This window comes from Anopheles funestus, chromosome 2RL (genome assembly GCF_943734845.2).
Source record: "Anopheles funestus chromosome 2RL, idAnoFuneDA-416_04, whole genome shotgun sequence".
In the NCBI taxonomy this organism is placed as follows: domain Eukaryota; kingdom Metazoa; phylum Arthropoda; class Insecta; order Diptera; family Culicidae; genus Anopheles; species Anopheles funestus.
In genome coordinates, this window is record NC_064598.1 from 62051888 (window position 1) to 62292825 (window position 240938).

General features: G+C 40.7%; 18 protein-coding genes across 38 annotated transcripts; 7 read left to right on the forward strand and 11 right to left on the reverse strand.

The window, feature by feature from the left end:
- Positions 1–17255: 17255 nt before the first annotated feature.
- Positions 17256–44281, reverse strand: LOC125775115 (leucine-rich repeat and calponin homology domain-containing protein). 5 transcript variants are annotated; one of them, XM_049445604.1, is made up of 9 exons: positions 44150–44281; positions 43177–43606; positions 26370–26514; positions 25834–26203; positions 25225–25760; positions 24274–25131; positions 23884–24130; positions 23726–23803; positions 18856–22636 (listed from the first exon to the last, which is right to left on the reverse strand). In XM_049445604.1, the coding sequence occupies exons 2-9, from the start codon at positions 43430–43432 to the stop codon at positions 21374–21376; spliced, it is 3753 nt and encodes a 1250-aa protein (XP_049301561.1). In that variant the 5' UTR covers positions 43433–43606; positions 44150–44281; the 3' UTR covers positions 18856–21373. The 5 variants fall into 5 exon arrangements, with proteins under 5 accessions (XP_049301564.1, XP_049301561.1, XP_049301562.1 ...); XM_049445605.1 differs by having other exon boundaries at positions 44173–44231; XM_049445603.1 differs by having other exon boundaries at positions 44033–44220.
- On the forward strand, positions 27440–29797 carry LOC125775143 (uncharacterized). Its single transcript, XM_049445663.1, has 2 exons — positions 27440–28287; positions 28716–29797. The coding sequence occupies exons 1-2, from the start codon at positions 28242–28244 to the stop codon at positions 29270–29272; spliced, it is 603 nt and encodes a 200-aa protein (XP_049301620.1). The 5' UTR covers positions 27440–28241; the 3' UTR covers positions 29273–29797.
- Positions 44282–44717: 436 nt separating the features above from the next.
- On the forward strand, positions 44718–47296 carry LOC125775137 (protein MEMO1). 2 transcript variants are annotated; one of them, XM_049445652.1, is made up of 5 exons: positions 44718–45122; positions 45313–45518; positions 45710–45860; positions 45942–46166; positions 46239–47296. In XM_049445652.1, the coding sequence occupies exons 2-5, from the start codon at positions 45464–45466 to the stop codon at positions 46693–46695; spliced, it is 888 nt and encodes a 295-aa protein (XP_049301609.1). In that variant the 5' UTR covers positions 44718–45122; positions 45313–45463; the 3' UTR covers positions 46696–47296. The 2 variants fall into 2 exon arrangements, with proteins under 2 accessions (XP_049301609.1, XP_049301610.1); XM_049445653.1 differs by having other exon boundaries at positions 44736–44820.
- A 588-nt stretch (positions 47297–47884) lies between these two features.
- Positions 47885–49663, forward strand: LOC125775134 (tumor suppressor candidate 3). The gene is made up of 4 exons (XM_049445648.1): positions 47885–48097; positions 48188–48917; positions 48984–49146; positions 49233–49663. The coding sequence occupies exons 1-4, from the start codon at positions 48005–48007 to the stop codon at positions 49246–49248; spliced, it is 1002 nt and encodes a 333-aa protein (XP_049301605.1). The 5' UTR covers positions 47885–48004; the 3' UTR covers positions 49249–49663.
- A 62-nt stretch (positions 49664–49725) lies between these two features.
- On the reverse strand, positions 49726–54544 carry LOC125775119 (uncharacterized). Its single transcript, XM_049445621.1, has 6 exons — positions 54098–54544; positions 53853–53991; positions 53382–53770; positions 52844–53311; positions 51584–52766; positions 49726–51503 (listed from the first exon to the last, which is right to left on the reverse strand). The coding sequence occupies exons 3-6, from the start codon at positions 53742–53744 to the stop codon at positions 50212–50214; spliced, it is 3306 nt and encodes a 1101-aa protein (XP_049301578.1). The 5' UTR covers positions 53745–53770; positions 53853–53991; positions 54098–54544; the 3' UTR covers positions 49726–50211.
- A 124-nt stretch (positions 54545–54668) lies between these two features.
- On the forward strand, positions 54669–72091 carry LOC125775135 (PI-PLC X domain-containing protein 3). 2 transcript variants are annotated; one of them, XM_049445649.1, is made up of 3 exons: positions 54669–55344; positions 68839–69158; positions 69254–72091. In XM_049445649.1, exons 2-3 carry the CDS (start codon positions 68905–68907, stop codon positions 69987–69989), a joined length of 990 nt encoding a protein of 329 aa, XP_049301606.1. In that variant the 5' UTR covers positions 54669–55344; positions 68839–68904; the 3' UTR covers positions 69990–72091. The 2 variants fall into 2 exon arrangements, with proteins under 2 accessions (XP_049301606.1, XP_049301607.1); XM_049445650.1 differs by lacking the exon at positions 54669–55344 and adding an exon at positions 55384–56547.
- Positions 72092–72166: 75 nt separating this feature from the next.
- On the reverse strand, positions 72167–74407 carry LOC125775128 (PAT complex subunit CCDC47). Of its 2 annotated transcripts, XM_049445640.1 has the most exons (5): positions 74309–74407; positions 74204–74228; positions 73163–74088; positions 72738–73082; positions 72167–72667 (listed from the first exon to the last, which is right to left on the reverse strand). In XM_049445640.1, the coding sequence occupies exons 3-5, from the start codon at positions 74069–74071 to the stop codon at positions 72428–72430; spliced, it is 1494 nt and encodes a 497-aa protein (XP_049301597.1). In that variant the 5' UTR covers positions 74072–74088; positions 74204–74228; positions 74309–74407; the 3' UTR covers positions 72167–72427. The 2 variants fall into 2 exon arrangements, with proteins under 2 accessions (XP_049301597.1, XP_049301596.1); XM_049445639.1 differs by having other exon boundaries at positions 74204–74400.
- Positions 74408–74767: 360 nt separating this feature from the next.
- LOC125775120 (uncharacterized) lies at positions 74768–79984 on the reverse strand. The gene is made up of 5 exons (XM_049445622.1): positions 79600–79984; positions 79358–79532; positions 78995–79274; positions 76496–78914; positions 74768–76412 (listed from the first exon to the last, which is right to left on the reverse strand). Exons 1-5 carry the CDS (start codon positions 79658–79660, stop codon positions 76087–76089), a joined length of 3261 nt encoding a protein of 1086 aa, XP_049301579.1. The 5' UTR covers positions 79661–79984; the 3' UTR covers positions 74768–76086.
- Positions 79985–80114: 130 nt separating this feature from the next.
- LOC125775124 (uncharacterized protein KIAA2013 homolog) lies at positions 80115–82419 on the reverse strand. Its single transcript, XM_049445628.1, has 2 exons — positions 82141–82419; positions 80115–82073 (listed from the first exon to the last, which is right to left on the reverse strand). Exons 1-2 carry the CDS (start codon positions 82310–82312, stop codon positions 80368–80370), a joined length of 1878 nt encoding a protein of 625 aa, XP_049301585.1. The 5' UTR covers positions 82313–82419; the 3' UTR covers positions 80115–80367.
- Positions 82420–82477: 58 nt separating this feature from the next.
- Positions 82478–85352, forward strand: LOC125775142 (transmembrane reductase CYB561D2-like). Of its 2 annotated transcripts, none has more exons than XM_049445660.1 (4): positions 82478–83141; positions 83202–83441; positions 84317–84613; positions 84690–85352. In XM_049445660.1, exons 3-4 carry the CDS (start codon positions 84401–84403, stop codon positions 85197–85199), a joined length of 723 nt encoding a protein of 240 aa, XP_049301617.1. In that variant the 5' UTR covers positions 82478–83141; positions 83202–83441; positions 84317–84400; the 3' UTR covers positions 85200–85352. The 2 variants fall into 2 exon arrangements, with proteins under 2 accessions (XP_049301617.1, XP_049301618.1); XM_049445661.1 differs by having other exon boundaries at positions 83224–83441.
- A 118-nt stretch (positions 85353–85470) lies between these two features.
- Positions 85471–167685, reverse strand: LOC125775118 (thrombospondin type-1 domain-containing protein 4). Of its 3 annotated transcripts, none has more exons than XM_049445618.1 (12): positions 167521–167685; positions 165513–165958; positions 147668–147749; positions 136930–138032; positions 128222–128312; positions 128054–128156; positions 127812–127969; positions 93922–94120; positions 88270–88575; positions 87195–88135; positions 86949–87125; positions 85471–86822 (listed from the first exon to the last, which is right to left on the reverse strand). In XM_049445618.1, exons 2-12 carry the CDS (start codon positions 165521–165523, stop codon positions 86418–86420), a joined length of 3576 nt encoding a protein of 1191 aa, XP_049301575.1. In that variant the 5' UTR covers positions 165524–165958; positions 167521–167685; the 3' UTR covers positions 85471–86417. The 3 variants fall into 3 exon arrangements, with proteins under 3 accessions (XP_049301575.1, XP_049301576.1, XP_049301577.1); XM_049445619.1 differs by having other exon boundaries at positions 165513–166042; XM_049445620.1 differs by having other exon boundaries at positions 166513–167685.
- Positions 167686–168820: 1135 nt separating this feature from the next.
- LOC125775126 (potassium/sodium hyperpolarization-activated cyclic nucleotide-gated channel 1-like) lies at positions 168821–171342 on the reverse strand. 3 transcript variants are annotated; one of them, XM_049445631.1, is made up of 9 exons: positions 171210–171342; positions 170717–171137; positions 170451–170643; positions 170089–170389; positions 169826–170020; positions 169620–169759; positions 169416–169559; positions 169093–169332; positions 168821–168963 (listed from the first exon to the last, which is right to left on the reverse strand). In XM_049445631.1, exons 1-8 carry the CDS (start codon positions 171340–171342, stop codon positions 169117–169119), a joined length of 1743 nt encoding a protein of 580 aa, XP_049301588.1. In that variant the 3' UTR covers positions 168821–168963; positions 169093–169116. The 3 variants fall into 3 exon arrangements, with proteins under 3 accessions (XP_049301588.1, XP_049301589.1, XP_049301587.1); XM_049445632.1 differs by having other exon boundaries at positions 168821–169010; XM_049445630.1 differs by having other exon boundaries at positions 168821–169332.
- Positions 171343–172110: 768 nt separating this feature from the next.
- Positions 172111–174462, forward strand: LOC125775129 (gustatory and odorant receptor 22). Its single transcript, XM_049445641.1, has 5 exons — positions 172111–173147; positions 173304–173449; positions 173571–173767; positions 173999–174160; positions 174313–174462. Exons 1-5 carry the CDS (start codon positions 172399–172401, stop codon positions 174460–174462), a joined length of 1404 nt encoding a protein of 467 aa, XP_049301598.1. The 5' UTR covers positions 172111–172398.
- A 92-nt stretch (positions 174463–174554) lies between these two features.
- On the reverse strand, positions 174555–177926 carry LOC125775145 (40S ribosomal protein S11). The gene is made up of 4 exons (XM_049445665.1): positions 177819–177926; positions 177217–177333; positions 176796–177001; positions 174555–174779 (listed from the first exon to the last, which is right to left on the reverse strand). The coding sequence occupies exons 1-4, from the start codon at positions 177828–177830 to the stop codon at positions 174656–174658; spliced, it is 459 nt and encodes a 152-aa protein (XP_049301622.1). The 5' UTR covers positions 177831–177926; the 3' UTR covers positions 174555–174655.
- Positions 177927–178582: 656 nt separating this feature from the next.
- On the reverse strand, positions 178583–179927 carry LOC125775139 (thioredoxin-related transmembrane protein 2 homolog). The gene has a single exon (XM_049445657.1). The coding sequence runs from the start codon at positions 179799–179801 to the stop codon at positions 178977–178979; it is 825 nt and encodes a 274-aa protein (XP_049301614.1). The 5' UTR covers positions 179802–179927; the 3' UTR covers positions 178583–178976.
- Positions 179928–180032: 105 nt separating this feature from the next.
- LOC125775146 (uncharacterized) lies at positions 180033–180815 on the reverse strand. The gene is made up of 3 exons (XM_049445666.1): positions 180644–180815; positions 180548–180584; positions 180033–180479 (listed from the first exon to the last, which is right to left on the reverse strand). The coding sequence occupies exons 1-3, from the start codon at positions 180696–180698 to the stop codon at positions 180149–180151; spliced, it is 423 nt and encodes a 140-aa protein (XP_049301623.1). The 5' UTR covers positions 180699–180815; the 3' UTR covers positions 180033–180148.
- Positions 180816–180908: 93 nt separating this feature from the next.
- Positions 180909–181698, reverse strand: LOC125775144 (peptidyl-prolyl cis-trans isomerase-like 3). The gene is made up of 3 exons (XM_049445664.1): positions 181618–181698; positions 181197–181552; positions 180909–181124 (listed from the first exon to the last, which is right to left on the reverse strand). Exons 1-3 carry the CDS (start codon positions 181618–181620, stop codon positions 180998–181000), a joined length of 486 nt encoding a protein of 161 aa, XP_049301621.1. The 5' UTR covers positions 181621–181698; the 3' UTR covers positions 180909–180997.
- Positions 181699–200720: 19022 nt separating this feature from the next.
- LOC125775116 (anoctamin-8) lies at positions 200721–230385 on the forward strand. Of its 9 annotated transcripts, none has more exons than XM_049445611.1 (24): positions 200721–200913; positions 202047–202382; positions 210436–210546; positions 210673–210811; positions 211118–211289; positions 211484–211565; positions 214423–214539; positions 214752–214882; positions 215093–215254; positions 215419–215574; positions 216008–216076; positions 217592–217727; positions 217817–217947; positions 218151–218489; positions 218721–218876; positions 218966–219372; positions 219496–219748; positions 222156–222250; positions 223494–223601; positions 224102–224321; positions 224895–225008; positions 227511–227658; positions 227735–227868; positions 227945–230385. In XM_049445611.1, the coding sequence occupies exons 2-24, from the start codon at positions 202208–202210 to the stop codon at positions 228074–228076; spliced, it is 3687 nt and encodes a 1228-aa protein (XP_049301568.1). In that variant the 5' UTR covers positions 200721–200913; positions 202047–202207; the 3' UTR covers positions 228077–230385. The 9 variants fall into 9 exon arrangements, with proteins under 9 accessions (XP_049301568.1, XP_049301572.1, XP_049301573.1 ...); XM_049445609.1 differs by having other exon boundaries at positions 200726–201051; positions 210670–210811; XM_049445608.1 differs by having other exon boundaries at positions 200726–200913; positions 210670–210811.
- Positions 230386–240938: the final 10553 nt, after the last annotated feature.

The window sequence follows — 240938 nt, forward strand, 5'->3', positions numbered from 1 at the left end:
TAGTTTATAAACATTCTCTTTTTGTTTCATAGTTTTAAATTTTATGATTTATTCATTATTCCCTAACTGGTACGAGCTTGAATATGCTCGTATTCAACACATTCTTAGAAAGGGCCGTTTTTATCGTATTTCTAACCAGCTTACTTTCCGCAAAGAAAAGTAACGTATATTGCTCTACGCCACTCAGAAGCAGTCATCTGGAGCATTTCAATGAACACTTTTTACCATTCTTTTCTTAACGAACGACGATCACAATACTCACTTGCCGGATTACTTTCAAGTGGTGCTAATAAGATACCTTTACCTGTCGTTTTTTTTTTGTTCTATTTTATCATCTTGCAACCACAGTCGAAGCTTTCACCAACCTTCAGCTCTTAAGAAATTACATCAACGTACCGAAGAAGGTATCACCACCGTCAATGTGCGCTAAAAGGGTATTAAGCGAGATTTGCATTTTATCAAATAAAGTGAGTTTATAAATTGTTTTCGAAACTAGTTCCGAACCAGTTACGGAGTCAATCCCCTCTCTCTTTCTCCGGAGCTATCCTTGCCAAGAACCAAGAAGGACCATGACATGGTGACGAAATCAGGTGCAGCGCGAACAAACAGCACGACCTTGGCTTACGCGCAAACTTGTGACCGAGTTTGGCGAGTCACGTTTTAGCAGAATTCGAAAGCATGACATTTGCATAAAATTAAAGGCTCTCATCAGTGTAATGAAGACACATGGAACGTTATTATATGCATTTTAAACACTTCCTTATGCACTCTCGCGTATTTCCGCTTTCTCGCAGAAACACTAATAAATAATAAATATGTTACTTAACACAGTAAGAGCTAAAAATAAAAGCTATTAAAATTAATAGGCTTTTATAACAAAGTTTAAGTCAATACTTTATAGTCAAAGTGCTTACGGGTTGTGGCGGTTTACAAAAATACACATAGTAAACTGAAGATAAAAAGAAAAACAAAACGAAAGCAAAACACAACATGTACTAACAAAATCATATATAATCCCTAGCCTTTGCCGCTTGTCTGTGGGCTGAAAGTTCAGTACCATAATACACAAGTGGACTCAGCTGGACTAAGCTTCTTCACAGCTTCAAGACTAATTATCCAATTACTGTACAACCAATAATTCCCAAATGCTCCAATTAGACTAGCTTTGACCGAGAAACTTTACTTCAGCACAACAAAAATCTGCGATAAGACATGAAAGCTCGTTATAATTGGCTAGCATTATATCTATTTTGATCCTAATTATTTCAATATGTTTAAAGACGGGGTAGAACATTTTTCATTTCAAATTACATTTTCAAGGATTACATGTAAAACGATGTTTAATTAAATTTCTTTGTAATTTTATATAAAACAGACATTTTTGTTCGAAGAAAATTTTACAAGAAAACAAAAGTTTACACTCGCCCAAAACTCCCATCATTCCAGGCGAGAGAAATCAAAATCAGTATAAAAGATAGTCATTTTCATGTACCACCAACAAACACAAAACACGCCAAACATACCATCAAAGAGTGAAAAATTCCAACGACAAAACCACGCGATCAAACATTGTCTTTGTTTTCCTTCGTCCTGTGTGAAAAGAGCATTGATTGATTGTGGGATATTGTTTGTTCTGTGTTTACGCTAGCTGCCACGATGCGTTTCGGTGCATTGTGCTGTTTGTGTCCATCATCGTGTCCGTAAGCCTTTGCAAAAAGCCGGCCCAACATTGCCACCAACAAGGCGAAACTGCGAACCACGCTACCAGGGAACCACAATGGACACGGAAAGCCAGCCAACAGGATGCAGTAGCCATTTGCCATTATTTCGAGAAGCACCGTGGCACCGAAAACGTCAAATCCTGTTTCTCGCGCCATCCATTACCAACAACGGCACGATAGCACACTGCCTTACGTTCGGTCCGGACGTAGCACCATTCCAGTTGTTGCGGGAGGACGTTCGAAAAAAGGGGCCTTGAAGCGCGGCACCGATAAACAATCGATTTGCTATTGCGTTCCGAAGGATAGATCAGGAAAACACAACAAACCTACCGAAAGGGGGAAGGCGATAAATAACAAATTCATTAAGAGATAAAGTACATTAATTTGTATTCTAGCGGGGGAAGGTAAAACTCTGTAGGTATGTTACTTATTGAACGATGTTGATAAAACGGTCACATTTTAGAGGTTCGTTTCAGCTTTCAGACAACAACAAAGGCAAATACATTATCACGATTATTTACATCAGTTTGTCTAATAGTAAACTGGAAAATGGTGAGCTTATAGGTTGTTTAGGAAAAAGAAAGGAAAATCGTTTACTTAGTAAACTGAAACAAACATTTTGAAATGAAGAAAGAGTGAAGAGAACACAAAAACAAACTGTAATGAAATTTTGACTGATAAAATATAAAACCTAAATACGATTTGGAAAATGTTGTTGTACTGATGTTGAATTTCTGGCTGAAAATTTGCTACTATTATTAAAATGCGACTATTAAAGAACAGTCTGTTGCATTTGTCGCACTTCCATCGGTTATTTGCTTTCCGTTTTTGCTTATCCGGAATCTTTTTTTCCGGTTCCATCCATTCCAACACCGGCACCGTGCCAGACCGCCGAGAGTATTTCTATCGTATCCTGACAGTCTCATAAACTCAATTGAAAACGTGGTTGCTCGTAACGGAGCAGTTCCGTAGTCCGAGACATGCTAAAGCCGGGCTCAACCTCAACTTCAACCTGAACCTGGACCGACCTAGCCAATTTGCTTCCCGAGCTCTTTTCAATTCTATAATTCTTTTTTTTCTCTTCAACTACCTGCTAGCAAGTTGGAATACTCAGCAAGGAATATCGGAAAGAGAGGATTTTTTCGTTATTATCATAAAGAAGCCATGTGAGTGTATAGGATTAAATTGACCAACTGAACTCGGACACCATCTTCTCCGTACATCTCGTGCAACACCTTCGATGGACTTGGACACCTTCGATTCACTTTCTGGAAATATTTCAATCAACCGAAGAACACATCAAATTTTGTGTTTGAGCAATTCAAATAACATGATTATAAGAAATTCGCAGGCAAACACCATGAAGATGCATTTATCTGTTTGACCAGAATATTGATTGTAATTTATTTTTAAATACGATACCTGGCGACAAACCCATTTTTTTCTTTTCCATTACTATTATTCAAATGTTTACTCATCATTTAACTTTCACAGTTCTTGTATAGCATTTTAATGCACTCTTAGAATATTCGTAGAAAAATTCAATAGTTTCATCACTTCATCATCATCATTAATCTTTTATTTAATGTTTAATTATTTAAAAAAATACTCATTACAAAACGTGTAAAGATTAGTTGTATGTTTAATGTTTCAAGCAATAAAATGCAGTAAGCGGTTTTCTAAGTCATCTTTACATTTTAAAAAATACTTCATTGAGTTTATTTGGTTGTAAATAAAGTATGTAAATATTATAACAAATAATTGACAATATATTTCGATAACTTACGTACTCGGTTACATATTTACCTCTTGGATACACATTTTAGCCGATTACTTCGAACTCTAAGTGAATATCAATCGTGTTTCAGGTTTCGGTTGATCAAATCTCTTAGCACGGTAAATAGTGTCACACTATCACGAGAGGATAACAAAAAAAACACTTCACTTAAGTATAAGGTTTTCGACATACTTTTTTTTACTACATTACATCCCTGTTCAACCATCACACCGAAGAAGAGTGTAATTGATTTCAATGAAGTCGGATGACTTTTTGCAACGGTCGCAACGGTAGTAGTAAACTTTGTTGGTACTATGATTTATGTCCCCACGCAGCACTGAACTTTCACTGCGTGTCGGAAAATGATTAGATCTTTCAATTTGGAAAGCGAATGCATTCGAAAACTTTGCTCGAAAAATCACTTTACGCTAGGAAAAGGAGAGTTTGAAAGTGATCTAGACCTTTTTTCATTCCATTGCCATGGTTTTACGAAGATGGATTGTCCGGTATTGGATAAGTACTGGTTCTTTTATGCAATAAGACATTTATTTAACATATACTTATAGAAAATATTTCTTATGACCTCTTACCGTTTTATCGTTTGTAATGCAATTAGCTTATAACAAGTTGCATACTTAAACTGAAGCTTAAATACGTTTATAAACTTTAAAACACAAATTAACCAGATAAACGTCTCTTCTACCTTTTCTACGTAGTGAAACTATTTTATTGCAACTTCCCTAAAGTTTTCTATCCATTATGCTCGATATATGTACAATGGCAAACACGGTAGAATGCCGAAAATAAAAGGCTGGCATACACGTTTAATAACTAGCATAGATTCGAATGTGCTACCTAGTGCCACTACCATAACAGCCTCCAAGGTGGGAAACATATGTGCTAGTTTGCAGTTTTCAAGTAGTGTAATAGAAATAATTCATCCGTACTTTTATCTTAACGTTCTTCCGTCTGCACAGAACCTGGTCTACGGAGACACTCATGCCACACCAGCCAGTCGTTACATTTATTCCAGCTCGAGACGAGAGCTACTCACGATCGAAAACGTCGAATGACCCTTTACACTCCCTTCGAGTCCCCGCCCTTGCGTCCTTCTTTAAAGTAGTTTCAATGGAGTAAAGATTAAGATGCAAGCTCGGTTGCATTTTTATGGCAAATTAAGCGCTCTTTTGATATAAAAATCGTTTCCCAGCAAACGATCGACCGTGAAAAACACTAACTCGCACTGCATTGAGCAGCTGGAACGATGGAGTTGAAGGCAGCATATGTGGCTCGTGAAGTAACTACATTTACCATACATCATAGAAACTTTAAAGCGCGTCTTAAGTAAAGCAAGGAGTGCATACTCTTATAAACTGCATAAATTACTTTCAAAAGTAATTTTCGTTCTTTGGTAATTTTGATCGTAAACACACATTTTGTTGTATATAATGAAAACGGAGTAGCAAAAGAAGAGTTGGCAATAAAAGGAATGATTTTTTGTCTAACTGTGCTTGGTAGGACATTTGGCTAGCAGTAGATCGTCCTAACATATTTAATTAGCAGTAGTTGTTCACTTTGTGTTCAAACCTGTGGATTAACCAAGGAAGGCCTAGCCGGCCTTGGGATTATCTCTCATAAAAGAAGGAGAAGAGCTATGCTTAGTAAATGCTTCACATAATTTCGCATTCCATTTCCATAAAGTTCTAGAATGGTTCGACTGTTAATGCCACTAAATTCGGGATATTTATTGACAGGACAAGTCTTGAATGGAGACCTGATGCATCTAATTCGCTGTTGATTATTGAAATTCTCAAGCAGCTCAAAGAGTGCGTCGTACTTTCGCACCTATTCAAACATTCTTCTAAGTATCAAGCACGACATGAGGATTGTAACAGTTTTGCATATTGGTCTTCATGTTCAATACTATGGTAAGACCACGAACAGGCCATACGTAAGATGCAGCCGTTTCCTTAAATATGGTTAAACAGTTTAAAGGATGCCAGGGAGTACCATTATGGTGAAGTGAGGCCCGTTTTTCCTCGGTAGAATTAGGTTGGAAGCGTGAATGGTACGGCGGACTCTTCAAATGCATAGTGATGCCACTACTTACTCGTAGTTTCATTGTTATTATTAGAGTAAATAATATCGTAAAGATAATTCCGTCCTCCTCAAACATGTGTTGGAGTAAGAGATGGGACTTATCATCACCATTGCAAAGACAAGAGATAAAAAGAAATAGTTTATTTTTTGAAATAAATATAAATAATATTCTATATATAAATATATAGATAAGAAATAGTTTATATGACTCCTTTAATCCATCATTCCATGCAAGTCGATGCTGATATGTGTTGGTAGAACAGACTTTGGACTTAAATCTAATCAACATCGCTATAATTGTAACCAACATCGATAATATATATTTTTTGCGAATAAAAAGTATTGTTGAGATTGTATCCTGTCCTGTCCATGAGCTTGCCGTAGCCATGTTAGTCATTGCGGTTACTGGACTTTATCCACTGAGTACTTCGAAACGACTTCATGACAGTTGGTTTCAGCGTTTAGTTGCTTCTTCCTGAAATTTCACAGACCACAGAAAGACTTCGGAATATTTTCCGCCAGCGGAGTAAAAACTTTTCTTAGAGCAATTATTTGTTTTACTTGATATTTGATTCTGCAGCCTCTGTGGCCTGTCATATGTATTGACAGGCAATCTATGATTTATATTATCCAAACCCGTAAATATGGACGACCAATAAGTCTGCATAGAGTGAAAATATTTCTCTTGTGAATGGTTTGTGATCTGCAGCTTCCTCAACTCTAACTCTAGCTCTCTCAACCTTTACTGACATATATACTGACCATAGAATATTTTTCCAATAAAAATAATTAAAAGTAATTATTTATTTATGTAAAAGTAGAGTAGAGTAGAGTAGAGTAGAGTAGAGTAGAGTAGAGTAGAGTAGAGTAGAGAAAGCTTTAAAAAGTTCCTCTGGAAAATAAATATATAATCAAAAACTTAAAAATCTATATTTCTATATTCAACGCACAACTACATGTAGGAAATTATATTTCTTAAGCTTAATGGTACCCTGAAGCAGTAGAGGTAACGAAAGTTATACCATTCACTTCATATCCTGTCCGATATGTTACTCCCGAAGAGTTTGCTTTGGTTGTGCCATTTTGCATTTTGGAAAGTTTGAATCAGTTTTATCCGTGGTAGCACATAAAAACGCCCGATGCTCATCTGCGCTGTTCGCTTTTGATACAGATAGACTGTTCTAGCAATGGTACGTAATCTTGTTTCGTTGCTAATCTCAATTCATTCTCCAAAGTTGGTCTATGTGTTTTTGTTTCTATTTCTTCCACCACAAACATTTCTGTGCAAGTAGTAAGATACAAAAGAATGTGCATGCTCCGTTTCGTATGCGGCCAGCATAGTTTCTGCAAATTATTCCAATTCTTTGCCACGTTGCTTTTTATTGCATCTTTCACCCATATACACCAAGGTTTGCTGTGAACAAAAGGCTTCATTTTTTGTGTCATTTGTTCTCTGTGCTTGGATATCTTGTTTTTTATGGTTAACATCTTTTTGTTTCATGTGATAAGGGAGCACAGATATCCGTGGCAAAAGCAACAACCGGAAACGGAAAAGTTTAATTGAACGCTTATCCATACTTCAAGTACAAGAAAATCGTGCAACTTGTTTTGAAAGTTTTACAAGCCGATCTCGAAATGCACGTTAGCAAAAAGATAGACTTGAAATTGTGTGTTTTGTGAACTAATAATTTACAAGGAAAAGTAATCATAAAAAAACAACACATCGAATGAGCCACTCTGCTATGTTAGCAGACTGGTCTTTAAAAAACATACATTGAAATGCTTAAAATATAACCCTGAACAAAGATTTTAAAACAAAAGCCCCAACAAAATTGAGATATTAGAACTGTTTAATTTTGTAGGATAGGCTTATAGGCAGAGCACCAGTTCCTATAGATAATAAATGAAAGACGAATGTTTTTTTAAACCGTTCTCCATATTAACATTCCAAGCGCACATCGACTACCGGTAAATATTCTAAAGCCGAAGAAAAACACTTTTCCAAAAGAAAAAAAAACCTCGCAATAGAACTAGTACTGTGGAATAGAAGGATAGTAGAAAACCCAAATTCTTGTGATTTTCAATGCATCATTTTCTGCTTCGATCACACTCGCGTTCACAGTTTTCGCCGAATCACAAAAATGTCCGTGCTACCAACGTTTTTGGCGTCACGCAATACAATTTTGCACGCTACTTTGGTGCGAGACGAGCAAATTTTACGAGAGTTTACTCCCGTGCGGGACTTCAACGTGGTTAAAAGATTCAACAGGAGTTGGAAAATGCTTTAACCACTGTTGAAGAAACGACGCACAACGACGCGTTGAGACAGGATTTTGAACCTCGAGAGGGAATTAAAGACGAAACTAAAAGAATTCTCGCGTAACAAAGCGCTTCAACAAAAGATAGGCAACAGTATTGCTAAAGACATAAAATTGCTCAATATTACACTCTTTTTTTTTTTTTTTTTTTTTTTTTTTTTTTTTTTTTTTTTGTTAACGGGGAGGGAACCTTCAAAAGGTACCCACCTCGAAGGGCGGCTTGCGGCTACAAACCAATCCCTCCGAGATGGGTTATGTGGGATTCATCGTGACGCTGGGCCCGAGAAGCGGACCCGGCAGCCGATGGGACCCTAACTAAACCACTCCTCGACCTGATCCGAACCCTGCCGATGCGCTTGATGTGCGTAGTACTCCATGCAGGAACGTTTGTGCGATGCACCCATCCTGTTGACGCGCTGCTGCTTTCCAATGCTGCCACTGCGTCATCCGTCCTAGTTGTCTCAGCTGCTGCTGCTGCTTCGTGCCTTCCTTCCGCTGCTGCTGCTTAATTCCGCCCGTCCGTAGCCGCTACTTCCGGTGGGGTCTAGCTCCTGCTGCTGCTCTGGTTACTCGTTGCTGCTGCTGCTGCTTCCGTTGTCGTCATCTTTGGTGCGGTCACGGCGGTAGCTGTTGCTGTCCCGTTTGTTCCGTGTTCCGCCGTCGTTGTTGTCGTCTCCGTCTGGCCGTAGGTGGACTTTCCTCGTTCCATCTCACTTGGAGGTTTCTGAAGATGGTCCTTGCGGCGGTCCGGACTGCTTCCCATGTGTTGCTGTTGGCACACATTTCCGCTGCAAGATTTTCTATCGTCAAGCGGGTGTGGCTCTGCTGCTGCATCTCGTGTTGGGTTCGAGCAAACCGTGGACAGTGGAACATTACGTGGTCGACATCTTCCACTTGGTGTTCACACACCGGGCAGTTTGGCGAGCCGTCGAGGATGCCTTTTTCGACGAAGTAGCTCCGGAGAAACCCATGCCCTGTAAAGAGTTGAGAGAGATAGAAATCAATTTCTCCGTGCTTACGATTTACCCAGGACATAATGTCCGGGATAATTCTCCTCGTCTTCATCCCCGGCGATCTCGGCTGCCCCGCTCCGGCTGTCCATTGTTGTTGCCAGCGTCCCATGGTCTCTTCCCTTTGCCGCTTTCGTATGTCTGGTCCTGGACTTCCCCTCGCTACCTTTTCGTCGTGGCAGCGGATGTCCTCCTCTAGGAGAAGGACTAACGGGATAGTGCTTGCGACCACGCAAGCGGCATCGTAGGAGACCGTTTGGAAGGCACTGGCCACTCGAAGAACTCCTGTGCGGTGCGTCCTCTGAACCGTGGTCCGGTGAACGTCCTTCTGAAGAAGCGTCCGTCCCCACGATGGTGCCGCGTAACGGACAATGCTATTCCCAACGTTAACCAAGGGTCTCCTTCTGCTGCTTTTTGGGCCACACTTATTCGGCATCAGAGCGGTCAAGACATTCGTGATACGTGATGCCTTGCTGCAAACCTTCTCCAAATGCCGACCGTGGTGCTGTTTGCGGCAGAGCTCGACCCCCAGGTACTTGAGCGATTCAGTGGATACGATCGTGTGTCCCCCCGCACGTAGTTGACCTACCTGCGGGTTGTGATGAGTGCAGAAGATCATGTAGCCGGTCTTTTGATGGGCCAGCTTCAATCCCACTCCATCCATCCAACGCTCGATCGTCTCCAGATTCCTCGTAGCAAGGTTGCTGATTTCCTGCGGGTCCCTCCCTATAAGGGTGAACGCCACATCATCAGCAAACCCTATAATGTCCGCACGCTTTCCGAACAGCTCCAAACGAAGAAGGTCATCGTACATAACATTCCACAGTGTTGGCCCTAGGACCGAACCCTGCGGGACACCTGCCGATACTGGTAACGAGACCATTCCTTCATCCGTTTCGTAGTGGAGCGTGCGATTCGTGAAGTAGTTCCGCAGCAACGCCTGGAGGTACGGTGGCGTGTTCCTTCGCTGCAGAGCTGCTCCGATCGCTGTCCAGTTGGCCGTGTTGAAGGCGTTCTTCACGTCGATTGTCACCATCGCACACAGTCGATCGCCCCTGCGCTTCTTGTCGAGCGCAACCCTTCCGTTGGCAATCACCCTGTTGATGGCATCCATGGTTGAGCGTCCTTTCCTGAATCCGTATTGGGCATCAGCGAGACCGCCCGTTGCATCCAGATGCTCCGTAAGTCTGCGCTGTATGAGTCGCTCCAATACTTTTCCCAGAACACTCAGCAGGCAGATTGGCCGGTACGACGATGATTCTCCGGGTGGTTTCCCGGCCTTCGAGAACAGCACTAGCCGTTGCCTCTTCCATTCGACGGGGAAGTGGCCGGAATCGATGTAATGCTGGAACGTTCTCATGAAGACGCGTGGAAACGCCGTCATCGCCGCAATCAAGGCCACGTTCGGAATGTTGTCGTCTCCTGGGGCACGCTGGGGATTGAGCGATTTTGCAATGCTCACCAGCTCGTCCTCGGTAACGGCATCCCGTGCCGTGTCCTCGTCCGTCAATCCTGTTGCCGTGGGCCATTCCATGGTCGGTTGCACCGGAAAGAGTTCGCCGACGATGTGCTGCAGCTTGGCTGGATCCCGTTCCATCGGTACTCGGGCTCCTTGCCACATCTGCCTCCGGATTTTGTAGCCTGGCCCGAATCCGTGGGGCCCCAGCTGTTCCGGAAGTTGATCGCCCTGCTCCTTCTTGCTCCGCTTGACCGCTTGCTCCAGTGCTGCTCTCGCTGCTGTGTACGCCGGACGGCGATCCTGTCGCTGCTCTTCCGTTCGGGCTCGCCTGAGTCTTCTCCGCATCCCGATGTAAGTGCGACGTAACTGGGAAATCTCGTTATTCCACCAGTACACCGATCGTCGTCCTCCCCGTGCTGCTGGCAATCTCGGCATCGTCGCGTCGCAGGCAGTTGACATTGCCTGCGTCAACTCGTCCGCCAAGAGGGTGCGGTTGTAGATGTCCAGTGACCCCAAAATTTCAACGAACAAGTCCTTGTTGAAATACCGGGTTGCCCATCTGCTCTCCGAAGCCTGCTGTGCACTGTGTCCCAGGTTACGCTGCGTCGTCGTCCTCCCGACCGCAAACTTGATGGTATTGTGGTCACTTGGATTTTCGTCGCAGACTCGCCAGTTATTTTCCCCCAGAAGAGACGAGCTGCAGAAGGAAACGTCGATAATGGAACTACGGCCACTGTTGTTGCTCCAGGTTGGCCGGTTGCCCCGGTTCAACAAGACTAGCTCAAGTGATGCCATAGCATCCATCACCACTGCTCCCCTATGAACTCGTTCTCCATCGTTGTGTCTGCGTTCCATCCCCCACGCTCCTGACCAGGCGTTGACGTCCCCGCCGATCACGGTGTCCCGATTCCGCGGAATCACCGACGCAATTTCGGTCCATTTGCGTCGATAATCCTCCACTGACAAATCGGACCCCACAGGAGGTAGATACACGGAGCAGAAAACGATACCACGCATTTCGACCACGACGAAGTAATCCCGCCGATTCTCGATTATGCGTTGGATAGGGTATCTTCCTGTCGATACTGCTGCAACTCTGCCCGTCGGATCCGCGACCCAGTTACCGTTGTTCTCCGGAATCCGATATGGATCGGCGATCAACACTATGTCGCAGCCTTCGTTCCGAGCAGTCTGCATCAGCATGTCCTGGGCCAGCTGGCTGTGATTAAGGTTCTGTTGAAGGACATTAATCATGACGAGGCCGGCTTTTTACCCCTTCTCCTACTTGGCGGCAGTTGCGCTGTCCGAACGAGTGCCCGATTGCTTCCGGGCCCTTGCAGACGAGGCATTTCCGTTCCTTGGTGCACGGTCCTGAGTGCTTAGTCTCCGCACATCGATGACACTTGCTTGACCGATCCTTCCCACGGCAGTGAGTGGCAATGTGGCCAAACTCGTAGCACCGATAGCATTGGCGCTTCACCTCAACCTTCTTGAACCGGCAGCACTGGCTGAATCCGACAACATGCTGTTTTAGTAGCACGTCGTCCGTTACTGCCACCTCTGGGCATCCGAAAAATGCGACCAGCGTTCCGTAATTGGATTTAACGGTACTGATCTGGTCCGCGTAGATCGTAACTCCCAGGGCTGTGCTTAGGTCCGTTGCAATTTCCTCGTTGGTGCAGCTTGGTGGAATGTTCGTGCAGGTGAGGCGAGTTGTGGGGGTCCGTGGTCGGGCTTTCGCTTTGCCCTCCAGTGCTTCGGACACTTTCCGCCACATCTCAAGCGTCTCGTCGTGGCTCTTGCAGGACAGTTCCAGAAGAATATTCCCCTGGAAATTCATCCTTACACGCTCCACTTTCTGCCGATCATCCCCCAGCTTTTCCTTGAGGATGCGCATCATCTCGTCCTGTGTTGTGTTGTTCGTTGTTTCCAACTCCAACGCATCTGGGACGCGATGCGCGCGCTGCTTCGGTTGTTTTGGTTGTTGCTGATGCTCCGGTTGCTGCCGCTGCTGATGCTGGTTCGCGTCAAGCGCCACTGTTTCCTGCTTCCGCTGCTTCCTCCGTGCCCGTCGCTTGGCCTGTTTGCTCAGAACTTTTGTCCATTCGGGTGCCGGTTCTTGAGACTTGTCCTGGTCCTGTCTGTTGCCCGTAGTCTTGCTCTTGTTTTGTCTGCGTTTGCGTTTCTTTGTCTTTTTGGCTGTCTGTGTGTCTGTGTGCTTATCTGTTATGTTGCTTGTCTCATCGTTTGAGAGGGTCAAGGGTGTGTCCGTGGTCGTGGGGATGTCTGTTTCAGAGTTTTGTGTGGTTTCGGTCTTTTTGTTTGTTTGTGTTTTGGTGTTTGTGTCTTTTGGTGTTTTTGTCATTTTGTTTGTGTGGGTCGAGGGGTTGTTTGTTTGGGTGTCCTGTGTGTTTGTTGGTTTGTCTGTTTGTGTGGTGTCTTTGCTGTTTGGGTTGTCTGATGTTTGGTTTATCTGTGTTTGTGCTTGTGTTTGTTCCTGTGTCCACTGTTTTACAGCGTTCAACTTAAGCAGAAGCTTGTTGTTGGCCTCCAAGATCAATTCCGTCGTGTGCATCAGCTCTTCCACCTCCTCTTTGGTCGGACCGGGAGACAGCTGTTTTCTGGGAGACTGGGGTGCAGGCTGGGCCTCCACGAGTGAAGACCTGGCCACTTCACCTACATTACCCGTGGACTGCCGCTCAACCGGTGTCACAATGAGTTCCGGTAGTTCGTCCACTGCACGTGGCGGTGATTCGGGAACGTCCGTCATTGTTGTTTTGTCTTGATTTCCCGTCTTTTTTTTGTCGTCTGTATCGGCAATCAAATTCAAGGTAGTCCTGAATTTGAGTGCCCAGTCTTTTGGCATAGTGTGGAGTCCTTTTGTCTTCTGTCCGTCCCGTATGTCACGGATTAAGCCAGTCAGTATCGCCATTGCCCGCTCTAAATCATTCGCGGGACTGTTGCCAACGGGGTACCGTTCCAGGAAGTCCTCCAAGCTGCGCCCAGCCGTAGATGTAACCAGTGGTCCAGCACTCCCCTCGATGACCGGCTGCAACGTCGACCGCTTTGCCAGGCCCAGTCCAACCTTCGAAGTGCTTTTCAAAGGTGCGGAAGCTTCCGCTGATGGAAGGGTTGGCACGGCCGGCGAGGAGCCTAGTGTCATCCGGCGAGTGAGTAGGGCCTCTTGTCTGGTTGACATCAACGGGGTCGCCGTGCTTAGGGAGGCCCGTCCTCTGGAGGTCACCCGGGCCGGTCCCGAGAGTCGCTTGGGCGATGCGGTCAGTTGCGACCTGGAGGTACTGCGCGTCATTGGGGCCATAGTGGAAGCAGATGAAGTTTTTTACCTGGAAATATAAGAGCAGAGGGAAAGTGTAGTATTGCCTTTTTTGGAGGATATGGATAAAAGTGAAAGGTTTTTCCCTGGAAGAGAAGAGAGGAAGGAGAGTGTAGTATTGTTTAATTGGGTAGGAGGGGTTCTATCTGAAATTATAAGAACAGAGGGAAAGTGTAGTGTTGCTTTTTTTTTGGGGGAGGAGGGTTGAATTAAGAGGTTTTTCCTGAAATAAAAGAGAAGAAGGAGAGTGTAGTATTGTTAATAATGGGGGGGGGGGTAGGTTAAGCAATTTTCTGGAAATATAAGAAGAGAGGGAGAGTGTAGTATTGTTTGATAGAGGGGAGGAATTTAAGGATTTTTTATGAATAAGAAAATAATTAGCACTGATAAGAGATAGAGAAGAGGAAAAGTGTAGTATTGTTAACAAGTGGAAGGGGATTTGGTAAATTAGTTATGAGGGGATGAGGATTTTGGCTGAAAATATAAGAGAGGAGGAGAGTGTAGTATTGCCTTGTGGGTTTAACGGATATATGGGATGGGTGTGAGAATTTTGACTGTAAGAAAATAGGAGAATTAGAGCTGCAATTGTAGTAAAAGAAGGAGAGTGTAGTCTTGTTTATAATGTGGGGGGGGGGGGAGATTATAAATTAATAGTATTATTTAATTTGTGCTAAACGTGAGAGAGAAAAAATGTTGTGGATATGCAGAAGAAAATATATATAAATAGTAGTATTTTCGGATTTGGTAGGTTTAGGTCGTAAATCGAAACTGGTTTAATATTCGGAAATTTTAATTCTAGAGTGTACAGTAGGGTATTTTGAAGGGGATTTGGATTTGTCTACGGAAACCTAATATATTGTTATTTATTTATTAGAATACTTTGAGTGAAGATTGATTATTTCCAGGGAGAAAATTATTCAGGGATTAGTTTTTATGTTGATGTGATGGTAAAAGAATTAATAAGTTAAGGCTTAATTTAGGAGATATTGTGTCGGAACGGAACTCCTAGTTTGAGATTTAAATGAATGAATTAGTAAGTGAACTAATTGTTGGGTGAGTGGTGAGTTGGTTATTTGGGTGTAAGAGAGAGAAGTGACGGATGGGAGCTACGGATGGGAGAATAAGCAAGGGATGCTAGTTGATGGGGTTTTTTCCGTTACGGGTAGGAGGTAGCAAGTGTGTACGTGGGAATAAACTACCGAGCGGGAAGAAAACTACCTTGCGCATGGAAAGGGGGTTTAGTGCGTACAGTTGATTATTATTTTAGAGGGTGTGGCAGGTGCAATAGTGAATGGTGAATAAGCAAAGGATGCTGGCTGGTGGGATTTCCCCCGTTACGGGTACAAGGTAGCAAGTGCGTACGTAGTTTGGCGAGGGGGGAGAAACTACCTTGCGCGTGGGAAAGGGGTTTAGTGCGTTTTGTTAAATATTATTTTAGGAGGGTGTGGCAGGTGCAAAGGAGAAAAATATTTTGAGCGTAGGGAAGTGTGGGTTTGGTCCGTGTATGCTATTTTAATATGGGTTAGGGCTAAATGTTGTGTGTTTGTGAATGGGTTTTTGCTCTGGACTTTTGAAATTCTTGTGGGTTTTCCTAGCGATTTTTAAAATGGGGACAGGGGATTTGTACTTGGGTAGGCAAGGTTTTAACGGATTTATGGTTAATGTTATTGAGTGTTGGGAATAATTTATGAATTAAAATTTCTGCTATCTTAAATGTCTAGGACATGCCGGTTTGAATCTGCGCTGGCACTTGTGGGATGCTTCGTCGCTTGAGGATCAATCTCTGGAGCACACCCACACGCACGCACAAGCACTAGGACAATTAAGTTGGGACTGGTTTTGGCAGAGGGCCGCACCAATTTGTGGCGTCGACGCCGTCCGTCGGAAATCCGCGTATTTATTGTAGAAGACAACAAATCAAAACGATTACCCACAGACGCGGTCGCCTCCCAATTGATCTTAATTATCCGTTGAATCAATACACTGGCACTCACTAAAGCGGGACTGGTTTGGCAGAGGGCTTCACCAACTTGGGGCGTCAACGCCGCCTGTAGAATATCCGTGAATTATCGTGGAAGACAATAACTCAAAAAATATACGGCAATCAATAGACGCGGACGCCTCCCACTTGCACTTGTTTGCACTTAGTCGCACACGCACGCGCCACTGAAGGTTCTTCGCGCACCAGACACTTTCACGAATGTTCTCAATTTCACTAGTCGGTAAAATTGTCGCAGAAGGCAACTTAATTTGATCCAAATTTAAAATGATCCACTTAACGCAGAAGGCGATTAGAATGCCGTTGGAAATTAGTGAGAAAGAAGAGAAGAGAGAACTGGATATAATTTACAAGAACCCGTTGGCAATTTGTCGCAGAAGGCAACTTAATTGGATCAATGAATAAATTAATAAACAAAAAGGGCAGATTTTCACTGGATTCACAAGCTAACACTCGTGTCACAGAGAACACTTTATTAAAAAAGAATTCGCGCTCGTAGGGATCACAAAACACAACACATAAAGCACAGCCACATCCAATCACAGAGTAATTCGGAACGCGACACCACTTCACTGTTGTTAGCACGATCACACACACACAAGCACAATATTCCACTTCCAGTCGCTGATGTAACACCTGCTGTGAGTACTCCACTAATTTCTACCAGAGGCACGCCAAAGGTAGAAAAAGCTTTGTAGAACTCCAATACCAAGGCGAGAGCAAAGTGTAAACACGTCTGCTCCGGTCGGCTGTTCGCAAGCGTCTTTCAATATTACACTCTAGAAGTTTAATGATGATTATATGCAATGATTCGGGCTTACATACGTCAGGAGTGGGAATCAAACCCCTGTACGCAGGAATAATTATACTGCTATTTATCTGGCATCTTAGTCGCATGATATAACCGTTGCCACTTGTCTCATACATCATCAGTTTAATTCTAGAATTCTTCAAATTAGAAGAGAAAAATTAGATAATCTCGTCGAGATCTCTTGTGGTTTTCAACAGCAGCCCTTAGAGTCATCGTATACTAGAATAAGATCTTCAATTGCAAGTTTTGGTACACTCGTTACTCCATATTATTAAAATCGAAGATATATTAGAATAGCAAGGGATGGATCATTTAGAAAACATCTAGCATTTTAATATTTTGGAAATTAACAGAATGGTTGGTTGGTTCGGTTGGCACTGATAGCGTCCTAGAAGGCAGGAAGGAACTCTTTATTATTTTGGTGTGAATTACCAAGTTGTTGTTCAGTAATTACTGCAGTTATACTTGTAAATTTAGCCTTAAAGCTTCTGAAATGTGCGTCTTCGAGGAGTTACATGCTCCCAATTGATGTACGTATTCGTCTCATTAGTTGCTTCGACAGCCATTTCAAATCGTCGAGGCTTGTGCTGGAATTGTAGTCTAGTTCTTTCTCGTATTCGATTCGATTTCTTTCAATGAGTGATGCAATAAATTTAAATATAATAGCAATTTTAATAAAAAAAAGGTATAAACAATTTTGTTCTACAACTTCATAAAGAAAAACTCTTTGTATTTCAGATTATTGTATGAATTTTATTGCATATTGCTTATTTCTTGAAGATTACAATTATTCATGTGTATTGCGGTCGAAATTTGACGAGATAAAATCGTTAATACTATGTATGCCTGCTATAAAATACACATTCAAATCTCACGTATCGGTTTACCCTGAAAAACGATTCACTTTCATTGGCATTTTCCTCCTATCATAGAAATCACTTACGAGCGTTGATATACTATTTTAGGAAACCTGACAATCTAGAAGAAAAACCCTATCATATTACCAAAGTTTTCACGTCGACTTCCTACTCCCTGTCATGCTGGGTGTGCTATAACCACAAGCTAAATCTAAAAATTGATGATGCTACAATCACCGTTCACAGAACAGTTATATTCCCGTATTCCTTGACAAATTCCTTAATTTGAAAAATGTGAAAAATGTTTTTATTTCCGTTCTCCACGGAGAATGGGTTGTTTTGTATTCCTTTCTTGTTACTTGCTATAATGGCATCGTTTATAAACTTACTAAATTAAACCCATCGTTAGCTGCTGTAGAGCCAAAACGATTGTTATACGAAAGAGCTGTAAGAATTGGCTATTCGAATTCCAATGCTCTCCCTGCGGAGTATGTTCATGGCTGTGCATTACTGTCATGTTAGGATAATAGTGTATGTCACCTTCTGCTTCTTTTGTTGCATTACAGCCTCAAGAGGTCGTGGCCCTCACATTTCTGACTTTTTATGACTTTATTTACCCATAGCAGGATAGTCAGTCTTGCATACGGGAGCACGGCCCGGATGAACCGGTTTTATTGTGTGAAAAGTCGACACCGATATCTGTTTAAGGTCGCTAAATATTGAACGAATAAATTAGTTTAGTTTTGATAAATATTGTCAATTAACTCAATTACTATCCAACGGAAATCGGTTCACAGATTCACGAAATGGAAACCCGTCTACGTACTGAACCTATTATATACACCGTAAATTATTAACATAGCAAAACCTATGTTTTGTTTACCGTAACTGATCTCAAAAGATGCCATTGCCGTGCTTAACAATTGCACTCAACTAATGGTGATGACACCCTTAGTTGGGTTTGCATTTCAACTGAACAATCTAGATCCTCCAAATCTCATCATCAACCGTTGATAACCTTCCACTGGCGATGGACATCAAAGGGTTTGCCACGCTTCGTCTGGAAGGTGAATCAACGGGTGATGGTGGATTATTATTGTCCGAATCTCATGTACCGTTTCCACTAACGGGAGACGACAGGGAAGAATTCGAGGGACTTGACTTCGGTACATTGGAACCATTGCTACTGTTGCTGCCACTGCTGCCGCCACTGTTGTAATTGTTTCCTATTGCATACATATTGCGAGTTGGTGAACGAACGTTCGATGCAGGGTTATAGAATTTTAACAGCTCCACTACCGTTATGGCCACCTGCACAATTCCACGACCTTCTAGGACATCTGCAGCGCAGCATAGAAGATTCTACAATGATAGTAATACAAAAAAATGGCTTACATCATATAAGTACATGCTACCCACAGTTTGCTAAACTAACAGTACCAAAAATGAAACAAAACTTTACCAAGAAATGCATACACATAAGATACTGTTTTTATTGATTTTTGTATAAACTCAAGCATTAACGTCAATCAATAGAAAGCCGTTATATGAATGCAGCATTGCATGTTTTAAGCGTGACAATGTTTTTCTTTTGTCGATAAATAATTAATCATTATGTTAGATGGAGATACGTGTTACTAAGAAAACTTTTAACATGTGGTGAATAAAATTACCAATTTAAGCAGTCTTTCATAGCATGTGATTATGATAGCTTGATAAACAATTTAAGTTTTGCGGAAACATTATTTTCTCGTTCATGTTCTTCTATTGTATTGCTGTTCATACGCTTGTGCTGTTCAGTACGGAGAAGCTCCATGTATTCCTTACTATTTTTACAACAAAAGGTATCATTGAACGGTTCTAGCCCTAACTTTGATCAATGAAGTTAGTTTAAGTATGAAATTCAAAAGGAAAATCAATGAACAAAGAAATTAATGCTACAAGTCTCGACTTGCATTGTGAATGGAGCATGATAGATGAACGATTTAAACAAATGTGAAGTGCTGTTATATACTTCTTGTAACAGTTTCCTAAAGTTTGCAAAGCAAATTGTTATGGATTCGTAAATTAACCCGATCGTTGCTTATTCATGTTTTTTTAAGACTCAGCTTACAGCTTTTGCTATTTCGCATCTAGATTTAGGAATATATAGGATTTTTTAAATATTTCTTCTGCATCGGTTGACATTTAACAACTGTGTAGAGAACATACATTTGTAACCATGTTTGCATGAAAATGTGCAAAAAATGTGTCCGGTTTGTTGATGTTTTAATATTGTCCCTGTGCGATCTGTTTTGCTTTGATTTCTTTTTTAATGTTGGTTGGTTTTAGGTTACAGCTCATCAATGGTCACAATCTGTATACGTCCCTTTGGTGTATTTTCTTGTAAATAAACATCAGCCTACCAATTCTAGATCTAACAAAGGCGAAATAAAATTACCTTGAGCTAAAATTTAATTAAATGTGTTAATTTTTCTTCGAAAGTAAGTAAATTAGGTATGTAAAACATGAGGGATATATGTAATACATATGTGCCTTAAACATAAGTTCCGTTCAAGGTAAGTACATTAAATAATTCGTGGAAAAATATTTCATTTGAACTTTCAATATTTGGTAATGAGATTTTTTTCGTTTGGAAATCATGGTAGTACGTCATAATACGGAATGCATTCGATTATTTACTGGAAATTAATAGTTTGCTTACAGGATATTCAGAACCTCAATTCATATTTTGTTCCGAGGCTTGTCCAAAAACAGATAGATTTAAACTTAAGATTATTGACATGATTCTAAGCTGCCCTACAAACGATTTCCGCTTGAAAGCTAACATATTGCTACATATTTCAAACGCAACTATCAATTTACTGAGATTTATTTGTTATTCTGAGAAATAAGCATTACTTTTCACTGCAAATATATTTTCTTAGATACATTACTTTCTTAACGATTTATTTATTATAAGGCAACTCTTATGTTTTCATTACTTCATTTTATCCATGTATATATTTTCTGGTTGCGATTTGCTCCTGTTCTATGTCACTGAACTGCATGTTGAACATGAGTTTTAGTCATAATTGTGCTTAAGTAATAGTAACTTTTCATCTTTTGATTATTGATTGTATATTTTCATCGTGGCACTATAAAGCTACAACCAATTTTAGTCCACAAGAACAGAATGATCGAAATTAGTTTAACTTCGAAACCCCCTTAAATCATAATTAAGCAATAAGCCTGTAGATGATGTTTGGAAAATGTTCATCAGAGTAATGCAAAACAAAAAAGTAAATAGGTATATGAATAAATAATGCTAACAGATGTATTTAACAATAAATCAAACAACTAAGCCTCTTCGAAATAAGTTAAAAGCATAACGAATTGCGTCACTAGCCGCTTAAGAGATGTTCTTGATTGTGATGTTGTATCTTCAATGAAAGAGTACATAAACTAACAAAGCATATTGAAAATTCCACTCGTTATCATCTAAAATAATAATGCTATAATACCCTAAATGCATTGATAAGTAATATGTATGTTTAAGCATGACAAATGTGAATGTTTCAAATGAATCTTTTCAAAGCAGAAGTGATGTGATTTATGATTTCACGAATATGATCACTTACCATCCTAGTTATCATTAAATATAAAAAAAATCTTCAATTAAACTCCATCTTCTAAATGGATAATTATGTTTAGCTTCAAAAAGAAAACAAACAATCATTATTTAGCTGATAAATATTAGGGACACATTCTGATGTTCCAGGGTTTAAAAATGAAAAAGGTGTTAAACCGGATTAATCTATACATGAAAAGACTTAAAACTCTATTCATCAAATAAAAGAGATGCATTTCATATCAAAGCATAAGGAAAATTATAATGATTAATTAGGTTATAAATATTGATACAATTAATTTTGAAATTATTCGAAAACATTTTCAGATTCACTTTTCATGAGAACACATTAAAATAAGATTCATAATTAAGCATTATTACAGGGGATAAAGGTATAAATAAACGACCGTAAACAGGAAGGTTCCTAAACACAAAATAGTTGAAATCATTGGGTGATCCGATTCATGTCGTCGATTTTCGACAATAGCGTTCAATTGTGAATCTTTCTCTTCGGATACATCCTTTACTTCGACTGCTTTGTGCTCAACAGCAGCAGATACCCCAACACTTGCCACGTTTGGTGATTCACAATTCAGTATCTTTCTTCCGGTCGAAGCAGCATTTTCGAAAAATTCGATTCTCTTCGTTACCACCTTCTGCTCTTCCACGGGCAAAGAATCGTTATCGTTTTGGACGATATTAAAATTTTCATTTCCTTTTGTTTCTGGCTTCATCGACTTTAAACTCAGTATCGGAGTGTCCAGATCGTTCGATGAGACTTGTCGACAAATTAAAGATTCGCCCATTGTGGGTTGAGCATTAGTTGGTGTAAATGCATCCCCATTTTCATCACCTACAGCCTCAACGCCAATTAGATCGTCGTCGCAGGAAGTAAGGCTGGTTTCCGAGTCTTCGTAATCGCGAAGATCGTATCTCATGTCATCACTGTCGTTAGTACGACAGCGAAACTTGCCAATATCACTATCATATTCGCATTCTTCGATTATTTCGTTCAGATTTGACTGTATATCATTTGAACTATGATTTCGACGGCCAGTTCGTGACGAAGGAAACTTTCGCTTCCTTCCTGGTTTTGCATTTCCTTTGGGAAGATCCAATGTTACCGGAACATTCCGATAATCCTCATTGCCATGATGCGATTTTGCATTGTATTCGGAGTGAGAGTATTCGAGAATCTCATCGGTAGCGGTTAGCTGTGTGACAATTTTCAAACTCTGCGATTCTATGGTACCTAGAGCGGATATATCATGCGATGTCATTGGATAGCAATTTAAATTGTTCTCTGGTGCTGTTGAGCTGTTGGTGTTGGTTGCAGCAGCTGTTACGGCTGTTACTGAATGCGATGCTGACGGCGGTGGCGGTGGCGGTGGTGATCGCGGACGACGAAGTAAACCAATGGCCGACGGTGAAGGTGGTGCTACCAATTGGCTCGAAATTGGTGGCATGCTCAGTAAAGCTGCTATCGTTCGATACATCGCTAGCGGATTAGGAGGCCTTGGCGCAAGACTAGCTTCCTGTGAACCATGCCCGTCATCATATTTCGCCTTCCGATCACTATCCTCCAATGGGGGTTCGGCCATGGTTGATGGAACGATGTCCTGACAGGAGCAAATCAACTCCTGCAACCAACACCAATAGCAACAGGATAGAGAGAGAAGAAAGTTAGTGCGCGTTGACGCCTCTGCTTTTAAAGTGTAGAACAAATATCTAAAACTAGTTATTTTGTTCACTGGCTAATTGTGTAAAGTGCCAAAAGCAGCTATTCATTCATTTCCTGTTCCTTTCGCACCTCTTGCGTTATTCGTTTTTTTTCTATTTGTTACTGTTATGTACATACATAATATTTACAAGGATAACTAAAACAATTAGCACGTGTTGGAAATAGAAATAGATAGTATTAGAGTGTCTTCAGATTATTTTCTTACTTGCTTTGCTCGCTCAACTAAATATGCTGTAAGCGCACTAATAACACTACGAGTGCAATAAATCATCATCAATGAACGATCGAGATTTTCTACGTTACGCATATTTTCCATATCAGCAATACACTTATGCTAAAGAGTTCCATTTTATAATATAGCTAAAGTTAATGCCTTTTAAGATAATTATGCTTCTGGTATCCTTAAACCCAATTACATGATTATTTTATATTTAAGAAACAGAGAGATCGCTAGTCCTTAAATTAGTCCTAAAGATTGAACATCCAAGAAGAACAATCGTGCGTAAAGAATGTTTTGCCTGAACAATTCTCGTATATATGATCCTCGACATCATTTACAGTGTGTTAATATATTGGCTAGTGACAGTTGATCAGAATTTTCTTCGGTTACAAATATTTGTTTTAAAATTTGATAATCATCCAACAGCAAGGATGCATGGTTAAAATTACTCAACTGTAAATAATAAGCTTCCGTAACTGTAGCGAGAACATCGTGGGCTCTTGTACATAACTTATACAGCCATTTTTCCTAACAACCAATTGAGGAACTAAAGAACGACACGAACGTGATCTAATAACAAACAAAGCAAGAGTTGTATGAACCAATCTGAACACAAGAACATATTATTTGAAACTTGAAAATAGGAGCCAACAGATTTGTAACCAACCCACTATAAAAAACCACCAATAGACACATTTTCTCAAGTGTTACAAGCAAAGAAATAATCATCAAAATGTGAAAATATTTAAGATAGAAACACACACTCACCTCGTCTACTCCTATTTTGCGGCAAGCATCTAGAAAGTAATCCACGTTTCTCCTGCACCGCGCCATGGTTAATTTGGGCTAAAAGTTTCCATAAAATACAAATGATTACAACTTTCATGAAACTTTTATGTAAAGCGATATATTAAAACTTGTCTTACCACAGCTGACGAGGGTACGTGAATGCTACCAACCGATCTTGGCCGTACAAGATTCGCAAGGTGACACAGTACGACGCCGTCCATTAAAGCCGGTGCAATGTCTTGCGGAAGGGACATTTTCAAACGCGTTTCAATGATTTGTCGCAACTGCTCAATAAGTTCTGTTTCTTCTTTCTGTTTGTCGAACTCCCGCCGCATGGTAAAACTCAACTTTTCTGTAGGCACGTCGCGATTCCAAGAGACAGTCCTAAAAATAGCAATCATATTTTAACATTAATAATCCTACTTTTGCAAGTCACACATCTCATGAGAACGATGGTGGTACATCGCTGAGAATTCGACGTAAACAAAATTACTGCATAACTTCCAGTGCTGCATTGCTATACTTACTTATTCGTTTTCTGTCCCGGTTTAGCGTTATTTACGTAGCCTACTGTCGCTGTTAAAGGTTTTTGACTTCCACCAGCTAGCACCGGTGAACCCAAGCCTCCTCCACCATTCGGCGCCATCGGTTTTGGAATCGACGATGGAGGAACATTATTGTGCGTCAAAGCACCACTCGTGGATTTGCACGGACTATTTGGCTTCACGTAAGCATACTCATTGCTGACGCTTCCGTTTGGTGAAGATAAAGATCCTTTTCCAGCTCCGTTTGCAAGTGGAATTTTACCGTGCGATCCATTCGTTACACTTGTTGAAGCCATTCCGGAAGCATGAAGATTACCGTTCAAATGTGTAGGCGACTGGCTATGATGAGACGAGCCAATGTTGCGAGACGGTATGACCTTTTGTACTGGTCGTTTATTCGGAGTACCGCCCGTATTGTCGTCCGTTGTAGAAGGTTGACTACCATTACGATTTGGAGATAGCAAGGGACTGGAATGGGCACCAGTTGTACCAGTCGTATTATACATGCCATTCGGATTTGCATTGATTTGGTTCATTTTTTGTACGCCTGTCGTATGATGTGGCGATACGGGAGAACTTTGGCTGCTGCTGCTGTAAACCGAGGATGACGAGATAGATTTTGTGTAGGGAGAAACGTTGCTAACCGGCGACTCAGTTGCTGATCCAGCACTATCTGGTGTCAGTGGATGATCTTTCGAGCGATAAACTGAATCCAGATTACGCTGTTGACGCAATGCTTCCTTGTACTCGCGATACGTCTGATAGTTGGATAGTGTACGGCCTTTCTCATCCGTTTTTGTGCCATCGGGTGTGATGTCTCCTTCGGGCGATATATCGTTACTGAAAGAGAAACAAATAGCGTTCATTAGAGAGCAGATATAACATAAACGATCTTCAAAACGATCTTCGTTACAAAAGAGCCTTTCCCCATACCTGTTGTTATTCGATAACTGCTTACGATCGGGATGAAGGTCCTGAAATGCAGCATTCTTACGAAATTCTTCTTCCCAACATACATCGTTATTGCCACCAATAGTTCCAACAGTACTATCCACGGCTGGATCGTTCGAACCACCATGCATCGCATGAGCTACCAGAACGGCCTGTGGCCCACCTGAGGACGGATTAGAAGTAGTGTTATGGTTACTACCATTGCGTGGCATAACCGTGAAACCCGAGTGCAGAGGAGTAGGGGACCATTTTGACGATGCGGTGGCGGAATTGTGCGTATCTTCATCATGCATCCATCGCTTACCATCGAAGCCACCATCGCTAGTGCAGTACCCAGAGTCGACGTGTGCTCTGCGATTCCTTTGTTGATTATCCAGCAAACAACTGTTGGAATTCTTCGCCGAAAGAGCCGTACGTCGCAACGTTGCGTGCCCATCAACTCCCGTTTTGGATTTTTCCTCCCTTGAGGCAATCGTTTCCAGATATTTGAAAACATGCACCAATCCACGCACGCACAGCTGTTGAACATAAAAGAACGATAGAAAAATTAGTACTTATTGAGTATGTTGCTTATAAACTCGAGCGACTTACACTAGCCGGTGGGGAGGTCAGGGGATTGTTTGATAGTTCCAAATCGACCAGCGAGGTCATGTGTCGAAGTTCTACCGGCAGCGTGGCAATCTTGTTACTACTTATGTCCAAAAAGGCCAATCGCAGGCAGGTGAGATCACGGGGCAGGTAAACCAACTGATTGCTGCGCAAATTTAGCGAACGCATGTTGCGCAGATCGCCCATGCGCGATGGAAGATGTGTTATCTGATTGCAGGCAGCATCGAGCTCCGTCAGCTTCTCCATCCGACCGAGCTCATCGGGCAATGTCGCAAGGCGATTGTTAGATACAAGTAAAACCTGCAGAGGTAGAGCACAGATTTCGCGCGGCAAAACTGAGAGCTGATTGTTTCTGAAAGTGTGGGAAACGTGCGCATTTAGCATACTGGTTCATTTAATCTCATTTAAACGAATGAACAAAGTGATTTATTATGTATGCGAATCGAAGTGCTTTGACAAACTATAACCGATACGCGGGACAATCAGCTTATTCATTCCCAACCAAATGATCTACTTACCTTAAATCTAAATAACTTAGAGAGTGCAGTCCACGTATCGTTTCCGGCACGGAGCGGATTGTGTTATGGTACACCAGAAGTCGTTCTAAAAACGCGAGACAAGTGATGTCCTCTGGTAATTCGCAGAATCGATTTCTCGATAAATCTAGAATACAATGAGCAAATGAAAAAAAAAGAATTTAATATTAAGTTGTATGGATAACAAATCTAGAAAATCAATAAAATCTTACGTGACCTGATTAATCAAATGAAGAGATTATTTTTTAGCTAGATGAAGTAAGTAGTAATGGTTTTTAATGTTTTAACATTTTAAATACAATCATCAGTTAGTCAAAAATGCTTCAACATCGTTGGATTGGATTGGTTGATATCATTTTCATGCGTCATTTTACTCTTATTATATAGCTCCAGAACGAATCTATAACAATCGGTTAACAAAGAAATCATCATTGTACCGAATTTATGTCAATCAGTATCAGTGAAGACATTATCAATTTCACCATAAACTTCATTCATTCCTAGTTTAAAGAATCATAGCGATTCACACCATTACCAATTGACTTGTTGACCAGTATTGCCAAGATGTTGGTAGGATGGATGTGGAATACAACAAATGTGTGTAACCTGTATTTGTGGTTTCAAATAGAAGAATAGAATCGATTCGATATCTGTTCAGCATGATCATAACTTCCATCTCCTGTGAGATCAAATGATCATGATGCAAGATAGACCAGAAAGAAGAGAGAGAAAAAGATGGTGAGAAAGGAAGAGAGAAAAATAGCATAGATGCATTGCATTTTCCCCGCTTCCTGTTTGCATTACCTTATGATGTTTCAGCACGACAAAGACAGCAATAGCACCGAGCATAAAACAACAACTTTGATCTAGCTGCATATTTGTTCTCCATCTTCAGAGAAGCAATGCGTCTCTTTCAGTTTCTCAGAGATACTTCTCCCTCTAGCATTCGAGTGCACTCGAGCTGGGAAGAACAGCACGCAGCATTTATTTTTTCTCTCCGGCAACAACTGGAGCATTATAACATTATAGCATTTTATAGCACCATAAAGCAGTGTGCGTACGGGCGTCGAATGTGTCTTCTGCGTGCGAACCACAAGGGGACAGAAGCTTGGTATTAGTGCGGTCGCAACATCATCCATCTCGAGCGGCTAGCATGCGTGTTTTTCTGTCGTGCCGTGTTTCGTCTCGAATTCCATCCAAAATTCACAGCGTCAACACGTTTTACACCGTAGTGAAGAATGTGAATACTGTCCAGCACAATATATGCGGCAACTGATAACGTGAAGGTGCACATTCAACCGTAAACACTGGTGCGATAGTTGTAATTGTGCTTCAGAGCAAAAAAACGCCGCATCCGATCGCAGCAGGAAGGCTCTTGCTGCTGGTTCCCTATGCGAGACACACCACCAACCATCAGCACTCATCAACGTGACGATGTTGCCCAAGAACGTTGCGAACCGAGCTGCGTCGCTATGATCGTTCTACGTCCGTACGTCAATTATTTTATTTAAAAACGTTCCGTGCATACAAATGTATGTTTCCGTTTCCAACGCAAAATAGTTTCGCTGTGAAGGGGCTACCTCTAGTGCAATAAATCGTGTACGCTAACGGCCTCCAAATAAGGTTCAACCTAATAGTGCTATAACCTGATGTTAAATCTCTGATTCCTTACGCAGTAAAGTGGCAACGGACGTGTGTGCGCATGTGTGGCTTGATTGAGAGGCACACACAAAGTTCGATAAAACATTTAAATTGCTATCAGTACAAAGTGAGCCTATATATAGGAGAACACATCCGAAGTGCTTGAAAATAGTTTTACAATTGTAGAATAAACAACATCCAACAACGAGGACAATGAAGCTGCATCAACCGCAACAGTTCCTAGCGCTGCTCGGAGGACGTAAGTATTTCTTTTTCATATTTGTTGTACCCATTGAACAACGGACTGGGACGTTCGGTGGCGTTGATTAGGTTATACCCTGTCTGCTATGCTACCTGCCCCCGGACAGGGGTGTGTTTGCCTTCGCTTCACCGAGAAAAGAACACGAACCTCGAGGTCTCCGCGCTTGTGTTAGGATCACATCAAACAACACACGCACACATGTACTCGGGTGATGATGATCACCTTCTGGATCGCGATCGTGTTATTCTTCTGTGCGTTACGATACACCTGAAACACATTTGTGGGAGAGCGTCTGACGATTATGATCCTTTGTTTAGCGTAAAGATGTGCAGGGAAGACCACGAGAAGCTTACCAGAGCACACGGAGCAAACAAACTTTTTTTTTTCTCCTTTAACACAAAACCTGTTTTTTCTGTTGTCTTCAGTGACCCTGGTTCTCTGCATGGTTGCTCGTATTAACGCTGCCAGCGGCGGACTTGTTGGTGGTGGTGGTGCCGGTGGAGGAAGTGGTGGCAGCGGCGGTGCTCGAGGATCGGGTATGTACAACTATGGCACCTATGGCGGAATGGGTGCATCGGGTAGCATCGGCGGTGGCGGAATGCGCCGAGGAGCTGGCGTGTACGGCCCGGTTGGCCTTGGAAATCCACACGACGTGCCGCGATATTTGAATCCTGGCCAGGGCGGAACATCGGCGACAAAGGGTCCAATGTCGGCTAAATCGGGCCACCACCGTCTTTCGGCCTGGGGAATCATTACGATTGTTACATTTGTCATTCTGATCGGTGCTGGTGCGTACTGGGGTTTTATCTGCTATCCCTTCTTCTGCAAGAAGGAACGCAGCTACAACATGATGATGAACATGTCGTCGGCAACTACCGCCACACCGTCAACGCGATCGACCGAATTCGAAAAACTCGATCACTGCTGCTCTAAATCGACCACTTCTACACGGAGCAACGATACGGGCATTAGTAACATCTAAAGCAAGCGTCGATCTTATCGCCATCATTCCCGCGCTATATGCAGAACCACTGCATAGCACCGGACGAAAGTATACAAATAATGGAACTTGTATATTCTTATGATTAGGCCACGTTATAGCCATGACCATGATATAGCTACAATTGAAGGAAAGCTAAACTACACCAATAGCTCTTTTCGCCATCGATTCTTTTGGATTGGAATATGACAACAACAAAAATTGTGCTTATTACTCTTACACTATCGTAAATGACTACTATTTTCGAATGTCAAAAGTATTTCTTTTGAGTGACTGATTTTCGTCTTTAGCGTCTTAGCGTCTTTCTCGTTGTGACAAATTGATAGTGATTGCATTTATCTACTTAGGCATAAAGATAACGAAACATACACCTTCTACTACTAAAGTGATAGCTTGCGGAACAGTAAAGTAGTACATTGAAAATATTAGCCCAATAGTTAGAAAAAAAAGTATTGAAAATAAAGACTTATAAGAAAATCATGCAATAAATATAATTACAACATTAAATTTCCTTTGTTCGGTTGAAACCTTTATCGCTCAATGAAAGAAACTTACATATTAAAACTTTTGTTCCAGTCTTTATTACATTTTCTGATCTTTTATAGCATGTGGATTTGAATTACTTTTTTTATCAACTTTATATATATTTATGTATGTATTCTGTACAGTAGCTTCTTTTTTGTAACAATTTAATTTGCCTCACAATGAACAGTAACATCTTCTGGCAGATTGGAATGCGTAGTCGCCGGAAGTTTTCGAAACCCACACCATTTGTCATTGAATGTAAATTGGCTGCGCTAGATATGCAAACACGCTTCCATATTAATTCTTGCAACAATGAAGAACGTTTTATTACAGAGTAGCGAAAAAGAGTGTGATATACCAGCAGAAAGAAATCGTGTCAGGTCATCCGATCGTAAGCGGATATCTTACATTTATGAAAACCAATTTTGTGTTAGCTCTTTTTAGCAGTCTCAGACACTGCTTCTTGTTCAAAAAACAACTTAAATCATTCTTTTTTGCACAAACTACTAACAAAATATCGTACACCGTAAGTGTTCGAAAACATTGTAATATTTGGCTTTTTTAATTGTACATCAATTCAGTTTTACGAATTGAACATAATATTTGAATTTGCAAAACAATTTACATAAAGAAGAACATAAATCAAACATCGATATTATCACTACACAACTGTATCATCGCTTTGTGTTCGTTGGTGTCACTTTCATCGACTTTTACTAATCAAAATCAAATTTAATTGTGGTGTCACACATGATTTAATATAGTACAACAAATAAATATACTTAAGTTGTTTGTCATACCTAATATTTAGCTGAATCTTTACTCATTTCAATATTATTTTCTATTTGAAATTATGTTTTTTCGTTGTAACTTCATCCCTCTCTATTTCTCCGTAGTGTGCCATAGAATAATATCGATATTCCCGTTTCTAGCCATCACAACCACACTAACAACTTCCTACAAATTGTCCCTCTTCAACTGCATCTTTCTACTAACGTTTTATCCCTCAGGCCTAAGGATTAGGGCACGATGAATGCGACACTGCACCACCGTGGGGTGGGTCAAGTTCAAGAAAATGTTTTCTACTACGATAGCAGAACGTGAAACGAATATCCTTTCCCCTCATGTTTGCTTTTTGTGTGAGCCAGGCACCGTCAAGACGAGGCAACCCGAACCCTTCGTTCAAAAAGCACCAGCGTTTTGTGTGTGACTCTCATCCGAATTTACGGAAAAGTGGCACAGGTTCGCAACGTAATGAGCCACATGGCAAAGTATACACGATATTTAGTCTATCAACGATTTGGTTTTGGTACGTTCCATTCTACCCTAGCATAATTCGAGGGTCGTGAACGATCATTCGAGCAACTGAAACGTACCGCTTCCAGGGCTAATGTTCGCACGTTAGGGGAATGTTTTGCTTCACCATCCTTCATTCTAGAATAATCAAGTGCAATCCGGTCGTATATAACAGGCAACAAAAGATACGACACAACGACGTCTGGAGCTGACAGCAGTTGTTATGTCCATAGCATGAACATATTTATGGCAAAACTGGTGAAACGAGTATAAAAATAGTAAAGAAAATGTTTGCCCTATAATAATAGTCATTTGATTGTTACCATACTATCGACTAGTTGAAAAATTCTTCATAAAGCATATTAAAAAATGAACCATTGAACAGAATCGAGGTTTTAATATGTGCAAACTATTATATTTTTGCAACTAAATTAAGATTTTAAAATGTCTCATAACTTGCTTTAAAGTCAAAACAATATTCCATCATTATTTATTCATGGCTTTACCTCATACACTCCTTATCTTGGGTAATCACGATGAAACTACCAAATTAACCCTTTGAATTGTTAATTACACTTGATTGCGTTTCTGAAGCTTACACTCATCCCACAGCGCAAGTGTCGTGTTATGATGTGCAACAACCAATAAGACGCCTTTCACATGCATTCCTATTAATATTAATTTATGAACTTTCAAAACACGTACGATCGAGTAATCAACAAGAAGAGCCAACGCAATAATTTCATTTCTTCTCCGTTTATCACGAACAATGTGTTCTCTTCCCCTAAACATAATTTCACATAATTCGAAGCATAATGAACGCGAAGCCATTGTGCAGTGTGTATGTGTATAACGCTTCAAAATAATTATACGGCTACAAGAAATAAGGATATAACATAAAAAGAGGGCAATAACCAATATTCGTTTTATATTATATAACATATAAATAAAACGGTTAAAACGGATTTTCTGCAAATTTTGCAGTCAGTTTCAAATCAGTTCTATTTTTGGTGTAACGACTTACTAAGTAATGCTTGCCATAACTTACTTATTAGGCTTACTTTTATCACATAGCTTACTACGGGAAAACGGATCGGATGAGATTTTGTACCAGTCCGGACAAGTGAGAGACCGGCGCCGTTAGCACCTACACCATCGGGTGTTCAATGTATTATGTATGAATAAAGATTCCCAAAGATACAGATGCTAACGGCGCCAGTCTCTATATGACAGGACCGCGTATCAAATCCCATCTAGACCGTACCTCTTGAAGTTGTAGTGCTACAAAAGAAGAAAAATTCGTTTCCTTGAGATTTAAAAGAAAAGTCTTGGACTTTTCAATCTTCAATCTTGAACTGAAAGAAGCCTTGGAAATATATGTTTTTCTTAGCATTCATTTTTAAGTAATGAAAAGGACCTCGTATTTGGGCAATACAGCACACTAAAATCCATTAAAAAGTAAAAAAAACACGTTATAATATTCCCTTGCGTTTATAGTTTATAACGTAATATAATTCTTTAAACCATAATAGGTCATGTGCCCAGTTCAGCCTACATTTTGAAACATACCAACGAGTTTGTTTCGATAAGTTAGTTAGAACTGGAAACAGTTATTTAAAAAACCATAAGCCAAATTCTTCCTATGAACAATACGCTCGTATTATACGTCTAAAATGGTTCAAGGCACTGTAGGTCATCACGATAGAAGCTCTAATTACCATAACTAAGTCCGAAGCACCGAAACCACACAAAAAGTATAAATGAAGCTATTAATTAGAGCATTTGTAGATTACGATAGTTAGAAATTCAGTTAGATACAATTACTCCAAACAAACGTATGGTGCCATATTACGTACTACCCTGAGCATATATCCACTTCGGCCAAAGCATACAAGAAACATATCTATAAAAATTTCAAAATTAGTGCATCCCGCAACCTAATTAAGTATGATTGTTTACGATCTCTTCACAGCTCGTATCGTTGGTATTTGATCGTGGGAATAGCGAAGAACACATTGCCGTATATGCCGCACATGGAACTCAATCCAATGCGTCTAAAGCGTTTTCTAGTTTCGGAGAACATTTTCAAGCACGACATGCTGTCTCTGGTATTTTAATTATACTATTTATCCAGTGAATCTCGTTTCAGATTCGAATAATTCGATAAATAATCAATTAATCAATCAGTGTGATTTTTATTTTATTCTCGCCCTATTTCGAACACAGTATTCGAAAAAAGGTTCAACATAAAAAGTGCCATAAAATGTATTACATAAAATAATACAACATAATACTATACTTGACGTGTTCAGATGCCATAAAATCACTTACAGACTATATTGACCCAGGAATTGCCACATGCTTGTCCAGAACCACGTTTACGATGTGAAAGGACACCTACAATGTGGTTGTAGTAAATTTCGGCACCACACCTGTACGCTATTTGATCGGAACTAATGTTTTCAACGTTAATTTTCTCTTCACCTCTTGCACGGTGTAAAAGAGCAAAGCAGCTATCTAATCTACCACCAACGCGTACGGCCAACGCCTAGAAAGTATGCTCCAGACGAAACACTTTGCGTATAGCTACAAATTGTGTTTTGATTACGACAACACTCCACCCATCCGCTAATACCCCGACCGGGCAGGTTCTCCCACACTACGATATCGACGAAAAAAAACTGGAACGTGTGTGTGCTAGAGCATTCGTATCATGTTTGACTTGGCTGTTCCAGGCCAATGCACTTACGCCTACATCTGCGCATTAAAACATGCGTCCGAGTATGTTGCTTCTGCTGCTGCTGCTGCTGCTACTGTTTATGCCTAAACTACTACACTACAAGACACTGTGCTAGCAGCACAAATGCATTCATCGTCGTAAGAAACTAAAGTCGAATATTAACGGCAATGATGCCAAACAGCTAGGAAAGGTTTTTCCTCGCGGAAAGAAAGAAGGCCATCACGAAACGATATAGCTGCTATAAATAAACCTTTTTTCCTCGATTCACTACATCACTTTCAGATGCAGACACACTCACACAAATCCCGGTAGACGCATACCGTACAGTGTAACCACGAACATCATCCAGAGCGTTAAACATTTTTGGTGAAATCTGCATCAACCAAGACAAGTGTCAAGGGTTGGGGTGAGCAATCCGATTTATTTCGGCATTGTCAAATTGTCAAATGTTTCAAATGGAATTGGATGCTTTTGCAGCGGCCATACCGATCATTTCCCGAACAGCTGAAGGTCAATGCAGATATTGGGTTACAACACACCGTTCGTCGTATACATTGTGTCCACAAGTATAAATCCATTTTCTAGATCAAGCTCAAATTGCATAAAAAGATTTTTTTTCTCAAATATAAAGCGAGTTGCGGGTTTTGTTGAATGTATTTCATAAATGTCAAGAGTATCGATGTGATGAAATATAAAATATAGCTCCCAAATGTTGGCTGTTGGGCTTGAACTTAATTCAGAAGTTGCAATCAAGAATATCAAATTCAAAATACATTTATCCAACGCTCTCATAGCGAGTTCCAGAGTTTTGTTCGTTATACAAATAACTCATTTTGCGAGCGACTATATTCAATACAATTTATTCAAATAATCCTTTCCACACCGAAGAAATACTCTTTCAAAATGCATTTCATTTCTTTATCAACTCAATAAAATAAAAAAAAAATGATAATATATTCTACTGGCCAAAGTCACACGATCATTATCGGCTGGTTCTCTGATGGAATCGAACAGCTTCAGAACAATCCATAGTTTCTTCAATTATGCATCTTCGGTACTGAGCACATAAAATAACGGAGTTCTAGAAAACAAAACGTCTGTCTGCGTGAATTTGCACGTTGAAGCGGATGTTTTTTGCATTTAGATTTACTCGTTGCGTGAAAAACGTTTTAAGAGGGATACTCGTTTTTACAGGGTTGATTGTATAAAACATCTTATTTTTAAACATGTAAGTAGGAAACTGTTTACGGACGTGTTTAACTTCCCATATTATAATCGATCGTTCTTATTCCATCGATAGCACGCGATGTGGATAACGTTTTCAAAAAAGGTTACCCAACAACAGGAAAGAATGAACTTAACAATCAATGCACGTTATGCTAACTGCAAGCGGGGCCCTACAAACAGTCCGGCACGTGCTTGCTTATGTATCAAATTCTACATGCAGTGTCTGTATGTTTATTTTAAAGGAATGGTCCGACTTTGGTGCATGCGCAACATCGAACAATATTATTCTTTAATTTCATACTACAAGCAGTTTGAGAAGCAAATTTTAAGAAAATGAACACATTATCTTAACAACGTGCTAGAAACTAAATGAATGATTGCGAATAATTACAAAAGTAGTAGTGTGAAATCATACAAATTTCCCAACATATAACTATAACAATAGCTTCCGGTGTATAATACTTTCAACGGTATTGTATCGCATTATTCGAACAACACAAAAACGCTTTACCTTCTCCGTGATTTACCGGTGCACTGAAGGAAATGGGAAACATAATATAATAACTTGGTGGTGATGGTTTCGCAGCGTTGCAGTACATTGACAGCATTACAGCAGTTTGCTGCAACCAGACGATGTCGCGCCGGTACAGCTCCACGTGGAGCCGCACCCTTTTTTGGTCGCCATACCTTGAGTTGAGAACATTTTACCGGAAATATTCATATCATTCCTGCCGGGTATGCTTAGCCGTGCCAATGAACCACATGCCATTGGCATCGCAGTTCTGCTTGTCGGTCGGGACTTTTGTCTGCCATCCTACGCTTCTCGCACACCATAAACCATGCATTACTTTGCATCCTTTTGCGTACTGCTATTGTGTTGTCTGTACCGATGGCAAACCGTAAGAAAAACGGAACAACTCCTTTGTAAAGCTTTTCTATACAAACCGTTAAGCTCGCTATAAGGTTTGGCATGGGATTTGTTTCGTTATTTATACTTTTTTTTTATATCAATGCATATTTTTACGCCTCAATCGTTTTATTTTATACATGTTTCATCATTTTTGCACACAACAACAAAGAGAAAAAGTTCTCTATGAATGTTCAACATACAACACCATTCTACAGCCAAACAGTGTTGTGATGTATCATACACCGGTGGTTAAACTCCACAGAGGAATTAATAACCTAAAACCTTTTCTTTTCATCTCCATTGGGGCACGCTCCATATTTTCTCTCGTGTAGATTATTGGTTTTTAATTATTTTCTGCCTACTTTACTGTAACTAATCCAGTTCCTCCGACGATGTTGTTTTCGTCTGGTTCGACATCCAATGGTATTGTACAACAATAGAAAGTAATTGGCATCATCCTACATAGCCACGACTGTCTGCGTTATCTTTGCATATTGTTATTTCCATATGTACTTCCCTTCTCTTTCATCTTTCATTGTTCATCTGCTTTGATTAGCACGCTTTCCGATCTAGCTTCCGCATAGTAATGGAAATACGACTTTTCCTTTTTTCTTTTTTTACTTTGCGTAGATATTCATACTTACCAAAATCGATTAATTCGACCAGTTCCAATCAAAAGTAATTTCCGTTATCGATTTGCTTACCTGAAAAAGATAAAAATACATAGCGTCAGCAAATTAGAAAATCCATTGGGTGTTAGGAAAAATTATTAGGAATCATACACATATTACGAACAATTTCGTGAAAGTTATAAATTAGAATCATTAACAGTAAAACGTATGTTTGTAGCAGTTTATTAGTTTTCCTTTACGTATAAAACTTGTTTTATTTACATGTATAATAATGCAATTATTTCTCTGCTTAGTTACTGTCGTTAACTAATATTTCACAGACCGTAACAATTCTTACATGGTACAAACTAATGTTCGTTCTAAGAAAAATATATACAAACACTCGCAAAGAAATGTTTATTTTCTAATGCGGAATCATACTTCAACATTCTTTAACCACTTATGCCGACGTCATCCACTAGTAAAGAAACGAAATATTACACCTACAATAGCTGATGTGAACGGAACAGCGTACGAATATCTGAACCATGATTCGTTCCTCGTATTCGAATGTTTTGGAACGTGCCATTTCATCGCGAGAACGGTTTATTGTGCATTCCATGAGCGTGTGCGAGATTCGATCTGCATGCTGAAGTAACTGAAATGACTTTTTTAACCTTCTACAGCTAAACGATTTTTTGCGACAACATTTCCAACAGCAACGACGTCTCATCTATGTTTCGTTTTGAATTTATACCATAGTGTGTAACATTTTAATTTATGCTATCCGTTTTATAATATTGGTTTGCTAAGCCTTGCCGTTTTGCTATAAAACAGCTTTATAAGAGCAGATGGTTTGAAGGTTCATTTTAGGGTATAAAACAAATGAGATGCATTCCCCACAGCGTTTTTATTCAGCAATACGTCTAGGCCATATTGCATGAATATTTAAAAAAAAACATAATAACGTGTTTATTTACGCTACGCACGTTGCACTCCTTATGTTGGGTGACAGTTGCATACGAATATGCAACGTAAGACATGAGTCATTATTATTGTCGCTTTGTTTTATCATATTCTCCCATACATGCATATGGCGCATTATCTTAATCATACAGCTATATTTGAGAACCTGATGTTAATTTATCGATTTTACATATTTACTATCATCTACGATACACGATACTACTACGATCTACGATACTGATACAGGGAAAGGCGAAATTTACGTTTCAAGTATATGATTGATTTCACTAACACGATATGGAACGAACGAACGTACTTACAGCTTATCTAACTCCCTTTAATTTATCACACAAACCATATTGATCTAAACACGCTCATGCGCTTTTGTGTGTCGTCACAACAAAGATGTCGTGATGATAAAGGTTGAGAACATTGTAACAGATTTCATTTGTAAAACACATTTCAATGTCTAAAAAAATTATAACAAGAAAAAAACAGCTTTTTTCCTCAACATTTGAATATAAATAATCTCCACACCGATATGGCCACTATCAGTTTCAATGATCAGTCGTACTGTTCTACCATATTTAAATATCCGATGAGATCATATGCAATTTTAGCTTTCGTCACACGCTTCCAGTGAAACTTTGGTGCAAAACCTTCGCACCCTTACATGTTGGCGACAGTAAAGGGCCTTCGTGCGCTTGTTGTTCGTGCAGAATCAATGTCAAGTACGAGAGCGTTCATTAGGTGAGAATATGGGAGCATTGTTATGACCATGTCCCATAAGTCCCACAATGAGATCAAGTTGAGAACAACATTAATTAATGATGAGTCAGATAGTTGACAACGATGCGCATATCCTTGAAATCCTACTAATTTTACCCAGACATTTATTAAAAGAGATCATAGATTATTTTATTTCTGCATAAGAACCAAATTTTCCAACGCATCAAAACATTACTTATACTTTAAGTTATAAACGATGTAAAAATAAAACTATTCAATTATATTCAAGAACATGATATAATTTGAATAACACCGTAAATGTTGAAGTAACGGATGGCGCCAATTTTTCTTCATTTTATTTCTGTTTTTTTCGCCATTCCAAAGACCAGTTTGAGTCGTGCAATGCAGGCCAGGCGTTACTCAGCGCAAGCGTAACCACACTCGCACCTTCGCCATTACTTCCCGTGGTTAAGCGATCATTCGATACAAGATCGTTTGTGAATGGAAACACACAATCCAAACAACGTTCATACTCCACAACTACACCGTACACACACAGCTATACGCTTTTCGAATACACATCCAACATGCCAGTAATACATTATCTTCTTCGTTTGCGAGTGTAAACATAACATACGCGAAATGTTGTCTATCGTAAGCGTGATTTGTGGCCATGAAAAAATATGCGACCGATCAGCAAACACACGTTCGATACCAAACACGATGATTCATTGGCTGATGAAATCGGCTGGAAGGCGAAACATATGTGGCAAAGCGACACAATACTTCACTTTGTTATCGCTTCACTGCGCATGGTTTGATATGACGAGAAATATAAATATTGATCTTGGCTAATCACTGCCATCTTTTAGCGCTTGGTCAATAACTAGACGGCTAACGAAACTAACATTTGTTGCTCGCGTCGCAGAGGGTGTTAACTTGCTAAAATTGGAATAATCGTACCGTTCGTATCAAAGGAAGCAAAACAACGTGAAACACCAAAAACAGCAAACAATTCAATGAATGTTATCCCTTCCTTTTGAATAGCTTCATCAATTGAACAAAATTGAAAGTAAACTCTTTAAAAATGAACCGTAACTACTCCACGCTACTCCATCGAGCGCAATCATGCGCATAATAAATCCCCAACCGAAGCCTCCACACACACACCCATCTCCATCCCTTGCAATCTAATCTAGGGTCCCGCATGATCGACCGTCTTTCCGACACCCGGCATTTTTTTCCGTTACCCTTTTTCCATCGGGATAGATGGATCTATTTCTGATTTTGACCACACTACTAGCCTGCACCGTTGCACGGTTCGATGCAACTGAATAGGTTTTTATTGCTCAATTAGTCGTAACAAAATTGTGGTTTAGCAAAAGAGAGTGAAAATTTTCGGTACCGTTAACGGCTTAAGCCGGACGTTCAAAACCGGACGAACATTTTTGTAACGTTTTTTTCCCCCAAACTTTTTCGAAAGTACTCACCTTCCAACAACAAAAAAACTTACGTTGAAAAATGCATGATCTTAGATCGATCCGTAGTACAGCGTTCAAAGTTAAGTTTCCCTACTATTGCGATCAATATTGCGCAAGGAAACCCGAACGGTCATGCGTCCGCGCATGTGTGTTTCATGATACATTGGGAGAAGCAGAATATTTCCGATTTTATAAATCATTATAAGTACCACACGCCACTTAAACACATTTGCGTGCAGAAATCCGCGCCATGAAACGCTTGAGAGGGCTTATTAATCTTCCATTATGGTATATTAGTAGGGTTATAATACTTTCCGAAATTGACTCTATAAAGTTGCCACAATCTTATGGCACTACTACGCAGCCACAAGCCAGGCGCCACATTTTAATTGAGCAATTTTGATTTCTCCCTTCTCATCGTGGGGCGAAAAACCTTGCCGAAATCAATTTGGAATCACACACCCCGATCCCAAATACCTACACAGTTGGAAAATTTTAAATTTTGCCTTACGGAAGCCGAACAACATCTTGCCTTGGAAAAACACCTTCAAATGCCTTTGGAAATCAATCATCATCATCCCTTCAATTCGCTGAACGCAATAGAGAGTTTTAACGCCCAGAAAAGGTACGGAGAATAAGGCTCCGGGCACAGAATTATCGCCTGCAAAAGTAAACATGTTGTCTTTACTAACTATATGTTGTGACATACAGCGCACATCGGACTCTATCGCAGCACGAACGAAGTTTGCCTTACTTACAACGGACGTATCACGTATGCTGTTGATGGTTGATTGCTTATCTACAGTAAGGTTGTAAAACAACACGATCAGCGATCGGTTTATCATAGTTTTATCACCCTTTCCACTTTCATAACACTAAAACAGAAATCTCTCGCTTTTAGTCGATTTAGAGCAGTTTTGCATTTGTTGAGTGATATTCGAATTTCACCAATTTCGTTTCTGCCAGACTGGTTTTTTATAATGATCTTTTGTCGGCCACTTTCTACAATTGGAACATAAAAAATATTTTATTTAAATATTGTTTTTGTACATGCTTTTATGATTTTAATGCCACATAAACTATTTTGAAGAGGGAATAAAGTTAATTTTCTCGCAAAAACAAAAGCAACATTAAACCCGTCCTAATATGCTGTGAGGCAAACCCCCAACAATAGCCACAATTTCAATGGGCACCACACACTATTATCAAGCATAACATTTTTCTGCCTTTCCATTCGAAGCCTACCGTCGCTGATGTCATTTATAAATTTAACAGTAGTTCTTTGGCCCCCCGGGATCAAATAGCATTGAGGCTGAAATGGAACAGTTATGCCTAGCTTTCTTAAGCGTTCGTTGTAAAGATAGTGCCGCTACAGATGTGAATTTTTGCATTTGATACATAATCCGCATTATGTACAATGTGGTTAGCGGTTTCGACATCTGGAGCACTGGACCAGCAGCTCGATTTAATGAAACATAATAAAACTTGCTGTCGCCTTTTAATTTTATTGCAGTAAAAAGTTATCTCTTATAGTAACAAAACCGCGTGTGTGTATATTGTTTATAAAGTTGAAAAAAAAAGAAACCGCTAGTACTTGGTTTAAGACGTTCTTGTTGTACTATCGACAGCAACCTGCATAATTCTACTTCATTACACATGCAAAACAATGTGTGTAAATGGGTTTCCGACCCGTTCCGTGTGCGATAAGCACGAACATTGATAATAGTAGCGAGAATGCCATGTGCGCCAAACAGACCAAGTTAATGATTCATAAATGTGTTTGTTCAAAGTGGAAGGGTCTTTTGCCTACGAACCTTCTTACTAGCCCTTACGGATCGTTTATTACTGTTTGAATGCAACCATATTACGATCCAGTACGTTCGAGTGCTTTTAAAGTGACCAAGCTTAAAACTATTGAGTGAAACTGTTTGCTGATTTTGTTTCCAATTTTCCTACTTAAGTACAGAAAAAACCCAAAAAATCAACACCTGAAAAGAACTGCTTCGATTGCTCGTACACTGAGATGCCATTCATCAATTTCCAATGTGTTTTATGTGCTTTCAACCTTTAATGAGCCACGAAAATTATGAAAGTACATGTACATTGGACGCAACCACGCGCAGTTCGCACCGTATTATTCAGTGACGATGCTGGTAGATTGATCTTCTAGGTCAACTTTGTACGGTGTCCAAAAAATAAAAACAATGAAACAGACAAAAAAAATATCATCAACCGATCTGAACGTTAATGGCCACATACGGATGGCTGACCCTTAGGCAAACCACGAGGTGTGTAGCATAATTTGCGCACCAATGGCAAGCAGCAAAATTATTATCCTCGAGCAATTTTTGCCGGTGGCACACCACACTAGGGTTCAGTGTAGACGAGACTGAGCAAAACAAGAAGGCAACAACAAAAAATGAAACAAAAACACCCGTTTCATACTTCTTATTTCGTCCGGCAAAACAAACCGTGTCCCACAAGAAAGCTGGGCAAGCAGGAGGTCGTACCAATTGAGCAGCCGGTGTTGTGCTGCAAGAGTTCCTTGGTCTTGGCTGAGAGCTGTTTACGTAAGCTAGACTACCTCATTTTGTATGTCCTCATTTTTTTCACAAACCTGCCGCAACGGACGCACCCCCCGGTAAAAGCCGAGGAAAAGTCCATTTTTCACGTATTGATTTTACTCTTTCAAATTCGTTCGCAAACTTCAAGTTTTTCTTCGTGGCCCGAGTTCGTGTATGTTTCGATTTTATGCAGATTGCTGGCAAATCTTCCTTAAAGGGAAATATGAAACCATCTGCAAAGAAGTTGCTAAGTATTTCATAGCTCTATTGAAAAAATACTTTTTTATACAGTCATAACGATATGGTTGCGTGAAAATCGACTCTGATAAATTGTGTTGTGTATGTAATTTAAATTATTTCATTTAAAGCTTCTGAATAACAAAAACATAATATAAATAGAGTGGAATAAATATTAACCATGTTCAATTTCGTTCCTCGTGCTACTTTCCTTCAATTTGTTCGTGTATGTTGAATTCTTATGTGGTTCAAGACCTTTCGGCCGCCAGTCTGGCGACGTGCTGGTGTTTGCTGGCTGGTTGGTTGGTTTTGCGGGAATAATTTATTTTTAACGATTTTGTCGTTTCTTCTAATTGCAAAAATGTAGGTACTGCTATCATTCGCGCATGGGATAAAATGCTTTCGGTACTCATCGATTCTGTGCTACAAACGAAAACAACGAAGGCTTCAACACAGGCAAAGTGTGAGGGCAATTAAAAGTGTGAGAGCGTATTTTTTTTTCAAAATACACAAACGGTTTGAAACAACATAAAATTTCAAATGTTTTGTTTCTGGTCGTGCAGAACACAGGCTTCCTTCATGCATTATCTAAATTCTCACCTGCTATGACCGTGTCGCTGAGGTTATATTTTCCAGCTGCCTTCGGAAAGTCCTTTAGCTTGCGTCCGCTCAGCTTTAGCTCCCCGCTAAGATGCGCATCCTCCAGAATGCGCTCCAGCGAGCGGGTCAGCTGACTTTGCAAGTGACCACCGATTCCACCACCGACGCCGTTCATTCCTACCAGTGGCAATGGCTGTGCCTGACCCGAATAGACGACGGTTGACTGTGACGCTTTCAGACAGGCAGCAACAGCCATATTTTTGCGGCACTCCTATCAACACTGGAAGCACTCAAGTTGCGTCTGTCCATCAGCGATTACGATTTCCTCACCGGAATCGCGGACCGGAAATAGCGAATACCCTCCGACTGTTCGCCAACGCCAACTAGCACCACTTGCGGCAATATAACACTTTTACACACTTTTCGCCCTCTGTGAATACGAAATCATTTTACTGACAGTGACGACAGCATTCAGAAAAACCTTTCCCCCCTTTACACGGCGTCTACACGACCGAATATCATGCACCTGGTACACCGCCACCGCGCAAGATGGAAATGAGGAAAACGAGGAAACCGTGAACACCGATCAATCGACGTTGCTACGGCAACGCTGAAACCGACATTTCGACACCATTAGCCCCCAGCATCTAGGAAAACCCGTCAACAACCCGCACACATTCGCCCCAGTCCTTTTTCCAACGAGGCACACACACACGCGCACACTCCTCTAATCTACCCAGCCAGAACCGAATTTGGTGGGCCTTTTCACGCACTCCGGAAAACCGATCACAAAAAGAATAGTGAAGAAAAAATAAAACAACGGATAGACGGATAATTGCCGTTAGAAGCTACAAACCAGCTTTCGCTCATGCGTATTTTTCTGCCGGGCGGTGCACCAATTCACGCTGATACGATTGTCATCGATTTATTGCACTTGTTCTTTGTGGCCATGCTTAGACAGAATGAATGCTACCATTGCACAAACCAACGACGGACCGCACGAATTCAGTCTCTCTGATCCGAGATGAGAAAATGAAGCAAGATATACAGACACCGTGGGCGTGTGTACTCGAGAGCAGCGCAGAAGCGATTCAATCTCCGACTATAAACAACTTCCTGAGCTGTTTTTGACAGCGCTCAGGCGGTGTTCTATTTGATGTAATTTTTCAAAACGTCAATCGAAAATTTTTATTTCTACCCAGGGACATCATGCTTTCAAAAATGCAATTGCGAAGTTAAAAGAGTGCTGTTTTGAAAAAAAAACTACACTAATCTGAAAAGATAATTAATGATCATTTGGCTCAGTATGTAACGCAAACGTGCAATGGATGGAAGTGGCTTATTGCATTAAAAATTTTCATTTGCATACATAGATGTGTTCACTAAAAATGTTAATTTATTTCGGTATTAGTTCACAGATCAATCCTTGCACCTTGCAAAGCGGGTTATTTCTTTATTCTATTTGCTCGTCCGTTGATTTTCAAGTGCCCTACACCGAGGGTACAGTTTTCAACCCATGAGCATATGTTGTTACATCTGTTTTACGCACACCATCGCATTTGACACTCCGTGAACCAAAAACAAACAGATTCAGTGTGAAATAATCATAATTTATGCCTTTTTCTGCAGCAATTTCTTGCTAAGGTTAAGATTCTGATCATTACTCGGAATGTCCAGGCAAAGCTAGTGCCAGCAGGTTCAAAGAGCAAAGATTCCATCAACAAAACAGGAGTTCACATTGAAATTACATTACAATCACCCTGCCTCATCCTCAGATCATCTGTCGCTCCCTTTGCTTTGTTTGCCACTGCAGAGAAAGCAATCATTACAGATTTGCAAGGGCTTTTAGGAAAGCTCAATTAAAGGAGTTTTAATACGTAATCGACAGCAATTAGTAAAACTATTTGTTTGTTCAACATTTGTAGTTCCAACGTTCTTGGTTAAAGGTAAACAAAACCTTTCTTTCTTTTCAGTAGTAAGAATGCAGTCTGTTCCTTCCTAAATGAAGTGTCAAATTAGTTTCATCATCGTAAATTTTATTTGTGAAAACTTAACTTTATTGCCATTTTATATCTGTAGTTCAAGTTCACATTTACTTTTGTGCGTTTTATTTGTTGTCCTATCTCCAAATTGCAGCTGCTGTGCATTGAAAGACAAATCTGATCAGATCCGCCTACTCCTGTGCACCAGACACTTTCACTTCTTCGAGAAAGTGTGCTTCAATACAAGCGGAGCGTCGTGATATTCTACGCAAAGCGGCAGACAGTTCGTTTGCAACTCTCTCCAAATGCCAAATATGTATCGTGAGGCGACGCATGCTGGTAGCTGGTATACGGATTCTGGTAACTATCTATCTTTAAATTCAGAATCTACATATCCATCGGGCACAATCTAGAATTGTCAATTCGATTGCCCGTTAGTAGCGTTTCTAGTTTCTCAATATGCCATGATTAAATTGCCGCAGTATCGTGCATGCTTATGTTAAACCACAATGAACAATTGCGAATTATTGAAAATTTCCTTTTGTTCACAGGAGCTGAATTGAACCGCCAGCTTAATGGTTGGTTGAACGATGCAGATCTAACGTTTGGTCCCGCCCGTGCCATTATCGCTCCGCACGCTGGATATCGCTATTGCGGTGCTTGCGGTGCTTGGGCTTATCGACAGATTAGTCCTGCCGTGGTGTAAGTGTATTTTCTACCATTCTCATCCGAATAAAAACCCAAATCATTGGGTTCTGCGTGTCGGTTTTTTTGTTGTCGCAGGAAACGTGTGTTCATTTTGGGCCCTTCGCATCATGTGCGATTGTCCCGATGCGCCCTATCAGCCGCTCAATACTGCCGTACGCCATTGTACGATCTGAAGGTGGATCAACAAATCAACAAGCAGCTAGAAGCTACGGGCCATTTCAAGTGGATGGATCAAAAAACGGACGAGGATGAGCACAGTATCGAAATGCATCTCCCATATGTGGCAAAAGTGATGGAAGAGTAAGTTAACCTACCAACATAATCAACACCGCGTCGGATGTAATTTTGATCCTTATTTATAATTTATTTTAGATACAGCGATCAATTTACCATCGTCCCGGTGATGGTCGGATCAATCAGCAACGAATGGGAAGAAACGTACGGTAAAATATTTGCACCATACCTGGCTGATCCGCAGAATTTGTTCGTCATTTCGTCCGATTTTTGCCACTGGGGCCAACGGTTTCGTTACACGTATTATGAGGAAGGATCCGGCCCTATTTACAAATGGATCGAAAATCTGGATAAGATGGGGATGGATTTGATAGAAACCCTCAAAGCAGACAGCTTTAGTGAATACCTGCGAAAGTACAACAATACGATTTGCGGCCGTCATCCGATCGGTGTACTGATGCAATCCGTCGAAGAACTGAAACGCCGTGGTCACCGGATGAGCTTCAAATTCCTGAAATATGACCAAAGCAATCAGTGCTGTGATAAGAAAGACTCCAGCGTGAGCTATGCCTCCGGTTCACTGATATTTGAGTGAGCTTCTCAGAATCATCTCTATCGCTAAGGCGATGAATGAACGTGCTAATCACTCGAGTGCGTTTCACAGCTTCTTATGTGTCACGTCCACGGTAGTGTTGTGTAAATCCACTATCTCGGTCGGCCACGATGCACGTTTCATTCGATTTTTTGTGTGTTTTTTTCCTTCTCTTTTTAATTCGTTTTATATCACTGTGTAAGGCATAGATAAATTCATTTGTTTCTCATTTAAAATTGTAATGATAAGCTACATGATTTTATTCATAAAGAAAAAGAACAAATTATCTTTCATTGAACAATTTGCACCCTGAAAATGTATTTCAATTCGTTTGCTGGCGTATTTCTTTTTGGACATCTCTCCTCAAGTCGAATTCTCATTTGCATAACAGGAAGGGAGAACGGTTCCCTTTGTTTAAAAGCTCATCAAATTACGAGAACATTTTATGTAAGAATATACTAACCGTTAAAAGGGATAGCTTAAGTTCTGAAGAAATACAAGATTTTTTTATTATATAAATGTTCTTCAATTGCTATGTAGTGTTTAACAACAAAACATGAAATAAAAATGTGTCTAATCGGATCAAGTTTAGTTTAAAACGCAATTTAATGAAGTGCAACATTTGTTATTCATTGAGAAAAATGAGATAAGTACATTTTATTTATTTTCACTTTTATTTGTAGTGAGCAGGGCCATTACTAGGAACTCGGCAACTGTCTTGGATTCTTGCTGCTCGAGATATCCTGATGATTTGTTGAAAAGAACGAATAAATACAGGGGTAGCGCGTTTCTTCTAGTTACCATTGAAATTGGTTATCATTTAACTAGATGCGGTTTGTGAGAAGAAAACATCAGATTGGCTTATAGACACTTTGAGCAGTTGGAACTCATTCATTAAAAAAAACATAACATCTAATGAACGGACCACGTACCCAAACAATATTTCACCGATAGATAGTTCTGTATAGGAGCATTCTTATAGTCTCAAAAGCGGTTTAGTTCAACTATGGAAGGCCTACAGCCTTAATAGAAGTGGCTCGAAGACCATGCATGTCTTGTTGCCTGAGGATAAGCAATTTTCAAAAACCGGTTTGATCTACTATTCGTTTGATTTGCTGGCGTTGAGCTTATAGAATCTCGCCTCGTGTAAATGCTCCTTAAGGTCCATCGTTGGCGAGAATCTTGACAGCTAAAGATTTGTTTGGTACACGTCATATGTGTCAGCTAGTGCCGTAAAGCAACATCACAACGAAGATCAAATCAAGCTGATTGGTGAATCTTTTGGTTTCCTGCTTGCCACACTGTTGGCAAAATGAAGATCCTCGTAAAAATAGCCGTACTAACCGCAATATCTCTGTGCCTGTTTCATTTAGCCAACAGCCAATCTTCCAAAAATGCCCGCAGCGTAAGTATACTAGACCGGCTTCAGTTACGACGTGGTGACGTTGATGTTTACATTTCTATAGATCTAATCGGGTTTCGCTTATTTCTTCAGCAGGGGCAACAATCTCTCTCGGAGAAGGTTCAGCAGTTGCTGGACATGAATGCTAAGCGTCCGGTAATGAGATTCAATGGCAACAAGTTCCGTGACTTCGTCAAGTCAGCTCCCCGTAATTATTCGATTATCGTCATGTTTACGGCCATGGCACCCGCCCGGCAATGCGTGATTTGTCGGCATGCTCATGACGAGTACACGATTGTAGCTAACTCGTACCGCTACTCGCAAACCTACTCCAACAAGCTGTTCTTTGCCATGGTGGACTTTGACGAAGGTTCCGACGTGTTCCAGATGCTGCGGCTCAATACAGCACCCGTGTTCATTCATTTCCCTCCGAAGGGAAAACCGAAACCGGCCGACACGATGGACATTCAGCGTGTTGGAGTATCGGCGGAAGTGATTGGAAAATGGATCCAGGAGCGTACTGACATTCAGATCCGAATTTTCCGTCCACCGAACTATTCGGCGACTGTAGCAATATTGATGCTATCGCTTTTTGTCGGTGGTTTCCTTTACCTGCGCCGAAACAATCTCGATTTTCTGTACAACAAGCAGATGTGGGCCCTGGTTGCAGTCGTGTTCTGTTTCGCGATGGTATCCGGACAAATGTGGAACCACATCCGCAGCCCACCGTTTGTGCACAAGAGTCAAAATGGAGGCATTGCGTACATTCACGGATCCTCGCAGGGTCAGCTAGTGATCGAAACGTATATTGTCATGTTTTTGAGTAAGTTTTAAAAAAGTGAAAAAGGTTTGGATGTATATTTTTAAAACGATATTCATATTTTTCCAGATGCGATGATTGTGCTCGGTATGGTGCTTTTGACGGAAGCCGGTTGGCAGAATGATCACCGTAAAAGTAAAGTAACAGCAATCGTGGGCCTGTTTTTAGTTGTTGTCTTTTTCTCGCTGATACTTTCAATATTCCGTTCCAAAGCGCAAGGATATCCTTACAGGTGGGTCAAATTGTTTTAATGGTCTATTGCATAACAGCTCTTGCATAACAACAATTTATCTCATTGTAAAATTAATCCCATTTCAGCTTCTTATTTAAGTGAGCTATAGCGTAAGTATAACAACAAAAACTCCGTCTAAAATTACCGCACCAGGTGTGAACGCGTTGATCACATGAATTGGATATTTAGTTGTGTTTTGTGCAATCCTAAAAAAATCTACCATTTCCATCTTTGAGCTAATCACAATGTATGAACTCGGAAATATTATTGGTAGAATCTTACCACATCTCGGGAATCATCCTCTTTGTACTAAAACATGAATGATTTTTAGAGCCTATATTAACGATGCGTAATGAATTGGTTGAAAAAGTAGTACACGAACAAATAAATTAGAATCCACGTCAACTTGCTAGCGGAATGTTGCTCAAAATTACAATATTCCTTCTAGAGTTAATCCCTTTAAATGGCTGGTGAATAAACTATTGAATTGTCGATAAAGACACAATCTATTCGAAAATTCCGTTCAAAGTAACATAGTATGCAAGAGGGGAAAGAAATAACATACACCAAACATCACGCTTCACTTTTTTCTGGGCAATTTTGCCATGTATTTTAAACGTTTTAGATTATGGCGATTATCAAACTTTGAGCGAATCACGATAAGGATCTTCTTAAAACGAAGGCTGTAACAGGTATTTGTTCATTCTCTTACGTGTTTGTAGCTGTGTCGTTGTTCTCGTATTTTTCTGTACAGACCATTATTTTACGCACCCACTTTATGATAAAGATCTTCGTCAACACATTTCTTTTTGATTTTGTAAGGCAAGTAAAACTGGCTAAACCAGTGATGTCAAACTCATTTTAGCATCTCAGGCAGGATGTATAAAAACAACAGCCCTTTTGTAAGAGTTATCCTTAAAGTTGATACACTGGTTTATCAATGTTAGTCATTTTTACTAACATTCTTAAGCTGCACCACTATCAACGGTTCATGCATACAACAGTCGATGTTCTCGCTATGTCTTTATGAGCTACATTGAAATACCTCGCGGACTATATGCTTCGCTAAACGGTAACAATGTTATTATTGTTTTTCTGTCCAATGTTTTTACGTTTCAATTTAGTTTTTCCTTTCATCGTTGCGCTTAATTTTTCGCCGCCGGATAAATCAACCGATAAGCCACAATCGTCTTCATTCACGATTTTCTCTTGCGCTTTGATCGGTTGTTCGATTTTGCTGATGCGCGAATGAGTTTTTTGATGTCTATTTAAATCCCCGTGGCAGCGGAACTTCTTATCACATACGGTGCACTGGTGTGGTTTTTCTCCGGTATGTATCATTCGGTGCGACTGCAAGTACGTGCTAGCGCGGAACGCTTTGTGGCAGTACTCGCAGATAAAGTTCTTCTCATTGGTATGGATTCTGCGATGCAGCACGAGGGAATAGCGCCTGGCAAAGTCTTTACCGCAGAATTCACACTTGTGAATTTTCTCGTTAGAGTGTTTGGAGATTTTATGATATTTCAGGTCGCCCCACTGCCGGAAGTGATGACCACATTCTTCACATTTGTATGGCTTTTCGCCTGAATGTAACCGCTCATGTACCTTCAGTGCACTGCAGGTGAAAAAACATTTCTGGCACGCTTGGCATTTGTGCGGTCGTTCGCCTGTGTGCTGTAACTGATGGTATGCGAATGCCGTTTTGGACTTAAACAATCGCCCACAGTCTGCTTCCTTGCATCGGAACTTATCTAGTGTTGAACTACTCTTAGCCTCTAATATTTTTTCATCATTTCGACACAATTCTGCTTCACCTTTGCTATCTTGCACCTCCGATGTAAAGTGTTCGCCGCTCGCATCCGCTGCTTCATCGCCGCTAAAATGATAAGCTTCTACCTGCTCTTCATCTCGAATGCCAGATGTATCTTCTACGAGCGGATCAAGATCTGCAAGCTGCATTTGTTCGTATTCCGATGCATCTACACCTCCCTCATCATCTTCGCCTTCAGACTGTTGCTCATTTTTTAACGGATTTGGCGACATTTGGACACGGTGAGCAAAGGAGGATATCGAAAATTTACTCGTCGCGTTTGAGGACAGTTCAAGGATGGACCCAATCGGCAAATTAGAGTCACTAGAGCGAAATGAAGCTGTATGCGTTTCCGCGAGTTGGTCAACATTGGGAAGTAGTGGAAATGTCGTTGAACTTAATGTTTCCATTTGTTGCAAGTTTGGCTGTTTGGGAGTTTCACTTCGGGTTGGCACACTCAATGAGTCGGCATGGACCAGCTGTTCACATGTCACTGAATCTAGTGATTTCAATATCGTTGAATCAGTGATTTCCGTAGGCAATAGTTCTAAAAAACAAAAGAAAATTATACAAACGTCTTAGCAAAACTGTGCAAAAATTCCCTTTACACCAAGATCATCGGCTTACCCGCATCATTAAATGGAGTTTTGCTAAGAAGTATCAAAAAGTTATCGCCTCCACTTGATATATTCATTTCGTGAGAACCCAGCATGTCTGCGGGTAATGTTAAATGGTTCTTTTCTTGCTCTCGATGAACTGCTGTTGTTACAGGGCTAGCATCCGCATCACTATCATTACCATTATTGCCACTCGGACACCATGATCCATCGTTCGCTAGACATAAATCCTCGTTCGTATCCGTGTCAACAGTCTCCTGCACCTTTTGCACCACATTCCGGATCCCTTCCAGCATGTCCTCTGTTTCGCTAAATTCACCCCCATTTTCCGAACCATCCAGCACTATCCTGGCATTGTTTAGTACCGAATTCTCCCTTGCTTTTAAACCTGCGGTGTTTGAACATTTCGTGTAGGACAGTATTGCTTTTGTATCAGTTTTTTGGGATTGGCGTTCGTCTTCCGAATGAATTTGCTTTATAGTACGATCATTCTTTAGCTTTTTCGTGTGCTTCACGCGAGGTAGCTTGGGCTTGGCTTTTTTACCGTCTGCAGTCTCCTTACCCAATGGAGAACTGTTCTCCACTGGCGCTATCACAACCGTTTTCAATCCAGATGCATTCGATCCTGTGTGTGAAACACCAGCATCACTCGTTGGTTCGTAGTGTTCCTTCAAATGATTAAAGAACAATAGTTGATCTTGCACCGTTTTTCCACACAGTTGGCAGATAAACGAGCTCACAGTTTGCTGTGGAGCAGACGACGGTGACTCTTGTGCCTTCGAAGAATTACCTTTTCCAGCATTTACGCGCTGGGGCACGGTTGTATGTCGGTAATTCGACAGATTTGTGAGTTTCATTGGCTCGGAATCCATTTCGGGAGCGCCGTTGCATAAACCTTCCTTTACGTCGCCCAATTTTTTGGCTAATCGTTTCTTGTGTGGTAGATTCACGTTACCCAACAGTGCACACGATGTGCTCTCCATCGATGCAACACATTCTACGATTTCTTCCTCGTGTGTACGTGATTCACACTCAATAATGCTCGGGGCGGTACATTTTGGAGCTACTAAACTATCAGCAATGGAATACGTCGACCGTGGACTATGCGTAATGAGCGAGGGCAACGTTGTGCAGGAATAAAATCGTTTTGGAGATTCATTTAAGTTCATTGAACTAGTGGTCATAGTTGTACTCTAAAGAAAGAAAATGTAAACGAAGAGTGGAACATTATTTCATGCGTCAGCTATTTATAATTTAACGTTGGACTTACATTGTGTACATCTGCCGTTCCTGGGGTCGTCGATACGATCGGGACAATGGAATTGTTATGAGTGTATACCTTCATGGCAACATCGACAGCAGGCATTAGTGTACCTATGTTCGACGCAGACGTTTGCGAATGTCCTAGCGAAGGTATTTGCTGAGAGTTTGATATCTCCACAATGTTCTGGTGGTGATGCATATGTCCTTGCGTTTGGTGCTGAAGATGAATGTGGGAATTGGCAGAGTGTGGAAGACTGTAATGATGATGTTGCTGTTGCTCTACATTGGCAGTCACAAGAACGTTTGCCGTTACGTCAAATCCTTCCGTTCCCGAACTGGCGGCATGCAGTGGAAAATGTACATAACTATCAATCGTACCAGCGATTTGTGCTAATCCGTTGCTCATAGGCGATGATGATTGACCAATGTTAATCATTTTATCGTAAGACGATAGCGTGTTGAAACCCGGAATATCCTAAAATGGAATCGACAGCAAAGTGTACAATGTCATGATGATAGGGTTATTCGTGCAATCTGCATCTTACCTTCGTTCCGGTTGCATCGTTGCTCGATTCACTGATCAGCGTATGAATCTCGTCTGCGGTGAGAGGCCGATAATGATGCTCCATGAGAGCTGTTTGTAGGCTGCCAATTGCATTTGAAGTTGTTGACGATACCGAATTAATGTAATCGTTCAACAAATTTGTGGGTAGCTGGCTTGATAATAGATCCGTTCCTAATAGAGTGGATTCTATGTATTCCTGCTCTCTGCCACCATGTGACATTGCTGTACTTGTTATGAAGTGCAGTGGTGTATTGTCCGTAGACTGCATGGTGGTTCGCAGCACACCTTTCGACAAGTCTTGATGTCCGTCGATGGACCCGCTTAAGTGTTCCAGATGATCCATTTTGACGTTTTATTTGCGCAATTTTTCTACAAAAGTAGATTTTTAAAGATGTTATAAGAAAACATAAGGAAGCATTAAGAAAGTGCTCTAGGAATGCACGAAACATACCACAAGCTTCAACGGTGCGAACTAACTGCTGTTCTCGAATACATGTTTACTTTTGATGTCCTACCCAAGGCTAACCTCAATCGTTATATTCATAACGAAAAATGCATTTCAATTGTTCTTCTTCATGTTTGGCTCGGTGCTGATTCAGTATTTTTTTAATCCATAGTCAAATAATCAATTCTTTTGTTAGTCGTTGCACTGACTGACTGTTGGTAAGCGGAGCGTAACCGAAAGCAATACGTGACCAGTCGAATTATCCTGTTTTTAATCAAGATAAATTCAAACCGACAAATCATACGGATATTTCAGTGCATCATAGAGGCTTCTGGGAGTCCTAAACGGACGTATTTAGCCCTAAGTGGTAAAGCAGACGGGGTCCCTACTGCGGTATGCTTGAATTGTAAATATAGTTATAAATCGAACCCCCGCCGACACTTAGTCCGTGTACCACTAGTGCATCTATCACAATGTAGCTGCGCTCGGATCTTTTTACACGCCCCAGTATAGATGGAAGTGATTGGATAATTGTTTGAAACAATAAGCGATACTCGTATTTCAAATATACTCAGAATCTGTTGAATCCTGTTAAAATAGTAATAAAATACACCAAATGTTGTAAAAACTATTCTTTTTGTTTGTATAAATACGCAGCACTTGTAAACAATAGCTTATTTGAGAAAAAGCTTGTTTACATGACAATCGGTTGCTGTCAAATTGTGAGCAACAGTACACATCGCCACAAGGTGAATCAAATTCGTCCGTTCGGTTTCTGAGCTACATTTTTGTGATCAATTGTTTCTTTCTGAAACATGAAAAGAAATCTGCTGTAATAATGCGTAAAATAATCATGCAACATGATGTGGACTAATTTTTCAGTGTTCTGTTTGAATAAATAAATATAAAACTTTTTCAAAAAATTGAGCTACAACCGGGAGGTATCGTGTAAATTGTGCTTCGTTTGGAAACGCGCTGATCATTTGACAGTCAAGGAATGTCACAATAAACAAGCTTTCGGGAACAGCGAATCACGAAGTCCTCGTAAAACGTCCTAAAGCTTGAGTCTTGCTGTTGAGTTGTCTGAGGCTGGGTGCATTAATTCGATAAACGGATGTAATCTCATCGTGAGCGTTGTTTTGTGCCTCGTTTAACATTGCAAAGTGTGCAGTCTAGCGAAAACTAAATGTACTGATATAGCAAAAGTACTACCGTATTCTGGTGTCTGGTGAGAAGCAATGCAGTGAAAAATAGAACCCATCCGCGGAACCTGTTATCTGTGCGTGCAAAAAAAATGTTTTGCATAGTGTCATTGTTAATTAGTTGAAGTCATCCCTCGTAGGATTCGTGATGTACAGTAGCGAAAACGCACGAGAAGGATAACAAAGTTTTGCCTGATTCGCATGCTTTATTTTCCTCCTGCGGTGAAATCATTGCAGCATCAACATATTTCCGCAAGGACACTGTACAAAGGGATTGTGCAAAAGGAAACGAAAAGGTTAGTTGCTTTCATAGGCAAAGCTATGTTTGCGGCCAGCAAAGAAACATCTCATCTCATGATTGGCAAGAACATACAATCAATTCGGATAATTATTGCCGTTAACTATACTGGAAAATGATATAATGGAACATTTTTCATGAGTTTTAGATTTGAACAGCAGCTGAAACAGAAACTAGAAGCCTCCTTAATACCTTCGTGGTAAAGAATTATCTTTTGACTTTGATGAATAGTATCCCTCGAGGATCGCTCAAGTATGCCGCATTGTGTGAAAAAATATCCGCAGGCTTGCAGCGAACGGATATTCGAGATCAAAGCATCCGACGGCAAGTCTGCCAAACAAATGCAAAAAAGGGAAACAATAACACACGCATATTTTACAATATGTTGCAAACCTATGCTGTACTGTACCCCCAAGCGGGACGTTTTTGTGTATGTTTAAGAGAACCGATGTAGAATAATGGTATATGTTTTTCATGATAACAAGAATTTTGGTATCGTGATTAGATTCCCCTTTTACTTTGCATAGAGTATCAGTAGTAATACTTCCAAATTCTATCAACAAGAACAAGGAAAAGAGTACACAGATAAACACAACGATAAACCACATCGTAGCATCCTTGCTCTCGATTCGAATGGCATTGTTCAATGCCAAAAAATGCGGCAATCATCGAGCGCGAAATGAGTTCAGTGCGCGAATGTTGTACATATTGGCCCAGTGCGTATCGATTATTCAACACAACACACTACTTTCGCTTGTAAATCAGTACACACATGCAGGGTCAATCATGGTGGCATGTTGGCGGCAACAAGTGGAACAAAGAAATTTTTGCGAAAATCGAAACACGTTAGCCTGTGGTGCTCAAAAAACTGCTTTCGTAATGATATATAGCCGCAATAGAAGCTGCCAACCACCCGATTTCGATTGCCGCGTGACGCTTTTAGATATTGGTTTTATTGTCCGCTTTTTTTTTTTTATTTTGTTGGGTAAGGCGCTCCGCGTGCGTACGGAGGACGCGTTTGGCAGATGCGCCTCGTGCGGCACTGCAGAAAACGTTAACCACATTTCATCAGTCGATATCGTGCGGGCTGTCCGCATCCGTGCGTCGGTTGTTAATTGTCGTTGGCAGGAAATTCAATTATCATCCACCGTGCAATCGTGCAGAACTTTAACGACGGGCCAGTGACCAGGGCAACACCAGGGTAGGGTTGTTTCTTTGTTGGCTTCTTTTGGTAAAGGGATTCTGTAAAGGGAAACATTTCGTTACGGTTATGCTATTTTGTTTGAATGTGTGTTGGATTATTTTTTTTCGAATTTAACTGAATAGTTTAGGTATTTAATACAGTTTACCAGTGTGGGTAATTATGCTTGTAATTAGTGTAAAATGTTAGAATTTTGAACTTCCTGGCTTCATTTGTTGCTGTGTGTATTGAAAGCTATTGCATCTAGTTCCACTTTTCACTTACATACTCCCCTGGAATGACCTTGATCTCATTTATCGCACGATAACAAACCTCGTGGTCTAGACTTGCGTTTTGTAAAGTGAACCAACAATTGATAATTGATGCACTCTCGTAAGGGTGTACTGCACTTCAAGATAAGCCACTACCGAGCCTGTGGTGATATCTATTTAAAGTAAATTTTCTAGCTCATTGCAGGCTTAAAAAGCATAAAATCTGTTATTAATTGCTTACTACTGATAAAGTAGATTCCTTTTTGCTCATTTACTTCGCAAACCTATCAATACTCACAAAATAGTTAGCGAGATGTAGTAGATAAACCGAGGACGAGAAAATATGAAATGGTCATGTTTTAAGTTTTAATGATTTTCCTTTTCTGTTTCTCCCTTTTATCTATTCTTGATGAATATGTGCATTTTCGGTGCATAAATATTTACCTTTCTATTCCCACCACTATTCGTTATACAGACCACTGTATTATTTATTTAAAAGCTGAGCTTCGCCCTTAGATAAATGTAGATAATCTTTGTTGTTAGAATATTTATAAGCCAATACATTCATGCGGTAATCTCGTATCACATTTGAGATACGTATTGTATTTAGTAAAGTTGTACTCTTTGAATGTTTAATTTGAAATTAATTTGATTCTTAATTGATCTTAATATATAAACACAAACACGGTATCATTACGCCGAATAAAATGGGAATCATTCAACCGTTGATGTAACGATTCCGATTGAATACGAATTGTTATGTATGAGATTGCAAAAATCCCTCACGAAGGAAAGCATAAATACATACATACAGAAAGACCAAACTTTACCCTTGAACGATACTGTTTTTTTTTGGATCCGATTCCTTCGTAGCTTTTTAGCCGATTCGAAAATCAATCATACCAAGGTAAACAATTCATTGGAAAGCAGCACCATCAAATTATGATTGCATCTTTAAGTATATAACAATGTTGTGAATCCAATCAAAATAATACAATTCAGGTGCTTTCTATATTGCTGCTTGCTATTTACACAATGCACAAATTGAATGTTAATGTTACATTTCTTGGCGATCGTTCTTGCTGGGGGAAAATAGTCCATGATAATGATTTTGAACCAAATGTATTTATAGTTTCATATGAACGTAAATTTAAACATTAGTATCTTGAATATAACATCCTTTCCCTGTGCTCACTCACCGTTTGCTCTAATCCGTTGCTGCTCTTCTATTATTTAATAAACGAACAAAAACTCCACAACCTGTTGGTTTTGTTTTGCTTTCATATACCCTTCCGTTGGTGGCAGAAGTTAATTAGAATATCCCGTTGGTGCCATTTTAAAGTGGTGCCGGTAAGGAAATGAAAAGCGTAACGGATCCAATTTACCTTCCTAATCGTTCGTATCCAGCAATGTCGTCCTGATCTCCGCCCTTCGGAGTATCGGTATCCCAAACGCGAAGGAAGAACGACGCTCGATGCGGTCCGCAAAGGTGCGTCAGAAACGCAAGGGGTCATTGTTTTGCATGCTTTTTCCAGTGAAAACCGCGTATTTTTAGTACCGCTATTCGTCGTCTCGCTGGCAAGGATCGGAGGGTGGTAGTACTCCGCACAATGTTGTTGTGCGTTATCAAAACACGCGCACCAGGCCTAATTATAAGTTTTACCGTACAACAAGGCACACGGATTGGCATTGCTAAACCGTAGCCGCTGATTTGCAATTATTCATGGCATTGCTGCACATGTTCTCCTGGATCTCTGCGGATGTACATGACAGTATAATCCGCCTAACCGATGTGTGCTTTCGTTATTAATGATACCAAACTTTTTCGTGAAGCTACACTAATTATGCTACTCTGATTCTTTTATTGGTGTTTAATTAATAATACTTTTATATTAGTATTCTTACATGCCTACATACATGGGAATAATATCGATTTGTTGAGATTTAGTTACATGCATTTAAGCTCAATTAGTATGTTGCCTTAACAGTAGTTACTTCTGTACATACAGCTGAAACGTACAACATTTCTGCAAGCGTTAGAAATTTCAAGTAATGATTATTTGATGTCACTACTAAAGGTCACGACAGATAACTTGAAATTGGAGAAATCGATTAGATATTCAACAGGATTGCACTAATCAAAACGAACCGTTCTAATCCTTCTTTAATGAGGAACGTGTTGCAATGAATTTAGTGACGCAATGCATCATAATGTTTGTTACACAACCGTTTATTTGAGTTGCCGAATGTCCTATATGCACTTCATTTTCATCTACCAATACTATATTTAATTGGTACGCATTACAACGTTCCACAATTAAACTGCTAGCATTGCATTGCTGTAATGTTATTATTGTATTAATGATGAAAAAGTTACTAATGAATATATTTATAAGAAGGAAGTATTTTAAGGCATTTTTTATATTTAATCCTTTTTCACTATAGTTACTTACTTACATACATATTTAGCACTATAGCTGGTTAGCGATCTTGGTGTGCTGCATCAATACTTGAAACAAAGTGCCGGATGATGCTTTTGGAGTTCGTAATGTACAATAGACATGTGGAAGTCATGCATTAACTATGATAGAATTGTTTAATAACACAATTTAATGACATTGGAAAGACACGCCAGTTAAAAATGGCGTGTCGTGTGAAGACAATACGGTGTCATTCTGAAAGCAACTGAAAAAACTGACTGGAAAATTCCTCCAGTTGGCCTCACGGGTTGAACAATATATAACCATAGACTATAAAGAAAAACCAACTTAAGATTAAAGTAAACTTAAGCAAAAATAAAGACTACGGAATAGGAAGATTCCGTGTGCAGAAAAAGAAGACAGATAGCATAGGAAAAGAAAAAAAGAAAAGGAGAACAATACATAAATGGGTAGTTAGAAGGAAACAGTGCGAAAAAAAAGAAAGCGATACATTAAAGTCAAAATGATTAGAAACCAAATTGAAGTTCTATAGACAATTAAGCCAAGCACCATGGAATTACTAACCAGAGAATTACTAACTCCACAGAGCTTCACATGGATCCATAACAAATATTTTTTTTAATAAATTTTCTATGGTTATCTATGGTCTATTGGTTATCCTATTCGTACTTAATCATGATAATCAGTTCATATCAAACAAGAAAATCAAACTGCCAGACGATGATGATTGTTCCCAGCACAGCAGGGCGATAAACCCGTGTTGAGCTCTCGGACCGGAGTATCAAACTCCGACCGAGGGTGAGAGAAGGTAGAAACTAAACTAATTTATCCGCGGCCAACCGAAATAAAAAGGCTTTTTGTTCCGGTTGTGAGAAAGCTTCTTTATTTAGGGCTACCTCCCCGTAGCCCCCTTTTATCGTACATGCTGCCTTAGCGATACATAATCGATACATTTCCTTGACGGCGACGCATAACCGTGTTTTCCTCGCGTTTCTCAACCCTTTATTCACCCTTTATCCTTTCGCCCTACTTCTTATTTATATTATTAATTCCTGTAACAATTTCCTAATTTCCTGTAATTCCTGTAATTTCCTCTAATTTCCTGTAGCTATTTCCTCAATTATTTCCCTATTTGCCTAATAAATTTAATAATTTTGGGGAGGATTTTTCGCGCCGATCCCCGCATTGTCCTTGCATTATCTGTCTGCGCCTGCAGGAGCAAGCGAGACAGACAGAGACGCTTAACTTCCCTCTCACTCATCGCTTCACGGTGAAGCGATGCGAGAGAGGTAAGCTTAGTCTCCTAGCTTATCTTTACGTTGAGAGCGGCTAAGTCCGCTCTCCTGCTACTATTCTCCTAAGCTAGGGACCTTTTTTGAGCGCGGACAGCGGTTCCTAAAAAGGACATAATTTCCGTCAGCGACATCCTCTCCCCCGTAATTCCTCGTAGAGGTGTTACAAACAATAATAAGCTGACGGAATTATGTCCTACCTATTTCTTCTTCGGCGCGAACCTCCAACCGTGCGACCTTTACCGCTGGTCTTCTAATAAATAAACTTCCTACTCTTATCGTTACGGATCGAACCTGTTTATCCTTTCCTTCTTGCACTTGCGTAATTATCCCCTTACGCCACCTTCCGCGAGTCTGCTCATCTGGAAATGCTACTATGTCGCCTATGCGCAATTCTTTCACTGGTTTTAACCATTTCTCTCGCGTTACCAATCGAGGTAGAAATTCTTTTATCCACCTAGACCAGTATTTTTGTGCAACCCATTGGGATTTCTTCCAATGTGTCTTTAAAGCTTCAGCTTCCGAAATCTCACACTGAGTTGGTTCTGCTTCTCCAGAACAGCCTATTAGAAAGTGGTTTGGTGTGAGAGGCTCATCGTCTTCGTGGTCCAAAGGAATATGCGTAAGAGGCCTATTATTGATCATGAATTCAATCTCAGTTAGCGCGCTTCTAAGTACTGCTTCTTGATAGGGTTCGTTGCATAGTGAGAGAAGGCTTTTTACCTCTTGTACCATTCTCTCCCACGACCCTCCAAAGTGTGGCGCCGCCGGTGGGTTGAAATGAAAATATATTCCCTCCGTAGCGCATTTTTCTTGCAACTTTGTTATTTCGCGGCACGCACCTACGAAATTCGTGCCATTGTCACAATATAGATGAGCGATCTTTCCGCGTCTGTGTTGCATTGCCCTCAGACATACAAGGAAAGAATTCGCGCTAAGATCGCTTGCCAACTCCAAGTGCACTGCTCTAGTAGAGAGGCAGGTAAATAGAGCGCACCATCTTTTTTCGGATCGCCTTCCAATGTAAACAGTAAGCGGGCCAAAATAATCGGCACCCGTATGCGTAAACGGTTTAACGAATGGTGTCGTTCTACATGCAGGCAAAGGTGCCATCATTGGCGGTTGTGGTTTGGCTCTATCGTTCTTGCATTTTTGACAATATGTCACGACTCTTTTGAGCGTTGCTCTTAAATCAACTACCCAGAAGCGCTGTCTGATTGCAGCTATAACCGTCTCTGTCTTTCTGTGTAAGTATTTTTCGTGATAGTAACGTATTATTAGTGTAGTGATATAGTTGTGCTTTGGGAGTATGATCGGTCTTTTAGTATCTTCCCCCAAAAATTGCGCTCTGGTTAATCGGCTTTCGGCTCTCATTACGTTATTTTCGTCCAGGACCGGGCAGAGGTTTTTTATGTCGCTCCTGTTGCTTATTGGATGTCCTGCAGCTAAGGCTGCCATTTCGTCACTGAACCCCTCCCACTGTGCTTTTTTAAACAAAAGATGCTCTGCTTTATCTAAATTTCCCTTACTAATGATTGGTGAGAATGAGTTGTTATTAACCTTTGCTTTCAACCATTCAAGATATTTTAGGCAAATAGCTATCGCGCGCCTAAGTTTCAACCAATTTGAAGACCATTTTACAATGATTACTTCCCAATCTAGTCGGTTCACTGCATTAATAGTGTGCACCGGTCGAATTTCTTCAAGCGTCGTCGGTTCAAATCCATCATATTGAATATAAGACGCCTTTAAAAATGAAGGTCCTTCGAACCAAATTGAGGGTCCCTTTATTACCTTTGTTGCCTCATCGGCTGGGTTATCTTTCGTTCCTATCCAATGCCATTGATTTACACCAGATCGATTGAGAATTTCTCCTACTCTTAACGCAACAAACTGTTTGTAGTTTCTTGGCTCTGAACTGATCCATGCTAAAACTGTTTTCGAGTCGGTCCAATAACACGTCTCGTTTATGTCGATCCTCATTTCTCTTCTAAGCGTTTCAGCTAATCTGGCTCCTAACACAGCTGCTTGCAACTCTAAACGCGGTATGGATAGCGGTTTAGTAGGAGCAACGCGTGATTTTGCTGCAACAATGCAGATATCGATTCCTTGTTGATGAATAGTGCGCATGTAGACAACCGTCGCGAACGCCTTTTCTGATGCGTCTACGAAAACGTGCAATTCTCTTTTTGCAACATCTTCCGCTACTGAATAGCAACGCGGAATTTTTATGTTCTCTATACCCTTCATCCTTTCTACCCACTCCTGCCATCGGTCTGCTAAATTTATGGGTAGTTTGGCATCCCAATCGAGCCCTTGCTTCCAAATATCCTGCATCAAAATCTTCGACTCTATTATGTAATTCGCAATAAGTCCTAGGGGATCATAAATTTTCATTATGTTAGAAAGCAACATTCTTTTTGTAACTTCTCCTCCTAATTCATATAATCCTTTCGGCACGTATTTTAATGCATCTTCTTCCCTATCCCACCATTGGCCAAGTATTTTGTCGAAATTTTCATCTTTCTCGCCTATTTTGATCAATGTGTTCTCGCTCACTCTTCCCGGTGGCAGACTTTTCAACACTTCATTTGAATTCGATATGAAGTTTCTAATGAAAAAATTAGCTTTATCGTGGATTTCGATTACCTGTCGGGTTCTTTTTACCGCGGAATCCTCATTATCGAAACTGTCTAAATAGTCATCCACGTAGTGATTGTGAATGATTGCGACTACCGCTGAAGGGTACTGATTTTGAAAGAGCGATGCATTTTCATTTTTGACGTATTGGGCGCATGCTGGGGAACAGGTCGCTCCAAAGGTCATAACCCGCATTTCATAAATTTCCGGTTTCATGAACGGCTCGCGTCTGTACAAAAAACGTTGCGCGCAGCGATCATCTTGCCGGATTTTCACTTGGTGAAACATCTCCTTGATGTCACCTGATATACCAATGCGTCCCTCTCTGAATCGTATTAGAATGCCGAATAGAGATGCGACTGCATCTGGCCCTGACAATAATTGCGAGTTTAAGGATATTCCATTATTTTTTGCGGCTGCATCGAAAACCAACCTCGGTTTAGGCACGGGTTTGTTGTAGTTTACTACAGCAAAGTGTGGTATATAATTGATCTTGGGATTAAACTCATCGCTATTTACCTCACTCTGACCTATTGGACGCGCGTAACCCTTTTTGCAGTATGCGTCTATCTCCTCATGGTACCATTTTTTTAGCATTTCATCTCGTGCCAATTTTCTTTCTAGGCTTTGGAGTCGCCTTAAAGCTTGGCCATAGCTTTCGGGTAGACTGACGTCTTCCGTTTTCCACAGGAGCCCTATCTCGTAACCGGTTCCAGTTTTCTTCAACGTTTTCTCCATTATTTGTTTCGCCCTTTCTTCGTCCTTGGGCTGCGGTATCTTACAACCCAATTTGACACCAAAATCTTCCGTTGAAAAGTAATTTCTCATCATATTCGCTATGTCCTTGTTAGCATTTTTTGCTTCGATTAGAGAAAGGAGTTTTGCTTGTTTGCTATTAAGATCATTTGTTCCTAACAATACCCATCCCAAGTGGGTTTGAATTGCTATCGGTGCGCCTGCTCGCCCAGTTCTGGTTTGCAATGCGCACATTAGATGCGCATGTGGCAATCCGATAATTAGCTTCGGAGCTCCATCACGATAGCTTTGTAAATTGATGCCTCTCAAATGGCGATATTTTCTTCTTAATTCCTTTCCGTCAACCGTTTGTTTTGGCAGCACCATGGATTCTACTGTCCTTAATCCATTAAGGTTTATAAATTTCCCATCCTGATCCTTAACTAGGATCGAGATGGTTTCACTTTCCGGCTCATCTTGTATTGATCCGTTAGTCCAAGCTAGCGAAAATGGTCGTGGAGATCCATTTACCTGCAACTCTTCTTTGAGCTCACGATGTATTAAGCTCGCAGATGAACCCGTATCCATGAACGCGAATGTATCGACCTCCCTATTATTATGACGAAGCGTTACTGGGATGATTTGAAAATATAACTCAGGCAAATCAGAATCGTGGTGAGTATTAACATTCTCAACCTGTCTTAAGCCAGTAGGAGTTGCTCTATGTAATAGGGTATGATGTCTCGCTCTACATCCGTATTGCCGACATTGTGGTGGCAGAAAACAATTTTGGGCGTCGTGATTCGACTGGTTGCAACAGTTTGTGCAAATGCGCAACCGCCTAACCGTTTCCCATCTTCGTTCGACCGACATGTTTTGAAATTGAAAACATTCTGTCGTCCTATGATTTTGGCCACAAATCAAGCAACCCATTCTACGCCTTGGTTGCGATTGGATATTCGCTTGGAACTGTTGTCGTGGTTGAGCACGAAAATTCCTATGACCTAACTGTTGGTTGTGCTGATGCGATTGTGAATTCACAACATCATTAGCAACATCCGCTGTTAGCATAATAGCTAAATTTTCGGTGGGCTTAAGCCACTTAGCAAAATCCTCGAGAGTCCTAAGCTTGCTTCTACCATAATTCTCGTTGTCTGCCAAGATATGATTGTACCACTTGTGTTTTAAATTAGTGGGAATCTTATTCTCCAAGTCCTTTAAAAGACGTTGGTCGTTTAAATATTCTGGCTCTCCTATAGTGTTCATGTTTATGACCAGGTTGTTTAACGCATGCATAAACGTTATAAAACTTTTTGGCTTCTGCATCGTTGGGTTCTCTACTGCTAGCAATTCTTTTAATAACGCACTGTATATCAAATCAGGCGTACCAAATTCCTTCTCTAATCGCTGTAAAATTCCTTCGATGTTTTGCGCATCGAGCATCAAACCACTCACGCATTCCAGGGCATCTCCCTTCAGAGCCTTTTGCAGACGATTTAGATTTTCCAAATCTGAAAATTTAGCCTCTTCACTTGTTTTATAAAACACTGATTTGAAATGGTTCCATTTCTTAAAATCACCATTAAATTCAGGAAGCTCCATTAAGGAATCTCTTTTAGACCGCTCGTTTAAAGCATCGACCAATCCCTTTATGAGCAATTCGGAAGCAGGGCTTGAGTTGCTTGTCGATGCGCTTGCGACTGTAGCACTTCCATCTTGCAATTCACGTTTCTGTCCCTTTTCCTTGCGCAATTTCTTAGTTTCTGCCTCTTTTTCCGCTAATTGTGTGACTAATTTGGTCTGTTTTTCTTGCGATTCGCGTTTCGTTTCTTCATGTTTTTCGGATAAGTCCTTATATTCCCTTTTCAACCTCTCTATTTCTTTTCTCATTTCGCACACATCACTCCCTACTTCCTCCTCAAATTTGGTAATTTTCTCTTTAGTGTTTGCCATTTTACTCACGGTTTGTTTGCGGGTTCGTCGCTTCTTGTTGTGCTGCTACTACTGCAGTTGCTGCTACTGCTTCGGCTGCTGATGCTGCTGCTGCCGCTGCTACCGCTCCGGTTGCTGCTGCTGCTGCCACCGCTGCTGTTGTTGCTGCTGCCGCTGCTACCGCTCCGGTTGCTGCTGCTGCTGCTGCCGTCGCTGCTGATGCACTCTTTTAAGCCGGTTTAAGCTTAACCACTGTTACTGCTGCCGCTGGAACCGTCGCACTATTTTTTTTTTTTTTTTTTTTTTAAGCCGTTTTAGGCACCACTGTTGCTGCTGCCGCTGGAACCGTCGCACTATTTTTTTTTTTTTTTTCTTAAGCCGTTTTAGGCACCACTGTTGCTGCTGCCGCTGGAACCGTCGCACTATTTTTTTTTTTTTTTTTTAAGCCGTTTTAGGCACCACTGTTGCTGCTGCCGCTGGAACCGTTGCACTTCACTATCACTATACCTTCCGACCGGGAATGAGCGTCCTCCGGTCTTCACAGGGCGGTGGCCCCTCTCCTTCCCTTCGCTGACCGGGAATAACGTCCTCCGGTTTCCACAGGGCGGTTGCCCCTCTCCTTCCTTTCGCTGACCGGGAATAACGTCCTCCGGTTTCCACAGAGCGGTTGCCCCTCTCCTTCCTTTCGCTGACCGGGAATAACGTCCTCCGGTTTCCACAGGGCGGTTGCCCCTCTCCTTCCTTTCGCTGACCGGGAATAACGTCCTCCGGTTTCCACAGGGCGGTTGCCCCTCTCCTTCCTTTCGCTGACCGGGAATAACGTCCTCCGGTTTCCACAGGGCGGTTGCCCCTCTCCTTCCTTTCGCTGACCGGGAATAACGTCCTCCGGTTTCCACAGGGCGGTTGCCCCTCTCCTTCCTTTCGCTGACCGGGAATAACGTCCTCCGGTTTCCACAGAGCGGTTGCCCCTCTCCTTCCTTTCGCTGACCGGGAATAACGTCCTCCGGTTTCCACAGGGCGGTTGCCCCTCTCCTTCCTTTCGCTGACCGGGAATAACGTCCTCCGGTTTCCACAGGGCGGTTGCCCCTCTCCTTCCTTTCGCTGACCGGGAATAACGTCCTCCGGTTTCCACAGGGCGGTTGCCCCTCTCCTTCCTTTCGCTGACCGGGAATAACGTCCTCCGGTTTCCACAGGGCGGTTGCCCCTCTCCTTCCTTTCGCTGACCGGGAATAACGTCCTCCGGTTTCCACAGGGCGGTTGCCCCTCTCCTTCCTTTCGCTGACCGGGAATAACGTCCTCCGGTTTCCACAGGGCGGTTGCCCCTCTCCTTCCTTTCGCTGACCGGGAATAACGTCCTCCGGTTTCCACAGGGCGGTTGCCCCTCTCCTTCCTTCCTTCGACCGGGAATGAACGTCCTCCGGTCTGCTCGAGGCGGGTGGCCTACTCTCGTCCTTCCTTCAGCCGGGAATGCGGTCCTCCGGTCTGCTAGAGGCGGGTGGCCCTCTCTCGTCCTCCTTCCAACCGGGAATGGGGTCCTCCGGTTCTCTTCACCACTTAGCGTCTTCCTTCCTTCCTTCGACCGGGAATGAACGTCCTCCGGTCTGCTCGAGGCGGGTGGCCTACTCTCGTCCTTCCTTCAGCCGGGAATGCGGTCCTCCGGTCTGCTAGAGGCGGGTGGCCCTCTCTCGTCCTCCGTCCAACCGGGAATGGAGTCCTCCGGTTCTCTTCGGCGCTTGGCGTCTTCCTTCCTTCGACCGGGAATGGGGTCCTCCGGTTACCTCGTGGCGGGAAACTTTCTCGTGCCTTGGAACGTTAGCAAGTACTACCTTCCTCTCTGGAGCCACCAATGTTCCCAGCACAGCAGGGCGATAAACCCGTGTTGAGCTCTCGGACCGGAGTATCAAACTCCGACCGAGGGTGAGAGAAGGTAGAAACTAAACTAATTTATCCGCGGCCAACCGAAATAAAAAGGCTTTTTGTTCCGGTTGTGAGAAAGCTTCTTTATTTAGGGCTACCTCCCCGTAGCCCCCTTTTATCGTACATGCTGCCTTAGCGATACATAATCGATACATTTCCTTGACGGCGACGCATAACCGTGTTTTCCTCGCGTTTCTCAACCCTTTATTCACCCTTTATCCTTTCGCCCTACTTCTTATTTATATTATTAATTCCTGTAACAATTTCCTAATTTCCTGTAATTCCTGTAATTTCCTCTAATTTCCTGTAGCTATTTCCTCAATTATTTCCCTATTTGCCTAATAAATTTAATAATTTTGGGGAGGATTTTTCGCGCCGATCCCCGCATTGTCCTTGCATTATCTGTCTGCGCCTGCAGGAGCAAGCGAGACAGACAGAGACGCTTAACTTCCCTCTCACTCATCGCTTCACGGTGAAGCGATGCGAGAGAGGTAAGCTTAGTCTCCTAGCTTATCTTTACGTTGAGAGCGGCTAAGTCCGCTCTCCTGCTACTATTCTCCTAAGCTAGGGACCTTTTTTGAGCGCGGACAGCGGTTCCTAAAAAGGACATAATTTCCGTCAGCGACAATGATCTTCAAAGATAGCATCAAATCACTTTGCTGTCGTTAGCGGACCGTACACAAGATGGCGCTAATGTTTTAAGAGAGAAATAGGACTATGGATAAACAGATCTTAGCGAATAACCTAGTGTTGTCGTAGGTCAGGTAAATCAGGTAGAAGATGAACAAAAAAACGAGATGTTTGAAACGATTAATCATTTATTGTATAACATTTAAGATATCAACTAATATGTGTTAACGAATGCTTCTGTTGTGACAAAATAACTTCTTCTTTTGTGGAATTACAACCTTTGAGAAGTCTTGGGCTGCCATTTCTGGTCTTCCTTGACTTTAATTACCTGTAGTAGGATAGTCAGTAATGCGTATGGGATTTATCATACGGTCCTGCTGTGTGGGATCGGCGCTACTACCATATACACCATCAATATATTGATAGAAGTTTTTTTTTTGCAAATTATTTCAGGACACGCTGTATTTGCGGTTTAGATAGTGAGCTCATCTTCTGTGGCAACTTTAAACCGTTTCCAACATGATTGATTTTACGGATGATCTGGAAAACTGGATGGGAAAATTGCCGGCTGAGCTGAAAGCCGTACCTATCATACATTTGGCTATTCCCGGCTCGCACGACACTATGTCGTATGGTATTAAAAACAAGGCACCAGTCGCACCGGATGCGGATCCAGTTGTAGGAACGCTCAACAAATTCATTCCCTGTGTCGTGCGGCGATGGGCCGTAACGCAACGTTACAACATGCAAGAGCAGCTAAAGTGTGGTGTACGGTAGGTGGCCATCGAAAGACTGCGAAGGCATAAAGCAGTACAAACGCATCTTAACCGCCAGATAACGCTTTGTTTTTTATTTTCTATTCTTGCAGGTACTTCGATTTGCGAATTTGCATGAAACGACCAGAGAACAAGTTTTACTTTGTGCATGGGCTGTTTTGTGAAGAAATCGCGGAACCGCTCGATCAGCTGAAAGAGTTTCTGCGCACACATCCGAAGGAGTTTGTCGTGCTAGACTGTCAGCATTTCTATTCGTTCAACCCAACCGATCACTGCGTGCTGTCGGCGGAACTGAACCGTATCTTTGATAAAAAGATATACTCCCGTAATGTAAACGAGCTGCAGGAATGTACGCTCGAGTCTGCCACAGGTAATGGCAAGCAGGTGCTGATCGTGTACCGCAGCGATGCGTGCGTTAATGAGCGGTTCTGGCTGAGTCAGGATTGGCCTACGCCCTGGCCTAACGAGATCAACGTAAAAAAACTGCAGCAGTATCTGGACGAATCGTTGGCTCAGCGTCGCCCCGACACAGGATTTGTATCGCAGTGTGTGCTGACGCCGACGGTGCGTTACATAGTGCCCCGCTTCATGTCATCACTGCGTGCCACCTGTGCGAAAGCGGTTGATAGGCAACTGATGGACTGGATCAAGGGACAGGTGCCGGGTACTTTCGCTGGCGAAGAAAAGCCCCGCACAAATGTGTTTCTGGCCGATTTTGTCGACATTGCGGACAATCAGTTTTGTAAGGTCGTGGTAGGATTGAACAAGAAGCTGTTAGAACAGGAGAACAACAGTACGCACAGTTCGCCGTCAAAGAAGAGTTCATAAATTTGCCCTTTTTTGTAAGATCGTTAAAGGACTGCGATCGTATTCGCTAGGGGTTGGCCTAGGTTAGGGTAAAATTGTTTGGTGCGTTAAAGATCTATATAATTTTTGCTGCATGGCGGTGGAACATCTCTCTTTTGCTCTCCCTTAAAAGCTTTAATTTTACTACTGTGATATCCTCATTTTGTTGATCTCTGTTTCGATGCGGAATATAATTTCAGCTTAACTGACAAAATGAAACATCATCCGAGATGCTTGTGTGAGTTCGTTCGTTTAGGTGCTCAAAAGTATGTTTAAACGTTTATTTTTACCTAATCATCAGTAAGCTGGACTACTGGTAATAAAAATTATATTATCGTTTAGTTAAACAACTTATAATGGTTTTACATTAAATGTAATAATTATTGTTTACGGTTTATCAAAAAAAAAACATCAAAAATGGAGAGCCATGTACGAAACAATTGTTTTACTCAGTGTGGCAAAGGACAATCGTCTGCAAATGGTACAATATACTAATGATAATCAGTGCAACAATATTACCAATTTTTGCACAATCTTTGCACTACTAGAAGAGATAGTAAAGATGTATTATGTATAAAAAAAAGGTGGACACAGTTTTGAAGTTCGAAGAAGTAGCGTTGCCTACGGCTTTATGAACTTTATGAAAGCGCACAGTGAGAATCCGCTCACGAATACAAATGTAGAATGTAATCGTTGTAAGGCAAACAAAAGAAAAATACTTACATGTTGTTATTTACTTTCATGTTTAAATCCTTTGCTGATCAGCAGTTACGGTAACTATCAATATGTAAAGCTAAACCGGAACCGGAACAAGAGATCCTGTGAACCGGAATGGTTTCAAAATCAAACAACATTCTGATTCCGAATACCTCCATACATCGTAAAAAATGAATGTATAACATAAACCAAAAAAAAAACAACAGATAACAAATGTCTAAAGGTGTGTATACACAATACTATATGAATAATCTCCGGTGTACAGCAGATAAGCTGTTCGAATATGTTATTATTATTGAAGGTGTGTGAGCAAATCGTAGCCTATTGAAAGTAATGTTTGGGAAAAAGTACATGTACTTCTATTTGTTCAGGAAAGAAAGTAATTATAGCGAGATCGTTCGCAATAAGCAGCGTAACGATATCTACAAACGGGACTAAACAAAAATAAGATACAGAAAACTATCAGGAAGGGAGGGGGCCTACAACACGCGAACGAAACAAGCTCGTGTAATGCAAAGAAATCAATCAATCTACAGCAAAGAACGCTCTTCACTTTAAGCACTTCTTTGTACACTAAATATAACACTTCAACAGTGAATTAGCAGCGAACAATAGAAACTATGTAGTAGAATCTTAACTAACTTTCGGGTTCTTAAACCACTCACTACTTCCCGTCCAACTCTACTGTAGTGGCCCTTGTTGGGTTACGTGGGACAAGATTAGACATAATATAGTGGAACCAAGAAGAATGTCGCCCTGTTGGCTCTATCGAAATATTAACAACATATGACGTCGTATATATTTGTACATGGTGTAGCTAGATTTATGACTGATCTTTTTTGATAGAAGTTAAATTAAACTCAAAACAATCCATGCACGCGTTTAATAGCATTTAACAACACACACGTAGGTGTTTTGAGAGATATGACGACATTGGACTGAAGAGAAGAAAAACACACTAAACAAACTTGCGCACAGTTTATCCGAGCTGGAGCTCTGAGAAGGGAAAGCGGGAAGCAGAGAACGAAAGACAAAAAGAAATGTGGAAGGAAATAGCATGATTATAATAGCCCACCTATGTACGATTATAGTATCTTGCACACAATTTGTTAACGGTTAACTCATATTAATAAGCTCAAAACGATCGTGAATATTGCTGATAACTTTTGAGGAGCCAGGATACAGGAAACTTAAGATGTAAGGTAATAATATAAATATATTTAAAACAACAACAAAAAAAAGCAACATGTACATTGTGTAATTGTGATGTTCAAACATATTTGTGACTGTTGGAAACCGATTTGCCGAATAGTGTTGTGAGCAGTTGAAAGAGATTGAAAATATACATTTTGCTGGAACAACCGGAAGTGTATCGTCGTGTTGTAGTTTTCTCTTTTTTCATCCATTTGTTCATACGCTATACAAGTAAATACTCTCGTGTGTAACATTTTTCCTACGATCCGATAATTTTTTTTATTCATTGCTACGTTTTCCTAAGACTGTTCTACATTTAACCCAGCTTTTGCATAGCTAATGGTGTTGATGTGGAAATTGTCCAAATGTCATCTTTTCCTTGTTTTTTTTTGTGTATTCCATTCAGCATCGTAGCCTTTGGACTGGCGAATGATTTTAATAAACAATAACAGAAAAAAAAACTTTAATACTCCACCGAACCAATTCACCGGATCCATCCAACCATTCTTTTACAGAGCCTTAATGGAAAGCTGCTTCATCTTGGGAGCTTGCTTCTTGAGTTGGCGTTTCTGTTCCTTCTTTTCCCAGCGCCGTTGCTTCTCCGGGTCTTCTTCGGCGAGGATTTTCTCCTTCTCAGCCTTACGTTTTTCTTCGCGACGCAGTGCAGCTGCTTCGGCACGGGCCTGATGAGTGCTCTTCATAAACTCTTCCTCCGCCGCAGCACGATTCTTATCCGACTTTAATTTGGCCTACAAGACACACAAAACACCAATTCAACGTTTAACGAACGTTTCGCTTTCCAATGCACAGTATTCTTACCTCTTTCGAAAGTTTGTAGCGGCGCACACGATCCATAAGGTAAAACACGAGTATTAGCAATGGTTTCATTTCTTCTAAATCTCCTTTAACTGGGACATTAAATCCGCAGTGCAGTATACGCCGAACTTCGGGACGCTTCAGCTGATTCGGGTCTTCCTGCTGTATCGGGCCACTGTACTGATCCGACAGGTGAATGTAATCGATCAAGTGCGCGTACTTATTTAAAGCTGCTATTACTCTACCATCTAATATACTGGCCGAAACCTCGGCAATCTCTGATAACAACGCAAACCCGGGAATACCGTACTTATCCTCGGCCTTGCTGACTAGACAACAGAATTTGTTCTGTGGATTGGAAATTGTAAAAATAAAATAATTAATACCCACGCTAATACCACCGCACGTAGCGCCACCGCCTTACGTACCAAGTCGTTGAGCTCTTTGAACATTTTGGTAGCTTGTTTACGGCTGGCAACACAGAACACAAAGTTATCCATCGCATCTGCAGACAGTTCCACCTTGATATGCAACTGATCCTGTACCGGCTTCATTATGCCGGCAATCAGCGACACCAGATCCTGTCGTTTGATCATCTTAAGCTCCACTAGCATACCTTCGCAGCAGGTACGTCCACTGCACCATAGTGTGTAGACACTTTCGCTTTCTTTGTTAAAGCTAAAGGTCGATCCTTCCGTTTCCTTCTTGCCATCATCACCGACGAGCGCAAAGTTGTCCTCCAGCAAGGTACGATGTATCGATAGCCATTGGTTGGCAATGGCCGAATTTTTCTTATTGCCCACCAAGTAGTTCGCGAAGTAAGCCATCAATCCGGCCAACATAAGCATTTCCATCCAGTACGAGTCCCAGTGTGTGCGGAAATGTATCGGCACCTTCGGAATGGTTAGCTTCGGTTCAGCATGCTTTCCGACCGGTTCACCCTGTCGTAGCTCATCCTGATCGCCGATCGTGCTGGCAAAACCCTCAAACTCTTCCTCATCTTGGAAATGTTCGAACTCACTGTCCTCGTCCTCGACGATACCGTCATCGTCAGCCTGATCGTCATCAATCTCCATGAAGTCTTCACTATCCTGCGAAGCTGGTACACTCTTCGATTGACCCTTGCCTGGTTCGTTTCCTTGACGACTGTCTCCGGCACCTTGCGGTTGTTGTTGTGCCTGCTGTTGGCCAGCTTGGTGTGTTTCTCCCATTACAAATTCATCATCATCAAAGTCTTCGAATTCGGCAAAATCATTATCCTCGAGATCTTGGGCAGTAACGTGCTGGGGTATTAGGCACAGCACTACCAACACCGTCAGTGGAAGCAGAAGCCGCATGGTGGTATTTGAAACTCCTGAAAAACATTGTGGTGCAAAAATAGGTGTCCCAAAATAAATCACTCACGACCTCCTCTCGGAAGGGCTGACCTAGCACCAGCAAAGATAGTGTTTATGAGGTTTAAAACTTACCACCAGTCGTTCAGCAACGCTCGATCTACGAAAAACAAGCAATATGTTTCAGTAACAACTGTTGGCACGCACCTAAAAGTTAATACATTCTCGCCTGAAACTTACAATGCAGTCTTAATTTGTTAATTTAATGAAAGCTTAATGATATCGATTCGGGTTTCGAGGTTTCATTTGGAACAATCCGACAGATTTGACGTGCTCAGGTAAGTATATCATTGACGAGGTCAATTTGTTCTGGACAATAAGCAATTGCTTGTAGACTGTGCTACGAACAGATATCTAATTTTTCACGCCATCAACCCTTAGTGCGTACACTATAAACGAGTTTTGCGATGATGTTTCACTTTCAGCACACGTGACGACAGCACTGTGAGAAAGCTTTCATTATTTTCGGTCACAATTTCAATGTTTACCAACAGGAGTTCCGATTCGACGCATTCTGTAGTTGATATCCACTATTCAAACCCCACGTTGAAATTGGTCGTAATTTACGAACAACTCTAGAATGATAAACGATACGCAAAGTAAGAATGTGATTCTTTCCGGAAATTCACAATCAAGATGTTTATCTTAAAATTTACAATTTATTATTTATTTAAATTTATCTTCATTATGTAGCAAGAAGTCAACTCTACTCGACATTAATATCCGCTTGTTACATTAGGATTACAATTTGTTGCCCTTCGGATTGGCCTGTTTTACCACAATAGAACGATGGTACTATTTACAATGAGTTGTAAAATAATGCTCTTTTTTCAACATGTGTGCCAACCTGTTTGCTTAAACATAACGATACAATTTTATAACTGAACAGATCGTTTTGTATTGCCCACCGAATCCTCACATTCTTTGTTGTAATATTCTTCACACTCTTTCGTCCGCGTTCACAATTCAAAATATAAATCGAAAATAAATCAGTGCAACTTTTAGAACACTAGTTTAGAGAACTGATAACAGTTTCAAAAATTGCTTGAATAGAAAAAGAAAAAAGTTTGACATCACGACGCTTAAAGCTATTCTTACTGTATAAATGTCGACCTGTGTGAAGATTTTCACTCTCCTATGCTTTACCCTCTGCTTATAAGGGATAGTTAATATATGCATCTGACAACAGTTCGTTATGCGGCTGCCCTCGCACCCGGTAAGGGTCAGTAATATCTTACATTTAAGTTTAAAAATCGAACGCACCTCTTGACCACCATTTAATTCGATTAGCTAGTATCTAGTTACCCTTATAGTGACACACTTCATGTAAATTCTACAATTGAAATGACAAATGAATGTTATATACACTCAATGTACAGTTTACAAAATTAACTTTCATAGTCCACTGCACTTTCAGAATGTGCAGAATGCACCAAATGATTCCCGATACGTGACGAGAGCATACATTTGTGTACTTAAAAAGCAGAAACGATAAATGACATTATAACTTTTTGAGGTATTTACGGAGCAATAATATTATTCACTAATGTATAAGTTGTGCTATGCAACAGCTTGAAAAGGTGCTATCGGTTCAACCTAATAATTGCTGATTTGATTCGCCACCAGCTTTATGCGTAAAGGTCCAAACGCCTCCCAAGAACTATACACATCACCAGAGAAAACGGTTGTAAATCAGGTGTAACTAAACAATTTCATTGTTTCTTATGCCAATAGTTACAAAAAAAAGCGTTAAAGCAACGGCTCGAAAATAAATAGTATAACAACGTAATAAGATCACGTACCTTAATCATTTTAGGTTCGTTTTTCTTTGTTACTGTTTTCGCTATTATTGAGCCGTGTATCGATTGATAATCTCCCACAAAGCTACTTGTACTTGTGTATGTCCCACTTGCACTGCTTTCCCGTACGTATTTTTGCTTTTAGTTCCGTGTGCTTATCTAGCTTAATCTTACCGTCGGATGTGTTTGTTTAACCGCTTCCGATACAGACGGCATCCCTTCGGCGAGCATCTGTTTGTAAGAGTAGGGCCGAGTGTGATATTTACCATCTGAGCCCACCTCCAGCAGATTACACACTATGCCGCCCGATACTGTATATGCTTGCAAATTACCATTTTCAACCGATCCGAAACCACCGGTACTTTGGGCATAATTTGCTTCCCGTGGCAATATTTCTTGCACCACACCGTTCGTGGGACAATGTTCTTCTATAATTTGCTGCGCGCTGCCGCTTTCTAGTTCTGTAACTAATTCGCCCGTAGTACCTAATAAACATACAAACACCATACATTAACTTAGAAATTTCCAATAAGGCACATCAAGCTCTCCACTGGAGCAGTCTACTTACCATATCCAACACTGATAAACTCCATCGGACCATCCTCAACCTCCTCCACAAACTGTTCATCTTCCGGCACTTCCTCTATGAGATGATCGTAGTTTGCTGGTTCCTCCTCAATGATGATTGGCTGCGTTTCCATTTCGACGTCTACGGCATCATCACCAAAGTCGTCTTCCTCAATTCCTTCACACTCTTCCGTCTCCTCCTCATCTTCGATATCGTCCTCTGCATCGGCCGAATCAGTTACGGACGAGTCATCTCCCCGTTCGGTAGTGCCAATATCGTCCTCACTTTGCCCTGTTCTATCATTTGTCCCTTCGGACGAGGGTAGTGTATTGTGCAATACGCTGTCATCCCTATGGCTTTCTTCATCGACGAAAAATTTCCTTTCATCTTTGTGCATTGATGTTGTAGTGGGTTGTATTGAATGATCTGGTGGCTGGTTGGAAGTGGAAGGTTGCTGGTCCCCTATGGAACTATTTTTCACCATAATATGTTCATTAGTGGTTTGAATAAAACTTGCACGATCTAATTCATTTTCCCAATCCGTCTCATTTGGAACTGTACGGCCAGATGAAGCAGCACCACCAGTAACAGAAGTATCCGCATCATATTTCAACTTTTTAGCTCCTATCGCTATACAGCTTGTATTTGTGGATGGTACAGAGGTCGCATGCAATGTGCCCTTAAAAGGAACGAGCTGACTGGTAGAAATTTTTATCTTTAGTCCAGTTACACCATCACAAGGGATGGTAGCGGAAGATGATCGCTTTTGTGCATTTGATACATCCTGCAGTGTCGATCGCTCATTGCCGAATGTTTCACTAAGCTCCTTGGTTGCTGTTACGGGAACAGTGCTACTTGGCTTCTCATCGCTAGTACGCAACTTCGGAGACGGTACCGTATTTTGCCGATAGATGTTCATGTCGAACGTCGTCGTCGCTACACTGTACGGATTGGGAACCGACTGAACAATCACCTTCGGCGGACTTGACACGGGTGGTACGATCGTCGATGACTCTACAATGCTCTTCGGGATAGTGATCTTCTGTCCCAGATTTAGCCCACCAGACATGGACGATGCTTTCGGCAGGATAAAGACGTTGTTTTTCTGTGCTGTCGGAGTAAGAGGAGCATTTTGCGTGACACCAGCAACCGGTATTAGCTGCATTTTGTGCACCGACAATTTGGTTCCGCTTTTCACCGCGGTAAATCCGGCAAGGTTAGGTTGTGTCGGTAAGTTAGCATTGTTCGGGATGGGCGATAGTGTAGCATTATTCAAAGTTACGGGCGTTTTAGCAACAGAGTTCTTTTCAACCGATTGTTCCGTACATTCCGTGAGCACTTCATTCGACAAAGGGGGACGAACAGCATTGCTGGGTAATTCCGTACCCGGTACGTTGAGTTTGTCACCGGAAAGAACGCTGGAACGCTCGGTTTCATTATCAACCGGCATTGGTATACTTGTTTTCACATGCTTAGCTGGTTTTGGGTTAGTGTCACGAATTTTCGAGCTTACCCAATTGTTTGAATGATCCGTTAGTGGTGGATGGAGCGGTGTTGGTAGGCCCAAACTGGCCAATGTGGCTGCCGCAGTTGACGTAGGAATAAGGATATTCTTGCTGGGCGATTTCTTTTGATAGTGTAGCAGCGGATGCGGAAGTGATTTGCCATGCGAATAGAACCCTATTCCTTTCGTAGGTACATTCGCGTTCCCCTTCGATCCTAAGCTGCTTTGCGTTGGTTTTAATTTGAATAAATTGTACTGTATGTCCTTTTTGGACGATGGCAGGATTCCTTGCTGATGGTTGTACATCAGCGATGGTGTAGCACCTCCATGACCCGTAACCCCAACGGGAGCGGGGAACGGTTGCGATCTTCCCATTGGACCAACAGTCGTACTCTGGTTGTTTTGTTGATTTTGTTGCGACAAGTTAGATGTGAGATGTTGCTGTAACTGTAGCGGTTCCGTAGTTGAACCTCCGTTAGCTGTGGCATCCTTTGTATCGAATGGCACCGCGTACGAATGGATCAGGTGAGGACTGTGCACGTTATTTGCTCTGGAGGTTTGTTTTCCATTTTTTGATAAAGTATGCTTGAAAAGTTTGGCCGGCGGATAGGATGATTTTGATTTCCATGTTCGTTTTGTTGCTTGTGGCTTTTTTCTGGGCAAACGTTCTCCAGATTTATTCAATTTCGATTGCGAATGGTCGTAGTTTTCTGAGGGTATATCCTTGTTCAACAGTATATCACACAACGACGATTGATCGGGAACGGACTCGGAATTGCCCGACATTTTCTCACCATTCGATGTTGTGGCACTATCTGTACCGGTTTCCAATGCTGGCTTTTCTGTCGATTTTGATGATACGGCATTACGGCTCTCCTCTCTTTTGACATAACTTTTGGACATGATGTCCTGTAGCTGTTGGTGAAGAAAATGAGGAAAATTGAGGTAATAATAAACACTTAATTAAAAGCACATTTTGCTTTCTGTCCATTTACCGGATCCGAAGTAACAACAGCCGCATCGCGTACAAAACCTTTCTCAAACAATGAAGATTCTTTCCTAACCAGCTCGAATCTAAACATTTCCTCCGCTTTCTTCAGTCGATCGTAAGACGTATCAGCTGGATGTGGTAGTTTCGAATTTGCTAGAGTCAACTGTTCGAACACAGTGTTAGCAATATACGTCAAAGCAGTGTGAGGTACCGTTCGGGGCAGAATAGGAAAGGAACGATGTCCTTCACGACGCCAGTCTTGCCCACTGTTTGGTCCAGAAATGCTGCTCGGCGAAAAAGAGGAGAAGGAAACCACCAAAGCGTCTTATAAAATGAATCGTTCCCTTTGGCTGTATGTTTCACTTACATTTCCGCAACCGTAGTGAGCCGTTCATCGTTTGCAACGCGTCTCGCTTCCGCTCTGTGTCGATCGTTGGAAATGTGTAACATTTGGCGTAAATCCTCCAGCATTCGCAGCTTTTCTTTGCTCAGACACCCCTGGGCCCGAAATGTACTTATCACTGTGCCGTACGATTCAAGCTCTGTGTGGAAAAAGCGAAGTTAATAGCCATGCTTACATGCAACAATTTTTGGCGCTCACACACTTACCTAGGCGTCTGAGAACGCCCCGACACTCTTCTCGGGTCATGTCCAGTTTCATTGGCCACATTTTTATTCACATTCAACGTCGCCAGCGTCTTTTCTGTAGCTTTGCAAATCGAAACACCACCGAAGCCGTGCGTTTGGCTTGGACCGCGTTATACCCCAATCAAAACACTTCACTTCCTTTCCTTTACGAGCGATACGATCGATGCTATTTTCACATCATTGTTCGCCAGCTGGCCATCCGAAATATTGCATATTTTTGTAATAACTAAAAACTACTTTCGAGCTTCCGTATTCGCGCCGATGCGGACAATCCAGGTGCGATCTGTCGTTCCGTGTGATATTCTAACTGAATTGGCATAATATGTCCTAGCTCCCATTTATGTTTATAAACGTCAAAAGTTTTATTTTTATCCGCAGCTGGCAGCACTGTCTTCCATTGTTGCCAAATACTTCGTTTGACATTTTGAACCATGTCAAGTGTTGCCAGCTGAGATGGTTTCAAATTGCAGTTCGCATTCGGTACATTTCGCATTTTTATTTGGTAGCTTTTTATCAACTTGTATTACAAAGCATTTACAACATCTCACTTGTTTTATATAGAACAAATTAGGAATTTGTTAGAAATTATATGCTAAATCTGTGTGCTCATTCGACGCACAACGCGAACTCACGTAACATAAATACTATTAATTTTGACGACAGTTGCTTTTTTTGAACTGGGAATCGTTTCGGCGATAAAATAAATATTTACAAGAAAATATTTTCCGCTCACGGTTTGCTGTAGCGATACCTCATCTTGTCCGGAGGTTCACAGTATTCCTTCACTATGAGTTTGCAAAGAAACACGTGAAACACGATAATGATAACGCATATCGAAACCCAAAACAGCGTCGGTAATCCACCCAGATGGTGGCCGTGTCGATGCAGCGCAATCACATGATGCTCGTGAGCTGGTGCTTCCACAACCTCCTTCACGTGGATTGCGTGTCGGAGATCCTCCATGTGTTTTTTGTCGGACGTTATGTACAGTATGGACGTGACTGGCTCAGTTAGTTTCACTGGGAAAATAGCCTTCGATTGGCGTAATTGCACCGGATCATCCAAGCAGCCGGCATCGCAGGCGTAGTAGTTCCGATCCGATCGATCCAATGCCACGTACATGACCGCTTTGTTGTCGTCACGAACGGTAATCGAAATGTTTAGATGCGTCATGTTACCGTAATTCAAGCGACGAAAGTCGTAATCACGGTGCAGATACTTCGGATGGATGTTTAACTCCAGGTGCTGATTGCTGAACCGGAACCCTCCAAAGCTGAGTACCATCGCTTGCACAATTCCACTTGCACCCGCTTTTATAAGGTTATGGCATCCTTGCTTCTCTAACGTCAACATCCAAGAGCCCACCACAGCATTAAGTTCCTCGAACGTAGTCATGGGTCGCCATAAATTCTCCGCCTGCAGCGTATGGTAGCTATCGTAACATCCTTCCGCGTAAGTGAGGGATCGGGCAATTTCTTCCTTTCGGCCCGTGGTCACCGACTGTTCAAACTCGTAAGCCCTGGTGTGCGATATGACGGCATACATTGTCGCATTGATGTTGTTACCGTTTAGGGTATTCTCTGCCTTGGAGGTACTTATATGAAATCCCGTTTCCCAGAGATTGTTCCACACGAAAATATGATCCCGTTTGAAATTGTGATACGCGTTATGCTCACCGTGCTCCGCTGCCAGCAGTGCCTTATTCATGGCTGCGAATGCTTGCTTTTCGATGGTTTCTTTCTGCGCAGCGTATTTGTCACGCGGTATCGGATCCGAGTATTCCACGGTGAGCAACAGCTCCAGCTTCGTGGTACCTCGCTTTTTGAGTGTAATTACACGGGGTAACTTGCGAGCGACGATCGATACCACTCGCACCTTGCTGTCCTCCGTATTTCCCGCCATTGGCAGTACATCTACCATTCCTGTAACAACCTGATACTCCAAAATGGCGGAGCCATGCTGCAGTTTCACGTTTTTTACGATAGCAGATGGCCAATCCGATATACGCGGTACGATCAGCTCGATGTCCGTTAGTTGATTCTTGGTGTTTGTTAGCTGGATTTCTTGCACCAATACGGACGGCATTGTGCGATGAGCATAGTACTGATAAGATACATGATAACCATCGGGAAAACACTGAAACCTGTGCACAATGCCAGTAAGATATTCGACGACAGTCGCCTCTCTGGCCGGCAGACCCGAACTGGCCACACTAACGATTGGATGAAAGTTAATGGGTTGCAAAAGAGCTCGACCAAGAAAAATGTTCATGTGAGCGTCGGTGTGTATTTCTAGTCCAAACCAACCATTGCCAACGTACGGGATTGCGTCATGTTCGTGCGGAAAAGCCGGCAGATGGCGGATGTTAACGTTGTACTCGAGGTTTTGCAGATAAAACGGTGTCAATCGATCATCCATACATCGCATCGGTTGATCTAAGAATCGTAGAAAACAACAAACCACTGTAAAACACACTGAGAGTAGATTATGGTCAACCATTACCTCTTGTTGGTTCCGTGTGACCGAACAACCATCGCAGAAATGATGGTCCTATGTACAGCAGGAAAACGGCAACCACGAACAGCAATAAGAACAGTTTACGGTAGGAAAGATTCCCATCAAATGTTCGTTTAAGTCGCCGGGTCAAATCACTGGTATCGAATTTGTAGTTCATGTTAATAGCAGCATCGGTAGGGCGTACGGTTTTGTACGGCAAACTATTGTAAACCTACACTTCCGTAATGATTTCCTGGGAGGAAAATATTGTGACAACGTCAACGACGTTTTGTTTATGTTTGTCTTTTTCAATGACAGCTGCTCGATGCTGTTGACTCCACTGTAAGCTGCTGGCAGCAGCTGGTATAAATTTGAAAACACCGTTCAATTTGCTTTTCTCTATAGCAACGAATGTATCGTTTACTAAAGCAATTTAGTACAATCCTACTCCAAGCACAGCAATTCATTGTAAAATCAAACGGAGGTAGGAAATTAAATTGGAATGGGCATTTATTGGTAGGGGTATATCTCACTCACTATTAAAGATATTGCAACGGAACGAAATAACCATTCATGATGTGCAACAGCTGATTAAACATAAATTTAGTTTAAATGATGAAATCAATAAATTTCGTCCGCTATTCATTGTGATTTAATTAAAAAAAAGAAATAAATAGTGTTGATCTCCAACGGGTTAATTGCGTGCCATACGTTAAAAATCCGCCCCATTTTGTGATTCTATTCAGCAGTAGTTAAATGGTATTTAATCAATCCGCAGTGTTTGACCATCTCCCAGTTCATACAGTATGAAGCAATTGCTAATAGAAGAAGGCACTATAAATGACTCCACATCTGGATCACGTTTGAAACCCATCGCTTCAAAGGTTGTGCTGAATGTAATTTATCCTATATGTATTATTTTCCCAACTGTTTCCATCATAATTGCCTGTTGGAGAAACGGATTGAATAATTTTTATACCTTGCACGTTCTGCTAACAGGCATAGGGGTAAGCGGTCATGCAGTCGCTGTCGCCATCAAGCTGTTTGCTAATAGTTATCAGTATTAGTTTAATCTACTTATGCCCACAGGAATCTCGCTACTGTGTGGACAACATTTTTACTGGCATTCGTCTTGCATCAGCTCTCGTAGAACCATCCATTGGATACTGCAGTCCGTCGCTAGTGCATGTGTCTTGGCTGGGACAGTACTACAGTACATCAATCGAGAAATGAAACACAAACACCATATCGTCTCGGTGCATTCGATTGTGGGACTGTTATCGCTGGTGCTAGTCGTCGTTAGCTTGGTAAGCGGTGTGGTCGCTTTGTTCGGGTGGGAACTTCGCAAATATCTTAGACCACTGTGGCTGTACCGGACGCATCGTTCGATAGGTGTAGTAGCATTTTTGGCGGGAATATTAGCTCTAGTGATTGCCTACGATAAGCAAATTTTTAAAGACAATTTTTGTTCAGAAATGCGATTAGTACTTAAAGTAGCAACGATTATTGCCGCTCTCATAACTGTATTCGGGACGTTCAAAAAATTATACAATTTAGTGTGCGAATTGTGTACGGTAGGATGATCTTTCGGAGATACAATATGAAATAAAGTTGATAAATTCGATCCACTTTGTTCTTCCTTATGAGTGTTATTGATTAAACCGTATATCACCTGTATTGAGCTGAAGGACGGACTCTCGTATCTCCATGACCTAAGACACTAAACATTACTTGTCCACTGGTTTACGGGAGAACTGTATTCAATCGAATCTATAGAAACATTTACAACCTTAATGCACACGTCCAAATTCCGATTCGGTTTCGATTTCACCGGATATCTGCTGCCATCATGCCAAATGGTATGGTATGACGTGAGGGCGTATCGGTTTAAAGCGGATACCCTAGTCGCTCACGTACCATCTCGCACACGTTCCCCTGATAACAATCGACCACAGACTTGCTGACGCTCGCGAATGCTCTGTATGGGACATAATGTTATAAAAGAGTAGAACCCGCGTTAGTGGTGATGCTACCGTAATAAAACAAACCAGTGTCTATAGTATCGATCTATTGTCACACGGTGGTACAAAAGCACGGCGCATTGATCACCGTTAGTTCAAATGCTGTTTAGTGCGAGGAACAGGAATTGTGTTACTATTTTAACATCCGCATGTTCCAGCAGTTCCAGTGTTAATTCTTTACCAATCTCACACACACACCTGCGTATAAACATTTGAAGTGATAACATTGTTCAAATTTGAATAACATGAAAATACAGCACACAAACGATCAGCAACAGAAAGTTGCAATGGATCGGAAGAGTGTTACAGAGAGTGAATGGTTTTGCATGGTGGAAGGCATTTTCAACACGCTCAATCACACCATGATCGGTGTGGTCTGTATCTACACTAGCTGGCTCTGTTGGATGAATGGGTTCGATAAGCTTTACACCTGGCATGTGTTCCTCACTTTGCTCGGGGTAGGATACTTCGACCTCATCGGAGAACTCTCAACATACTAATGTCCGATCTTTTGTATCTTCTAAAAAACAATAGTACCATCTACTAATGGCCGAAGGAATCGTGTTGCTGTACAGTGGCAATGGTTGGACACAGAAACTATCGCACTCGCACAAGCGCACTGTCCACTGGTTGATCGAAGTCGTTGGCTGTACTTGCTGTGTGGTGGGCATTGCGTTGGAGATCTACTTCCGAGGGTCCACCAATCGACGACACTTCTCATCAACGCACAGCATTGTTGGACTAATTTCCCTCGTTTTTCTCGTGCTTACGCTTGCGAATGGGTTGATGGCGTTGTTTGCCATCGAGCTGCGAAAACGCATCCGACCGATCTACTCGAAGTTAAGCCACTATCTTACCGGCACGGTATGCTACGTGCTGGGCATGGTGGCGATCGTGCTAGCTTATGAGAAAAGAATCTATCGTCAGAATACGATTACCGAGGGAATAACGATGATGACCGTTTTCACCATAGCGGTCACAATGCTCAGTATGATTGGGGTAGTGAAGACGATCTACAATCAGCTCAGGACACTCGCGAAATAATGAAAAGAACCACCCCCGGAACGGAATTTGGAATAATATTTACACTTATTTTAAGCCACATATAATCATGTATATTATAAACACACGTATTATAGCTAATACGGAACAAATGATAAAAGATCAGTAATGACTCGAAACATATAAATAAACCCAGCGCAACAAAGAGTAAAAGTATGGAACAAATTATAAAAACAGAAAAAGTTGTTAAGTAGCAATAACGGACATGCGATCCTTTCTTTCTATCACCTTCTGATGCAGTACATCCAAAAGGTTCATTGCCTCACAACATACTCCAATGTTATCAAACGTTTATTGGAAAGAGGGAGATCTATGTTATAGTTACAGTGAGTGAAAATTTAACCTTTCGGGTCGGTTTTGCTGTTTGTTTTTGCTGCAGTGTGTTGTTCACCGTTTTGTTTTTATTAGTCTGCAAATAGTTACTAACAATAATGATTCTCTTTGATGCGTAACGATGTGAAGTTTGTGAATTATTCCTCTTCGATAAATATCTAATCACTACCACCACTCACTATCGGGAAGAGGGGAAATAAAACAACACCCCAGCGTCAAACGTTTTTATTTGCCCCCGTTGCCCCCTTTGTTCCGTCTCCTGGTAGGAATCGTACGAAATCTAAATCATAATCAGTTGCGCACCTTTTGTTGCAAATAAGTATGTAGTGTTTCATAACCAGAGAGGTATCCCAAACGGTTGTCGTTAGTGGTTGTAGAATACCGCGAGTTGTCCACTGTTTGGGGAGTAATGGAAACTTACTCAATGTTCGTCGTAGGGCGTTTGTTAATTAGTGCACGTATGTATACTTCCTCCTTTTGCACTGGAACGCATGCATTTGGTTAATACTAGTGTGACCGACGGTGATAAGTTTGCTGTTGATTGATGACGCTGGTTTTTGATCACTATTTGAAACAAAGCTGTGAAAAAGGACAGTTTTACTCGCTCCTTCCTTCGTACCAGTTGTTCAGCTCAAAAATACTGTTAAATGGTTTTCTTGTGTTTTTAAACGGGTAATCGGAAGAATATACCCCAAACAATGTACCCCATCCAAATCTAAGCTGGACAAGATAATAACGCAAATGTTGCCTTTTCTTCGGTTACTTTTAATTCATAATGAACGCAGGAAATGGTATGTGCAACGTCCAATCTGCGCAGCCTCGTGTTGTGTTGTGTTAATGGTGCAAAAAAGTACTCGGCTTTATGCGTTAGTACAGTTCGTTCTGTCGTGTTCGGCACATCTGACAACACGCCTGGCTGTAATACGCATAGTTGCATAGTTTGGCCTTTAACACTATCGTACAGTTGGGGAAATCATCTCGGCAATTTTCATCGTTCGGCATCATGTCCGGCCGTGGCTCATAGTACGGATCCATCGATGATGAGGCGGACAGGGTCGTCGTGTAAGTGGAGTACGTTGTCGTGCGGGTTGTTGCAGGTGTCGCGGGCGAAGCGGTCGATGTTGGGCAGGACTCTTCGTTACACACCCGGTAAGACATAGGACGATCGGCGTAACGACAGCCACCTGATTCCTGGAGCAATTTGTCGCGCAAATTGAACTCTAGACATTTAACCACCCGACGTTGATTTCCTCCGCCGCAAGGTTTGGTACACTGTACAAAGTACGTAGAAAAAAATGTTGAGAAGAATTCATGGTTATTGTGAATTAATTTGATCTATTCACAAATGGAGGCTGCAAACTAATGGGCGAGAAAAAAAACACGATCTCATCCACCTACCTCAGTCCATTCGGAAAAGTGCCACCTTGGTTTACATTCCTCGAATGATTCGGTGTCGCATGGTTCGATCGATTTTGGTCGCAGTTCGGCATCACATTCACTTTCCGGAGCAAAGTGATCGTTACGGATGCAGAGCACTGTTCTGGAGCGTGTCAGATTGAAGCAATCTCCGGAGCACTATGAGAGAAATGGAAGTTACTTGCATTCACCACACTACCTCCAGTTACGGAGATTCACCATACTCACCAGAGTCCAAGGACCCGCAAACCATTCGCCAAATTCGCAAGCTCGATTGCTGGTACATTCACGCGACGTTTCCGGCATCATGCGCAGATCGCAACGTTCCGAGTTGATCGACGAGCTACGATCGCAGAAGATCGAACGTGTTTGCATGCCAATGCCGCAGTTCGTAGAGCACCGAGTGCTCCAGTTTGCCGTCAACCAGACGCCGGTTTTCTTCGACTCTGCTCGATAGTTGATGTGGTTGATATCGGTTCGCTGCCGACTGTGCGGTACGATGATGCCTCCGTTCGACATTGGCCCATTCTCCATATCGTTCTGTGTATGACTGTGACTGCCACCATTGTGGTGCTCGTGGTGTTGATGCTGATGTTGTCCCCGATGGCCACGGTGTTCATGCTGATGTTGGCTTACCGTCGGTTTGTATCGTGGCTTTTCTGTTCTTGCTGGTGTCGGTTTTACAACACGTGAGCACTCGCAGCGTTCTGTGCTGGGCGGGAGCTCTTCCATACAGGCCCCATTGTTGACCTGTATCACAATGCCGGACAGTAGCTCTTGGACGCACTTGACTTCGCGCGTTCGGAACACCTCCTCGTCATACTTCTCCTCGCAGTTACACTGATCCCAGTCACCAAGCTTCCAGTACGCGGGGCAGGGTTGTGTGTTACAGCGTAACAAATTTTCATTCAGCACCGGTTGCTGCAGATGGGCACACCGTTTGACCGAAAAGACGCGCGTAGGAGATTCACGAACACATTTTATGATGGGTTGCTGGATGCCTCCGCCACAGGACTTACTGCATGCGCTGAATCCGATCACTTTCCACAGATACTTACGCTTACGCTGACCAACCCGTCCCGTGCTGGGGGTGCTTGAGTTGTTGGCTGATGTTACCAACCGTTGCTTTGGCACACGCAGATTGGATTTTTCCGAGATTTCATTTCCCGCTGCAAATAACAAATGTCAAAGAGTTCGAAAAACAATATATAAACTCCCATCGCCTTGGGTTGTTACATTGGGCCAAGATTTTGTTTCCACTTTGGTGAATTTTCGACCCGTTCAACTCGTGTTTTTGTCCTACCTTCGGCACTGGGAATTTCTTCTTGTGATGTAGGCTCGGAGGGGAACACGGGAAGAAGATATTCGTACTTGATACCCGGGTTTGGTGACTGTGAAAGCAGAAACACCTGCACCGGTTCGTTCGTGGGCCCAAGCGCAGTCACCCATTCGGTGATGCCTTCCACGTGCCGGAAGCTGCTGTTTGAACCGTTGTTCAACCCATCGACTCGACGATAATCGAACACGGTCCCGGCGGCAATGTAATGTCCACTGAGCGAAATCGTGTAGTCGCCATTGATGAAAAACCGTTGATCAGCCGTTTTCAGTGCTATCGAAAGAAATTCGGGGAATCGGCGGTGCAAAAAAAAAAAAAATCGGAAAATGTATATTTTATTACCTTTGGTGAAATATCGCTTTGGAGAATGTACAAATATTTAATATTATGTTTCCGGTGGGAAATTCGTACTACTCATAAAGTACTACGAATTGCTAATGTCAATTGTTTTTTCCCGCCGGCTTTAAAATGTAAAGACTTGAACTAATGTTTTCTACCAGCAAATGTATTATTTAGAGAAATAATTTTCCTATCAGAAAGGTACTGCTCAGAGTCCATTAGTGATAGTTTAAGTTCCTAAAAAAGGAGTTTCAAATCTTGCGTAAAAATTATTGACTCTTCCATCAATTTCGGCCCAATGTGATTGTTTCCCCTTTGGTGGCTATTATGCTGCACAATAATCTCATCTTTAATGTTACTATACTGCTTGGTGGTCTTTGAACTTTCTTCTTTCAATGTTTTTTTTTATCGAAGGAACTGCGTACAACATGAGCGGGGAATTGTTCGTGGAATACATGGTTCCCCATTGTTGTACCACTGAAGCATCTAGGCCAAGTCTGACCTAAAATTAGACTGGACTGTGGTGTAATCTCACAAAAGACTATAAGCGCTGCTCAAATGCACTCTTTTATTAACATTTTGCATGTGTTTCATTTATACGTACGTAGGTTTCGCCATTTGTCAGCAAATAAAATTATCCTTCTTCACCAAAAAGCATTTGTACAACTTTGGAATGTGCTCTATGGTTGATACGTACTATTTCAAGGTCCTATTTGGATAATTAGAGGCCCTAACGCCTTCGAAAAATGTAACAAAAATGTGTCCTTCTCACAGTTGTGCATTTGCATCGTTTGGTTACATCTCGATCCTAGAATTCAGAACTACTTCCAAAGAGCTCCGGTCCAAAAAGGCCTTCCGGTACACCTGATAGATTCTGGTGTAACATTCCATTACGTCGGGTCAAAGACTTTTAGATATCGTACCATCTGACCAAGTTCGTCTTCCATATTGTTCACGATACACTGTAGTAAAGACTACTAATTTTTACCAGTTTACCAGAATCTTCGTGCAAATTGACGTCAAAAGATTTAAAACCACCGTGTGCGGTATTAAAAAATCTCATTCAACCAGATTCTAAGTGGTTTTAGTATTCACCATATACATATAAGATCTGGGCTAGAAACGATCGTCATTATAGAATGCCTCGGGGATTTTGAGAAGTAGTTCCTTAGCTATCCATAACACGTTGTTTGCGACAAGATATATGATGATGATGATAAGCCTCACCCCTTACCCCAACACAGGTTTGAGAAGGATGGAATTATCTTTACGATATTTTTAATCTAATAATAATAAGCACAAAAAAGGAACAAGTGGTGGCATCAATATGCATTTTGAAGAGTCCGCTGTATCATTCACGATTCCAAGACGCTTCCAACCTAATTCCACCAAGGACAAAAACGGGCCTCATTTCACCACAATGGTATTCCCTGGCATCGTTTAGATGGCGATCCTGAACCAATGAATGGAACTGTTTCACCATATTTAAGGGCACGGCTGCAATTTGCATATGGCCAGATCCATTAATACCAGCTGGTGGTTGTAAGGCTCTACCTTCCGAAGCAGGGAAATCCAATGCATCTGAAATCAGCCACGTTTAAACATCAATGTATGAATCTTGCTGTGACTTCTTAGATTGTGCATACCGTGAAGCCTTCACTATGAAATCAACTGGCCACTTTTCGCGCGCGTGTATCAAACTTGCGTTGTCACATTATATTTTTTAATCAATATTTTAAAATGCAAAAATCTTGTCATCATCACTAGATCATGATGACAACTGTTATACAAAACAGAGTGACATGGGACATCTACACATATATCATATTACACAGTTTGTTTAACTTATACGGTACACCCACGCTTGAATTCTTGTAAGCTACTCGCGTTCTTAATTTCTACTGGCAATCTGTTGTACCGTTGAACCTCCTTGAAAAACAAAGAGTTTCTTGCACTGTGAGACAGTAAGTTCGGAATGCTGGGTTCATCTACCCTGTGCCTATGGACGTCAGATCCTCGAATTATACTCTCTTCCAGATACTCTGGTAATAGGCCATTCAATAATCAAAATATAAAGGTCATGGTCTGATACACAATCCTCTGTTCTATCTACAGGATATCTAACATAACAGCAGACGGTGTAAGTCGACCACATCAAAAAATTAACTTCATAATAAGATTTTACAAACGTTGAGGCCTAATCATTTGACCCTTATTGTAAAGAAACAGAATGGACGAGCAGAAATCAAAGTGTGTTGATAGAAGTGATTTGTAGAGGTAAACTTTCCCGAAAAAATCAAGATCGTTCAAGATCCACATTTCTTTGCCTCTTTGGTGATGACCCAGTCTATGAGAGCGTGGAACTTCAACTTGTCGTCTAAAATAACCTCCAAGTATTTAACCTGGCGGGTTCTCTCGATTCGTTCCGTATACAGAATATATATATACAGAATAATTTGATGCCATCTGAAACATCTATCGAGAACAGATCATTTTGACATCATTTCGTTATGATATAATAGGGAAAACCCACCTAATATGTAAAGCGCATTTTCAGCTCCAAGCACAACTATCACAATTACATTTCCTGGAACAAAGAACTGGAACTGCTTTACAAAGAAGCCATCCAGGAATGCTTGACTGTGTAGTAAGGTTCTAGTAGATAGAGTAATGCTTTGAATGTTGGAAAAAAATTTCCCCTGCGTTTTTGAACCCCCTCATCAAATACGACCCAAAAACGTTTGGGATTGGGTTGAATATATGTTTTAAAACCACGCGTCTATAAACGGTGCTGTCGTACCCATTAGCGAAGAGTGCGTGTAAAGAACCGGAAAAAAGCTATCATACCGCGACACAGTACAGAGCACCGGGACAGGACACTCGGTCGGTGAGAAAGAAACATACAGCACATTGCATGAATTAATGGATAATGTTTCGAGCCGTGCGCGTCCCGTCGACCGCTTTCGGATGGAAATGGAAAGTAAATTAAGGTATGCATCGGACAGATTTCCATCTTAATTTGGTGATGGTGCAGGTAATTCGTGTGTGTGTGATTTTTTCTTGCCATGAGCTTTAGGGTTTGATGTAGTGACAGTACGTTCTAGCGCCATCGAATGGTGGCAACGCTGATGGTTGGTGCAATGCGGCCATTGTACACTGATCCAAACCTGTGTTGGCGTTTGGTGATATACACTGGTGCATTTGGATATGGGATCGGGTTGGATGGGATTGCAGCTAGGGGATAGATTTTCAATACACTTTGTATGGATTTAACCGCAGAGAAAGAAGCTGCATCGACACGTTTGCAGTAATGGTTAAATGCTTCCCGATATTGGCAATGCCATCAATCTACGTTTATCTCAATTGGTCCTCTTGCAAACTGGACAAAAAGAGCACAAAGTGTTTCAGGGTACCATTATGATTGCTAGTCGGTTATTATTGGATTTATGTGCGATTTATGATAATTTGTTAGCTGGGGATTGTGTGAAAGATTTGTTTAAAGTGCGTTGTGTGCTATTGCGGAATTCTTGGTCGTTTACTCAGCTTATGATAAACAAAATTTTTAATGCTATGCTGTCTATAGTTTTTTTTCTATTCTCCTTTAGTACGATCACTAGCCCTGGTTAACACACAAGCTGTCTAATCAGAGAAAATCTTGTAAAGTAATGTTCCATTTGATTTGTTTATTCTTAATGATATTTTAAAATTGCATCATCCATCCGACATGTACAGTGTGTTTGTCGAGAGGAAATTAATTTCGAGTACAAACTAGAAAATGCTGATGCGGTGTTACGTTTACTTATCGTAAAACTAATTTGCTTAACTTCACCCATTGCGTACAAAGAGGTAAGGTATGGAATGAGCATCATCGATCCTGCCTCTTCCCTTAGCTCGGTTTGTGGTTACCATTCATGGAAACGGTTCATCCATCATAAGTATATCAAGAACGAAGAGACATTATGTGCCCCAAAGAGATGGTAGAAGTCGAAAGAGATCTTTACCAAGAAAAACAAGAATCTTTCGAGTTGGTTTTATTTATTCACAAGCTTTCGCCCACCGAAGCCAACACTAGCAGACGGTACCCGATGCATCGGATGCTGCTGAAATAGTGCCATATCCACTTCACTCCAATCCCAAGAACGAAAAACGATGAGCTCCACATCCTCGGCATCCCAGGATGGTGGCACCTGGTGTAAGGCCACAGACGCAAAATGGACACCGAACGGGACAGGGCAGCATAATGCTGCAGAGCGTGTGAAAAGAAGTGTCGCATTAGTTACAAACGATGACAGCACTCGGGTACGAATGCTAGCAACCGGTTACCCGTTGCATATGGAAATGGCAGCAAATCGGCACACCTGCAAATGGCAACACCCTGTCACACACCCTGCATTCACTTTTCACTCTGTTTAATGCAGGAATATGTTTCCGACCTCATGCGGGGTATGCGGGCCATGTGAGTGGGTGCGTTCGTCCATATTGTGTCAGCAAGTGTCTAACGGCTCATAAATCTACCCCATGATGGGTCATTTCTTCTGACTAAATCAACCACGACGGGGTGTACTTAGGATGGTTGGTGTGTAGGTATTGGGTAAGGAAGTTCTATTCACTTTCATTCGAAATGGAAATCGACAAAAAAAACATATGAAAATATACACAAAACCGGGTGGATCGCAATACTGGATGGGTAACGGTGTTACATTTACGTTCCTTCACCATTAGAAACGTAGTACCGAAGTGGCGCGAACGGTGTCCATTAATAGTGGGAGTTGGAGCTGCTTTCATCGTTTTCATTTAGGAAAAACGCTCTAGCTCTCGGTTGGTGTGTGCTACACGGCCACCAAACCCACCTCACTACCCATGACGTATTTGCTGACCAAGGAATGTAATAAACTAAAAATAAACACATATTTAATACCCTCTTAAGTAAGCATGCAGATACAGGGCGCCACGTGGATAGAGAAACAGCAATGTTCTGTTACGATTCTCCGGAGGTCATCCGAATGGAAGAAAAACCAGTGGCGTAACGGTAGCAGGAAAGGTAGGCCATTTCAAGGCCGATTAAAGTGCATTAGCATAGTTGCTACTTCTCGCTCATCGTTCGCTTTTACTTCATTAGTAGTAGATGTCTTCAACGACCCGGGCCACCGCAGCGTTTTCCGCATTTGCATCGGCTTTGTATCCTTGCCCCTTGCGTGTGTGTGCTTTTTTTCTACCCCTTTGGAACTGATTTCCGTACGATTGGGTGTTGCACCCGTGCCAGGGTGCATGTGCACTTACCGAGATAGTTCTGGCTGTTCTGTAGCTCCGTTATCGTGATGTTGGATGCACCGGCTGGAATGGTGGCCACATGAACGTACCCATTGTCCGGGTTGGTCTTCGTGTAGATACCGGTAATGGGACGGCAAACGGTCATTTCGCACCGGACGGCACCATTGTTCATGAACGTGCCCGAAATAACGCCACTGTTGTGAACGGCCTGCGGAAGAAATAAATCAAACACATGTCATTTGCAGTGCGAATAGTAATAGGCGCTAGTGCTCTATTCCCCATCCGGTTAAGATCCTGTAAAATGGTCATGGTGTGTCCAGCAATGAGCACATCGCATGTGACACATTCCCCCAGCAGGTGGCAAATTGAAAATGGAGCTTTAAAAAAAAGGAAAGGTACATTAAACACCTCTAGAATTACCAATCTGTTTGAAATTGAGAGAAAATCTGGCCTCATTGTTTGCGGTCCAAGAACCATCGACAAACGGCACATTTTTGTGATATTGTGCAGAATGTAGTGGATATTTGTTTGTATGTAAAAAAAAATTAATGCAACACCTTCAAATCCCATCCGGACCGTCACCCCGTAGCATGGACTGACTATCCTGCTACGTGGTAAAATAAGTCTTGATACGGCCAGGCTGTTCTAACCGAGCAAAAAAAATTAATGCAACACCTTCTCATATCGCTCAGGTTTTCTTCACTTCATCAACGCGGGCAAAGAACCAAACCAAATGACACAGTTTAAAAGAATGGTGCTTTTAGAAGGGACTGCTCCATTCAGCTCTACTTCCTACTTAAGAAGAACCAGAGTTAGTGAAGAATTTTAGTCTTTCAAATCCTCTGATAGTGTTGTGTAACAAGTATTGACTGTTGCTACATTTATTTTTCCTCTCAGCTTGGGACAAATTTAACTAGAAAGCACGCGATGGCATTACAAACAAGCGGGCAGGGGTATAGAACGACCATCTGTGCGACGTAAAGACCATTTCTTTCATCCTATTTACGTCTTAAGAAAACTGTGTTTGCTTTTAATTTTCTCCAACGATGCTTTTACAGCAGCTCGCAACCTTCCGGCCGGGCTGGTTTGTTGTCACCTCGGCAGTGTCAAGTATGCGGGCGTTTCTCAATCGAATGTATCAGTCCGTGGTCGTTATTAACTGGTTCAAGCTCCTTCGCTTTAAATATGGCTTGTAGAGCTATGAAGATGGCTGTGGCTGATTGTATATATCGTTGCTTTAAGAGCGTGTATCCTTCTGAGCACCTGATTAACATTTGCTCTGTTTCACATTAAATGGATCATTTCTTCTCTAGACTTCAGGTGAATGTGTTGCTTTAGGTATTCTCCGTTAGGTTGATGAAACATCATCTTTTATAGATTGATTTTTCTATTAGCCATTAGCTTGTGTATTTTAGTATGCAATTCCTGTATCCTTTTATTCTATGCTAACATATCAAATGGAATATTTAAGAAATCATACACCTATAAAATATTCCAATAATAAACCGACCGGTGGCCTGTGTGATAAATAGTGCCGGTTCCACACAACAGTACCGGGTATCAAACCTCATCCTTTGCATTCACGTATAGCTCCGTTTTAAACATAAGTTTAGTATGCCAGAAATGGCCGGCATGACCTTAGAGGCCGTGAAGCCAAGAAGAAGAAGAAGTTATAGTTAGGAGTTATAAACTTATAACACAGGTGTCTTAAAAATCTGTTTTGTTAAACATATTTGAAAGAAGTACTTTATTAAAGATTTTTGATGGATATTTAAAATAACACGTAGAAGCATTAATTTTTTTATTTATTTATTATTATTATTTATTATTTATTTTATTTATATTTATTATTTATTATTATTTTTTTCTGTTTGGATATAAAATTATCTTCTGACTGGTCTGAGCTGACTCACAGTCTTCAAACTTTAACAATTCTAATATATCGAATGTCATGAATCGAATCTTATCATAACTGGCACCAAAGTATTCCAAAAATATGTCTAAACTACGCGTTTTTTACAAGGTATCAATGAATTTGAATTTAGGGAAAATTCGATGTGAAAATACCGAGTACAAACGGTTTATTAAGGACAAATTATATGTTGTTGAAAAAGTTGAAATGAATATAGGATGCTTATTGACTATACTACTTTTTAACACATTAGTTTCACAAAATCTAATGGTTCCAGTTTGACGTCTGAAGGATATTTTGTGAATAAATTTTGGTGTACCACTGTAGTTATAGTATACAGAACCAAAAAACATGAAACAGCTCAATATAGACTAGTTTTTTGCTAAACATTTTGAACAATATTCCTCATGTTTTGCACAATTTTAAAAATGCTCATCTGTTTATACAAATTTTCATTGTTAAAATACCTATGGAAGAGAATTGTTAGTTCAACTAAGCAAAAGGTTGTACGATGTACTAAATTTTCCACAAACCTTTACTGTCGCTACTAAAATATAGGCCAAAAACACACACACTTTATAGAAGTTTTTCAATGAAGAAGTTATTATTCTATCTTTACGATTTGAAAATTTGAACATTATAACATAACGGACCCGATCAAACTTTAAGCATCTTCTAACAATTTCTCAATGTGCCTATTAAATGCTACCCCACAGGTGGGCTTTTTGCATGAAAACATGACCGTGAAAGGAAGTTATTGAAAATGTGCCTTATTCTTGCCATCAAACGGACCACTCTCTCTCTTGGGAATTATATCTGTCATACCGAAGCCATGGTAAGAAACCACTTAATTATTCCGTTTTCACACTTTCACGGAACAAAACGGGTGTGGTAATCTAAGCAGAATAATTAAGAACGAAACGCTTCACAATGAAAAACACACAACTACTCTGTTCCACGTCCACGTGATACACAACACAACTATGAACTCCGATTGCCTGTGTGACTGTCCTAGCTAGCAATGTGGTTGGTTTACCACAGCTTAAAGTTTGGCGTTCCGCAGCATCATTGCTCTTCCCGTTTACTTCCGTTTTCCGTTTATGAAGATGCTACGAAAGCAGCGCCTGTACGCTTTACGGATATTTTTCACCGATGGTTGAGTGAACTGAATAAAGAGAAATAATACTCTCATGAGCCTGATATATCAACCAGCGTGGCATCCCGAGAAGTCGGTACAGCATCGCCCAACTCTGGAACTGGAACTTTTGCAGCAAGGAAGAAGGAATCCTACAAGGCTTTGTTGTCCGAATCCGAAACCAGAAATCTTCCCGAATCCCTCCCCACCCAACCGTCCTGCACCTGAACGCATTCCCCTACTTGAATCTGATATCAACATCCGCATCGGTCAGCAGTACTTACCACCAGTAGTGCAACGGCAACGATCCGAAGTAATGAATTTTTAAAAAACATTTAAAACAGTTCCACTCGTTTTTCACTGAACGTTGAAAGAAATTTTGCCGGTATGGTTGAATGTGGATCGGTGGTGGTTTCTGTAGAAGATGCGGGATTTGTTGAGGGATTTTGCGTTTGCTAAACCAGTATATTCCCGTTGGTGAAGAAGAGTCACGTCACCGTGGCAAACACGGAAATGGATTGTGGAGAAAGGTTAATAAAGTATTCACGAAACTTTTCTCACACCGTCTGTTCTGCAGTGGGCACCTTCTTTTACGTACACGAAGCCGTCGGTTAGTCCTCCGGCGACCAGTGACCGGATTTTGCACAACCTCACTTAGCACAGTGCGCCGATTGTTTTAATTCAAAAGAAAGGTTAATTAATCACCTCGGGGGAGTGGAGGGGGACACTTGGACAGATTGAATCACAGGCGAAACTGAACAGAATCACATGTTTTATGAACTGTCACGGTTAGCGATTGTTGGGCGGATTGCTTCCAATTCAGGAGAAATAGTTGTTGTACATCGTTGTGTAAACCTTTTACAAGAATCGAATTGTCGGAAAAAAGCCTCCTGAAAACATTTACCTAATTTAACAAAGTTTCAATTTCATCCAAATACTCCCATCATTCGTAGAAGCTCTTACTTTCTACCACAACGTACGTCGAATCATTAGTGGCAACAAAATGTCGCCAGTGCCGTTATCCGCTTTGAACAAGATGAGTTGATGTTTGTGGTTTGCCAACGCCAAAGGCAACGGAAGTAAGTTTTCATCGGCAAAGTTAAAGGATCGGAATCAGTTACTCAGTTTACTTTGCTGGGAAGACACCAATATTCTTGTGCTTCAAGTGCAAGACGTAGAACTGGAGTTACGTTTCAAGGAATTTTTGAACATCGTAAATGTTTCGTCAGCATTATATTACAGTTTTCCTTACATTCAATTGTCTGGTAACAAGCTACTAACGAACGAAACCCATTGTTATTGAGAAAATATTATTGTTTCTTTTTAGTTATATTTTAAACCTCAATATGGGGTTTCTTCACCACCAAGTGAACCACTCATACAATCTAATAAGAGATACTTTTTCGGTCTAATTTTTAAAGATCGGTTGGTTAAGAGTCATCCATATTGCTGTATTTAGCTCGTAACAGCATATCTTCCTTAACGGCTCACGTTGATCCTCCGGTTTCTATTAATCTACCCAAAAATAATCCGATTTATCATAAGGAGCGACCATATTCTATCGCGTGCCGTGAAAGGATATGAAAGGATTTCATTAGCGAAATGTTTCTTTCTTCACACGCTTCTGCAAAACTTAAGACAGCTAACGACACACTAAGCGGTGATTAGGTTAGTTCCCACCAGACTGTTGTTATCCGAAACGAACCGTCAAACTCATAAGCTTCGTGGGACTTCCAGAGTTGGACGCACAAATCGAAAGGTACTGGTACGCTTTCGTCCCGTGTCGATCTTCATTACGCTTTCATAATACATAAAGTGTTATAATTCAATTCCAGCCAGCGCAACATCTTACAGGTCGTTTAACTCGCGGATACGCCTTGCCTCCTGCCGTGCGACACAGCTTGCCTTTTGCTGGCGAAGAACGGTTGGCATCCGAGAGATGGCAAAATACCGCACAACCGTAGTTTTTGGAAGCGAATCTCAGTAAACGCTTTCCACTTCATTGACCGCGTTGAAGCGTAGAGCTTCAGGTTGGGTTGGTGATGATTGCTGACATTTTACCGAAAACTTTGTCCGACTGAGAATCCCCTGTTCGTTTAAGAACCGTTGTCATCCTCGTCATCATCAGCATCATCATCATCGTCGACGAGGCGAAACTTAATTTCGAGCATCAAATCAGTCTGGCTATTCTCCAACGGACGTGTTCGGTCGGATCGTCTGAGGGAGCCTACGAAGGCAATAAGCGTAGCTTCTTGAGGTTCGTATGACAAGAATGACCGACTCCGTAGCCCCGCATATCCTAGTACCTGGCGGCGCGTAAGTTCGACCACAAAGTTGAACTCCGATCTCGGGCGGAAAAGTTTATTAGAATATCAAAAGCGACGTAGCGTTCACAGGGAATTGCCCCCGGACCGGTGATCTCGACCACTCGATGGATGCACCGGCGGAATTGGTTTTTCTGATGCAAGATTCTTGCTCAGTACGGTTTGTTACCGGTGTGACCGCAACTGCAAGTGGAAGTTGAAATAAGCTTCAAAGATAGGAAAAGTTAAACAAGATGTAAAGCCTACATTTCAACCGAAACCATTGCAAAGTACATAGTATGAGGTTGGTAGTGGTTTTACGCTGGTTGCATTTTTCTGGTGCATTTTCTTCTCCATTCTTTGCAGCCAGTGGAATCCTTGCTTAGCACTATCTTTAAAGATCCAAACAAATTCTCTTGGTTTAGCGGTTCTGTTGCCTGTTCTGCCAATGCCTTCGTTAGTTCGTTAGCTAAGAAAAACATTACTGTAACATACATTAACCATCGTTAGCACAAATGAGGTTTAATTCATTAAAATGTTTTAACTTAAAGTTTATTGTTTTATTTTTTTATCATATTTATTCAATAAACATTGACTCATTTTTATGAGTCCAAATATGAATTAAATAAAAGTAACATTGTCTCCAGGATTATGCTTCATTATACATAAATAAAGCATACCTGATCAAGTAAGGATTTCAATTTTATTTAAGTATAGAAAACCGTTCACAGATTGTACGCAATTTATCGATTCATCTGCAAATAGTTTGTTATGATTTTTATTTCTTCACTATATATAGACTGTACAAAAACCATAACACCCTTCGCAGCCTTTCGGTGTTTCACAACCCGGATGTATGTGATCGGAGAAATTCCTTACGCCGTTAGTCTACTGCTTTCGTCTTTCAAAGGTATCTGCTTACCTCTGTCCTGCGCGTTTTTACCGGTCTAAACCTTTATGTTATATCGACTGAAGAGGATCGACTTTCTTTCTAAGGCGAACGGCTCTTCTATAGGTGAAAGTTTTTTTTTTCAAAGCAATACTGTACTCGTCCACCCGAGATTGAATCAGAGCGCTTACCGTATCGTAAATGGAACTGCAAAAAAAAGTCAACTCAAGTATGCATCTCAGCAAGGTGCGCCTCTCGATACTCTCGATGGTCACAAACTCAAAACCCAATCAACCTTTATACTCACAAACTGGGTTATAAAGTAGCTAGAACCGGCACATCATATGCAACGTGTACCCAGTATAGTAGCTTTACACTTTCTTCCTTATGTTCCACCAAAAGAAAGCATACATATGGTAATAATAGTGTGTAGGTATGGGTTTATACTGTGACAGAATATGATGCTTATCAACTTCTCATCACTATCGGTTATTCAATTGAGTCTGGAGAAAGGGAATTCCTAATATTGCATGAAAATAGTAAACTTAATAGAATTATTTTTTTACTGCTGCATAAACTTTACTACGGTCACATCCGACCATATGTTCTAGCGATAAAAGAGCTCTCCAAGTTTATTCGATAAATTGTGATCTATTCATACATAAATATTACGTCTGTCGACTGGAAATACGTCTTTTTAATGTTTGCAAGTAGCTACCAAATGGTATTTTTCTGCTATAAAAAAGAAAACCTTTTACTTGCTGCATATGCTATACCGGGAAATCCGGAAAATCAGGGAAAAAATGGATAAAAGCGAAGATGGCCCAGAAACGCCTCCGGACGAGAGATATCAAAAGGAGGTAGATCAAAGAATAAACAGATGCGAGCATAAACAATAAAGAGCAACGTTTAACCTCCAACATAAATGTCTAACAACTAACGTTTGAATGAAAAATTTAACCAAGGTCTATTCTCGTTTTTATGCCAACACTGCATAAGCGTTGGTTGAAAGTGTTTCTAAAATTAGTAAAGTTAAAATTTACATTTTCCAGAAATTAAATCTTGCTACCTTAAGGCATTACATTATGAAACATGAAAGCAACAGTGACAATAATACAAACGATAGTCCATTCTAACAGACGCTTTCATATAATAGTGACCCTTATCAATGTATATGATCAAAGGAAACAAAAGGATTGGTTCTTTCAATGAAAGGTAAATTGAACAGTTTTCCTCGAAACCGTTGATGACGGTAGTGACTTTGGCACGGTAACAAAGATTTCCTCAATGCATTCGATTGGCATTATTGGTTTATGTGCATGAACCGATTCAACTACCAATCGGACAGAAAACATTAAGTTACAAATATATTAGACGAAAGCAAAGAAATAATTTTAAACAAAACAAAAGATATGTTAGATGTTTGATAGACATTGCCAAAGTTTGAATAAACCAGTAAAACATACGACTTTATAAAAAGTTATAAAAATAATATTAAAGTTCAAATGGTTCCAAATAAAATATATCGCGAAATGAAAAGCGTGAAAGAAAAAAAGGAAGCCAAAAGTAAACTGAAAAATATTTAAAAAAAAGTTAAACTCAAGCTAAAAGAAATATAAAAAAATCGACTAAAATGTAATCAAGAAATATGTAGGTCAAGCTAGCTATTATTTCCCTCCATTAAACACGTTCATATTCAATTAAACAAGATAATGATAGAAAAATAAATTTTCCGAAGCAATCTCCTCACTCCTAATCAGTGGTGACATCTGCATTGTTGACAGATCATAACACATCCTGCTATCAACTGTACTATAACCATCCGATATCATCCAGTAAATCAATGATCTGACGGATTACAAACAATATGATTAATCAAAAAGTGATCCAAACAAACAGGAACTGTGTAATTTATCGTGGCAGTTTATTTGCCAACCGGTTTAGCGTTCGTTGACCACAATGAGATAATTAATTTTTTAATTTATCCTATCACAATCTCAACTATTTTTCTGTACATCGAGCACCTGTGTTCGCCGGCGACGTACCGGAGAATAATGCTTTAAATTCCACCGGGTGCGTACGTCCGGTGGTTGTTGATAAATGTTTGATTTCGGCAAGTAATTAATAGCCGTTCGCCTCGTTCTGCGCTTCCGGGCCAAACGCGTTCGGCACACGTGAGGTTAATCCCATTGCGGTCCCAGCCGATTATGGGCTGCAAATGACTGCACCACACCTTTCGCTGGACTGTATACGGCCGAAGCATATTACCCGTTTGCGATAATTAAGAGTTGCAGCCGACGTTCGATGTTTCAATTCCAGCCGAACATTTCAATTCACAGCGAAATCGATTATTGAGCTCGATGATGCGCATTCGTTTATCTATCGCTTTGTAAATCATCCGTGTACCATTATCGCTGAACGGTCCCATGCCACGTAATCGGGGGCAGTGCACATCAAGTGGGAAACACAAAGCTACCGAGTGGTTCATTGGATGCAATTGAAGCTGGTACCTGCCTTTATGTGAAACGGTGTGGAAGTGGAATTACATTTCCATATGGCCCGGTGCCAATGGAACGTAGCAAGAATAGATTCAGCGAACGGTGGTACCTCATTACAACTATATGCAAAATGATGGGCCGATTGAAATTAGTTAGAGTAGAAATGCACAGGTTTATCGGGTGGATTGAAAAACTTGTCTGCAGGAAAATTAGTACATGCCCAGAATTGGATTGGGCCGTACAGTTGGTTGTTCTGGAAAATATTGCTTGTGCTAGCGAGGAAAATCCAATTACACGTCATTTGGGTGATGTAGGGCTAGAGTTTAATGATTGTATAATCGGACTATAAATTGTACATACGAGTCGTTCACTTTACAGATATAATAAATACTGGAAATGGTTATGCAGCTCCTTTTGGGACTTTTATTTTAAAAATATTGAAATATTAAACTTGAGTTTTTATATGTTTGATGATAGATCCAAACCTTGAGAGTTATAGTACCTACTCTCGTACGTAAAATTGTCTATCTGACTAAGAATAAATAAAAGAAAGGAATGCGTTAAATGACAGATCAAAACCTCTTTTGGTTAAAGTTTTACAAAAAAAGAAAAATATTAATTTAAAATGTTATTAATATTTTTACAGTATTTATAAAACTATAGAGAAAGTGTATAATTGACCGAAAATCATAGCGAAGTTTCATATAAATCGTTGATACATCAACTTGATAGTCTCCTGTGATGAAACAAATCGCACTTTGAAAATCGTAAGTAGCGCTTATTATAAGATACATTTATCGCAATCTGTAATACTGTAACATTAGTGAAAGCTGTGTAGTGATGTCAATGGCTCGATGAACAGACACTAACGCACAAAAGTCCCCACCTAATGTTAGTTGTTCGGATGTCACAGAGTCCCACGTCGACATCCACCTCAAGCGGGGTATTAAACTCTTGCTCATCGTGCACAAAGTGGAACTAGCACAAAGAAGACCGATCTCCGAGAGCCGGAAGTAAAAGTCTTCCCCGGTGTACCTATTTTCTATCTCCTTCAGAAATCGGTTTGAAAATGGGACGCTCAGCATGAAAAGTGCATCAAAAGAATTCCATGCACTAAGATGGGGTTACACGCACTATGCACTCGGTTGCATGCCGCTTGTCAACTGAAGTGAAGTACTAACGGTGTAGTGTTGCCGGTAGGTTATTGTGTTTAAAAGCTGGAAAATGTCACCCAGAGAGTAACCCTTGCACTGGTGGGAATACCTTATTCCAAAACTGCACGAGAGAATAATGCGCTGGAAGTTGAAGATGAGGACCAACAGAAAAAGCATTGCATCGAAACAACGAGTAAATATGTTTCTACAATCCCGATTCCCATAGATTTAAGTTTGTGTAGCAAATCAGAACACTTTGTCGTATTCTTGAAGCTAACATGAGTCTATATGGTGGATTGTAAGTTACAAATCGTTGATTACGTTGAGTTGTGATTCTTTTGCCAGGAAGATTCTTGTTTTAGAATGATTTACTAAACGTGAAATAACTAGTCGTCGGCCTCAGCACTGATTTTAAACCCTTTTTAACAAAGGAAACGATTTTAATACTCATTATCTAGGATATTACGTCGTTTACACTAAATGGCATGAATGATCCTTGACTCCTTTTGTTGATGAAACTTTTATTTTCAACAAAGCTTTACCTGGTAGTTTCGTGCACATTTCAAACAGCATTTGAAACAGTATGAAATATGGATTTCTATTTTATTCTTTTACTTCAAGTATACCGTCGTGAAGGATGCGCATCTACGATTTTATTAAAACTGTCGCTTAGAATTGGAGTTGCATGCTGTCAGGTTAGCGCTATATAGTAAATGGGGCCAGCCATTTTTATTCAGTCGACAAAAATGATGCTCCCGTTGTTTATACTGCTGGCTTACATAATACCGGAAGTGCACAAAAGCTTAGCACTTGACAGTTTCAGCCCTTGAGTCCGTCTTTTTAACCTTCTCAGCCACACGCCAAACACCCATTGCCCCAGCCAAAGAACGTTATTGTGAGCAGGCAATTTTTCACGCCACCATCACAAGGCCAGGCCTCACCATCCCGGACTGTACCAGACCAGGAGAGCGTATAAGATGTTATCTTTTCCTAGTTTTATGAAGTTTGCGTAACGCTGTGACGCCTTCATTCCTCCCGGCTGGCAAGCGTAAAGCGCGAATATAGCGCGTGGCAGCGATCGCATCCTTCTTGCTGCAACTATGCAAAGTAATTAAAAATCCGGGGCGTTGTGTGCTTGGCGACAGTACCAACGAATCGTATCGGCTTCGAGTTCTACCATACGGATCGAGAGGACTCGGCGCTTTTGCGAATGGACAACAAGGGCAACATATTCGCTCTATGTCGTTCCACTGACATGGGAAACCTTCTTTGAACACGTTGAACCATTCCTGAAAGGTACAGCAATTTGAAGTGTAGTGTTTGCTTTTGGGTGTTTTTTAGCCGACCATGTGTGAGCCCAACTTGAGCATGTGTACTCCGTTTTGGGGCAGTTTATTAAAATGCACGAAGGTGAAGGTGAAGATTGTATTCATGAAGGACCGGATGGTCTTCCAAAAGGTACTCATTTCAACGGGGGAAAAAAGTATGAAAATGGTATTTCATACCAAAGAGACATGCCTGCTGAAGGCAATGGTTCTCGTATTGCCAACATAAAATAAAAATAACAAAACAAAAAATGAAACGAACTAGAGCTTAAGCGAAAGCATCCATTAGCCGGAAATTACCCAAGGGATCAGCTAAAAGCAACGGGATGATGTTTACAAAAATAATCAACTCCACCTTTGCAGGGTGTCGTTATCGGCGTTTGTGTATGGTTGGATAAGTGCGATGTGCCACGGCTGGTGACGAAACAATTATTTTATGGACCGGTACGGTCTTTTCTGGTCAGTCTCGTTTCATCAAAAAATACTTATTCCTCAACCAATGCAAACCGGCACGGTTCGCATACTTAATCACATTATATGGGTTATCGAATTTGAATATTTGTCTTCACATTTTTTTTGGCTATGGAAGGTATAATATATTCATAGGACATCATCCACATTTGTTTGAGAGGATGCTTACCCCTCACCGGCTATGCTAAAGCAACTAGAACAGCTTTGTATACTGCTATTTGACTCCTTCAAGGTTACATCCTTGGAAAGGATCGACAGTATTTACTTAGTATAAAAATATTTCAAGATTTTTAGATCAAAAAACTGTTTTCCGTTTGTAGAAAAAGGTGATTCTAATGCGCAATTTCAGCAAGTCAAGCGTTTATTCTATCATGATCAAAATTCTCTCTTCATGACTGTGAAATTACAGTTATCTATCTAGTTTGTAAGTTCAATAGTTGCTATTTTTTGTAAATTATCGGCAGTATTACGAAAATGGAGAAATGTGGAAGAACAAACAAAATTTATAAATTTGAAAATCTTCCTTTTTTGATAAAAAAAATTTGATTTATTTATTCAAATGTATCAAAAGTTCTTAAAGGAATTTTATCTGCAGTATAGAGATAAAGTTAGAAACTAAAGATAAGCTGAACACATTAACTGAGAGCTAATAATTTTGGCAAACATTCAATTTTATTCCGCCTTTAAGTCTACCTGCTAGACTCTAGCAGGTTAACGGTGTATTGCTTATTTTACCTAAAATTGTATCGCCATTCCTGCGTATTGTGACACACTCAAGATGAGATTTGAAGCAAAATTTTCTTTTTGAAAGTTATTTGAAATGATCAAAAAAAGAGGTGGTAAGATGCTTTTACACAGTTCAGCAACTCATAGTAGACAATCGCTAGGTAATCCCACCATCCTTCTTCTTTGAACCTTGCTGTTAATATCAGCATGGAACAAAGCTTTTTTTTGCTAGAGTAGAGTTTTACCATCGTTAAAAAACGATACAATAAAAAAAATCTGTTAGTAAATAGGTACCTATTTATTGACATTGATCAGTTGTATTTCTTTTCTAAAGTGTTTCATGACGGTCGTCATATTTTTAAAATCCCTAAAATTGCAATTTACTGACCCGAAACAACATTGAACAAAAAAAAAGGTTTGAAAAAACAATTGCCTCCAAGTAAGGTATTCCAAATAGCTTGTTTTAAATATTGGTACTCCTCAAGTCAGGTAGCGTGGAAAACGATGAACCGTAAGCAACTCAACGATGCTCCAACAAATGGGAAATATAGATGCTAAATGATACTGTTTATAGTGTTAGCCTTGGGCTTCCAACATAGGCAGCACGCGAAAAGGACACCTTTCGATCGACCCGCAACTTGCGAGTGGTTCTATGTACAAAAGAAAAGTTGGAAGGGAAACCACCCTCAATTTGTCATCCAACCTACAGCCTAAAGCGAACGAAGACAGAGTCTATCTACCTTTTTCCACTCTCATCGGAAACTGAAACACATTTAACATTTTCTACAAAACCCAACAAGGTAGAACACCGCCCTGGATAGCATCGTAATAGCCGATGTATCTACAACTGTACCAGGCGGATGGTGTGCCCTCGGAATAACGCAATCAAGCGTAGTGTAATTAGAATTTGCATCTAAATTCAACATCCCGCGGGCAGCACCTTGGGGGCAATGGTAGACAGTTAGTTGCGCAAAATGTTTTCTCCCCAACAATGACAAAATCGTGTTTGGGTGTATGAACAAAATTAGGTCCTTCCCATAATGGTAGTCTTTCGTTCTCGTTGGCACTTCGATCGTGATGGCCAAACGCAAAGGCGACACAGCTGCTCGATCCGCTCAGTTGTCTAGACATCGATTTTTGGTATACGTGTCTCACGGTTTTGTCTTATTTTTGATTTCTTTGTTTTTTTTTATTCAATTACCCACCCAAAAACCCGACCTTCTCCATTTCAAGTGCTCCATTTGACCGGCATCCGGTAAGTTTATTTCGGCGCGTCTTGTGGCAATCATTCGTAAATTCATTAACGGCACACTATTTACACACCTGTCCGTTGGCGCCGGCAACCAAATAATACCGTCATTTACACACCTTAAAATGCTAGTAATAGAAGGGCAAGGGGTTTGCAATGGAGAACACACCGCAAATGAAGCGTAATGTAAAACGTGGTATCATGCGTTGGATTGGTCAGTGTGAACCGGAATGACCTGCGAAATGTGTGTGCTCTGTCATCGTGATCCCTCGACTCGACTGACAAATGTCAAACACAACGCAAACAACACATCAGGTGTTGCGGAAGGCAAAGTGGCCCTGATGCCTTGCCCCACCACATTGTCCTATTCCCCAGGATCTGTAGGTACTATGATGTGTACGCTTTTTTTTTGTTTTTTAGTGCTTCGGAATGTCAACAAAAGATACAATGTGTAGTGCGAGGTTTATGCGCGGAATTCGTTTGATAGATCGATGTTTGCATGTTTGTTTGAATAGTGCGTTATTTTTACTCGCATGATTCACACCGTGTTTAATCAGTGTAAGAAACAAAAACGAGCAAAATATTGATGATTGCGTGGAGTTGATAACTTAGTTGTGGAGGGTAAACACGATGGAAAAACGTGGTATAATTGGTATACAATCATTGTTTGTGCATGTACAATTTAATACAAGTGTCTGTAGCGAGTATGTTTCACGATGTTCAGAAGTTGAAGAGCGTTACAAGTAAATTTGCTTTTTTTAAATTAACAAAACATACATATTTTCACTATTTTTGTATATAGAACGAAGAAAATAAAAAGATTATTAGTTTAACATTTAGAGAAGCTCGCTTTAACAAAGAAACATGAAAACTAATTATAAAACTCATCCAAACTCTTTTCTGTATGCAGTCGACCGACGCAGTGACGATGACATTTGTGGAGCTTTTATTGTTTCAAAACTTTCCCTCTTTTAATTTTCTGTCCGTTTTTTTGTTTTTGCTCTTTATTCGGGGACGAGCTCGTTCCGAAAGTTTTAATACTCCATGCACTGTGTAAACAGGCATACAAAAGTATGTTCTAATGCAGACATTTTCACTACACAGTCAGGCGAGTCGCACGAATCTTACGCAACACGCTCAACACGCCAGTACGTATCTCGATTACATCTCTAGCTTGATGTGGAAATGTGGAAAAACATAAATTACACTACAAACGCTGATGCGACCCGGACGCTGAGCGTGGCACTCTAAGCCACATGCAACAATATATTTATACTCTAAATATTTCAATAGCTCGTGCAACGTACAAGTGCCACCCGGGTGTACTAACACCCGTACCGGTTGGTTCGTGTACTCAATGGTTCGACCATAGTCCGCCCGGCAAGGGCAACCGGACGCAAACTCGTCCTTAATTACTTTGTATTTTATCTTGTTTACCTTCCAAAATCGCAGTCTGTCGAGCGAAAGCGTGAACAGTTGTACTTGAAGGATGATGACTAGTCCGCTCCCGAACGCGTACATTCGCCGGACGCAGTGTGTCCGTATCCGCAGTGGAGCGACCTTCTCATGAACACATTTTGGGGACGAGGGCGGCTTGTGCAGTAGCAACTAACTAACCGCTCAACCATTACACTTCCGATAGTAAACTGCAAACACATGCATGGCGACCCGGGCAACGTGTGCTGATCGCACTGGAACAAAGGTGGAGAACGCTTCGAGTGTTAAAGGCCCGCAATGGACGAAATGGGGAACCCTCGAGAACCGCTCGAGTCCCCTGACGAATCGTGTACTTGAGGAAATGCGAGTACACTATGCGAGAAAACCTCCATTAGCAAAAGGATGTGTACCGGGTCCGGGGTACCTTTTCTGCGTTACGTTACGGACAAGCTGAGGCTAACTTTTTCATTCGTGTTTTTGTGCTGCCCTTTTTTGTTGCTGTTGTTTGCCTCCTTCTCAGGCATATCCTTTCGCTAGCTGGGGGGATTTTTTTGTGCTGTTGTTGGTCAGATGCTGCACAACCTAACCTGGTGAAAAAGCAGAAATTGTAGGTGAACCGTAAACAACTCACCGAAGCGCACGCTTTTTCTGTTTATTCATCGCAAAACTTCTCATCAATAGCATTCAGAAGAATGTAACGAAATCTACGACCGGGGCGCATGTATCAGCACCCGAACGCTACAGTACTTCATCCGAACCAACTGTTTTTGCCGAGGGTAAAGTTGGCAGGTCCAGGAAAAAGCACTGGGAAATTGTATAAAATTGATAATAACAGTTGGACAAATTGGGGAGCACACCGTGGATTGGCTGGTTTGGCGGCTGGCGGCTCTACATAACGGATGGTAGGCTGCTATGCTAATGGTGTAACCCTATGTAAACCCTTGGCCTCTTGCTAGCAGAACCGGAGCTAGCCGATTTAGAGTGTTTGAACGTCTGTATCGAGGAACGCGTAAGGCTTTGAAATGGTTTGTGCTATTTAGAAAACTTTTCGGATTGAATTTGAAGCAAAACTTCCGGTTGGTAAATAAATCAGAATGAACTGTGCCATAAAACAGTTTGGGCTGGGCACAAAACATCAAGGATGGTGGGTGGTTTAATGACGGGAAAACTTAGTCCGAACTGTCCTTTTACCAGAGACCAGAGCAGCGGGTTGAAAAATAATAGCTTTAACGTATTCCATAGAAGATACACTTTAGCTTGGGTACAAAGAAATACCTGCTAATCCGAAATCCAGCACTCCTGCCCTTCCCACCCGGTGGATGCCATTGAAACTTAATAGAGATTATTGTGAGCGATTGGCTGAACGAATGCTCCCAAAACGTACACAACATAAAACCCATTCAATTTTCATCCCGGTATTCCCGGAGTGGAAATTCAATTCGGAACACATCACGCTGCGTGGCGTATCAGTTCCCATCATTGAAATCGAGCAGTGACGCCGGATGTGTAGCTACACTTCTTCCTTATCCTTGCCAAAGGAATGCTCCGAATGTCGCTGTCGTTTGCAGCGCTGCACAGGGTTCGGTTGAATGGCAACCAGTTTGCATAGGAAATAAGCATCCATTCGCGTGTTTTCTCTATAATCTTTTCGTTGAATTTGAATATCCGTGACGGTACGCGGCACGTGCTGGTGTTAACGGGTGCCACTGTTTTGTAGGATATTAAGGTGTTACGATACACTACAGAGCGAACCGATTGTGGAATGTGCAACGCAGAATTTGTCCACACACAGAGGATTTGATAGAGATGTGTACTGTGTTTTTGCTGAAGTTTGTTTGCAGTTCTGCATTATCATTTCCTTTTTTTTGGGGGTGACAAGCGACCTGATGTTGCTGATGGATTGCATACTTTATTGTCTTTATGTTAACGAAAAATTCTAATATTTGTGCAATGCATCTTGTGTCGAGCTGTTCACAGAATTGTCATTTCTTTTATGATGCCATTAAGATATGGACTAGATGGCTTTGTTCATTGATAATTCCGAGTATAACAAACAACAACAAAAAAAGGTTTTGTTTTATAATACCTTTCAAAAGATGAATTCAATTTCTTCTTTTCCAAAACGACAGCATTTATGCATTTAGATGCTTGCTTGTCGTGCTTATCGTTTTTTTTTTATTCTTTGTTTTTCTTACATACTCCCACTAACCGCCAACTGCCAGGGCCAAGTGAAGTGTTGCCAAAAGTACATAAAATTCCTAAGTATTCCACCACGCAGTCAAATCGAGCAGCCGCTTGATTTAGTGTGCAATAGAACCGAAACCGGCATATGGTGCCGGCAGCCCGCGCCTCGCTGCTGTCACTGGTGAGTCAATTTAAGACGAAAAAAGTCACTTTTAATGGAATTTTTCCTTCCCCGAGCAGCCATAAAACATGAGCCGTAAAAAAAGCGTACACACAGCAGAAATTTCCAAACATTTATGCATTCGCTCGCAAGTAAGCACGATGCTCTCAGACCAAGTAGGTAGTACTCCAATGGGACCCTGCGGCTCGGGCCACCCCCCGACAATCATTCGGGCCCGTCATTCCAAGCGAAAGTTCTTGAGCCAAAGTCGATATTAGCACACGCACACACACATACACACCCTCCCAAATTCTTCACCCCCTCAGCATTTATTCGTGATTCTGACTACACATCATCCGACTTCGGGACTTGTTAATCGGAGGACTTATGCATTATACCGTAATTTCCTAATTTCTGCACAAAAAGAGCTATCGCAGCTCGCTCAAGAAATGCTGGTAATCGTTTTTTTTGCTGTTCGTTTGCTTCATTTTATAATTTTTCACAAAAGCACACTCACATGCTGCTTAGTGCAAACGTGTTCAGTTGCCGTACAACGCCACAGTGCAACACTTCGTCCCGAACAGAAAGGGGAGAACGACGACGAATTATGCTGCAAAAGTGCTCTCAAGTGTTTATTATGCGCCTTTGTCATCGCTCAAATTCCCAAGAGTGTGGCCGGGTGCCGATTTATGTGCCTATGCTCGACTACCCGGCCATCCCATGGACGCGCGGAAGGCGTGCGTCACTCAGCATAACAACAACAACGAGTCCACATTTGGATGTGGAAGTACAAGGGAGTTGTTCTGAAGGAGAGTTGGCCATTTTCATAGTGCCACTTTCTGGTTTCTTTCTTCTCTGTACTCCTGGGGTGGGTGGTTGAGAATTATAGTCGAGGGGAGAGAGAGAGCAGGAGGGGCAAGAGGGCGAGAGGACACCATGTGGGAATGTTTGTGCTGGCGATTTTTAATGGCTGCCACGTTTCACACAGACAGGACGATGGCTTTTGCTCCCATTGGCTTCCTTTTGCCAAACGCCTGGCAAGCATATGCTACGATGGATAAGAAAAAAGGAATTTCATAATTTGATTCCTGCTCATTCGTTCACAATAGAGGGGGTTTTAGGGGTAGGTTGGGGTCTAGAGAAAAGTTGACTTTTCTACAAACTTTTCCTCCCCCGGGAGAAGCAGTAAAGTAGCAGAAAAACGCATCGTCAAGAATCAGGGAGAAAGCAAATGGCCGAATGCTGCTGGAATTGGTTTGTGTGTGAAATACGAAAATTGAGTCAACTGCTTGCTGACAGACTGTCGCAGTTGTGACTTTTGTATTCTTCGTGCTTTTTGTGCATCGCCAATTGTTTTGTGAAAAGCGCTTGCATAAGGAACTATAATTTTAAATTTATCGTCAATCAGCAGCAAAGCACAAAGAAAACTTTTGTATCAGGATAAACACTAAATTTTAAGGACGAAAAAAAAACTGAAATCTACGAAATAAAAAAAGTTTATATACCTAATTGTTTTTAAATGTTAAAAAGTTCTAATAATACATACAGCGTTAAAATAGTGAATTGAAATTTTCGGTAATACTTTAACAAATACCTAACAATTCAATTATTTAAACATTAATTATTAAATAATAAAAAGTTAAACAAAAATGTTACTTTATGATCTATTTCAAAAACCCATCGAAACACATCGTTAATCTAAGCACTTGCAAGGACAGCGCCGTACCTCAGATGTATGTAATTTCAAGCCCAATGTTGGCCCTAACGTTGGCTAGCTGTTTGTTGATCTACGTCGTACGTCAAACGAAACATAACAACCTCCAACAAAAAGCTTCATGCAGTTATCGGGATCGATAGATCAAACCACTCCTAACGTGCCCTACAGCGTTAGTAAACTCGTCGATGGTGCCCTCTGTGAATCTGTGATTGGAATCGGCCAGTTCCATAAACAACCGACCCAGTGAGTTCGAGCCAAGGGGTTTTGTTTTTTGTTTTGCAAATCGAAACCAGCAGTCATTTATTTTGACAATTTCCATCACAAATACTCCACTCTCAAATGGGTTCTCCTAAACGTTACCATCCTCTTTTTTTCGGGAATGATTGTGTGCGTGTTTTGACACCGGAAAATGGCCACGTACGCAACCGATGTGGTATCGTGCATGACCAGCAATCGGAAACATTTCACCGACCGTCTCCCATCGTACATCATGTGCAACGTACTGTGAAGCTGCACGGCACAACACGAATATGGCGCAGGATTCGTTCCCTTCCATCCGTGTGCTGATCATCCCTTCGCCATCGCCCAACAATTTACCAACAAAAGCAAACGCAAAACTCTGCGCAACTCCAATTTATCACGCTCAGGCGGCCGATTATAATGGTGGAAAATTCTGTCGATTAAACCACGAAAAATCGAACCGTGCTCGTGTGTGGCGAATGGTTTTCCTTTGCGAACCCGAACCTCCAAAGCTCGCTAGTGGACACACAACACAAGGAGCGTCTAGGGAAGAACAAATCGGTTTTGTGGGTTGGACCACATCCAACGATCACGTCTGATCTACGCGCACGGTTCGCGCACTACATGTATGTATGTATGTGTGGGAAATGGAAAACGCGTGAAAAACGCGAACACTGTCGCGCGAACCGATGGGAACTGGTTGGGGAAGTTTCCTTTTTTTTTTTGCTTTGTTTTATGGGCAGCTAAAACTTTTCTTATCGTTCGAATTGCTGGGTGAATTGTTTTTCCGCCTTTTCGACCGGTCATGTTCATCGTTCGCGTGTTGCTTCCGATGCATCGTACACTTGCAAAGTTCTGCAAGCGACGGTGGCAAGATGGGAAGCGTAATACGGGAAAAGTATGAAACGTTAAGTTGCGTTTCCGTGCGCTCAAATACACCCGGCGTTACGTGGTTTTGGAACGGACGGACGGATGGACGGTGTGGACGGTGATTGTTTTATGCATATGTGTGTCTGTAATGCGTTGTTTTTGCGGTTCGGTTTCATGCTGCCCGGTGTTCCGAAATATTCCTCGCTATCATTCCGACTCAAACGGCCCGCTGAAGTGAAAGTTCAGAATTTATGAGCTGTAGTTTCGGCGAGGATTAATGTATATCCATGTTGCTGATGCTTAAGCCTGAACCTGTTGTTTTTTTTTGCTGTCGCTGTGTGCTAAAGTATCCTTTGCGTAGGCGACCGAAATGCTTCACTTTGGGTACGGTCTGGTAGGGTACAAAGTCCGTGATTTTTGCCACGTATCATGGCGTAGTTTTAAACGTTACTTAGCGGTTACGTGTTTGATTTGCTTTAACAATTTAATTAACGCAACAATTATATGCATGTAAGCAGAAATATGTAGGGTTTTAAATATTACTAATGCTTAATAAAATAAATAAAAGCTGCATTTTTTAAGTTAACCATCTTCTTTTCATATTTTTTTTACGGTTGGTAAATTTGTTTATTATAAACAATAGCGGATACTGGTATTTTTATTTAAACAAACAAAATAAGAAAAAAATTACCGATGACACGAACAAAACGAGAAATAAAACATCAATAGCAGTGATATAATAAAGAATAAATAGTTTTGTTTATGTTTATATCCATCAGTAGACCAACATTGTTGAAAATCTGTTAATTTATGTTTAACTTGTTAGCAATTTAATACAGTTTGGAAAATGTTTCAGTTTCCTAAATCTTACCTCAATACAATACGATTATAACTCGCTAAACATTGAGAGAAAAAGAAACTATTCAACTATGAGATATTTAGCGATTGAACTCAAACAAACTGAACGGACAGGAACTATTCAACAAACGTGATTCACAACGCCGGTTGTGAAGAAAAAGAGTAATTGATACGCTTGCACACGCTAATGAATTAGTATTTGTCATGGTTAGATTACCGAGAATCGTGCACCACAACGAAAGACTATCAGAAAGCTATGAAAAAGAGCCTGGAACAACTGATGCGAAGCATGAAAACAAGCTTCCTGATAACGCACCGGGAATCATTGGTTCCGTGGAGCAAGCGCGAAGTCAAACAGGTGGCGTTCCATTCGTTTAGTGCGACCGACAAAGTGGCTTCTCGAAGTGGCTTCAAATCGCTCGTCCGCCATCTAGCCCGGGGGGAGTCCATATTTTAAAATCAAGCATCGGTCGCCATCAGCTCGGAGCCGATCGCTTGCCTAACCGGATGGAGCAGTCATCAAGCGGCGAAGGACAAACGAGCACTCAAAGTACAAATCCCCGGATCGCAATTTCCACCCCGTGGGATTTCAGGGGGAACTGGAATTAGGGGCAAAGTTTGACTGCTGGTCTGCGATTCGGAGCAGGAGAGCTATATCGACACGTCCCATGTGAGCTAGGCATTGGGCATGGACCAACCAATCCTAACCGTACCATTCACGAAATGATTGTACCATCTCTTTCGAAGTTGAAGTGTACGGTGCCCCGAATGATATCTAACAATCCCGGGGACCTATTCAGTCCAAGAGTCTCCAACACAACGGGTGGCTTGGACTGGGTACAAATTCTTACCGGAGCGGGTTTAGTTCATGAATACGCGAATCACACGTTTTCCGCATACGCTTTTCGCGCACGTACGCAATGGAAAATTGTGTAAAATCCCGATGGGGAGTTCCGATGAGATTTACCGTTTGGAGAACGGTTTTAGTCTTCTTGCTGGGACTTATAGTCAAACTACATTCGTACCTGTCACAAACACCATCCATCATTAATGTGCGTATCTTTCTATTTGGTATTCCAATTTCTGAAACTGATTGTTTTGCATTTCTTTTATAAATTATTAATTTTCTCTTGCACGAACTATACTTGAGCGAAAAAAGTTTGATTTTTTAAGCTTACGCATACAGGTAAAGAATTTTCATTTTGAGTGATTTGATAATTGTCGATTTAATAAATATTAGATATAAATCAACAGATAAATAAATATAAATCGGAAGAATAGATCGATTTCAGGGACATAATGTCACATTATCCAATAAATGAAACAGCCAATTTAATGATAAATTAAGGCTACCTTAATCGCGACTGACGAAGTATGATATTGTTCTCTTTGATTCCCTACCGAAACGTGTGCCGTTCACATTCCCAGCCAGAATAGCACAGAATAGGATAAGTTGGCTAAGTATGGGGAAAGTTGATAAATTTATTGAAATTCCATCTCGCAAAAAAGAAAAATTCACCCCGAAATCCCAACATAAAACTGATACTTTCCCCATACTATTTGGATCCCGTGCCAGTTTTATAACCTCCCACAGAAAAGGACCGCCACAAATTTCTATAAAAGTAAAAAAACCGGGGATATAACGACCGCCGCAAAGCTCCTCATCGAATGGGATTGGAATGTCGTCTGTTTCGTGTATGTGTTCTGTGTTCTAGCTCCGGAACAGACTTCCGGTCACCTAGAACGGCGTGCCAACGCCTCACCAAAAACCATCTACTCGCATAGACGGATGGATGTCGTTGGACGTGATTGAAGTTTATTGGCAATTGATTTGAGCTGGAATGGAATTTTCACTTGAATTTCCTTCTGCGCCAAACCTTTCACTGGATGCATTACGTTGCTTTTACCTTGCCATTGCTATATCAGTACCAAAAAAAAACTCCCCGAAGGGTTATTTGGCACTGGACACGGCACACGGGAGTGCGGAGTCTGTCAATGTTTGGTTTTGTTTTTTTTTGCTGTCAATTTCCTACATTAAAGCTTGTCTGCTTCTCTGGGAAAGACAAAAAAATCGATCCATTTAAACATTGAAAATAAAAAAAAATCTCGCGTGTTCATAGTTTCGGTTTCGGTCAACGAGCCGCGGACGTATGTGAATAAAAACGAGATAGTTTGCATTGGAAGCGTGACCAAAAACGGCGACATCAAACATTGAGCCGTAGCTTAGCGTGACAACTGACCATGATTGTAATCGTAGAGACAGCAGGGGTTTGAAGTGAAAAAAAGGACAACGAATAATTCTCCACTAAAATATGTCACCCACAATAGCCGTGCCCATCGCCCTGGGTGCAACGCGACGAAACCACACACTGTTAGAAGACGGTTTTACGATCCCGGCACGGTGACAATAAGGGAAAAGGATCTTTCGGTTTTATGCTTCACCGGGCACATTTTGCGAGATTTACAAATGTATGCGTGTAATTATAAATTTAATTTAATATTCGCAACGCACCACACACCCTCACCGTTCCGTCCTTTGGGATGGGCTTCTTTCTTAATGATCCCACCTGTGACAAGCGGGAAAAAGGGATCGTGCAGCCGTGTAGAGGGGAATATACGTGACGCACCTTGGGACAATGGTACGGGAAATGGCATTATATTTAGCATAATTGATACATCCCCACCGGCTTAGATGGGTTTACCAGCGTATTTTCCTTGCAGCCAGCCCGCGTGTTCGTTAACGAATCATAACATTATTCACCACTTTTCTCACCCGGGGGCTCTCGTTTTTCGCGCTGTTTTTCTATGCCTTCCTGGTGGCAGAAGAAAAGCTACTTCGTCCATTAAAAGTGCCTCAAGAAATATGTGTACTTCAAATTAATTATCCAATAAACTTTTTCGTGTCAGTTCTTGTACGGTACGTTCTTTTTATTGCCAGCCCCGTTCCACCATTTTCCCCCAAAAAAAACCGTACAGCGTTGGGTCGTGGAAAACTTTGACAATGACATTTGCAAAAAAAAAACAAACGAAATGAAAAACATCCAAAAAGGGGCCCAAAAGTTGGTTGATAGAAAAGTGGATTAAAATCCGATTGTAAAGCAGGTGGGATGAATGAGCTGCATTTATCAAGCGAATGATGTAACGGCGTACATTCCGGTATCTAGTGGAGCAGCCGTTTTATCTGTTTCCTTTAACGTACGAATTCAAATAAAACATTTCCCACCCTAATCTGGCCGTGCACATGGACGCGCTGTTCAGCTGGAGCTGCAAGCTTCAGTAGGTGTTGAGTAAAAATAAAATGAGTCCAAGAAAAACAAACTCAGATTTTGGTGGTGGGTTTTTTGTTGTTGTCTTCTCCTTAGTACTTCATCTCGGCCAACCATCATGATAACAACCGGTGAACGAACGGTAGGGAGAACATCGTAAAGACTTTTACTTAGTTCTTGCAACAGCCGGCACATATACACAACCGCAACTCCCTTCTTTTTGGGGGATGTTTTAACTCTTTTCCTGGTGGTGCAACCATTTTGCTCAAGGAAAGCTTTTCCATCGTTCCTTTTATAATACGAGATCGAGCCAAATCTTTCTACGGGCTACGAGTTACGACCACGGAGTGGTAGATACCAAGCGTGTCCGGATCGTGTTTTCCGTTGAAGAAGGGTTATATGCGTTTGAACGAGCACTGTTGATTGCTCTTATCGCACCGAACGCGTATTTACGCACCGGGTCTGTACGCGGGCCTTTAAGATAAAAAGCGTGTCTCTTCGTATCCAACCCCAGGTACAGAACGTTCGCGATGCTGGCAATGATAATAACAATAGTTGCTGTAATACAAACGATAATGGTAATTGAAGCACCCCCAACTGCACACTTGGGTGGACATTTTCTCGGTAGATTTGGTACCGAAGCTTTTCCTATTCCTGGGTGATGATTTTGTGCTGTTGTGGATGGTCAACGTGGCTGACACGGTTCCAGCGAATGTACACAGCTTATGCTACACCACACAACAATGCCTCACGTGTTGCATAAATCTTTTGTTTCGTTTTTTCCGTTGTGCCTTTTTTTATTTCATGCATTTTCCGATACATCCAATTCATTCCTATTCCCACGTCCTGTTCGGTGGGCACACTGTGCCAGGTGAGCGAACGCACTATTATTCATTTTGCCCAAGCATTCATTCATCCCTCCGGTCGCATGCTGTAAAAGCAACGCTAGCACAACGCACTACACTGAAGCATCAACATTCGCATGGTCGCACTTGCACAAAAGCGCCAGGATTTGCGCTACCTTTCAATTGTTATCGTGCCTTACAGTGGAACGCACTGCACGAGCGAGGCGAAACACACCAGCGAGAAAATTTCACAACACACTCGTACGAAAGTCGCAACAGGAAAAGCTGGAAAACACTGACGCCCGAAACGCACAAAGGTATCCACTATGCGTATCCGAACAAGTCGCTGATCAAACTGACTCGCGTGCTGACGGAGAGTATGGCGCGTAGTTGCTTAGTCCCCAATCGAGACGGGATGTGAACCGAGCATGATGGGATCCGAAGCTCCAAACAGATCCGAGAGCAGGCGTTCGAGAGAATAAGTAAGCGAGAGCACACGGCCACGATCGCCCTCGTCGTTTGGTGAGCGTACGACCATTTTCGAACAACGCATTCGTGCTCCAAACCGGTCCAATAATATAAAGAAATGGATAAGGAGTATACCCTTCCGGTTATCCTTTCTAACAGCTGCTAGTACATACCTGTAAACGAGGTATGATGCAGTTGGTTTTTTTTGCTCGCAACTCGGGAAAAAATGGTTTTTGGTCGTTTGCTCACACACGGCTACCGGCAACCGGAGCACACTCAATACGGAATGATGGGAGCGCATGGTGATTAGGTTGAGAACTTACACCTTTGGGGATCCCTTTCTTCGTACTGTTCAGCATGCTGCTTTTTTCCTAATACCGGAAATGGTAGTAAGTATTCAAACTATTTGCCACTCGCCCTGTGGCTGTGGTGAATTCCTCAGTACTTGCATGTTTACTCCATACACGCGCGCGCGCTAATAGTCACTAAATACCAATACTTTAGATTCAGTAAAACTACGGAAATAATCAAATGGGTTCCTTTTCCTCGTGTTCATATACTACACACTTCCACCGGTGGTGAAACTTCCCTTTTTTCCTGTTCAAAACATTTCACCAACTGATTGATATGCTTCAGTTGTCCTGCCTCTGGACTTTGCACTCTCACCCTACTCTGTGTGCCTTCTTGCCCTGTTTCGTAGAAACCATACAAGATTGAGAAAGTGCAGAAGTTATGAATTTTTCTACAAGACCTATGTTTCAGAATCAGCCGGTGTGCTTTTTTTTGCTACATCCATCATCACCAGCAAACCGCATTGAACGTGACGGAGGGCAGACAACCTTTCCGACATGATTGAGCGGGAAATCTTAACTGAACTGGACCGGTGGTTTATTTTTTCTTTGCTTTTTTCGTTGCCATTTTCTATTGCTTGTTTGTAAAGAATTTATGTGTGGCTGGTACTGCAGTGTGCTGAAGTTTTGAATATGAAAACTCTAGCGAGTACTGTTGGGTTTTGAAAACAAGTTCCTTGATGGATAGCGGTTTTCACAACCGGGGGAAACGTTGCATGAAAGCAACACAAATCTGTGCGAAAACTACATACCATATAAAGGTTTGTTTCGGGGAACATCATTATGAATCCTCTAGGGGGTGATTTTTTAATTTATCGTTTAGTGAAGTAGAGTAACAAATGGAGTGAATTTTAATGTAAAGTAAACATACATGTTTGGTTTCATTTTCAAATTAAATGAGCCTAGTAATGAAATATAATTTAATAACGATTGCAAGTGTTTGTGGGTCAAGTTCAGTAAGGATGAAGAAGCACGATGCGCTCTGCTAAAGGTAAAGGTGCAAATAAATAAATTTACCAAACAAGATAGCGAACAGTTAGTGTTGATATCGTCATTTATCTGATACTACCGTCCGTTGACTTTTCCGTACCACGATACTAGAGCTTTACCTGGAAATTGCAAACCCTTGTGATCGTTTAAAACACCCTGGATGACTGCATGAACGACGATGCAGATAAGGATTACGTCGATATCTATAACAAAATCTGAATAAACATCGTTATCGTCAAACCTATCGTCATTATCACCTGACGACCATCATCCTTTATGTAGTATACCAACCAAGTGCCGTCACAGAAGGACGATGTTTCCGAGACGACCTGTATGGTTATGTATTATTGCAAACGATGAAAGGATGCAAGACGATGATGAATGTAAAATATCTATTCATTCAAATCATGCTCTGTTTCTGCGAATTTCTCACAATACCATGGAGATATTTATTTTTTCAAGATATTTATGAAACGAACAAGTGGAAGGAGAGTGTAATAAAGAAAATTTTCTGATGACACAGCTAAAAGCGTCTTAGATTTACAATTTTAAAGTGTTCAAGTAAATTTTAAATACCTAGTTCATAATTGAAAGATTTTGTCAAAATGTTTTGATAACATGAATTATGTTATTTTATCCATTTTATCCCACATTCAGCATCAGGTAAAACAAACTTCAATCGTTTTGAAACGAAATTAATAAACACCGTTTAAGGTGAGGAATAATTTTTCGTAATTATGATCCTATTGATGTTAATATTATTATCTACTTATTGCATTAGCTAAAACACAACAGAAGCCAAAGGGTAAACCAGAGTACCCATAATAACCATTTAAGAGAAGCCTAAAATAATTTTCTCCCACCATGTTAATCAATTTTTCATCTTTCGCCTATCTGTCTACATTTTACATTATTTCTATTCTGATTAAGAATGGGTTTATGGGCTAGAAAAAAAAACCTTAAAAAAACCATGCGAAAGCTTTATACCTTCCTGATGGGACATGAACGCCAAGGCACATGCTGTTCCACAGTACTCATTTGTGGCGCACATTAGGTCTAGACCGGAATTCGATTAATTCTCTCCAGCTCAATGGTGGCGTTCAATTCAATCGAAGCTATATTGCACAAATAGCTTATTAAACTGAAGCTCCACCCGGTTCTGGATGGTTTCGATCCACGCGTGGAACCCCAAGTGAACGCGGTAAAGACCGACAACGATCCCGGCTGATGTTTCCAAATTATGATTGCTTTTGCCTTTACCCCCCAACTCGCTCAATCGATATCGAGCGCGCTTTCTCGTCAATTGATGCAGCATCGATACGGCACCATTCTTCCGGCTAAACCTTTCGCACTATAACGTCATCCATGAAGGTGATCTATTTTTCACATCGTGCGTCGTTCACTGAAGTTCAAGCACACGATCGAACGTGAAAAGGGCACCAAACCCATTGGCAAGGCTGGTACTATTGAGTCGAGCATCTCCTGAAAACGTTACGTTTTGCATCTTGCCACGTATTGTTTATGGGTGCTACGTAGCCAACTTTCAACCATCTGACCTTCCGCAACAGGCACAGACACTGGAACGCGTTCGCAAAGGAGATGTTCTAAATAAAACGCTCTGCTCATAATCATAATTCCTAAATCGTGGCCATCTGGTCTATGAAATGACGAATCTACGGTAAGATATAAGCTTTGCTCACCAGCGGTCCTAATTGTTGCATAAACATAACCATTGAACTTGAGCGGTTGGAAACAGTTTTGGAGTAGTCGGTTCCGTTTACTCTTTCGAACAATCGTTGAACAAACATGGCCGTACGTGGTCGACTGTTGTCATCATTTGCTGCCAGACAAATGAAAGCATCAACAATATACACACACACCATATCCAATTTCATATCAGAGGATGTGCGGAAATAGGAAAAGCACGGAACAGAGTGTCGTCCGGTGGTAATTTCCTACCAACCAATCCTACCAACGAATTCTCCGAATTCATCCCAGCACGCAACCAAGGTGTCATTGGTCGAGCCAAGCATAAATCGTACTGCAATGTTCTCCGGGGTTAGGGATTATTTATTTATGCGCTAAATTACAAATCTCCATGACGATGAGTTTTTCCTCTTTGATCTCGCGTCATCTCTCCTATCCGGTTGGAGACCCTTTTTTGTTTGGTTCAACGAGCGCATTGTTTGTTTAGCATTATTATTCATTATGGTCTGCCACGGTGATGGAATTATTGAGCAATTCGGTAAAACAACTGAAATGGCAAAATTATATTTCACTTGATAATGGTAACACCAAAAAAGGGAACAGTTTGGGTAAACAATCTGCTAGCTGGAGTTCGATACGCAATTGTAATTTGATTTATTATTGGCGATAGTTACCAACATTTAAAAGGGGCGGCCCGGTGGTGCATGTGAAAAACGGCGCCCGTCCACACGGCAGGGACCGGGTTCAAATCCCATCCGGACCGTCCCCCCGTAGCATGGACTGACTATCCTGCTACGTGGTAAAATAAGTCTTGATACGGCCAGGCCGTTCTAACGGAGCAAAAAAAAAAAAATAAAAAAAACCAACATTTAATCATCCCTTGTACGTTTCGATTTACGTGATTTGTTGAGGACGTAAAGAATATTTAAAAAAAGTATATAAATTCCGAAGTTGAATTGAATAGCTAAAAAAGAAATTATTTTTGGATAACCGGAATTCACATGTAACCTTAATGCCTTAATAGTTTTTAAAGTTCTGAAACCCTACCACTTTTAACTAAAGAATGTATGTTATATTTTTATATCCGTATAATACAGTTATTAATTGCCAAACAAAGAGTTTGCTCAAACTACGCAAATCGCATTTGAAAATGCTCAACTACAAACATTATTTCACCATGTGGATGAAGAAGAAACCGATTTGTTCTAGTCATTTCAACCATCGCACCATTACTATCGCTAAATGATGCACATTAAATAAAATTCCTATATTATAAATAGTTCTTCCATCACTCATCGCAAGCCGGCTTCCTTCCAAAACAGTTTCAATTTTAATTCATCAGTCAATGATTTTTGCTAGCTCGCTCGTACCAAACAGCATTAGAATAACATCTCTTCTTCTGCTGGTGGTGGTAGCCGGTAGGTAAATGGGTGAGATTGCACACCAGGCATGTGTTGGAAACAAATGAATAAAAATTCCCAATGCAAAGTGGAAACGAGTGCTAAACACTAAAGTAAAAGTCAAGCACCCGCGATACGGGAACGTGTTATGGGTGGTGCTCGCGCGCTTAGACGTGTTTTCTGTTTTAAATCATTCGCTAATCATTTCGGTTCCTCCACCTCCACCATTGATCGACAACAGGCCGGAGTTGTTTTTTCGGTTTTTTTTCAGTCACGAATTTTTTTTTGGATGGAAAAATTGATACAACGGCAGAATAGACGACGGGACGTGTAGCCAGCCTGTGGATAAACATTTTTATGGGTTCTGTTAGAAATTCCTATGCCGAAGCGACGATTTATTTTATTTTGTTATTGGCGCTTATGTGTGGCATTTAAGTGTGGGTGTGTTTGTGATTTTTTTCCATTTTAAAATTCCGATGTACTCAAGGGATAAACCAATTGGGATTTTGCAAGCTTATTCCACAGTAATGCTCATTCCATTTGACAGTTTAGTGAATTATAGAAAAGTTGGTTCGAAAGACTAATTAAATCCCAATTAATTTATAAATTATAAATCACTCTGCGTGCTCCGGGTTATGTTTGCAGAACATGTTATTCAATACACGAACTAAACAGATGTGCTGCAAATTTATTGCGATTATTAACTCAACACGTTGTCCATCTGTTTGGGAAGCGAAATGATAAAATATTGCATACATTATAGAATTGAGGCTTGCATCTCGTCGAAAAAAACCCAAATCAAATATTGAAATGAGAGGTTAATGCTGAATAGTGGTTTATATCACAAAGAGAGTTGGCCGAATCGTTAAGTAGAAATATTTGCATAATATCACGATTCTCACGAAGGTACTATGCTTTGCCTATTTTTTATTGTCATCAGAAATGTCATAGCATTTGTTGTAATGCAATAAAATTACGTTCAAATCCAAATATTTTAGATCATTAAAACATCCAACTACACTATCAGGAGGTTAAATAGCGAGGAGAAAATTACATGCAAGTTTGAATATTTTTTTCACTTACTTTTTGTTGTTTTTATTTATAATTATACAAACTGCTTTGAGACATAAAATCTACTATTGCCGTTATCTACAACAATGCTATTATATTTGCAGCTAAATCCTTCACAAATCAATTTGAATGATTTCAAGAGCACGGGTTCAATTAAATATTAGTTTTTAGGCTGCAAAGCACAAACCATCAATATTTTCCCGATTGAAGACTTGACAAGAATTTTTAATAGGCAGCTACAGGCTCAACTCGTGGTCCGTAAATCACTCAAAAACCAAATTCTTCCCCTTTGCATTAATAAATTAGTCACACTCGACCGCTTTAGGTTTGAATCATCGCCGTTTCGAGGTCGGACGAGTAAGTAATTTAATCGACATCGAATCAATCCGATCGTCAATGCGCGGCTCAATTTGATCAACTCTTTTGCTCTGTGTTCGCACAAATGAAGCTATCAACAAACGAGAGACAGCATACACCATAATAATGGGCAGGGAGGGTGAAGAGTAAATTATTGACTGGGAATTATCTATCTTGCGACTTTACCGCGTGGAACAACATTCGGAACGATCACAAGAATTGATGACAGACGGTTAAAGGCGCCATTCATAAAAATACGATCGTTTTCAATCAAACGCCACTGCATGGATTCCTTTCTATTTCTATTCTGATCGATAAGAGTTTTACGATCGGAAACGCCGAAAATGAGGAACAAAAGTGGAGATTTTCATTCCATCGTGGCGCATTTCGTCAACTGTCGCTGGAGTTGGTCGTGGTTTGGATTATCTCAAAGCTTAAAAAACGGTCCGTATGCAAATTGAATACTCCTACGCTTAGCATACCCGTTAACATGTACCATTTAACGTAAACAAATTTCGTCCCAATACACGCGTCTTGCGTCATAGCAAAACGAAAACGTAGTAAATATGTAAAAAGAGGAGTTTTTTTACGAATATGCTGCTAAATGGGCACATGAAAAGCATCCAATCGGTATTGTTATCGTATTACTGAATTTAAGTATTTTTATTTTCCATCCATACTAGCCGCAACATAAAATGGTATCAATTTTGCACTTCAATAGACAGAACCCGATTCTTCATGGTTGGTTTATTATGGGTATTATGGTGCACGCGCATCAAGTGCTTTAACCTGCAGCCCGCGGCTATATGTTGCGAGCGAGGGTGTACGACACGTTCGAAGGAAGAATCCTTTATTCGTGCATACGCACGAATACGCATGCACCGTTTCCGGCTTGGGATGTCGATCGCACGCAACTGATAATACCGATGTGCTATGCCATGGGGTAGAGGACCATTCTCATTTGCAACAAATTACTCATAATGATGAGCATCATCAATCACGGCACGCGATAAGATCGGATAAGGAGCGTGAACTTTTGTACTCGGCCCGAATGGACGTGAGTGGCAAGTAAATACAACGGAATTGTTCATGAGCAATCGAAATTTGGATTAGTTGGTTTTCGCATTTTCTTCACACGAAAAATCCTAACAATTGTACATTTACCAGTGATGGAAACAAAATCCGTTAATAAAAAATGGTGATAAGCCGCACGATGAAAATGGTGGAAAAATGACCTTCTGTCATCAGTGATAAGTTTTGTAATAGCAAAAATAGTGCTAATCTGAATCTTTTACTTCTCTTGCTGATTATTGCCTTAATAAATTGCAGCACAATTAAACTTAGCGCTACAGCACGATCTCTAAGATTGTTTGGTCTTCTCTATACTGTTCCTCGTCAGTTGACAGCCCACCATGAGAGTCGTGAATAAACATACGAAACCAAAGGCAAATAAACGAAGCAAGCTAATTTAATTCAACACAGCATGCGCCCAGGCACGAATAGACGAAACATTCGATCGTTGCGGTTGCGCATAAATCATACGCATAAGCGTGATCAATGTAAAAGCTGTTGAAGCAAACATCATTCGATTAGTTCCGCTAGACTAACATAGAGGTCAGTAGTGAGGTGTTCATTCGAAGCTTTCATCAGCAACGAATGAACTTTATGTAAATTTTTATTTTCCAGAAATGTATTATCAACGACAAAACTTTAAAATTTGGTTAAATTTTAAACATAAATTTTGATTGAACAAGGAGAGTCTTATATAAAATAAAATAGTAAAGTATAGGAAAGAATAGACAAAGTAAAGGAGAGAACGAAGTAAAATTTGTGAAAGCTAGATACTTTATGGTTTTTAATTAAAAATGGGCTCTATTGTGCTGCTTTTCTATCACCGAAGTGGATCTCTCGTAAAATATTTATCGAACGTGTAACAAATGAACTGCACAACAAACATGATTGCAACAGCTCATAAATTCGAAGTATGAAACCATAACCGTAACATAAATGTATTTTACGAGCTTTCTCATCCGATAACAGCTCCCTTTAACGTTTAACACCACAAAATAAACAGATCCTTGTCATTTGGATCATTAAAGGTACACTACCCTTTGTTGAAGGCAAAATTGAATTTGTTTTTGCTCATTTACATATTGCATTATATAATTTATTGGTTCGTTTGATGTAAACACGCCATTCGACGGAAATGACTTCATTGCTGAGCGTTCTACGTAAATTCAACTTCCTAACATGTATTTATGGCCTGTTGCAATATGTACTATAAGGAACAATGTAATGCCAGCAATGAGTAACATACCTTACACAATCCTTCGACACATATCCCACGGCCACTGTTATTACGGCGAAAATATTCGGTCGGTTTCGAGCAAGGTGTTCCATCGATGACGGTTTTGTTGAGTGTTGCAAAGTAACGCATTCCAATCGGCTTGCAATTTAATTCGCATTCGGCATCCTCTGTTGCGAAGTAAAGACAATCAAACACATTATGCACTGTTCACTCTGATTAAGTTTATGTTTTGTATTGGACACAACGTATACCCTTGACAAAAGCTTCCCAAATATAGCGTTTATCCTGGAAAATTTGGCTGTTGAAGCTGGCACACTGCTGTTCACGGAAATCGCCATCGGTACTGGGACATTCCTGTAAACAGTTGCCAATACGAATCATTAAGGTGTTTGTAGAACAGAAAAAAACAACTAACATACCTGTTCGTTGCATAAATGGTAACGCTTAATGATGCCGATACATTCGAAACTTTCAACTGCAGGTTTGGTACTCTTTTTTCCATTTATGTACCTAAGAGATAAACGAATTAAAAAACATATTAAAATAATAAATTGGATTTTAAAATGTCACCAATTAACTTTTCAATCAAACTCTTTTGCAATGCTAAGTTAATCTTTTATCTGTAACTTAGCTATTTATTAATATACTAATTATGTACAACTTTTTTCACAAAAAAATCTTGATTTTTTTAAATTTTTGTTTTGAGAATCTCTTCTTAACTGTTGATGTCGAACTATTAAAAAAAATTTAAATGGATTGTTTTTTTTTTTAATTTATGATATCCAACCACCATCTTGCATTAAATGGAAGTAATTATGCAATTCAAAATTTATAACAAAATAAAACACAGTAAAATAAAAATATTTACAAGCTTTTAAACAATTATGAAGGACAACAATAACATTTTTTTATAAACAACGAAATAAGTAAATAGTACATTTGAACGCAGGATAGGAAAATAAAATGTCTAAATTGCATTATGGTACAAAATTATACAATCAGCAAACAAATTAACATTATTCATATGAGGATATCGAATTGATGCAGGATGGCAATTGTTAGCAATGTAATTTTTTGCTTTTTCATCATTTGGTATTATTTTCCCCAAACAACAACCCAATACTGGAACTGTGTTCCCAACGGCAATGCAACATGTTTGACTCGTTCGTAAACACACAATCAATACTGCTCACCATTACAAATTGATCGGTCAGTCAGCCCACGAGCGTAATATATTCGATGCATTTATATTACTACGATGCCATACAATTGATGGCTGATGATTGCTTTTCCAAGAAACATGTTCAATAATTATCCGACATTTGGGAGTTTAATTGAACTCATCAGTTCCGGCAGATAAGAAATTTTCCTGCGCAAGCTGGTGGATGCACGGGGAAATGGAAGACCGATCTATTGAAATGGGATGAACCGGGCATGTAAATGACCAGTATAATTCTAATGCTAGTGGCTGTGCTGGGCAGCGCATCAATCAATGTCTTGTCAGATTGCTCCGTGCTTGGTCCGTTGCTTGCAGTGCAGCACGCGGCGTTGTAAAATAGCTTGGAAAAGTACACTCCAACTAAACATACTCGCTTAATGGAGCAGCAAACGGCGGAAAATCATCTCACACTTGCTGCTGCTAGCATCAGCCGGGTGACTAAATTGAATTATTTAATCTTTTACATGCAGCCGCCATCTCGCACAGATCACGAAACGGACCGATCCAATGGTTCTCCGGTACTCGTTAATTCAGATGTCGTCTTCCATTGCTCCCCACCATTGTGAGAATGAAAGGAGTCGAATGAAAACTGACAGCTCCAACAATTCGGTACCGAACGCGGAGAAGTCAAGTAGTAAAAGGGTGTCTGCTCTGAGCACACGGTTGAAGGGATAACCTTTCGTGGAGGATGTTATGTTAATCAGCCACTGGTGCTCACGGTGGGATCTTCTGGAGTTCCCAAAATTGTGAGCTAGATCGAGCAAGTACCATTCCAGAAACTGGGGTGCGGTCAGTATGGTGTACTGGTACCGGTTTCCTGATGCAAAGATCACAACTCCACCCTAAGCTTCTTTGCGGCAATCATCGCCAACCGGTGGCAGATGAGTACAAACACATTCCGCAGCATTCGCTGATCCATAAGGGAGGGTGGGTTTTAGGAATTACGACCCATTTCGGGATACGGACACGTTCTTACTAGAAGGTACGTTTTTGGGAATATCCCATGGATTTTCGCACCTTTGACCATTGCGAGGGAAATGCATAATCAACGTCTCACGATTACATGCCGACACGCTTCGGTTGGGTTCGGCGGTGACTGAAACATCGGCGAACAACTGCTGCGCGTCAGTTACAATTCTGCTTGACAAGATTGCCTCTGGCAACGCCTGTCAAGGTAGCCAGTATCGGAAGGAAACTGAAATGGGTGGGAAGTCTTTTTTTTTTTTGGCAAAGTACAAACGAGACTACAACTATGTCATGAATGGATAAAGACTTCTGCGAAACGATGTTTTGTGCATGGTTTATCATTCTAGAAACGAGGGATTGTATTACTTATGCTTCGTAAATGTATGTAAATATACATTAAAGTAACTACTTCCGTGAATTATCTTTAAAAAAATTCTACAATTAGCTCAATAACTAACGAACACTTGACGTTACATATAAATAAATAAATAAACAATTCAACAGTGAATCTACAATTCCTAAGATATCATCCTTTTCATTCATTTATAATTGGGATGTTTTATGTAACACTTGACATTCTGAGTCTTTAGTGATTAAACAAACCACAGCTTATTAGGGAATGTGTTTCACAATATGCTAAACAGCCTGGCGCTGGACTTAAAGCCGCCCTGCTGATGAGACAGGTGTACACATCCAGACCATCATCATCGATGAGAGCTTAATAAGTTTGAACAGAGAAGCTTATTCTGGATTCATATCTCTTTCCAAACCACATCACGTGTATCGGTTTGTTACCCGAAAGCAGTTGAAAAAGGAGATGCTCGAACTTGTGTGAATCTTTTATGAGATTGCATCCGTTGCTGATCGGATCAGATCATCTAAGGAAGGTATTCATGAAACTCCAAATCTCACTACCATCGGAAGAACCAACGGGCTTCAGGAGAATAAGTTCACTTAAAGCTGACCTTTCACAGCTAGCACGAATGCTTTCCGAGTTCATCGTCACAAGTTAAACACCTTTACGGTAACGTACCCGGGGTTAGGATAAATGTGAAAGAAAAACTCACTCAAAGAAAACTAATGCAATCTCGTCGCATACATTCATCTGTTGCCTCCTTGCCATCCCCGCAAAACCATTGCATTCCGACATACTTCGGAAGCTCAACGTGAAGAGGATCTGCTTTCGTGCTGTGATTTTGATAATCCGATTAAATACTGAACCAATTTTTACTGATCTCTCGTTCTATCTTGCTTTCTGTTCTGTTTTCTCTTCCTGCAGCAGGTTCTACATACAGAGCTACGGCTACAGCATAAGAAAATATGATACGATCTATGAGCAGTGTTGTGAAACGGATGAAATAAAATCAAGTACTCGCCCAGTGGAAAGTTTACGACGAAATTCAATGTTTTTGATACTTTGGTGCAATTGTTAGTAAGATTCCGTGCGAGTTCTAGTGCAATCGTTGACTTTACCCTGGGGGAAGGACAGTTTTAATGAATCCAATAAATTTTGAGAATTTCCACTGGGAAGAGAAATATAAAACAGCTTCACCGTTCGTGGCAGCTTCTATTTGCATCCATCCCAAGCAAAAGTACAAGGCACAGATCGTTCGTGTATTGGGCTCTTCATTGCATCAAAGAACAGCACCAAGCTACACCCGAAATGGTATTGCCGAAGCGATAAAACCGTACGAAAAGAAACACGCGCTGCGTCAAAGCGAGAAAAAGCCATCGGAGTGGCATAATTAGATAAAAGTGGATTATAGTTTTCTCCTCGTTATACATCCCCCGTTCAGTGCCAGCGAGGTTGCACAAGTGCATCCATCGTTTCCTCCGGAGAAACGACCTCACGTTGTCAACGAAACGACATCGCTGCAAACCGGAAAGGGGATCAAGTGGCTGGTTTTTTGAAGCGAATTACAAACGTATTTTATCTACTTGTGACGGTGATGAATCAAAGCTACTATCTTCACGCCTCTTCCGCAGTGCTTACGTTGAACTAACACGCTGCACTGATACTTTGGGCATCAGATGGAACTTCTTCAAGGGAACCATTGTAGCTAGATAGTGCGCCCAGCTACCCGGGATGGCCGTCGACGAAACAAATTTTTGGCTCAAGTAATAAGTCTAGCGAAAAAAGCGACAGCTACAAGTACGGACACACTTGCCGTAGTGGAGTGCCTTTTGTGAGTGATGTTATAGTTCGTAACAGAAGCCGCTTCATTTTCTTTACAACTTTCCTGTACAGCGCGTTGAGAAAACTTTCACCTAACTACGATGCGTACGGTCATGTAGTAAAAGCAAGATAAAGAACGCATGATAAAGATGACGGTGGGACTATGCTTCTGTGCTTTTTGGTTGCACTTCATCCTACGCGCGTGAATTGTTCTAACGCTGGCTATGCGGGAAAGGATACAACTTTCTTAAATCCATAAACTCCATCCGAGACAAGTTTGGACGAGAATAGCACCTCACCATCATCATCATCATCGTCACCAATCTCCAAGCAACGGTTCGCTTAATTTTTCTCATTGTGCTGGCCGTTGCGAAAAAAGAAGTGCGGAAAACTCGACGAATTTAGTGCGGAAACAGAATCCATTTGCGGGTTCCGCACTTATTCGCTCGGATAGAATTAAATGTTTTTCTTTGCAAACGGTCCTCTTCGGCGATGCGCGACACGAGGACTTTTACTAAATGGCACACAACACTACGTCACTGTCACCCACCGGCCAGTACAACGCTTGGTACGGGCGTAAATGTAAAAGTTGTGACGCAAAGTTGTAGCAAATTTATGCAAAGCGAAACAAAAACCAAGTCTGGCTGTATGCAATCGAGCTTTGGGCTTAATTACAAAAATACCGCAACTATGGTAGATGGACAATGGCAGTTCCTGCGGGAAGTCGTACCAATTCTAATGATAAACTTTTAGATTGGTAGAATGTACATTCGTTAGTGAGAGGGAAGGAGTGGTTTCAGTGTGCAAATTATAAACATTAGACTCGAAAGCATGTTTATGTGCGACTATTATAAAAGCTAGAGCAAAGTTGTATTCTTCCTAACCATATTACAAACAAATTGTTTACATAAATTGGCATTTGTTGCACACTTTCTCACAAATCTTCATTTGATTCATTCGAGGTTTTCCGATGCCTAATGTAGCCGAAATTAATTCTCGTTTCATAATAGTTAGGTTATAGTTAGAATAATTGATTCCAATTGGTATCTTGCATGCATAATTAGCCACTGTAAGAATTAACTTACCGTATCGCTTATTCTAGACTCCATACCACACTTCATAACTCATTAAACGTATTACAGCGTTAAATCCACACGGAAGTATTCTTTGTTAAAATAAAACCGAGGTTCATCCAATAAAACGTTTCAGTACGAAATGAACGAAAAGCGAACTATTTTTTGGAAAATATTTCTCTATATTTTCTGAATTTCTTTGTCAATTCGGAAACGATACCGGAAATTTATGTAAGCAATTTAGTTTATAAAACTGTTAAATAAAAATACAGATTTCCTGTAGCTTTCTCGACATTCTATTAAATTTGAATATGGTGCAAAATACACTTTAACATTGTTTATCTTACCCACAACGTAGGTATTACGTACGAGTTCCAACGATTTCGCTAATCTTCTTAGATAGCTCCAATAAATTAGCACCTCACTCCTTATTGGGGCGTTATTAATACCATAAGAGGGTTTCTAATTGCTCACTAACAGTAATCGTCATAACCAAAGCCACCGCTTTGGTGGAGAGCTGTTGTTGTAGGGTAGGGTATGGAAAATCTCAAAAGCCATTTCCCGAGCCAATTTCATTCACTATTGTGCAGATAAACACTTCATCTAGCGTTCCAATTCATTGAATAATCTCTACAAATCCGCATCCCAACTCCCAACAAAATTCCCAGTGCATGCTGAAAGCATCGGGAAACATGTTCCCTTTTCCTCTAAATATGGCAAAGTTCGGTCCCTCCGCCCGTCATCTCCTCAAAAAACCCCGATATAACTTGGCGAATACAAGGGTCTTCTATTAGCAAAACTTGTGCAGCGAGTAGCGGAAGAATTTGCTAGCATGAGAGTGGGAAGAAGTCTGTGCATAATAAGGGTATGATTTGAATTCTATTACCGACAATAACCAATTTACCAAGTACCACAACGACACCAACGATATGCGAGACGTTCCAAGAAAGTGCAGTCCTTGTTGGCACATGCAGCCAACATTGTATTCCAACAGACGTATGCTCAGCGGTACAGACTGCCGGTTAGATACATTTTACACGGGAATAGGATGCCTATCTTGTTTGTGGATGCCAAATCGATGTTTGTGGTACTAGGCATGGCGATGAATCACGAACTGAACTCATTCGATTCAATCAATTCAATCAAAATCGTCAGACACACTCTTTTTGAAACGATTATTTGCGCACTTGCCATCACGAAATGGAATGAAGGAATATTGAGAATATTCAAGATAAATAATATGATGCAAAATCAATTCAATGAAAGTCAGAAATATCTTCTTAGAGAGCTTGTGTGTGTTTCAGTGTATTGTGATTCAAGATTTCTAAACTAGAAAAATGTAATAAAACCATCCCAATTTTCTTAATTCCATTGATTAAACTAGACAAACTTGGGAACATTCGTCTTTTTGTGGGTGGTCCAGTGTCTGCTGTATCTTCAAATTTATCTTAGCATAATCTATTGATAGGTAGAATCCCACCGAGAAACGAACTCTTCACGGATAATTTGCCATTGACTACCGTCCACGACTATGGCACACACCCATGCTGACATTCAAATTGTAACGACTTCAAGCAAATTATACACAGTTCACCTCAGAAAGCAGTTCATGATCGAGGTCACCGCGATACTATCGTCACTTGACCCATCCATTCAGCGAAATGTTTGTGGTAAATTGCACTAGACAAAGAATAACCTTCTTCCATGATCAGAAGACAGCTAATCCCTTTTAGCAAAATTCAGTACGATGGCGCCAGCAGCCAAGCCCCCTGCAGGCAGGGATGGCTTAACTGTCGGGGGAAAGAAAAACAATGAGTCAGTAACATGCCTTGTGCCGCTAGGTTTCACTACGGGAATGATAAAAGTAAGCTTTAAATTTCTCTCGCATTTCTCTGCAATACGCTGGCTTCGGCCCACCCTTCGCTACTTTTGGACTGTTTTCCCAGGCGGGGAATTTGTGGGTAGTGGCATTCTTATTCCATTTCGTAGGGTCGACGGCGAGCAGACGAAGGATTATTTATATTTTGCGATTTAATTTAATCAGTTGCCAAAAACTTGTTGCACTCGTGGAAGGTTGTGGGAGCAAGGACGAACGCTAACAGTTAGTCGAAGGGTTTGAACAAAATGGCTGTACTGGGTAAGATGGTGGTAAGCGGAAAATGATGAAGATTATGATGAAAATTTTAGTGTGATGGAACAATGGGGAAACGACGCATCATCTGTGGATTTTGGTGCAGAAAGTTTTCACACTTTAGTTTGCCTTAACGTTTCGGTTTATTATACTTTAGTTACATTGCTCCTCTAATGGATGAGCAATAATTGGAAAATGGGTTGTTACTCTTTTGGATTATGTTTTGGCCGTATATGCAGTGAAGTTCAGATGCTCAATTACAATTTCAGTTTGAATAAAACAATACATTGTATTGTTCTTTAAAGTTTCTACAAATATTTTTATGGTTCAATCGGAAAGGAACTAATCAATCGCGAGAGAGTCAATAGAAATTATTTGTCCTCCTTGAACCAATGTGCCAGGCAAGTATTTGGTGTAACAGTAACAAATGACAGAACATTATAATTTAACTCCATTTAAAAATTATACAAATGCCATTTTTGCTCGTAACAAACTATGCAAAGAAACTTGAAACAATTTTAAATTAAATGAAATCATCCGTACGAATCGTTGTCAAAAGTTAAGACACGACGCGCTCCAATTCTACTCTCGTCTACAACCACATTTGCACCACTGTGCTTCACTTTCATACTTTAATTAAATTCGCATCGTTCTGTTTCTCTACTGGCAGCAATAAATGAGATAAACTTTACTTTTTTATTGCCTAATCCACGATTACGATGGATCGTTTTCCGCGCTCAGTGTCGGCGCAATTCCGCAGTCACGCAGTCTAGCGGTCGAGTTAAAGTGTTTTTATAATGTTCGCAACGCAACGGATGCTACCATCGGTTGGTAATTGAAAGTAAGCCTTGAAAAGTGGATGAAAAGTTTTTGTTCTAGTAAAATTAATTAAAAACTCCGATATGAAATTCGATGCCACTGTCAGCTGATCGTGCACGGAATGAATGGGCATGACGCATTGACTATTTTGGCGATCAGTTATTATTTCCAACGTGTGCATTACGGTAGACCATGCTCGGCATTTTAGAAGATTAGTATATAAGAAAGGCAAAAATATTAGAAAAAATATTATTCTTAACTTCCATTACTATCTAATGATATGCAGCCATCAATACATTGTGATACTAATAAAGAGACATGAATATTCCAATAATTTTAATTTTACTTTCGTCTTTTCATTAAAGATATTCTGAGAAAATTCTAAATTATTTTAGCAATATATTAGAATAACATAAAATTTGTTCATACAACAACTTTAATTTCCGCTCATTGTATTGTATCCGCACTAATCCATCGAACGCCATCGAGGGTATCTTCTTACTATCATCCCGTATTTAATCTTTCCATCACTAAACAAACAACCTCGGAGGTACACTACATTACTCGTATTTTGCTGTGTGTTAGCATAACCACAAATTAGCCAACATTTCTCAGTCATACATTTTCTCGGGCTTAAAACCAAAAACCAAAGCCTGCTCATATCCGGATGATCGTGAAAATGTTGTAAAAAACACAAAATTTGGGAAAGGGTTCAGCGTTCTGAACAAAAAAAAAATACTTACTCTCGTTTCCAGCAGCTGCGGGCCTGAGTCTTGACGCCTCCTCCACACGATCTCGAACAAGCCGTCCAGTTACTCCATGGGCCGAAAAGATTTCGCACTGTGACATTCATCGACTGGGCTGTAGAACCTGTCGGTAAAGCGAGATCCGGTTCTTGAACAGCTTCCTGCTTTCCTGCATCCTGGTTGGTGGTTGTTATTAGAACACTTTTCCCTTCTTCACCGGATAGTATGGCCTGTCCGCTCGAAACTGCTCCTTCAGCAGTGTCCCACGTTATTGGGGTTGGAATTGGATCTGATTTACGGTCGGTGGTCGCTACGGTTTCAGCTGCAACGGTAGCGTCGTTCGAACCCGCCGACAAATCATTATTTAAGAGATTTGCATCGATAGCATTGTGTTGCTTCCGCTCGTTCAGCTTCTGGTGGTTCAATTCGTACGCGGCATTAATTTTCTCGGATAGTTTCTCAACCTGGGGGGTAGCAGTAGTTGCCGGAAACTCACCAGCCCTCAACCCTAGCACAGAAACTCCAACATCCTCGGGTATCGAGGTTACTGAAGGTTCCATAATGTACACAAGAGGTTTCGTATCGCTTTCATTCACAACCGCTGCAGGCGGAGATTGTCGAGCCGTGAGTGAATTTTCCGTACGACCTCCAGATTCCACTTCCTGTCGGTTACCATCTTGTGCAGACACGACATCATACCGATACCGTTCAGCATCGTCTGTCAAAATTTCTTTTTCGTTGGGTCGGGACGTTGCGTGGACGCCGTGATGCTGAAAATTCCATCCCTGCTGAATATGCTGGTCGGGATGATGATGATGATGATGCCGATCCTGTTGCTTGCTGGCGCTTGCCGGGGCGGAACCATTATTGACACCAACAGGCCCATTACTACCATCACCGATTTCCGCTCCGCTCCCGAAATGGGGAACGAACGAAATGTCATTCTCTGACAGCGGTTCGTTTTCGTTCTTGAATTTGATTAACTTTCGCATATAGGTTGTCCGCTGAGTCGTCGTTGCTACCAACGAGTCGGGAGGTGAATTCGAAGCACTGACATTCGATCGTTTCGCGGCCCGCCTTTCGAGCCATTCACGGTGAATCTGTGGTGAAACATGGAACAAAAAACAAACGAACAAAGAAGGTTAGTGTGAACCTCGGTACGAATGGTAGGCGCAAAAGGATCTCATCCAGGTGCACATCTTAGGGGATGAATCAAAAGAAATGATCCCATTTGCTGACAGGATGAATGATTTGCTGAAGAGCATACATTACACTCTCCACCATTTGTTCGCTAACAGATGTTGACGTGTGTTGCATAAAAGTTACTTTTTTTGAGCAACAAAATGTTCCTATAGAAGGGACAAAGTCAGGAAACCACAGATATTTTCGATACGTTTAAGGACGCAAATAATTATAGTAATGTTGCATTTGCGAATGTCAACATAGTTAAACACGGAACATTCAATTGCAACCTTCATAAAAAGCAATAATGAAAGAATCGAATTGCAATACAATTTGAATTATGCTAACAAACCAACCGTATAATTTTCATCCCCATCAAATTAATTTTGAACCAAGTTTTCAAATTTGATGCCCTTCAAATCTTCGAAATCAAGAAATCTGAATTAAAATCTTATATGAGATAATTCTTCTCTTTAAATGTCAAAAATGTTGCACGTACGAAACATATACACTTGCATATCAATATTCCGTACTTTCCATGGTAACGCTTTATTAAATCATTTTATTCAATTTACCTATAACTCGTGCTCCCGCATTGCACGTTCATGGCGTAAACCCAATTATAATTTTTGCTCGGAAATCCGCCTTAACCACAATCAACTACTACGCTCACATGATTTCAGTTTCTCCAATTGGACTAATTAGTCACCAAAGACCACAAAACTATTGTTGCGATTATGTCCGCACTACCGCCACCATCACCGTTTGTAAAGAATGAAACTTCAATTAAGCTTTTGCCCAACACCCAAAAAAGCCAGTCTAGACGGAAAATGCTGCCATTTTTTTCTACTTCTCTGGTTTTTCGCCCTATTATCCTGGTCCGATACACGTCGGTACCAATCTAGATCCAACAACTAGATCTGACCTCCATCCCATGAACTGACCAGAAATAGACCACACAAAACTCCGCTCCAAACCGAAATTCCGAACGTCTCCACAATCCACTGCTCCTCCGCTCGATACGAATCGTACTGCCCATCCGGCGTTTGAATGCTATTTGCACCAAATTACTATACAGATTATGTTAAATTTAGTACCAACGAAACCGAACTTCCGAAAAAGTTGTTCACGCCCGGCACAATGAGCATACAATTGAAGTTCGTTGCGTCTGCATGTTGTTCGTGCTAAAAGGTGTCCAGTATGGGACGGCACCGAGGAAAGTGGCTCAAAATTGGTATTTTATTCTACGGGAAAAGCTGTTGCAGTACCAAACCACTTCTGGGTCGACAAAAAAAAGGGAACATGACATGACCGAGCTTCATCATGTACTGTCAAATGCAGCTAGTGTGTAGGACAAAGAGCTACTGCCGCTTTCGGGATGGTGCCTTGTTGGAAAATCTACGAAAAACTTGTCAATAGCTCCGACCGAACGAAACATACTGAACAAATGAAACTGAAAATGCAAAACCAGCACCTCCCCCCAAACTCACCCTCAAGGCCCTCTTAGCCAAGAAATGCAAGACGGACAAATTTTCCTAAACGAAGAAAAACCCGCCGGAAAGCCCACGACATAAGTTTTCTGCCAACAATTGTTATTGGGCAGCAGCCGTAGATTCTAGAATTCGTTTGACTTTAGCCGGCTATACCGGTGCTAGCAAAAGCGACAAAATAACTTGACAAGATTTCGTTGATGAGAGTGGCGGCAAACAACTTTTCTCCTAAAAATGGCAATCAAAGGCGAACAAAAAACGGCCGTTAGCTGAAACGGATTGTACAGGATACAGGGCATGCACATACGAAATTATATGCCAACAGATCAGCGAAATTTTGCGCCCAATGCTTTGAAGCAGAATAATAGTATGTTTGATAAAAAAAATACTTTTCGAGTTTTAGATTTGGGTTTTCCCATGTTATGTCAATGTTTCTTCTGCTTAGATTCATGTTTTGTTTGAATGGTAGCAAACATAATAATGCAGCTAATATTCAATAAGAAGACATATAAACGACTATAAGAACTGTGTAACATCTTCTCTTCTATTAGAGAATACCAATTAATTATTAGAATTATGCCGTGAATACTATATACAACATTTAAAGATTTACATTGTATAATAAAGCTTTATAAGCTTTGTTTTTGGTCACTCATATCGATCTCCTGATGCATATGATTTATCAGATATCTACTGCCATTTCAAAGTAAATTTTTATAACATTATATCAAACTAGTTAAAAAATTGAAAAAAATGGTTTTTGTTAATTATATTAGGCTAAAAGTAAACTACAATATTTCAGCCACACAAAGAAAAGACCAAACTAAGGGAACGAATAAGTGTAAATAAATTATAATATGGACGATGTACGATTACAGCATGCAAAAGGATGTGTTAAACTATTAATCAACTATCGACTAACTTAACTAATTTGACTATTGATAAAAGTCTACCTAAATTATTTTACAAATTTTAAGTCTTCAAAATATGTTTGTTGTTGTTATACCAATTACAGAATTACTTAATTGAAACATCTGTCTTTTTTACAGATTAATCGATGAGAGTCGATTACGTTGCCAAAGATACATATTTCTTCATTTTCTCGATCTCCTGTTTTTAATGATCCAAACATATTAATTGCAGCCATGCATCTTTCCCCCCGGCTATAGCCAATTTTATTCACTTAGCTACCTTATCTGTCAATCTTCCTCCAATAAAAAAAAACCTAAACTACCCAACGCCACGCATCGGATCGGCAGCAAACCAGCGAAAGCGAAAAAAGAAAGCATTTCTACACCAAAATAAAAAAAATGACATCACCCACACGAGCTACCGTTAGCTCTGGCACCGCAAAACCACGCGAGCATAATGGGCACATAATCGATAGCATATGTTCGTAAATCAGAGCCCGTCATTTTATGGTTTGGTTCGGTTCAACCATAAGCCGAACCAGAAACGATAATGGGCGAACAGCTCATAAAAATGTTTGCTGCCCTTGGCGGTGGTGTGAAATTCTTCACCCAGCTAGAACAATTTCCGATTGAAGGGGCATTTTTGGGGAAAGATTTTTTTTGGTTTTTGGGGGTGTAAGAAAAAATAAAATTATGTCGCTTGTCACAATGCCGCACGGAAGAACAGAAACAATTTGTAACATAGACTGCAAAATGTAGAAACAAAACAATGAACGTCGTGTGTTACCGGATGGGTGATTTTGTTGGATTTGTAAATGTAATTCTACGTTCCCATTTGTTCTACCGGGGCACATGATGTAAGACTTCCAACATCGTATCGAGTGCTTGTACGTTCGAAATAAATGTTACTCCTCATTGCCTGGTCGTGTAATCGCACACCCCAACATTCTGTTTTTCCACCAACGGTTAACGTTATGTTTCTTATACTGCCAAGGTCGACCCACTGCCCACTTCTCCCAATTTGTGTCGTAGCTGGAAAGAACAGCGTCTCACACACTGCTCGGCATACGCAATGGGTGTTCCGTTCAAATGACATACATAATCGCAAATGTCATGTTTGTCGTAAATGGCTCTCATCTGCCAGGAATCACATTGTAAAATATGTTTTTTAAGGCTCCGGTTAAGATTTTTATGGACCTTGATGGTGCTGTATGCATCGTTCGAAGGATGGTAATGGTAGAAAGAAATACATTCATTACGGCTACCGACACGTAACACGAACGGACCATTTGTTGTAATAATTTTAAAAATGTTGTTTTCCGCAAATCGTTTAGAAAATCCTCAGATGAATGCAACTTGTTCCACCCAATAAGTTTAAGTTGAATTCAAGGTGATCTACATATTTTACGCTCCATGCAGAAGTATTATGAACAGTAGAATATTTCGCATACACAATCATCCTCTTTGTTTGTGAGCGTGAAAAAGTCAATAAAGAACACTAGTTGGTCCCTTTAAATTGCTTGGTGAATCAATTCGTCAAAAGCGATCGGATTTCCCAGTAGACAATTCATGAGTTCTTTTCCTTGAGTTTTCATGAGTGACGATAGCGCGTCAATTTTTTTTGAAAAACATCAAACAAAAATAATCGCTCAGATTCCCATTTTTTGCAAGATTTATTACTGTGCGACTTCTATCTGCTCTGAACACATAAATATATCTGTTTCGAGGAACGTGCCATTAGTTGATCGAAGCCACTAAAAGGAATTCTTCAAAGGAACTAACGACCATTTCTACCGTAACTCCTAACTAATGGGTTAAGCGCTGCAAAGAATTGGTTGATCCAAAAGTAATGTATTTTGAATACGTTATTGAATGAGTAAAAATACGTTGAAATTGCGTTTTAATAATAAATCTCTATATAACGAATAGTGAATGTAACGAATAGTGATTCTAATGTAAAATAGTTCATCGTGACTCTTATCGATGAACACTGGTATTACATTTTCCAAGAAGTTCAAATGTTTTGTCCTTGCCAAAAATCGCACCTAATCCAGCGTGTTCAACTTAGTGTCATGAGCCGTATAACATGAAAAAACACCCGTAACATAGTGTAGCCGTAAGATTATTGCGAACACCCTATCCCCGGTCGAAGGGTTTTGTTTATCCAAAATTTTATTTCGCATGCCTTTCCTACACAAAAACCAAACACAAACACACATGCACGATCACACAACATAACACAACTCCCTTTATACACTACAAGGCAAATAAGTTGTTGCGTCCATAAATCATATTTCGAGCAAACGATTCCCGAATGAGACGGGTTACGAAAGGGAAACAAGGGTGGATAGGGCACAACGCCTCCCAGCGTATGTTCCGTTGTCTGGAATTTAGAATCACATTTCATCTGCCGCGTCTATCTTGGGCCATTTAGACATGATCGCGTTTTTGGTGGTTTTTGGGCAAGACGAGACTGCCACGGAGGCAGTTTTCCGTCAAATTGGACGCATAGGTCAAATAGGAGCTAGGGGGTAGCGCTTAATATGTTGGCGAAGCGTTTTTCTCTAATGTTGTCAGCTTAAAACAGTTCGTACATTGAGCAGAGAAGCAAACAGCACCAGCGGAACCAGCGAAAGGCAAGAACGTTTCGGCCGGCAGCACTGGCAGAAATGGCCAAGGGTTACCATTAACACATCTCTTGGCTGCTGCCCCATACATCAAGAATTGTTGGAATTTTTTAAACATCTCATCCAAACCCGATATGATGCACGATGATGAGTGGTTTTTCGTTGCATTTCATCATATTTCACACATGCCCACATTATGACGCTCCTCACTTCCTGTCGCTTGCTTTCGGAACTCTTCTTTCTAAATGATTTGCAGTTTTCATAACGCACAAAAAAAATCGTATTTTACTGGCAGCCGAATATTTTCACCGATTGAAAGGGCAAATTTTAGGTTCACCAGCTAGCGAGAAGGATCCGATCACTCCCGGTCGATTATGTTCGTCTCCTGTGTCGTTTGACCGTTGACCTAGAAACTGACCGATCAGCTCCGAGAGTTCAGATTACTGGCTGGCCTTTGTTTGCCGGCTGGTCCGGCTCTCAACCTAAGCATGGACGTCCGCAAGCGTTTGAGACGTGGGAAATGGTTGCCCCCTTTTGCAGCAAGGTCACGCAAAAATCTCTCCCATATTTGCTTTCGACTTTCCGGGCGAGCTTCGTTATGGGGGAAGCGTACCAGAATGTGGGGGGATTTTTTTCCGCTTTGATTTATCACCCTTTGGACCGGTGCCCGAGCAGCAGTGATTGAATTCTGAGCGGAACAAGTGGAATTGGTTCAATATTCAAAATGATTGAAACACGGTTTGTTTATTTTTACTTCACCTTCACTATCGCGGGTTGGATGGCGTTGGGGTTGGGCGAAAGTAAACGCATTTTCAATGGTTAGGTTTCCGCAAGCAGGAAATTACATAACGTATGTTCTCCACTGCGCTTACAAAGCCGCGTATTGATAATCTCAATTGGGGGTTTTGTTTTGTTTGACTTTTCGGTTTACGGTTACGTTTCCAGCAACGTACCAAACAAATTGCATATTTATTAAAAGTTTTTTTTACCTTCACTATTTATTCTCTGTCTGTTTCACTGGTCTTCTTTTGGTACATGTTTTGGATGTTTGTTTGAAAATAAAAACGGCTACGCATCGATGCAAAATACAACTAAAAAGTGCAACCAATTTTCGATGCTTCCACGATGTGTACCGACCAGAAGCATCGTGTGCTACACTCAAAAAGAAGAGCAGCTAAGCGACGTAAAATATTCAACACTCATCGGCTGTAAAACTATCAGCACAGTCGCACCAAAAGCCATCATAAAAAAGCATCGTCATGAGCGCCGGTTCTGGCAGACCAATTTTTGGGGAAATATTTTCCTCCCTGTACGCTTCTGCCTGTTTTTTTTGTGTTATGTTTGCTTGCATGCATCTTGTCCCACTACGCCACTTGGTCCTTGTACAGCGATTCTGCAGAAGTGGGGGGATGCGATTTTTCCTTTGCTTTGCTTGCGGAAGTTAACCCTTTTGGTAGCTTGTTCCCATTCGATGTTCGTCGAAAGCCAGACCCAAATCTGATCTAGAACTACTTCTATCGTCACGCCAACATAGATCCAATCCGTACTTCTGCTCCGTCCCAGTGAATGGACCCAACCGTGGTATCGCTTCGAACTAGCAGAACCATTGTCTGCGCTAAATGAACCGGAAAATCTGAAAGCAATGCTGCGCAACATTTACCACCACTAGGGCATCTTCGGCAGGGCACCGCTTAAGGGTGACCGGGAGCTACTCCTGAGAGCATTGCTTCCTCCGCGATAAACTAGGTGAAAAATTTGAATTTTAACCGAACACCAACCCAACATGATTCGAGTTCTATGCCATAAGGTTGCATTATAGGTCAAACCGCACCGAACCAGGCATCGAAACATCATCACTTCTGCTCATTCTGCTGAGGCCATATCGTACGACAAAGGGTTCAAATTCTTCATGTCTTGCATGTCTGACACTCGCTCGGAACATGCTTGCCCTGGACACAAGACAGCCCTGGTCAGTCCGTACGCTGGTGTGGCAATAAATTTCGAACATAATCGAAAACCTTCCGGATCTTATACCGGAGCGCACACAACAAGGCGATTAGGTTTCCTGATTTAACTTACGGTTCCGCTTGATCCACAATATTGCCATGGATTGCCTGTCTGCTTGTCGTCATCATCGTCGGATGTTGGGTCGGCATTCGGCATCGGCTGCTGACGCTCCAGTTTGCGTTTTGATAAAGTTGCCCTATAGTGCAAGTTTTACGGCTACACACGGATAAGGAAGTGAAAATTAGGATACCCCACAGTAATGGTTTTTCACGCCAACTAGTAGATTGCCTTTCTGTTTTGGCTTTTTCAAATGGGCACTTTTGGTCAAAGAAATTTATATGGGACTTTCAAGTTGTTCAGAAGCATTGATTGAAACGGAAAGACACACAACTGCCGATTAAACAGCCCAAATCAAAAGTTTCATTCAACAAAGATTCATCGAAATTGATTGTATCTAATATACAAAGTTATCTAAAATGTAGCATTTTAAAATTTTACACGTGTTTGCAAGGTTTGTTAACGTTTATAAAAGTGCTATAGCTAGATCCAAATTTTTTGTAGTGTTTTTAATAAACTTCCCAGCTAAAATTATTTGGATAACAATTAAGACCCATGGTAATTGTATCACCATGCATTTTTTGCTGAATAGATTAAGCTCAGTTTCAAATCTGAATTCCTAACAAACAACTATTTCTGGAATTGAAAATTAATTTCAAACTATCTGTCTGACTTTTCATGGTAATGTAATTTTACAAGGACTGAAACTTCAGCCAAAAGTGAACAAACAACAGTTTATAATATTATGATTGGAATTCAAATACACAGAGGGATGTATTTAGAGTTCTTGAAAAACTTCAAAGCTATGCATTAATGGACCCCCGCTGCTGCAATATGGTTCCCTTCGCAGTATCGAGTTTCAAACAAAATATGAAGCAATTTCATTATTTCTTCACCTTGAAGTGTCACAAGATTACGCAACTTTCCTAATTCCCTCGCAACATTATCACCCCTAATTTACTTTATCACATAAGGTTTATATGTTCGAGCATGGCTACTTTCGTTACCCTTTCATACGGAAGAGGTATGCTTCAGTGCATCACAGCCGCTGCTTTGCTCATCCCCGTACGACCCATCTTCCTGGCGTCCGTTTGGTACACTTCCGGCACTCCGAGCTATCAGCCGCAGCATATTGCTCCGTAGCCTAATTTACCTAAGTGTGAATTGGGAACAATTGTTTGCGCCCACGCATTCGAATGGGCTGAAGCCACTCATCTGTGCACGCATAGAGCCCCAACAGCTTGGCCCGTGCTGTATCACATTTGCCTCCAGAGCACTGCACTTACCGCGAACCATGTACAAACAATCGCGAGAGAAGTTCCATCCGTTCGCAAACACACAACAAACTACCAACTCAAACACATCACGGTGCACCTCTTCTGGTCCGATGCTTGCAGACGCAACCTTCAGACCAAGTCGAGGCACTTCTGGAGTGTGCCCGCAGCCCAGACATTAGTATGTCTTACAACAACCACCCGTGAAAGCGACACCAAACGCGGCATGCCGGCCACCAAAAAGTGGCTTCAGTGGGAATTACTGGCAGCGATGCAGGGAAGGGCAAATGCTGTTTATGTTACATTCTTACTTCCATACCTTGCTTTTCTCCGTTTCATGTTGATAAGATATAACTTAATCTGCTGCCGTTTCATACTTGTTTTGCTGTCGTGTTTTTCTTTTTTTGTGCTGTTGTTGTTACTCAATGTTGATCCTAACATCGTTGAAATGTAACAGAATGGTGGAGAGTGGAAGCTCGGTGAAAAAGAGGGAAGGAAAAGGGCCCATGGATGGAATGGACCCAATGGAAGCTTGCAGACTGCTTCACAAGGAGTGTGGGCTAATTTTGTTTTATTTTTTAATGAGACATTAATTTACAAACTATTCTTGGAAAAAAATAATGTGCAAACCACATTTTCTTTTCAGTCTAGTACTTCAAACATGTCCTCTTAAAGTTAGTAATATTAGTTTTTAAAAATATTTTCTCCATTAATGTTACCTTTAAAAAGGATTCTTCATGAAAAATTAAATTTTCAACTCACACGAAAGATACGAAAATTTTTAAAAATATCATAATTACACGAACCAATCCCAGTGTACGGTGGTAGCACAATCGAGTGGACCACCGGTCCACACCAAACAGATGCTATTAGATGAACATGCTTTTCCATTTTGCTAATTAGCCACATGGTTCGCTGGCTCTCACAAACGGTAAGGTGTTGTGCTTGTTTTTTCCCTCTGATATCGCAACCACTTTGTTGGTACTACACCCGGCTACACTTGTTTCAGAATTTCCATCCCGCGCTCAATTTATCAGAGATCCTGCAGCGGAAGATACCTGCGCCGATCGGCACAAAGTGCAACATAATTCGACTGTTGGGCCATTATGTCTGCACCATGTTCCGTGTTGCGTTTTCATGTATCCTTGTTTTTTCTCGTGATTTCAGTTTCAGCACCCTTTACTCACCCGTATGCGATCCCTTGTTGAGAGGTCAGCTCCGATCGTATCGATTGAAATGATGGCGACGATTGTGATACAATAAACCAGCCTGTAATGAGAGCAAAACGAGAAAAACGAGGAAAATTATTTATAAAAACTAGAAATGTCTCCAAGCAGGTTCATGATTATTTTACAGTAAGTATCAAAATCTAAATCTAACTATCAACATATATTTTTTTCTTCCATTTGACCTAGTTGTTTACGATCCCAACGCCATGATGCATCGGAATGTAATTGTACGGGAAGTGATGTATCTTTGACACATTATACAATTATTACATAGGTCACCCTCACAGTCTCGGATCACATTCGATCAGAATGATGATGATGCAGTAGACCAATGTGCAATCCTAACCCTACTGGCGCCTATCTTTGTAGCGTGCCGCAACAAGTGCAATTAATTCTTTTTCGATTTTCGTCACACAACGACACGACCGATTTGCTTTGTCCATAACCGCCAAGAAGCTTCTTCAAATCATCCACCCATCTAGTGCCACAAAAATGTTCTGCTTGTTCGTTCAATTAAACCGACGACGCGGCAGATACTCCTGCAATGATCAAACCCTTCACTTCCCTTTTTAGCAATGCCGATGATGATGATGGAGAAGTTTTTCTTTTCTTCCAACATTGGCACCTAGACTAGGAAATTCTTTTACCTCACCGTACAGCTAATTCTGTACGGTTTTTATTGACACTTGGTTAAAAAATGCTATCTCTTAATACTTCTACACTGTGCCTGATGAATCCATTTATTATGGCGAAACATCACTAGGCCTTCTCTCAATTAAAAAATGATCGTAAGACACGCATGGCCGGTAATGGCGAAGTACGGGTTAACACTTCCCAGCGATTTGGTCAATGTTTAGGAAAGGGCTTGGACATGTTTGAAAATCTGTCCCATTGCTGCGTTTCAGTTACTTTCGAAACAATCGAAGTGCCTGTCGCCTAAAAGGATGGTAAATATTGCATAGTGCTGCGATGCGGTTTTAGCATACGCCCCGAAACAATTGCTGTTTCTAGTCACGGGGCATTAGTAGGACAACATTTACTTTTTCCATAAGCGGTTGTGTTCACGTGCCAAATTGAGTAACTTTCGGAAAGATGTTTCTTTGGTCACGCCGAACCTGTACAATTTTCTACAGAATTTGTCGTGGTACTGATTTTTTGATGCTTCAACTCCAAAGTCTGAATCGTAACTGTAATAAAACAATCATTTAAAAAATATTCATATTTCATAGCATCAAGACAAGAAAAGAAATAGAATGTCGATGGAGGGTAATTTAACCTTTCGGATTGCCCACAAATAAGTACCGACACCCTTTTTTAAATATCAAAGCTGTCCCCAAAAAAAGGTTTTTGCATACAAATTTAAAAAAAAAACTACCGATAGCACATGTCCACAAGCCATTATAATGCAAACGCGGTATCGTAGATAGGCAACATAAGAGAGCAGCACAAAAAGTATCCGAAAAAGTGACTATCAAACGAATTATCGTTAAATATGTAACATTAAACACAGGGATTAGTAAAGTGTCCTTCGCTAAATCGTGTGCAAAAAATTCTATTACATATTTTAGACCACCACCATCGAATTACTTTCGCCTGTTCGTTGCAGATTTTGAGCTAAACCCATTTCAACAACAGTTAGCCAGCATGTCGAAGCGCACCATGGCAGCTGGTACACGTCCAACACTCACACCAGCTCCATCAACCCAACAGATCCATTCTCATCCGGACGGTTCCGTTTTTGCCCTATGCGGGGATAAAATGAAACCATGCGATGAAGCGCTCGTTGCGTCTAATTTATTTCCCCGAACCCGTGTTGCATGTATCGGTCCCTTCTTTTTTGGGTGATTGCCAGGACCTTCTTCACACACAGAGCTAGCACCACGTGTCGAAATGACGGCCAGATGAAACGTCAGTCGACCCCGACACGAACGGAAGAATGCTTGGTTGTCGAAAAAAGCTGCCACTTCATGTGGAGTGAAAGTGTGAGTGCTTCGAGTGTAGTATTCCGTACGAAAAGGAAGCTTTTTAATAGATGTGAGCAATATAAAATTTAATCTGATTTTGCTGCATTATTATCAGGATTGTAAAAGATTAAATCAGGATTTTCTTTTATTAATTCTTCAATTTACTCCCAACGACTTGCTTCTAGTTTGTTATACTGAATACGGAATTATCCATTTCTAGAATGGCGCTTCGAAGCCATCATCTGATCCTTAAACTCATACAATAACATTCGAAACAAAATTGATACAACCATGTGTGTACGTGTTATCTCTTCGCCCATGCATTTTGGTTTAGATCGTTGTCCAACAACCTTTGCTGCAAACGTCGGACAATGTCCGTTCCATGTGTTTTTCCGGTATGACCGGTATAGAATAGCCGACCACATCAAACTGCTCGGTGCGCAACGTTTCCGTACGATACACGAAAGAAAAATTATCAAGAACATTACAGAGCTGCCCGTTAGTGGGATTGCAAACGCCGTAATAGCGGCGAGGCAAGACGATCACCATTTCTGCACTTCTTGCCCCAGAGCTCGGTTATCTTTATTACCCCAACAAATTCAATAAAATATGCTTATGAATTTATGTGTGTACAGCCACAATTCACTTGCTCGAATTCGTTCCGGACACTCGAACCATGGTACCAGCCTGTGAGAGACTGAGGTAGAGCTCTCTACGGACCTTCGAAAACACAGTCGCAATCATAGAGCATTTCCACCAAAAACAACCCCTTCATATCGATGAGTCTTTCTCTCTCGCTCGCCCTGTGGTTATGTAGCTTTTTGGGGAAACAGAATCTGTAATTGGTTTCATTGCACGAAACATGGGATCGTCTGAGACTGCACTTGCTGTTGGATGTGCATGCCATTTGATTTGTACGCCCGATGCTTTGCAACCAGTGAAGGTTTCCACCCAAACTATGACCCTTAAAAACAACAGTAACCAAGTGGAACAGACCGGTCCGGAACGATGGAATACGATTGATGTAGGTTACACAATGCTCGATACCAGGCAATAATAAGAATTGCCTTCTGCATTCTGCACTACCAGTACGATGCCGGATACTGGCGACTTTGGGGTGAAGTACATAAATTAGGCCACACTGTACTAACCAGCTTCTCCTTCTCGGCCAAGCGCACTCACCCAGCTAAAGATATCAAATTCACAAATTAGAACAAATATTGCGTAAGTCGGCATCGGCTAACAAGCATTCTTCTGGGAGACGATGCTGCTGCCCAGCAAGACTTCATAAACCAAGCAAGGAAAATGCTGTAAAATATGATTCTTGAACTACATTTCACTACTGAGAAGTTGTGCATTGAATGCATGTTTTATGTCAAAATATTTACAGAACCAGAACATTATGAAAAACTTCGCTATTGTTTAAAGCAAACAAAATCTCGTACAATATCCATTAAAGCAAATGAAAAGCGGCGTTGTTCACAGCAATGGCAACATCGAATGCATTTCCATCCAACGCCGGATGTCGGTTGTGTGCTTCATCTGATAAATTCTGCATTGATCCGGAAATGTCTCCACATCCTAGGCACACGGATCCGTCGACTTGTCGTGCATGTGCGGTACTTTCCAGTTGCCTCACGCAGCTAATTATATGCAATTATCCGGCATGGAAATCAATCCTTTCAAATCAATCCCCCGAACGCACGGGGAACGGATTGTACGCCCTTCGTAATTACTTCATTTCAAGAGCATCTCCACCTCTATATCTGCAGCCACTTGGAAAGTGCAAAACCACTCGAACCCGTCACTTTCCGCGTTCTGGCGACGAAAGAAGCGTCGACGTTGCGGATGCGTGATCGAAATGTTAAGAGGTCACTTTTCTTTAGCTCTTCCCTACGTTGGGACACTCCGCTCACTCACTCACCCACCTTGTGTATGATGCCTCGTGGTTCGATCTTATCGCGAGTGCATTATTGCACTTTTCAGCAAACAATGGACCACAGATTGATGTTTGATTGTCTGTTCAAGCGGAAACCGTACGATACGTACCAATGGCGGTTGGGTACAATGCTGGAGGTAGCGGGAGTCTTCGTTGACGTTGTTATACACGTAGCGACCCTATTGGGGTCCCTTTTTCCCACTAAGCAGACGGCAGTTAAGCGGCACTAGAGATGCATCATATTGGAACACAGCTCTCGGTAAATCTTTCAGTGCAGCGCACGGTACAAAATGCACCCGCAAATCATGTGATGATGGGTTTGGTGTGCTCGCTACGATTTTGATGGATTCGGTTATTGATTGCTAAACGATCAACCGGGTTCAAGTGCGGGTTCCAAGCGATGCTGCACACAAATCATCAGCTAGTCATGCAACTGGTAATTACAAATTTGTTCTCCTGCCGTAGTGCTGCTACACCATGCGCACAATCGAATGCTCTTCTTGCCGATGTGCAGGTGTTGCAATACTTGCCGTGTGTTAATTAATTGCATCACTGCACTGTATTTGATGCAAGTGCCACACCAAATAGTCCTCCTGAGCGCGTGTTCTGCTGAGTGGGTGGCAAGACACAGATGCGCATCGTTTACGTGCTTGGATGGCTGCATATTAATTTTGTTAGCGTGTACCACAAAGCTTTTTAAAACATTCTTGAAGTTTTGCAGTGTTCAATTTATACTTTCACTTTTTGGGTAAATATGTGACAAGTAAATTTATGTTTTTAATCATGATTTAAAATTCATATTCCAAATTGCATTACAAAGGAAAATGAATACACGATTTATATTAGCATTATACTTTCATTAGCAACACTATTACTGCCTAGTCTGGTAACGTGTTCTTGTTTGTAAGGTACGAAAAACGCGTACAGAAAAGCACGTTTCTCAAGACAGGGCGTGCGGTTTATTCATAAACATGTTCAATGTGCAAATGAACGCTTCCCACTTTTCCAATCTCGGTTGCTTTCGCACCATTTTTTTCGAAAGGCGTTGAGTGTTAGAATCGGCAAGATAAGTGCATCCGCATGATACATTCTGCTGAAGTGCTAGAGGGAAGCAGACGCGAGAACTTGCGGCAACGGATAGAGGACCCATTTGAACTAGCGAAAGTTAGGCTGCCGCACCGGTGTAACGGAAAATACGTGATCAGAAAGCATCAACTCGTTAGGCGCCGCCTTACCGAAACGGAAAACTTACTACCGGCGCTGAGCTATCTAGAGGAGATATCTGCCAAGATGTATACCGACCGATATCCGGTCACCGGCACTTTGTCACAGAAAAAGGTAACGATCGATACACAAAGAATACAATGTGACAAGTTGCGCAATCTATCGAACGTAATGATGTACTTCTAACCTTAAGCAGACAAGGCGCTTTCGGTATCGTGTTCAAGTACAGCAACATGGAAAAATGTCCTCTCTGCATGAAGCGTGCCATTTCAAAAGGTCATTAAATTGTTGCACCGTTATTGACAGGTAGCGCTTTAAACTTCCATCATCATTTAGTGCAATGCAATGAGGCATATTGAGCTATTAATCATGTGCGTTTGGTAGTTCATTTGACAAAGTAAAATTGAAACTAATAACAAGTAAAATTGCATATTTAATTACAAACACGTATGTTTGACAGTTACATGTATCACATCACTCCAAGGCGTTACAAAGCAAGCACCAACAGCATCTATCAGCTTGACCTACGACCAACAACACACTGTCGTGGCTGACACTACACGCTCGTTATGAATATGCGATCCAGCGAAAGATAAACATCTGAACCTAGCGAAACCCGCCTGAACGGTGCGGTATGTTCACATACAGGATTCATGCTGTCCGATAAAGCCCATTTAACGCAAATTTGATGCGGATGAAATGGTTGCGGCTGCAGCGTTTTGTGTGTGTGTTTCGTATTTAAGTTTTCATTTTCTGCGAACTGAATGGACGCCTGCATTCGTTTGATATACCGCCGGGCAACAAAGTGTATCAAAACATTTCGCATTATCCCGGCCCTAGAAACGGACTGAATGGAGCCTTACGAACTGTTGAGTTTGCCAGGAATAGCTTTGGGCTATTTTAGGGCTTTAAAAAGTTCGGTATGGACATTGTGACAATTTGTACCCAAATGAACTGGACTCCTTCACATCTTATCGTTTCGTATTTTAAAGGCGTTTGCCACTTCAAGATGTGTTTAGCAATGAAATGAAAGTTGAAGCATGATTTGAATTTAACATAAAGATTTAAAATTGAAAAAAGGATCTGACAACAAAACATTGCAACGAATTTTCTCTTTCCATTTCTGTTGTACGAAGGAAATCTTTCACGGAAATCCTGCCAAGTAGTAGAATCGACTCAAACGCCATGTCCCGCATTGCAGGCCACCGATGCGGATGTGTGGTAATTATTCAGTTCATACCCAATTACACTGCCCATCGCACACTCGACCATCTACTCAAGTAATCCCATCCATACAGACAACCGCAATTACGCTCAAACGGACCGGACGCTCGCTCGAACATGTGGTTTCCAAACAAAGCCATCGAAGCCCGAAAGCGTATCCAACGTGGCAGTAGGCTGCCCCACCGCCCAGCGAGCCCTACCTTTTCAGCTTCACTCACCCGAAACAGCGCCACATCATCAATCCCGGCAGCCATTATGTCCCAGCGGAAAACGTGTATCCGGTTTTCCTCTGGATCCTGGAACCGGCCAAGGGAAATTGTGAGTTCTTGTACGTACAATAATAAATCCATTCCTCTGCCACAGACTAGATCGTCCCAAAAGGACACAAATAACACAGGTTGCTTCAGAGACGCCTGAGAATATCCATCCTGCCGTGCTTACGCCTGACCGCACCATCACCGTCACCGGGCCAGGATCAAATCAATCAGCAACAATGCACAGCGTATCGGGTTCGTCCAGCCAACGACACAACAAGCTCAGGATGCCGCGTTGTTTAGCATCACGGTTCGTGCTACCATCGCCTTCATGCTGGCGGGTTCTCTTAGATCGATTCACTTGTCACGGTAATAATAATAGCAGTAATCATCATCATCGAATTCACCATCGTCATCGTCGTACCTCATCCAGTCATCCATTGTTAATGCTCACCAAGAGTCACAACATGAGGCAGTTATGGACGGCAACGTCAAATGGTACGGAGCACATTCTGAGGAAAACTGCTTCACCCTCGCTATATTCGATCGTTTCGGATTCCTTCCGCTGTGCAGTCGGTGCAAGTGAGCATAAGAAGGTAAACATCTTGGAAGGTAATGTTGGTCGAGAGGTTGCTCGATACTCTTTGGAGCCGATCCGGACCACACGGCGGGCGCACGAGCAGCGCATCCGTCCGGCAAGTAAATAGTTAGTCAATCAATTGGGCTTTTGATTCCGGATCCCGCTGGCACGTGGCTGACGATGCTTTTCTTGGCGACACCGTGCGTTCTGGGTGTTTGTTCGATACGGCACTTGGCCTTTCTTCTTTCATTCTCTAGCAGCACCTTCACCGGCCGTCTTTAAGTGTGGTATTCCTTTCATCCAATTCTGCCTTTCTTCTCCTGCCATTCGGTTGGTGTTCTGTTGCTTTGGCAATAGGAGCAATAGCTCGACAGAGTGCTATGTTTTCTTGCCGCCGTAGATAGGGAAGTGTTTGGAAAATGGTGCTTACTTCACGCTTCCACCACAACCACAACGTACAGGAACCATCAACGGGGGGAAAAGCAAAACACAACCGACAGCAGCAACAAACACAAATGTCCAACCAATCGACAATTTCCCGACGGCTGCAGGTTGGTACGTAAACAAACAGGAAATATATCCTCAACCTAACAACATAACGACTATTGTCATCACAAGCCTCGGCCCCGAATGGCGCAGTGTTGGAAAAACAATCGAAATAAGCCTTGATCGAAAGCATCGATAAAGAACGTGTATTTCATGTGCCCAAAGAAACTTATTGCTAGTGTCATTAGAGTTGAAAAACGATATCGGTAAGAAGGTTTTATTGAATTGTTCTAACCATAAAGTATTTGTTGTGCGCTGGTGTATGTTTCGTTCGTCATGCTCTGTTAATCAGCTCCAATATACATCAGTGATATAATTTCTCCAATCCACTAGCATTAAGTGACATAAAAAGCAAAAGAAACAAAAGTTTCAAGGAAGAAATTTTCACGACATCCACACAATCAAATGAAACATTTTTCATCATTCTTTTCTTTCGTTACGTATAATCGATATCGATTCAATTGGCAAATTTAAATACATATCTTCGGTCCAGAACAAACAAACGATCGGTGTTTGCTGTACCATGTCAAATTATGCTTTTTACACGACAATCTCCATTTCATCGTCGTGTGGCTTTAATAGACTGAAACCTTTCCAAAATTGCTGGGTATTCACCGTAACGAAATTGCTTCAAAAATCAGTTGTGGTTTCCAAAACAAAACCCGTAAAAATTGCCCACACGACGTTCGTTTGCAAAATCTTAGGATCTCACCTGTATGCTGATGAGAACTATAATTAAATGGAAGCACACAAAACCCTTACAAACACATCCACACACACTCACATACAATTGCCCAGTGCCCTAACCGGGAAAGGTTAGAGCTTGGTCATGCGTTAACAAAACGGAATTGGAAAGCGAATGTTTGATAAGATCTTCTCAACCGTTAACGACGGCGGAAGGTGTATGCAAGCAAAAGTGTTTCCGTTTCTGCATCGAATGCCGGCACTGCGACCGATGTGAAACGATAGGGCGGAAAGAACACAAAAAAAAACAACAGTGAGAACTAAAAATTCTGCTGACCATGGGACATCGACCACATGGGATCCATCGTTTGGTTTGTTTGATTTGATTTTTATTTCAGCCATAGCTTCAAAAATTTTGCCCATCGAAAGACTTTTCCTTTTTGGTAAGAGTGTAAACAACTGCCAATGAAAACAGCCAAAGGACAGGAAGAAAATCTTAAACGGTTTGACCACTCTATTCCGTCAACACATGAGTAATAAAGGACATAGTCGAATATGCTTTAACCTAAATGAACAATCCATATTAGATACTAGTATTTAACGATCACTTAAACAAAACTTGGACTAAGAATAGGAAGTATGAAAGAAACAATTTTCTTCTATTACTTATGATGACCTTTAGATGTAAAGACCTTCTAACCCGCCCAAACTATTCTATATTACTGAAGCATATGACAAATCGTGGAAAACTATTTCGAGCATTTATGTGTTTCAAAGTCTCCGCTCCGCCATCTTCTTCAACTGGTAGAATGTTCTGCTTTTCCAGGTTGTGAATAAAATCGACTCAACTCTTAGTGTCACGGACAGTGTGCCGAAGTCAGGAAACTAGCAAATGAAAAAAAAAACACAACAAGATTTATTTGTTTGTTTATCGGTACAAGTGCAGACTACCACTTTGCGAGTGCGAGAAGCGATTTGGGAACCGATTATGAAGCATGGCACGATGTCAGAAGGCAACATAAGTCCATTCTTCTCAGCTCTATACCCTCCGTCCCACGCCCTTATACCAACAATTCGATGCCCTTTATTTCCCCAGTGCCGGTCAAAAGTAATGGCCACCAGTCCACCAGAATCCAGCACAAATTGTTGGCCTTATGAGAATGCACTCATACACCAAAGTGCAGTAAGTAGTAGTTCGGAGAGTAAAAATGTCACATCGACAGTGATGTAACAAAGAGCGACCGCTTAAGGAACGACCACCAAAAAACACGCGTCGGAGCGAATCAAGGGGATCCCACAGGGCACTTCATACGACTTCAATGTGCTCTACACTTCTTCAGTGACTTAGCATCTTCTTAATTCGATTCTTGTGGACATCATTGTTTGAGAGGAGATTTTTTAAAGAGTTTGAGCATACTCGAAAAGCGGCATGTTAGTGGACCCACCAAGATCGGAAGGAAACATTTCGGTCGATTGTTCGGTTGGAAATAGTGCACACTTTCACATTGGAACTGTCTAATAGCCTCAGGGGATAAGCATCGATAAAAAATATGTCCGTGTGCTGCGGTTCTTGTTTTTCTTTTTAATACTTAAATTCCCTTAAGCGTGGCCGAATAACCAATACGATCAGATCAATGAATTATGTAAAGCCAGTATTTCAAATCGAATGGTTTGTGAATTTGGAAAAAAATCAGTAATGCAAATACATCAATGACTATTGGCCTAGTACTTCCCGAATAAGATGTTTTTTCACGGTTCGGAGAACATTTTCCAACCAATGTTAATCGTTTCGTAGTTTAAGCCACTAATAGTTACTAATACTAATACTTACTAATACTAATAAGTAAGACGACCGCTCGGTTCTTTACAAATAAAAAATAAAAGCTAAGACAATAAGTACAGAGTACCTCGGTGGGACTTCACACGATAGGCCTTGTTCTAAAATAAATTATTTTAAAAACAAGGCGTTGTGGTAGATTTCAAAACTAGATTATGAATAACAGACAGAAAATCCCCGAGATACAGAGATGAAATTTGAAAAGTTTATTACAGAAATAAGTAAACATTTGGTTGAATGTCTGCTAATTTTTTTTTCATAAAATATGTAATGGTTTTCGTCAAAAATATTACTTAAAAAGCGGAACAAATTATGAGCAACAAAGAAACATGGTTTTATAAGTATCATTTTTATTACATTTATAAAACCGCTATAGTAATGTATGTTATCTTGGAGATTGCCTGTAAATGATCACATGAATGCATCATCTAATAGGTCATTAAACCAAAGTGTTTGTGCAAGTAAAACACATATGAAATGTTTAGCATAAATAAGTAAAAAGAAAGACAACGAATATCAAATACTCTAAGAAATTTACAGAATTGTACCTAAAATTATAGCATACGACTGAGGAATGAACTACAAGACCAAAAAAACGAATATAAAATACATCAAGTGTTAATGGCTGCTGTTAAGGACAAGGATACATTCGAAACTATTCAACACATGAAACTAGGCGGGGACTATTTTTCCTCACATTTCGCAGAATACCATATTGAATGGCTTTATCCCTTCTATGTTATACAAATCCATTAACAACAACAACTGGGTCTCAAACCCAGCAGTCATAAAATCAACAAAAAAGCCATAAAATGTTTAACGCATCTTAACGTCGACCAGCAATATAACACCTGACGAATGAGGTTACCTATTTTTGCCATTTTCTCACAACAATCCCAAAAGCGTCCACAGATCTTTATACAAATTCACAAAAAGAAATCAATAACTTTCCTTCCGCGTATGATAAATCATTTCCCTGTTCCCAAAAAATTTTGTTCGCGTAAACTCCTCTGCCCGAAGAAAAGATTTCCTTAAAAGCATTCCTAAAGGCACGGTTCAACAAAAGAACACGCCACGATACCAACACACGTACGTTACACACATATATCCGAAGGTGACCTCCCTGATCGTAAATCATTTTTTTCCGTTTGCTACGAGGGAAATGATACATATTTTGTTCGGGCATCCATTTCCGCCCCATACTTCCGGTGGGATGATGCTTTCGTTTGTTATTTTTCCCCGGGATCAACTACGATTGCTCTTACGGTGAAGGAAATGTTGTTGAAAATAATGACACAAGAAGATCCCACATCTACTGATCTTTATCGGTTTGCGAAAAGAAATTCCTCTTTTTTCATGCCAGCGTACAGCTATGAATTCTGATGAATTTCTGTATAATCAATCCATCTTTTAAGATGTGATTTTTCCAATCAATTTCACTCATTCCTTCAAGGTCAGTGATTAAATTTCACAAGATACAACAGGGCAGGCACAGGGCGATGGAAAATGGCCAAAACATCGCTTAAACTGTTACTTTTACTCACCCCAAACGTTCATTCGGTAACGTCCGATCGACGAATTTCCATTTCAAGCGTATAATCCGATCCTAAGTCTTAGTCTACTGTACCAAAAAAGAAAAAAACCTTTTCCCAACTATTCCGTCCAACATTGCCCATCTCACACTACTATCCATCACGACATCACGAACAGCATCCTGGAGAATCTTTCACCAAACGTTCTCGATCCACCTCGGCGTGGATTACGTTGCAAACGGAAAGTTCTCCCGGAACAACAATTAAACATCCGTCAAACTGTCGGATTTTAGATGGATGCCCGACTTGCCGATGGCTTCGTCGCGTTCTCAGCACTTCCACCAACCTATTCGACTGGCGGCACGTCCATGTTGTTGCTCAACAATTCGATGGGATTTCATTTCGGCTCACGTTTTAGCAATCAACTTGATGTTTTGTGTAATGTTTCGCATGCATGTGCACCTCCTGTCGGAGCAGCAACTCCATGACAAACGGGATTTACTTCCTGTAGAATTGCTTTGGCTTGAATAGATTCGTCTAGGTACAGGTTTGGTTGAAGCTGTCCCATCGAAGGAAGGTTTCTCGGTCCAGATGTTGCATTCGTCAGCATTGGAATTAAGGATTTGCTACACTAAAGCTGTTGCATAATAAATTCACTCCATGAACACATGTAGGCTCTGTGATAATTCTATCTGAGAGATTAATTTCGTACCTTCCAGCAGTTCATATCCTAAGTCGGATCCCTGCTGAGGGTTCTGTCTCGTCCGAGTTTAAACTATCTTGAAAAATAATTAACAGGACACTTTGTACCTTGCTGCACTACAAAAACACCACATCATGTAAGTAACGTACACAATTTTGAATTCATTTGCAAACATTAGCACCCGACGCGTGAACGTTATCAGTCGAAGAAACCTCAGCACAAGCACTCGTCAATCTTTACCATGACAGGAGGTCGGCAAGCGAACGTTTGGATGGATTTAAAGCTTGCACCATAAAAATATACCACAACACTGGCCTAATCGCGTACTGCCCCGGGAGGGTTACAAATTACACTTTATTATCAATTCCAATCAACCCGCACCGAACACTTTTTTGCGTATTCCCATAGGCGATTCGGGGGTAAGCCTTTGTGCCAAACTTTGCCGCCTAAGTGAAAGAGCATACCCCTGTGTGTGTTTGCGTACGTCGATGATGCGCCAACAGTTCGCATCCCGAACGGTTTCAATGGGGTTATTAAATTTTGTTTCAACCAACCGTAAACATCAAACGCATACTCGGCTGAAACCGAGAGGCCGTAAACATTTTAAAACCACGAAAACGAATAACTGATGAAAATTGTGAAAAATGGACATACTCATTGCAGGTTCTGTACCGGTGTGTTCCAAACTTTAAGATGAAAATCAATGTTGAACTTTAAAAAAACCATTGATCCATTTTAGAAAGAATACAGATCGATTTTTAGTATGTTTACGACATTTTATTGTAATTACAAACATTTAGAGTTTTAATGTACAGAGTAAAACATGTTCTACTAGACTACAAATTGTGTGACATAAAACAATAAGCAACATTTCCATCCATATTGTCTTCAGCAATAGTCGCTAACCGGCATCGATCGATCGCTGTTTTTTGCTGGAAATAAAACGAAACAAATCATTTCCGTCCTACACAATTTCTCCCAGTTCTTCAGCCAGAAAACGAAGCCATTTGTGCAATTGTATTAAATAATAAACGGCTATAAAAATCACGTAATGAAAACACACACTTTATCGCGGGACAAATGGGCCACAGCACGGCGAAGGAGACTAATATCCACAATCACCTACACCATACACATCCCTTTACAAACAGGGCAATAAAAGTATCTAGCCCACCCTCAGAAACTCGTGTTCAATTCGAGAGCTAGGTTTACACTTCAACAATGTACCAAACCGAAGCGAAGGAGCCCAACCATTGACTCAACACCGAACCGACAGCGACATCGAAAGTAGAAAAGTGAGTGTAAAGACAGTTATTAAGGTAATTAAAATCACCCCTTTTCTTATCACCCGCGAGCATGACCTCGCGCATCATTGTCGCCCCTCACACTGTCAAGATCTATGGAAGACGGAGGCATTTTAACGCCTTGGTGCACATTACCGCCGGCTCCTGAAACCACCCGTCGCTCATACACACAACACCATCGTTGACACCATCCATATACCACCATTGGTTGTCGTCGAATCATCGCTCCAGTTCTGGGGAGCAATCGCTTCTTCGAACGGATTCCATTTCCTGTGCCTAGCGCTACCAGTCTTCTCATTCAAGCTGGAGCTACTTTTCGCCGGTGATTTATGCTCCGGCGTTTTATTGTTTATGATTATTATTACTTTTTAATTGATTTTGTGCTCCACCCAATTGGGCCGCCCAGGGAAGTTCTCACCCTCGAGTTCATACCCTCGACCCAGGAGTGTGCGGACCTTTTGAATCCAACAGGCGATGAGTTCTTATTTTGTTCGTCTAACGAACTTCAGAAATTCATTGTACATTTGGAACAACTTTCTTTGGTTCCACCAAGGCGAGCAAACAATTCTAAGCAAACGGCCAATCGATCGTCATCTACTCCTTCCCGCAAACATACAGTCGTAATGGTGATGATCATGATGATTTGATTCTTTTCATGGCTGTCACCGAAATCATTTATGATTTATTTTCTCTCACCTTCTATCGGTGAAACTTACTTCTGCCGAAGGTCGACATTTGCACCATCTGGTGTTGCTTGTTGTTCATACTTCAGAAGTTCCCTTCGTTATTCAGATATTCGGTAACTTTCCAACAATACCATTTACTTGGAGCAAAGAAAGAAAGCACTTCGAAAAAGGGTAATTCGAACAAACCGTGCGGCGCATTGATACGACATTGATCCCGGGCAAAGGAGCTGATTTTTCGTTCACGTTTTCACCCGTATCGACCTTGGATGATTGAAGACGAAATAGCAAATCAATAAAGTACCCTGATTTTATCACAAGCTTTTGGGGTTCATCACATTTAATAGGATAGTATTTCTGGACCAACTCAAGTACTTTTCTCTCCACGTCCTTCGGTTTTGTCTCCAAAAGTTTTTACGTTTTTTTTATCATCCCTTGCCCACCCGTGCGCCCGTGATACGATCCATCGAACAGAGCAGAAAAAGGCTTGCCGAATGCTTGAAAGCACTAACTTTGCACCCGTACAACACAAGCGGTGTGTTAAAGATGGTTGTAAACCGAACCAGATTCACTGAAGTCTGATGACAATTCCTTTTTTGCGATCTTATCAACTAGTATGGCGACGAAAAAGGGGCACTTTTCAGCTTAACAACTATTTCGATGAATCTTGCATGAGGGGGACTGTGTTGGGGGGATAACTTCCCTTTCATTTCCGTACCCTGAATCGTGCACCGGTTGTACAGCCGTTGGAAAAAAGAGGGTTTGAAACGAATCGTAAAAACATAAAATGCTATTTGTTTGAATTGAGCGAGGAAGTGGTTACAGTAATAATAGAGGTTCAAATGAAATCTGCTTTAAATCTACGTAACAGAACGATAAGAAATCATTCATTTGCCAATTTTGCACCAAATTTGGGGTATCACTTCCACTCTTCTTGTACTGAAAAGACAACAGTTCTTTTTGACCCGAAACCGCAATAATAAAATCATATTCCACAATCTGATAGCTCTTTTACTGACCATAAATAGGCAATTTTAGGACCAACTCTAGAAGGCCTTTAAACATGTGGAAAACCATTTTTCTTAGGAAGACCAACGATTGTAACTATTTGTTTTAGCGTATCTCGTTTATTAAGATCTATTGTTCTCATGTAGTATGTTTCAATATTAACTTTTTAGCTTGATTTATCTGTTTATACCATCATTTACCAATTTGATGTTATCCTCACTGTCATTCGTGATCCAATTTGTACCAAATATAAATACTATATTTCTGAAAGTCCTTACTTTATTTGCTATTGAAAAGGACATTTGACCCACAACATTACTACAAATCTAATTGTAAGCAAACGTAGAGCGTGGTTTGATCAGACTAACATGTTAGAAGTTGTTTGCGCAATGCTAAGCCGGAGATTTCAATTTTAAATGAAACGAACTTTTCAATTGTTGCATGAAAAAGGAAAGAGAACATATTTAGCTTGTATCATGCGTAACAGAAATTGATCTTTTGCCTAGCATCAGGACAATTATATTCTTGTTTTTTAAAGGTTTTGCAAACATTGTTACCATATTTAGACTAAAAAACTAAACGAAACGTAACAAAATTATGTATCATATACCAGATACACATGGTGCGATTAACATAGCAGAAATATATTTCGAACTACTCAAAGCTAATGAAAGTGGCACATTAAATTTTTATACACTTTACCAACTTGACGGGCATTGAAGGCCCTGGACAAAAAATACCCGCATTGGTTGAATAGACATAAAACCGTAATCCTTCATCATGAAAATGCGTAAGCACTTTTATTACCGTAGGCATATTCCTCACGGCATAGCACATTCCTCACTCCATAGCACTTTCAAAGTAATAGGAAACTGAATTAAATTGGAAAAACATGTTTTAAATTCTACAATTTATCACATGATAGCCAAATTTTGTTAAAAGTTTAATTTGGTTATAAACTCATCAGAGTATCAGTACATATAAGTTAATTTAAAGATGAAATTTGGTATAATTAAATGTGATTAATTGTTTTTGATCTGTTGTAAATGTTTTTTTTTACTATTTCTAGTATGTTGCGTTGTTTTTCGATTCCATTCATCTTCTTCTTCTTCTTGGCTTAACGACCTTACAGGTCACGCCGGCCATTTCTGGCTTACTAGACTTATTTTACCACGTAGCCGGATAGTCAGTCCTTGCTACGGGGGGACGGTCTGGATGGGATTTGAACCCGGTCCGGCCGTGTGCACTGGCGCCGTTTATCACATGCACCACCGGGCCGCCCCATTACCTCCCGACCCATTCCATTCATCTAATTGCCTAATAATTTCGAGAGAAAATAGGTTTACAATACTTCATTTTTATCAATGTTGATTCAATCAGTGTTTTAAATTTTCCTCAATCAATTAGCTCAAACAAATCCGAAATGCTATATTTGGCCGGAATGGGAAAAGCTATCGAACGTTTCAATTTTTCCCCTGATTTCACCGTATTGGTTAAAACATGGATTTGGCACAAGGAATATGCACATTTAACAAAAAAAAACATACACACATAACAACCCGCAGCGTACAGCAGCAGGCCAGTATGTTCTGATTAAACATGTTCCACCGAGAATCTGGCTTTTCATAATTAAACATGCAACACAAGATCAGCTTGCCCCGCCTGACACCACCCACCCCAGATCCTCCAGCCCATCCAGGGTCACCCACGTAAAACACGTACGTTATTTAATCTGCACACCAAGGACCCATAATCCCAGCAGCATCGGGAGCAACAGCAACAATTGCAGGAGTACAAGTACGGCAAACAGCGGGCAGAAAGGCAAACAGACAGGCAAGCAGAAAGGCTTCAATCGGCTTTACCCATATACCGAATGGGGCAGCTTTGGCGGGTGCGAACTGGTGGCCACGAAGCGATAATTTAATTGAAAGCAGATTTCATTCCATAAGCGATTACGAAATGACCGGTCCATCTGCCGGGCGGGAAATGAGGGAAATGAAATATCACACCCCCATATTAGCAACCGCAAATAATTGAAATCGAATCACAGCTGGAACAGAAAATCCTTAGTTTGGGGAGCTGCCTTTTCAATGGCTGGTGCAAAAACAAATAGCGGTTTTATTGTGAAAATGGTCAAAGTAATGGCCGATGGTGATGGTTCACTAATGACACCATAGCCGTGCGTGAATTATTTAAGTTTAAATTTTTCATCGTTACCCATTTACGGTGAGACACTTAAAGCATGCGTTTGTCATTCTATGAATTCATTACTATTTACTATGTTTTTGTATGAACAAAAAAAAAATAAAATTAAAACATACCTGAGTATCATCGTTTTTTTTTTAGTTTTCAGCTGCACCCGGAAAAGAGGACTTCTCGTTAGTTAGAATGTTGCTGTGTGATTCAAAAATGTTTCTCTCTATCGAAACTGTACCATCAACTTCACATTCACTTGCTGTTGATTGTATTTTACTTGATCGACGATAAAAAAACGTATACACACAGATACACTTCGTTTAAAATTAATTTTCACCACTGTCATCCAATCAAGCGGATGCAATTGGTAAGCACGATGACACTGGGTAGGGAGGGCGAAATTTAACGCAGGAAAGTTTTCCACAATGGCACACTTTTTCACTTTTTCGCCCAAAATGACACTTCTACACTTTCGTCCATTGAAGGACCATCGCCGCTGGGCACATATCGGACGAACCACTTCGGAATATATTAAATTTTCTCGATCACTTCACTTGTTTGGTTCTTTGCACTGTGACGGTAAATAAAGCAGCAAGTTGATTATTTTACCAATGCACGATACTCGAACGGATAAATGGGAACGAAATTAAATTCGCTAGTCAGAGACCAAGCGCGGAACAAAAAAAAAATACTTGAGAAAACTTTTTTCATTTCACTTGCTTAAATTGTTTCTCACTTTCTTGAGTACGTTAATGTGTCAATTTTTGTTGTCATTTTAAATGAAATTATTCTACTGTATATTGATCTAATTTCATAGTACTTCCAGCCAATATTTACATAATACGATATAATAACTTTTTCAAACACATTTTCAGAGATTTTCTGTTAAAATTTTGAGTTATAATGCTCATATTTCCTATATAATGTTCATGCTGATAGATGCTAACGCCTCGCGATTAAATTACCAGCTGAAACTTCAAACATTCGTTCTGCATTCCTGGCAAACCAGGAACTGTTAAACCCGGACACACCTTTTTTATGCGTGATTGGTTTAACTACCGATTCTAGCGCAGATGGCCTAGATTCTCACCGGCCCATTTAAGCTCCCAATTTATCCATCCATACCTGTCGCTGCTGACGCTTTTGCTGATTGCTCATGACGCTTCCTCTACTCAAGGGATAATATGCAGCTCAACCGATCGAACCTCCGATGCATGTCTAGCCGAGATTCATGGGTGATTATGATAGCTCTAACTAGCGTAATATGCTCTATTTTGGTAAAGCTCAATGATGCGTTACCAATAAACCAAACTAAACACTCGTTGCATGGTGCCTTTGGGACACTCACGGCAACCACAACAATGGGTTTACGATTCCCCGATAGATGGTGCCTTTCCGAAGAGCTGCACAGAATTCAAATCCCCTCCCGCCCCATTTCACAGTGCTTCTTCGGGCATGGAACCAGTAGTATCGTAAAAAAATAACAAAACAGTAGCGATTGACAATCGATCCCAATCGGCAACAGTGTGTCAAAGGGGGCGTTGGCGAACTGCGACGGACATAGCAAGCCCCAAAGGCTTACAATATATACACCAAATTAATTGACTGTGATTAATTGTGGCCACGCGAAGAGCTATTTAGTTATGGGAAGTGAGCACCGAGCTAGCACGCATTCCCTCCTGCCGGCTGATGGCCAAGGTGCCGATCAACATCAACAACAAAAACAACAGATATAAAAACACCAAAAACCATATGCTTCATAAACAAAATTCGCCATTCAGTCACGCACGCATTTAACTCGTCAGAACTTTGGCGATTTCAGTTTTACTACGCTTATCGAACACAAAACGGACTCGCTGGTCGTGTTTTGGATTTTTGTTATATTGTAGCCATTCGACACAAAAATATGCACAGCACATAGACAAAATTCGTAAGATTCCTTATCTTTACGCGGTTATTATTTGCGAGAATTCACAGTTTTATAGCTCTTCACATGTTATTTAGTGATATGGCACTATTCAGCGGTCACTTCTTCAACGGATCAGTCATTCACACTTGAAACGGTCGCTTCCTTGGGTGCAAAATGTACAGGATGCCGCGGAAAAACAGCAGTCCACAACAGTCGATACGTACGGGTACAACATAAAGTTGTCTCAGTAGATGACATCATATGCCGCCCGGATCATCTCACTTCCCAAAAAACCGCAAAGAAAGTAATGATCGGAAAGCTACAGCGCTGCCATCGCACGCTACACTGCACGCTGCGAGATTTCAAACATAACTAAACGCCATCAGCCGCAGCATGGTCTTAGGGAGCGGAAAACTTCCCGCCCGCTTTGAATTTATGCTGTGCACCGTTCGTACGGCAGAAGAGCCGGCCGGAACCAGCTGATGTATGTATGGCAGTGTAGTGTGGCGTAAACTAGTCGCGTTCGTACGGGTTATCGCAGTGACGAAGCAACATCACCGTACGGCCATACGACACTGCCAAAGAATATTTTTGAATCCTCTACACATGAAAATTTAAGATTCTACAACCGGTGTCAGGTTTTGCCAATCTTCTCTAGTGATTGTAACTTTATTTTAATTCGCATAGCTAAACAATTAATCAATCTTGTATGTCCTGGATTATGCCAATTTGCCTAACGAAAGATTTTGAACTAAAATATAAATATCAAAATATACAAATAAAATATATGTTTGTATACAGTCAGCACTCCTATAACCAGATTAATTCAAACTTTTCTAAATTTTTTTCTACACTTTCTAAATTTTTTCGTGTTCTATCGTTTTAATAAATAAATTTCGTGCTGGTCAAATTATTTTTGTCGTTCTTTAATTATTAACTGAAAAAAAAGAAAAACAAACGTTAGTCTTACACGGGATCATATCAAGAAGCAACATCCTTTCCTTTCAGTACCTTCAGAATGTCTTCGGTTAATTGAGGATTGTTTATTAGTGTTTATGTCATAAAAAAGTGCAGAAACTTTTTCCTAGGCAAGAGATTCTCTATTATTTCTTCAATGGATGGGTTGGCATATACTCCGTAAAAAGCTCTTTAAATATTATTGTTTTTAATTCCAAAACTAAATCTACGCAAGCGAGCAGTAAAGCAACCAACTTGTAACAAAACAAAACGGGAACCAAATCCTAATCGGTTCTTCAATCCCGAAAAAATAAATTTTATGACACACATGACTTAGTAAGTCACTGCATCAAAAACTAAGAGAAACAATATTGGAATAAGTTGTTTTAAAAATGCACGTTGGTCGATTTTTGTAAAATATTTTGTACATCAAAAAATGATTTGATGGCTCATTAATTTATTGAAGTAATTTAATTTTTCAAGCGACTAATTAGACAAGGTCACCATTACTAAGGACATTGACATAAAAAGTATTGTAGCTGAATTGTTTAATAAAAAAACAGACTCTAATTTGCATGAAATGTAAAAAATCATATTCAGTTGATATCAAGGAGTTGTATAATTGACTTATTTTTTGGTTCGCATCCTCAATTATGCTTCAGTAGGTGGTTCGTCTCTTGTTCGTAAACTGGTTCAATTTCCATGCATGCCTACACAACCAAAGGTGTCAAAAACATTATCGGTTTTACACATCAAGCTGCACCCGAAGGGAAATTGAGAGGTAAAATACTCTGAGAACATTACAATAGCTCTCCTTGCATATATCTTCAAAACGGTACCTTTTGATGCTGCTCTTCGGCGAATCATATCCCGATCTTGATCTCATTTTGACTCATTCCCATCTTTAGCAGATAGTTCTTGTGCTGTTCTTCGAACACTAAAGTTATCTGCATGCGTTTATTGGCCATTTCCTGCAGGCGCTGATGTACAACATGATCGGCGGGAAACAGAGTTTTGAACGCCATTCGCTCAACCACGTATACTTGGGTGAACTCCACCGCAACCACACTGACAATACGCTTGATCACGAGCACAAGAAACCCAATAGCAATTATTTATTGTCGGCCAAACACCTGCCAAATATCAGCTTGAGCGTACTTACCTTTTTACGAGTAAACATCGACACTTCACCAAAGTTATCGCCGTCGGACAAGTGACAAATTTCTTTGCGACTATGAGTATAAACCGCTACCATTCCGACAATAATGAAATACATCTTGTCCCCGAATGATCCTGCTTTGATGATCTGCAAAAAAGAGAAACTGAGACAATGTTTCTTGTAACAAAGTACGAAACACAGTTTTACCAGATCATCCTGTAGGTATATTTCTTTCGTCATCCTTTCCATTAACGGAAGCAGGACATCGATTGGAATACCATCAAATATTTTCACCGTTTTCAAAAAGTTAGCTGCGCTGTAGTCTTTAATTCGTTTCTTGAGAGTATCTGCCAAGAAAACATTAGAACTATTAGCAGAATTGAGCGTTTTTACTATTTCTGTAGCGTCATTACCGGATAAGCTTTCCATTATGATGTCCTCTTGAAAAAAGCAGTTCTCATACCGTTTGGCATAGTAATACAACAATCGTTGTTTCATATCGACCGTATGAAGCTGTTTCGTACGAACATACGTTTGGAGCTGATTCGTTACTTCGGCATACTTTCTATCCATGGAGCTCATTATCTCGACCAGGTTGATTATTTGCACTGCGATTATTTTTTCAAAACATTAAACCTTACAAAGTAACACACAAAAAGCTCCTACAAATACTTACGGAAGATGAAAAGCTTAAATATGTATCCGATCACAATACAGGCCGTACTGAATGCCTTCGATCGAGCATCTTTGGGAATGTCTCGATCAATGAAGCTGTACGCAAACATGAACCATGACACCGAATAGAGACACACTGCATACTGATTAAGCGCTTCCATATACGACAAACCTTCCTCACTTTCATTTGCATCCCATTCAAATATGGCAATTTTGTAGATACATATGCACCAATGCACGATCAGCACAGACGTCAGAACAACCCGAAGAATATAGTAATTAAGGAGATCGATTTTGTAACGCTACAACGAAATGCATACAATGTTTGAACTGTACTGTAATTCAAACTTAATACCAACATACCTCAAAAACATTTTCCATATATCCCCAAATATGTCTCAAGGAAATTATCTTCAGCATTAGCATGCCATGAACAATGTCCATATACACAGTTTCAGGTACAGAACGGTTAGAATTTTCGAAGTAAACTCCGATTAATAGTGTCGAAGGAAAAATAACGATCACGTCGACTATCATATCACTCTTTAGGTAATTTCTGCAATTAAACAACAAACGGAAACATTAACTGCGGTTCTGTTTCATTGTGCAACATTTAAATGTACACGCACAGTAGAATCTTTCCATGGTGCAAAACGACTTCTCTATTTGATTGGTCTTCCAAATATCCGGTACAGGCACGAACCGCAAAATCCAACGTACCCATTAAGTTAAGGATCATCGAAATCACGTATGCTCTGCCACCAACTCGCACGAGTGTTGTGAAGGAGAAAAAGAATGGAAACAGCATAGCAATGGCGTAATAGTACACGATCAACCACATATCCCAGTAGAATCGGAACTGGCTGAAGGGATGAATGATGTACCAATACTTGCTGCGTACTTGGCGTGCCAGCTCGCGCCGATAGAGGTAATGCGATCGGAAATGCAGTGCGGAACTCGGATGATGTCTATCGATTAGAAATAAGCGTCGCAAACGATAGGCTAAGCCCTTACGATTGGCAATCCGTTCGGTTAGTACGTGATCGTCATCTGAAATGCAGGTGCGCGAGGTAAGTAGTTATAATTTTTGCAAAGTAAGACAAATGAAACAAGCAATGTTACCTTCTGGCTGGTACTCCGACACGTCGAATGCGGTGGAGTCGCAACGCTGGGAAATTCGCTGATCCATGGAAATGTTTTGAGGAAAGATGTAAGCAGACACTCTGCTATACCTGCAGTTGTTTCGATGCTGCATATTAGCTGACCATCAAACTTGCTAGTGAAAACCGTGTCGAGTTCGTATTATAGCATTTGTACTTTCCAATGATTGCTTGTTCCATACGGACACTCACATCTTCATTCTTCACCGGTTGCCATGGTTTTTATTATTCCGGACAACTTTAGTGTATTTCATATTTGTTTTTTCTTGACAACATTTGGACCAATTTAAGCAAATAATACTCTACATATGTAAATCGTAATCATTGTTCTTCGTAGCTTCTTTGTGCAACAACAATCCGATTCAATGGATCGTGCTGAACAGGTTCTCATGTCCAACAGAAACTCAGCTGCGGTGGACAAGTCGCTGTTAATAAACTCGAAACAAAATAAACTCACTAAAAACGGTGCCGGGATCTAGCCTTGGTGTGCTGCCGCTTATTCCGTCGTGGCAACAATCTAAATTGCAATGACACCAAGTACCACGCGGCGGTCATTAGAACTGCATAGGTTTCTGGTAACAAAGAAGAACTCTAGTTAAACAAGCTTCTCCCCATCATGATGCATTATGTATCGAAAGCAAACAGAAAAACATCGATCGTAATAATATTTTAATTACAGTTCCGGCGCAACCATCAACTACTATAAAAACATCGATGTCGCCTTGCCGCAGAGTTTATTGTTTCTGGCCGTTCATTACAAAACCTTCTGTTTTCTGAAGCCAAACCGCGGGTCAGTCAACACCGCGCCGTTCCTCGGGTCATTTAGGTCAGCTTGAACTATTTTTCCCGACTGCGTACATATCTCCCAAGATTGAAAACATTAATCTGGGAAGCTGAAGAACAGCAACCGGCAACAAATCGACCTCAAAATCTTATCTTGCACAGCGTCGGGTGAGGAAATTCAAGACTGAAACGGCCCAAAATCTCTTATGGTGCAAGAAGGCAACGGGTTTCATATGGACGTGCGAAACGTACATAATTTGTTTTAAGATAAAAGTGAAAACTACGAAACATTAAGCACACACATACCGGGTAGGAGGGTGAAAATTTCATCATCGAGCGCAGCTCCGATAACAACGACGGCCTTCATCATGATTCACTCTCAGATGGAAGACTCTCAGTACGAAATCCGCCATCAGGTGTTGAATCCGAACCAGCGCCAACAGCTGGAGGATAGGCGACGGATCAAGGAACAATTACATCAGCTCGAGCAGGATAACGAATCCCCCACGCACATGTACCGGCGGAAGCTGAAGATATCTACCGATGTTAACCTGCTGGACAAGCACGATTCGTTCTACCACACCACCAAAAGTCTGCTGGTGTTGTTCCAGATCATGGGTGTGATGCCGATTATGCGCAGCCCAAAGGGGGTCGATATGCCCCGTACGACCTTCACCTGGTGTTCGAGGGCATTCCTATGGGCGTACTTTATCTATGCTTGTGAAACGGTCGTCGTGCTTGTAGTGGCCCGAGAACGAATCAACAAGTTCATCTCCACCAGCGACAAGCGATTCGATGAGGTGATCTACAACATTATTTTCATGTCGATTATGGTGCCTCACTTTCTGCTACCCGTTGCCTCCTGGCGCAACGGTTCTGAGGTGGCCAAATTCAAGAACATGTGGACGGACTTTCAGTACAAATATCTCATCGTCACCGGAAAGCCGATAGTTTTTCCAAAGCTCTACCCAATCACGTGGGCCCTCTGCATTGTGTCGTGGACGTTGAGTTTGGTAATCATCCTGTCGCAGTATTACCTGCAGCCTGACTTTCAGTTTAGTCACACCTTTGCCTACTACCACATCATTGCCATGCTGAACGGGTTCTGTAGCCTTTGGTAAGAAGCATCTTTCTCCTTTGCAGTTCTTCAAGCAAGTACCTTCATTACGAATGATTCTTCTTCGGTGAAACGCAACTTTCTTTTTATGAAGCGAACGGCACTTATTTTATGACCGCACGTCATCGTGTACAATTATGATTCAAATTCCAACAGGTTTGTCAATTGCACCGCATTTGGTACGGCTAGCAAGGCCTTCGCCAAGGAGCTAACAGACGTACTGGCGACTGAACGGCCAGCAGCGAAATTGACGGAATATCGTCACCTGTGGGTGGATTTGAGTCACATGATGCAACAATTGGGTAGGTAAACGCCACATACATTCCTTATTGCATACATTCGATTGACGAACATGTACAGAACTGACCTAAGCATATGCATTCGTATTTGCTACCCAATGACACTATTATACTTGTCCCGCAGGTAAAGCCTACTCCAACATGTACGGAATCTACTGTTTGGTCATATTCTTTACTACCATTATTGCCACTTACGGTTCGCTGAGCGAAATTATTGAGCACGGTGCCACATATAAGGAAGTGGGTTTATTTGTCATTGTTTTCTATTGCATGAGCCTGCTGTTCATCATTTGCAACGAGGCCCATCATGCATCCAAAAGGGTATGTATGTGTGTACGTATTTTAAGGGCTTTTTGCCCACATACGGAATCGAAGGTGGGTAAACAACGTGGACGCATGAAATTCATTTCGAACAAGGCTGAACCAGAGTGGTGTTGATACATTTTTGGTTTGGTTTGCATTGCTCACCACGAAGATACGTAATTACTGTAACATAATGTACTTTTACCATGATTCACAACTCAATTCATAAAGCTGCATATCCATTTACAGGTTGGACTGAACTTTCAGGAACGATTGTTGAATGTTAATTTGACGGCAGTCGACAAGGCAACGCAAAAGGAAGTGGAAATGTTTCTTGTCGCCATCGATAAAAATCCTCCCACGATGAATCTTGACGGATATGCCAACATTAATCGAGGGCTGATCACATCGGTAAGAAAGTGCTTGCCAAAAAATTATACAATGGAGGTACTACCAACTCTCTCTTGTGTTACAAACTAAAGAAATGCGTTTCTTGCATATAATCTCATTTACATCTCTCCGAATAGCGACTAATTCGGTATTTTAATGTTTTTTTTTCGCAGAATATTTCTTTTATGGCTACATATTTGGTCGTTTTGATGCAATTCAAATTAACCTTACTACGACAAAGCGCCAAAAATGCTTTCATTTCTTCACTAAAAACTAACTTGTCTAGAATTCGCACACTGGATGTAGAGAAACTTAAGACATAGATGAAACCATTCTTTCAACTGCACTAAAACATGTGTCGTAAATACTGCGATGCGTAAAGAAATAATCAATAGAAAACACACTACAAGTTGCATACGATTTTAGTTGGTTTTCATCCTTTATTCCGTCACTCCAACTCATCCATCCTTTCCTCATCGATGGGCGAATGAATACCACACGCCAACAGCATTAACCTTAGAATTTGCTGAACTTCTTCTTCGATCCGGCCATTTTGCTGACCTTCAGCACGTTGAAGCGCACGGTTTTGGAGAGTGGTCGACATTCACCAACGGTCACGATATCTCCAGCTTCGACGTCACTGTAAAGGAAAGGAAAAGAAATTCGAACAATTATTAGTACATTTGTAATCTAAAGTGAGTTTTATTGATACATCAAAAGGATCTTTTTAAATGAAAATTCGTGTAAATAAGGAAACACACAACAATTAAGAACACTTTGCTTTAAATGGGAACCGTTATTGATCGCACTCCGAAATTTGCATTGCTCCGAACGAAATAAAATTGTGTAATGAAAAAAGAAAAACAAAAAACTCATTTACTTTCACTTGTTGCATTTATCAATATCGACCTTGACCTTTCCTAACTAGTGGATAATTATTAGCACAAGTTGCATATTTTTTATTTTATACCAGTGTGAAAGTGATGAATGATGATTCTGTTACACACATTTCTTTTTTATTACTATAAGCTCAAAAAAATTGGCATTTTCTAACTCGCCTTAAATATTTATATCACTAGCTGGAGGTTCACTTTTGAGTACGCGGACGGATTATGTTAATGGCTTTGTCGTTTAATGATTGTCCTGTTATTACTATACCACAAATAGTTCTTGTAGAACTTAGATAAATATCTAAATAACCGATCATGTAGGTGAGAGACATCATTCAATCAAAATTTTAATGAAGACTGAAGGTATTGAGTAGTGTTTAATAATTGTATGCACTTCTCTGAAAGATTTAAATTAATTTTTTTAATTAAATTAAATCGCCAACTCAATCAATTATGGTATTTTAAAATTTGTATTGAAAATCATTATTCAATGATCTCAAAATTAAATTACTAATAGAATATTGTCCATTATTCAAGTATCTTTGATTTCTTGATCTTCTTGAACAATTTATAATGTATCAGTGCTAATCGGAGAAATGATCGTTGAAATCTTGATTAATCAATTACTGTTACCAAATAGAGAACTTTTCGTATATTGAAGGAAGCATTTCTATTGGACTAAAGTTAAGCTCAAAGAATTTTCATGAAAATATGACTAGACAAACAAAATTCCATGACATTGAAATGTTATTATAACCATAATTAAAGCATGTAATCCACGGCCACATCTTCCCTTGTACTAGCATAATGTTTAGTATCAAAGGTCGTAAATCGCGTCTAATCTGAATTGGATTCGCGAAAAAACTACTCGATAAATCATTATGATATGCATGATTTGGTAAATCTTTAAAATAAACAGAAGAATCTACTTATGACTGGATAATCAATCCTGGACACTAGGATCACTTTCCGGGCTACTCTTAATGAATTAATTAATCAACAGATAAGGATTTCAAAATAGCTAAGAAATAATCCAATTCAGCTACCATTAACGAAGATCTCTCTCTCTCTCTCTCTCTCTTTCTTTTTTTTTCTTATTGGCTTTTTTAACGACCTCTAAGGTCAGGCCGGCCATTCCCGGCTTACTAGATTTATTTTTACCGTGTAGCCGGAAAGTATACACCTCCGAGTCACCCCAAGAGATCATTATTAACGAAGATCACACTTCGTGTGGAGATTAAAACAACTATCTAACACATCCTTCAAATTAATCCATTGCATTGTAGCGACCATTTGCATCGAAGCCATCACATGATAACACCGGGAATTTTACGTCGCCTTACATTTACTATTCGCAAGTTCAAATGGCATCATTCGATCATAAAACATACGAAAGATGCAAAGTGCACTTGCGAACAACAGAAACTACCACTAATCGGAATGCCTCAAATTAATAAATATAGATCATCCGAATTTAAAATATCCAAGATATAATAAATTTGCGCTACCATGAACGAAGAAGGGCATAATGCCTAAAACAATAATTTAATTTGTCCTTCCATTCAATAAATCAGTTGACATGTAGCGACCATTTGCATCGATGTCATCACATGATAACACCGGGAATTATACGCCGCCTTATATTTACTATTCGCAAGTTCAAATGGCATCATTCGATCATAAAATTACGAAAGATGCAAAGTGCCTTGCGAATCTATTCATGCTACCAACTGCTAACATAGAACTCACAGTTTAACTACACTTACCGGAAACAGGGCGACAGATGCACGCTCATGTTCCTGTGCCGCTTCTCGAAACGATCGTACTTGCGAATAAAGTGCAAATAATCACGACGAATCACGATCGTACGATGCATCTTCATTTTACGAACTACGCCAGTCAGAATACGACCACGGATGGAAATATGTCCGGTGAAAGGGCATTTCTTGTCGATGTACGTTCCAGTGATGGCCTAAAACGAATTGAACATGACATTAATTAAAGATATTCACTGCAACGAATGTCGTCCAACGTAATCTACTTCATTTTCGTCTCAGAAATTATAAATTGGGTTTAGGTGAAAGGTTTTCCTCATTTTTGTGTCGGAAGACCGTCGTGAAAAGGTATCATCATGGGTTGCGTGTTATGTTGATTCGATATTCGATCCACTCATAATCTGATACATACCTCTTTCGGGGTTTTGAAGCCGAGACCAATGCTGCGGTGCATACGCAGGCCCTTCTTCTTGGAAACATTCTTGCGGTTTAGGTTGATACCCAACTGCTTTTGGAACGCGCGGATATTCTGTGGGGAAGAAATGGGACACAAAAAGTTGGGTTAACTCAGATGCCACTTGCTTGGAGGTAAACAAGGTTGAGTTGCCGCACAGCGTTGCATATCAATCACCTAGTTCAATGCACAATCAGAAGTAATAATTATGAAATGGGTTATAATCTGACAATCTTCACTTTTGTGTCAGCAGACCGTCATGATTTTTTCATCAAATGAGTGCACACTACTCGTTCTATGCTTCTTTCAAAACTCACCGCAACTCGACGGCTGCCCTACGCACAGCACATCGGTTTCGGTTTGCCCGTCAAACAATCCATGTGTTTACATGGACAATGGAACCGCATTTTTACGTCGGAATTATTACACTCGGTTTAAGTACTTTTACAATGTCACACGCTGCAATTGTTGCTGAACGCGATGCACATCGAAAAACTTGTCAGGAAACTATTGTTCACGGAAAATAAAGCATTTTCTTGGTCTTCGGCACAGAAACCTACCTGATCAGCCATCTTAACGTTGCGAAAAAGAGAGAAGGAAGACAGGAAGCGTGTCAACGAGGGTCATTTGACGTTAAGCAGCTGTCAATTTTGCGGAAATCGTAAACCATCCGACGTGAAGATTCTCTCCGTTCCGGAACATAAAAACTTAGATGATCTAAATGTCTAGGTATTGAGACGAAAGGAAATAAAAGAATAGAGAATAAAGGAAAAAGGAAAATATGTATGCATTTTAATTTTTGAACAATTTCCATTTTATTTATCAGTTCCATCTGTACAACTGCCACCACGAAAGAAAAGGAAATGCAACTTAATTTTATTCAATTAACACATTCAAAATATTTGATCATGTATCATGAACCCATCCCTACCCAAATTTCATCGATTATCTAAACATTTTATTGGAATTAGATTTGTTTGAAATGTTGATTGTTGGTCGATTTCAATGTAATCGAGAATGGTTCGACTAGCCTTGTTTTACAAAATGTTGTTACAACATTTAAATACCTGCAATGTCCGACAAAGATGAGATAAGAAAATAATAATAGTTATAAATTTTGTAGGGAATAACTGTTTTAATTTTTACTTATTCGGAAGCTTTGATTTTACAATCTTGCAACAGGTTCTCTATCGGGTTCAGGTCCGGCGGTTGTGCAGGCCAATTCTTCACGTAAACTCTCTGGTCCGCAAACTATTTTTTAACCGTTCTGATTCGATTCGACCCTTCGCCGATAGTGCACGGCATCAAATCAGTACAATGTTGATAATAACTACGACTTTAGAGTTTATTTGACTATTCGCATTTTACAATCATTTTTAAGATAGCTACAACACTTAAAAAAATAAAACTCGTGTGCTCGTGGATGTGCGATTGACATGAAATAATACATTAACAAATTAAAACAACTAAAGCTGCCATACACCTTGTTTCGATAAGGTCTTCTCTTGCGCAACCGTAATCTATTCGACGGATAAATAATTCTTACAATAGTGTTTAACACGTGTGTGTGTGCCGTTCTAGGGAACTTAATAAGCTCACCACGGTCAAATGAAGATGGCAATGTCGATAAGATAATCCCTATCAGAGCCCTGCCCCTTTGAAATGCTACTAAATGTTTGCTGCGGTATGGTTGCAGTACCCTCAAACTTAACTCTCCATTAGTCCTTCTTCTTTTCAGCTATCGATTTGATTGCCTTGATAGGATTATCTTTACATTCCTTGTATAGATTATTCAAATCAAATGCAGCTTTTACGTTATCGGCAGAAAAGAAGAACTTCACCAGTTTCCCCTTACTGTCCGCGTACGGCCGACGAGCGACTTCTTTGCCCTGGCGAAACAGGATCACGGTGGGTAACTGACGACTGAAGGAGCTGTCTGAGATGTGGTACTTTTGGCCGATCTTCGGGAACCGTCCGACGTCCAGCTTGCCAAACTTAAAGTTTGACAAGGCGTATTCGTTCGATAGTTCCGAAAATACAGGTGCAAAATTCACGCAGGCAGGATTCCAAACCGTGTAGAACGTTACCAGCCAAGTAACGCGCTTGTCTTTCTCGAGTTCCTCCTCCAATCCGTTCTCGGTACGGAAGTACAGCACATTCTCCGGTCCGGTGTACGTCGGTTCTGGCAAGAGCAAAGCTACCAAGATGAAAAACACAAAGTAGATCATGCCAAGACGAATATCGTTGTAAAACCAAAGGCCCAGATTTGCAATTTTCGTGTACATGAAGCTGGACGTAAGATAGTTGATCATCGTCACACTGCCTGTTTTCCTCGTCCGGATCATAACCACAATCAGCAGAAAGAATAGGATTTCCGTTTCGCGCCCATCGAGCTCGCACTGGTCTTCTTGTTGAAACAGATAAGTCCATAAATAGTTACATATGAACGGTGCTCGTTTCGCGACGATGTACGAAATGCTCATTAGAATATTGACCCAATAGTAGGGTTTTAGGAGCAGCACTAGGTCTTTCTTGAACGACATTTTTCACCTTCAAGCATCTACGGATACCGTTGATTACGTTAACTTGGACTGTGATTATCACTGAACGTACGCTAATTAATGTTTCCTCCTGCGGCAGCCTTCTGCTTTTCTTGGCTATTATTGACTTGTCAAAAACTGGGACACAGAAAGACAGCACTTTTCAAAGGGATCTAAAGACGGCTGTCAATAGCAGTGTCAGCGTTTTCCGTTCGAAAAACAAAACATAACCGCCTATTCGCTTGAATTGTGCTTGTAGCGTTGTGTTGAAATGCATTTGATCGAATTTACTCGGTAAATACTAAAACAATCTTGAATACATTCAAACCTGCCAACATGCAGATCATCTGCTATGGAACGATTCTTCCTGATAGTTCAATAGTTATTCTATCCTTTAGTTCAAGTTCCACTAATGCTTTCGCATTTTGTACAATGTGTGCATTCCTTTCCATTAGAAATGATTTTTGCTCAACATATTTAGTGATTGCTTTATCGAATGCGTCGGTTTCGGAAATAAAATTCTCCACAGATGGACCATCAGCCAGATATCTTCGTTGCTCATCAGTCAAAATGGATTGGTCGATCTTGCAGGACGATGCACGTAGTTGCTGTAACTTATGAGATTTGGCACGAAGCAAACTAGTCCACTGTTTTATTTCAAGTCGGAGCTGCTTTTCGTATCTGAAAAATATATACAGTTGTAGCTCATACTGCGTTAAAGAGCTTTATCAATTAAGGCACATTCTTACTTGACGAGTTCGTTCGAAGTTGAGCCTGAATCGTTTGCTGAAAGGGAGGAAGAGCACATTAACAAACCATAGAAACAATATTTTCGTCGTCCTTACTTTGATTCATAGAAAACAACGATGAGCGTCGTCGAACAGATGGAATATGCTCCATGGTTGGTGGAGGTTATTAGATATAATATACAAAATTTATACGAATACTGCAGCTATACGTTGAAAATGACGCTGAACCTTTGAAACACAAGCGTTGAATGGTTTGTTTATATCTGACACACTTTGACAACTGTTATTGCGAAAGCGATCAAAAACATAATTTTAGATACGATTCAGAAGTTCAAGATGAAAAAAACGGAACGACAAAAACGATCCGGTTTATTACACATTTATTATAAAAACAAAGCATTGGAATATTAAATAATGTTAACCATCGATGGAACTACACGCCCTATACATTTATCCAGCCAACGGATTCGCATGTATTGTAACACTGTTGATTTTCTTTTCTACCAAAGGTCGGTAGGTTTTGGGATTCACGGTAAGTTTTTCTAGCTCATCTAAAGCCTCGAATCCGTCAATGACCCTGAAAGTATGTTAAATATCGTTGTATGAAAGTGAATTTGAGAGAATACACCCAAATAAAAAATGCGCTTACTTGCCAAACATCGTATACTTAAGATCCAAAGCAGGTTGTGCGGCATACGTAAAGAAAAATTGACTTCCATTTGTGTTAGGTCCACTGTTCGCCATCGATACCATGCCGCGTTCGTTATGCTTTAGATTTTCTTTAAATTCGTCTTCGTACTTTCGTTTCCATATTGACTGGCCTCCCTTCCCTGTGCCAGTAGGATCGCCTGTTTGAACAATAAACCCTTTGATATTTCGGTGAAACAGATTCCCGTTGTAGTAATCACTCGCACACAGAGCTAGGAAGTTTTCACATGTCTTTGGACAGTCGTCACAAAACAACTCAATCTTTATGTCACCGACATCGGTGTGTAATGTTACGCTCTGAAGATTAAAACAAGTTGAATTAGAGCAAGTGAATGTTTTAAAATTAGCCATAAAACACTTACCATTCTGCAGGTTTTACCGGTGTTGTATGTACAATTCGGAACAGTTCTATTTGTTTACATTTCATCTGTCAACTAGCAACCAAACGAATCTAAAACTGAAGCTATGTTTACACTCCTACAGAGGGTTTAAATTTGTTTCTGCCTCTACAGTGTCCACAATTTTTTTTCGACGAGTTTCGACGGGACTGTTCAAAATTTACACACTTTCATAAGTGCTCTTGATACACATATATTGTTGTGTTTAAGTTGGAAGTTTTCTTCAATTACTCATACCGTAATAATCAGTTCTCTCTCTCTTCTAGGCTTATCGACCTTTAAAAGATCATGCCAGCCAATTTCGGCAAACCAGACTTATTTTTACCGTATTGCCGGATAGACAGTCCTGGCTACGGGAGAACGGTCTGGATGGAATATGATGTCCGGCGTAGAACCGGGGTCGCCGGGCGGAAGCTAAAATTTATTAACGACAAGCACTGCGCCAAATGTCTCCTTAGTTTGCGTATCGCTTACGCTTACCTGGCCAGAACCAATTCCGGGGATCCTACGCGGCCGCTTAGTTTGCTTGTAGGAAAATTCGCCTCTACTCCTAAGTAATGAATGATTATTAGATTATTGAACAGGTGGCAGAAAACCTCGGGGTGGAAATTCAGGGGCAAAAATCAAATTGATAGTGGCACCGTGCTAAAACAAATCCAGTGCAATATATAACTCCAGTACTCACGTCTCAGCTACATGGATTTTATCCAAAACTGAAACAACTCTTTTGGCCTCGTTCGATAGAAAACTGCTCAGAATGATGTTTTCCATGTGTGTATTGAAAGGTTAATGGAGAAGCCACTATAATGACGAGCTCTACAAGTTATACTAGTTATCATAAATTACACTCGTCAGACTCCGTCATGTCATTCGAATGCTACCGTACGACCTAGCCCGTAAAGTCCTTTCAAGTCGCCCAAATGGACAGAGATCGAGGGAAGGCGTTGATGTGTGCGTCAGAAAGGTCGGGATAATGGATTGGTAGACAACGACGCTCGACCGTGTGCGGTTTAGAAGACTTCTGCAACAGGCCAAGACCGCGAAGCGTTTAAAGCGCCTGTTGAGTAAGTAAGTATTAACATACTGATATACTATGTAAATAACAATGTATTTAGTTTTGTTTTTTCTCCCTTAAACGATTCTTCCACTTATATTTTCACTTATATTTAGTACACTTTGTACAAAACAAAATGTATATTCTAATCTGGAGGTCTTAGCCACCATTTCGGAATTTTGTTGACCGATTAGCTTTTATTGCACTACAACCCCAAGAGGTCTTGACCTGCCGTTACTGGCTCTCCTTGACTCTTATCTCCGCCATCCCTCTTGTCCGTAACCTGGCAAAATAACACGCAAAGTCACTAGGCTACAGATTTGGAGGGCGAGGATCAGTTATCATTAGGCCAAAGATTGATAATTTAAACGGTTTATATCTAAAATTTGCGTACTTGTTTCTTGTGAATCAGACGACTATTAATCCAAAACCATGGAAAAAACATATCCTTTAGATTCCGTATCACCTCCGACTACCCTCCGCTAAATTTAAAAAATTCTAACTTCAAGTTGCAAAGTGTACATGTCCTATAGTAGAGGAAAAAGGTCCAAACGAATATCTTCCTTGAAATTGCTAGTGCGTCTCGTACCAAACCAGCAACGTGTCTCGGCGTTATGTATCGTGCGCACTCCCGAACCAATATTTGTGCTAGAATCAAAATAGATTTTTTTTGCTTGGTTAGAACCGCCTGTCCGTATCAAGACATATTTTACCACGTAGCAGGATAGTCAGTCCTTGCTACGGGGGGACGGTCCGGATGGGATTTGAACCCGATCCTGCCGTGTGGACGGGGGCCGTTTATCACGTGCACCACCGGGCCACAGCCCCTCAAAATAGATTTCAATAACGGAAATATTTTCGCTAGTTACTGATCACCAAAAAATTGTTCTCGAAGAAGTCTTGTTGCCGTGGTATACAGAATGTCAACATGTTGAAAGGAAAATATGGTAGAAAAAGCTGTTAATAAAACATTTTTACCTGCAATGCTAAAACCTCATTTCATGAAGACGTGCCTAGATATTGGTAATTGTTTCGCGTACATTACTTTGGAAAATTGCTTCGTCTTGCATTTCATTCGATCGAACTGTAAAAACGAACAGCTTTTCCATTAGCCTCCATTACAGTAACGACTCACGATCAACTTTGCCATTAACTTATTTGCGACACCCGTCTATCGCTGCGTTGGCATAAGAAATATGCACCTATTTTTTATCATCCCAGCTCATCCCTACTTTACTGCCACGGGGCAATTTAAAGTTTCCGATAGTTTCGTGAATGCCTTTCGAGGTTTCTGCCGCCAAATGTACACCGAACTGCTTTATCGAACAGATGCGGGAGATATTAAATATTCTTGTCACGCACCACACAAATCTCGCCAATATCTCGCCACCAGACAATCTCAATAGCGCGGTGTGTGGGTGAGTGTTTGGCTGACTTCACTCAGTAACTTTCACTTCCGCTTCCGCTTTAGCGAAGGCGAAAAAAGAAGAGCATCACAAGGCGCAAGGGAAGAAAATATGAGCGCACGGAAGCATGACGGATGGGAAAGGATTTGAAAAGAAGCAAAAAAATATACATATGTATAATACATACGAACATGAGCACGTGGATGTATGTATGCACGGGTCTGTAGTCTTGTTGATGATAGGATGGCACTTTGCAAATCGTATGCAACGACCGAGGACGAACGAACGAACCAAAGGATCAGCGGATGTGAGGCACTAAGGCCCGGGATCCACGTTCACCTCCGTTTGCCCTACAATTTACTAGACGAGATCGAATGATTTATGCTTGAGCGAAATTGTGCACAAAGTACAAGTGAAGTGGGTGGTTGGTGGTTGGAGGGGGGAAATGTTCCCCGATGCATGGCATCGCATGACGACAGGTGAATAATGCAACTCGTCGTGATCCATGGTAGGGCAGGTCAGTTGCTCTTTGGCTCTACGTTTATCCCTATTATTTTTTTTTAGCAAAGAAACGGATGATGAAGTGACGTAGATTAAGATGGACCATCTGCATTGGCGAACGGCACAAATTTTTCAACCTTTTTTTTCTCTAAAAATTTTACAACCTGGTGTTAGGTGTAACTTTTGCTGGCAAACATTTAATCTACCCACTCGCCGAGTGAAGTCGCACCGTGCTCGAAAGGCAAGGCAAAGCAAGACAAGCCGGGAACAATAAAATATGGTATCCATTCATTTTGCCCCACTCTCCCCAGGAAAAAAGACGGCACCGAAGACGAAGGACCTACGATGTGCACCAATTTAAAACGTTGTTTAAGCAGTGCATAGTTTTATCAGTTGTAGCTACACTTTCTTGTGTCGATTTACTTGCACACAGTAAGAGGGGAAACCCGATTTCATCGCATTCCCTGCTTTCCCTCGCACGTTTACGCCACGTTCTGCATATTCGGTGCATCCCAAAAAACAAAACAAAAAAAAATACGAAAACAACGCAACCCCGTTTTCGGTTTGGCAAATTACAAACCACCCGGAACAGCACCGAACCACAACCGAAGAGCAAACTTTCGAACTTTTCCCATTGCAGCGTTCGCTCATTTATCAAATTGTTAGCCACCAAAAACAACGTACTTTGGGCAAAACTAAATGAAAATAAAAAAAAGAAACCCCTTTTTAGATGCGAAACTGCACCATAAAGCACACAAACACGCATACACACACACACACATTAAAGGTCAACGAGTGTGAGTGAGCTTGGGTGGAAAAGCTTTCGCCTAGAAAGCAAACCATCGAACGGAGGACGGAAGGAGCTACAAATTGAGCGTTTTTCAGCGGTATGCCCCTTCCACGGTGGAGGCAATGAATCGGATATTCAATATTGAACATAATAATTTCCGCCATCGCTTTGTGTGTTTGTAGGACGAAACAGGACGAAAGGAGCGTTCTCCAAGCAGCAGCCGTTTGGTACTGGTACCGGTTCTCACAGAAATGTGTTTTCAATTTGCTGGCCCACCGAGAGCAATTAAAGGTTAGTTAGATGATCGGACCATCCTCCAAATCTGGGGTATGTGCACTTACAAACTCACACAGCGTCACCGTGCCAAGAATCATATCGAATGCACTTTTCGCTACGTAAGTGCACCGGAATTCAATATCCTTGCCGCACGGTTGAATGGGTGGTGGGAAGAAAGCTTGTGTGTGTGTTTGTATGGTACAATGCATAGTGATTGTGCTCTTTTACACAATCCAATAGAGGTAGTGGATTGACTCGGGAAACAGTGCTATTTGGGTTTTTGTGCAAATGGTGTGCATAAATTTTAACCCTTGCCCTTGCCAAATGGCAAGGGTGAATGAATGGTGCATCCGAAATGGACCCACAGTAAGGTAAGTAATTTTTGGGTTGAGCGAAATAGAGCAAAAAGAAGAACACAGCAACAGCAACTAGCGAATGACGGGGAAAAAAATATGGATACATAATACCTGAAGTGTTGCTCAAAAGCGTACCGAAAGCGTATCTGTCTCTTGAATGGTCGACGGAATGAACCTGCCAGTGTAGAAGGGTGTACATCCGGGAAGAGAAACCACTGAAGGATGTGAAATAAGTAACGGCAACAAAAAGAAATGTGAAAGAACAGGACCACCAGGAAAAAAAGGGATAAGCGAAATGGTAAATCTGGCAGTGGTGCATTTGGTGGGCCAGTTTATGGCGTCCTTGGTTATGTTGCTGGTTGCACTCTATCACTTGCTTGGTTTTCATTTCATACCACCCAGGTGATGCTTTTCGTACCATGCACAAAGGAACGATCCTCACAAAAGGTTGATGAAGTGTGAACGTTTGAAAATGGTGAGACTGGCGCAATCGTTCCACTTGCTAGTGCTTTTGGGGATAACAATTATTTATTTTTAAAAAAGGTATAACACTATATTGAAAGAAAAGTCTTTTATTTTGCAACTTTGACTTGTTTGCAATTAGTTTAAAAAATGTAATTTATTATAAATCTAGCAACTTTGGGATTTATAATATGGCAGAAGACGCCATTCCTAAAAATAAAAATACCGAATATCGACTATGTCGATTTATATAAAACAATATTATGAATATATGCAATTTTATGCTTTACGTGCGCCTAGCCTTGGTATGGTATACAATATAATTTTGTTTTGTATATTTTTTTATTGTTTATTGGTTTATAAAGCGAGATACACACTCAGAGGCTATGAGGACACTTTCATATTTTTTTAATAGAAATTTTGTAACTACTTGAAATATTGGATTTGTGGATGTTTTCATGCACCCACACACACTCAAAAAGAATTAGTAAAACATATAATTTGACGTTTTATTAAGGTCTTCTCGAGAATGCTGTAACAAAATCTGTTTTCCATAACCAACTAGCTTTGAACTAAAATAAAAAGTTAAATAATATCATAAAAGAGAATATTTAAAATTTAACAAAGCAGATTTTATAAATGACAGGTTTCAAATTAAAAAAGTCACTTACACTGATTTTTTCCTGACAAACAAAATGATTCTTAAGCTTTTACGAGAAAATGGGTTTTATACAAAATTCGTTGTTTATATTTTTTTATTATTTCTCAATTCCACAACCTACATGGAAATTTATTTAATAATTTTAATCCATTGTTATTTATAAATTATATTATGCATTATTAGTGGAACAACGCGATGTTGGTTAACTTTCTTGTCATACGCAGACAATAAAATCAAATTTACGAAAAACTATCTCAAAAACTGCTCACTCCAATCAACACAACTATAACGAAATATTGACTACAAGCTGTTATGTTTCACGGTAGTTTGTGTGCGTGTATTCCGACGGCAGCAGCCGTTACTGCCGTCCTCCAGGCGGATTAAGTGGATGCAAATTGAGAAGGAAAGTAAACTCGATCAAACAATGCATACGGTACGGTAGTTGTGTGCCGACACCAACCATGCATGGGCAACGCTAATTCAATTTTTATGTACCCACGCATGAACGATGGGAAGGACGCCACCAAACGGTTAGTGTTTGCACTGGAAAGATAGAAAACAAAAAACTTCGGATCGCTTTACTTTCCGCATCGAACACTCATTCATTTGGTCGCGGCACAAAATTGTAACGACGAACACACGGTTAGGGCTAATGGAGGCGCAAAAACGACTGCACAGAAAGGGCTGAAGTTGAAACTGTTGCTGTACGTAGTTAGTTCCTTTTAGCTTTACTCAAGTTTTTTTTGTTGTCGCTGGAAAGTAAGCTACAAAAGAGCAAATCCGTAAGGCAAACGGTTCTTCTATTGATGACTGTTTCGATCGTTCGTAGTGCTAGTGCGTCGAATGCATTTCTCTAATATGTGTGCGATATACACCTATACGTGCAGCTTCGTATGTACCGGGCATTGTATTGCCTCAACAGCGCTCGTCAAAGGGAAATAGCGTTCGATCTGGTTGTGCGATCAAACGTTGAAAATACTAAAATGGATTAAAATAATCCATTTTCCTAAGCGCTTTTGCTTCGAACACAAACACACGCAACTACTGCACCGATATAAACAAAAGTTCTCACTGGCGTCTTGGCCATAGAAATTAGTTAACCACATTAAAGCACACACGCAACTAAATGCTATGTGCGATGGAAACCATTTACAGTAATATTCCTTTGCGATCGGATACATACACAACTATCAGGTCGTAAGTCTCTAGAACTGAATAACTCATGCATTTTATAAGGTTGAAGGCGTTTGAACAAGGGAAAATTTAAATCGTTTTACAGAAGAGAAAATTGGTTTAATAAAGCACATAGATAATGTTTAAGCTAATATAAAATGATACAAAATTGTGCAAGCTTTAAACAATTTTATTTATAAAATTAAAAAAAATATTTATATAAATAAATTAATATATTTAATGTAAATGTAAACATAATAAAAAAAATGTTTATCCCAATAAAAATGTACATGATATGTGCAAAAAAATCATCATTTTGTGTGCACTTTTACAGCAGATGCAAAAAAATAATTAAAAATGTAATTTGACAGAGCTCGGACACATGTCACTCCGCCGAACATGTTGAGTGTATAAAACTCTTCCATTTTCATTAAATCTCTTCAGCTGATGCGTCACGTTAGTCACGTTATTTAGCTTTCATCCCAGGGTCGAAAATGTGCATCGTCCAATTTTAATGGAGTGCCAGCAGGAAGAGAAAACAAAACCATACCATCTTCTCATTAAGCACTGCCGGACGGTATGTTTTGTTAATGATTCCCAACGGTCTTCAGGAATCGAGCCAGGTGTGTCTGCCTGTAGCGGCCGTGGGACTTGCACTCGGGTCTCGGTGCTCCGGCTATTGCTCGAAAGCTGTCCACCCAAGGCAATACATCAACTCGTGAACATATCCCAAAAAGACGAGCCTTGCGATTCAGCAGTGAGCCCTTCGAGCTACACATACTTCTAATTTTCCCAGTCAGGCGTTCGCCCGTTGAGGCGACACAGTTCAGCAGGATGAGAATGACAAAGTTGGTAAAAGGTGCAAACTGCCTCGTTTTGTTAGTTGTAAAATTGATCTCCATGGATCGATCGAAAAACGATCGATCAGAATTGAGCTTCCTTGCCCTACGGGCCGGCAAGTGTTGGTTGACATATTGTTCGAGTGTATAGTTTCATCAGTAGGGTCATTAAGTTATCATTTACTTAGCTGTATACACACAACACAACCTATTATTGGATAGCTTAAGCGCATAAAATCTTACCTTTAATCAAGTTGATGTATTTTTATTTTAACGAGGTGTGACATTGTTTTTTATTTACGTCAAACTAAATAAATTATTTCAATATAATTGTTTTTACATTTTCCCTCATCCGCACCGATGAAATATTAGACGCATCTATCCTCTCTTAATGTTGCTTCATGGCGTCAAAAAATAATTGTTTTATTGAGAAAATTGCACCTGTCACCAGTTTCTAGGTGAAAAGCATTCATTATTTTCTCCCCGTTGTTTTACAGCATCAGTATTACCGTGGAGACCATCGTTCATGGAGTGGCCAGCTGCAACCATACCACGTAGAAAATCTTTATACATCGTACCACTCGGCACTAGCGACATACCGGCTGGATGGCCACAAAGTGGACGGTGTCATTTATTGGGAGCACTTGAACCCATAAAGCTTGACTTTCTGACATGCTGTTTCCAGCCGCGTACGATGCGGAAGTGTATCAACATCGACGACAGTAAGGCCATTTTATCACACTACATCTGCGCTGCTAGTCTACGGATGTGTTTGTTGCTCTACAAGCACTGCACTATAGCTACGATCTGGTAAGTGGTCACAGTGGCCAAAGAACTACAAACAAGTACAATACTTGTACGAAAGGGAAAATACGAAAGAAAGAGAGAGGAAAAAAAAGCAAAACAAAATGGAATTTGTTGACGAAAGCGTGCTCTTACTTTTTCCGCTACTAACAGCAAATGACCACCAATGGGTTTTGCCGGGTCAATTGGCACGTTTCCATCGCTTTATGGACTTGTTTTTGTTCCTGGAGCGTTGTGGGAAAATTGAGGAAAACGACATATTATTGTTTTTTTTTTTACTTTCAATTCTGGAAGAATTGTTACTTGTTTCAGCTAAATTGATAATTCTCTTGTCCGATTGTTAATCATTCCCAAACTAGTCACCATAACTCTAGTGCTGGAAAAAGTGCTCTTTAATTTGTTATAGTTTCATGCTTTAAATCAGCGTATCAAACCAGATTTAAGGCAAAATCAAATACAATAAATTTCTATCAGATCGAAGCCTTATCTTTGGTGGCCCACATGACTGTGTTGGTGGTTGTTGTTGTCGTTGTCAAAGTGGGTTTTATTCCCAACCGTAGTTCATCTGCCTGCATTCAATCGAAAATTGTATGTGGTAAGCATCGACAACCGCTATACGCTTTAACCAATTAATTGTTAATAACGTTTATCGCCTGCGGTTCAATTATTTATCCTCTGCTAGAAGGGGAAATGGTGGATCGAAATTAAATAAACAACAGAGCAGCAGAGCGTTCCAACAGTGGGAAACGAACGCAAAAAGAAACAATCCAGAAACCAACGCAACCAATGAAAATGAGAAACAATACTATAATACATCGATGCTTAATTTCCTTCGTGCCAATTGCAGAGCACTGGTAGTGAGTGAAAATTTGACAAAAATAAAAAAGCTCTCTTGATTGATTTTGTATCGCTGCGTCATGTTCTCATTATGTCGCTTTATTTGATCATAAAATGTTGCTCGATCGTATACGGATTTTATTCCAAAGCGTGGTTTTCGGCTCACGCTGGGACGAAATTCCATACAAAGCAAATCAGAGAATAGGTTAAATTCGTCCGAATAGCGAAAAACAATTCGCTATGCAGCTCGTACACGTATGGCCGGCACTGGCGTTGCATTTTTGGCGCTTCACAAAACGCTATTGTATGCATAATGTAAGGGCAACCGGTAAAACCGTAGGTAAGGGTTATTATGATTTGAGATGGCAAACATTGTGCTTGGATTCCCTTTGCTCCACTCAAATTATGATCGCACCGAGGACAAAGGAATTTTCAAACCAAATAAAGAAACGATGTAATGTGTGCACATCCCGCGACCGGAGCACCTTCCTTTTTGGCGCATAATTTAAAACGATCGCTCCTGTTCGTGCTGAACTTGAACGTTTCACACGCGTAATGGAGCTTTTATTATGAACGTTTCATGCGTTTTCGAGTTCATAAAACGATTCCATAGCTACAAGTCTTTCATATCTAGCTTTGGTGGTGGTTGGTACAACGTAAATGCGATAGCAACGGTTGCACTCCATAAGTGAAAATGCTTATCCTTGCTTTTGCCTAAAACCACAGTTACAAAACGGTTCACTCCTTTGCTGTGTTCCAAACAGGTGTAAGCATTATTTTGTTGAAGATAGGAAAGATTTTTATGGGAATAAAAGGTTTCGTAGGATTGAGATTGAATGAACAAGAGGTTTAATAATTTACGTTTACAATTATATTTACAATTTTACAATTAAATACAACTTAGAAGTTGAAAGGAAGACATTTAAATTAAATTAGTTGGTTGTCATTTGGCCTTAGTCAAGCTTCATGCTAAAGTCTATCGAAAGTTGAGTTCGGAAGGAGGAAAAGAAGAAATTTAGGTGAAGTTTGTTTAGGTTAGCTAACGTAATTTCACCTTATCCTCCTAAACCTACATCCATCCCAGTATACTACACAACACAAGCTTTATTTCTCCATGCTTAAATTAAAAGCTACCCATTTTTCCTAAAAATGTACTTCAAACGTTCCGAAGGATGTCCCAAACTTTTCCCCGGGTCAAAGCCTGTGCTCAACCCCCATCTCATGTGTCGTGAATATTTGGTGCTTAATGAATAGTGTTCACCAAAAATGAATGTGTGAGAATTTTCCCCGTGAAAAAGGTGTGAGAATCATAATGGACAATTGGATAAACTAAATCTAATCGAAATGAATATTTCTGGAGAAATTGTGAGTGAAGGTGGAAATTTCATTCATTATTGGTTCATGAAATTTACTCACATGCTTCATTCGTGTTGAAGGAATTTTCCTGAATGTGTGAGATTTTCTCCTGTGGAAAATGAATAATCGTGAGAATGATATGAAGGTTGGAAAATTCGATGAACTTAATCCTTTTTTAATGAATGCTGGGGAAATTGTGAGTGAAAATGAAAAACCAATTCATGGGTGGCTCAAGAAGTTTTCTCATTTGCTTCATTCAGAATGAATGAATTTTCCTTCGAAATCACTGGAAAACTCACTGGACGCAAAGCTCGCGAAGAATAATTATCATTTGAAATGAATCTTTTCACTTTTCCAAGTAAACAATTTCCCCAGTTACATTCACTCACAGAATTTTCCTCACAGATAATTTGAACAATGGGCTGAATACTTTCTCAGTATATAAGAATCATTGTTCATCGAATTCTCCTCTGAATTTAACGCATGCGTAACTTCCCCGCTAAATATATCAAATGAACGACGGTTTCAAATTTCATAAAATTACATACTACAGTTTTGGTTATTAACAACATTTTAAATTGTTTTAAGAGTTCTTTCTGCAAATTATCTTTTTATAATTAACTATTTTTATTGCTCGTTAAGCTTAAATATATTATGTCATATTAATACAATTATTTTTATACTATTAGCCAATATTTTATAATAAAAAATGCATTAAAAAACATTAATTAACATCGAAGCATCAAAGGCCCCTTTTAATGATTGTCCTATAAACAGATAACAAATATCCAAGTCATACGGCCTGGCCGTCCTAATTGAAATAAAAAAAAGATAACAGATATCTGAAAAATTAAACGGCATCATCTTGTTCGAACATTAAAACAAATAAATCTTTTTTCACCTTCGTTACTTCTTATTGTAAAATATTCTTTAATTAACAATCCGCACGAGTGTAGACAAAATTACGTGTACCTTTTTTGTGTCTTCGCACCAATTGTACATCCACCCTTTCTTAACCCGACCCTGAATAGAGGCTTTCTGACAACCATTTGTCTCGCTACCGGAAGATAAACTCGCAGATAATTTCTACCACACACGAGGTGAGGTGTAAATCCACAAAACCCGACAAACGATAAGAAATGAGCACTGCCAGACATCCTGCCTCACTCCGACCAAGTGTTCAGGGTTCGCGCCTGCCCTGGTGTCAGTCATTGTCTGCTGAAATACGATCTCCGTTTCGTTAGGCTCGTATGAATCATTCGACTATGTTAAGCAAATAAGCCCCCAAGCACGTGATTCCGGCACGGTCAAAAGTAACACAGCACTCATCCGTCGAATGGCTTCACGATTCTGCAAGAGGCTGTGATGGCAGATGATTGTACGCCTGGGTCGAAGCCTCACGGCGAACCGACAGGAGACTGATAATTACTCTCCCATTAACTAACGCTACCGCTGTCGACCCTTGGTGAATCGCATAATATTGCACGCCCGGATCGGAGCATTAGCATCAAAGCAGACGGCGCAAAGCAGTCATTGGCCGGCCCCCGGTATCACGATACCGGTGCACGAAGCTGCTGTAGCATAATTTGCTTTTATCTAAACTGGAAACCCTTCGTTGCCTTCAATTTTTCAAACCACGACCGTACGACCGCAGCACGTTTCTACCTTTCATCGCCCGTAACGGTGAAGGAGGGATAGTGATGTAAATTCATTTCATTTCCTCGCTGCCTTTTTTTTACCTTCAACCACCATCATTAAGTTGGCACATTTCCTTCACAGCGGCTACGGTACGTTCCTTTCCGTATTTGCTTATTCGAAGCATGCAGCTCCAGGCACGTATCACAGGACGGAAAACAACATTACAAATCTGTAACATTTGGTTTACAAATAATCTTCATTCTTTCCAATCTTATTGCGCGGTAATGGAGGCGCCTGGTTGTTTATGGAGTATTCGCTGGAGAAGGTAATAGGAAAGAGAAAATGCAGTGTAGTAGAAAATACACCATTCAGTCCAGGCCTATCGAGCCATTTATTGTGCATTGCAGTATGTATCCTTCTAAGAGATTGCCATTTTGCTAAATTACTTATCGTTGCTTCCGCGCTATTATTATTAATTTATTTAATTGGAAATTTGCATAAGCAAACATAAACAGGTGGCGGTCTTTAAATCATGAAGATATTATCAAATCTGCAAAAACTCTAACTGTTAGCTGCTAACTGCGAAAAATATGCAAGCGCAGTTAATAAGTAAATACAAAAAAATATTATGAAAGTAAATAAATGGTAGTTATTAAAATGGAATAAATCATTTCATTTCTATGCACTCATGCACATTCATAAAACAATTTAAGCTTTAATTTGTCAGTCAACATCAATATTTGAATAGATGCACTATTTATGATTATCATATCAAATGTGAAACTATTTGGGTATAAGTTTAATTAAAAATGTTTACTTTTCTTTAATCCTGTGGATAGAACATACTGACACAATATTTGTCATTCTATGTTTTGGTTTCCAAACAAACTCACCATATTTCAATTAAATGCATATCATACGGTGTTGTTCAACACAATTTGATGTATCAGTGAGAAGATCTTTTTTTTACTCCATTCCAACTGCTAAAATTAGCGCACGTTTTGTGTATGAGAATAACGACAATAGCAATCAGTCAAAGAACCGCATAGCAAAACCACCGGCATCCGATCCGTTGGTTGTTATGCCGGCTAATAAAGCAATGCAATAATCTACATAACGCAAACAAAACGATTGAATTCTATTGACTCATTATTATTCCATCAGTAAATTTAGTAACCGACCATTATGCGTGAGAAGAGAGTAAAGAGTAAACGTGTATTTTAAGCAGAGCCAATTAGTGGATGCAATGCTGGCTGATGAAAATGTGGTGTACGGAGTCAAGAATGTTGCCCTTCCCACCGTACACAAAGACCAATATTTAACAATTCTAATCTGAAATGAATATGTCCCGCTTCCGAGTTGATTACTCGGGGTAGAAAATGAACTTTCACGCTAACAGAAACTTCAGATTCGCTCAAAGCTTATAATAATTGATAATAGATTGAAACAGTTTCACCAAATGTATCGTTCACTCTTTGTCGCGAATACAATGATTCTGTAGAGTGATATGTGCTGCTAGAAATTTTCTGAAAATCTAGTACCAGCAGTGCTTGGACTATCCAAATCGATCAAGCTAACTGGAAAATTTCATTAATTATTAAATTATACAACATGATACGAATACGCCAGAAGACTAGCACACACATACACAGCTTCACACCGGATGCAGAGGACGCAGTTTACACAGCGTTTTGTGCGACTGCAACTAACTGTTGCAACCATTGTTAACACACAAACGCAACCGGGGCGCGATTCTGCAGTGCATTATAAAATTGACGGAAGCTAGCAATTGGTGCATAGTGCCATGGCACCGGGCCATGGATACGCATCGGGAATTTAATGAAAAATCATTGCATGTAGACGTGCTGGTACGTACCGATCGGTTCCAATGTTGTCCAACGGACGTCCGGCTTCGAAGGATTCATCGTGCGACAGGCACAAATCCTCTACAGCGAAAGATTCATGGCCTCATGCCCGGTGGGATTTGGTTGGTTTATTAGAATCTTCTGCCTGTTTCCCGCAGTGCTGAAAGCTAAGCAGTCATTTTCCCAGCGCTTCATCGTTCACGGACAGTACTCGTTACATGCGATTTTTGGTCATTTTCCTTTTTTTGCTTCTTTTTAGCTTTAGTGCACGAGGCTTTCCCATCGCCATACATCATGTCGGCGCAACAGCTGCCAACGCCAGATGGGAACCATCGGACCACCGGGAAGGGGAATATTTGGCTTTTGTAGCGAAAGCAATAATATCGATGGGCTATTGAATTATTCCACCAACCCACTGCAATGACCAAAACGCTCGCCAACCGATGGTGAATTAGATTAGAAGCAATTGCTTTTGTAAGAGGCAATTTATGCGAAAATCGCAACTCCCATACTATATTCACGTTACCGATCGCTGTGTCACCGCTAGAAGTGGAGATAATCATGGTTTCGAACATAATACGGTAAATATTAGCTTGATTTACTACAACCAACACACTACCGTTTTATCTTATTTTGTTAGAATAACATGTTCAAAAACCTCCTAGCTTAATTGGTGAACAACTTCTACATATCATAGCGGAATATTCATGATGTTCAACAAACTTTAAACTAAGCATGAACGAAAGGTGTGGATTGGATATAAGACAACAGGATAGCTAATTATAATAATAATTAATTATAGAGCAAATAATATAAGCTAATGATAATAATTAAAAAAATAATAATAAATAACTGAAAATGGGACGGCCTATATGGGGTGGTGTATATGATAAACGGCGCTGGCCCACATGGCAGGACTGGGGAATACACCTTGGAATTGCTCACATAAACCAAACGGCATTTTCGAGGGACCTTGTGCTTTTAACCGTTATTGTGAGGTTAAAACGTAAAATTTAACAAATTTGTGGAATAATTGTGAGAAAATATAGAATGTTATGTGTACGAACAAAGACAGTACGGTCTGCACGATGTGCAAGGCGTTAAGGAAGCAGAAGAATCGAAAAATATTTGGATCAGATCATCGACCTTCGCCAACTAGTGCGCTATGTTCGCCTTGTGCTTAAAAGATTAGTGATAATACACATGTGTGGTAAACAATCAATGGACCTTTGCCACCTTATAGTATTTACTGCGAATTTCAATACTTTTTGTGCATGTGTTTTCGCGACCATCGCTTAGGCTTTCCCTTGCTCTGTCAGCGACAATCTGTACTGCACGCTGGAAATTACGTTGTTCTGTTTTGGTAATCCATTTTTCGTGCTCTGCTGCTATGGGAAAGCAGGAACCAGGATGCGGAAACTCCTAGTACAAGGCTAACCGTAACAATTCTTGCAAATTCGTTTACAGTTAGCTCGTCGTCTTAATCTCTATATTTTTTTTTTCAAATAAAATACAAATACAAATAACAAAATTATTAAACCTACAAAATACAAAAATGTTAGAATTCAAACACTTGTACAAACTGTTCGATATTTTGATGTGATTATGTTATGTGAATTGAATGCAGGTTTGTTGTAAATGTGTATAAACGATTACTCCGCGCTTCTATTGTGGAAAAAGTGGGAGTGTGCGCCATATTCGCGGGTAATGAGAAAAATCTGATAAAAAACTGTTGGTAGTGTCTAAGATTCTACATTATATCTGATTTTTTATAGATTTTTTTTCTTTACTTTTGAATGATCACATCGAAGATAAGGCAATTTACACCCCCAAATTTAACTTCTTTTTCTCGCATAAAAACATGTTTTGATAGGTTATTTTTTGAGCATTATGGGAAAAAATTGAAGTGCTATTCAAAACACTTAAAAAATCAAAATAAATAAAATTTCATAATTTTAAATATTTTTAATAAAATTGAATAAGTAAAATAAATTGTATAAACCTTAAAAGAATAACATAACACGGCATAACAAGTTTTTCTTAAATTTGTTTTGTTACTATTCCCCTAATGATAAAACAACGTATGTAGCTAGTGGATTCCAAGTAACATTGAAATGTTGTCAAGAAATGAATGAAAAGCATGAAAAATGAAATCCATAAATTTATTCAACATTGATTTAAAACGTTTAACATTTTTTTTAAACTACTTTTCATTCTCATTACCATAATAGTTAACTAGATAAACGGCGCCCAAAGACGCTCTTCATGCACGAAAAAATTGCATTATATCTACGATTAAATCCAAACAATGGAATCTTCACAAGACCACCGAACTCAACGTTGATGCTTCCATCAAACGGAACACTATAACGTTATTTCATATCAAGCATATCCACATCCTTTCGTACGTGTCCTCGACGTACGAACATTTGTGCTCAACGAACAGTATCTGTTGCTGACCTAAAACCCGAGCTCCACCAACCAATTTCGGAGCGTCCGATAGTGAGACGCGACATAGAAAATTGATTAGAATCGATTAACCTAATGTGCCCCAAACCCAATGGTCCATACCATTGGCATACATCATGCGCAGGGACGAAGGATGTGGCCCCGTGTATGCATGTGTGTGTGTGCGTGTGTGTGAGCATGTTTTTGTTTGGAACTATTTGCAGGGTTGCGGTCTTTTCGGAGGTTTGCTGTTTTTCTGCGTCTGGGCATGTGTCGTTCGGCGTGGTAAATGATGCAGATGGTTCACATGACCGTAGCAGCCGTGGTCGGATACGGCCAACCCAGAATGGACGCCGGGTCGATCGGTCGGTCAGTCAATGGTCCCATTTGCATCGTAACCGTAGCAAATATTCGCAATACCGATGGCACTCTGGACGGAATGGAAAACAATTAGCCTTGGTCGGGAAGTTTTTCGTACTCATCCAACTGTCCTACCGTGTAAACCCGGCACACGTGGAAAAAACGAGAGGAAGGATGTTATTACAGAAGATTTGGCATGCGGTGAAAGGAAGGTAGGTACGTGTCTTGTTGATGCAATGGGGATGATCATCAAACGGATAGGATGTTGTTACTGGCAAATGGGCAAAACTGCATCATTCGGTACATTACAAAACCCGGTAGCACGGTCGTACGACTGTGCCATTTGGTAGTAAAAGATAAACCAACTATCATCACGTATTATCACGAATGTGGTACTTTCGTGTCCCGCTCCCATTGGCAAGACTCTTTGCGTCGCACTGTTTTGTCCAACAGGATCACTGTCTGCTGTACAGCTCAAACAGAAGCAGAACGGATTAAAAATAATTATGGTTTATCTTAGATTCGGTACGTTCTGATGATAGTGTTGATTGTTGCACGTTTGCTTCAGCAACAGATGAGAGAAGATGTCGTGCAGATGCATCTAGTGTTGGATGTTGTACTTTGCATAGATTTGGGCTTCAGCACTTTCTAATATACAACAGGATAATAAACTTCGAATCTACACTAGTGCATACTTGCAAAGAAATATCTTATCAAGAGTTAATTTTTTTTTTACTTGGTTTAAAAACTTGTGACAACAAAAGGTATTAAATAAAAATAGGAGGAAATGTGAAAATTATGCACTTCAGCCTTTAGAGGCTGATGATACGGGTAAAAGCCGTAATAATTAAATATAAAAAATTAATAAAATAAATAACAAACAAAAATTTCACACGATCAATTTAAAACGAAATGCAACCAAATACGACCTTTTTGCTCAATTCAAATATGCTTGAGTCATTGTGAGCCATACTGAGCTATTTCACTATTAGATGGAGGCGCCCATTCTTTGGTGCTGATGTAAAATAAATTTGAAACTATTTAAAATAATGCAATACTTTGCATTCGAAATTAGGGGAGAAATAATTGTCTTTTTGTTTCTAAAAATAACATACCCAACTGTAGGCAATAAATTGTTTTTTTTTTTCATTTAGGGATATTTGTTACACTGACCCGCCCCGAACTTTATTCCATTTCATCTCACTTCCGCAGACGAACTACCAAAAAATTTAAATTTCTATTTTCAGCTCAGCTATTAAACTTCCAGATCATTGTGTTATCTTCCTTTCGTAATTATTATCACATATTTACGAAATCTACTCTCTGCATAAGTGCTTTGCTTAAAACGAAAAACACAAAACTTTTCTGCTGGAAAAAAAAGGTTTCCATTATATTCCAGATGCTTACAGATGAAACACCCAGTATAGGAAAACTTTCACACGGGAAGCTTGTAAAAGCTCAAGCTATGTTTCATTGATTCTGTTCGTAACCACAACTCTGTTGGAACCACAACTTGTATGAAATGTAACTCTAAACATTTTAATCATAGAAACAAACCACGAACAGTTTATGTGTGAAGAAAACTATTTAGAATTTGAAACTTGCTTTCATTAAATAAAATTGATATTCTTATTTCAACTTATTAAACTATAAAAATGATATAAAAACATATCGAAAAACGCGTTTAAGTGATCATGTTATGAATTAAAAGTTTTCTAAATGTGTAAAGCAAGGCGGTATTTGTAATGTATGAGGCCACATGTAAAAAATATGGTACATGCATGAGGAAAGTAGTTGGAAATTAATATAAAACGATCTTTATCGAAAAATCAGCAAAACGTAGAAAAACTTACCACCAATCACCCAATTAAGCGCAAAACATTCGACAGCAAATGTGCGAAAGGACGACCAGACGAACAGTCTTGAATGGCCGTGGTAACCGCTTCACCGACATACCGAAACGGGCCGTAAAATCTAAACCAAGATCACGGAAAAAGTTTTGTTGTTATTGCTCACACTTCCTCACAAACCCTTCCATGCACACCAGCGCCTTCCGGTATCGCTTCTACTTACTCGCTTGCATGAGTGTCTGTGTTCAATCGTGCTGGGATGTTTACAGAATGTTCGTTGACGGAAGCGGAACGAGGGAAAAGGTAGAACAGGAAAACCTTCTGCATTCTTTCGTGTGGGCGCGTGAGTGTTCGATTGTTGACAAGCGAACGTCATCCAACGCACGGGAACGTTTTGCCGGCTTTCCGGCGACGGCGCAGTAACGATGCATTACGCTTCACACAACTACAACTACCTTTCTTGGCAGGATGGCTTCGTAAGGATCCAACGCAATCGGTTCGTTCATTCGTAGTTCAACGTTTTCCCGGAGCAGTCCAGTTCACGTGGCTTCTCTGTTTCGCGATATTGACACTGGTAAAGGAAGGTGGGTGGCAACATAAAAAAAACCTCCAAAAGGACACACGCACACTGGTACCAGTAGTGCATTTTGCGTTCAAAGTGCGACATAAGACAACGTTTGTGACCGGAGAGTACCGTGAAGTAACAAACGTCAGCCCTCAGTGTAAGGAAAAATGCGTGTCCTTTGTTGTACCAAAGAGACTTAAAATGCTTTGAATTCTTCACATAAAATACACGATTTATGAAGAATGTTTGTGATTACATAAAACGCCACCTACAAAAAGTAATGTGAGAAAACACAAACCTCAGTTAATCCACAAACCTTAATTGTTTGTAAAATAAAATATTCTTTTAAAAGAAGTGCTAAAAGTGAAATTTCAGTAGAAAAAGAAGTTCGATTCGTGTAAACCTAAATATCAAAGTTGCGAGCTGCAGCCGTGAAATTACGTCTTTCTTTATTCGCTTGCACAGACGAAAGGTCACGAGGCAAGGAAACGTCAAGAATTTATCGGCAGCAGATTGAGAATGCCATCTACTAGGGCACCACCAAACATTGTGTAGAATTCGCGTTCCCAGCCTCACAAAACAGACCCTTCGTCGTTGTCGTCGTCGTCGTCATCGTGGCAGCTAAACATGCGTAAGAGTGTGTACGTGCCTTTGTTTGTCTGCCTTCAAGCCTGGTCGAGAGAGCTGTGTTTGTGTGCGACAGTGTATGTAGTGACATAGATTGCGTGTACGGAAAATGTACCATTCGCACACGAGGAAAAAAGCTCCACCACAACCCTTCTCAAAGTTCGCTCCTTACGCTTGGAGCTATTATCAACATCAACATCAGAAAGTTACGGCTTGCATGCTGCTCAAGCACAGGAAGTGCCGTGGAAAATAGTTCACTCCTTCAAGGTACACCGTTCAGGGTGGGAAAATGTGATGGCTTTGGAAAAATTAAGGTGCACACCAAAATAATGTTGGGCGTGAGAAAAAAGAGGTACGAAAAGAAAAAAAGATAGCTCAACATACCAGCGTGGCCCACACACGGAAGTGGAAGTGTCTTATCGAAGGTGATACGAAAACAGGCAAAAAGCAAGTGTTACGTGGTTTATAATATTGTTCTTCTGTTTCTTAAACCTTATGATTTTTCTTTGATTTTCCCTTCTACAGCTCGGGTAATTTTAGTGCTTTTGAAGTGCGGTAAAACAGAAACGAGTGTGCAAGAAAATGGTTTTAGTGCAGCGAAGGCAAACGGTTTAAAGCCACAAGGTGTATGCAAAAAAAGAAAAAGATAATTTAAAACATCAAACCGATACGTGTTAGCTTCCACGATGGATCAGCAGCATCCGCTACTGATCGCTAGCGAAAACATCCACGACAGTGGCATCATCGAGGATGTACACCAGGAGTCGGAAGACACCGGAAACGAGGATTACGGCGATGAAAGCAACCTCGAGTCGAACTTGCGTCGGCGGAAAGGAAAAATTATTTCCTGTGTCGAAAATGGTAAGCGCTGGTAGATTGTGCGTTTGGCGGGCAAAATTCGTACGTAAACTCAACACCAACCGATACTGATGATGGTGACGTGACGTTAGCTAACAACGAACCAAGCTTAATCGCGTGCATTCGCTGCGCGTTGTTAGCAACATAAGCTTAGGTGTTTTTTTTTGTTCCTCCGATGGCGTCAAGATCGAACCCTTGTGACACAATCAGCTCATCAGTGTGTGTGCGAAAGAAATAGTAGGAGAGTGCAGTAGAGAGACAGAGTGCGCTGAATAAACTGCTGACCAAAGCATGTCAAATTTACATAATCGATTCCAAAGTCATTATCCTTTCGCAGCATGCAAGAGGATGCTGACGGTTATTGTTTTTCTTCTTAGTTCAGACGACATAGAAAAATTTGTCCCACCATGTGTGTATGTGTTCTCCTTGGGGAAATCTCGAGTGCGTGGTTTGAGTCCCTTCGCGAACCGCCGGCACCTTATCGCACCGCACAAAGTTATCGATTTTTCCCAAATCGGTACTGACGCTGGCCTGGCGTACCGTTTGCTCGCTCGCTGGATTTGTTGTTATGTAACTCTCCTCGACTCCCGGGTACGGACGGTTTTGCGATACGTGCGATATGCTCCCCTGGTAATACTCCCACCCGGTTTACGGTTCCCTCACCGTATATGTATGTGCACCGAGGTCGGGCACGATGAGTTGGGTTGGGTTACTACTGTTGCACAATTGCATTATTGCATGTGCCCGGTAAACCGTCCGACCCGTAGTGCGATATGAACCGGTAAAATACTTTACAATTTAGTCCAATTTTCTAGCCCTTTCACCCTGCCTTCGGGGAGCGAGCTAGATGGTTTTTATTTATTTTTCGCTCACCAACTCTGTTCAAATCAATGTGTAACAATCGTTCCCATACTTTACGATTCTCCCTCCTTTTTTTCTTGCTGCAATCATTTGCTCTTGTTGCGAGAAGAGGGCCAGTAAATAGGCCAGTAAAAAAATACGCAAAAACAAAACACCATAAACTGTCTGAAACTAAATATGCTTGCTAAAATATGTTCTACCCCGATATCTACCGCCATAAGACTGTGAAAAGATTGAATTCTAAACCGTTCGCTGTGCAGTTTAGAAATTTTGCTCCTACACGGGGAGATACATAGCAAATAATGAAGCAAAAGCAGATGGACACTGTTGAACAATTGGCTTCCTGGGGCATGTTTACGGCAGGATGAAGAACTCACAGCAGATTGTCGTGTTGGTTCGGGTTTCCCTTTTTTTTTGGCGATGTACTTTTCTTTGCGAAAGCTTTTCGGCGGCTGTTCATTTCGACCCTTCCGCTCGATTATATCAATTGTGCTTGTTCTTCTTTCCAAAAATTTGCTCCTTTTGAACGGTACATAAAGACCGGCGTTATGCTGGTTTGAGGGTACCGCAACCATTTAGGTGACCGGAAGGTGGTAAATTAATTCTTAAGAAAGCACACCACAGAAAGGGAGATACCGTTCAAGCGTTACGGAATTCGATTGATTTTTATCGAAATTGTGTTTGCTCACCAAACAGAGCGTTGTGATTAGATTTGTTTGGTGATCGGTCGACTCATGCTGGACGGGGGGAAAAGTTTTACAAAAACAAGTACACTTTTATTCGAAGCAAACATATTGTAAACAAACATGGGACCTTTTTCAATTTCCATTTTTAACGTTTCACCATGTTGTGTTTCGTGAAAAGTCTTTCAACCACTAAAAGGTATATTTTACGATGGAATTACTTGCATTCGTTGGGTGGTTTTTAAATATAAATTTCTTGACAAAAGACAGATTTTCTTTTTGCGGTAATTTTTTTGAATAACCTTTTAGCTGATTGTGCGCTTCATCTGCAAATTCGATTTTCACTTGTGTTTCTGCAACAGGGAGAGCATTTTAATGAGGACGCACAACTCAAAATAAACTTTCAACCCTAACACGACTAAAATACTAAAATAATGCCATCAAAAATTCACCCCAAAAACCTGCGTTACGGTCTGGCGAAATCGAACGAAAAGGTAATATGGAACCGCCGTGTGTATCGGACGGGAAATGGCCGTGCATAAAATTGATGGAGAAATGTTGTTGCGCATTTTATGCTGCATTAACAATTCCATTCACCATCAAACGGCAGCTACCACCATTCATTTACTGCCACGTTTGATACAATAATCGATGCTGAATCGAAAAGCGAAGCGAATAACATTCGGCATCCAGTTTTGGGCCGGTTTTTGGAGTAATTCTTAGAATTTTAATCAAATTCTGTATCTTTACAATGCCGGTAAAAGAAATGAATGCTTGTTCGTTTGTTTCGTTGAGTCCTGGACCAATGGTTCTGTTCGTGAGAAAAGAAATGTACGAGGAAGAATCATTTCAATATCATGTAACGAACGGCTTTCATTGGTCCCTGCAAACGGTGACATTGATTGAACGATAGGGAAAACTTTTTCCCAATCGAAATGTCGGAAAAGTTGCCCTCCCGAACTTCCATCCAGCTTTCCCGACATAGTTTTGCAGCTATGGAAACCGATGTAAACTGTATGTAACACTTAAACGGGCACTTTCTCTTCCTGGCAAGCAGCTCGATGCTTGAAAGTATACTGTGTACGGCGCAATCCTTCTTTCCTTAATGCTGCTGCATTGATCAAACATGAATGAGGGTGGGTTTGTAAATTTTGGCACATATGTACGTTGATTATGACACTCACGGGAAGGAAATATTGATGATGGCTTATTGTGCAACAAGAAGGATGAAAATAAATTGTTCAAGAATTATTGCTAACCGAATAGCAGTTAATCAATCACATTTATAAACCCATTTCTAACAATTATGACGTCAATTATTCCTACATATAATGTTAACAAAACATAGGGACAAATTAAAAAAAATCGTCTCCTTGGCTTAATAACGGTTTGGGATTTGAATGCTAAAATTTAATATTTAACAAGTTTAATGTTATATTCGGTCATTTTTAAAAAATTGAATAAAAAAGCTTTTTGCTTTCTTCCGACCGACAATGGCGCAGGTTTGCATTTCGAATCTTATATAGAATCAATATCCTCAGTGGTAATATAAGTATAAAAATAAGTCTCATGAACCATTTTATGGTACGCGTAAAGCGTAACACCATACGAAGAAAGTAAGAAAGTAAACTAACCAAAATGAGTTATAATTAGAATCAATTATTAGTGTATAATAGAATTGGTCCCTATAGAACATTTAAGCTAAGCATCTTAGAATCACTTATGTTACAACTATTTTAAAAAGCTACCTTTTACTATGTAAATACCTAATAATTCACATGAAACTATGACACATTTTCCATTTTCTATGAGTCAAAGTGTTTTGAAAACATAGTTAGTTCACAATTTCAATTTCATAAATTCATAAATAAAATTTAAAGAGTAACTCACTCTCTTTTATATTTAAAAAATATAAAAATATAACAAAAAAGATACTTAAATTTAGTACAATAGTGAATGTTTCAAGTTTTAAAACTTTTAAACTAGCTTCAAATTTTTTGAATTAGTAATTTAAACATATAACAAATTTATATTATATCTCCAATTCAAATTATATCTATAGCATGCTTATTGAAATAATTCACCTTTTTCTGGGTAATTTATTATACGCAACAATTGTTAATCTTGTTCGCACCATGCCCGGCTGAATCCATGGCTGAATGTCTGTAAATTGGATGACCAAAAACTGGTCATCAGAATTATTTTCTCAGATTCAATACCGCAATACCAAAGGCAAAACTGAACTGATAAAAATGTTGTTCTTCTTTTACGTTTTTTATATGACGTGATGGAGTAGTCCTAGGGACCTAGGGACCCTTTGGTCAGGCAGGACACGATTACTTGATACGCTATTGGTGCCATAAAACGGTTAATGAGACTTATTTTTATATTTATATTGCCACCCAGCATATTGATCACATTCAACCTGATAGTCTGCAGCGTTGGAGGTCGGAGTTTAAATATATGTCAAGATTACTTCACTTTTTTCGTATTAATTTCGATGTATTGCTCAGTACAACCAATTCTACAATTTAGCTACAAAGTCATTTTCGATTCCAAAATATCTTAACACGAACACTAACAATCATCGCCATTTACTCATGCTTTTAAGAACTTTAATTGGTACTCTGGGCAATTAAACAATTAATATTTGCTAATAGTCAAATATAAACTATAAATCTGTTTAAATTTATTTCATAGATACGCCCAGCAAAGTAAGATGAAATGTTTTGTAAAAACTGTACTAACATCAGCCCTTTTACCCTGGCAATATGGCGAAAAGCCGTCATTCTTAATACAATAAATAATTAAATAAACTCAACTAAGTTTGATTAGTAGATTTTTTAACATTCAAATAAAAAAATAACTGTAGCTTTATATTTTACAATTTAATACTTATTTTTGATACTGCTGTACTACCTGAATGAGGCAAACAAGAAGTAGATATCGGACGAACTTTTTTTAATTAATTAGAAAACATATTAATGAACCGCAGAATTTTCAAAGCGTTAGATTTTTTCGTATTTAAATGCACCGCAAACCGCTATATCCAGGATTGTAACATATCTTTTAATTGATAGGAACGATTGTACAAATTAAATCATGGAATGATGATCTCAATTAAAATGTTTCACAGTTATCATCCTTCCAAATATTCCATATTCAACAAACCGACGTTCCGACATGCACACGAACACCAACTCACCTTACAGCATAATACAATTTCCGTTACACATCACTGATAGGAACGTTGATTCAATCAAGCTGCTTAAAGTCATTAACATGCACTTGATACCTCGTTCATATTGTCTCGTGCTGTAGAGCACAATGAAACCGGTGAGCTAGCAAACCGGAAGTTAGATATGGGCAAGGTTCCATAAGACACTGTTGCATGAACATCATCCCACACAGTCCGGGAAGAGAAAGTGTACGTGCGGTAAAGCATGGCCACCGTTTTGCTAGCAATTTGATTATCTAATTAGCTGCCGATCATTCTCACCCAATGGTTTACCACTGTGTTGTGTTTCCCAAACGCTTGTTGAACGCCTTGCTTTATTCCGTGTCGTTTTTATTGATTTGTATGAAATAATAATCACATGAAAATTCATGCTGTCTCCATTGGGTCATTGATTGACGTGTCGGTTTGCCTTTGATTCTTTGCTAGTGTGCCGGGAAACTCCCCAAACACACCATACGGACGAGCATAGCATCGACAAACATCGATAAGTGTACGTACGAACAAACCAAATACGATGAATGGAAAACGGAAATGATGCACGGAAGAAAAGGGTATAAATAGCCACCGCAGCCAATTGTTATGGAAAGCGGGACCATGTTTCGGGATTTACACTTGGTTACTTGCTGAACGCGATGGCAAATGTGTGAAAATTTATGACCCAAAAAAAAAACACGGACAAGTGCTGATCGATTTTAGTGCAGCAGTATTCATGGTTGCGTTGGGTCTCTGTTCCGTGACGTGGCATGCAGTTTATGCAGCTCAATTTAACTCGATTAACAACGGTTTTCAGAGCTTTTTTTCAATTATCGACAGTTTTCATTTTCTACCCATAATGCCCGGTGCCTTTTTTAACAGAAATCTAATTTTGTCATCCTTTGTCCAATGGATAACAACATCAGGTGCGTTAAAATATCCTTGCAATGCAGCAATTTGATGGAAAGTGAAACCAAAAACCAATTGCCGTTTGTATCTATAAATAAACACTTCTATGAGTTTCTTTTATTTTTGTACTTCACATAGAACTTTAAAAATAAAATTCCTTACGCTGGACGTAATCTTACTTTCCTTCAATGTCTGGTGAAGTATTTTCAGCCATTTGATTTAGTGAAAAAGGTATAGCCGATATAGCTGATCAATCTCTATTCTGAGTTTTCATCGCGATAACTGCTTAAAAAAAAGCGTTTCTATTTCCTTCCACAACCAACGACTCAACCGATATAATAGACCTGGCCGTTGGACGGTTAGCAGCGAACAATTTTGTTTCCTTCAACGAATTTTTTTTCCACCGAATAGAGGAAAGGCCATTCGGCCCTGTTGGTAAAGTGAGGCTCAGGTGAAAGGGATCGTCGTTTGACGTCAGCGAAAAAGCGAATCCTGAATCGATTCCAGCGTTAGTAGGTAACAGCTTGTGTGTCTATATTTTAGCGGTTCGGACCAGTTGGGGCCGGTAGAGGTCCCTCGCGTCCGTTCTATCGCGATGGTACGGTTCATAACACCGATTTTCTCCTTTGAATGCCTTTTTGCTTCAGTTTTATATGGGGCCACGAATCAAAGCATTAGAGCGCTGATGAGAGTGATGTTTATTAATTTCATTCGCTTCACGGTACGCTTCGCAAGATTTGTGGCGTGATATATTAGACATCTGGGTGGTTGGAAATCATTAATAACCTTTTTCAACCAGAGCTTCAAACCAAAATTTGTCCAACATTTAAGTTTTCATGTTGCAGGAAAAGTCGCCCATATGTATATACTGTATGTGGCTTATTCGAAAGCTTATTGCACTAATTTGTGCAATAAATATGATTTGCGTTCATGACAATATTATATCCAAGTTTTGGTACACTTTTCAAAACATTTAACATCATTTTCTATCTTCATCTAAAGACGACTGCAATCTTGACAGTAAGGTAAGAAAATACAGCGCAAGTGAGAACAACTAAACACAGCGAACGAACGACAGCTTAGTGTGCAATAACAGTAATCCAGCTGACGGGCGCTTAATGTAATGGTTCCCTCATGAAGGCGCGTACTGTAGATTGCACAATCACGGTGAAATGGAAAAGTTTTTTGGGAAGATTAAGCAGCAATGATATCCGTTTGCTGACACTTTAAATTAATGTTTTTCAAAGCTTAAATAAACAGCTTTCTACTTTACAGGTGCAATTTAAAGCGAATGAGAATTAACGAATGTTTGGTTGATACGGTCGATGAAGTATCATTAGTATAGATTAGATTAACAAACTTTTAAATTATTTATTGTACTTAAAATGTTTACTAAAGTACAGCACTTGAGTTGATCGTTCACCTATACAGACAATGAAATCATTCATCAATCTATATATATAAAATTCTCGTGTCGCGGTGTTAGTGTGCAAACTCCTCTTAAACGGCTGAACCGATTTGTTTGAAATTTTCGCTGAACGTTCGTTAGGTATGAGAATAGGTTTACCGCTATTTTTCGTTTCGCTAGGTGGCCTCTGGCCAATATTATGAGTTCTTTTCTGTTTTTCCTACGGAAGTTATCAAGTAGGCATAGCCATTTTTCCAACACGAATAATGTTGAACACTAGGTACTGGAAAAAAAGTTCTAACGAATATATCAATCAAAGTAGGTACACATGACGATTTATTTGTGCAATTGTATTCATTAAAGGGTAAAGTGAGTGATAAATAAGTAAAAAGGAAGTGTTGGAATAATTATAAAATGCAATTTAGTGATTTGCGGCTCAGTGGTACATGTGGAATCGGCGCTTTACACGGAAGGACATGGTATGAAATCTCAATCGTCAAAGAAAGCCTGAAATGCCTTCTGAAGTAGCATAAAAGAAGAAGAAAAGCCACAAAAAAAGAAGAAAAATTGCTTTGATTGGGAATATGAATTGGATTAAGAATGGCAATTATTTAAGAATTTTCAATCAATCAACGATATTCTCTAATCGCCACTCTAATAATACCACACGAATCAAGATTGAACACTCAAAATGTTTGCTTTAATTACAAAAGGTATGTTTAAGGGCAAAGCTAGGTTTGCCGGGTAAGCTAGTTTAATATAAAAACCTAATCAAAACTAACTTAAGACGATACTAGCAAAGGTTCACCAAAGGTTACTCGTATCGTGCTTTCGTATCGTGGGGAATTTTTATTGTATTTACCTAACCGAAACCGAAAATAATTGCCGCATCCGATACGCCCTTCGGTGCGTCCTTCGTCCAGTTGTGGTAATAAATTTGACCGCATTTTCTTCATCATTGCCGTTCCGTTTGTTTCTCGCCAGCATCAAGATTAATCCGCAGACGTGTGCCTTGTGCCGGCCATTTGATGACACCCCGACGGCTATGGCTGAACAAAATTCCGACCCAGTGTGATGTGGTGATTGAATTTCCAGGTAAATACAATTACGACCCATGCAAACCCCTTGCCACTGTTTATCTCCGTGTGATGGGTTCAATCCCTCCTGAGCCTTTCTCTTCTTTCTTCTCTCCCCGTTCTCTCTATCTATTTTCGGCAGAAGATGCCCCAGATGATGCGCTACGGTGGTTGCTAAACAGGATCAAGGCTAACCCTCCGGAAGGGTTAGGACTGTCGGCGATGGTACGGGCACACGAAAGCACCAAACGTACCGCATTCTACATTACCGCCCCAATGAATGTGTAAGTAATCTGTCCTCGAACGCCTTTTGTCAGACGGTTGTGATCCGCAAACAAAAATGCATCGAAAGCAGATTTCGAAACGATAAGAGAAGTGCTGGGAAAAGTTAAAAACAAAAGCTTCCCAACCCCTCAAACGGTATCTAATCTTCTGAAACTCGTTTCGTTTGAAATTGTTCTCGCACGAATGTCTCCAATCGTTAACCCCGAAACGTGCGTTTCACTCGCACCCTTGGTATAACGCGCCATAAAAGCGATCCTTGGCCTCGCGTGTCGTGTTTGATAGCTTCGTCCTTTCTCCCTTCATAGATTATTTAAGGCAGCCGAAGATGCTCGCCTGCCAAAGCGACTGCGAACCGACCTCGGTGGGGCATTGAAGGAGTTCACCAAACGGGAAAGTCATTGCTTCGCCCAATCAAAGGACAACGAGGGTGCCAACAGTCTTTTTACGTCCCAGGAACGGCAGTGGCTCGTGCTACAGGTAAGCTCAACTCATCAATATGATGTGCACACCGTCGACGGAAGAATGTTTGATGGTACGAATTCTGGCACTGTTGTCGCGTATCAGCTGATTGCTGCCGTTCTGTCACGCTCTTAAGCGAGCAAGGTGCTCGAGATCGATATTTTACTAATACACTGCCATTACTCCGATATATCATGCTTGACATTCTACAGGTCCTGCAGGGTCTGAGGGCTGGAACGTCCGATCTGAAAGCACTGCAAGGAAAAGCTCAGGTGGAGGAAGGACAGAGCATCGGTAAGTGGGAAACGCACGGCAGTTGACTTTGGGGACTGGTACCGAAACGTTACCATCATTAAAAGCACTCATCGTCAACTGTCATGTCAAATCATCATCATCAACACCATCGTTCTAATCTTTTGCCGTATTACTCCGGTGAAGCTGAACTTGAGCTGCAGCTGCAGGACCGCAAGCTCTTGGCTGGAATGAACAAATATATTTTCCTCTTTTTTTTGTCCTGCACATCCTATCCTTTCGGGCTATATTTGAACCGACAATCCCGATGCTTTATCCATCCAGCCAGAAAAAGACTACCATTGACGGAGCGGAAACGGAAAAGTTATGCCATACCAGTGCCTTGCACCGCATACATACACTTACCCGAGCTTTTTGTTGTTGTTATGACTCCTGCCATGATAACCTTTCGCATGCGACATGCTAGCCCGAGATGCCCGAAAGGTCTCCGGTGAATCAAACTTTTGCCCGCCAAACATTCCGTGTGTGGGTTGGATCATATCTTGCAATAACGCCACTCGCCTTGGTTTAGAAGTGTTTTTGGGAAGGATTTTGTTTGCCCTACTTACATGTGGTTCGTTGTGGTGCTTGCATGAGCAGTGCTCAACATGTGTTCAACATGCCTCTGGCATGTTTGGCCCGTTACTTGCACGATCGGCTATCCCACTAATCTGCTTTCGAAACGGGACCGAGTCCTCCAGCTGGACAAAGTCGACCACTCAGCAAAACTTGTTAAAAAAAAAGTTTATTGTTGGGCAGCAAGTCAGGAGTCGTCTTGGCAGCGCGATAAGAAGCGCAAATGGGAAAATAAACCCTCACCAGAAGGATGTGCTTGGTACACTGAAAATGGTATTTGTTACAATTTATAATTCTTTTTACACAGAGATTTATTTACATTCTGTGCTTCGGAAGGATCGTTAGATCCTGCTGTACGAGAGGATATAGATATGAACAGTATGAATACATACATCCAGAGCTCCAGTTAGAAACCATGCTTTAATATTTTTATATTTATTTTATTTATCAGTATTAAGCTTTAATATACTCAATCTCTTTATGAAATATTTTGTTCAGATTCTTATAAAACAGACTAATAATACGATTTACTATTTTATGTCTCTTTCTCTTTTTTTGCCTTAACGACCTTTATGGTCATGTTGGCCATTTCTGACTTATTAAACTTATTTTTACAACGTCGCTGGATAGTCAGTCCTCACTATGGGGGACGGTCTGCATGGGATTTGATACCCAGTCCTGTCGTGTAAAACCGGTGCCGTTTATCACATACGCCGCTCCGCACCGCACCGTTCCGCTTGATATTGCAACATCAACTTATTGAAATGTTTAGATTGGATGTTATTCAAAATTCCCATTGAGCGCTGACCAACCGTGCTCATTGGAACTCAGACCTGGCCGAATAAATCTCATTTTCTAATAAATATCACTGTATAATATGTCATAGGTGAAGTTTTTTAAAGTACACGCTTTTATTTTTCTTCGTGATTTATGTATCGTTGCAAAACAATTTTGATCAACATTGAACTAATTGTATCATTCACAATTGAGGCCATACTTGCCATAATTGGTTTTGGAGTAAATGTGTCAACTCGCATTTGGAACTATTATTACCGAGTTTTACGGGTAATTCGACAACCGGATAAATGGCACCTGGATAAAAGACGTTCCACTGTACTTTGATTTTGTTAAATTTAATCGACATCTGGTTTTTTTAGAAATCCAACATCATTTTTCCGACTGCACCCGGTTCATACTTCATCAAATGCTAATGAACTTGACTGATGCAAAAAAAAATCTAACTTGTTATTCAGTTTATCACCCGTACGATGACATATAACATCACACAACAGAATATACAACACAGGACGCTTTATGTTGCCACCTTTACCCTCCGCAATTATAACGACACCCACTTTAGTGCTAATCGAAGCTGACAGAAACAAGAGCCCCGGATGGGGACAAGAGGCATGCAAAAAAAAACCAAACTTGTTGAAGTTTGCTGTTGCTACTGCACACGTCACACTGCTCGGTGATGCTAACAACCCGTTCATAAACATAAGCGAAAGAATAAGCGGCTAATTAGCACTAATCGATAATACATTATGAAGAGTATGCCGGCACTTTTCCTCGATCCTTGGGGAAGGTAACTTTGAGAGCACTTTCCGGATTCCTTTTTCTACGATGCTTAAGTGGCACTAGATCTTGGCAACGTGTTATACCACATTAGAAACCCATTTATAACCCATTTTAAGAGGTCTCTTTCCTCGTCAAAAGTCGTTGATCGATTTTCAATTCAAATTACATTTGGTGTGAAAAATATTTTGTGCTACTTGTGCCGCTTCGCCAAGATCTTCCAAGTCATATTAGATTTTAACTAAAATTACTGAAAAAATTGGATACCACATAATTTGGATAACCAACCGGTTTTGGTGATGCGATCTAGTAACAAAGTATGATCGCTCCAGATTAGATTTGAAATACGGAGCATGTGTTTTGTTCTGAAAAAAATGTTCCGAAGCTCGCTATTTATATCACACTGTTCCGAGAATATCATGAATGTACATCCACACGTGCACATGGGTATGGATCGCATTATGCGCATTTAATGGTGTATCTCATTAGGTTAGCTGCACGTTCACAATCTCAGGTGCCGTACGAGCACAATTTTTCCACGACATAATTACTTGGAAAACATTTCAGGGAGGTTCACAGGTGAGAACGCGATGGTACGTCGAATGTTAATTAATCTAAGACTCGTGATATTATCTCCACCGACTTTGGGATGGAACACAATTTAAAATCTTTACCCATAAACTAACGCTCGACATTCGTGTGGTTTCAGTGGCCGCCTGGCAAGAGCTGGGCCTTATAACGCAGGTTTTCCCGCTTCACGAGACGACCGCACTGCAGCAACTCCAGTCTAGCTGGGTACGGAAATTCTTCGCACCACAACCCCTAGGTAATAATTAATGTAGCTTGTTCCGGTGCTTCCACTAACCGGTGCCGGTACATTATTCCTCACCGAGTGGTAGCAAAGGAAGAAAATTGTTATCCTTTAATTTGTCTACTTAGTTTGTGTGTGTGTGTGTGTGTGCGTATATTATTTTATTTTTCGTTTTGTTTATTATGTCTACCGATGGCATCGTTCATATTTGTACTGTTCATTTCCAGACGATATAGCGGCATACTTTGGAGTTAAAGTGGCGCTCTACTTTGCCTGGCTGGGACACTACACCTGTGCCCTATGCGTACCGGCCGTGCTGGGCACTATTCTGTACGCTGGCCTTTGGGGTCGAGGACAGGTAAGGGAAGAAAAACGTCCGGAAAATACAACCCACAATAATCCACCCACAAAAAAAGAAAGAATACAAACGAACTCGAACCATGTACCTACCGAGCGATCGATCAAAACGGATCGGTCTACAATACCTTTCACAGTGCCACTACTAACCTCGACACGGTGTCCATTGGACGTGGGACACATTTCCTTGACCGCTTACGGTTCGTTTCAGACGGCTCAAGACATTGGACACGTCATTTTCTCGCTCTTCAACGTCGCCTGGGCGTCACTCTACCTGGAAGCTTGGAGGCGGTATTCGGTCGAGCTGGCTTTCCGCTGGGGCACTTTGTCAACGCCGCCCGAGCTGCTGGAACCTCCACGGCCACTCTACAAGGTCTTTACATCCCATTGGCCCACTGTCAAGGATTTATTTAGACATTCACATTTCAGCCACTTCACTCACAACCCTTTTTTTTACGGAGTATCTCACGGGCTCTTTCTGTGTGTGTGTGTTTGTTTGTATTTTTCTTCCTTTTCCAATGCTCGCTCTCTCATTAGGGGCCACTCGAGGAAAGCACCGTAACCGGACGGTTGGAGCCGAAGGAAGCACCGGCATGGCAGCGGCGAGCCTTCCGTTATCTAGTTAGCTTTCCAATTATAGGGCTCTGCCTGGTGTTGGTGTTTATTGTGATGTTCCTGATGTTGAGGCTGCAGGTATTTAGACGCACCCACACGCCCTCGTTAGCGAATCCTTCCATTGGAACGCACACGCTTCAGCTTACGCGGTCCGACATTTCGGACGCGGTCAATGCTTTTTTGTGTATTGCGAACTTTTACGTTTTTTTTATACGTTTAGCTTCTTGTTTTGATCGCCGTTTCGTATATCCTCACAGCTCTATATACCCTCGTCATGTGTGTTTTGCGACACTTTATTGACCCGTTTTCCACTAAGCGTAAACTTATCCACTCATGAATATTTATAAGTGAAGAGCACGATCTGCCCTTTCTATATCACACCCTTTCCTCATCTCCACAACCTGGCATACATTAATCACTTTGTTTTCCACTTCGTAGCCGCACACAGATACACAGAAACGTACACCCGCGAAGAACGCTCGCATTACATTTCGTTACTACTAATTTACAGGATTGGCTCGATCAACACTTACCCTATAGCAGTGCTGGCCTGTGGGAGTGCATGTGCATAGTGTCTCAGGTCTGAAATTTATGTTCTTTACGTTCTTTCCAACCCGTTACTGGTAGCGTTCCCTTCCAGAAAGCCTCCTTCAAATTCATACCACCCCTATACCATATACCATACAGTGTTCCCCGCTGCCTGTCTAGTCTAGTTGCCGTGTGTTGAATGATATGTTGCGCTTAAGCTCATTACTCTAGCACCGAAATCCAATAAATGTTCATCGATAGTGTAGCAGGGCTCCATTGCTCGAAATTGAATGAACTATTGCCATGCGGATGACATTCTCATCATCATCATCATCATTATCATCGGCAATACAGTAGCGGTCGTATTAGTAACGAGCGCTTACGGGAAGAGTACACAGTGGCATTGATTTAGTGCTATATGCCGACCGAACTTCACTTCATGTAATCGGATATCAGGCCTTGTGCAGAGACATGTTGCCATTCTCGACATTTATTGATCGAACCGGTGAATGGTACTTTTTCAGCAGACAGCACTGAAAGTCAGTGTCTTTGCTTCGTCTTGCCTTCTGAAGACAATACACATTACATTGCCAATGCAACATAAAAAGGATGCCGATTTGTTGTTGCCAACATAACATGATAATATTGTGCGTCACTATGTGTATATTTTGCATTCAAATATTTGTTTAATTTTCATTCTATGATAATGTTTTGTGACAATACGGCCGAAGCCGTAATCATTAACTATAAATAAGATAAAGTTTTGTGGACATACATAAAGTTTTTTTATTTTATTTTTATTTGTTTTTGGATTTTACTCACGTGATTAAAGCGTTTTCCCATCGCCTCAATTGTTATTGTGCTCAGTTTTAAAAGTGTCAAAACTTTCGCAATTGAAAAAAGTAGAGCAATCCCAAAATTAAAAAAAAAAGACTGTATGTTATATCAAGTATTAATGATGATTAACTGTTTAGGAATAAAACAAAAAATACTTCCATTTTCTAACCACATGCTTTAACAAGTCCATTATATATGTTTGAAAATCTCAATTAAAAAAAAGAAAACCTCGTCAATTTTCCCAAAATGTTTCCTTGTTCCATTAAAACTCTTTCGAATCACGTTCCAAAATGCGGTATTTGTAACCATATTTGAATATTGAATGTTCCGCATTGAAGGACATTTCATACTATCGAGCGGAGGGAGAGAAAAAAAGTGATAGAAAAACTGAAAAGCCACTCGTGTGCCCTGTCAATGTACAGCTTGAGCCACAATTACAATCGAACAGAACAAATCGATTTAAAATTGAAGTTACACGGTTGCAATCATATTTTCATTCCATGTTACTACCATCACTATCTCTACAACTCTCTCTCTCTCTCTCTCTCTTTCTCTCTCTTTCTCTCTTTCTTTCTACCTCTCTTTTTCTCTCGATCAATTTTGTTCTCCATTTTATTCTGTCTGCTTGTGGTTCGTCCCTTATCCTACCCACCAATCCGTCACGATCCGACCTTTGCCCCCTGAAACCCATCGATATGGTCCGGCGTCAATGCGACATCAACACGACCAGGACTGGTGGGATGCCAAGCTCCCGGAGCAGGGCGTTTTCAGCTGTTTGAGCGTAATACCGAAGGTCCTGCTAGCCGGCGCCATTACACTAATGGACGAAGCGTACTACAAACTCGCCGTCTGGCTGAACGATAAAGGTACGAAAGGGGAAACGACGGTGAACGACGGTATGGGGAGGTGCTTTGGACGCGCCAATTTATACAATTTATTGCACAACTATCGACAGAGAACTATCGGCTGCAGTCGAAGTACGAAAATCATCTCATCGCCAAGGTGGCCCTTTTCCAGTTTGTCAACAGCTTTCTTTCACTCTTTTACATCGCCTTTTACCTGCGCGACCAGGACAAGCTGAAAGAGGTACGTATCGGGGATGAGTGGGTGGGTGAAAGTTTTGAAACCTAATTTTCTTACGTACGACCAAAGTGAAAAACAAGCTGTTTTTTATTCCTCCTTTTTGCCGCCTTTAAACGTTATTTGCTGGCTCGTGTTTCGTGCTTGTGGAAAATTAAATTGCTTATATGCATCCATCGGTTTCCCTGGGTACTGTTCCGTACTGACAGCAACTGGCTGGGTTGCTGATATCGCGACAGATCATCGGTAATCTTCGCGAGTCCGCCTGGCCATACCTGGTGGAGCAATGGCGCCTGGCGAAATTAAGCTTCAAAATGTGGGGTGCGCTCAGCCCAACGCAGGAGCTCCCACCAAACATTGCGGCCTCCGCTTCCCTCACCTCTACCAGCACCGTTAGTGCTGCTTTGCCTGGCTCATCGTCGCTGATTGGTGCCGGCGATGGAAAGCAGCTGGATGAAGGCAAAAGCCCGTCCGAATACTCTTCCTCCTCTACCAACACACCGAAACGATCGATCGGGCAAGCTGAAATAGAAAGCTCCCTGTACAAGGTAAGCAAATGGGAAGAAGATGAGTCCTGGCAACGGCGGTAGAACATGTTCGCAATTGGATAAATTATCGTATTGACTCAAAGGATGCGACGAAAGGAATTTAATTTTGGAAATGCTTCTCAATCACCGATGTATCAGGCGAACGGTGTTCGCAGATTAGGTTTAAGTGTAATAATCTGTCGGTAAACTTGTAATTAACTATTCATGTAATGTGACTTCCGCTTTAAACAGTATGATGGAACATTTTCCGACCATCTGGAAATGCTAGTACAGATGGGATACGTTGTGCTGTTTTCCGCCGCATTTCCTCTAGCCGGGCTGTGCGCTTTGGCAAATAATCTGCTCGAGATACGTTCCGATGCCTTCAAACTGGCCCACGTACACCAGGTAATAACGAATTTCAACCCGCACCAGAAATCGCCAATCAACATTAAACGGATTGTCTTTCGCTGTGATTCCTGTGCACAAATCCTTAGCGTCCATTTGGACAGCGTGTTGCAAACATCGGCACCTGGCAGAACGCTCTCGGGATGCTCGGACTGGCAGCTGTCATCGTGAACTGTGCCCTGATTGGGCTCTCCGGCCAAGTGTCCCGACTGTGGCCCGGCCTAACGTCCACCCAGACGGTCATACTGATTGTGGCGCTCGAGCATGTCATGCTTGGATTACGGTCTGCCTTAACGTGGCTACTGCCGGAGCTACCGTCCTGGCTGGCGGCGGAAATCGCCCGTGCGGAACACTGTCGACGCGAGATGCAATGCAAAGGACCGTCACCACGTCAAACGCCACCGTCACCACCGTCCTCCACTTCCATCTCGCACCACGATCCAGATTTCAACAGCAATCAGGACATTTTCGACAAAACTGAACAGTCCGTTGGCAGGTAGGCGTTGAACATGTGGAAAATTTAATTTTATCATTTCGAACACCTTGCTGCGTGTGGTCTCCGCAATCGCGCACGCATGTCACACACGCAACTAATTGTACTTTTAATCAATCCCAAAAGATTTCACATATCTCCCAGTCACGACAATAACCAAGACAGCGAGTTAGAGCGTGCCGCCAAGCTGGACAACCTCAGCATTCATCCCGTTTCCTCAGCGGCACAACAATTGCGCCAAGAGCAGCATCAACAACAGCAGCAGCACCAGCAGCAACATCAACAGCAACAGCACAAAAACTCACAAAGTAGCTGCGATAATATGGACATTTTTGCCATGGACACGCGTGACGTTTCGCCAGATTCGCCGATCTCTCAGGTAGTAGAACGTGTTTTGCAGGTGGGACTTTTGCGCCACGGTTTTTTTGTTTTCGTTTTTTGGCTCCTAACTCACTTTATCTCGCTCACCATTTTGTAACAATCTAAGCTGCTCGAACACATTCTTCTGTGGAAGAAATTTGTCTTCTTGCCGTATGTCTCCTTGCAATCATGACGATTTTTATTGAATGCTTACGGAAGGCAGCAAAGGAACACCAATCGAATGGACTGTATTATTTGCTAATTTTACCACAATACTTTCTTACTTGCCGATCAAGTAAGTTCTTGTGTATTTTAGTGCAAAGTTGTGGTTCTGCAAATTTAAATAGCTTTTTGACCAAAGTAAATATTAAAATTAGTACGAAGGTGGTATATGCATTGTTTGATGATATAATGGAATTAGATTTTCTAGCAATTTTTGTAACGTATACATTTTAAAATAGATTAAATTCAAATGACAATGAAATAGAAACAACACAACGTATTTGAATGAAATACAAGTGTGGATGAAATTTGTGAAGTCTTCAAGAAAAAGCAATTGTTTAATAACTAGCGCTGAACCTTTAATATAACGGTCATATTTAGTCGATTCATCTTCTCCAGTGTCCTTCTTGGTATCAAGGATAGAAAATAGGAAACACTCCTTGATTAAGACAGCATTTTACAGAAGACAAATTGTACCCATGTCCTCAAGCAGCGATGTAAAGTATATTCGTTGATTGTGAATTCCAGATAAGGTTTCGTAACCATCACTGTGGAGAACTCGTTCAAGCTTACCTTTTTAATGGCAAACCGATGAAGTTTCTGATTTAGCGCCTGTCGTAATAATTCTATATGAAATAGGTTTCGTCATCTATTTGGAATACGATGTAGAACTTTGTCGGAAAATAATTTTTTACCAGGACCTTCACTCATTTCTTCTGAGTGATTGCGTACTACTCGTATGCCGCTAGTCTCAACTCATCAATTCAACTCATTTTCATCTCTCGGTGGAGCGATAATGTCACTTTACAGACCTATGCTCAGAGCAGAATAGAGGATCTCCTCTATCTCCAGAATAGATATTAAACAAATCAACTCTATTTTTTATTCGTGTAAATATCGAGTGTTTTTATTATTTATACAGACATTTTTCACCTGAAGTTAGTAATTATCTTTTAAAACATTTAATATCGCTAGCGTTTAACAAATAATTAATTCGCGTAAAATATGGCCTCAATTTCAATAAAGCTTTACATATTATTTTTAAATGACAGGATGGTTATAGCCCTTAGGAACAGAGTATCTTACGATGTCCAAGTCGTCGAGTCATATCACCAGAGCAAAGTGATGTATTAAGCAGAGGGCGATATTTTTAAAGTTGGTCCTCAGAGTTGGTCCTCATTGAGCATAACATCCCTGCCTTAAGGGATGATTCAACTATTACGTGACGGAAAAATTGTGCATTGTTTGCTAAAACCCCCCGGCCCCAGCTAGGAAAATTACACAGACATTTTGTTTCATTTGTATGTATATAAAATAATGTTACGGCCTAAAATCTAATTAATTTTATGGCTTAAATCTAAAATAATAATAATACAACCTAACCTTTCTTAAGAAGCAAAAAACAAGTAATAATAATTTTGAAATAAACGTGCATAAAAAGTTTGTTAACATTTCCAAAAAATAGAAAACATGGCCGCTCCGTGGTCTGAACTGCTAGAAAAAAAAATTGTTTTAACAAGCGGTTTCATCATTCGAAATAACAATATAACTATACGTACAGGTTGTTTTTTTGGGATTTTGTTAAAATCCTGAAGAAATAGACAAAACACATGTCCCCTTTCTCCTGCCTCCCCCCACATTACGCAATAGTCGAATGATCCTCAAGACGTTTGCGGAATCGTATGTGGAAGATCGCTAGATTTATTACATTTTAATTTCAAATGCGTAATTAAGCACTTGGTGCAATTAACTAGTATCAAAACAGTCATTTAATGGATCAATTAAATGTTACCGACGGTGGTTCCTTTGCTGCAATCCTGCTAAAGGAGGAGACGCTTCGAAACTATAAAAGCTTGTACATAGAAGATTTGTACCATGCTCTTAATCGGCCACAGAATTGTTTGTAAAAGTGCTCCTCCGGCAAGCATCCTTTTTATCCACGTTTGCTTTATTCTTTTCTAGCAAAACATTATAAAATAAAAGAAACCTATCGTACATCCAAACCATAGCCCTTACGTACAAGCTTCATACTTTTACTCATAACATTTTGTATTCTGTTCTTTTTTTCTGCTCCTCATATTCTTCCTATTTTCCTTAACTGTCATTTGGAAAATTCAACTGCATTACTTAAACACATCCTACCATCAAACAAACAACGATATAAACCTGAATTCTAATAATGAACGAAACCCCATCCTCTCTAGACAAGCACAGTATTATTACGACCTCTTCAAGATTCTCCTCTTAGTGGTCAATCTGCACAAACCGTTGCATTAGAATCGACACAAACGAATTCAGGGTATGATATCTAACTTTTTTTCCCAATACTAACTATTCGCTATGTCATTTACCAAATGTCGTTTGTTTGTGCGTTGCTCTCGTTCATGTGTTTCATCTGTTTGTTTGACGTTTGCGTTTTTTTCTATATTCGGTGTGTTTATTTATCGTCATTTACAGTCTTTCCACTAGTCATTCACCATCCGTCGGGATCAACATGTGTACTAACGTTTTCGTTACTGTTACTGCTACTGTTGCTGTGCTGTAATGCATGTACTTATGTGTTATTGTTTTCAAGCAATTTTTCTAAATATTGTGGTTTAATGAAGTTTACATATCGTCCTATTTGTTCGTTTTCTCGGTTTTGCACATTTATTCAGTTTTAGTTAATCGATTAATTTCCGTAACAGTTGAAGATTGGTATGAAACAGCTCGTAATTCCATCTTCATGCAGGGAACACGCAAAACGGAGAGTGATTTGGTGCGATTGGAAGGCCCACCATCCCGTTTCCACCAAAGGAAATACAGAACAAAACAACACATGAGATACAGCCCAAATCACTCACGTCCGTCAAGGTTTGTCGCTTGTTTCAATGCTTGCTGATGAAACATACCGAACCGATAGAGCCGACAGGGCATCGAACTCAACATTAAGTAAAAAAAACTATGGGAATATGATTTTATTTGGTTTTATTGAAAATGAATAATGCTTTCCTAAAGCTATTGCACAAACCAAATTGAAATTATGATATCAAATGCTTACTGATTCTACCACACAGCTAAAATAACAGTAAAACTATATTTGTTGTATTTCGTTTTTTCCAATCCACTTCTGCTGCTCGTTTTTTTCGTTGCATGTTATGCATTGTACATTGTTTTCTCACTATTTGTTCCTTTATTCGTAATCATCGAATTAGTGCATTTATTTAACAGCACCTGTTTCACTGTACTGCCTGCACAAGATAAAAGATGTGAATGTTTTGCAGTTTTGTAATGTCTGCTAATGTGTGGCGTTTGTTTCATAGTTGTTCCATTAAACAATAAGTAAGCTTCTCTAGGAAAGAAAAAAAAAACAGAGAAAGCCCAATCTTTATAGCGTTACTATGACGCCCGAATGAAGATGACCGAACAATGCTGAAACACACGTGTATTTCTCGATCTCTATTTTCCTTTTTTCCCGTCTATTTTTTTATTACCTTTAACTGTTTTGGCCCGCCAAAACACGACATCCCACCACTTCTCACTTACTACTACCGTACAAATAGTGCATGTCTTAAGCAGCCAAGCATTAAGCTCGCCGACATACCGCCCTTCCGAGGACAAGCGATGAAGCACAGCTGTAGTATTTACGATAAGCGAAGCATCAACCTTGGGTACGGTTTGTTTAACAATCTACAGTTATTTTCCTCCTTCCCGTCGTAGTGTTTCGCACTGAACGAACCTGTTTGCGTTATTATTTCTACTCTCGCTTTTATGTGTGATTGGAATTTTTGCTCCTCTTTTTCAACACTGTTCTTTAACCTATTCTACTGTGTCACTTTTATTATGCTTTTCCAAAAATGTATTCTCCAGATAAGTGCATCATACTTACTCTTACTTCCTTCTATTGTCGTGTTTTATTCCTTCTTAATAATAATTCTAAGCTTAGCTTTTCAATCTGGCAATTAATATTTAAACTTATATATCCTTTTCCACTGCCTAGGTTCTAGTAATCCTGTTAGAGAGAAAACACAAACATACCAAATAAAATTTAAAAAAAAAAACAAAATACCAAGCTCTACTCCTTTCCACTGGTAGTGGTGTTCGGTTCGCCTTCAACCATGATCATTGTTTTAATACTGTTGCTTTACTCTGCTCCTTTTCCCACCTGCAGTGAAATTTCGCAGAGCCCTCGGGTTGCCTCGAAACCGATCCAGATTCCAGAAATACCACCGTTCCGCAACCAGGCACACTCCACGATGCACTCGCCCGTCAATCAGAGCCCGCAGAATCCCGCACACATGACGTCCGCCAATCCTTCGCCACCGCGGATCGCCGAAATTCCGCCCTTCCGGCCACGCAACCGCTCCAAGGAATGGATGCCCAACATCGAGGTGGGTCGACTGAAGGTCAGTGCTTACGCGTTCCAAGGCCAGTCGTTTGCTAACTGTGTGAATTTCTGTTCTTTTATTGACCGTTTCTTTTCCCTTCCCTTCATCTCGTCTTACTACAAACAATTGCTTCACCCACAACCACACTGTTTCATCGCTGGGTCGTTCATTTCGGTGCAAAAAAAATGGGATTGGGATTTAAATATCGGGTTTTTTTTTGGTTGATTCGTCCGTTAAACGCAACCGCGGGTTATTGGGTTTTCAATTTTCCACTCCACTACATTGCTTTCATTATTTTGTTTTTGTTTTTTTTCATTCGGCGACACTTCACACGATCTTCACCATCATCTCGATCGATGCTTATAACGCGACCATCCCTTACCGTACACCCAATACACTCTCTTACACACGCTCCGGGAAATGGTATTGGAAAAATGCCCCCCTTTGCCCTGTTCCTGTACCGTCATCACCATTACTCCCACCTATTCTCGTTTCGACATCATTTTACTTGCGTACATACAATGCGTATGTGTGTGTTTGCGTGTGTCTGCCTGTTACTCACGTCGGCAATCGTAGCATACCGAGCACCATCTCACGATTGGCCCTAGCGGAGGAGCCGAATGGGCAAAACGCTTGAAGGCAGCCGATCCTTCCATCATTCACAGAAGTACCGACTGTATTGTAGCGAAGGTTGGTAGAGTACTACTTGCGCCACTCCACAGGGTAGCCATCACCCACCAATTCCTGACACCCCTCACACACACCCTTTTCTCACCCACAAGACCACCCATTTGTCTAGCAAACACGATCTGTGCCGCGCCAGTCGCAACTCTGCAGCCGTTTGTTGCGTTGCATGAAACGATTGAAGATAGCACAACTTTAACTGTCGCGCTCAGCTCAGCTCGAATTCCTCAAAAATTTGCTTAAAAATTGAACCAAATTCTAGGATAAAAGTTTTGCTGTTTTCGACCGTGAGCCCGAAGCTGTTTCGCTGTTTAGCTGTTTGTTTGCTGTTTCTTCCGTTTAACTAACAATCCGACCATCATTCGATCTGCGAGAGAATGGAAACTGTTTCAGAATGTGTGCACAAACTCACCGATAGCGTTTTGGAAGCGTTGTTTACAAGAAATTAAATAATGATATCATCATTATCGCATTTTGAAACAGTCTGTACCAACATTCAAAAACAATCAATGTTTATGTTCTTGTCGGGAGCTTTATCTAACCTAGATCGTGCTTTTGATAGCCTGATGCTCACCTAATACCTGTATACTCACTCTGTGTCTGTAGGAAAGCATGATTGCTGTTGCCAAACAAAAACCATCACCTACAATCTTGTACATCCCACGTAATATATTTGTTATCTGTCCACGAATGTTGTTCAACATGTGTATCATTGGAGTATAGAAACAAAAGAACTAAGTACAATTTTTGGACGTTATGTTAACCAGTTTAAGAGTTTGAAGCAACTTATCGAAAAAAGTTCAACAAAAAATTAACAGTAGCTAGAGCGCAATGATCGATAGTATCAACTTCCAACATCTCTTAGGTGTAATTGGTTCAACAGTACAACATAACACAAAAGATAGAACATTTATTGTGCAAAAGACGTTCAAATATTAGATTTTAAGTTTCGGAATGTTATTACTAAATTTATGATTTTCCCTTCAAACGTACCTCGACTACGTACAGTGGTGGTCAGTGAAATAAGGCTGTCGTGAACAGCAACGAATAGGAAGACTTTATTTTCACTCCTAATTTTTTTTTTTATTTGGAATATTTCTTACAGTTTCTCTACTTATTTATGATTTTACGATTCTAATTCCAATGTATGGCAACTGTTAAAATTAAAGCGATTTGAAACTCTTCGTCCAAACATTTAAGATCGTTATGGCTTTTTTTATGAATCAAATTGCAGGCGTTACACGCGTCTGATCTGGTCAACATATTGAAGAATGATATTCTATTTTAAAAGACATACGAAACGGCCATCTTTACGAAACTAAGAGATTCCATTTTTAAATTTGAGCCGAAGATGATAAATGAAATTGATTAATGGACACTAACTCTTTCAAATATGTATAAAGTACAATTGAATTAAAATATGCACTTACTCTTACGCTTCGTCCAGTCACGTTTAGTACCGTGCGATAGGCAATTTAATTATTTTTACTATCAAAATGTAACATCTATTTCATCATTAAAAACCTGCGATTATTTTGCGATACCTAATGTTTTGTTCAGAAATTTTTAGTTCATTTAGTTTGGCACACCGCACAGGATTATGTTTTTTTAATTCGTAGAGTGACTTCATATTTAACAATACGGTTGGTTTAAAAGAATAAAAAATGTTATTTTTATCTGACGTGAGGTTGGATATTTGTTGAAACCACTATCAGAACGTTAGATTAATTAAGTTCATGTGTTTAGTTATCATCCATTCGACGTACACCATTCCACGACCACGAACAACCCTAAAGCAACATGTACCTTTCTCCATATTATATTTTCTCCTATTTTTTCTACAAATTTGCTCCATCAAATTCGAATTTTCAAGCATCTAAGCTTAACATTTTTGAATTTTGAAAGAGCTATTACAAAAAAAAATCGAAAATATGTTTGTCTGCATTATGGAACTTGAAACGACGTTGATCGTAAATCAATGACCACCACTGTTTATCTTTTAAAGAATTTGATTCCTGGTAAGTGCAATTGTGCACTGCCCATGTTATTTGGGTAATTATTCAATAATTTGAACATCCTTTTAATTTTGAAAATGTTTGTTATTTTTTATTTCAATCTTGCTACACTAAAATATGTTGTACTGCTTATCATTCTTTCAATAGTTCTCCATTTAATACTTGGGTCCCCATACAGCTAACCATTCACTTAACAAAATTGTACGGCAAACAAATTTATATTGATGTATCCATTTTACCACGTTCAATCCAGTCTCCCTATTTATCGTATCATGTATTTATGTCTATTTATACTGCGAAAGGTAAATACGTTATTAACAATGCTGCTATTATTTTATGTTCTGTATTTGCTAATGTTGCCACCAGCCCTGTTAGTTTTTTGCATTTTATTGTCCGTTTATTGATCGCTGTCTGCTGTTGCAAGCCTTCTGTCAAACGGTAAATAGTATGCGTGTGCACCAAAAATTTATCCCCCGAACACTTATAATTACAGCAGCAGGAACTTGCTACTGGTTCGGATTCGGAGCTGCTCAAACCGGCACCATCCTGGACAAATGTGGCGATCAAACCCGGTGATCAGCAAGCGGGTACAAGCAACAGTGCCCCATCGGTAAAAGCCCCAACCGAAGAAGAAGCCAAAGGTGAGAGGATTCCTCAATACGATTGTCGTTATTCGAGGAAGTAGTAATGTGTTTGTGTTTGATTTTCTTTAAAAAGCGGCTGAGCTTGCTGCCAAAAAGTCTCGCCTGAAACAGAGCCTCGTAAAGCGTGCCCGCTCGGTTGCCATTTTCTCGTTGAAGTTGAAAGAACAGCGTGCGAAAAGGGCGGAAAAAATGGCTCTTGAAGCATTGGTTAGTATACAGCATGGGAGCGAAATATCCAGTACTTGTTTTATTTTGTTTTTTTTTTCGTTTTCAAACAACGCAGGAAGCTTTACCGGCCCCACCACCCGGTGGCGAACTGTCACTGATACCGATCGAGCAGCTGATCCAGGTGGATGATGTCTTAAGCCAACGAAATCATGGTAGCGGTTCCGGTCACAACAATGGCCACTCGTAAAACGGCACCAGCACGCGCTTCGTCACTGGACGTAAATTGTACTGTACAAAACCTACCCTGAAGATATTCATGTTTCCAGTTTTAAATCTTGCCTCTTAACGCTAATACCCCTCACAATGGCTGACTTCTTTCTCTTTCTGATAGTATGATAGCGATACTGCAGCTAGTGCAATACCTTAGTGTGTACCATCCTGTTCGGTACGATGTACAATTAACGGTTTAGTTCGACGTCTAAAAGTGTAAAGCACAAATCTACACCTCATTCGCCATGCTTACCATAACAGTTACCACGATCGATGATCAGTACGAGGAGGAAAATGGTGAGATGCAACAATGTTGTAACGAGCTTTACTGCTTAATGAAAGTTTCTAGTTTTTTAGCTTTACTAAAAGTAGTACACGAGCAGCATTTGCAGAGAGAACCGAAAAACAAACAAACCCGTTTCTTTAGACGACAATATTCATTAAATCAACTTTAGTTTCTTGTGCTTACAACAGCTTCACATAAAGTACAACTCATAACCAAGATTGAGATACTAACATAGTTGTGAATTAGAGTTATTTGTATCCTTACATAAAGCAAAATGGAAGCATATATATATTGTGCAAGCTGCATTGTTTGCTGCATTACAATCCGTAACCATGTAACTGCCTTTCGGTTTGCCGCCGTATGGTTATATTTATTGGAGTTGTAGTTGAGCTTTATTTACAGGACGTAATGGGTATGCGCTTTAATAGGAAGGATTGGAAAGGTGGTGCTCTATGCAGAACAAATAATCAATCAATCAATTCAATGTTGCGTACATACTACATTTAAGTGAAACGCAGCTAAAGCTTTAGTATTAGCATTAGGTTTGAGCAGTAGGTGCGCCAGTACAGCAGGAAAAAAAACATCATGCAAAACCACTACAACCATTACCTACAAATGTTGCAATGATCGTTCGTTTTGCGAGCTAAGTGAATCGCTTTTGAGTACAAAAGAAAACAACAAACATAAAACGACAAAAAACTAATCACAACTCCATGGAAACAGCAATCCGTCTTGTCAATTAGAACACAATGCACACGCCCGTCCGGGAGCGGGTTCGATTTTACGGATAATTCACTAAAATTTGGGCAGCTTTTTACAAAACGCCCAACAGTAATCCACCCACAGGCAACATAAATCATACAAACAAAGGCAAACATATATACATAATATTTGTTTAAAAAATACCGATAGTGAAGCAGACGGGCTCGAATCCCCAAACAATTATTATCGACAACGGATATTAAAAATTTAAATGGCATCGAATCAAAAAACAATTTTGAAGTAGAAGAGTTTGGAAAGCATCCATTTTAACCGAGATCCGGCGCGCATGCAAAATCTATAAATCTTTACCACCATTGTGAAATCGCTCTTCATCGCTAGACATTACTTTATGCAGCTGTTTCTCTTTCAACTAGGCCCTAACACCGTTCGCTATCTCTTGCAACACGTGCACACACTCATTCTATCAACATGTAAGCAACAGGACAAAAATGTAACAAATTTAAAAAAGCAAACCCCAATCTAGACGCAACAAAATACGAAAACAATTCTAAACTTCTCCAAACTTTGCTGTAAAATAATCAAAGCGAAATGCTGCTACGTTTGTACAGTTACACACATACAGACGCTGTTTTGTTTGTTGATGTTGTAAGCAACGCATTTAAGGGCCTGGCCGCCGTTACGATTGTTGCATTCTTACATACGTAAGGAATTTAATTCAACATAGAATGCGGGTGATACAGATCGATGGAAATTACTGGTAATTGATGGCAAATCAAGAAAATAAACCAAAAACCTTAAACAGTAAGGGAAAAAGTCGAAGGACACAAACAGGATTGTTCGGATTTTTGCATACAGCTTCCGCTAACGCGTTCGATGTATGGAACGGTTAAGTGTGCGAGTGAAATCTTTAGCAGCTGTTAGCTAGAAGGAAATTGACAACATGCGTCAACCGAGTACAGCTTTGAGTGGTTTTGTTTGGTTTTGAGCTTGTTAGTGTAAGGTAAATAGGGGCGGCCACTTCCCGCCATATGTAGAGCTTCGGCGGGAAGATAAAGAATGGCCGTGATCAATGGTGCGATCAAGCTGTACAAATGGAGAAAAATGCAATGACTGTAGGCAGCAAATTGATGGCGATTTATGATTTGATGAACGTTTTGCAAACAATGACGGCAGTGAGCGGATCAGGAGCAGATCAGTGCTAGTCACAACGGGAAATCAATAAAATAATACAAACAGTGATCTTACACCATGTTAATGTTTCATGAAACAGCACTAAATTGTTTGGCGTTTTATTTTCACATCAAAACGTACGCATTAATTTACCTCTGGTTTAACCCTTCCCGACCGGCACCATTCGTCACGCAGCGTAACATTAAAGAGCACCTCATAAATTCACACGTTTACCCATGAGACCGATCTGTTCGCAGCATGGGCACACCTTATGACTTAACCTCGCGTACTGTTGGAAACGGTTTTCCGGTGTTGATCGTTGTCCTACCGAGCCTTATAGTAAAACAAAAACACCCTTGCCTTATTTCTGTGGACGCATTTTTGCGTTGAAATCAAAACGATGCGCCAAATCGGCGTGCGCTTTTACGTCAAAGTGGAGCCATAATAAAATGCCTCTAAGCTTCCAGCTTCTCAACCTTCGGACCAGTGCCTCCGTTGAAAATGTGTAGTTTCTATTTAACCACAGTCAACTATCTGGTGACTGATGGGAGAAGGACACTGCTAAGTTGCTGCTAAGTCGTTACAAATGCTTGCTTGCTTGCTCGTGAGCACACGAACAGACATGAACAGTACGGGCGACCAATGTGTAGCGCATGCGTATACGACTTCTTCGAAGTTGTACGTAATTAACAAACAATTAAAGGAACACGGTACCTGCGACAGAAAGCACACGAACGTGGGGACGTATAGCACCCTGCCCTGGAGTGGAAAAGGACGGGGAAAAACATAAAATGTCAGCTAGCTAAGCTAACTTCATGCCCATCCACCCAAAACACGCCAGCCTCCGGTATCTCCCTTAGGTCACGTTCATCACGGGCTGTGGACAGACATCAAATACAATCCATGTGATCTTGAAGCGTACAGCACATACGAACCAGCCACCATGTCCTCACTGTCCATCATATTTAATGTAGAGCATAAGCAACAAAATTTCACAGCTTCCAACGGGGCCCGCTGACCACAATCCGGGCAACGCGGTGGCCATCCGGCAAACACATCTCATATAAATCAAAAACATAATTAATTTAATCGCCATAACATTTTAAGACGATAACAACACAAGGATTTTAATTACTCCTCAGCAAGGCGGCGCTCCGTTGGTCGGTTGGGTGCCCTGTACACCGTGCCGGCCATCATTACACGCGTTGTGTTCTTTGGGGAAGTGTAATTCCGTAATGTTGTAGCAGCACGCATATACTGAACCAGAGACGATTGGACATAGCAACTAGCTCTCCCAACACGAACGTCATGCTCGCGCGACACATAATTTGTGGTAATCATAGTCATGCCATGCTCCACACTCTGTCTCCGGTCACCATCAAACATCTCGCATCCAGGGGGTTTACATCCTCATTCACAGTGCGACAAGTGTCCACCACTGCTACCCATCCACAGGTCTACCAACGAAAGACGCTTTGTTTGGAAAAGCTTTTCCTTCTCACGAAACGTAGCGACACCGGCCACAGGATGTCATTCGAATTGCTCGGAAAATGTGCAACGGGCCCGTAACGTTTTTTGTTCCGGATGCGTTTCGCGAATCGAAGCAGACTGAGATGAATGGGAAAGAATTGTCCTACAATTTAAATTGCCTAAGTACTCTGGCCTAACGCCACTAAGTTTATTGGAGCGGTAAGAAAATATCGGTAAAAGAAAGCATGTGTCAGTTCAATTTACAGTTGCTGCGGCTGTTCTTCGTTTGAAATTTTTCACCACAATTTTTGGCAGGACGTTTAGCGGTAAAGTTGATTATTCAAAACCCCTCGCAAAAGGAAATAAATACTTACCTCTAAAGATAAACAGAGTTAACATGTTAAGCTAGAAATAGAGGGACAAATTTTTTTTGAGATTGTAGCTCTAAAAAGAAGTCATTCCCAGTAATCGAAATACTGTCTAAAAAGAGTCCTAGCAGTGATTGGAGTCTAAATTATACATCAAAATGATAAAAAGATTCTTCAAAGATCAAGAAAATATTTATTCTTCTGGCGATTAGACGATTAGAACGATTAGACGACCACGTGAGTGACGACTACAACTTGTTGAACAATGTAATATTCGAGTCTACAACCTTCCATGAATGTGTTAGATCGAATGTCGAGGCAAAAGATGATTAGATCGCCCAAGAAATATATGGTTCGATTTTCAAATAAATTCTAATATATTTTTAATTATTACGTCCGGGGTGGTATATATCAGTGCTACCCAATCTTTTTATACCGCGGACCACTTTTTGTTCGACATAAGTATATCGGGGCCCACATGTGCTGTCTATGAAAGGATTTGTAATGTATGTATACTGCTGTTGAGGCGATTTTTTAAATGAAACATTAGCAAAAATTATAATTGTCTACAATCTGACACATGAAGAAGCGTAGAATGATTTCCTCACGTAAAATCGCTTGAAAGGGTAAACAAAAAGTATAAAAATAATCGGTCCAACGACCGAAAATTTCTTCCGCGGACCACTTATGCTTAAGCCTTGGACCACAAGTGGTCCGCGGACCATAGGTTTTGGACCACTGGTGTATATGATAAATGATGCCGGTTCTACACGACCGGAGAGGGTAACAAATCCCATACAGACCGTGTCCCACTGTAGCAAGGACTGACTATGCAGTAACGTAGCAATATAAACGTAGTAAGCCAAAAATGGCAGCCATGACCTCTAAGGTTGTTAAGCCAAAGAGGGAGAGAGAGAGAGAGAGAAAGAGAGATAGAGCGATAGGAAGAGAGAGGGATATAGAAAGAGAAAGAGAGAGTGACATCAACATGTCAATTTAAGATCTGAGTCAAGTAGAATTACTAGATCTCATACTACTTCTCATAGAGTAGGAAAGGCTTTTGCGATAGAGTTCTCGTTGTCCAAAGCTTGTGTTTTACATTTTTAAACCATTTAGATGTGCACGTAGGCTGGGCACTTAAGGACGAAACACGAATTTCTTTTTTATGTGACTTTGACACCCACTGCAGATCTTGTCTTGCCTAGCCTTCAAAAAGTAAGCTATCTCAGTTGAATTTATTCACCAATAGGCGAATAATGGAATCAGTCTTCCGTTCCGAAACGTTGCGGGATGTTTCATTATGTTGTGTGTTTCTGACATATAATAGAATATCCGCTAAACAGTATTCTGATCGCTTCTTCACTGTGCTTTTAAAATAACAATACGAATATTGCGCTTTATGATTAAAATAAATACATTAGCTTAAGGCCAATCGTGAGTATTATCTTTTTAACGTCTCCATATATTCCCCATTGCTTAAATCACGGCTCATTCCACTAACGATACGTATCTCCAATCTGAAGTGATCTGAATTTCTAATCAGCCTCATCAAATCCTCTAACCCATGACAATTTGTCTAAAACTGTTTTTTTTTACTCTTCTTGTTCGCTTGCTGAAAGGATATCCATATCAGCCTATCAACGCGCGCGTAATCATTTGATTGGTCTTATGTGTTTCCAGCGAGAAACTGGAAGATTGTAATCGTTGCCCAGGTTGATTTGAATTTTGGCACATTTGGCTCGATCGGCATTCACAACAATGTTCACAGGGCACTTTCTCTCCCACACGATCTTCCGCTCTGACACAATCTGGTCGGGTGGACCAAAAAAAACCCCAAAAGACGGCCGGCAGTGATCCAATCCATCTGTCACGTTGGTGAATCATCGGTTCCGTTCCGAAAGCGTCAAACGGTACGGCACAACGGTACGACGATGGCAAATTTATAGTAGCGATTAACCCGTCTTCTTCCTCTCATGCCGGATGACACGAATGACACTAGTCAACAGCGGAAAAAGGCAGGGTTAGTGCGAGCAGCAAAAGGGTAGATGAAAGATCAACGTAAAGCTAAGCAGTGAGTGCCGTGTGTCCATCGCTAACGAATCAAAAACATGCCATATCCACAAACAGCTAATTTATGTCTCTAGCCCATCTTCGGCGTACGATAGGGTGGAGTGGATCAAGCACAGTTTTAAAAAAATACACCACCCCGAATGCTTGTGTCAAACCCGATGCACTCATTTCTATGGTTCGGTTTGAAAAGCAAATCTCATTTATTCACACACCACCATTTGCTTCCTCCATTTGCCACGTCGTAATTCCGTCCCGACTCATACAAGCGTGAAACACGTCAGCGAATTTTTGCCGAATCGAAGCGAGTATAACGACCTATCCCAGCGTTGATATTTGCATAAAATTCCACTTCTCCACAGATTGTGATTTTTTCTTTGCTGGCAGGGCAGAGGAACAGTGCGGAAGAAAGTTCTGTTTCGTACGGCTCGATGGCTTCTGCATAACTGAATGGTTCTTGGCGAGTACGGAAATAATTCGATTTTCAATACAGACAGCTAAATATCATTACAGATCACAGGACTTCTAACGTGTGTGGAAAACACCGAGTGAAAGGTACGGAAGAATTCTTCCGTCGGTTTCTAACTACACGCAGGGTGCGAGGTAGAAACGAGCGCGGCATAATTTGTCACCTTCTGTTAAATATATGTTATTTATTCAAATTGAATTTGACTTCTCCTATTTGGAGAGACTCCCGTCCACTTTTTCAAGCGTTCCGTTCCACTTCACAACACAAAGCCATAAATACCAGCGCAACAACAACCCAAACATTGTATGATGATCACACGGGATCACCGATAAGTACGAGCCGGAATGGCTAATATTTTAATTTGAAAATAGTTTCGTTAATATTTATCTATTATTTATGACTGGCGAGCTCGTGGGCGACACGACGATCGACGAGCGAAACAAGAACAGACAGAATGTGGACTGGACAGGGTGGGCCCGGGTCCGTTCGACATGAGGCATGCAAAGGTCCAAATTTCAATGGAAATGGTCCACAGCAACATGACACAACGGTTCGTGAGCCACATCCACCGCACAGATCGAACTCGTTAAAGTCGTTGGTTCCGGCGAGCAAACGATCTCCGGCCCTCAAACTCCCGCCGTACCGTTTCCGCCCGGGTGCTCGTGCGAGAAAGGTTCCTACGATCCCTGCGATCGACCGCTCGCATATTACACATTACTGAACCGTGCTGGGCGGTATTGCAGCGTGCGTTATTGTAGCACGATATTTCGGGTTTCGTTACGAGCATAAATCTCTCAATTTATGATTCCCGCTTGTCTGTCTGGTTTGCGGAGATCGCGTCAGTAAGGTGCGATGTGCGGCAATCGTAAAACTGACATTGGGCGGTCAATCGAACGATCGCCGGCGTTGATCTGGTGCTGGGGTTTGCATACCTTTACCTACCACAGGCATGCCAGCGGATTGTTTCGATAGACGCTTCCGGACTGGGAGGAAAATCCTATCGGGTGAAGAAAATCGTTTGAATGGGTAACGTTTGGCATAGATTAGGATATGCCAGGTGGTTTTACCATGCAGGGTGACAATAGACCGATCGGAGAAGGGGTAATCACACTCATAAAAGGAGCATGAGCAAATTGGGAATAATACATTTGTTGTGCCATTTAAAGAGCGCTTTTGACATTAAATTACTGTATAAAATTACCCTTGCAAGGTTGCTTTTAATATCCATAAGTACAAATTATAATGATAAACAGTTTACTTCAGGAAAGAATAGCGCTGATATTAGGTAGAAAAATGTTGAAAAGAGAATGCCTAAACCTAAGTCCTTATATAATACTAAAATAGTAGTTCGAGACCAATTTGACAGACACCCTGTTTCACATCTTGTCCTCAAACATTCAGCTTTGATCCCAGCCATGCAAAGCATTAGACCATCGTGGACTATATACCTGATATTCGAGCAAAATCTCTTGATAAGCGTACGATATTTGCATAATTTGATGGGTTTTTTTTGTACACGCGCCCGGTCCCCTGCTCAATCGTGTTGAGCCCGGTCATTCAGGCTATCAATATCGAGAAGTGAAATGAAGTGATATTATAAACTAGCGCTAAACAAGCCTTTTGACACATTTTCCACCCAAAGGTGGTCGTCCATTCCACGATCTGCCGTCAAGCGTCAATCGATCTGTTTCGCTCCACTCAGCACCCATGTGTTCCTGAGCAACCTGACTCTGAACATTTTTTGTGTAAAATCCGACATGTGGGCATCAGTACGAGACCCGTTGTTTTGTGACTTTTTCCCATCATAGTATTTTTACGTTTCCTTTTTTGTGATGCTTCTAGCTCGTCTTGCATAAACCAGGTGACATTTGAACTTTGGCTGCTGGATGAATTTAGTTCCTTGTGTACAGCACCATGCACAATGTCTTCCAGTTCATGCCTTACCAGGAAGTAAGGCTAGTTTCATATTAACGGTAAGGTTCTATGTTAAAACACGCACACGTGAGGTGTTGAAGGATGACCAAACTCATAAACGAATAGTCACATTTATGCTCACATGGGTGCTCACTCGTTTCTAGATCAGACGATAAACTGGATCTTCTCATTCAGCTGACCACCGAGCAGCAGCCAAAAGCAGAAGCAGAGGTAATTAATTGCCATTCCTCGTTCACCTTTGTCCGAGAAAACAAACCCATATTCTCTACTGACAGACGAAACAGGAGTACGATCTTCAAGCGATCGTTTCGTCCCACCTTTAACGGCAGGATGCACCTGTAGCTGTGTAATGCTGGAATGGAACATTACCCGTATTTGACCACACCGATCTCGCTGGGCGATTTTATCTCGCATCGCCTAACCCTGGTTTACCGAGAATTTTTAACTTGCTTCAAAATTAGATCTAATTGCTACAAGATGTACCCACTGGACTAATTGAAACATGAGACCTATCTATCTTCGCCTCAGGTAGTAGTTCCAGCAATGCTCCAGTCCGTGGGATCATTCTACAAAGCCACGGTCTACCGCCCAGAACGAACGGGATTAGTTAACAGATGATAATCTTTGCTTCTTTTACATCACTTTTACTGTTGCGAGATGTTGTTGTGGTTATACGAAAGATTGGTTCTGGTTCAGAATTTTAGATTTGAATGCAGCAAAGAAAACAATCTGTCAGCATAATAGTGTGATGATGCTTCCGATAACAATGCATGTTCTTGTTGGATATTACATTCTGCTACGGGTTTGCTTGCGTTAAGCACCCACCTGTTAGGAGAGCAATTGTCTTTCGCTTCGTCTTTATGTTCTTATTTTTGATAGAGCTAAACAGGAAGTTCATAAAGAAAAGTATAAGTTTATTGGTCGTTAAAGTAAAATAAATGCTCGCTGTACGATTGTACTGCAATTATGTGCATTGGAAATCCCAACAGCATAGTGTGATTAAGATTTTATTGTTTTTTTTGCTCAGTTAGAACAGCCTGGCCGCGTCAAGACTTGTTTTACCACGTAGCAGGATAGTCAGTCCTTGCTACGGGGGACAGTCCGGATGGGATTTGAAAAACGTTCCTGTCGCGTGGACCGGCGCCGTTTATCACATACACCACCGGGCCGTCCCAAGTTAAAATGAACTCATATAATTGGAAATGTTACCGGAAGACCGGTAACCGCTTTTATGTTTTAACAACAAGTCATACGGGCCTGGCCGTCCTAAGTGAAATAAATAAAAATAAATAAACGTTTAAGTTGAAAAGTAACAATAACTTGCGAATAAGCGAAACTTCTAAACTACAAAGAATGAAAAAAATCCGATCTGAAGTGGGAAAATGATTTCACTGTCACAATATCAAAAAGGATCTGAAGAACGGATGCCCCAATATTTAACTCATCAGGTTACAGGGTCCTAATCCAATAAGTAAAAGGATCTCTGAGTGGTTTCGCTTGTAATACAACCCGCCTTACTATACGCACTGCACACAGCATACCCAACATAAATGCATTATTAACTTACGTTACAACCGTCCTATAGTAGCCCTTTATGTTTCCATTGTGTCCATTTATGTAAAAATGTTTTCGATCGAGTGCTATCGTCTGGAATTCTCATATTCTGTTTTTAAAAGCAGTAACAGCAACGCTATCACTCCATTTCAAGTTGGGCCTATAACGTCTTCTTTGTCTTTGTAGATTCCTTAGTTTTTTTAACGTTTCCTAAGTCTTTCGGAGGAAGGTCGTCTGAAGAACCATGTGGCAATTTAGTCTCTGGCATCTGACTCCCTCCCGACGTTTAGACAGTCTAAATTCCTGTAATACTCACTCCAGTAGTACTCGTTGGTAATGAAATTACTTTCGGGTAACGAATTGATTCTAGCCAGGAGCGGAATAGGAATTGAGTAGACGAGCCTAAAGTAGAAGAGATAGATCTTTCAACAGGTTTCGGGTTCTGATCTGCTAGTAGAACAAACAGACAACAGAAACATATGGAAAAATTAAGCATATCAAACAGCGATAGCAGCATTCGGTTAACAAACTCAATGCCACAGATCAGATGTAAGTAGATGATAAATACTTTGTGATAATGGTCCTATTGTCTTGTATTTCGACAAAACGTTTAATACACCAAAGGTCATAAGGTCTAATCTTATTTCGACCAAATAGTTTTGCGGATCTGGGCATAACATATTGTAGACCTTTTTGACGATGTGTTTTGCAAAGAAAAAGAATCAAACACCAAAGAGAAAAGCAATCCTGATCCATTATTTTCTTTTTACTGGCATTCAAGATTTATTTTATGATTAATTGTTACGGCATTTTCCCTTATTGTCAGCCTCAAAATGCTGAAAAGAAAATTCATCACAAGACATTTCCTCGTTGTACTTTACCTTATCCCAGGCATTCAAGATTTAAACGCTAAGAAAATGCTAATAAACATTACCCGCAGATAAGTGTTCAATATGTAAGATATCCCGGATATTTACGTAAATATGCTCATCTCATAAACACTCATCTCAAAACTCAGGAATACATGAAGCGTACTCATTAAGCGTTGGTAGAATATTAACTTCTTCGCCTTTAGGGCGTAGGAACAATGTGACGAAAATAATTTATCTGATAATGTAGTTGAGAAGTTCTGGTGCCTTGGTACGATCGTAACTTCGTATAACAACGTAAAACTCCGTCAAATTCGAATACGGTTTATTACGGAAATTTATGCATACTATGAGCTCCAAAAAACTCTTACGAGAATACTTCATTTTCGGGGCTACGAGTCTTTAATATTATTGGCGCACCATGCCAACACTCTCACGTTGTTTGTTAGCAGGGTGTTTGCGGAAAGAGAATATTCGATTTAGCAGACACGCTGAGAGCGATTAAACCTGTCTGAGATTGAATAAAGCCAGGCATATAGAATAGCTTCCAGAAGTTTCAGAGTTTCCAGAAAAAGGATTAGTGACCTGGAAATGTCAGCAGGACGTACTCAACTATAAGAAGGCCAATTATGATGCTACGTTTGATTGATCATGATCCTCAAGTCCTGAGAACATTTAAGATGTATCCACCAATATCCTATCTTTCAATGACATCACACGATTACTCGCGAACAGAAACAGTTTTCCAGTATCATAGCAAAATGTAGCGATATCCGTTGAGTACAAGACGTAACGATTGCGCAGAAAAAACCTCACTAAGAGAAAATTCTTCAGTTATGTCTAAATAAGATCTCACATGGATGGATAAGATGCGATTAAATACATAAATAATGATAAGATAAATAAAAATAAATTGGGATTGCCAGGTGGTGTATGTGATAAACGGCGCCGGCACACACGGACTGGGTATCAAATCCCATTCGGACCGTCTCCCCGTAGCATGGACTGACTAGGCTGCTACGTGGTAAAATAAGTCTTGATACGTCCAGGCCGTTCTAGCCGAACAAAAAAAAGGAAATAAATTTAAAAGATAGGCATTAAAACTTAAAATGTAATATTCAATTTATTACTACAGATAAATCCTCACGAAATAATTTAGATACAAAATGATATAATGAGCACATCAGTACACCAAAACCACGAAGCATTAAGAGTACAACATCCAGTGACACTAGACAACGTTGAAACATTTTCCACGTTTCCCTGTGAGCAATAAACCTCTCCATCGACGCAACTGATAATTGTTACCTGTTGCGTGTTCTGTGTATTGATTTTCCTAAAGATTCTATATGCGTTCAATCAACCGTATCACCGTATCGTGAACGTTCCCTTTGCTATCACCCGTTTGCCACACCGTTACACTAAATTATAACCTTTCCGCAGCAATGTAGCTAATGCAAAGCTATCTCTTCAATGAGAGGAGCAAAAAAAAAACTCATTCACAGCACGGTATGCAATTCCGCAAACGCAATTCACACTTCCTCCAGCAGATCCGATCGTGCCAAAGAAACGGTTGCAATTTGCACCGTGCAGCACGCGCAAAACGAAACAACCCCAGCCAACGGTTGGACAGTGTGCTTTTCCTTTTGCAGTTGTATGCATTTTCATTAACGATTTCCCGTCGTCGGTAGAACGATTAAGCCATTCGACGTGTGCGTACTGCCCGAACGAAAGGGTCGCATTTCGCGCACAATACGCCTCAGGCGAATGTTACGCATAAGGACACAGTCCTGCAACAGGCAACGGCCAACTTACCATTTACAATCAGTGCCGCAGCGAACCGAATGGCAAAGAGTGCAGAAATCGAACCTATCGATTAGTGGCTGTGAGGCTGTGCAAAGTCGACATGTTGGCGACGATCACTCATT

Coding starts and splice junctions, on each gene's coding strand:
- LOC125775143 (XM_049445663.1), top strand. CDS start 28,242: ATGAAGCTGCATCAACCGCAACAGTTCCTAGCGCTGCTCGGAGGAC. Junction 28,288..28,715: donor CCTAGCGCTGCTCGGAGGAC/GTAAGTATTTCT, acceptor TGTTGTCTTCAG/TGACCCTGGTTCTCTGCATG.
- LOC125775115 (XM_049445604.1), bottom strand. CDS start 43,432: ATGGCTGTTGCTGCCTGTCTGAAAGCGTCACAGTCAACCGTCGTCTAT. Junction 26,204..26,369: donor CTAAGTTATTTAGATTTAAG/GTAAGTAGATCA, acceptor CCACACTTTCAG/AAACAATCAGCTCTCAGTTT. Junction 24,131..24,273: donor CCGGGACAGAAAACGAATAA/GTAAGTATAGCA, acceptor TGCTATTTTTAG/GACTGTCTCTTGGAATCGCG.
- LOC125775137 (XM_049445652.1), top strand. CDS start 45,464: ATGCCAAATATGTATCGTGAGGCGACGCATGCTGGTAGCTGGTATACG. Junction 45,519..45,709: donor TAGCTGGTATACGGATTCTG/GTAACTATCTAT, acceptor TTTTGTTCACAG/GAGCTGAATTGAACCGCCAG. Junction 45,861..45,941: donor CAGATTAGTCCTGCCGTGGT/GTAAGTGTATTT, acceptor TTGTTGTCGCAG/GAAACGTGTGTTCATTTTGG.
- LOC125775134 (XM_049445648.1), top strand. CDS start 48,005: ATGAAGATCCTCGTAAAAATAGCCGTACTAACCGCAATATCTCTGTGC. Junction 48,098..48,187: donor CTTCCAAAAATGCCCGCAGC/GTAAGTATACTA, acceptor TTATTTCTTCAG/CAGGGGCAACAATCTCTCTC. Junction 48,918..48,983: donor GTATATTGTCATGTTTTTGA/GTAAGTTTTAAA, acceptor ATATTTTTCCAG/ATGCGATGATTGTGCTCGGT.
- LOC125775119 (XM_049445621.1), bottom strand. CDS start 53,744: ATGGATCATCTGGAACACTTAAGCGGGTCCATCGACGGACATCAAGAC. Junction 53,312..53,381: donor ACGATGCAACCGGAACGAAG/GTAAGATGCAGA, acceptor ATTCCATTTTAG/GATATTCCGGGTTTCAACAC. Junction 51,504..51,583: donor AACTCCATTTAATGATGCGG/GTAAGCCGATGA, acceptor TTTGTTTTTTAG/AACTATTGCCTACGGAAATC.
- LOC125775135 (XM_049445649.1), top strand. CDS start 68,905: ATGATTGATTTTACGGATGATCTGGAAAACTGGATGGGAAAATTGCCG. Junction 69,159..69,253: donor CAGCTAAAGTGTGGTGTACG/GTAGGTGGCCAT, acceptor CTATTCTTGCAG/GTACTTCGATTTGCGAATTT.
- LOC125775128 (XM_049445640.1), bottom strand. CDS start 74,071: ATGCGGCTTCTGCTTCCACTGACGGTGTTGGTAGTGCTGTGCCTAATA. Junction 73,083..73,162: donor TCAAAGAGCTCAACGACTTG/GTACGTAAGGCG, acceptor TCCAATCCACAG/AACAAATTCTGTTGTCTAGT. Junction 72,668..72,737: donor GCTACAAACTTTCGAAAGAG/GTAAGAATACTG, acceptor TGTGTCTTGTAG/GCCAAATTAAAGTCGGATAA.
- LOC125775120 (XM_049445622.1), bottom strand. CDS start 79,660: ATGTGGCCAATGAAACTGGACATGACCCGAGAAGAGTGTCGGGGCGTT. Junction 79,533..79,599: donor GGGCGTTCTCAGACGCCTAG/GTAAGTGTGTGA, acceptor TTTTCCACACAG/AGCTTGAATCGTACGGCACA. Junction 76,413..76,495: donor GTTTATCAGTGTTGGATATG/GTAAGTAGACTG, acceptor TATGTTTATTAG/GTACTACGGGCGAATTAGTT.
- LOC125775124 (XM_049445628.1), bottom strand. CDS start 82,312: ATGAACTACAAATTCGATACCAGTGATTTGACCCGGCGACTTAAACGA. Junction 82,074..82,140: donor TCACACGGAACCAACAAGAG/GTAATGGTTGAC, acceptor TACGATTCTTAG/ATCAACCGATGCGATGTATG.
- LOC125775142 (XM_049445660.1), top strand. CDS start 84,401: ATGAAAATACAGCACACAAACGATCAGCAACAGAAAGTTGCAATGGAT. Junction 84,614..84,689: donor TGTTCCTCACTTTGCTCGGG/GTAGGATACTTC, acceptor AAAAAACAATAG/TACCATCTACTAATGGCCGA.
- LOC125775118 (XM_049445618.1), bottom strand. Junction 127,970..128,053: donor TTGGGAAGCTTTTGTCAAGG/GTATACGTTGTG, acceptor ACTTCGCAACAG/AGGATGCCGAATGCGAATTA. Junction 88,576..93,921: donor GAACAGCCAGAACTATCTCG/GTAAGTGCACAT, acceptor TTCTTTCGATAG/CACTGAAAACGGCTGATCAA.
- LOC125775126 (XM_049445631.1), bottom strand. CDS start 171,342: ATGCAGCATCGAAACAACTGCAGGTATAGCAGAGTGTCTGCTTACATC. Junction 170,021..170,088: donor ATTTAAGCTTTTCATCTTCC/GTAAGTATTTGT, acceptor AAATAATCGCAG/TGCAAATAATCAACCTGGTC. Junction 169,560..169,619: donor TATACCTACAGGATGATCTG/GTAAAACTGTGT, acceptor TCTTTTTTGCAG/ATCATCAAAGCAGGATCATT.
- LOC125775129 (XM_049445641.1), top strand. CDS start 172,399: ATGATTCACTCTCAGATGGAAGACTCTCAGTACGAAATCCGCCATCAG. Junction 173,450..173,570: donor TCACATGATGCAACAATTGG/GTAGGTAAACGC, acceptor CTTGTCCCGCAG/GTAAAGCCTACTCCAACATG. Junction 174,161..174,312: donor ATCGAGGGCTGATCACATCG/GTAAGAAAGTGC, acceptor TTTTTTTCGCAG/AATATTTCTTTTATGGCTAC.
- LOC125775145 (XM_049445665.1), bottom strand. Junction 177,002..177,216: donor GCTTCAAAACCCCGAAAGAG/GTATGTATCAGA, acceptor AATTCGTTTTAG/GCCATCACTGGAACGTACAT. Junction 174,780..176,795: donor CATCTGTCGCCCTGTTTCCG/GTAAGTGTAGTT, acceptor TTTCCTTTACAG/TGACGTCGAAGCTGGAGATA.
- LOC125775139 (XM_049445657.1), bottom strand. CDS start 179,801: ATGTCGTTCAAGAAAGACCTAGTGCTGCTCCTAAAACCCTACTATTGG.
- LOC125775146 (XM_049445666.1), bottom strand. CDS start 180,698: ATGGAGCATATTCCATCTGTTCGACGACGCTCATCGTTGTTTTCTATG. Junction 180,585..180,643: donor GTTGTTTTCTATGAATCAAA/GTAAGGACGACG, acceptor CCTCCCTTTCAG/CAAACGATTCAGGCTCAACT. Junction 180,480..180,547: donor ACTTCGAACGAACTCGTCAA/GTAAGAATGTGC, acceptor TATATTTTTCAG/ATACGAAAAGCAGCTCCGAC.
- LOC125775144 (XM_049445664.1), bottom strand. Junction 181,125..181,196: donor AAGTATACGATGTTTGGCAA/GTAAGCGCATTT, acceptor ACATACTTTCAG/GGTCATTGACGGATTCGAGG.
- LOC125775116 (XM_049445609.1), top strand. CDS start 202,208: ATGGATCAGCAGCATCCGCTACTGATCGCTAGCGAAAACATCCACGAC. Junction 215,575..216,007: donor TCCTGATGTTGAGGCTGCAG/GTATTTAGACGC, acceptor ACTAATTTACAG/GATTGGCTCGATCAACACTT. Junction 222,251..223,493: donor TCGACACAAACGAATTCAGG/GTATGATATCTA, acceptor CCGTACAAATAG/TGCATGTCTTAAGCAGCCAA.